General features: G+C 39.1%; 20 protein-coding genes and 1 non-coding gene across 37 annotated transcripts in view; 11 read left to right on the top strand and 10 right to left on the bottom strand.

Moving 5' to 3' along the window:
• ccdc33 (coiled-coil domain containing 33) overlaps positions 1 to 19,826 on the top strand; it is a 25,281-nt gene extending 5,455 nt beyond the window's left edge. The window contains exons 3-12 of the mRNA XM_058408875.1: positions 2,441 to 2,620; positions 12,441 to 12,625; positions 12,765 to 12,831; positions 15,850 to 16,045; positions 17,777 to 17,865; positions 18,206 to 18,337; positions 18,532 to 18,631; positions 18,903 to 19,033; positions 19,516 to 19,599; positions 19,698 to 19,826. Coding sequence (XP_058264858.1) covers positions 2,441 to 2,620; positions 12,441 to 12,625; positions 12,765 to 12,831; positions 15,850 to 16,045; positions 17,777 to 17,865; positions 18,206 to 18,337; positions 18,532 to 18,631; positions 18,903 to 19,033; positions 19,516 to 19,599; positions 19,698 to 19,826 — 1,293 coding nt within the window. The remainder of the gene's footprint in view (positions 1 to 2,440; positions 2,621 to 12,440; positions 12,626 to 12,764; positions 12,832 to 15,849; positions 16,046 to 17,776; positions 17,866 to 18,205; positions 18,338 to 18,531; positions 18,632 to 18,902; positions 19,034 to 19,515; positions 19,600 to 19,697) is intronic.
• Positions 19,247 to 25,167, bottom strand: LOC131365202 (cholesterol side-chain cleavage enzyme, mitochondrial). Of its 2 annotated transcripts, none has more exons than XM_058408874.1 (10): positions 23,522 to 25,167; positions 22,835 to 22,990; positions 22,562 to 22,761; positions 22,220 to 22,423; positions 21,936 to 22,096; positions 21,677 to 21,843; positions 21,329 to 21,407; positions 21,049 to 21,240; positions 20,177 to 20,316; positions 19,247 to 19,697 (listed from the first exon to the last, which is right to left on the bottom strand). In XM_058408874.1, the coding sequence occupies exons 1-9, from the start codon at positions 23,800 to 23,802 to the stop codon at positions 20,197 to 20,199; spliced, it is 1,560 nt and encodes a 519-aa protein (XP_058264857.1). In that variant the 5' UTR covers positions 23,803 to 25,167; the 3' UTR covers positions 19,247 to 19,697; positions 20,177 to 20,196. The 2 variants fall into 2 exon arrangements, with proteins under 2 accessions (XP_058264857.1, XP_058264856.1); XM_058408873.1 differs by having other exon boundaries at positions 19,247 to 19,851; positions 23,522 to 25,165.
• Positions 25,168 to 25,403: 236 nt separating this feature from the next.
• Positions 25,404 to 28,503, bottom strand: stoml1 (stomatin (EPB72)-like 1). The gene is made up of 6 exons (XM_058407499.1): positions 28,107 to 28,503; positions 27,550 to 27,699; positions 27,178 to 27,381; positions 26,773 to 26,986; positions 26,488 to 26,682; positions 25,404 to 26,025 (listed from the first exon to the last, which is right to left on the bottom strand). The coding sequence occupies exons 1-6, from the start codon at positions 28,368 to 28,370 to the stop codon at positions 25,790 to 25,792; spliced, it is 1,263 nt and encodes a 420-aa protein (XP_058263482.1). The 5' UTR covers positions 28,371 to 28,503; the 3' UTR covers positions 25,404 to 25,789.
• A 2,924-nt stretch (positions 28,504 to 31,427) lies between these two features.
• Positions 31,428 to 33,737, bottom strand: nr2e3 (nuclear receptor subfamily 2, group E, member 3). Its single transcript, XM_058407447.1, has 8 exons — positions 33,647 to 33,737; positions 33,222 to 33,372; positions 33,032 to 33,135; positions 32,671 to 32,946; positions 32,309 to 32,490; positions 31,970 to 32,210; positions 31,759 to 31,864; positions 31,428 to 31,663 (listed from the first exon to the last, which is right to left on the bottom strand). The coding sequence occupies exons 1-8, from the start codon at positions 33,735 to 33,737 to the stop codon at positions 31,531 to 31,533; spliced, it is 1,284 nt and encodes a 427-aa protein (XP_058263430.1). The 3' UTR covers positions 31,428 to 31,530.
• An 8,009-nt stretch (positions 33,738 to 41,746) lies between these two features.
• On the bottom strand, positions 41,747 to 51,340 carry hexa (hexosaminidase A (alpha polypeptide)). 2 transcript variants are annotated; one of them, XM_058407446.1, is made up of 14 exons: positions 48,973 to 50,296; positions 48,748 to 48,849; positions 47,400 to 47,465; positions 47,129 to 47,175; positions 46,586 to 46,696; positions 46,388 to 46,489; positions 45,357 to 45,489; positions 45,043 to 45,223; positions 44,862 to 44,948; positions 44,565 to 44,637; positions 44,254 to 44,428; positions 42,458 to 42,548; positions 42,245 to 42,352; positions 41,747 to 42,086 (listed from the first exon to the last, which is right to left on the bottom strand). In XM_058407446.1, exons 1-14 carry the CDS (start codon positions 49,211 to 49,213, stop codon positions 42,023 to 42,025), a joined length of 1,581 nt encoding a protein of 526 aa, XP_058263429.1. In that variant the 5' UTR covers positions 49,214 to 50,296; the 3' UTR covers positions 41,747 to 42,022. The 2 variants fall into 2 exon arrangements, 1 of the variants encoding a protein (XP_058263429.1); XR_009206456.1 differs by lacking the exon at positions 44,254 to 44,428 and adding an exon at positions 50,304 to 51,340 and having other exon boundaries at positions 41,750 to 42,086; positions 48,973 to 49,159.
• Positions 51,341 to 55,572: 4,232 nt separating this feature from the next.
• pkp3a (plakophilin 3a) lies at positions 55,573 to 71,151 on the top strand. 3 transcript variants are annotated; one of them, XM_058407942.1, is made up of 14 exons: positions 55,573 to 55,732; positions 57,769 to 58,000; positions 60,713 to 60,810; positions 61,219 to 62,024; positions 63,067 to 63,190; positions 63,279 to 63,483; positions 64,652 to 64,826; positions 65,055 to 65,172; positions 65,258 to 65,422; positions 65,510 to 65,692; positions 67,255 to 67,408; positions 67,497 to 67,692; positions 67,815 to 67,902; positions 69,566 to 71,151. In XM_058407942.1, exons 1-14 carry the CDS (start codon positions 55,730 to 55,732, stop codon positions 69,605 to 69,607), a joined length of 2,589 nt encoding a protein of 862 aa, XP_058263925.1. In that variant the 5' UTR covers positions 55,573 to 55,729; the 3' UTR covers positions 69,608 to 71,151. The 3 variants fall into 3 exon arrangements, with proteins under 3 accessions (XP_058263925.1, XP_058263926.1, XP_058263924.1); XM_058407943.1 differs by lacking the exon at positions 57,769 to 58,000 and having other exon boundaries at positions 55,583 to 55,732; XM_058407941.1 differs by lacking the exon at positions 55,573 to 55,732 and having other exon boundaries at positions 57,546 to 58,000.
• A 3,482-nt stretch (positions 71,152 to 74,633) lies between these two features.
• Positions 74,634 to 74,738, top strand: LOC131365317 (U6 spliceosomal RNA). Its single transcript, XR_009206623.1, has one exon. It is a non-coding gene; the product is annotated as a U6 spliceosomal RNA (small nuclear RNA).
• A 379-nt stretch (positions 74,739 to 75,117) lies between these two features.
• Positions 75,118 to 82,639, bottom strand: sigirr (single immunoglobulin and toll-interleukin 1 receptor (TIR) domain). Of its 2 annotated transcripts, none has more exons than XM_058407388.1 (10): positions 82,410 to 82,639; positions 79,264 to 79,330; positions 78,320 to 78,533; positions 78,061 to 78,188; positions 77,675 to 77,815; positions 77,388 to 77,531; positions 76,912 to 77,014; positions 76,605 to 76,755; positions 76,157 to 76,334; positions 75,118 to 75,959 (listed from the first exon to the last, which is right to left on the bottom strand). In XM_058407388.1, the coding sequence occupies exons 3-10, from the start codon at positions 78,430 to 78,432 to the stop codon at positions 75,793 to 75,795; spliced, it is 1,125 nt and encodes a 374-aa protein (XP_058263371.1). In that variant the 5' UTR covers positions 78,433 to 78,533; positions 79,264 to 79,330; positions 82,410 to 82,639; the 3' UTR covers positions 75,118 to 75,792. The 2 variants fall into 2 exon arrangements, with proteins under 2 accessions (XP_058263371.1, XP_058263370.1); XM_058407387.1 differs by lacking the exon at positions 79,264 to 79,330 and having other exon boundaries at positions 82,410 to 82,478; positions 82,593 to 82,626.
• A 4,692-nt stretch (positions 82,640 to 87,331) lies between these two features.
• On the bottom strand, positions 87,332 to 102,058 carry LOC131365228 (anoctamin-9). Of its 3 annotated transcripts, none has more exons than XR_009206576.1 (24): positions 101,726 to 102,057; positions 100,637 to 100,714; positions 100,232 to 100,357; positions 99,991 to 100,130; positions 99,857 to 99,906; positions 98,415 to 98,482; positions 97,945 to 98,024; positions 97,715 to 97,849; positions 94,996 to 95,089; positions 94,766 to 94,826; positions 94,596 to 94,678; positions 94,364 to 94,468; positions 94,024 to 94,191; positions 93,832 to 93,868; positions 93,633 to 93,744; positions 93,450 to 93,507; positions 93,186 to 93,283; positions 92,290 to 92,483; positions 92,034 to 92,186; positions 91,802 to 91,949; positions 91,588 to 91,707; positions 91,346 to 91,439; positions 91,067 to 91,183; positions 87,332 to 87,751 (listed from the first exon to the last, which is right to left on the bottom strand). XR_009206576.1 is itself a non-coding variant. In XM_058408915.1 (24 exons), the coding sequence occupies exons 1-24, from the start codon at positions 101,741 to 101,743 to the stop codon at positions 87,733 to 87,735; spliced, it is 2,352 nt and encodes a 783-aa protein (XP_058264898.1). In that variant the 5' UTR covers positions 101,744 to 102,056; the 3' UTR covers positions 87,332 to 87,732. The 3 variants fall into 3 exon arrangements, 2 of the variants coding, with proteins under 2 accessions (XP_058264898.1, XP_058264899.1); XM_058408915.1 differs by having other exon boundaries at positions 91,067 to 91,179; positions 101,726 to 102,056; XM_058408916.1 differs by lacking the exon at positions 99,857 to 99,906 and having other exon boundaries at positions 91,067 to 91,179; positions 99,991 to 100,120; positions 101,726 to 102,058.
• A 2,723-nt stretch (positions 102,059 to 104,781) lies between these two features.
• On the top strand, positions 104,782 to 132,677 carry ano5a (anoctamin 5a). Of its 3 annotated transcripts, none has more exons than XM_058407613.1 (20): positions 104,782 to 105,044; positions 113,748 to 113,809; positions 121,815 to 121,922; positions 123,324 to 123,392; positions 124,556 to 124,840; positions 125,045 to 125,164; positions 125,333 to 125,448; positions 125,538 to 125,672; positions 125,758 to 125,863; positions 125,975 to 126,035; positions 126,231 to 126,382; positions 126,766 to 126,846; positions 128,181 to 128,409; positions 128,744 to 128,922; positions 129,027 to 129,124; positions 129,337 to 129,467; positions 129,643 to 129,848; positions 130,025 to 130,227; positions 130,353 to 130,458; positions 130,551 to 132,677. In XM_058407613.1, the coding sequence occupies exons 1-20, from the start codon at positions 104,972 to 104,974 to the stop codon at positions 130,779 to 130,781; spliced, it is 2,751 nt and encodes a 916-aa protein (XP_058263596.1). In that variant the 5' UTR covers positions 104,782 to 104,971; the 3' UTR covers positions 130,782 to 132,677. The 3 variants fall into 3 exon arrangements, with proteins under 3 accessions (XP_058263596.1, XP_058263594.1, XP_058263595.1); XM_058407611.1 differs by lacking the exon at positions 126,766 to 126,846 and adding an exon at positions 127,712 to 127,786 and having other exon boundaries at positions 104,783 to 105,044; XM_058407612.1 differs by lacking the exons at positions 104,782 to 105,044; positions 113,748 to 113,809; positions 126,766 to 126,846 and adding exons at positions 119,540 to 119,718; positions 127,712 to 127,786.
• Positions 132,678 to 133,643: 966 nt separating this feature from the next.
• Positions 133,644 to 135,699, top strand: LOC131364457 (succinate receptor 1-like). Its single transcript, XM_058407620.1, has 2 exons — positions 133,644 to 133,919; positions 134,086 to 135,699. The coding sequence occupies exons 1-2, from the start codon at positions 133,887 to 133,889 to the stop codon at positions 135,100 to 135,102; spliced, it is 1,050 nt and encodes a 349-aa protein (XP_058263603.1). The 5' UTR covers positions 133,644 to 133,886; the 3' UTR covers positions 135,103 to 135,699.
• A 210-nt stretch (positions 135,700 to 135,909) lies between these two features.
• On the top strand, positions 135,910 to 145,102 carry slc17a6a (solute carrier family 17 member 6a). The gene is made up of 12 exons (XM_058407618.1): positions 135,910 to 136,369; positions 137,493 to 137,748; positions 138,090 to 138,208; positions 139,258 to 139,372; positions 140,214 to 140,301; positions 140,394 to 140,480; positions 140,602 to 140,744; positions 140,931 to 141,080; positions 141,799 to 141,931; positions 142,045 to 142,155; positions 142,276 to 142,403; positions 142,504 to 145,102. The coding sequence occupies exons 1-12, from the start codon at positions 136,284 to 136,286 to the stop codon at positions 142,855 to 142,857; spliced, it is 1,770 nt and encodes a 589-aa protein (XP_058263601.1). The 5' UTR covers positions 135,910 to 136,283; the 3' UTR covers positions 142,858 to 145,102.
• A 6,751-nt stretch (positions 145,103 to 151,853) lies between these two features.
• fancf (FA complementation group F) lies at positions 151,854 to 153,353 on the bottom strand. Its single transcript, XM_058407622.1, has one exon. The coding sequence runs from the start codon at positions 153,177 to 153,179 to the stop codon at positions 152,154 to 152,156; it is 1,026 nt and encodes a 341-aa protein (XP_058263605.1). The 5' UTR covers positions 153,180 to 153,353; the 3' UTR covers positions 151,854 to 152,153.
• Positions 153,354 to 154,134: 781 nt separating this feature from the next.
• On the top strand, positions 154,135 to 174,754 carry LOC131364459 (growth arrest-specific protein 2). 2 transcript variants are annotated; one of them, XM_058407623.1, is made up of 8 exons: positions 154,136 to 154,325; positions 159,284 to 159,451; positions 161,669 to 161,793; positions 166,040 to 166,181; positions 168,668 to 168,731; positions 168,819 to 168,981; positions 169,141 to 169,248; positions 173,694 to 174,754. In XM_058407623.1, the coding sequence occupies exons 2-8, from the start codon at positions 159,304 to 159,306 to the stop codon at positions 173,901 to 173,903; spliced, it is 960 nt and encodes a 319-aa protein (XP_058263606.1). In that variant the 5' UTR covers positions 154,136 to 154,325; positions 159,284 to 159,303; the 3' UTR covers positions 173,904 to 174,754. The 2 variants fall into 2 exon arrangements, with proteins under 2 accessions (XP_058263607.1, XP_058263606.1); XM_058407624.1 differs by lacking the exon at positions 159,284 to 159,451 and having other exon boundaries at positions 154,135 to 154,325.
• Positions 174,755 to 176,302: 1,548 nt separating this feature from the next.
• svip (small VCP interacting protein) lies at positions 176,303 to 180,092 on the bottom strand. Of its 3 annotated transcripts, XM_058407628.1 has the most exons (5): positions 179,496 to 179,634; positions 178,453 to 178,503; positions 177,915 to 177,961; positions 177,419 to 177,532; positions 177,318 to 177,339 (listed from the first exon to the last, which is right to left on the bottom strand). In XM_058407628.1, exons 1-4 carry the CDS (start codon positions 179,588 to 179,590, stop codon positions 177,420 to 177,422), a joined length of 306 nt encoding a protein of 101 aa, XP_058263611.1. In that variant the 5' UTR covers positions 179,591 to 179,634; the 3' UTR covers positions 177,318 to 177,339; position 177,419. The 3 variants fall into 3 exon arrangements, with proteins under 3 accessions (XP_058263612.1, XP_058263611.1, XP_058263613.1); XM_058407629.1 differs by lacking the exon at positions 177,915 to 177,961 and having other exon boundaries at positions 176,303 to 177,339; positions 179,605 to 180,091; XM_058407630.1 differs by lacking the exon at positions 177,318 to 177,339 and having other exon boundaries at positions 179,605 to 180,092.
• A 293-nt stretch (positions 180,093 to 180,385) lies between these two features.
• Positions 180,386 to 185,616, top strand: LOC131364456 (zinc finger and SCAN domain-containing protein 2-like). Its single transcript, XM_058407619.1, has 4 exons — positions 180,386 to 180,581; positions 181,249 to 181,939; positions 182,573 to 183,108; positions 183,973 to 185,616. Exons 2-4 carry the CDS (start codon positions 181,266 to 181,268, stop codon positions 184,239 to 184,241), a joined length of 1,479 nt encoding a protein of 492 aa, XP_058263602.1. The 5' UTR covers positions 180,386 to 180,581; positions 181,249 to 181,265; the 3' UTR covers positions 184,242 to 185,616.
• An 8,632-nt stretch (positions 185,617 to 194,248) lies between these two features.
• Positions 194,249 to 238,681, top strand: ano3 (anoctamin 3). 5 transcript variants are annotated; one of them, XM_058407607.1, is made up of 27 exons: positions 194,249 to 194,622; positions 206,708 to 206,911; positions 210,015 to 210,145; positions 210,532 to 210,687; positions 212,053 to 212,153; positions 212,257 to 212,301; positions 212,934 to 213,068; positions 215,640 to 215,746; positions 220,618 to 220,673; positions 220,755 to 220,876; positions 221,914 to 222,048; positions 222,255 to 222,351; positions 222,840 to 222,900; positions 225,280 to 225,362; positions 225,578 to 225,604; positions 226,788 to 226,928; positions 227,298 to 227,462; positions 228,391 to 228,427; positions 228,650 to 228,761; positions 229,109 to 229,166; positions 229,608 to 229,705; positions 231,066 to 231,217; positions 234,573 to 234,725; positions 234,859 to 235,006; positions 235,188 to 235,277; positions 235,372 to 235,477; positions 235,569 to 238,681. In XM_058407607.1, the coding sequence occupies exons 1-27, from the start codon at positions 194,577 to 194,579 to the stop codon at positions 235,749 to 235,751; spliced, it is 2,949 nt and encodes a 982-aa protein (XP_058263590.1). In that variant the 5' UTR covers positions 194,249 to 194,576; the 3' UTR covers positions 235,752 to 238,681. The 5 variants fall into 5 exon arrangements, with proteins under 5 accessions (XP_058263590.1, XP_058263589.1, XP_058263592.1 ...); XM_058407606.1 differs by having other exon boundaries at positions 212,053 to 212,159; XM_058407610.1 differs by lacking the exon at positions 194,249 to 194,622 and adding an exon at positions 205,906 to 206,055 and having other exon boundaries at positions 212,053 to 212,159.
• Positions 238,682 to 238,691: 10 nt separating this feature from the next.
• On the bottom strand, positions 238,692 to 246,650 carry slc5a12 (solute carrier family 5 member 12). The gene is made up of 15 exons (XM_058407614.1): positions 245,494 to 246,650; positions 244,925 to 244,990; positions 244,787 to 244,838; positions 244,567 to 244,634; positions 244,291 to 244,445; positions 243,787 to 243,927; positions 243,112 to 243,241; positions 242,897 to 242,985; positions 242,619 to 242,731; positions 242,239 to 242,306; positions 241,560 to 241,646; positions 241,170 to 241,345; positions 240,099 to 240,202; positions 239,744 to 239,868; positions 238,692 to 239,663 (listed from the first exon to the last, which is right to left on the bottom strand). Exons 1-15 carry the CDS (start codon positions 245,845 to 245,847, stop codon positions 239,484 to 239,486), a joined length of 1,908 nt encoding a protein of 635 aa, XP_058263597.1. The 5' UTR covers positions 245,848 to 246,650; the 3' UTR covers positions 238,692 to 239,483.
• Positions 246,651 to 246,772: 122 nt separating this feature from the next.
• fibina (fin bud initiation factor a) lies at positions 246,773 to 247,781 on the top strand. The gene has a single exon (XM_058407627.1). The coding sequence runs from the start codon at positions 246,919 to 246,921 to the stop codon at positions 247,540 to 247,542; it is 624 nt and encodes a 207-aa protein (XP_058263610.1). The 5' UTR covers positions 246,773 to 246,918; the 3' UTR covers positions 247,543 to 247,781.
• A 4,097-nt stretch (positions 247,782 to 251,878) lies between these two features.
• Positions 251,879 to 257,825, bottom strand: tmem276a (transmembrane protein 276a). The gene is made up of 4 exons (XM_058407625.1): positions 256,998 to 257,825; positions 255,763 to 255,876; positions 255,111 to 255,248; positions 251,879 to 254,366 (listed from the first exon to the last, which is right to left on the bottom strand). Exons 1-4 carry the CDS (start codon positions 257,374 to 257,376, stop codon positions 254,119 to 254,121), a joined length of 879 nt encoding a protein of 292 aa, XP_058263608.1. The 5' UTR covers positions 257,377 to 257,825; the 3' UTR covers positions 251,879 to 254,118.
• A 3,270-nt stretch (positions 257,826 to 261,095) lies between these two features.
• Positions 261,096 to 262,500, top strand: part of spi1a (Spi-1 proto-oncogene a) — a 26,552-nt gene continuing 25,147 nt past the window's right edge. Inside the window, exons 1-3 of the mRNA XM_058407626.1 lie at positions 261,096 to 261,191; positions 261,317 to 261,375; positions 261,622 to 261,712. Coding sequence (XP_058263609.1) covers positions 261,325 to 261,375; positions 261,622 to 261,712 — 142 coding nt within the window. The 5' untranslated portion in view covers positions 261,096 to 261,191; positions 261,317 to 261,324. The remainder of the gene's footprint in view (positions 261,192 to 261,316; positions 261,376 to 261,621; positions 261,713 to 262,500) is intronic.

Below are 262,500 nucleotides of genomic sequence, written 5' to 3'. Positions count from 1 at the left end.
AATGCTGTGAAACTGTTGTTGTCATCTAGCCTGCAATCCCCATCCCTTTTATCCTTTCCAGGATCTACATCGTCATAAAAATATATCATCATTTTATATATTAAAGTAGGCGTGCTATTCAGATACAGATAGAGAGGAAGGTCTAAGAGTTTGGGTCATCTGGTATTAAAACCTGGGACATGGAAGCGAGTAAGAGTTTCGTTTGAGTCCTGGTTCCTCTCACGGTTTCTTCCTCGTATTGTCTCAGGAGGTTTTCCTTGCCACTATTGCCTCAGGCTTGCTCATTAGAGATAAATATAAATTTGATTTTTAAATTTTGTAATTTTTATGTCCACTGTTAAACATACAAGATAAATTGAATTGAATTGAGGATAAGGAAGAGGAAGAGAAGGTTAAGGATGAAAGCAGGTTGGGAGACATGGCAGTGTTATAGGAGAATGCTGCCCAGAACTTAGAGAGTGGAGTATACAGGAAAAAAAGGCCTTGTTCTCTCCAGTGACCCACTCATTCACTGCTTAAAAAACATGCTGGTGATTGCTAGAGGTTTGTGTGCTGGAGTGAAATGCATGTGCACATATTGTGTCTAAGCACACGCTTGCCTCCATGTGTGTGCCCGTGTTTCTGAGGCACACTCACTTGCTTGACTAATGAGGTGGACTGAACCGGGGCATGGGGGGTTGAGCCATGTCTTTGTCAGACTGCACACACTTATGCTTCCCCCTCACGCTGTGCTCCCTTCTCTCAGGGGAAGCCTCTGAAACCTGTTAATTGAATCAAGTGCACATGGTGCCTCCCCAGCCCTGAGCCTCAGAAGAAGCCAGATCCGGGCTTTGATGCTTTTGTTTGGCTCAGCACTATGGACAGATCCCAGAGACTTGCTGCTGCAACTGGTTGCTGCTTCTGGAGTGAAAAGGCATTCTGGATGTGGTCCTGAGGGCCACTAATAAAGCTCAGGAACATGCTTACAGTCTGTGTAATTCATTGGAGGTTGTATGTATAGAATTAAAAACAACATGAACAGCACAATACAACTGTTGCCTCTTCTCATTACCGTTTGGGAGAAGCACAAGGAATATGGATGAGCAACAGCTCAATGAGACGGTGATAAATGATTCTGCACTGCTGCCATTTGTTTTTGACACGGCTGGTGCAGGAGGTCAAGCTTGTGTGTCTGGGGAGAAGCACTCAGGTGGGAAAGGAATGACAGAGGAATGTTAAACAGGACAAAAGTTGTGTGTGTGTCTGTGCATCGCTTAAAGCTGCATCTCTTAGCTACCTTTTTACCCCAGTGACCAGAAAGACACACTTTTTACAAAAGTAGTGTAGCTGTACTCATCCTTTAATGTATTTCTTTAATTTTATTTATTTATTTATTTATTTATTTATTTATTTATTTATTTATTTATTTATTTATTTATTTATTTATTTATTTGTGTTTACTTGTGTGTTTGTTTGTTTGTTTGTTTGTTTGTTTATCTATTCGTATTATTTGTTTGTTTGTTTGTTTTTTATTTGTTTGTTTATTTAAACCTAATTTCTTATATATTGTATTTCTTTATACATTATATTTGCATTTGTTTTTTCTTTTTACATAATAGCATCAGAAGTATACGTATAGTCTTTAGTGTAAAACAAAATTAAAATGATTTTTGGAGTAAAAATGAATGAAAAATCACTCTGTGCATTTATTAAAATATTTATTTGTAAATATTTCATTGTAATTTTATTGTTAATATTGCACTAGCATTTTAACCTCGTTTGTCAGGAAATTATAAGAGATCATTTAGTCTGAGACTGAAAAGTGATATTGTTTTAAAAGTATATATAATTAAGATCTATTCTTTTCTGAGTGTTCCTGTGGCAAAAATACTTTACTTTTATTTATTTATTTATTTATTTATTTTACAACAGTTGCATCCATGAACTATAACCATATTTACTTCCTGTCCTGTGGAATGATTGGAACAGACCTGGATAAGAGACTAAAATATAATGTGATGCAATTATGTACAACAGCTGGATCAGTTCTACTGATGTGCATCCGCTTATAATTCTATTAGTTTGGAGTCTGGAAGCCCATTTCCAGCACACAGTACCCATTTAGGGCAGAGTGCTGGTTGATGGAGCCTGGGTTTTAGTCTGGCAGCCTCTGCTCTCCTGGGTCATAATTCTTTACTCAACCCTCAGTGTCAATTATAGCTGCATGACCCACCTCTGAAAGGCTTTTATTTCAAGGTTATCTAGGGTGTCTCTTCCTGCATTAGCTCTTTCTTGCCTCTTTCGTTGTGGGTCAGCCATGCAATTCAACAGTGAAGATTAAAAAGACATTGTGCCATAACTGTATGAATTGAATTGCAGTACAGAGCTCTCTTATTTCCTTTACAGATAAATGTGTGTGTGTGTTTGGGCACATTTCCATGCTTATCTCTTTGTTTTATAGTGTACAGACTCCACCCTGAGCCAGGTGGACTGCAGTCTGCTCCCTTGTGTGGAACTCTTCTCTGCTCTCATTGAAGGACAGCTAGAAGCTCTTCACACAGCACTGGAGCAGGAGCTGGAGCCAGCAGACAGTGGAGACAACTATCCCTGTATAGAAAGCCACACCCTACAGCAGTCCACTGTGAGTCTCCCCCACTCTCCACAGCCCTCCTTCTCTCCTCCTCTCTCAGCGCACCACACCCTCCTGCAGGCTGCTGTGCATCACATCCATGCAGCTCTCTTCACCGCTCAGCTCCTTCTTCCTCTTGTCCTCTCCACCCCTTCCTTCTCTTACTGTCTTTTGTCCACTTTCAGAAAACCACACCCTGCTGCAAGACCGCCACCCCCCAGTTCCCATTTGCTCTACTCCGCCCACTGTGGTTTGTGCATATCAATTTATTGATTAAGTATAATGATGATGATGATGATGATAATGTAATGTAACAGAATCTCTCTGTCATAATTAATAAGTGTTTATATAGGTGTTGTTTGTTAAAAAAAAAACATTTTTATAACGGTTCCTCACCTTTACATTTATGGATCACTGTAGAGGAAATGGTTTTCCTTTCAGGTTCAACTAGTCAGGAACACTTAACTATCCAAATAATCCCTAAGGAACCTTTTTCCTAAGGATATGCTTTGAAATGTTAAAAGGTATAACGAGTGACAGTGTATGTATTCTTTCAGCACCATTTAGGGTGGGATAATTGAATGCACATGCATACTTATGCTTTAAAAAAAATTGTTTGATATTCTTACAATGTGTCATCCTCAGACAGACTGAGCATCCATTTTTTGGCATTAGTCCTGTATTGATTAGGAACACAGTAGCTGTCGATGACTGCAAGTATGAACCTGGTCAATATTCACCCTGAGCACACATTTCGAATTCATCAAGTCGCCTTATGTCGTATTGATTCTTTTCAGATTGAATGCATTGAAAGGAATCTTAGTCTTTTCTTAACAGTCTAAAACAATGGCAGCCAAGAAAGATGGAGGAAAATTATTTCTTTGTCCATCCTTAAAGAACAGACTATTTTGTCTGCTTCTGTCGAACCACTGAGAAGAAAACAGTTGACTAAATCAGTTTCCTCAAATAAAATGCTTCTGAAAGATTAAAGCATCTGTAAAGCATGAATCACCAAGCTGCTTAATATAAGCTCATATTGGGGTTCAGTCTTGCTTTGTGATAAATCATTTATGTATTTTTTATTGGCAGGCTTGTGCTTCTCCCAACAGGAATGACCTGGGGTTCAGTTGTAGAATAATGTATTTCAATCTTTGAAATCTAGCAGAGGAATGTACTGTAATGTTATTTACACACACACACACACACACACAGACATATAGATATAGGGATCTGTGTGCTGTGGTCCTATGGGACAGCGCACTGCAGCAGTGTGAAGCTGTCTGCTTTGCTGTCTGTCTGTCCTCCTGTCTCACTGTCCTCAGGGTGGAGTGTCACAGCTGTACATTCCCACAGCGACATCTAGTGGCTGCTTGGAATTTAAACGATCTTCTTGTTTGATTGCTTTTCACAGAGAAGTCTGGATTCAGCTTCATTTTGTTGTTGTTGTTATTGTTGTTCATGTTTCTAAGAAAACTGTTTTTGCTTGCTATTAAACAAAACCTGAGGCCTTTTTCCTGCTCATCATTCTGTCATTGACAGGAAAGCTGTATTTTGACGTACACTTTTTAGCAGTGCAATGCAAAACATTCCTCTGAACTATTTATTCACTTTAGTTTCTGCATGTCATCTCACTAACCCAGTCAAGTGCCCACTTCTCATTATACAAATCCATGATTTTTTTAAGGGTTTTCAGACAGGTTTATACAGATTTAACAGCCTCAGTATGTACTGACGAGTCCAGCAAAATCAAACAGCTGGATATATTGTGTGCAAAGCCAACACACTGCTGACCTTGAGAGACAATGGGAGTCAAGCTGAAGATATTTCTAAAATGTGTGTGTGTGTGTGTGTGTGTGTGTGTGTGTGTGTGTGTGTGTGTGTGTGTGAGTGTGTGTGTGTGTGGTGTGTGTGTGTGTGTGTGTGTGTGTGTGTGTGACTGTGTGGGAGGATGCCGGAGGTAGGAGGCAAGGTTAAAGCTATAGATCTGTGTGAAAGAGGAGAACACAGACTCAAGGCTGATCTTTGTTGAGGATCTCTGCAGGTGCTTTCATCAGCCAGGACTGCTTCACTGTGTAACCTTCATGTAAAGAGTCTAGTCAACACTTTACACGCATGTATACACTCACATTTTACATGCATGTATATTCCGTTTTTAAATCTTACATTTGGGCTTGCGGTTTTAATAAGGAAATTTCACCTTTTAATGGCTGCTTTGATCATGAAATAGAAATGTACTTGTCTGGTTGAAATCAATTTTGAATGTAAATCTTTCTAGCTATCCTGAGACAGTTTCATTAGCACCTGTGTTATCACGTGTTATTTACTGCTGTTTGCAGAGTAGTGCTGGTTAATGCAGAGCTCCTGCTCCTGTCTGATAACAGTCTCTCCTGACTCACAGAGAGAAACTGGTTCACCTCTTTGGACTTGCTTTGAAGCACCAGGGAGGAAGCACTGGGGATGTATCCGTTTATAGCAGAGAGAGAGAGCGAGAGAGAGAGAGAGAGAGAGAGAGAGAGAGAGAGAGATGTGAGGTGGGATGGGGTGGGGTGGGGCAGGGTGGGGTATGATTGGGTAGTGGGGATGGTTACTGAGACATTAAACATGACACTCTTCTATTACTATCAATTACATGCATGCTGTCTTCCTCCTAAACGTACATTGTCCTACTTTTCACTTGTCTGTCCTCCAACACTATCTCCTTCATCCTAACTCACTGACCAGTCTGTTGACCAGAAGAAAGACATCAGCAGGATAAAAGAGAGGGTCAAAAGGTTAAGGAAAGATGCAGATTTTTATGGGATGTCTCTTAATCCTGGCATTTGTGTGTGTGTGTGTGTGTGTGTGTATTTATGGCTCTATCCTAAACAGTTAAAATCTCTTTCTGCTCTCCACTGATATGCACAATAGAGCCCAAACAATTTCTCAGGCAATTATTTGTTTCACTGTCTTTGTCATCCCTCCACATTTACGGCTGTAGACAGGTTTGCATTGGTTTTATGATCTGCATCTATTATGTCTGAAGGACTTGGATGTGCAGTGGTGGTTTCAGTTAATCCCTTTATGGAGTTTTATGGAGTAGCCCACTAACCTCTGCATATATAAACTAAAGTACTGCATCAGAAAACTGGGACACTGTGAATAAATCACTGCTGTTATTATACATTCTCTGATCAGATTTCAATCACACACACACACACACACACACACACACCCAACCCCCTACCCCTCTAGTTTTCTAGACTAGAAGGAGTGTGTGGCCTGATGCCTTTACTGCCTGTTTGTGTGTGATTGTGTGTGTGTGTGTGTATGTGTGTGTATGTGTGTGTGTGTATATGTGTGTTTGTGTGTGTGTGTGTGTGTGTGTGTGTGATTGTGATTGTGTGTGTGTGTGTGTTAATATCTATATTTTTATTTCCATTCTATCACCCCTTAAAACTTCAGGTTTCAGGTTTGATCCAGTTGGGACACACTTTCAGGCATATCTAGCTGGGAAACCATATGCCTGTTGGGCATAAAGAACATTAAGTGTTTTTCTGCTCACTTTGGCATGTGTAAATGTCACTCTCAGTGTAAGCCATTATGCTAGGCTTGTTCTAAACTTTGAAAAGGTCACAAAAGCCCTGTGGGAAGAAATTGGAGCAACTGGTGAATGTGTACCAGCAGACAACACTGTGGCATTCACAGTACACCAGCATGGAGCCATGTTCGTAAATTTATAAAATTCACATGACACAGATTGAAAACAAATAAAAGCCTAGCTAAAATCTAGCTAAAGGTTATGATTCAGGGCTGTAACAGTGTTCAGATGACTTAATACATTAAATCATCATCTTGCTTCTTTGAATTTGTAAGCAATGAATGATTTAGTGCAGCGGGTAGCTTTGGGAGTGTGTGTGGTGTGTGTGTGTGTGTGTGTGTGTGGTGTATGTGTGTGTGTGTGTGTGTGTGTGTGGTGTGTGCGTGTGTGTGTTTGTGTGGTGTGTGTGTGTGTGGTGTTTGTGTGTCTGTGTGTGTGTGTGGTGTGTGTTTGTGTGTTTGTGTGTGTGTGTGGTTGGTGTGTGTGTGTGTGTGGTTGGTGTGTGTGTGTGTGTGTGTGTGGTGTATGTGTGTGTGTGTGTGTGTGGTGTGTGCGTGTGTATGTTTGTGTGGTGTGTGTGTGTGTGGTGTTTGTGTGTCTGTGTGTGTGTGTGTGGTGTGTGTGGGGTGTGTGTGTGTGTGTGTGTGTGTGGTGTATGTGTGTCTGTGTGTGTGTGGTTGGTGTGTGTGTGTGTGTGTGTGTGTGTGGTGGGTGTGTGTGTGTGTCTGTGTGTGTGTGGTTGGTGTGTGTGTGTGTGTGTGTGTGGTGTGTGTGTGTGTGTGTGTGTGTGTGGTGGGTGTGTGTGTGTGTGTGTGTGGTTGGTGTGTGTGCGTGTGTGTGTGTGTGGTGTGTGTGTGTGTGTGTGTGTGTGTGTGTGGTTGGTGTGTGTGCGTGTGTGTGTGTGTGGTGTGTGTTTGTGTGTCTGTGTGTGTGTGGTGTGTGTTTGTGTGTGTGTCTGTGTGTGTGTGGTGGGTGTGTGTGTGTGTGTGTGTGGTGTGTGTTTGTGTGTCTGTGTGGTGTGTGTGTGTGTGGTGTGTGTTTGTGTGTCTGTGTGTGTGTGGTGTGTGTTTGTGTGTCTGTGTGGTGTGTGTGTGTGTGGTGTGTGTTTGTGTGTCTGTGTGTGTGTGGTGTGTGTTTGTGTGTCTGTGTGTGTGTGGTGTGTGTTTGTGTGTCTGTGTGGTGTGTGTGTGTGTGGTGTAAGTAGAAAGTAGATATGTTTTATAAATGTGATGTTTCAGTGGATCAAACGATTCCTAAATTATGTAAACAGCTATAAATATTCACATTGCAAAAATCTAATCAAGTGAAAATTGTCTTGAAGATTGTCAAATTGATCTACACAGTGTCTCAAATGTCTCCATACTTGATCTCTTTTCAGTAAAATGCTATTTTATTTACAAAACATCCTCCACCTCTACGTGATTGCCGTTCATTAAAGTAAAGACACATGGAGTCTCGGCCGCTCGTGATGACCTCATGCTAGCACCTCTGGTGATGTGATTAACTGCACTTGGAATATGTTCCTTTATTTGACCTTTCTACTGTATCTTTTCTTGGTACACCATGGCCTTTATGTGCCTTATGGAGGCCTTATGTCTGGGGATCTAAGTATGAAAATTTGTTGGAAAGCTAGTGTATTATTTTCCATGTGTACAGAGATTTTTGGCAAATCCTGTAGCTTTACTATTACTATTAATTTGATTTTTTTTCTAGAATTGTTTCTGGACTATTATGTTAAACATAAAGTCTATAAATAGGCTTAATAATCATATATTTGTTTTATGTTCCATTCTGTTTCACTCGCTAAGTTGTCATTATTTGCAGTTCAACTGAGAAACTGTTATGTTTCTAAATTCCAAGATTCATTTGTCAGCAAAGGTTTCATTATTCTAACATTCTGTTATGTGTTAAATATTTGGGGTGTTGCAAATGTTTATTACATCTTAGTCAGCCACATGTCCTTCACCTAGGCTGCTGTCCTTGACACACACATACCACACACACACACACACACACACAAATCCTACTGACGTGCTGACCAAGCAGTTTACTGACGGACCTTGGTCTAAACTAATAATCTAAACCAAACTATAGAGTGTAGATTGATTTAAGTCGAGCTAATGTTGTTTCAGATTATTAGAGATAAATTAGGATCAGTCACTGGACCTCACATGTTCATGTGTGTGGTTCAGTCAGCTTGTTTTATATAATAAATTCAATTACAGAAGCTGCAAGTCGAGTTATTTGTTTGAGACCAGATTTGCCTCTGAGGTCAAATCCACGTTGTATTTTTGGTGCAGAGCAGAGGGACCATTTCTACATCCTGTTAAAGGAAGATGATGTCTCTAAGCTTTTAAAAATTAATGTAGTATAGGAAGATGCCTAATATTTATATATAATTCATATCCGAATGGCTATTGTAAAAACCAGAAGTGCATTTCTACTGTATTTAAGTGATATTTTTGAAACAGTATAATTCAATATGTTTTTATATATTAAATACATATATATATATATATATATACAATTTACAAAAATTAAAAGAATAGTGACTTTAGGGCAATTGTCTAAACCATAAAACACTTTTGTTCAACATGTGACAGAGTAGCTCCTCATTTAACATACACTATATTGCCAAAAGTATTCGCTCACCTGCCGTGACTCGCATATGAACTTAAGTGACATCCCATTCCTAATCCATAGGGTTCAATATGACGTCGGTCCACCCTTTGCAGCTATAACAGCTTCAACTCTTCTGGGAAGGCTGTCCACAAGGTTTAGGAGTGTGTTTATGGGAATTTTTGACCATTCTTCCACAAGCGCATTTGTGAGGTCACACACTGATGTTGGACGAGAAGGCCTGGCTCTCAGTCTCCGCTCTAATTCATCCCAAAGGTGTTCTATCGGGTTGAGGTCAGGACTCTGTGCAGGCCAGTCAAGTTCATCCACACCAGACTCTGTCATCCATGTCTTTATGGACCTTGCTTTGGTCACTGGTGCACAGTCATGTTGGAAGAGGAAGGGGCCAGCTCCAAACTGTTCCCACAAAGTTGGGAGCATGGAATTGTCCAAAATGTCTTGGTATGCTGAAGCATTCAGAGTTCCTTTCACTGGAACTAAGGGGCCAAGCCCAGCTCCTGAAAAACAACCCCACACCATAATCCCCCCTCCACCAAACTTTACACTTGGCACAATGCAGTCAGACAAGTACCGTTCTCCTGGCAACCGCCAAACCCAGACTCGTCCATCAGATTGCCAGATGGAGAAGTGCAATTCGTCACTCCAGAGAACGCGTCTCCACTGCTCTAGAGTCCAGTGGCGGCGTGCTTTACACCACTGCATCCGACGCTTTGCATTGCACTTGGTGATGTATGGCTTGGATGCAGCTGCTCGGCCATGGAAACCCATTCCATGAAGCTCTCTGCGCACTGTTCTTGAGCTAATCTGAAGGCCACATGAAGTTTGGAGGTCTGTAGCGATTGACTCTGCAGAAAGTTGGCGACCTCTTTGCACTATGCGCCTCAGCATCCGCTGACCCCGCTCCGTCAGTTTATGTGGCCTACCACTTCGTGGCTGAGTTGCTGTCGTTCCCAAACACTTCCACGTTCTTATAATACAGCTGACAGTTGACTGTGGAATATTTAGGAGCGAGGAAATTTCACGACTGGATTTGTTGCACAGGTGGCATCCTATCACAGTTCCACGCTGGAATTCACTGAGCTCCTGAGAGCGACCCATTCTTTCACAAATGTTTGTAAAAACAGTCTGCATGCCTAGGTGCTTGATTTTATACACCTGTGGCCATGGAAGTGATTGGAACACCTGATTCTGATTATTTGGATGGGTGAGCGAATACTTTTGGCAATATAGTGTATTTGAGATGTCTAAATAAATCTGACATAAATGCTATAGATAAAAAGAAATGCAGCGATGTGTGTCACAGATAGGAAACAGAAAAGGGCTAAAAATCAGGAAGAAGACTGGCAAGCAGAAAGAGGAAAAATAAACATAAGCACTGGAAAAGGTAAAAAGGATGACTTGAGGGGGAGGAGAAGGTTCAGACAGAGTCCAGGAGCTGCAGCGAGGGAGTGTCTGGGGATGTAGCCCTGTTCTGACAGGCTAATTGAGCTCTGTGCAGCGGCGACAGACTCAAGCCTGTCAGTCTTCTGAAGGCCCATTTGCTGCATTTAGCAGGCTGTGTCCTGAATACTGATGCAGTGATGAGAGAGGCAAGCCTCCGAGCGTAGACCTCACAGAGCACTGCAATCAGCTTGTCACCTGGTGTCATAGCATCCATATGCTTTCTTTCTATCTCTCTCTCTCTCTCTCTCTTTGTAAATCAATTTGTAATTCAACCACTAAATGTGACATGAACATGAGCGTTCTCTTGAATGTTAACATCTCTGTGTGGTTTAATGGATAATAAGAGGCATTTAATTTGATATTAATTTCATGAGTTTGCTTAACTATTGCTTCTCTCTCTCTCTCTCTCTCTCTCTCTTGCTCTCAGATGAACCTATATAAATAATTAAATATATAAAATATATAAATTGGCAAATTATTATTTTCACCTCTAAAGGAATCCTTCTCTAGACTAAAAGTCATATATATATCATGGTTACTGTGTGGTGCATTCGGCTTTGTCACAAGCTCTTCTTTGCACTCCGGAGTTTCTCTGTGACTGAGTGGGCTGTTAAGTATTTGAATCCATGAAAATCTGCCATTTGTAACTCGGCATCTCAGAGGTTGCTATTGGCTGTGCTCTCAATGCAAGTGAAGGATTATAGGGTCCCTTTCTTCACTGTCGCTATGCAACCTACCAGCCCATGGTCATGTGGTTTCACTCACATTCATCTGACTGGTGGCTGCCATTCACTTGCAGAAACTTAACACTGCTCTGAGCGTGCTTATGACTGAACAAAGGCAAAGTGAGACAAAGTGACCGGCATTCCAGGAATTGTCATTTTAACAAGAATAGTATTTATGGTTTTCAATCTAAATAATCAGAAGTCAGAATGACAGGACTAAACTCTGAAATCTATATGTACAGACAGGAGAATTAATGGATTATTGATTTGTGTCATGGGGAGAAGAACGTCTTGTATTCAGAAGCTAACATTTGTCTTGCTGTGCTGCCGACCGGAGTCAGAATAAGGAACAAGGCCTTCACAGCGTGATCACAGACCTCACTCATCAATCTTCTTCTTCTCCTTCAGCACTAACTGACAATTCATTAGCAGATGATGAAGGCGGGGCAGGGCCTTTCACTGGTCTTTATTGATTTAACCTCCCTCTAAAAAACTATTTTGTCATGTTTCTTTACTGGAGGAAACTTTGTTCTTTACAGCAAATAACTCCTGATAATCAGTTTATTGAAATTACATCTGAACAATGATGAGAACTGGAAGTCGCTGTAGTTATGGGAGTTGCTAAGCAAGGCTTGTGTTGTAGAAACAGCCTAGTTTCAGCTGCTGGACTTTCATTATATCTAGTGCTCTTTCTCTTTCCCAGTCTTATAATATTAAACTCATAATATTGTAATAATAATAATAATAATAATAATAAAAATGCAAAGCTCTAAGGATCCGCAGATCCTTCCTGCCACGTCACAGGTACAGTATGCTGTGTGCTCAGTAGGATGGTGTTGGTAAAACTCTGCCTGACTTGTTCTGAATATTTTTTCTTTAAGATTGCTGGATTGTAAAGTTGTTCCAGGATCTGCAGTTAATTTCTACATAGAGAAGGCAAACATACTTGTGTTTGTTTGCGAGGGCTGGGCTGTTGTTAGTTACAGGGAACTCTCTGTGTCACTAAATAAGATCATAAAACACCAGTGAATGCTGTCTCTCGCAACTAAAACTGAATTTGTTGAATCCTGAAAAAATTTAGTTTTTGGTTGAAACTAAATTTCTAAATAAGTAGAATATATGTAACTGGATTTGCTCTAAAGGTGGACTCGGTCTGAGTAGTCACTGAAAATGTTCTACAGACCCTTCACGAGAGCTGTAAGTAGGCAAAAAGATGGAATAAATACTTTTCAATATGTAAAATGTTTTTTTTTTCACAGTTAGCTCAATTATCATATGTTAAGAATACAGTATAAAAGAGGTTTTATTTGTATGGTCCTTCTCTATAAATGCATATTGTTTTGCAGGTTTTCTTCCAGACATGTTTATTTACATTTGTACATCAATTATATATTTCTAATAAGTGGTGATGTTTGAGGGTCTGCTTGCTTTCTGTGCTTCTGTCCAGCTTCAGAGGGACGGATATGATTTGCCAGCCTATGATGCCCTCGCCCAGATCCTCCCAGAATATCAGCACATCTTCAAAACACCCAAAGCTCCTCAACAGAGTAAAGGAGAACCAAAAGAACAGACAAAGTCCAAGAAGTCCTTAGAGCTCAACCAAACATTTGAAATCCTTTCTCCACATGAGAGGTGACCAGCCTGGATCCTAACTTTAGCCATTTTCAGTTATTTTGTCAATTTGTTCTGAAACTTTTGGGTTTTTGCAAATTTTCATTTCAAATTAAATCAGGGATTTTTTTTTATAATATTGTTTTTGGAAATATTTCAGACTCCCCGTGATTAATGTTCAGGATGACGATCCACATGTTGCAGAAATTACTGAACACCAGACGAAAGTGAGTGTTGCACCCACTGAATGATTTAATACCCCTAATACCCCAATACAGATCCTATAGCACCATCTGAAAAGATCCAATCAGCTGAGAACATTGACTTCTATCTGACAAATTGTGGTGCCTAGGATTTGTAATATCTCTAAAAAAAAAAGGTTCTCTAAGGAGATTTGTTCTTTTGTAAAAGAACAAAAGAAAAAAAAGTTGTTTCATTTTTCTCCATCACCAGGGACATACAGCCACCGCTGCCTGAATTTACACACATTCCATTATGCAGCAGCATGGATACCAATATTGATTGAATTTAGATGATTCCTATAAGGCCACTGGTTTATTATTATTCTTGTGTTTTGGGGAAACAAAAGAAATGGCCACAGGCAGGGAGGATGTTTAAACCACCAGACACCAGAGGTACAAATGAAATAGGGAGAAACCTGGAGAGAGAGAGAGAGAGAGAGAGAGAGAGAGGGAGGGAGGGAGGAAGGGAGGGAGGATGGGACAGAGAGAGAGGGAGTGGGGGATGAAGGGAGAGAGAGAGGGAGTGAGGAATGGAGGGAGAGGGAGAGAGAGAGAGAGAGAGAGAGAGAGAGAGAGAGAGAGAGAGAGATAGGAAGAGGGAGGGAGGGAGGGAGGGAGGGAGGGTGGATGGGACAGAGAGAGAGGGAGTGAGGGATGGAGGGAGGGAGAGTGAGAGAGAAAAAGAGAGAGAGAGAGAGAGAGAGAGAGACAGCTCCCCATGCATTTGTCCTGGAGCTACAGTAAGTGCTGTGTGGGCTCCTGGTGTTTTTCCCTCTCATCTCGCTCAGGAGATGTTTCTCTCAATTTCTCTCCATCCTCCTGCTCTTCTCCTCCTTCTTCCTCCTGCTTACTTTTATTTCACCAAAATAGTATTGCTTTGCACAAGCTCCTCATTAGACACCACCCCTCCACCTCTCCCCCGTCTCCCAGTGAGTCCCTAGTCTCCCATCTCATCATCACCAGTCATGATTCTCACCTAGCTTGTGTGCCCTTTCAATTAGGCGCTCGATTTCATCCAGAGGACCCGAGGGAGCTGCCTTCACACTGGCCCAGATTGGAATCTCCTAATAACATGTGTTGTCTCCTCCCATCCCTGGCCTCCATCACTATCATCCTCTCTGTATCCCCCTTTGCTATAAATGTGGAGGCTGAATGATAGACAGGGCTAAGAACTACTACATGATACAGAGACCCTCAGTAAGATAACGGCTGGGACTTTCAGACACAATATGGACCAAATGTGTTAGGTCTCATATCAGAGTTTTTGTCGTTTTGTTTTTTGTTTTTCTTTCTTTTTTATAACTTTCTATCCACAGAATCCATTTTATTAAACTTGTCAGTACATCCTAGTTATTTATTATTATCCATTATTTAAGAGCATAATAACTTCTATAATGGTGGCTTGTGGTTTTTACCACTGTAACAGAATTAGAGGTTTAGAAAATTGGACCCCAGCTTGGACCCCAGCCCTCCCTTCCTCCCTCCCTCCCTCTCTCTCTCTCTCCCAGCTTTGGGTCCCCAGCTTGGACCCAAAGGAAGTAATTCACCCGTATTTAAGGAAGTAATTCACCCGTATTTATGTGTTGTCATATCGGTCAGCTTACAGAAAGAAGGAATTAGTGCTGAGTCTATAATGACCTCAGAAACTACACTGACCTGTTAGTTCCTCAAGAACTGCTGCAGAAAGGACATTATCAGCAGTTACATTATTTACTGTCCAGTGTCACCCAAATGAGGATGAGGTTCCCTTCTGAGCCTGGTTTCTCTCAAGGTTTCTTACTCAGAGCATCTCAGGGAGTTTTTCCTCACCACTCTCTCCAGGCTTCTCATTAGGAATACATTTTAAAGATAACGAATAACTTAACTTTACACTTAACTCATTTTTTCTATGTTTCTACACTTAGAGACAATGTCCATTGTTAAAAGCGTTATACAAATAAATTGAATTTGGAAAAATTCATCTGTAAACCCCAAAGTCCCAAATTCTATAAATTATTTTTTTTATGGAAAGCTACAACAACTAAAGCTCATATTGTGTTGGTTTAACAGTGTTTTAAATTTCTAAATTTTTCTAAATTTCACGAGATCATGTTCTTACATCCTCTGGACATTTGCAGTATTTTAGCACAGAATAATCGAACAGATTTACTTTTTAAAAGAGGATTTAAGCAGACGTGTATTTACATAAAAGAAATATTAATTTCTCCTTTGAGTCACCTTTGATGGTGATCACATTAAACCATGCTGTTCTATAAAAAAGGGATAATACACAGTGCACCTTTACTTTTACTTCATCAACAAAACCTCATACAGATGTTCTTTTCTTTTTTTATAGGTGACTGGATTACAGCCTGACATTAGCTTCTCCTTGATAGTTTTGCTTTAACGTGATTATAGTGATAATACATGAATGTTAATAAAGCAGACATGAAGCCAGCTTAGACAAACACAGCATAAAGAGGGAATAAAGTTAATCCTGTTGTTCTGTTATGAAACATGTTCCACTCTAAATGCTCTGTTTGTGTATGAGACATGAAGGCTGTGAGGACACCTAGTGAACAGGGTTAGGTACTACAATCTGTTCATAACCTAGTTTTTTAGGCTAGCAGTATCCTAAGTCTGTGACCTATTGAACCTGTGTTAATGTATTCATCAATAAAGACTTTAAAGCACTTTTGTACGTCACTGTGGATAAGAGCGTCTGCCAAATGCCAGAAATGTAAATGTTTTGATGTTTAAACCTGTCAGAATGAATAATTCAGCAACATTTAGAGATGTATTTGTCAGTTTACTGTTTAACTGAAACCTGTTTTTAACTCTTTATTGAAATTCTTAGTGCTATATTTCTCTTCATGGTAACACCCCTATGCATCCTGGGAGCACTGCCACTGTACCCCTGAGTAATGCACCATACACTGGTTCAGACATCCTGTGATACATCATCCGTGTTTCTGCAGTAGTTTCCACATCATCCAGACAAACTTATGTCTCTTTCACTATCAGGAGCTGGAGAACTATCGTTCTGCCATGTGTAAGATGGCTGAGGACATCCTCGCTCTGCGCTCTCAGGTGGTCAGTCTGGAGGAACAGAACAGTCAGCTTCGCAGTGAGCTCTCTATGAACCAGGATCTGGGGCGCACACTGCTGGACGACTCTGACATTGACGTCATGACCAAAGCTGAGATTGCAGACAGAATAAGTAGAATATATTTTTCTTCTATAAGTCATTGTATACTCAGTGTTTATATAAATAACCCATTCTACATATACTGTATTTACACCGAGCAGACATAACATTATGATCACCTGCCTAATATTGTGTTGGTCCTCCTTTTTGCTGCCAAAACAGTCCTGACTTGTCGAGGCATGGACTCCACTACAACCCTGAAGGTGTGTTGTGGTATCTGGCACCAAGATGTTAGCATCAGATCCTTTAAGTCCTGTAAGCTGAGCAGTGATGCCTCCATTGGCCCAACCTTGCAATTTACAGGACTTAAAGGATATTTTTGATAGATTCTGACCACTGCAGACCGGGAACACCCCACAAGAGCTGCAGTTTTGGAGATGCTCTGATCCAGTGGTCTAGCCATCACAATTTGGCCCTTTTGATCAAACTCACTCAAATCCTTACGCTTGTCCATTTTTCTTCTTCTGTCATCAACTTTGAGGACAAAATGTTCACTTGCTGCCTAATATATCCCACCCACTAACAGGTGCCATGATGAGGAGATCATCAGTGTCATTTCACCAGTCAATGCTTAAAATGTTATGCTTGATCAGTGTATTCCAACACTGTAAAGTCAGGTTTATTTGTACATTGAAATGCTTATAGTGAGGCTCAGCTCTTAGGTGTAAAAGATTAAAAAACAACACACACACACACACACACACACATAGCTGTAGCTTAAACAAAAGATTGCATTATAATATGTACTAAGTTAAATATACAATATACAAAGTAAAGAGAAGAAGAGAAAGAATTTTACATAGAACAAAGTATTGCACTAATTTAAGGAGAAGAGTGGCCATTTAACATTATTTAAAGTGTGTGAAGTGACTCAGTGACACTGTAAATGGAAATAAACTGTACTGTACTGTACTGCCTTACAGTCTATGTAGGAACCTAATAACTGTTCTTCAGTCTGCTTGTCCAGGACTGGATAGTGTGATAGCGGTCTGGAGCTGTGTGACTGCTTATCACTGCTTCTTCTAAAAGGAAGCCTTTTTAAATAAAATTACATTTTGAAGAAAAAAAAATCAACTATGGGGTTTTTCATGCAGCACACTCAGATATTTCACTCAAATGTGAAAAGTTTTCCCCACAGTAGGAAGTTGTCCTGTAAGCTGCTATCAGTTTTCAGAGTTGAAGGTCCTGTCTTTCCGTCTGTGGATTGTGCCGTAGTTTGATAAGACTGCTCATTTAGCACCAAGAGTCTGATAAGCAGTCAGGGACTTATCTCATGAAGGACACACACACACACACAGGTATCCACAAGGCTTCATAGACTTTTTAAGGCCATCAAAGCCGGTCAGGGTTTAGTCCTGACGCAAATGGAGAAATCAGCAGTGTGTTTCAATGTTAGATGGTCTTGACCTCTTTAAAGGCAAATGTTTTGGCTCATTTACTCTATATTAATGTTCACTGAATTAAACCAAGCCATTGTTTTTTTGTTTTGTTTTTTTACAACAGTACAGTTCACTACATTTCAGATATTTGTTATGGAGTTTTCTAATGTTTTTTCACATTAGGAACAAGTTTATGTTAGTTAAAAAATACTCATTGTTTTTATGTTATTGAAAACGGGAAAACTTCATTCAAGTGACCAAGCAAAAAGGTTATAGATAAGAACTTGCTCAGGAATTTGGTCTGTCTTAAATTCATTACTGCTCCCTCCTTCTCCCACTGATAAGCACTTATTTATTTTTCCAGTTTCTCTGAAGTGCAAGCTGGCCAGTGAGACCAGTAAGGCAGTGGATCAGAGGGAAAAGATCCAACAGCTACAGAATGAGCTCATCAGGGTGAGTTATAGGTCTCTCTCTCTCTCTCTCTCTCTCTCTCTTGCCTTTCAGTCTGTCATTCTGTAACAAAGAGCCAGTAGGCTATGGCCATTTACATGGATGGCTTCCTGCAATCTCAAATACATTATCCATTGACTGCCTGCCATGCCTTTGTTATACTTAGTGAAATGATGGGAATGCGCCTTTGAATAATACATCAATAATCTCTGCCCAAAGCCATTGATTGGAGACAGTCATATGGGTTGTTGCATTTCTGTTGAACTGTATAAGCACACCTAACCTTTCTTTACATCCCATTAACTGCTCTTGTCCAAAAGAGTTGTGCTGTTGTTCTCTGTAGAAGAATGACAGTGAGAAGGAGCTGGTGCGACTACAGCAAGCGCACCGACAACAACACGCTGTGCTGCAGCGCTACCAAGGACAGATGAAGAAAATCTCAATCCTAGAGGCAACAATAGGCCAACAGGAGAAGGTACTGCCCCTTCTTTTTTTCTGAGACAAACTACATAAATATTCACCTTATACTTTTATTTAATCTCACATCCTCAGTTGTCTCAATTATTGGAGTTAATCTCCAATTATATTTGGAGATTTGGTTTCAAGGTTTTTATGAGGATGTGTTTCCTGTATCAATAATACTTATATTTCTCATCATTTCTTAATGAGGTTATTGAAAGGATGGAGAAAGTGCTGTCCACAAAGCTGAGAGAGAGAAATAAAGAAAATACAGAGGAGAAGAAGAAGAAGAAGGTCTTAAAAGAAAAAGGTGTGTCTATATCAAGTGAATATCCATTCCATGCCACTCTTCTTTTAATTCTCCATGGCAGTAGCTGCACTTACATTTTAAATGAGCACAGAGATGGAACTGCAGTTCATTCCATGTCGAAATGGAGTAATTATTGATTTGTGATTGATCTGCTGCTATAGAGTCACTTCCTCAGAGAGGTAATGATAAGGTCTGGATGAACAGCTCCAGTAAGACAGTAGTGAAGATTTAGACCTGATGAAGCTGTCCTTAAATGTGCTCCTGTGTGTAGATTCAGAGGAGAGCAGAATGAGAGAGATCGAGTCTATACTGGCTGCAGAAAACTCTCGCCTAAGAGCAGAGCTGGAAAGACTTCGCCAGCAGCCGCAGCCGACGCCTATTATCATACAACAACCTGCACAGGTGCAGCTCACAACACACACTCAGTGTTCACTCTCTCAGACACTCCAACACACTTTAGGGTGTGACAATGGCAGAACTTTGTCTTTGTTATCATTACTAAGTGTAGTATAGAAATTCTCCATAATAAAACGCTGCTTTGGTTAAAAATGAAAATAAATCAGACACACAGACATACACGCTGAAGTCAGTGAACACTGTTCAGATGTTCAGAAGTATATTCAGAATGCCAAACATTTTAATACATAAGTAGGGTCAGTTCATAACTTTTGATCATACAAAATTAGGTTACATAAAGATTACAAGAATACAGTCTCACAATTCTCTTTACACACACAAAGCAGTTCAAATCCGCAAGGTAAAAATAAGTGAATTCTCAGTAAAACATTTCACAGTGTCTGACAGATGACAAATAAGATTTGCTTGTATTATTAAATTACAGCATGCCATCATTTGTTGATCACTGTTCTTCTGTTAAAACCCAGCAGCCTTTTACAGACAGTGAGAAGCTCCGACTGTTGGAGCAGCTTGAGAGAGCGGAGGCCTGTGTCCGTATGCTGGGCAAACAGGTGTGTGTCCAGTTCCAGTAGCTCATTTTAAGAGAACACAAATGTTGAAATGTATCTTCTGTGAGCTTCTGAGAACTGAGTCAGTGTTGTGTTCATAGCTGGAGGAGAACGCCAGGCAGTGGGGGAAAGAAAAGCAGGACATGTTGACCAGACTCAGTGAATACAGTCATGGATTTGCTCGCACATCGACTTTGCATCACCTGCCAGCGGTCATTACACAACCTTGACCAAACTTATCTGTTCATGTGAAACCTGAAGGGCATCATACAGAGAATTAATACTTACAAATAAAATATATAAATAAAAAAGACATGTATTTTGGAAATAAGCCATGCTGTCTGTTGATTATTGAAGTGTATAACTTTGTGACAGCTGGACATAAATGATAAATGACCTGATTCAACTGCATAGTATCTAAAATGTTTTGTGCAGTACAAACCTAAGAGGATAACAAAGCAATACATAAAGGAACAAACATGTCTCAAATAAAATGAAATGTATTTACATATATAATTTAGTCCATGTTTTTTTGGTATTCCTGATGTGATTAATGTCTAAATGGTATTAAATTGTGTACCTTCTAGAAGGAGTTTGTCATTAACTGCTGTGTAGAGGCTTTATAGTTAACAGGATGGGTTTCTCAGGAACCAGTATAAGCTCAAACGTGCTCCTCACTTCTAGCTGTCTCTGCTTCTCAATCTTGAAGTTCTCCAACATCTGTGAAAGCAAGAATATGAGTTACATGCACATGCACAGAGGCACATACCATCATCCCTATGAGTGTTTTTATTTTTATTTTTATTTTTTGTGGAATAAATGAATTATGGAATAAAATAATCTTTTTTTTTTTTTTAAATAATCAATTTAATACACCGGTCAGGCATAACATTATGAAGAGAAGTGAATAAGACTGAGTATCTCCTCATCATGGCCCCTGTTAGTGGGTGGGATATATTAGGCAGCAAGTGAACATTTTGTCCTCAAAGTTGATGTTAGAAGAAGAAAAATGGACAAGCGTAAGGATTTGAGTGAGTTTGACCAAAAGGGCCAAATTGTGATGGCTAGACCACTGGATCAGAGCATCTCCAAAACTGCAGCTCTTGTGGGGTGTTCCCGGTCTGCAGTGGTCAGTATCTATCAAAAGTGGTCCAAGGAAGGAACAGTGGTGAACCGGTGACAGGGTCATGGGTGGTCAAGGCTCATTGACGCACGTGGGGAGAGAAAGCTGGCCCGTGTGATCCGATCCAACAGACGAGCTACTGTTGCTCAAATTGCTGAAGAAGTTAATGCTGGTTCTGATAGAAAGGGGTCAGAATACACAGTGCAGGATGGGTCAGGGCTGTTTTGGTAGCAAAAAGGGGGCCAGCACAATATTAGGCAGGTGGTCATAATGTTATGTCTTGTAGGTGTATATCTTAGCTAGCTATAGTTATAAAATATTATACAGACGTGGATGAGGAAGAGCTGCATCTCCGTCTCTGCAATTCTGCGCCCAAGGCATTGACGAGGCCCGAAGCCGAAGCCCAAACTCCTGAAGTAGTGGCTTTCATTCCTCAGCCAGCGAGAGGGCAGATATTGCTCTGGTCTGGGGAAGATACGATAGTCTCTGCCCATGGCATACAGTCCCAGCTGCACTAATGTCTGAATAAAACACACCCAAGGTCACTTGCATAATTTCACATACTTTTTAGCTCAGATTCAGTTTCAGGTTATTTAGGTTGTGTCTCACCCCAGATGGAATATGGTAATTTTGGATCATGACATCTTGAGTGATGTATCTTTGCAGGCTTACTGCTACTGGGTGTAGCCTTTAAAGAAAATGTTTTACAGTTATTTAAGACATCAAGAACGTTTTTATAGAATGAATTAATCTTGTTTCATTGTTTAATGCACATATGAATGTATATTTCTAAGGGTTTTAGAATGATGTCTAACAGATAACCCCTCCCTCTATAAGAATATGTGTTTAAATAGTCAGAAACTGAACATCATATAATGGTGCAGTTAATGATCTGATAGTTTTCTGTAAATACTCTACTTTTCTAACAGCATGAATAGAAATCTAGCTTGTCCACACCTGAGTGTCTCTTTTAGAGCACCTTTGAGCAGTGGTACCATTTTCAGCATCTGCACTGTGTCTCCCTGTGAGGCGGCACGAGCTGCAATGATCTCTGCCCTCAGCTCTTCCTGGAGGTCAGGGTGCCGTGCCAGTTCATAGAGAGTCCAGAGGAGGGTGATAGATGTCTAAAAGTACATTCTACATCAGTAATTGGATTACTGAAAAAAACTACATATTTTTTGTAAATGTTTTTATGGGCTTATACAAGCTGCCTTACCGTGTCCACCCCTCCAGCCATGAGCTCAGTCACACTGGCCTTGATTTCCTCAATGGACAGTCGGTCAAGCATGAGAAGGCTGGCCAGTACCCCGGGATATTTGTTTTGAGCTCCAGACTCCTTCCTCAGCTGCCTGTAGATGTTCTGGATACAGTGGTCCGCTATTGAGCCCCAGAGTGCATTAGGTGGAATACAAAGACACGGTCGTGATCACACAAAGTATTTTCAAACAGAATGATGATATTTTTATTAAATCATTCTTGTCCACTAAGAGAACCTCCTACCCTGATTAAAAATTCCATCCCATGCTTCCACGTGGTCTTTCCAGACTTTGGCTCCAAGCCGTCGTAACATGGAAGGAGGGATGTACAGCATGGGACAGGTGGTCTTAAACATGAGAGTGATGCAGTCAATAAAGTGCTGAGCCTCTGGATCAATGTAGTCCAACAGCAGCCCCAGACGTTCACCATATAATACTGCACTCACAGCTGAGGCACAGGCACAGATCACATCAGTAGTCAAATAGTAAACTAGCTCTATTCCTTTTGAGCACATTTAATTAGCAACAATAAGAGTTTCAGCAATATACTCATTGCTGTATATTGCACCTGTATATTAAACCTTACATTCCAGTGCATACTTGAAGAGCTCATGTGACAGATCCGTCGTCCATTTATTCTGTCCACTTCTTTCAATCTTTTTATGAACTCGAGCCACAAAGTCCTGGCCTACTTCATCCAGCAATGGTACAAAGTTCCCCTGCACCTTCGGGGAGATTACCTCCCGGTTCAGAATGACTCTGTTGGATCTCCAGTCCTCTCCATCTCTGAACAGACAGACTGAAGTTTACACTCAACATATTTAATTAGTAAACAATAATCTAATATAAGGAATCATACTTCAGAAGAACACCGTATTTGCGATTCCTAAAATCCCGATAAGATGTCCAAGGTTCCACTCTAAGCCTCTTAGGGTAGTGACCCTCTGCTTTGAACAAGATAGCAGCATCCTCAGGGTTGATAATATTCACACTTTCATAGTACCCAATTTTCTCCCTGCAAAAAGATATTGCATAAAATAAACTTTATATTCCTGTTATAAACAGTATCGATTTCTAAGGAAAGATGGAAGGAACACACTTAGCCTGACTCCGCATGTAATGTCCTGATACTAATGTTTGTTTTGACTATAATTCCTCTTACTACAGGAGAAGTTTATTGGGTAGGTTGTTTTGCAAATAATATTTGTATCCATTATATTAATTTAGAATCATTATATCTAATATTTGTCTTTCAAATGCAATTCTTTTGTGAGTATTTATTTAAACTTTTTTGTCTAGCCAGAAGATTTTCTAGAAAACAATGTAGTATGAAATGTACTATGAAAAATCCATGGAAATTAAACAAACCGTGCAAAATGCATATTTAATTTAATTAATTATAAGAAACATTCCAGTGTTATTGTACAGTGAGCTCCTGGGCAGATAAACTGCCGCCTGCCCCTACCCTTGGCTCAAACACCCAAAACATTTCAGGGGCACTTACGTGGAATCACACTTAGATGACAATTTGTTCTTAAATGTTTACCTGTAAATGGGCCCAAATGTGTTGAAGTTATGGACCATTATGTGATGGATGTTCTTGAATCCATCAAGTTTCCAGAAGGTGTAGAGGTTCCCTATGCTGTTCTTCCACATTCCCGGAATCTCATTGAAGGCTCTTACGGTAGAGCTGCTTGCTGGAAATAGCGTGTCTTTTACAACAGGTATACTCCCACTGTGGCAGGCTCTTACCTGACCTGGTCCTTCCATCATGACTAGAGTTCGAGCTGGAGAACCGCTCCGAGTTGTACACCTCACCGCCATCATGTACAAACCAATTCCTCACGCTTCTCTGAAATATCTCTCACTGTGGCAGCAGGGGGTGTCAGAACGTCGATGAGAACGGAGAGGAAGCAGGAGAGAATCTGCAGATAATGCGAGCCAATTCTCACCTGCGCCTGATTACCGACAAGATACTTACATATGTTTATGTGTTTTCAGAAACTGCCATAAAATAAACGCGTCTCCAGAGTCCTCTTTCCCACCCACACACACACTCGTTCTATCTCTCCTCACTCCATCACTCTAAGGGACAGAATGTTGTGCCTGCTGAGGGTTTTATATGCACCTCCTTTCAGTGTTTCAAGGTTAAACTATCAGTTCACATGGAAAAACATCCATTGGTAAAATGTAAGCCTTTAAAAACCTTAAATTCACCACATGAAAATATTTTACTTTAACTGGCATTTAGCTGAATGAAAACCATTAGCTTTTAGATGACTGCAGGGATATTATCCTCATGTATTTACGGCTATCCCCCATGTGCTTGAGGGAAAAACAGCCAGTCATCTGTTTTAACAGGTTTAGTGGCACTAGAAATTTTATTGTGAAATTACTCAACATCTTTTTTCTAGAATAGAATGTTTGTATCGCTTCTTGTGTTTGTTTATGAAGAATCTTTTTCCCTACAAATGTATTATGCGAAACCCTGAGATATGGTGAAACAGCAGGAAAACGATCCCTGGTTCCATCCTGAGCTCAGGCTACTGTCTGTTGGTCAGTTTTGTTAAATTGGTCCTAGATATTAATCAGTGTGTGAATCATTTACGGGTGTGTCCAATCCGGGAAAGGGCAGGTGTGGTTGCTGGTTTTCATTCCGATCAATCAGACGACACACATGTTTCCTCCTGTATAATCAGATGATCTGGGTTTTCAGTAGAATCAGGTGTGGCTTCTGCTGGGTTGGAATGAAATCCTGCATCCACACCTGCCCTTTCCAAGTAATATAGTAAGAGTAGAATAGTCAGAGCTCTACACAATTCATGTAATCATTTCGAAATGAACTTACCTTAGGCTGTCTTGAAAACTAAGTTGCGCAACTCAATGCAAGTGCATTAACATGTTAAAAACTTCAACACTCGAGCAGTTTATAAAATAATGGAAGGATAACATGACATTAGAAATTAGCAGTCAATGTAGTACACATTCAGCATTAGGATCTATTAACTACTTTGACATATTTATGAACGTGGACCTAGGTCCTAGGCGGCTGAATTCATTTACTATCTAGAATCAGGTGTGTGAACCTTCTAGCACTGCGCTAGCCACTAGCACTACCTACACTACTGCAACAGATCAACAGATAACAAGAAAACTACTAAAAACCTGCAGTGGTCAGGTAGTTATGATCAGGTGTCCTTCTCCACCTCAGTACTAGGTAACCTGCACAACTACAGCTTTTCCAGGACATCATGGGTTTAATAATGTTACAGATCAGCCTTGTGGAAGTTTTCTTGAAAAACATCCGTGTGTAGGCAGAGAAGGCCACAGTGGGGTGAGGATCAGAGTCTAACACACATCAACACACACGTGACCTTCAAGAGCAATACCACAAAAAATCCAAACAAACCAAGTCTCAAACTGTGATTAGCGTTTTTATTATAAAGAACATATATTAACATGTATGAAATGTGATCATGCAACTGAAATATATAATTTACTACAAATTCTTTAACATTTAAACACAAATATACACACAGTAGTATGTTCAAACAGTGCAATAAAAACATATCCTGTTTTAGATTCACAGACACAAAAACCTTTTCTAATTTATTCAGATTTACTAGAAAGAAGTTTTAAGGTCTGTCCTCAATGGCTATTATTAACCCAGTTGCTCGTTTTTCTATGATTTCTTTTACAGTAAACCTATTATATTTATTATCATATCATTTAGCTATGATAAATATTCAGGTCACAACAACTGTTTACATTTTAAAGCTCTAACACAAATTTGTAGGGTGTGGCCACATTAAATTCAAGTATAACTAGATATCATAGAGGTTTTAACAAGTGTTTTGTTTTTTAATAAGAGTTTAACAAGTGTGTCTAATTTCATCGCAGTGTTCAAGTCTCCCTGAACTCTCAATCTGCCGCTGCCATACGCTGTGACTGGCCGCAGACTGCCCTGGAACATAGCCATCATATCTTGCTCACTCATACTGAGAGACACGTCTGGCTGCGTCGCCTCGCCTGCACCACATGTTCCACTGTCTGAGAGAATTTGTATAACATTATTCAACATTATATGGTATGTTGTGTGGGCATCAGCTGTTTTAGCTAAATAAAAAAAAAACAAATTCATGAAGTCGTATATGCTTAAATATTTGTGGTGAAATTAGAGTTGTTGTTTCTTACTATAACATACTGGCCTGTGTGATATATCAAAATGACTCGAGATATTCTTATACTCATCGTTACAATAATTCCACTAGTTTCACAACACAAAAAAGTGATATAAGACTTGATATAAGAAGTGATATAAGTTAGTTAGCCTTTGAAGGATTTTAAAATGATGTTCTACACAAAAAGGTAGCAGTGATGCTATAAGCAGTTATGGCCTTCCAGACAGGACAAACCCTGGTCATTTAATGAATTAAACCATTCATATGATATAATAAATGTAAACACCAAACTGCCTTTTCAGCCACACAAATGAGTTGTGACTGTACTTACTTTGAGTTAGATCCACATAGTAGCTCCTGGTCTGGCCGGTGCTGGTACTGATGTGAAACTGGAAGCAGGCTCCCACTTGCCTAACCAAGCTCTCAGACAGCACCAGTCTCACAGCTGCCAGAAGCTCCTCGATCACACCGCTGCTTCCAGTTGCTGGAGCCTCTGTGCTCACCTCGTCAGTGAAGAGCACTGAATCTGCACAGAAATACATACGAGTCTATATGACGATACTGATGTGAGAACACTGTAAATGAATTGACCTGCATGCACAGTGTATAAATGTACCTTTAGCAGGTGGAGATGCTGCTGTACTTTGTCCCAGAAAGTGCATGGCAAGCTGCTGTATAGGTCCAGTAAGACCCTCTAGGCCAGGGAGAGATGGAGGCATAATGAGTGGCCCTGAGTGAGACTCATCTGAGGCACGGAGCACACTTTCCAGGGTCAGCTCGACCCGGTCAACCTCCAGTCCCCAAGGCTTTGTCAGATCATTTATGTCCATCTGCAAAACATAGCAGTATTGTAATGACCTATGATTCTGTAGTCAGTCCATCTTTGTGCTACTTAAACCTGGATCAAATAACATGTTTATTCATGCTTAACATCCTTCATGCAGAGTAAAACATGCAACACCTTCACTGCCCTTGCATATACAGCAATAATAAAGAAACCTGATATGATTACGCTTCTTACCCCAAGGTGCTCTCCCAGTTTGACTCTCTCTGTCTGGATCTCTCTCACAGTCCTCTTGCCCAAGGTCTGAGTCATAGCATTCTGTGCAGTAAGGCGCGTGGAAGCGTTTAAATCCTGCACTGCCACCACAGACATGAGAGGATTCCAGATCCGGAACTGGATATCCGCTCCAACAGACACCAGGCCACCGTCTCTAGTGGTCACCTGGCACAAGAAAAGCAAAACCTGTAAAATCTGTTCTTTATTCAAATAATGCAGACGACCTGAGCTTCTGTTATAGCATAAGAAAAAGGCTAGTGATCAGACCGTGTGGTCTTGAGGTCTTGAGTTTGATAGCATCCTAAAATTAGGCAGCACAAGTGATCGTAGTACCTTGCATGGTGGGATGTTGAAAGCTCTGGTTCTTAGGTCCACCCTTTGCCACTGGTCAATGAGCGGAAGCACCAAAACCACTCCTGGACCCTTTGGAGCTCGGATGCGACCCAGGCGGAATACAACAATTCTCTCATAGTTGGGCACTGTCTTTATAAAATAAAACACATACACACACACTTTACATATCTGGCATTTTAGCAGATGCCACCCTTATCCAGAGCAACTTATATTTCCATCTCATTTCATACAGCAGAACAATTGAGGGTTAAGGGCCTTGCTCAGGGGCCCAGAGGTGGCAGCTTGGTTGCCATGGGATTCGATCCACGACCTTCTGAGCAGTAATCCTTTACATCCTATATACTTCAACACATTCTGTATTTCCAGTGAATAATCGTCCAGAAAAGAAAAGGAGGAGGAGAAAAAGTTTTGGTATCACACAGTTTTGAAGCATTGTGTTGAAATGTTTCTTACAGGAGTGTGTTTCTGAGGAATAAGAGTTTTAAATCACAGGACACGGGGATGATGTGTGGAGTGTTTAATAAAGACAGACTTACTTTTAAAACAAACCAGGCGGATATGGGGAATGTGATGACCGTACAAAGAAAAACCAGGAATATAACAACCCAGTTACACAGCCGTGATAATAATCCTTGACTTTCGTCTGTGAAATCGTTGTTTTTTATTTTAGGGACATAATCAAAGGAGAAGCCGCTGTTGTACTGAGACTGACCGGATGTAAACAGGCCAGGAGTATTACTGTCCCTGTCATCTCTCTGTGGAAGAATCTCATAGTTATAACACGAGGATCTGCCAAACATTCTGCCACAATAAATATCTTCTTTAACGTTTTAACGGTAAATAGCAGAGGGACTACCGTTTTATCGTTCCGTTAACATTAACGCTTCTTCCGCGTTCGGAAATATTCCGAATCTCATTACACTTCTCACTGTAGTGCACTAGGTAGGGAGCCTGGAGTGGACTTGAGGGTAATAAACACTTATCCTACTGCTCCCTCTAGTGGACTGGAGGTGACATTTTCTATAGAGTTTAAATAAATGAGTTAATTCATTTATAGAAGGTGTAATTAGAAGGTGTTTACACCATCTAACTGTGAGTACGTCATTTTCCAGAACATCATTAGTTTCTCTAATAAACAGGTTCTCCCAACCCTGGTCCTGGAGAAACCACACAGTCATATTTTTCCTTGACCCATTTAATCAGTTGTGTTAAATGTGCAGGACAGGGAGTATTCCAAGTAATCTGTGCTGTGATGAAATGCGCAAATAAACACTACAATGATTCATCTCTCTCTACAGCAGATATGGTCAAAGTCATTTCAACTGCATCCCTGTGCCACCCATTTGGCCAAGTCAGCACATTTAATCGTGTTAGATACAGTGTCACACCAAAGTGAGTAAACCCCTCACATTTTTGTAAATAATTTATTATATCTTTTCATGTGACAACACTGAAGAAATGACCCTCTGCTCCAATGTAAAAATACAGTGTAAATTTGCTGTCCCCTCAAAATAACTCAACACACAGCTATTAATGTCTAAACCGTGGGCAACAAAAGTGACCACACCCCTAAGTGGAGATGTCCAAATTGGGCCCAAAGTGTCAATATTTTGTGTGGCCACCATTATTTTCCAGCACTGCCTTAACCCTCTTGGGCATGGAGTTCACCAGAGCATCACAGGTTGCCCCTGGAGTCCTCTTCCACTCCTCCATGATGACATCACAGAGCTGGTGGATGTTGGAGACCTTGTGCTCCCCCACCTTCCGTTTGAGGAGGCCCCACAGATGCTCAATAGGGTTTAGGTCTGGAGACATGCCTGGCCAGTTCATCACCTTTACCCTCAGCTTCTTTAGCAAGGCAGTGGTCATCTTGGCGGTGTGTTTGGGGCCGTTATCATGTTGGAATACTGCCCTGCGGCCCAGTCTCCGAAGGGAGGGGATCATGCTCTGCTTCAGTATGTCACAGTACATGTTAGTATTCATGGTTCCCTCAATGAACTGTAGCTCCCCAGTGCCGGCAGCACTCATGCAGGCCCAGACCATGACACTCCCACCACCATGCTTGACTGTAGGTAAGACACACTTGTCTTTGTACTCCTCACCTGGTTGACACCACACACGCTTGAACCATCTGAACCAAATAAGTTTATCCTGGTCTCATCGAACCACAGGACATGGTTCCAGTAATCCATGTTCTTAGTCTGCTTGTCTTCAGCAAACTGTATGCAGGCTTTCTTGTGCATCATCTTTAGTAGAGGCTTCCTTCTGGGACGACAGCCATGCAGACCAATTTGATGCAGTGTGTGGCGTATGGTCTGAGCACTGACCGGCTGACCCCCCACCCCTCTGACAAGCTGACCCCCCACCCCTTCAACCTTGTGCACTCAACTTCTTTGGTGGACCATGGTGAGACCTGTTCTGAGTGGAACCTGTCCTGTAAAACCGCTGTATGGTCTTGCCCTCCATGCTGCAGCTCAGTTTCAGGGTCTTGGCAATCTTCTTATAGCCTAGGCCATCTTTATGTAGAGCAACAATTCTTTTTTTCAGATCCTCAGAGAGTTCTTTGACATGAGGTGCCATGTTGAACTTCCAGTGACCAGTAAGAGAGAGTGTGAGAGCGGTAACACCAAATTTAACACACCTGCTCCCCATTCACACCTGAGATCTTGTAACACTAACGAGTCACAGGACACCGGGGAGGGTAAATGGCTAATTGGGCCCAATTTGGACATTTCCACTTTGCGGTGTAGTCACTTTTGTTGCCAACGGTTTAGACATTAATGGCTGTGTGTTGAGTTATTTTGAGGGGACAGCAAATTTACACTGTTATACAGGCTGGACACTCACTACTGTACATTGGAGCAGAGGGGCATTTCTTCAGTGTTGTCACATGAAAAGATATAATAAAATATTTACAAAAATGTCAGGTACTCACTTTGGTGAGATACTGTATATTTGCTAGATATTGATATAGGTTACTATTTGATATGAAACAGAGGAGTTTTAGTTATTGGGATGTTTTCTCAGAGTATAAATGATGATATTTAATTCAGTCAAGGAAACAGATCATTTCTGTTTTTCTAAAACATTCATTCATCTTCAGTGACCTATATCCCAGTCAGGGCTGTGGTTTATCCAAAGTCTATCCTGAAAATCGGGAATGAGGCGGGAATACACCTTAACTGGGATGCCTGACCATAACAGGCATCATGCACACACATGCTCACATTTAATTTAATACCCAATTGACCTACTGCCATGTGTTGGGGAAGTGTTGAGGAAACCCTAGAGCGTGAAGGAGCTCCACATGGAAACTGGGAGAACATGTGCTCCTGTGTGAGGAGCTGTGAGACGTCCGTGCTAGAGACTCCATTCTGAAAGTGTATTATTTTACATTAAGGACCAGTGACCAACTTTATTTTTTTACAAATTACAAATGTAATGAAAATAAGCTTCTTATCTGTGAATGTAGTGTAAAATCTCTTTGGATTTAAGATGAAAAACTGCAAGGTTTGTTTTGTGGTTGAAAGATTTTATCAAAATATAATATTTGCATTATGAAAAGGCAATACTGCAGTTTACTTACAGACACAGTCAACAAAAGGCTTAAACTAATAAGATTCCATAAATTAACCAAAGCATATTGTGTGAGCAGTAATAAAAGTACAAACTATAATATAAATATTCAAAAATAAACCTGCTAAAATAGGTTCGACTGGAATGAATTTGATGCTGGTCCAAGCTTGTGTATTATGAGTTTTGTTGGTCTGGTGGAGGAGACCATGAAGGTAAAACTGTCCAGCTGGTGCAGCTTGGATGATAATGATAATGGTAATGGTAATGATGGTGTGGCATGAATGAGGAACAACATGAAGAGCATTCTCCCATTACAAATACAATTGTTTTGACAGTCTTATATTTCAGCAAATACATCAGCAACTGTCAACGGCAACGGGATTTTCAGTTCTTAAACATGTCGCAGAGCAACTTCTCCATGGGTGTGTTTCCAATAGTTCTGTGGAAGAAGAGCAATTCGATCCTCTCGGAACTCACAAAGTGTAAAGAGGGAAGGAGCAACAGCAGCCTCCCAAACCTGAGGAACACAAACAGTTTGATTATATTTTCAATTTCTTTGTGTATTCATATATATATATATATGTGTGTGTGTGTGTGTGTGTGTGTGTTCACCTTGCTGCTTGACTGGAGTAGAGGGTGTGAATATGCTGAGCAAGCATGACTTGAGACTGGTCTTGTAGATTCTCAACCTGTTCTGGATCTTTCAGGCCACTTGTCTCTGGTTGAATGTAAGAACCGGTCTGAATAAATGGCAGCAATACACTGTAATAATACACAGACAATATATTTATTCCTCCCCCATTCTCCACAGATCAGAACTCACCAGGCTTGAAGAGAACTATTGCTTTCAGGCAGGCGAACTCAGTAGGGTCCACCTGTAGAGCCTTGAAGCGGCTGAAGAGCTCCTGCAGGAGGCGCAGGTCAGAGGCACAGGGGCTGCTTTTACCCTGTGAGGGAGGAGATAGCTCAGGTAGAGAAAGCAGGGGGCAACTTTCCAGTGGCAAGGACCACTGGATGGCACAGAGGAGGAACAGCTCACTCCATGCCTCCTCTAGCAATATCACCTATATAAAGAATGAGATGAGAAAGATGTGAAATGGTAATGAGTTATAATTGCAAGTATGTAAATAATTTACAGTAAAAGAAAGAAAATAGCTTGTACCTGGTCCCTGAATGGCAGGTGGGAGAAGACCGGCAAGTTCTTTGCCCATTTGACGGACATGAAGAGTAGACGAGCGGAGGTCTCATATATGCTCTCGGGGCCAGAATAGGGATAGAGAGTCGTGTTGCTCTCCGGAGAGCTCGTCTCCGGCTCGTTACTCGTTACATCAATATTCTCATCCACTGCAGAGACCGAGAACGAGAACATTATAGTGCTTTGAACTCTGAGTAAAACTGATTTGAGTAAAACTGAAGGTCTAAATTCCACCCTAATATCATTACATAACAGCTTTATGAATAGCAAATAAAACAAACAAAGCACAGTGTACTTTATCATTGGTTTGTTATTCTTTGCGTCCTTACCATCCTCAGGCTCAAGCTTGGTGCATGTCTCAGCTGTCATCAGGCTGGCCATGAAGCGGTGGCTGTTCTTTGGGCTGCTGCTGTGCTGGCTGGGGCCACTGGAGTTGATACTGGAACTAATGGAGGAGCCCAGTAAAGGTCTGCTTATCACAGAACAAGTGGACGAGGAGGATGTTGGCTCCCTGGTAGTGGCTAGGTGTTCCTTCTCTGTATCTATATCTAAGGTGTCTAACCTGACCTGAGCTGTGCTTCGCGGCTGTCTCTCATTCTGAACAGCTAACAGAGAAAAATGTGGAGAGTTAGGACAAAAGCCACTGGTCAGGAGAATCCATTAAGCAGGACATACGGAAATCAAACTCACCATCTTTGTTCATGCCAGCCTGAAGGCATTTCTTTAGGCGACACGCCTGGCACTGGTTACGATGGGCTTTATCTACTGGACACATACCTGTACCAGCTTGGCACCTGCATATAAGTGTATCATATGAGTATGACATATAAGCAATATAAAGCTGTCCATGTTGTGCAGATCTGTTTCTTATTGTTCTCACCTGTAGATCAATCTGCGCCTCACACTGCGCTTGAAGAAGCCGCTGCAGCCATTGCAGGCGTAGATCCCATAGTGTTTTCCACTGCTAGTATCTGCACACACCTTACATAGCAGGCCTTGACTCAGACTCTTACCCGGAGCTGGACTTTTACCTGCACACATCAAACAACTTTATTAATTTGTACACAGTACAAGTCACTCTTTAGAAAATTTACATTTTACAGAAACATTACTTTTTTATTTATGAAATTCGAGGCTTAATGGACGTATGGGAAAAACCTATGATTTTGATTTTGTCCAGTTGTTCTAAGTAGGTGAAATGATGGAACTGTTGCATGCACAGATCTCTGAGAAATGCACATTATAAACCAAACCTGACTAAATCCATTTTACTTTTGTAGAAGCTTTAGAAGCTTTTACACTCACCTCCCTGGGTCTCCTCTGTGCAGCTGCTCCTTGAGGAATCTGTGGGGGATGTGGATGGCATCATGGAGATCTTCACGTTGGGATCCTCCATAAAGCAAAATATAGGATAGAGAAGAAGTCTGCTGTTGCTTGAAAATTCCTGGAAATATATGTTTTGTCTGTTAATGTATGATCTCAGGTGGACTCCTGAAGGTTGTTTGTCCAATGGATCTGCTTTTCCAGTGTGTCTAGTCTTGATGAAACTCTCACTCCACTTTGATTTGCTCTCCAGAACCTGTTGCTACAGTAATGTCCAGTGAGGCCTGTCACCTGCTCATCCTGCCTCTGGTGAATCTGAAGTGTGTATGAGTCCCTGTCCTGTCCGGGCTCCCTAAAGGAAGACAAGGGGATTAGCAGCAAGCGCTGTGTAAGCAAATGCCCATTTGTCATCCTCTTAATCTTTACTGTCCATCTAGGGGTGGATCAATCAGTCACCCGGTCTGGCATTAGGTTCATCCAGAAAGTGGAAAATAAAAGAAGAAAGAAGTTTCTTTGGCTTTAGTTCGCTCACATACTGTTCGTTTCTGCTCATTTTTTGCTAATGAGTTTTGAGCTTCAACTTGTGTTCATTCTTCAGAAATATGATATATAGCACATTGTAGAAAATATCTTATTAATTGAAGATATTTTGAATAAAGGAAAGCTTATCTAGTTTTTTTTTTTGCATTATACATTTATTATATAAGAAATACAATGAAATTTGATCTATTTATTGATATTAGCAATTTCAATCTTAAAATTATCAGATAGAAATAAATGCTTGTAATAAGTAGTTATCTGCAATAAAATAAAACCATTTATTTTCAAATAGCTTGAAATGAAAAAAAATATCTAGAAATAGGCTAAATAATTTATTACTATAATTATTATACTATATAATCTTTAAAATTTGTAAAAGCAATGTTTCAGGGATAGTTGAGCTGGTTCTTGTTCTCAGGAGAATGGTTCATTATTTCTTATCAGAGTTTCACGCAATTTCATCAGTTTTTAATCCTAGGCATTTCCCACTATGAGATATTTTTAGACCAGCTCCAAATCCCATGCTAACTGCCCATGACCCAGAATGCCATACTTTTATATTTGTTTATTAGGCTTTTTTTATTATCATCTGTCCTCAAAGTGCAAAATTTTAAAAACACAACCTAAAACCTAATTAGCTAGCAAGAAGACATCCATCTCTAGTCTGCTAAGCAGCTTAGCCTTACCACAAAATGTGTTCTCCTAAGTCAAACAAAGACCCCATGAATAAGGGGGTGGAAAGAGGGGGGCAATTAAGTCACTGTGAGGCTGAAAGAGCGGTGAGGGCCCTGAGCACAAGTCCAGCCCAGTGCCATATGGTGGCTGCTCTCTGGATCTCAGTCTGCCTAATTAGTGACCTCTGCCTGATTTACCAGTAATTAGAGGGCTGAAGTCAGTGATTTGCATGTTTCTTTGAATTGCCTTATTAAGGACTTACACTATATTGCCAAAAGTATTCGCTCACCTGCCTTGACTCGCATATGAATTTAAGTGACATCCCATTCCTAATCCATAGGGTTCAATATGACGTTGGTCCACCCTTTGCAGCTATAACAGCTTCAACTCTTCTGGGAAGGCTGTCCACAAGGTTTAGGAGTGTGTTTATGGGAATTTTTGACCATTCTTCCAGAAGCGCATTTGTGAGGTCACACACTGATGTTGGACGAGAAGGTCTGGCTCTCAGCCTCCGCTCTAATTCATCCCAAAGGTGTTCTATCGGGTTGAGGTCAGGACTCTGTGCAGGCCAGTCAAGTTCATCCACACCAGACTCTGTCATCCATGTCTTTATGGACCTTGCTTTGGTCACTGGTGCACAGTCATGTTGGAAGAGGAAGGGGCCAGCTCCAAACTGTTCCCACAAAGTTGGGAGCATGGAATTGTCCAAAATGTCTTGGTATGCTGAAGCATTCAGAGTTCCTTTCACTGGAACTAAGGGGCCAAGCCCAGCTCCTGAAAAACAACCCCACACCATAATCCCCCCTCCACCAAACTTTACACTTGGCACAATGCAGTCAGACAAGTACCGTTCTCCTGGCAACCGCCAAACCCAGACTCGTCCATCAGATTGCCAGATGGAGAAGCGCGATTGGTCACTCCAGAGAACGCGTCTCCACTGCTCTAGAGTCCAGTGGCGGCGTGCTTTACACCACTGCATCTGACGCTTTGCATTGCACTTGGTGATGTATGGCTTGGATGCAGCTGCTCGGCCATGGAAACCCATTCCATGAAGCTCACTGCGCACTGTTCTTGAGCTCATCTGAAGGCCACATGAAGTTTGGAGGTCTGTAGCGATTGACTCTGCAGAAAGTTGGCGACCTCTTCGCACTATGCGCCTCAGCATCCGCTGACCCCGCTCCGTCAGTTTACGTGGCCTACCACTTCGTGGCTGAGTTGCTGTCGTTCCCAAACACTTCCATGTTCTTATAATACAGCTGACAGTTGACTGTGGAATATTTAGGAGCGAGGAAATTTCACGACTGGATTTGTTGCACAGGTGGCATCCTATCACAGTTCCACGCTGGAATTCACTGAGCTCCTGAGAGCGACCCATACACCTATTTATACACCTGTGGCCATGGAAGTGATTGGAACACCTGATTCTGATTATTTGGATGGGTGAGCGAATACTTTTGGCAATATAGTGTATGTTAAGGCAGGTCACACACAATAGACAGACAATCACACTCTGTTCATCTGGGGGATGTTCCCATGATACTGTGATTACTGCAGGACCATAAGCACGACATGTAGGAAAACTCCCTACAAACCTAATAAACCCCAAGTGGAATCTAATCTAATCTGTCTAATGTTTACACGTTTACTAACAATCAGTAAATCTGCATTTCTCCAAATATGACGAGCAAGGAGTATGGTGTTTTTAGTTCAAAAGACAAATAGCTTCGAGGCTAAATGCAGACTGTCCAGATGATCTCTGCAAGAATAAAATACCATGTAATGCTCAATTTGTTTGGTCTGATGTCTCTGTTTCTACAACAGACTCCTCTCTGTTGGGTTAAACTAGTGTGTAAAAAGATTAGAGATCCAGATTAGCAAAGGGGGCTTGTTTAGGAGCCTTACCTAAACTCTTAACCAGACAGTGTGTTTTAGTTCTCAAGACTGATTTGATTTGATTCCTAAAAACTTTCACCCTGCTATCCACTGTCCTGCAGCAGTACTGCCAGAATACTTATCAGAGGTAGACAAATCATAAATGTAATGTAAGCTAAGTTAAAGCTCTAATGTGCTTCCCAGACCAATGATTTCAACCTATAAGTGAATAGATTAAAAATGATGTTTAGCTAGTTAGCTGGGTCTGTACATTCATACAGAAATTAGTGAATATTTAAATTCCTGCCTAGGGGATGACTGCCATAGCCACCATCCTTTTGTATGAAACTGAGAGAGATAGCACTGCCAAAAAGTCAGCAAGACCTTAGTCAATGTTTGGCTGTGAGCTGTGAGTTTCACCGCGTGTTACACATAAACAATGTCTGGCTAGTGTCTTCATTTCCTCATGAAATTATATCTTGTGTTTGAATCTTTATGCTGTATATAATGTTGTTCAGGTTCGTCAGGGTGTTTCCACATACCTGCATGTTCCTGAAAATGTTGTCATCCATGCACGTTCATTAATCTGCTTAGTACGAGCAGGTGTGTGTAGGACAGGATGTGTAGGATGTAGGATGTAGCACATTCTACAGGAACACCACCATAGTGCTGTACCACTGTGAAGCTCATTTTGTCAAATCTAAATTCCAAATAAAAACTTTTCCTTTATGATAGTCAGTAGTGAGTGAATGTTGAGAGGAGGAAGAAAATGCTGTTGATCATTTGCTTGACCATTGGGCTACGACGTATAAAAGACACATAATCTTCTTGTTCCAGGCCAGTCATTTGTCTATGCTGAGATTACACTATATGTTTAAATATTACAAAAATTGGCAACAGAAAAAAACACGGTGCATAAATTTACAGAGTCGACTTTTTCACACAGAGAGAGTACATAACATTGTAAAGTCAGAAAAACAAATTAAAATGTGGTTTCTAAAGTCAAGGTTTCACATAGTTTATTTATTTATTTAATTGTTTAAATAATTTATTTATTCATTGCTTGCTTGCAGAGAGAGTAACTGCAATAGGAGCATACTGCATGACTGCTGTAATAAATTGTTCTTTGCCGTGATGGACATGGTGTTTACTTTGCACATGTGTTTGAAAAGGCACGTGTAAAAACATGTGAGCTGCCACACAAAGGCTAAACAAAGGTTTTGTTTCTGTTGCTGTCATGTGTGAGTGACACGACTGGGCGGTTTACTCAGTCTGCTGCGTGTGCAGGTGGGGGAGTGGCCGTCACAACATCCTGGTATCAGATGAGTTTATGTAACAGGCAGGTGGATGACATGCATAATGTTCTCTAGTAGCTTTTTAGGACAAGACTTGCTTAGATGAGCAGAGCAGAGATTATGAGAAAGCACACAGATTAGAAACTGTGTCTCAATATAGTAAGACTACAAACTGTGATAACTGGTATTGGAAAACATATTTGTTTATTATATTTATATTTAATTTTAGGACACTTCATATGAAGCTTCCCATCATAATGCTAACACCACACTATCTCATGCAACTGCTTGAGACGCCAAATCCAATTATTAAAAGCTTTCACGGAAACTCATTTAGTGGGAATGCCATTTCATTTTCTTCACTAACTCTCCTGTGGCAGATCCTGGTCTGCTAAGGTGTTTAGGATCTGATCTGAGAGGTGCTGACAGTGTAACTCCACGGCCTGTAATACAAAACCTTAAAGTCTGTATCTCATGCTGCCCGTATCAGAGCCATGAGTTGTGGAGATTAGCTTCTTACACTCCACACACGTCAGGATAAAGCTGTTGATGTCAGCCATTCCTGCTGGAAAAATAAAAGATCCTAGCTGGTTTATTACACTGTGATATTGACATGACGTGTGCGGGTTATATTCTGTGCAACGAATCTGCAGCATGCAAGTGTGACACTTTCTTTTGCATTACTCACAGATTATTGTTCAGAGCTGAATGATGAAGATGCTAAAACAAATAAGGCTAAGCATGAGGTTGGGCACAAAGTTAGACCATTGTTTCCAGAATGTTCAATCAGGCTCCACCTGCTGAAAAGAAGAGGCCTGTACTATGTGAAGAGCCACAACCCGTCCCCACGCATTGCCTGACCTAGATCTCTGACAGTAAACAGCTGCTGCTGGCCTGTGTTGCTGCTGCCATCAGCAAAATGCCGCGTTAGGACCTGGACCGAGAGCGGATCAGTGTCAGATTGCTCATCTCCTGAGCCTTCTGATGGGGCTCAGCGACTCTCAGACTGTTTAGGAGATCCAACAGCACTTAAAAGCCACCCACCAATCAGATTAGCACTAACTGCTATATACTGGACAAATGTTTTCTTTGGCAGATGACTGCCTGCACACCCGCCACGTGTCATCAACATCACTGAACCACACAAACCCTTATTTTATTAAACAGCAAGTAAAACCAGTGAGGTAATAGGTTGTGTGTGACTTGAAAAGGGAAAACAGAACAACTCACAGATATTAATGTGTGTCGATTGTTTAAAATGAATTATTCTGGTTTTCCATGATGTCTTCTCCCTGTCTTATCTTATCTTTCTTATCTCCCGATCTCTGTTTCAATAACAGCACATGTATTCATAACATGAATGTAGAATATATACTGATTGCTTCATAACAATGTCATTTGATAACCACATTTATGTGGAGTACAGTAGATTTATTCGTTTGGCTGACCTGACTTTGCAGTTAAGCAAAGCTGTAAAGCAAAATGAGGATCAGTACATTACTTAAAGCACATTCAATTCCAGGCATGTAGATATAATAAATATAATAAATATACTAACTAAAGATTAACTGACAAGTTTCAGATTTTCAGTAATTTCTTAGCATGAATTTAATAATTTATCAGTGTGTTGTTAATAAAGATGACAAATAACTTCATAATAATAATAATAATAATAATAATAATAATAACAATAATAATAATAATAGTAATAATAATAATAATAATAATTATTATTATTATTATTGTTATAATAATAATAATAATAATAATAATAATAATAATTATTATTATTATTATTATTATAATTATAATAATAATCTTGAGAGCTCTCTATCTTCTTCTGTTGTTCATGAAAAAACACAGGAATATGCTTCTTTGCTTTATTAGATTATAGATTATGTAATGTGTAATAATGTATTATGAAGGTACAAAGTAGGTGGCAGTCTATCCAAAAGAAATCATAACCAGCAACAATGTCTGTTAATTACTGTATAATACAGAACAATTAAAATGTACTATAGCAGCTGTGAAAGATGTCCTTGAAAGCATCGTGTTGTAAATTCACATCTCAATGCAATACCCTAAGCTGCTTTGTATGTAACCTCTTTGAATGTCAGACATTGTCAAAGAGTGAGATTAACCTTTAAGTGTGTGTGTGTGTGTGTATGTGAGTGTGTGTGTGTATGTGAGTGTGTGTGTGTGTGTGTGAGTGTGTGTGAACCCTTAGTATAATGCACAAGGTACATTTAAGAACAAAAACCTCTAATGGAAAAAGATTGAAACTTTTTATTTTTTAATAAATATTAAATATTTTATCGATGATATTTCTTCCCTTTAGCATGATTAATAATATTTCATGTCAAAAGTCTAGCAGAATAATAATTGCATTTTGTCAAAATCTCCACAATTTGCATACAATTGGCTACTCATAAAATATCATTAAAAACTCACTTTATAGTGTGATTTGATTACAGGCTTTTATTATTATTTTATTATTTTCAGTTCTTTTGTAATGGACAACTGAGTTTCAGATGAAAGCAACGGTTACTCTGTCCTTTTTTAATGAAGTTGTATCCACATAAAATACATAATAATGGTTATTATTTGCAGAATTAACTCCGGAATCTAACTAAGCCTATTCATGATATTCAGTTAGAAAAAATGAAGATAAGCCAAAGGTTTATCGTTCTGTAAGAGTCATCATGATTGCTGGCCAAGTTTGGGATTAAACACATTAAAACACTCATAATAACGTGTTGTCCTCAAACTGCATGAACGGAGATTATTTAAAAATGCTGCACTGCAGAAACGAGGCTTAAGCACAAATTAGGCTATATTAATAAATCTACATTTTATAACGATCAGCAAAAAAAATGCATCTAATTTGAATTAATTAATTAAGGTTTATCAGCTATGAAATATAAAATTGATCATGTTTGAAATTTACAATTATTTTTACACAATTATTATTAAGCTGCATATGTTTATAGTGTATCTTTGTTTCATTATACAGTATAGCATTGTTGTTATTATTTTATTATTATCTTATTATTAAAGTGATTGTGTTAAAACAGGCAATAAAACTGAAAATGGTTTAATTAGCAGGTAGTTCATTCCTGGCACTGGTTGATGCACAGGACTGACTGCAGCTCTGAAGTGTGGAACCTTTGAGCTGAGGTTACGAGTGGCCAGCAGGAGGGTGGTGAGAGGAGGGTCCAGGGAACGTTAGGCCTTGTAGGATTAGCCAATCCCTACCATCTGCTGTCAGCTTCATAATCCCAGCAATGAGAAAATCAATCGTCTAAGTAAATATCAATACCATGTAAGCTCATTTAGCAAGTAAATTAAACATGAGGGGGAATTACGTTAAACAACTACATTACTGCTGAAAAGGGCACAGGGAGGCTTACTGTGTGCAACGCAGAACTGAATCGTCACAAAACGGGTCGGACCATCGGGCCATGGAACATACAAAGACTGAATGGAGTGTGTTAATGGGGGGGTTAAAGTTTGAATACGATGTTTACCGTGAACTCCAGGGCTATCATATTTCATTACATACATGTCATTTGTGTCCTAATCAAGCTCAGGTGTAAACTCCATCAGCTTTAATAGGATCTGCTGTTGTGTTGTTAGTGAGACGAGACCAGTGTAACGGAAGAAGGACATTTCATTAAATGTGTCTGTGCTTTACTTCAACAATTTATTATTATACAATCCCATAAATACCCGTACCAAAAAGTCTTTAAGCTACTCAAGTCACAAGTTCAAATTAAGATAAATAAATATATTTCCATTACTGTTTTATAAAGCCATAATACATTTTTTTTAAATCTCAGTTAAATCATTTTAGAATGAATTCACTGCAATTTAGGAAGCATTAGTGATAAATGTAATATTTTCTTGAAACTATAAAATCACAAGTCTAGTCCCTTTGTATAAGATTTTCTCTTGCTCCTATCGTGATCCATGTATTCTACAGGCCGCTGTACTCATGTTTGCAGTGGCCTATAAACAGAGGTTCTGCTTGAATGCCACGTCTAGACATAAAGAAAAAGAAGAGCAGACAGAAGATAATGTCATTCTGTCACATTAGTCCTGAACAAACAGCAACCTTAAAGTTAATTCAGTTAGAAAAGGAAAGTGTATGTTATATATGTAAATATACTATTTTGCAATGCGAGTGCCTTAAAAGTACCTTATCATTTTACAGCGGAAGTCCTGCAGGCGAGGAAAGGCCTTTTCCACGCTAGACGTCTGCTCTTCATTACTCCATAACCTCTCAGCAGCTGCACTTGCTCTGGGCCTGTTTACATGCAAACATCGCATGAAATAATAACTAATTAATGTCTGTGTTATGTATGTTTCTTTAAGGCCTTTATTTTTTATATTGGCACGTCATCTCTCGCACCATAGACGTGGACTGAGATTGGTTGCATCCACATATTCTCCCCACATGCAGACCTCACCACCAATCACCAGCTTCTTCTGCTGCTCTGTGCCTGAACACAATAACATGCACAAAAAGAGGAGAGCGCTGTGTGTCAACACGGAAAACTGAAATAATCAGCAGGAAATCAGCCGAGCCGTGGTGTCACACCCAGGCGTTTGGCACAGTAGAGTTTATTCTCACTAATCTGAACCAGTTTTTGACTTTGAAGTGCTTGAGAAAAAAAAACAGAGGTTGTTTTCGATCAGGCAAACCATCTAAGCACTATAATGGCCTCCAGAAGTGCAATTACAAAAACAAACAAGACCACACAAAGCAGGATTTGCCTTTTGATTTGCAAACTGTGTGAAATTTAAAACTCACTTAAGTCTTTTTATATTTTGTGTTTATTTTTCAAACCAGTAAAGTGAAATGCACCAGTTTGTAGCACCAGATTCAACCTGGAGGGAACTCACACAGACACCTGGAGAACATGGAACTCTCTGGATCGAATCACTGACCATACCATATTGTGGCATTTAGTGCATTATTTTGGTGAGACTGGGTGAGGTTAAAGCTGATGTCCACTAGGTGGCAGTGGCTTCACTTTCACCTGGCTTCTTAGCTCAATAAACTGGAAGAAAAGACGCATGGGAAAAGGGGAATATATTCACTCGTCAGGAACACCTGTGCAATTATCACATCAGCCTATCATGTGGAATGGATAAAACCCAGCAGATACAGGTCCAGAGCTACAGTTAATGTTCACCTCAAACATCAGACTCTGGGACAGTGGGACAGTGGGACAGTGGCACGAGTGTTGCTGCCAGACAGGCCGGTTAGAGTATTTCAGATCTCCTAGGAATTTCATACACGAGTCTATAACTGTCACGACTTTAGTTTTTGTTTTGTTTGTTTTGTTTTGTTTTTAACACGTAAATAGTTCTCTGTGCAGAAATGCCTTGTTGAGGTCAGAGGTCAGAGGAGAATGGACAGACTGGTTTTAGCTGGCAGGAGGACCATAGTAAATCAAATACCTGCTCAAATAGCTAGTCTTTAGTGAGCAGAAAAGGATCAGAACTACACAGGACAGTGAGATACACTACAATAGATCACAGATTTGTTTCCATTGTTTTAATTTTATTTTTTTTTTACATGAAATATTTATTTGTATTTGTTGGTCAGTATGACATCAGTTATTTTACTTTATTTTTGTGGCTGTAAAAAAATCAGTAACTGGTCAGAGTGCTGTGATTAGAATTGCTTATTTTGTATATTTTGAGATTTATTACTAATTACTCATCTGAGAACTTGAGACTGGATTCTATCACAAACAGAAGGGAGTGGACATAAACATTTCCTCCTGTATATGAAAAGAAAAAAAATAAAACAGCAACATAATTTATAGATCTGATTTTCATTCAGTCCTTTATTGATCTTCAGTAACTGTTTTGTCATGGTCAGGGTTGTGGTCAGGGTTGTGGTCATGTTAGATGTTGCTTTCATTAGTAAAAACAAGAAAAGTCTGTCTAAATATGACGCGCGTCATCATCAGTTTTATCAGTATTCCAACCTCAGAGCAGCTCACTGACATAAAAATGTTTTTTTTTTCCTTTCTTTTAGTTTTTCAAATCTTTTTTCTGAGCTTAAACAGACTGAAACATGGAAACTGAGATAATGAAGAAAGCACAGATTAAAGAGAAGCTGAAAACCATTGCACTGCAGGCCATCACACACCACACCACTCCACTCAGCTCACTGTGAACTTATTGCCTGACCCTTAAAGGAGAGAGGACGCACGGTGTAGTAGCGAGCCCAGTTGTGTGTGGGTCCAGGTAGGTCCAGATAGAATGGAGCTGCTAAGATGACCTTCAGCCCGGCCTTAACCACCTGGCGCACCTTACAAAGGTAACATCCTCTTTTCCACACCTCCACCACATACTGAGCCTTACTCTAAAACATATCCGTTATACACATACACTCATTACTTTTAATCTATATGTTCATGAGGAGGTCAAATCTCTGCATGCGGCACATGTAAGAAATAGCGAGATGCGGTAAAGTAGAAAGCAGGAACTGGGGAACTTACAGGCTTGTGGTTATCGAAAACGTCCTGCCAAACTATGGAGGTCTTCTTAAAGGCAGCAGTCATGTTCATAATACTGAAAAAAAGAGTGTTGTCTTTTGCTTCACTCAAAGACCTGATAGTTTATAAATTAAAAAGTTCAGGTATGCATGTAAATACTGAGTCACTTGTGCGTGTATAAACTCTGGTCAGATCGAAACTGAGACAAGAAAACATGCATCAGTTTAGATTTTTACTAACAGACTTTTTATATCTTATTAGTGAACCCCAGCCTCAGTATTGTTCTCTCTCATCACTCACCTTTCCATGTAGAAAGATTCCAGTTTGGTGTAATCTTTCCCAAAGCCCATCTTTGCCATAAATGCCTTCACATTAGGATTTGATTTCCTATAAAAGGCCACAAAGATACGCAATGACACTTCTACTTCAGCTTTAAAACGAATCTCTTAAACCACACAGTGCAAATGATGTGGGTTCTCACCAGCACTTGAAGTCAACCTCATCGCCCCCAAGGTGAACAAAAGAGTCAGGAAATACAGAGGTTACCTCTTTAAAGAGGCTGCTCATGAACTGGTAACTGGAGCTCAGAGCTGGGTTGATGGGGCCAAACGTTCCAGTGGGAACAGCTCTCTTGTAGCAAGGCGTCAGCAGGTCTGGCTGCCCTGAAAAGAAAGACAAAGAAACGTTATTTACACACTGTGAAGCCATTCCTAAATAAAAAAGAAAAGTTTAAATGCATTGCATCATGTGTGTGATCAGAAAATCACACCGCCTGCATGAATTTCTGTCTCATACCTCTACCCCATGACTGAGTGTGTCCCGGAGAATCAAACTCTGGCACCACCCTGATTCCTCGGAGCCTTGCCTGAGCGATCACTGTTCTCACGTCTGACGGCGTGTAAATGTGGGTGACGGGATGGAAGGCTCCCTAAACCACAAACAATGCATCAAATCCAATACACAAATTTATTGAATGAGAAATTCATATTCAATCCTGAATCCACGGTTTAAACTGACCAAAGCCTATCTCTGCAGATTTGAAAGAAAAAACCTCACAGATTAGCTCTCGCAGATTAGCTGTAAGCGTTTGCAGCAATCCTCAGTGCAGGAATGACAATATAATCAGTTACAGCTTGTGGTGGAGACGTTTTGTACGCTAAAGACTAAACATAATGTTATAAGATATTTTGACATATCTGTGTCAATCTCTGTGGACACCCTGGTGTATAAACTTAAGGAGCTGATAGAATATTAAAACATCATTTAAACTAGAATGGGTTCTACTACTTCACAAAGATGTAAAACACAGTAGTGGTTCCTTAACACCAGCTTTTGCCTTAGAAAAGCACAATAAGGAGACTTACTCATCAGCAGTACCCTCTAGGGCAGAGCCGCTTATATGTAAATGACAAATAACGGCTAAGGATGGCTTGTAAACATGTCAAACAACTAGAGTATAAATGATATTTTCCTGCATCTGTAAATAAAAATATGGTTATCTAATAATTGAGTCCATCAGATTTTTGTATGTTTAACAACCCTAACATCTGTACAGTAAACTTCAGTCCACTATCATCTGTAGATTTTATATAAGAACATCAAATGATAACGAAATAAAACCAGATTTTTTAAAGTCTATACATGTTTACAAAAGCAATATAATGCTCAATGTTCAAATGTCACCCAGTTTGGTGTTTAAACTTTATTTCATACTTGGATTCTCAGATTCTTGAATGCTGCAGGTTTAAGTCTTTCAAACTTTTTAACTTGATGAAATTAACATCATCTGGATAAAATCACCAATCTTTTGTCCAGAAGAAAGATACCTTTTTGCTCAGATCAGGGTGCGTGTGGCTCTGGTAAGGGAAAGAAGGATCATCCACAATGTGCCAGTGAAATACATTGAATTTATTATAAGCCATGGCATCCTAGAAGGAAAAGAAAAATACTTTCTCATATATACATTTAATGTGACAGCAGTAACCTGCAAATAAGATCACATAGAAAAGTAATGATGTACTTACCAGAGTCTTCAGTAGAGCATGTACAGATAAATAGTGCCTCGACGTGTCTAGCAACAGCCCTCTAAATGAAAATCGTGGGAAGTCTGCAATTTCTGTTTTATTGACAAAATACTGCATAAAAGAATAAAGATAAACTAAGGATAAGCACAGATAATGACCTAAACATCCATCTACCGATCTTCTATACCCGCTTTATTCCTAATTAGGGTCACAGGGATCTGCTGGAGCCTATCTCAGCACACATTGGGCAAAAGGCAGGGGTACACCCTGGACAGGTCACCAGTCCATCACAATGCCACACATATAGACAGAAAACCACACACACTTATGGGCAATTTAGAATTACCAATCAACCTAGGAACAGGAGGAAATCAGAGTACCCTAACACAGGCACAGGGATAACATGCAAACCCAGGACCTTCTTGATGTAAGGCAACAGTGCTAACCACTAAGCCACAATGCTGCCCCAAGGACCCAAACAGTGGTATATAAATTTAATTATGAAGTTGACCGTATTTATTTGTACATCTATTGACTACTTACTGAGTTATTATCATCTTGGTACACCAGCTGACTGAAGGATTCCAGACCTGTTTTTAAAACAGGAGTCAGTTTAAAGCGTGCTCTGTAATCATTCAATTGAAATAAATTGTGACTTGCAATAAATCTGGATAGTTTTCACCCCAGTTGGTTCGGCTCTGCCTCTTTTTTCACAGAAGGCAGGATTAACAAAAGGGATGGGACCGGTTAAGACATGTCCGTGTCAGATAAGTCACATGGGTTCAGCATGAAAAGGGCAATAGACATGCTGTACCTCTCAGGGCTCCCCACACTGACTCTGCTTTCAGCACAGCTTGACCTCGCGACACACTCAGGTTATCTGGAGAAGATATATAAAAACATTCAAGTATGGTCACCAATCTATATTACTATGAAAATGTGCACTTTAATAGCACTGGACAAAAGTAAATCTGGACATCTGAAAAAGTTATTTAATGCTTTCTTGAGCCACAAAGCCAGCTAAAGAGGAAGAGTTACATGTGTGGCTGTAATGACTGAACCGGACAAACAATCTGGTGAACTTTAGGTCATTACATAAAAGCCAGACTGTGGAGATGGGACAATGAGAAAAGATGCGAAAATCCACTTGCCTTAACCCTCTGCATTTACTGGCCATTTTCAATGCACATATGTCTGTTAAAAATAGCAGTTTTTGTGTTTTTTTCTGTTTGGTTTCCTGTAGGTTATCAGGTTAGACTTTTATGTAAGCTACACTATATTGCCAAAAGTTTTGGGACACCCCTCCAAATCATTCAGTTCAGGTGTTGTTTTTCAGGGGTTGGACTCAGCCCCTTAGTTCCAGTGAAAGGAACTCTTAATGCTTCAGCTTCATACCAAGACACTTTGGACAATTTCATGCTCCCAACTTTGTGGGAACAGTTTGGGGATGACCCCTTCCTGTTCCAACATGACTGCACACCAGAGCAAAGCAAGGTCCATAAAGCAAGGTCAATAAAGACAAAAGCAAGGTCAATAAAGACAAAAGCAAGGTCCATAAAGACAAAGCAAGGTCCATAAAGACATGGATGAGTGAGTTTGGTGTGGAGGAACTTGACTGTCCTGCACAGAGTCCTGACCTCAGCCCCATAGAACACCTTTGGGGTGAATTAAGAGTGGAGACTGTGAGCCAGACCTTCGTCCAACATCAGTGCCTGACCTCACAAATGTGCTTCTAGAGGAACGGTCAAAAATTCCCATAAACACACTCCTAAACCTTGTGGAAAGCCTTCCCAGAAGAGTTGAAGCTGTTATAGCTGCAAAGGGGCGGGACAACTCCATATTACATTCATGTGCATGTAAAGGCAGACGTCCCAAAACTTTTAGCAATAAAGTGTAGCTGGCCAAAGACTGATTTAGACTAGTTTTATTTATACTTTTTTATTTTAGACATGCTCTTTCATGCTCAAATACTTAATTATTTGACATCTACAACCTTGTAATGAAATTGGCTTTTAATATGACAGATAAAGATACAATTTAAACCTTTATTTTGAAAGCAGTTATTCCTGTCTATGGCTTTATTCCAGCATATGTAAATCTTTAGCTCCTGAGGAAATAAATATCTTTTATGGAATTTTTCTGCCAATAATTTACATACTCACAACTTTCATCTGAACCTTCATCGGGGTATTCATCACATCCACCACTTCTCACACTCACTGATACTGTGAAGGGTTTGAGCTCAGACCAAGTGTTCCTGAATCCTGATCAGGGACAAAAATAATAATAGATGGTGTAAATAAAAACAGAATTTCCATACCATTTATCTAGTAGATGTAAGAAATAGCCTAATGTCTCCATGGTGTGTTTTGTGACAGGTTATTGACCTGGTCCATCTGTACAGTCGGGGAAGACGATCCTGAAGTATCTTTTGAAGGCATCATCCAGGACAGAGCATCCGGCTCGCGCAGCTGAATCATCCGCGTAGTGATAAGTGAACAGGTGAGGATTTAAAGAGTACCTGTCACGAGACTGAGTGATGCTCTGGGGCATGGGCCACACTCCATACACCTGCTGCAGTTTAACAGAAAGAAACAGCAAAAAGATAAAACGCGAACGGTTCATCATGGTCTATGGCTCCAGCCGTATTCATGTCACAAGTCCTAGACCTGAGGTCTAACAGAGGTAGCTTTAACCGAGCAAAGGGCTGTGCAAAATGTAAAAAAACGCTGAAGAAGTGAAAACGCCGTCACGTGACCCCGGTGTTTAACGGCAGTCAGCAGCGCCATTCATGTCCACGGGCGACATTTAGTTTGAAAGGCAAATAAGGGGCTCTGTTTACTGCCACAGTGCCATAAACGGTCTTACAGTCACTTTTAATGATGACAAAATGCTGGAAAAATTGTCTGCATTCCATACAGAGGGAGAACCGTGAGAAAAACGGAGCAGAGTTTCTCTTCTGGGTGACGTCTTTAAAAAAAACCTGGAGATTTGTGATGGTGCTCTTCCTGCAATTAGCACTGACCTTATTAAGGCAAAGATAGATAGATAGATAGATAGATAGATAGATAGATAGATAGATAGATAGATAGATAGATAGATAGCTGTCTGATAATCTAACTGTATTTTGCACCAGATCTGAAAAATATACCTGAGTCTAGTTTTTCCCAGCTTTGTAAACCATGACTAATATAATCCACATATTTGCTCTATAGTATATAAGATGTACCACTGTAAGACAACGGTCCGTGTATACACACACACACACACACACACACACACACACAAACGTGTAATTTTCATGCTTTCCACTGTAGCCAAAAAAGGAACACTGTTATACAGATGCCACACACCTCGCCTTTAAATAAGGAAGTAAACAGTTACGTCAGTAGATCATTAAGTCCTAGAACTTCTCTATTGCTATTTGTTTAAAGATCCTGTAGACACGCTTTAGATATTTCATTTTAGACAGCCTTCATAAATCACCATTGAAGCCTCTGCAGAATAAAGACTGTCACTTCACTCACTGCTGTTTTTTCTGCCCACCACATGGTGGCAGTGACCAAGAATCGTAATTGTTTAGTGGATAAATAAAGGGTCAGAATAACTTTCCTCAGGTTTATGTTTCACTAAAGATCACAGACACTACCACTGCCCACTGACGACAAAACCTAAACAAATTGTTATGATGAAACAGTTTCATTCCACACACCCTCACCTCACCTCCTCTCATCTTTTCAAAAAGCTCATCCCTTCTGAAGGCTTGCCTCTGCCAAAGGGAAAATGACATCAAATGATTCCTAAATGCTATACTTTCTAACCCACTTAGGCTTGCCATCTGGTCCTGTGAAGTCTTCACCTCTGTGTAGATTTTGTCGAAAAGGTGACGTGACTCATCATTTCATTACATGCATGCTGCATTCTTTGCTCTTGTAACCATAACACAGGAAGGGAGTGTTTCATTTAAATTTTAGGGAGTGTCTTAGTTTTCTATGTCACAAATATTACATGCGAGATGTCTCTGATGCCGCAATGTCCATGAAGAAATTTTTGTCGTCAAGCACAAGGGACAATACGACAAGTGACTGTAATCACCAGTGACATGTTTGGTCATGAAGTGATGCAAAAGAATCTTCATCATATCCGGGCAAAGTTTGTTGATAGATATCAGTTTTTTCCTGCTCCCAAACATGAGCTGATTTTCTTTTCTGATCTTGATCATGTCAAGTCAAGAAGCTTTTATTGCAAAATATTCCTTCAGGACCAGGGTGCTACTACAGGCGACAGGACAGAAGAGGAGAACGTCTCTGTCGTGACTATTTTTACTCGCATGACCATGAGTCATCTTTCATTTCTCCATTCTTTAATCCAAATCTGTGTCATTCTGCAAACTTAAAAAATCTCTTCTACACCTCGACTTACTGAGTTCCAGGGAATGAATCAAGCTCAAAGATTCTGATTGAGCATTTCTGTTTATCTCACTGTTCTCTTTCAACCATGTCTTTCTTTTTCAACCCATACAAACTGAAACAGATTTACAAATCAGCAGTGAACCTGAAGTACTGATCACTACCATATACTTAATATTGTGTCCAGGTTTGTTTATGTTGGTTGTCTCTATAAATAATTAGTCTGGTATAAATCCTGCGTACTTATCAGAGACAAACTGTGGCTCATTATCACTGTAACTTATTCTGGGAATACTGAGTGTGAGACAGTAATACACCAGTTTATTGCAGGTCACCATGCACACACAGTCACATACATTCACAACTCAGCCACAGTTTTTAGTCTAGTCATTCCACTTGGCTGTATATTTTTGGGGTACTGAAGAACCTGGAGGAAAAGCATATAGACACAGGTGAAAATCCACATAGACAGACAATAACCAGATCAAACCAGAACAGATCAAACCAGGGACCATGGATATTTGTATTCATAATAAGCATATTTTAATAGCATGGCTAATTATTCCTTTTATGTCACGTGCAACAGGTAAACAGCTCTTCCATCACTAGGGCACATTTTGCATTTTAGACAAACACAAAAACAGACAAGGTGACAAACAAGATCGCTAAATTGTGCATTATGATATTAAGTGTGATTAATAATATATAAATGTTTGTGTAATGGTCACTATTACCTGCTGTTATGTCTCAGAAAAATGACTGAAGAAAGTCTAATGAGACACCTCGCTTCAGTTTATGCTTCTGAACATTCTATTCACTGAGTAAAAAAAGTAAAAAACTATAGAGAGATTTATTGTAGCATGTGGGGACATGAGTTAGAAAACAGAAACCTCTTCACTGTCATAGTAACAAGCTTGTGTTTTCCTCTCTCTCTCTCTCTCTCTCTCTCACTCTCTCTTTCTCCCTCAAGCAGTGTATGTGGTTGTTGCCCAAAAAAAAGTGGAGCAAGTTGAAAACATGCTGAGATTTCTGTTCTCTTTAAACAAGTTTTTCTTCCTTTTTACTACTGTGCTGTGGCACGAGCTTAGAAAAAAACTCATATGTCCACCCTGGGTCAGCTGCTTTCTTGAGTAGCGTGCCAGTTAAATTGTTCCACGTATTAACTTTGATGACATTAGTCAATGGTGAAAATGAATAATTACTGTATTTCATTCACCCACCTTACCCTGGTGGAGTAATGGTTGATTCAGACGAGAATACACCCTGGGTGCCGGTCAGTCCAGGTAGAATTTAGAGAAAAATGATGTACATAAGTACAGATGTACATAACTGTGAAAAGTGTAATGAAAAGAATAAAAATACAGTAAGATGAAACACTTTATAGAGGTTGGTAGGGTACTCATTAATAAAGATAACCTTTGCTGGTAGAGAAGGTGTCACACTCTTCCAGATATCTGTCACAGCATAACATATTCTTGACTTGTTAGGGCCCAGACCAGTAAGCTGTAAAACTGGCTAAACTACCCCTCTGCCTTGAGATATACCTCACAAATGTTCCCACACAGAGAGACTGACGCTCTACTCCAGTAGCAAACGTACTCGCTGTGTAACAGTACACAAATTAGCATTAAACATAAAAACATGAACAAAGATGTTGCTAGGAAACACATGGCTGATCAATTAAGGATCAGTAATTGAGGATGGAGACATTAATTGCCTCCATTGCCTCCTGATCTGAACCTTGAACTTCAGAAGGTTAGTTCTATTGCCCCCGAAAGCAATAATTCATGTAAATAAAGAGAAAGGTTTTGATGTACTTTATCAAAAAGCCCTAAAGCTGTTGCACACACACCAACTCCTTTACAATGGTTAAATACGCAACCCTTGCCTGCAGGGACTGGGTGGAGGAGTTGTCACAGTTTATAACAGAATGCTAGACATTGCGCAAAGGCTGGGTTTTAATTCATTTTCAGCACTGGTTCATAGTGTGGCAATCAGTTTCATTAAACAGTTCTTATTAAAATTCTGTATTCAAGCAATTCTGGTAGAGATCATACTGTATCACAGGACTACAACACTGTACTAACAAAGTATTACTAACTTTACTATAAAATAGGTACGAATATGTTTACCTGGCTAATCCCTCATTTTATTTTTCAATCCTTGATTTAATTAAAACTTTTAAGTAAGAATGTAGCTTTCTTTACTTTAGCAAAGCAGGCTAAGTTCCAAACGTCTATACCTGACATAAAACCAACACTAGGTAAAGTTAGCATAACTATGTTACATAACATACGGCTAGCTCAGGTGTTATGTAATATACAGCTTGTCTGATATATATATATATATATCTCCTTCTTCTTTTCTTATGTGGTAATAATGACGCTGACTCACTGAGTCTGTGTCTGTTCCTCTCTGTGCACATTTTAGCAGTTTTTTTATTCTGCAATCTTTCATTTCTGTAAATTTCCCATTGGGATGAATAAAGTATCTATCTATCTATCTATCTATCTATCTATCTATCTATCTATCTATCTATCTATCTATCTATCTATCTATTTCAGCATTTGTCTTTTTCTCATTGTGTAATTCAATATCATGTTTGTAACACACTTTTAGGAGCACTAAATATTAATCTGATTAATTAATCTGAGTTATTAGACATGAAGTTGTGATTTTCTGGTGATTCTAACATTGAAGAAGAAAATAAAAATGATTCATTGCCTTAAAAAGGGTTAGTCATAATTCCACAGGGACCATTCACATCTGTAGTCATGCCCTAGACTACGTTTGGTCTCTGAAACTGATGATGGCATGATATATCTGTTTTGCCTGTCTGTGATACTGGATCTTTCAAAGATACTACAGTATTTGGTCCCAACAGCCTCTAGCCAGGAATATTTGTTTGGCACTATAATAATAACTTAATTGACAAACTCTCAAAATTTATGCTCACTATCTATTCAGGAGTTGATTTCATTCGCATAAGATGTTTGGACACAGAGGTGCTACTTTACACTGCACTGTGTATGAAAATATTTTGGACCACAGTGAGGATGGATGGAAATAAAGAAAGATGAAAATAGATCTGGAATTGTGTATTGCAAATTTTGTACATAGTATGTTGGAAAAGATCGATGTCATGTTACCCTGACAATGAACCTAAGAATAAAAGGAAATGGTAATCGACCTGCTGTTGCATGTCAGATGAAAGAAATGACAGCTACATGTATTTTCTAAACAGATATTAAATGTAATCTTTTTTTTTTTTACAACATTACCATTACAGGCATTAAGGCAACTTATCAAGCAGCCTAGTCTTGATCCATGTTTATTATAGAGTAACATTAAACTGTCTAATTTATTTCTAGAGAAAATAACATCCTGTCCATTAAGATAATTAATAAACAAAAGTTATTTTTTCATCTTTTATCTTATCTTATCATCAGTCATAATCTATACGCCTGTCACTGTGCATAAACGGTGTGTTTCTGAGTAACGAATGATTTATGTGTATTTCTGAGTAACTCTGAGTAACAGTGAGTTTCTAATTATTAATGTCTTTTTGCATGGATGTATCTCTATAGTCATATTAGTGCAACATTTAACATTACAAATCTTAACATTTTTCATTCTAAGCAGGGAATTCTCTGGCCTGCATGTCAGTCATGGAGTACCAAAAGGTATCAAAGAAACTAAACTTCATTACAATGCTGAGGAAATATATTTATTTATATGACAGACCACATGAATCCAGGTTGTATTAGCAATATCAAAATAATCATAAATTCTACATCATGAACATAGTATCAACCTTATCAGTTTTATGACTGGATCGTTCCATGTCTGAGGGGTCAGGACTGATGTCAGATGTCTGAGACGTCATCTTGGTGTCAGGGCTATTTTCAGTGAATATCGTGAAGATAAGGAATATGTCCATACATGATGCAGAGAAAGTGTATGTTAGCCTCAGATATAGGTGTTAATCTGTGCAGTTTCTTGTCCTTGATGTACACCAAAGTATTAAAGTAATCTTTACGCATCATATAATGCACCTGTACTCGTACATCCTCGGCATACAATGAATTAAGCGGTTCAATCAATCAAACAGACAGATCAAATTCAGTGAGTGGAACATATTGTGTGGAACATGGTGGCAGAACATTGGTCAGATATATTCATAGCTTCCCTCCTTTCCCTGAAGGCATAATGATCACTGACACAGACCAAATCCAAGTGTTTTAGAAAATTCTATAATTCACTATACAACTTTTAGCAGGACAAAATGACACATCATAAATTCATGTTGTTGTTTTTTACATTTTCACCTTGTTCCAGTGACTTTTAGTGATGACTAGCTTTTAACACCTGTCTTTTTTGTAATGTTGAATGAGTCAAATGGCGTTGTTCACAAGGATGAGTGATCTGTGGAGCTGAGATAAAGGTGGCTCGAGTCCATTCTGCCACACCCAAAGCTACTCCTTCACACCTACATTGAGTCATCTCTTTCTCCTCGCCTGTCTGTCTCTCTCCTCTCCTCTTTTTTTAATAATTAAAGTGAATGCATACTTTCTCTAGGGAGTTGCCTGTACCTATATGTTGTGCACTCCCAAAATCATAGTCAGATCCAGTAAAGTTTAGAAGGAGACGGTTGCTCTCAGAGCAGAAACTGTGAGACAGGTCCTGTGTTATCTCATTGGATTTTATATCTCTTGCTTGACAGTGTTGTGTCTTAATGGTGAGTAGAAGAACTTTTCAGCTGATCATTGAACTGTATTGTACTCGCATTGCTGTTGTGCCATTACAAAACTGTGGGAAAGTATAGCATGATTTATGGATGTGTTGAGAATATTTATTCGCTCTATTTCCAGTCAAATACCGGCATATTGGATTCTAAAATTATGAATATAAGTTATTTTAAATACCAATGATAACTCCTTTGATTAGTTCTCTAGATGAATAACTCTTAACAATACTTCTCTAATGAATACATTCTCTAAATCTAATTTAATTTGCCAAATTGTTATATGTTTATTTGAAAATATTTATGTGGTTCAAAACTACAGAGACCAAAAGGAAGGGCTCATGTAATTTTTTTTCGTTTTGATTGAATTTGTTTGGTTTCCATAAAAATTAAAAGAACAAAACACGTCCTGCACACAATGGTCAGTTTAACAGATATGTTTGGTGCAGAAACAAAAAACTGTTACTTCGGTTGCTAGGCACAGGAGGGACAATAACCATAAATGGAGAGAGAAAGACAACAATCAGCCAATGTGCCACGCCTGTCCGTACCAAAAAAAAAAAAAAAATTCCCTCCCTCGGCCATCCTGACGGTTTATCTCTGCATGCCTTTAGATCGCAAAGATTAAAGGCAAAAAAAATATGTAAACACTTTAGGTATGATTCATTCAACATTTATTTGTTCTAAAGTTTCACTCCTGACACATCCACAAGCTGGCCTAAATAATCAAAAACTTTGTACTGTTGTGACAACAGTAAGACTTTTTGTATTCAGCTATCACACAAAAGCTGTAGAGGAAACCTATGACTAGACTACCTACAGTGGTTACCAAAAAAACTCATATAAAAACATGTGATAGAAAGAGGTGTAGAAGTAGAAGGTGTAGATGTGTTAGATTTGTCCTCATGTCTGGACAGTTATAACAGCCTGGAGTAGAATAACTGATGAGCAAGGAGAGAAAATCCAGCTATTTTATGTTGTTTTTATATTTTCTTATATTTTGTAGTCCTCATAGATTCCTTTTAGTGTGTGTTCAGTCATATTCTTTAAAAATATATAATAATGAATGAATAATCTTTTGTGTTTATTTGCATCAACTGTGTAGTTAATAACAACTGAGTTTATATACAAAGGTTTATTTATTTATTTATTTATTTATTTATTTATTTATTTATTTCACTGAATTGATCACAAAGTACAATTTTACCACTAAAACAATTTAACACTCTCACTCTATGACCATCACATTTGTCCAGATTTTATTAAAACACAAATATCATGACAAGTTAAGTTACATGTCAAGTTGCAAAGTATTTTAATAGACTATTACTAAAATACAAATGATTAGAAATTAAAGTATGTTTAATTTCATGGTTAAGTAGAGACATGGCGCTATCCAAAATGAGAATAAATTATGTGCAAGAAAGAGACATTTAATGGTTTCTTTAGAGCAGACATTTGCGTGTCACATTAGTTTATTTACATTTAGAGGAAACACACACACACACACACACACACATACACACACACACACACACGCACATACACACACACGCGCGCTACGGATGCTTTATTCTCTACGCTTTGATTACAATAAGTGCACTTTTCCCAAATGGCTGTTTGAAGAGTCCAGGGGTTTGGTCATTCGTACTGAGATGACACTTCTAGCTTTTCCTTTAATTCCTGCGTAGGCACAGGCAGCAACAGGTCCCTGCCGTACAGTCTAACCTGGATCAGGTAACGTGTGAGTCAGCCCGAGACTCCGCCCATTCTGCAATTCCACCTGCGAAACGCACACGTCTCTGTATATCTGCTAGAACAAAGTTCACTCCCGCTGTTCTGTCGTCGGTTTCGTTAGGATTACCATAGTCACGAACGCTTGTTGAATGCCGATTTAACGCGTCACGACACTACTTTAGGACTCGTTGCGCTTTGCTTGTTGTTTATTTCTGTATTCTACGCTTCGCACTGAGTTGGACGGCTTCGCCATGAGCGCGGTGTCTGAGGGTGTCTTTCTCTCGGCTCTGCAGCCAAACAACTCCAGCGTGAGCACGTACGCCTTGCCGGCCGAGACCGAGCTCCCGCACGGCGGCGCGTACTCAGACGATGCAACGCGAAGCAAGCGCGTCCAGCAGCAGGTGGCCCAGAGACTGTCCGAGAAATCCACCCTGACCCGGCGGAACAACTCCACCTCCGCACAGTACGCCACCACCACCTCCGCGCAGTACGCCACCACCGCCTCCGCGCAGTACCCCACCTCAGGTGTGTCACCGTCTACCAGCCCTGAAACGCCCTTTCTCTCCACTTCTAATTCTACTTCAGTATTCTCTCTGTCTGTAACCTAATTCTGGTCACTTTAACTGATGACTACATTAACTCCTTCTTAGGTCTGTGAGATGTTTGGATTGTTCTTGGCAGTAATTTTGTTAAGTGATATAAGCTTTTTTTGTTGTGTTCTGTTTTGTAATTCACATTACGTAGAGTGAGATAGCCAGAAGCCAAATTCAGACGACACCAGTTTATAAAATAATGCAAGTCTCAGACAGGATCGAGTTTACGCGGAAATTTACTGGTTCCACTAACCCGGATGTCTGAGTGACACGTAAATCCAGTCTTTATAAAACACAACAGTGTGCAGCTACACAAACAGCCCATGTTCATTATAATAACCTCTTAATTATGACAGGGTTTTATGTGAGTGCTTTCGTTTCACTGATTTCTCTTTCTGTACTAATACCTTCATGGTGTTGTGTGTTTGGTTGATTCATAAAAGTCTTTCTTGTACATTAAATGTTTGTTATCCTCACCTCACTTATTCACAACTATACACCTTCTTAGGATGTGGCATTTTCTTCAGAGTACACAAATTTTGTAAATGAAAAACTTTATTGATCTCTATGGATGAAATATGGCTTGTTTATAGTTTTGTTTACTGATGATTTAAACTAGTAAATGTTGGTGTAAAGCTTTAATTACTCCATGTAAACACCATCAGCCTCAACAAACAGGGCTGAATTTGCTCTGGTGTCTGTACCACGCAAACATATCCCCAGCTTCAGGTATGTGACACATGTCTGAAAAATACCACTAAACTCTGAATAAATGGCTTGCAGTGATATGAAACAACGTCAGATGTCTGAAGATGGAATATAAGGATAATTTGGATGAGTTTTAATGGTGAATTCTATTTGTAAGGCAATAGCAAATGTTTTTACTGAAACTTGGTATGAAACTCCAAATTTCATCAGTTTTCCTAGTTGCACTGAAGCTTTTAGTGGAGTGTGTTTTAACTAGCCACTTACATGTGTGCAGCCTTCTTTCCTGCCTTCCAGCTCAACACACACACACACACACAGACTGCATTAATCTTGAACAGGTTGAAACAGGCACAGTTCATCTGGTATTTTTGATCTGAGGAGTGAAAATGATTGGGGAAAGTGAGTTGAACCTCTCATACCTTGTGACTGTGTTAGTTTTCTTTCTCAGCTCTCAGAGAACCCAAATCTCAAAATCTAAGCTGAAAGTCTTTACTACACTAAACTCTTTGCCTCTAATAACAAGTTTGCTTTCATCCGACCTCAAAGGGTTATCGTTTATTTAGATTCTTTTTTTATTTTGATGATTAATTGTGTGATGAATATTCAGAAAAAAATGTCAATAATTGTTTGAGATTAAAACATTTAGTCTTTATAGGCAGGGACAGTGGCTGGCATGGCCTTGTACAAGCTTCAGGAGCTTAGGTTGAGCTTTGACAAGTCAGAACAGCTTCGCATTTCTGGGCCCTTCTCCAAAATCAAGAGACACATACTTGAAATAGAGAAATGCTGTTGTCGAAAAGGTATCATTGTCTCATAAGTGAAATACCAAGAGTATGTTTCAGATAAAAGGTTCATTAAAAACATTTCCATGGAAGCACCAGGGTTTTAGATGAAATAGCTATTTGTCTTTTAATATCTTTAATTCCAAATGTATTTATGTATGTATTTTCAAGGATGTGGAAAAGTAGGGTGTGGCAAGGTGTGGGATGTGTGTGTGTGTGTGTGTGTTGGGATAAAAGGAGTGGCTTACAGCTATTAGACCGGTTTTCTGCCCCTTCTCCCCTTGCCTGCGGTTTGTCAGCAGCCTGTTATTAACAGCCCCACCTTTACCTCGCCCTACAGAAAGCATTTATTCTCATACTCACACACAAACACAGTGTATGATAAGATGGTTTGATCTTTAGATATTTGATTCATGTTAAAGATTCTGTATTTTTTTTTACAGGAAACATACCACTACATTGAATATATCACTAATACCACTGTAACACTAATAGCATTCTTCACTAATAATTTTTACTTGTAAGCTACTTGTATTTAGACCTTTCAGTGAGTGCAGCTGGTGAACATCATAAAGTAATGGTTATCCCACTAATCTGGAGTGTTTGCAGTGAGTTTTAGACCTTGTGTGGTTTTAGTAGTATAGATATTTGTAGCTCAGTGCAAGGTAATTCTTTTCATTCCAACAATTTGAAATATCCACTGTGACTTATCCTCCTGATCCTGCTGATCGTCAAGATAAACACTGGTTTTGTGTAGCATGCATATATTTAAGGGAAGCAAAACGAAGCCCTTCATCCTCTCCTGCAGTCCAAGACATGGTGTTTAACCTGCGCGAATGCTCAGTGGCTTCTGTATGAATGGTTCTGCTTAGCACTTTGTCCAGCTTTCATTTTGTAGGATTTGAGAGCTGACAAAGGGAAGTAACTTAGTCACAAAGTTTGAGCATTTTAACCAGTCAATCCGGAGCCATATGCATATACAAAAATAGGCAGGGAACGTTTATAAGACCTGTTTATTTATGTCATCTTTTAACAATGAGATGTTAATTTGCCTACAGCAGGAAACTGGTTTCTAAAAGGTATCAATAACAATAATAATAATAATAATAATAATAATAATAATAATAATAATAAATCTCTCTGAATCTCTCTAGAGTATGGTGGTTCTTCTACAATGATGAAGTACCAGACCTACAATCCTAACTTCAGCTCAAAGTCCCATATGTACTCCAGCACCACCAGACCAGTAATGGTGAGGACTCCATGCTCTTGTTTTCTTCATTTGAGCTTTACCTATAATTTGTTAAAAAAAAAAGTTGCCTGTTCTATGCTTCTGCAAAGTGGAATAAGGCACACAATAGGGTGTGTGTAGATCTTCTGGATTTTACATGAGCAGAGCAGTAATAATGTAAAGCCTGAATGTGATATTTCACAAGTTCTATCTAAACAAACTTACACACTTGCGTTCTCTTGAATGAGTCATGTAATATGTATCTTAATAATGTTACTCTGTACTTGTAATTGTACATTTTCATGCATCTGCCAGGCTTCAGTCACAGTCTAATGTATTAATTTTTTTTAAATATATTTATTACCCATGTTAGATTGAGTATTTTTACTGTATATAGCTGTAATGGTTCTCACGTTGGATCTCCACCAGGCCCACCGACCATCTCAGCACATCAGCAGTGGCTACTCATCTCGCTCAGCCATGGACTATGGCACAAGATCTCAGATTAGTCGAGGGGCTGCTGGAGGACTAATGTATACCCATGATGACATGGGTGCTATGGCAGGAATGGGTACCATGGGGGGTGGCTACCAAGGTGGCCAGTCTCAGCAGTATCAGATGAGCACGACAATGCGCTCCATGAGCCATGGGGTTCCTGATGCAGACGTGGCATCATTGCACTCATTACGCATACAGTCCCTGCCTCAGCAGCAGGTTACCACTTGGATGACCCGAAATGGCAGTGAGGGAAGTCTGGCATCAGACCAGGATGCCACTTTCTCACGGCAGGAAGCAGGTTATAACATGAGCAATGGTTATGCAGCCACGTATTCACACCCATTCACTACGGTCAATGACTTCAACTCTGGAGCCAGACAGGCTTCAGTGACTCTTCCAATCAGACGTTCCCTCAGCGGAACCCTGGCCCGCAACGGAGGCTATGGAGTCAACGTGGAGGATGAGGCCTATGTGCGTCAATCCTACAAAGGTCCCTCACAGCGCACCATCAGCAGGATCACTCAGAGCCGTCAGAATCGCAACTCGATGTCAGCGGGGAGTATGCAGGGAGGTGCCAGCACAGGGGGCTTTGTGATTGGTGGAAGCTCCCAGGGTACACTGATAAAGCAGGGAAGGATATCTCGTGCTCCTTCCATGAGGAGTGTGATCAGTGTGGGCAGAGGCAAGGACGTGTTTGATGGCTTGGATATGACCGGCAGCCTGGGCAATCTGAGCGGGTGAGACACACACACACACACAATAACAAAAGTGCAAAAACATGGTAATATTCAGAAATATGGTCTTAATATGGTCTTATTTCTAGAGTTTTCATAATCTATGCATCTACACAAGGCAGTTTTCCCAAGTAAATTATAAAAGGTTTAGGATGTGATTCATGACACGGTAACTGTGGTTCTATGAATCACAGACATAATGAACAAGGGCCTTCATCTGAGTGTGTACAAGCTTTAGCAAGTCTTTACCTTAACTGCAGCAGCCACCACTTAGACATTGAACATAATTGGGGACATTCGACTGTCTAGCCGTTCCTGTAGGAAAGCAAGGAACCGGCACTTTAGGTAATGGACAGTGCACTAGATCCAGTAATGCACACTATTCATGGAACAGGGCTCTTGCTTTTAGAAGTGTCTCTTGGACTGCAGGGTTAGATTTTAGCAGGCAGGTGTTTCCTGTTGTCCCTCACAGAGAGAAGGTGTGAAATAGAATAAAAAAAACAAACAAAATTTTCTATTACTCACACTATACTATAATGTACTCCTTATACACACATGGGTGCAGCTTTCCCTGATGCTGATCTAATAAAAAATAAACAAATAAAAATAAAACATCTCAAAAATGTAATATTTACTGAGACAAAAATCTAAGAACTCAAGAACAAGACATTTAGTGAGTATCGGCAAAATTTCAATGAGAACATATGGCCCTTGAACCTGTCCAACAGGTTGTTAAGGTCATACTCTGTAAAATTCACTTTCACTCGTCTAGCTGGTGTGTGTGTGTGTGTGTGTGTGTGTAAAGTCACCATGTGCAGCCTGTGTGTGTGTGTGTGTGTGTGTGTGTAAAGTCACCATGTGCAGCCTGTGTGTGTGTGTGTGTGTGTGTGAGAGAGCATGAGAATTCAGGGAGGCACACCCAAACCAGTCCAACCGATACACACCCTGCGAAAAAACTTCAACTTGATTTAAAAGTGAAGGCTGACTATTGCTTGTTAGAAAAATGTTAGAAAAATCCTCTTTCCTCTATATCTACATCACACAGATTGAGTTCTCTGGACATGCCAACTGCTGTGAAATACCTAAGCTCCCCTGACAAAGACGAGCAAATACTTGGAGCTGCTTACATCCAGCATGAGTGCTACAGCAGCAAAGAGGCCAAGAAACAAGTAAGAGAGGGTGAATTTTACTAGCAGCCTAATGAAGTAGCAAGAGTAATATAGTGTGCTGAATGAGCATTTTTTTTATGTCTCTCAGGTGAACCAGCTGAAAGGCATCCCCCCACTGGTTGAATTATTTACCAGTGAGGCTCAGAGGGTGCAGCAGTATGCCACTGGAGCAGCCAGGAACCTCATCTATGAGAACATGGAAAACAAAGTGGCTCTTATTGAGGCTGGAGGAATCCCTAAGCTTATGGAAGCTCTGAAAGAACCAGATGATGAACTTCAAAAGAACATCACTGGTAAGCACTTTTTATCTTAAGGATTAATCAGCATTTTAATTAATAATAATAATAATAATAATAATAATAATAATAATTATATCTTATATTGCTCACTAATAGAGCATGAATTAGTTGCAGGATCAACCATTTTGTACAAAATTTATCTTAGATAAGATTTGGGAAATGGGAATTTGGTAAAGCTTATCTCAGAGCAGAGAACGAGTGAAAAAAATCTGTCAGCTTCTGTGTGAACCTGTGTTTAACTGTTTGCCACGGTGCACTGCTATCACAAAATAAACTTGGACATCGCAGGTAAAGGCTGGACTTTATTATGGGTGTGGTGAGGCAGACATACTGATAACACTTATACAACTTTAAGAATCATATCTATCACAAAAGGTGATTTGTAATGAACTGTAATTCTCAGAGGAGTGGCACTGGGTAGCACAGGTCAGTGTGTTCACAATTTAGAGAATTCCTGCATGGAGAGAATGAGTATAAAAAAAATTGATTTCTTTTTACTTATAGATATTAGACTAAGTGTCTGGTGTTTTGAAGTTAATAGCAAGTCACTTGGTGCAGGTGTGTGTGTGGTGTGTGTGTGTGTTGTGTTTTCTGGGGCGTTGTCTGTACTCTCCCAGTGAAAGGGTGTTGACTGTTAAGCAGCGTTGTCTTGACTTGTTTGTGTGAATGTATGCAGGTTCATGAGTCAAGAACTTACTAGGTTTGTTTTTTTTTACTGTGTAAATAAGATTCACAGTTGGCAGTCGTCCTTTTACAAGTTGTTAAGTTTATTCAGATTAGCTGCTTTCATGCACTGTGGACGTGACTGCATCATCTCCCTTTCTCTGCAAAGTAATTATGGTCAAAGGTCTTAGCAAACAAGTCTATAGTATAGTAAAATAACCAGAAAAGACAGGGCTAGTTTGAGTTGCTGGAAATGGCCCCGTTTTTTTAAAGTTAAACCTCTGTGTAATCCCTCTTGTATTTTGGGTTTGTCGAGAAACAGTATACAAGCTTTGATCTTTACCATTACAGATAATTATGTGCTATAAAATGAAAGTCTTGTGAATGCAAGGTTGTGTGATACAGTATTGTTGTGTGGTTTTAGTTGTTTGTACTCATTTTTCTTTAGGTGATAGATTAGTATCCCTAACATTGTTACTCTCTCTCTCTCTCTCTGTAGGTATTCTGTGGAATCTCTCCTCTAAAGACAACCTGAAAGAGAAGTTGGCGAGGGAGACACTTCGAAAACTGACTGAAGAGATACTGATTCCTCTCTCAGGCACTGGAGAAAGAGAAATAATTGAGCACACAGATTCAGAAGCAGACATCTTCTTCAATACTACTGGATGCCTCAGGTGCATGCACACTCCTGCATATGCAAAGCAATCTATAACCCTGTAGTCTTACTCTAAAATTACAATAAATGACACATAATTGTGATATGTACCGAGGCACTGTTCTCACAGTGTCTGATTTTCCTGTCTGTGTTCTGTTTTCTCCGTGTTTACATACCCACCTAATAACAATGACTGAGAAAGATGCACACGCCTTCTCACTAACTATCCTGTCCTCTTTCACTACAGGAACCTAAGTTCGATAAATGCAGTGACCCGTCAGCAGATGAGGGATACTCATGGACTAATTGATGCCCTGGTGGGCTACCTTCAGAAAGCAGTGGAAGACAGCAGAGTAGATCAGAAGGTCAGATCAGTACAGTCGAGGACAAAAAAACATCACTTTAACTTTTATCTAAATGCATTCCTAAACAATCCTTTATGTGTGGCAGGGAGTGGAGAATGTTGTGTGTGTGATGAGGAACCTGTCCTATCAGCTGTACGATGAGATTCCCCCCTCAACCTTGATGCGCTTGGAGGGCACCAGTCGAAATCAGACTGCCTCTAAAGGAGAGCCTATTGGCTGCTTCTCTCCTCAGAGCAAGAAGGCAAAAGATGTAAGGGACATTTATAGATTCCGCCATAGAGCTTCATAAAATATTTGGGTGCGTTTGGTGTAACTTTCTTTCTTTGCTGACTCTCAGAGACAGAATCAAGACCTGTCTACATTCACCGAGGTGGCCCGGGTGCCTAAGGGATGTGAGTGGCTGTGGCACCCAAAAGTGATAGGGCTCTATAACCTTGTCCTTTCACGCTGTGAATCAAACACAACCACACGAGAGGCTGCTGCTGGAGCTCTGCAGAACATTACTGCTGGAGACAGAAGGGTAATGCAAAAACCACAGGGATTAAAGGGGGGTGGGTTCCCTTCTGAGCCTGGTTCCTCTCAAGGTTTCTTCCTCATATCATACCACAGGGAGTTTTACTTTGACACCATTGCTGCAGGCTTGCTCATTAGGGGTAAAATAGTAACTTTAATATATGTATATATTCCTTCTCTGTTTCTCTACTTCTGTAAAGCTGCTCAGAGACAATGTCCATTGTTAAAAACGCTTTACAAATAAATTGAATTGAAATTAAAGGGATTAAGAGCAAAAATGACATGTTAGCAAGTGAAAAAACATGTTGAATACAGTCAAATGTATCAAGTATTTCCTATATATAAGATAATTAAAAACTATTTTTAGACATGTTTACTAATTCCAGTCTTAAAAAACCGTCTTGTTCTATTAGCAAATCATTAGCAAATCATTTTAGGCGTTTATTTCTAGAAAGAAGTAGAATTATCTACCAATAGAACATGATAACAATCTATAAATTAATTCTTAATAAAAGTTTAATAATCTTACCTTTGCATAAATGTAATATTCTAATAGGAAATTCTTGATTAATCTGACTATATTTAAGATATTTCCACGTATGAATTTTTTGTAGAGCTTGAAATCAGTTTCACATTAATGAAAAAGTAATTCCACATGAAGACGTTATATGGAATTGTGGCTAATTTGCTCAAACCTAGGCTCTAATAGAAAGTTCCTTAAGTAGTGTTGTTGCCCCATAATATTTAGTCTGGGTATTGTCAGTGATCTAGTTAACAGCCTTCGATTGTGCATACAGAAAGAAATATTTCATTAGCATTTCATGGCATTTCTGCTTGCATTTTTCCATTCCTCCACTTATAGTTTTCTATCTCTATTAAGGGTCATGGCATATATATATGTATATATATGTATATATGTATATATTTATATATTTATATGTGTGTATATATATATATATATATATATATATATATATATATATATATATATATATATATATATATATACACACACACACATATATACATATATATATGCCATGACCCTAAATGACATATATACATATATATATATATATATGACATCCTAAATGTCTAAGGATATGTTCGTTTATCATTCTTAACCCATCATATTGAACATATGCTTCCTTAGCACTTAAATAAAATTGGTCTGTTATTGTATTTTAAGCATTCCTGGTTATTGATTTTTGTAAATATTTAGCTAACATGCAAGGCTATGTAATGCAGGTTTAGGAAATGTTTGCACTCAGGTAAATGTACTGTTATGTAGTGCGCATACTGTAGCTTAGTAACCACTCCAACTAAATAACCGCTATAACTAAGTTTAGACACGCCTAAACCCTCAAGCATTTTTGGTTTGGTTCTGTACAAATCAGCAGCTAACCAAAAAAATCACTGTCAGTCATGCAGGACACAACAACTATTACAAAATGGATCGTTTTAATAATGTGAAATATTTACTACACAATATGCAATCTTGTTATTTCAAACTTTCTTGTCATGTTTTGTTGTTAGCATTATTAAGTTTTCTTTTTTTTATGCCTGTAGTGGCCATCCATCCTGAGTCGTGTTGCTTTAGAACATGAGCGCATGTTGCCTACAATTCTGGATAAACTCAAGGCGACCAACGATCTAGAACTGCGGTCTGTCACAGGCTTCCTCAGGAACCTGTCCCGTCACTGCAAGGACAAGAACGCTCTGGGTGAGTACAGGTCTCTTTCTTATCTAATGAGAAGGTGAATAAGTCTGTTGTAGAAACACTGAAGGTTAATGATTTTTTTGTTATTTAGCTCCTAAGTTGGTGTCACACTTAGTGGCAATATTGCCAGACGATGGCACTCAGAAGACCCCTTCCCCTGACGTGGTGATAAATGTCTGTGGTGCACTTAACAACCTCGTAAGCTGTAGCGAGGTGGCTGCACGAGACATAGCCTTTTTTGATGGATTGCCCAAGCTGACAGGCATCAAGAATTCTCATGATAGCAGGTAAGAAGCCCTTACTAACATGTAATATAGAATCTGCTGTGTAATATGCTTAAAGCTGACTATTTCAGACATTGTTGAGCCATTCAATTCATGTTACTTTTATTTTATTTTTTTCATTTCAGTCAAATGAAACAGAAGCAAGCCAGAGCAGCAGCTACGGTCCTTTGCAACATGTTCCAGTATAAAAAACTACACAAAGATTACAAAAAGGTAATGCAAGCTTGGATATATTACATTTATTCATTCTTAACCCAAATCAAACTTCAATATGCAATCATTTTTACCTTAGTTATTGAGTAATTCCATTTTCAAGTGGCAAAGTTTCAAATAACTGAATAAAGTGTCAATAAAGTATCATACAAAATGTTAGTGAATAAAATTAAAGACAATAATTGTGGATATTTGGATTTAAAAACTGCTCAAACATTACTCGAAAATTGAGCTGAGCTTCATTTAATCCTCAGAATTAACATGAAGCATGCCTGATCAAAGCTGAAGTGTTTGGGATGGGTTATAGTGTTTCAGGAATGGAATAGATGGTCAGTGTAGGTAGCATAATACAAGCATATAATGATCCGACATACACGTTCTGGTCCGGATCCAGGGTTCTTCTTTCTAAACAAGATGAAGTTTACTTAAAGAGCCTGTAGGGCTGGCAGTCAGAAATGCCTTGTAGTAGCACAATAACAGCAGACAACCAGACTATGATCTAACATTTGGAATGAGATCCTTCAGAGTGGATATGTTGATACCATTGTACAGTAAACTGTTGGAAAGTCTTCAAAGAGCTTTATGAAGCACTCACCTGGGATGCTTTTCAAACACTGCTGAAGTTTCAGATATCTTGTGTATTATACTGTATAAAACATTTCAAGTAATTTATGATCAAGGAAAACCTACATGTCCATACTGTTAGTTTTGGTATTATGGAATAGCACAAAATAGTGCAGTAGACAGTCTGTGGTTTCAGTAGCTGAAAGCAAAGTACATATACAAATTGGTGGGTTCGGATTTCTGGTCGCAGGATTTCTCCTCTGCTGCTTTCACAGAAATATGCTATAAAATATAATGTACCTGTAAACTGGGACTTGAAGATTTCCCTGAGACCTTAACATGTTTGAGGAAAGACTGTGTGTCATGGTTTACTATACAACATATTTTCAGTGTGTTCCCACACCCTGCCCTGTAGTCATTTTCCAGTTTTAAAAAGACTGGTTTGGAGACACACACACACACACACACACACGCGCGCGCATGCGCGCACACACACACACACCAAAAGCACAGGGCGTGTGCGATTGTGTTTGTGCTTTATCAAGTACAGGTGGAGCTATAACCCAGACCTGTCAGGTGATTTCCTCAGGAGCGTGCCCCAACACACCACAGAATGCCTCCATTTCACAAATATGCCTTTCGCAGTCTCACAAAAAGCTCAAATAAGGGTTGGCTACACAGGGACTTAGTACAAATGAATGAGTAGTGTTATATTACCATTTCAGTCACTACTATAAATGACTAATAAATACTGTTTAATAAAAATACAGAAATATATTGGTGGCTAATTAGGAAGTAAGCATTAATTATCAAGTATTATTTATTTGTTAATGTTAATACACCAAAGTGAAATGATTAACATTACATATATTGCATTTTTTGCTTCGTTTTGACCCTGTAGTTATGTTGAGGCAGAGCTGTTACACAGTAAAATATAAATGAATGTGTGTTAGTGTTTTCAGGGCTTGTCTTGTGCTTACCTTCACATATAGGTGTTTAATACTGACTATTTGTTCAGTGACACTCTAGTTATCACATCAGATAATCATTGCATTGCCTTTGCATTTACTTATGAGTCTTTCTCTTTTACTCTTTACAGAAAGGATTCCAGAAAGAGGATTTTTCAGAGCTGAGCTTCTAAATAAAGACTGAAACCATGTGGATGTAAATGCATAAATGTAAATGAGGAATGGAATGACAAAAGAACAGAAACCCAGAGCTGAATATTTCAGCTGTGACTTTTGGCTACTTCAACACAACCTGTCCTAGAATACAGGAAGGCCATATCTGTAAACCATCAGCATAATTAAATTAAAAGTATGCTGTTCTAATACTGGACTTGATTGATGGAGGATGCACCTTAATTCAGTTCCTGTAGACCTCGATTTTTCCTTCTCTTCAGGGATTTTTGGCCACTGTTTTTTTTTTTTTCTCTCTCTGGCCACTCTCAGCAGTGTGCAGGACGATTATGGACTGTTGTGTTTCTGTTTTCCCAATAACATGGGCAGTGCCCTTTCTTAGCATATGGTAGTTTATGGGATTAATTTCTTTTTATATTTTTGAATTGTAAACTACTGTGACTGGGTTTTCCCCCCTTAAACATCAGGACTGACATCTGGGGGATCTGGTTGTGGGATTTAACAAAAATGTGAGCAGGATGCTAAATATTTCTAGACTTCACCAAATACATGCTGTAACTGTTTCAGAATTGCCATAATGTTTTGTTAATGGGTCTGTATTGTTATATTGAGCCTTTAAGTAAAAGGCTATGTCTCAATACTTGCACTGTGCATAATGGTTATGAGCATACACAATTTACATTACTATCTAGTACCAGGATTTGTAGAATAGTTAGGGTAGTGTCAAATGAAGCATTGTCTACCACTAAATGGCATTTTGTGTGTCTTTTCAGTCATTTAGAGCAAATGTAAATGTCAGGTGTAAAAATTTGTCATCTTTACTTTCTTGTGCTATTCTAATACATCATGAGAATATTTATTCTACCCTGCATCATCTCACTGAGTTCACAAATGCTTGCAGTGAAGACATTTAGACAGAGTTACAAAAGCAGGCTAAACATAAGAGAATATAAGTCCTGTTCTGACCAACGATAACGGATATATTTCATGGTGTTGTAGTGTTGTAGTAAAAATCCTTATGAATGTAAATTGTCAAATTGTTGCTCTCTGTTTCCATTCAAAGCAGCTATATATATATAGATATAGATATAGATATAGATATAGATATAGATATAGATATAGATATAGATATCTTTGCTTAAGACTTTTTTTGCAATGTTGTACAAGTAACTTTCAGCAACAGTAACTTGCCTGCAAATTTTCTAGAAATTATCTTTCATTTTAAGAATTTTTCTCTTATAAAACCTGAATGTTTGGGATATATGATTGGATATATGGAGTGATTGAATATATGGAGTGGTGTCTATGAAATAACTATGCATTTTGTACTACTTTCTAGACATTGTAATAATTTCTTTTTATTTTATTTTATTTTAGGGGAATTTATGTGAAATGATGAGGGTGTGTTCAATTTGCTAAATTCTGTAGTGAGATTTGTCAAGGTTATGACTAATATACACTGCCTGTTTTATACAATTCTATGCGAGCACATTCTTAGTTGTAATATGTTGCCTTAATGAAAATAAATAAAATATTATCTGATGGATTTTTCTTTGTCAAGAACATTTGTGCTGTTTAATCCTTGAAGATACATCTGTCTTTTTCTCTTCCTTATCTCACTCTTGTCCTGCCTTCCCCCACCTTTTTATCTGTGTAGGGCAGGAGTGATGAGCCTTCTGTCCTGGATTTATTGACATACCTGCTCTCTGCACAGACATGAATATTCTGCCTGCTCTATAGCCCTAGAGAAGTAAAGTACATGTACTCTCTAAAACTAGGCAAACAGTTGATGCTGAAATTGAATTCAGGCTGTTTAATATTCCTAGTCCTTGTTTTGAAACAGTGGAATGCTTGAGTTTTTAACTGAATTATTGTTTTCTGTTGACATAATGCATTTGTTGTGGTCTATGAGGTTACAGTATTTCTCTCTGTCCCTTCCTAATATTTACAGGCGCTGTGAAGTTCCCCGGTCAGTGACGTACACAACAATTTGTTCAATAGTAAAAGTGACAACAGTAAAAGTGCTGCACTGACGTCAGTCAAGGTTTTCTCCTAGCCATTCTCCAACCCTAGCCTGAGCCACATCCAAACTCACACGCTTCTGTACTACAACGTGGGAAAAAAAGCGCCAAAGACTATAATCCAAAAACGATTTGGACTGATTTTACTTGTGGTTAATGAGAAGTTATGTAAAACATTTCAGATTCCACAGAAAATAAAAAAGAAGCCCATATGTTTACTTGTATTTTATGTCACCCCGGTGAAGACACAAGGTCCGCTGGCACAAAGACTGACAGCTAGTTAGGATTACAGCATCAATATTGAAATAACAATAATTTTTTGGTATTGCAACATCTTACATTCCAGTCACTCTGCTTTATCCTACCCCACCTTTGTCTGACACACCTGTTTATGTGTGACCAACTTTACGGCAGTTGAGCTAGATTTTCTCACCCTCATGTTGTATTTCTTTCTTTTGACAGTCTTGTCTACTGTGCACATTCTTCAGTGAAGCACGATGATCTAGTGGTTTCTTGCACAAAAGAATTCTGCCTTAGTCTGTGTATTAAACGTATCTATACAGCATACCTGTACCACTGGCTCTATATAGGTTGACTCTTGTAACACTTTAATACATTTTATTTTGCCAATCTACATTAAATAGTAATATTAACCCTTGTGCACTGTTCGAAAACACTACCCCTTCATTATGTCCCAGATGAAAACATCCACTGTATTAAACTGTTGTAAAAATATAGCAGATAAATATTTTTTTTTTTTTTGCTTAAATCTGTTAATCAACCTCAGTTCTGATCAAAACTAATACTTTTTTTTTTAAATCCAGAATTTTAACTCTTTAAATGCCAATTTCATAAGTGATGTCACTGATTTGGGGAAAAACACACAAAATGACTTATTATCAATATAAAAAGTGATTGTGGACTGGATATTTCTTTATCTTTTATCACAGTCTTGGATATGGTGATTAGTAGCAACACTGATTTTGATGCATTTTTAGTTTTTGTGCAGCATCAGAGTAACAGTTTGTTTATTATTTTGTTTATTTTAGTGGGTGTTTTCATCCTGAACATAACATAAGGGTAGTGAATTTGCCCACAGTGTATTATTGACCTACTGAAATTTCTAAAATTTATGTCAAAATAAGGTTTGTCACCAAAAATCGTTCCATTTGCTGAAATACAGTAAAAGTTATGGCTGAATGGAGAGTGAAAATGAGGGTTATATAATGAAAACCTTCACATTTATCAGTGCTTTTGAAGAAAACATCATGCTATGGATTTACCTGTTACCTTCTAAGCCAGGGGTGTCCAATTTTATCCAGAAAGGGCCAGTGTGGGTGCAGGTTTTCATTCCAACTGAGCAGAAGCCACACCTGAGTCCACTGAAAGCCAAGATCAGTTGAATAGCCAGTTGGAATCAGGTGTAGCTTCTGCTTGGTGGGAATGAAAACCTGCACCCACACCGGCCCTTTCTGGATAAGATTGAACACCTCTGTTCTAAGCAGTACCTCTAATTTGTTTGATACTTGATCATGTCTCTTTCCTTCCTCCATCTATAGTCAGTTTCCTATGAGTATGATGCAGGACAGAGTAATGTCCACGACAGAGCTGACTAACCAGTGCATGACAAGGATGTTTCTGTACTGCTGACAACAGAGCACTTCTTCCCTCGCTTTCACTTCTCCTTTTCACCCCCATGTGCAGTGAGGGGAAATAAGTATTCAGGCACTTTTGTTTTTGTCATTTAATATATTTGCAGTTCATTTATCCACTAAAAAATGATACACATAGTATCTTCTGTACTTACAAATATGAACACGAGATTATGTAGCTATCTAAATGAAGAACCTGGCAACTACATCCTCGTGAAATCTATATTAAGAAGTAAAGCTTTTTGCAGCACTGTGGTTCATTCCTCTTGACTAATCATGTTAAATTCTCCACGGTTAGGAGGGTCTCTCACGATTACAAAATGCTCCATAGGTCTTAATCTGTCACAACGGCTAATAAGAGCTGATTCTTCCTCATTGAGCTGCCAATCATCAGCACTTCACTGTCACTGGCTGTGTCCATGTCACTTGAATCATATGGTATCTTTTTGGACACCATGTCATGTGGCGTCAACAAAAGTGATGCTAAAAACTAGCACAATTCTTTCTTGGAAATGTAATTGAGTAAAGGTACAAGTATTCGATTTCAATTAACCTCAAATAAAGAACTAGCTAGAACTGTACTTGTGGTTGAGATGTACACATAATGCACCAGTTTCAGTACGGCAAAGCTAGCAGTTTTCAGAACTGTCAACAGAATGTCGACATTTTCTGCTATTATCTCCAACGTCTGTAATGAAATATTTTGCCAGTGTTTCTGTGTTGGCTGAATGATACACACCTGTCAGCCATGTCACAAAGGCAGGTGCGACTATATTGTGCAAGCACCCTGAGGCAGTGGTCCAGCACATGTTTTCTCCCTGCAAACAGACAATTGTAAGAACAGATGCCTCCCAGTAAAGCTGAAAGAGTCTGTGGAAAAATTTTAATGTGAAAGAAAGGTACAAAAGCAGGTCTTCGAGTCAGCATATTAAGATCCTCCAGAAGGAAAAGAGGAAAGTGCTGCCATATTTTATTAAGAAGTTCACACATACCAGTGCAGGCCAACAACATTAAGCTCATTAAGTGGACAGCTACCCATCAGACTGGACAAACTGTTGCCATACATACAAACTGTCTTAAAATATAGGTTATGAGTGAAATATGAAGTGAAACACAGTATATGTTTGGAGCTATTTTTTAAAAATATGCCATGTTGCCAATATGTCAAAAAATATTGTTGAGAACATTTCCAGTGAAGTGCTTTTTGTACATGACTTCCAGCTTATGGGTCACTGACTAGAGGTTTGTGTGCTGTGTAAACAAAAGGTAGCCCATAGGTAGACATACATCCTTCCATTAAATGTGATTAGATGCATTTCCTGTGATGTGGGTGATACACATATACATGGTACACTGCACACTGCGGCAGCACATATACTATAATTGGAACGATACACAGAAGATTAGCATGGCCTCTGCGCAAGGATGACACGCAAAATCGTGAAGTGTACACTGGAGCAGAGAATGGCATACAGTACACAAAAGGCCATTTTAAACACATACTCATGCTACAATAGCATGTCCATATCATTTTTGTGACCATTATGACTCTGGGAAGTTTGTTTTCAACAACAGTAACAACCCATTTTGGCAATCTAAGGTTATTCCAGCATTTTAAAAAAATGTAAATTATTTATTGGTATGAACATTGGTAATATTCATCACTTCCAGAATTCATTTCCAGTGCTTTCCAGTGCTGCCATCTGCAGGTTGATCTGGACAAGAAGTGGACATGAACGTTGCCCTTGTGAACATTTTGAACATGACTGTTCATGTGTCTCATTAATTGAGGCAGAAGTTGTTTACATTTAAAAGAATGGAACAGTGATGTAGTCGGTATCTTTTAAAAAGATTTATTTGTTCATTCAATGGACAAAACTATCCACAGGCACACACTGGCTTGCAATGTCAAAAATGTAAAATAGAATTCAAATGAAGCCTGGCACACACTTCTACAATTGGTTCATAAAACTAAAAATGTAAATCATTGTGGCTGCGGTTGACCTTTTAGGATTTGGTGTAGTGTGCCATGCAGACTAACACAAGCAACCTGAAATGCCCCTTACACTACAAACAGACCACAACATGAATTCATCTGGAAATGTATTTAATTCAAGTATAAACAAATATAAACTTTATATACATTAACCTATATGAAATATTAGCAATATGGTGCACTTCAATGCTTTTGCAGTAACACATAAGGGCAAATAAAAAAAAGTGTACACAATATACAACAACCTGATGAATGTAAATAAAATTTAAATAAAGTACTTTTTTATATAGAAACATTCAAACTGGCAAAGGTTCAGATTGAAGGGTAATGTCTTGGATGTTATGTACTGAGTTTGCATAAACTCAAGCTCTTGTGCTCCACTAAGGTGGTCAAATCTACCTTCCTAAAACAAAGAACACAAACACAAACAAAAAAGTGACCACTGAAATTGGCAAAAGCTTCCGTTCTGCTCTGTACTCAATGGAGTGAAAGAGGAATAAGTCGTGGGTGCTCCAGGTTCAAATATCATCAGTAACCAGACAATAAAAATCCGTTCGGGCAGCGTAGCTCCGGGAGCCGAGGTCAGACACGTCGATCTCAGTGATTTTGGCTTCAGTTACTGGGTCAGAAGCTGATGGGGGAGCTTGGTCCCTGGACATTGCTTTATAGATAGGGAATCGTAAGCCTATGGATCAGAGTAGTGGACAGACTCATATTAATGACATATGATTCCAAAAAACGTTCAGAATGAAATATAAGCCTAGTTATATGTAAGAAAATTATAAGCTACTGTTAAGTAGTACGGAGAATATCTGGAAGGTATAGTACCAAGAAAATTATAAGCAAGCAGCAGATGAACCAGCTCTTTCAACAATTTCTTACCCAGATCTCCTGCAGGGTCTGGATCAGGTCTGCAGTCCAGGTAGGCCGGCTGCACGGTCAGCATGGGGTCACTATCCCCCTGGAGCAGAGTCTGAGGGTCTCCAGACATCTGACTGTGGAACACCACTTTACGGGGCATGGCCAAGGCGAGTGCCTTCCAAAATCCAGATGATGGGGCCTGAGATTGAGAAACAGTGTGTATATAGTGTATTTGTAGGCATGATAGATCTGGAGCATTCTGAGCGACCGGATATTTCTCAGATCTCCTGATTGGTACATATTAATAAGATGGTAATAACAATAAGATCCTAAACATGCACAAAAATAGATTTTTATGAGAACCATTGCTTTAGGAAAATGATTAGATTGGTTAGATAACAGAATATACAGGAAGATTTTTAGAAAATGGCATATACATTTGTACATTGTGTAATGTGGGAGGGCTCACAGTAGAATGTGCTCTCCAGATGAGAGTTGTGATTTGGGGCTGGTGATCTCGTAGATGCTGGATGATGTCCACATTCACATGCTTCTGCTGAGACTGAAAGACGATGAAGATGGGCTTCTGAGACAGCTCCAGCAGGTGAACTAAACCCTGTCTAAAAGCAGACCAAAACCCTGACTGGATGGCAAGTACTGAGACAAATCAGCAAGATTTCTCTTCCACATTTAAAATCATATACACAAGTCAAATATGATTTTTTACTGACACCAATAACTGAAATCTTATATAAAAAGTTATAAGCCATTTGTACCTGAAGTTGGTAGTGCACCACTCCTGCTGTACGTAGGCCTGAGACAGAACAACGATGAGCCGCCGACAGCGACTGATGTTCATAAGCAGCTCTGCAGATGGCTCTGAGGACACACACACACACACACACACACACACACACACACACACACACACACACACACACACACACACACACACACAAGCTTTCAGGAGCTGAGCAGAATAAAGAAGTATAGGGAAAAAAGCCAATATCGACATAGTCGTGGTACTAAAATTCCATGAAAAAGAAAAACTACAACTGCATTCTAAAATAATAATATTAACAGTATTATGTACTGCATAACTTCTGGTTCGATGCACACTGTATTTCATATAAAAATACTGCCATATCAAAAAATCTAAGCATGCAAATGCAATATATTTTACATTTAAATGGATCCACCTGACAGACATGGACAGTAAGTCACTCTGTTATTACATGCCCGAGGGATATACCTGTTCCAGGAAGGATGTTTGTGTTGTTAAGGAGTAACTTATGCCCATACTTCGTCTCCAGGTGAGGTTTTAGAATAAAATTTACAAACTTCTGGTCATTCTCATCGTTTATGTAAGAAATGAAGGCATCGTAAATTTTGCCATCTGAGTGAGAAACAAAATGATGGATCATGATCAAGGACATACTGCAGATTGTACAAGAAATGTCTTCTTTTGCCTGAAAGAAAACAAAAACATGATATGTCACTATATATAACGACAAACAAACAGACTGAGTGCAGTCTTACCGTTGATTTCATAATCTCCGTATGAGTTTTTATACCAGAGCTTGAAGTTAAGGTGGCATTTTGAATACACCACAGCAGCCAAGACTAACATTATGAACAGAACCAGCGATGCCAGCACTGCCCCTGTGTGACTGGGGAAGACTGAGTGAAAAGAAAAAAACAGTCATTATTATTCTTAATGCATGTTTGCATAGAGACCAGTCACCTGGAAATGGGATAAATGCTGATTAGACTGTGATAAGATGAATAATAAAGATCAGTCCTGAAATAAATAGAGCTCTGTATAGTGCATGCAGACACATCGTGTATCATTCACAAACATTAAAGGTTATTATCAGCATCTGTCCTGGTCCATCATGATGTATATGATGTAGAAGAGGTCTTACTGGTGCTTTGAAGCCTGAAGCTGGTTGTATTGTTCCATATTTCACATGAGTAGAGACCAAAATCTGACTTTTCCTTTAGGCTCACAGTCAGGACACTGCTCACCATCAGCTGGTCTTCATCTGTGAACCTGTAAAGGTCATGATAAGGGTCATTTTCACCTTGCATCTGTTCTATCCAGGACTGCATTTTATAACAACATACGTGGTGAATGCTTTAAAAAAGTACTTTCTATTTATTTCTGTCACATGGGTCACTCACCACTGGGATGTGTTCTGGGTGAAGGAGCCAGGGATGAAGAGAGGTTCTCCATCTTTGTTCCAATGCAGATAGGCAGATGGACATTCAGCCTCACTGTTGTTGCTGTAGAGCATCAGAACTGTGCAGTTCAGTTCAACACTGGAGCCTACGCCTCCCCACACATCTGTCTCAGTGCTGCTGGGTACAAACTGCACGGTTCTGCTGCAAAGAGGCTCTGTATGTGAAGAACAGTACATACGTACAGTACGTAAAACACAGAGTAAGTAGAAAAGAAGGCAGAACATAGAAAATAAATGAGCATTCCTCACATAATATGTTTTGGCAAAAATATGTAGCACTACTATCATGTAAAAATCTTTTTACTTAGGATTTCCATGTGGTGCAAAAGAAATGCATTTATCCTATCATCAATAGGTGGCAAGTTCTGACCACTGATCATGCTCTGGTGTACTATAGACACTTAAGCTCATACATAAGCTCATGTGTCCAGAAGACAGAGGTTAGTGACTTCCTCTGTGTATATTTTGCTATTGTATAATTTGTGTGAATAATTATTAATTTCAGTTATTATTAAATCTTTCACTCTATGGTAGGTGTACATGGTTCAGGAGCACATACATATTTCCTGGTCCATATACACAATACAACAATGAGATCTTTTATTAGTCAGGCCTGACTGGGAATGGGTTATTTCAGAGGAACAAAGTGAAACCTTATTCTCCTGAACAGGTGAGGCTGATAATCATCACCTCTCTCTCTCAGATCTCCCTTTAAATTTCAGTTCTGTGCCCCTATTCTGACCCACAACTACACTGTGAACTAAACTACGCTATCATTACTAATCATATTACTAACTGTTAATAGTGCTAAATAGTATTCGGCTATTTATTAGAATATAAAGTGTAAAAATATATTTGAAAATAAGTGTTGCACACAAGACTTACAGTGCATGTGCTACTTCAGCTCAAGTGCTGCAGGAGTTGTGAATGAAAATGTCATTCATTACATATACTGCAATACAAATATAAACTATATGTTTAACGGTTTCATTACCTGCAGATGAATTATTTGTTCAAAATATCCTGTTTCTATTATCCACTACATAGGCAAACTGTATACATATACATAAACATCATCAAGGCAACAATAAAGTAAGCATCAGTGTATACGCATGGGGTGGGGTTCATATATATTCACCTCCGTACTTTATCACAACCTGACCATAAGCATCTAACTTTCTGCCAACTTTTAAAATACATACTAAGGTATAAAACTCCTTTCTGTTGTTTTTTGCAGCTCAGAAATCATATCTTGTGTAGCAAGAGATCTTACTCCTGCATTTAAAATTATTGAGGTTTGTCTGGTTAGTTTTCAAAATATCATGACTCCCTGACCACCAAAATGTTAACATTTTACACGACAATAAATCATGTTGGATGTGTGTTAACATTTTATTAGAATGAATACCCAATATTCTGGATCTTGTCATTACTTTTATGTCACTAATTTATGTCACAGTAACACATTGGCAAATTTCTAATAATATTGTATTTTTATAAATCCCCCCCACACTAATATTTTATTTTGAAGCATTGAATCTAGTTTTATCTACTAGAAATGTGGCAGATTAGTGGTTATGGTGTTGAACTACTGATCTGAAGGTTGTGAGTTTGAATCCCAGGTCCACCAAGCTGCCACTGCTGGGCCCCTGAGCAAGGCCCTTAACCCTCAGTTGTATAAAATGAGATAAAATGTAAGTCACTCTGGAAGAAGGTATCTGCTAAGTGCAAGAAATGTAGGGAAAAAATATAGTAAATGAATAACTTAAAGAGTGTGCAGAGATGCTTAACTGATAATGGTTGAAATGGCAACTTATCCTTCTGAACTTTCACCTTGGAAGATCTTATCAACAATTTCTGTGATTTCATCATTTCAAAAGTTTTAAAACTTGTTTTTGTGCTCTGTCAGCTATGTGTGTTTTGTATTTTTCACACTAGGCTTAGTTATAGTGGATGAGAAAAAGTATGACTAGCCAGTGTTTAGAGTATATTAGTCTCAAACTTTCACCCAGTGCTGGATAATTCACTGAAACACAATAAAGTTTTTATTTTTATAACTGTAATTTGATGAAATTTACAATAATAAATGCAGATAATTGCATCCTGATAGTTCAATCCCAAATCACATGCTATCTTACTAACTAGCCTCTAAACACAGCCTCTATTTAAATGAAACTCCATACAATTTGGCAGACTGTATTATACACAGTTTTGTAAAACAGAGCCCACTCTTCATGATCTTTGACTAAAGCATAATAAATCTCCTGAAGTATCATCATTTCCCTTCATGCAAAGTTCATCCTGTGATTAAAGGCTGAATTCAGGGATATTGGCCCTTGTTTTCTGGCCATTAATAAATCAAAACAGCAAACAAACAATACCTGATATTTCATATGATATGACATTTATACTGAAAATCTTTAGACTGAATTCATAACCAATCTTTTGGTGATAAGATTATAATAATATGTAGATCAGCTTTATGTTACGGTAATACTACTACCTGAAGATTTTTGGAGACATTTGTGCCTTTGTGATTTTTGGAGACATTGTGTATGTCTTTGCAATAAGATACTTAAGATCTTTGGTGATTTGTAATTGTGCCAACATTGACTGAATGTGTGTTTTTGCTGGGCGGTGTTTCAAATGTTGTTGTTCCTGTCTAGTACATGCTGTATAATCAGAGTAGAAAGGTGTTGTTATCTACATTGTACATTTATCTACAGCTGTACCTACACAATGTCTGGACAGAATTGTACAGCACTGACTGCACACCAGCTACAAACGGCACATGTCAGAGTACTGTGTTTTATTTAGATTTATCTTCTGTTTTATTTAGATTTATTTTTTTTAAAAATAAAACTATTTTTCAATATGTTCCCTTTTCTTAACCTTTTTGTTGAAGCAGATTTAATAAAATAATTAGATTACATACAACTTCTGACATTTTCCCCCAAAGACTGAGAGCCACTGCTGTATGATACGAGCGTAAATGCAGTACAGGTCAGTAAAACGAGAAGAGGGAAGTGTGTTTGCACTGCAAATATGATCTGAGCATGCTTCACTGACTTTCTAATGGAGTTCCTTTCCCTGTTTCTGACCAGGGCTCAGGTCACTATTCAAACAGTGCTGAGTTTTAAAGCATGCTAAATGGACATCATGACAGGTGTCTGCGCTCATCTTTTATTTTGTCACGTCAGCTAATTGTTCCTAAACACACGTCATTAACATGTTACAGAGAGCTGGTAGTCTCTTCCACATTCATAGATTTAAAGTAAGAAATAAACAGTGAAAAGATGAGAAGTATTCACACTAACACTGAACACACAACCAGACCTGTGGTCATTTACATTTATTCAAAAAAGGGCTGAGAGCAGGGTGGACGGAACAGGGGGTTTAAAATATATATAAAATCAATGAGTAAATGCTAAGGTCTGTAAGGTTTTAGCTAACACAGAAACATCAGTAGTAAACTCAGTGACTCAAACTGGTTCAAACCAGACTGTTGACTTTTGAAGCGAGGTCACCACTTGAGTGTTTAATTGTTGTGTGAAGAACAATGTGTCAGAAAACGGCAACAGGTTTGACTTAACAAGCTAGTTCTTCCTGTACCCATGGGCATGCAGCAGGTCACACTGTGACTACATCAACAATACTGCAGAAAAAATCACACCTGCAGTAATAAGGTCACCATCTCATTAAAGCACATTCTCACTGTCCACTGTGTTTTTAAATAGAGAGCAGGTTAAGGTTCTGACCACACTGAACACCTCCATCACTCATTAAACATTTACACCAGGGTTAAATATCCATCATCCAGATACCAAGGTACAAAGTTCATGGTGACTTTTTTTTTCTATTTAAACAAAGTTACAAAATAAAGAAAGTAATGCACTACTTCCATCAGTTCCATCGCCTACCAGTTTGATCTTTCAATTCAGGGAAATTGAAAGTATCTGACCTCACACAGGTGAAGAAAAAAAAGAAATGAAAAACATTGAAGCACGAGAGAGGAAACTCATCAGTCTCACCTCCGAGCGCGAGCTGGGTCCATAATAAACACATGAAGAGTCTCACGTGTCCCATCGCGCTGTTAACACCTTCATAAAACAGCCAGAGTGAACGTCCTGAGTCCAGTGTGTGAAACAGTGTGTGTATATAAGTGTCCGAATACAGAAACAAGCATTTAAAGTGAATTAATAACAAACACTTACAGACGAGGTGAGGTGCGCACAGGTTGCGCAGTGAAAGCGCAAAAAAAAAAAAAAAGTGGAGCCGGGTGTCACGTGACACTCCACAGTGCGCGTGGTGGCCTGGACTTACCCTTCACATGGTCAAGCCTGAAGTTTTCTACTGTAGTCAGTACAAAGAGGTATATACTATAGTTGTGAAAATGATGTTTTATGATGTTTTTGAGATGTTTTATTATTTTTCATAAACTATGTTTCTCTTTTACAGACTCAACCAGAAGTGGCAGTGGAGCTACACACACCTTTACCTGTGTAACTCAGTCTAATGATAGGACACAGCATTATTAATATGATTAGCAATATTATGTTTAAAAAATAAAATACATCATTTTGAAAATCAATTTTTTGCATCTTGAGAATAAGATATTGCAGGAAATAAAAGTAATGTAGTTAATAATTATGATGACAGACAATGCAACAACAAACAATAATAATAATAATAATAATAATAATAATAATAATAATAATACGCCTGCAGATCAGAATTGCATAAAACTAACTGCTTGTTGGTCTTGATCGCAGCTTTTCGTGCCAGAGGTCTTTATAAAATAAAGTTTGGTTTATTGAAGGTGTCAAGGCTTCTGGCCATCTGTCAGTATTTGACCCATTAGAGGTGAAAACATCACATCAGTCTTCAGTCCACTCACACAGTGGAAATCATCACATATCAGTTTGATCAGTTTTGTTCTGTCAGTTAAAAATCTGATCTCTCTGCTCTTCTGCTCTGATTATGATTTTCAGCAGAGTGTTTTTGTTAGTTTGTGTGTGAGGGATAATGTAAATCAAATAAAAGCAGTACCACAAATATGGAAACACATATTTCAGGTTTCTTAATAAGAAGAGATTTGAGAATACTGTATATTATAAGAAGAAAAAATATATTTTGGCTTGTGGCTTTTTACAGGCCATCACATGTGTCTGGTCACTTACATTTACTATCAAATACACAGCGAGTCACTTCATCTTAATGAACATCAATAAAGATTATCAAAATTAATCGTTTTTTTAATTGTAATTTTCAAAGAAAGTAGTAGACTAGTAGTCTTGTCTATTGTTAAAACAAGAATGGATTCTGGACATAATTATTTTTAAGATATTTTATAGTAAAATGCTCATAATCAGAAGCAAAGAACGCATCAACTACATTACCCATAACACCACATGACCTACAAATATGGCCGCCAAGGACTACAACTCCCATCACACACTGTCCTTCTCACCTGATTACTCCTCAGTACACCTGAATCCTCTCTCTCTCACACATACACACACACACAATATAAGGACTCTGAGTGCACAGTACAGTATATACTCTGTGTTCATGTACATAGTTTTTTTTTTTTTTTTCATGTTTCTGTATTGTTTTTGCTTTCCTTATTTTTGCACTTTGTGTAGCCCATGGCTGTCCTTTAACCAAGAAAAAGAGAGTTTAGCACAAAAAGGCAATATCTCAGGCATTATCCTTCTTATTTATCAGAGATACTAACAGACTAACATTTAGCTCAGCAGATGGTTTTGTGTTTGTGTTTGCATCCATTGTGTTTAAGGATTTTTTTTTACTGCTTTCACTAGAGTTCTGACTGTTGACCTGAACTTGTACAGGAGCTCAGGTACCCCGTGATTGAGGGAACAAGGGAGCAATGAAAAAACACAGATTTTTACCATAGTGGAGCAGCAACTCATTTCTTAAAAAAAAAAAAAAAATCCAGGGTATTACCTTTATCCATTTCTTAAAATTGAACAATGAGGCTAACCTTTAGTTTTGCCTTAGTGTTTACAGCCAAGGTCTTATCCTGAATTTGTACATGAGCTTTTATACCCTTAAGACAAGCACATGAGACAAAACTGTGTAGCTTTAATAGACTTTTATTTTTACTTTTCACTTCACAAAGAGACTAACATTTAGTTTTGCCATAGTGTTTACAACGAAAATAGAGTCCTGGAATTGTACAGGTCCTCATTTGCCTTGACAAATACCCTGTGATTGAGGGAGAATGGGATCAGGGGAAAACACCACTTTCAGCACATTGAGGCAGGATAACTTTGGGGAAAATGTAAATAATTAGTTTGAGGTTTAAAATGCTTTGGCTTTTTACAAAAGTGACTAACCTTCAAATTCACAAAGTTCAGATGCATTCTCTTTAGTTTTCCTTGTCATTACCAGAGAAACTAACCTTCAGTTTTGTCTAGAACTTCTAGAGGAGCTTGTTTGCCTCAAGATAAACACATCATGTTTGAGGTAGCCAGAGAAGATGAGACGAAATCTGTTTAGCTGAGTGGAACAAAATGACATATTTATTAAAGTTTCAAGTCAGTAGCCTTTAGATAGCCTTGTTCTTCAGCAGTGTGACTGACCTTTAGTTGTGCTGCTGGTTATGTTGTTGTCTTTATCACAGAGGTAGATTGTTTAACTTGTTCAGAGTGAATGGTACTTAGCATAGCAAAAGAAAAACAAACAAACAAACAAAAACCCAAGTGTACATAATTGTAGGGCAGCAAAAAATAAAATAAGATAATAGTTTGACTAAACATTAGTTTTGCTGCAGGTTTTTCCGTAGTGCTTACAGCCAAGGTAGAGGTTTGAACTTGTACAGTAGCTTGTGTGCTTCACATGAAGTCCCCTCATAAAAGAGACAACAAAAGATGCACAAAAAGACTCACATTTTTATCATGATAGTGCGTCCTGTCTTTTATAAAGGGTTCACATGCCTAAAATTGAGACTTCATTCATTTTTTACCATAGTGATGAACCTTAATTCTGCACTGGGTTTATGAGCGCTTTTGTGCGATTCAAGAAAGTGATCATGTGACTGAAGTAGCAAGAGAGGACACAATGATTTAATACAGCGGAAAGACAAGTTCTTTTAAACTGAAGGCTTTAGCTCTTAAATTATGTTGTTTTTTAACTTAAGTTGTGCTGCTGATATTGCAGTCTTCACTCTGATGTTGAGTCTGGAACTCCTACAGCAGATTATTTGCCTCAGGTTAGGTCCCCAATAAACGAGACAGCAACAGGTGTAAGAAAAGACATATTTATCATAGTGGACTGATGTACACTGATCAGCCATAACATTATGAATGTCTAATACTGTGTTGGTCCCCCTTTTGCTCCAAAACAACCCTGACCCATAGAGGCATGGACTCCAGTAGATCCCAGAAGGTGTGCTGTGGGATCTGGCACCAAGATGTTAGCAGCAGATCCTCCCTGGGCCCCACCTCGCAACTTACAGGACTTTAAGGATATTTACAAGACTTAAAGGTTTTACAGGACTTAAAGGATACTTTTGATACATAGTGACCACTGCAGACTGTGTAAACACTGGTAAATCTCTCATTGGGATGAATAAAGTATCTATCTATCTACCTCACAAAAGCTGCAGTTTTGGAGATGCTCTGATCCAGTGGTCTAGCCATCACAATTTGGTCCTTTTGGTCAAACTCGCTCAAATCCTTACGCTTGTCCATTTTTCCTGCTTCTAACATCAACTTTGAGGACAAAATGTTGACTTGCTGCCTAATATATCCCACCCACTAACAGGTGCCATGATGAGGAGATCATCAGTCTTATTCACTTCACCTCTCACTGGTCATAACGTTATGACTGACCGGTGTATATTTTCTTTCCAAGTGACTAACCTTCATTTTACCCTGACCTTGTACAGCAGATTGTTTGACTCAAGACAAGCACACCATTATTGTGGTAGTAAGAAAGGTAAGACAAGACAAAACTGTTTAGATGAGTGAAACCACACGACATTTTTATTTAAGGTTCAAGTGACTAGCCTTTAACTGCTCTATAGTCTCCCCTGTGGAGTCCAGTTCCTGGTACAGTTCAGGCCTAGTCAAGTTTAAACAATATTAAACCTGGTCTGTAAAACTGTTTGCGTTCGTTTGAAATGTCTATAAGCTTAAGGTTGTTTCAGATAGCTTTAAATGTAAGATTTATCATTTATGTTTTATCGTCTTTCCTGTCGTCAAGAAAAAGTGATCTCCAAAACAAAAAGAGAGCAGAACACTGTTATGATAATCCATCATAATGGACAGCGTCACACTGACCAGGGTTTACAGTCTCCTCTGTCCAGTTCAGGTAGTAGTGAGCAAAATAAAGATATCTCAGGATATTAGACCAAAAGAAAAAAACAAATATAAAAACGTTTGAAGTACGCCTTCATGCCCCAAGTTTAAAGTGTGTTTGTATTTTGATCCTTAAACCTTGTTGACCTCATTAGCTGTCAAGATGAAGTCAATAACGAAGAAGAATTTGGGGAAAACTGATTGAACAGAGAACTTGTTAGATCAGGGCACACACACACACCATTCAAAATACACTAACACTTTCATGATGACATGCGGACATACCCCCTGACCACAACACAGGCTGAATATACTCTACATACAGGGTCAATTGCACTAGCAGCAGCAGCTACTGACACGTTTATCGTTAATCTTAGCTACTGCATTCCCCTAACACTGCCATTTGATATAAACAAACAAACAAACAAACAAATAAAATTGAGGGTTTTTTTATGTAGGCCAGATATAAATAAGGTAATTCTATAATATATGATATAAAATCTGCTAATGTAATTATAGACATAGTATAATTCAACAGAATTAAAATAGAATTTAAAATCTGCTAAAAAAAAAATGCTACATCTTGAATAACTGTTTAATAAACATAACACAACATTTGCTCATATAGGCCCAATTAATTTTTTTATTTAAAAACAATTTTTACATCTTGTACATTTTATAATATATTTTTATATCTATATTTTTATATTCATATCTATCTATTTTTCTATTCCAAAAACACAAATGTTGCATTGCTTTACATTCTGTATGTAATGAAAATAGAAAAATACACACCCAACACACACACACACACACACACACACATACACAGTGCATTGTAGATACAAAAAATGTAGTGGACAAAGAAATTAAAGAGAATGTCAATAATCACCATAATAATAAAGGACTGAATGAACACTTCACACTTCACTGAATGGACAGGGTCAGAATTTGACATTCTGTAGTCCAGTTTATTCTGCTGCTGATTGTTCCTCTTCTGTCTTCTGGTTTGGAGCATTTACTCAGTTTGTCATTCCTTTATGATTTTGCTGGGCAGAAGGAAGAAAATGAAAGTCACTAAACTGAAATTAGGATGTAAATAATACACACATCCAGTGCAGTCAGGTCTGATCCATCAGTGCATCCTAGAGATACAATATTAATTTTTATTACATTTAAATACATTTATTTATTTATTTATTTATTTATTTATTTATTTATTTATTCATTCATTCATTCATTCATTCAAAGAAAAATACATTTAAAAATTGGGTAATTTTAGTAATAGTTTTTCATTCAAATAGAATTACTTTCTAGTATTGAATCTATGATGAACTTTATATTTTTCTAAACGATGCAGTTGTTTGCAAACATTTTAAAATCAAATTACAGTTGTTGTTTTTTTTAATTAAAGAGATAAAATAAAACCTACTTTAACCTACAAACTATTTTAATAAATAACTTTTTTTTCTGCAAATTTTAATGCACATTTATGTCCTTCATAAACATAAAAATAGAAACATTTTTATTAATTGTGGAAATTGATTGAAATGGCCATTTATGTTCTATTTTCCCTTCATCAGTCTGTGTTTCCAAAACTCCTGTGGTATAAACAGATGTTTTTACATATTCCAGATATGTAAAAACAGATATGTATTCATGAGGTCGTAAGTAAAGTTTCCTCCTGAAGACTTTTCCATACAGATCATGTCTGTGCAACCAATGAAGTTTTGCTTAACCTTTCTGCCGATCATACAGACAGCTCTGTCTGAGAGTCTTCCATATCTTGCCTTGACTTCAATACAGTGAGGGAAAAAATGATTTGATCCCCTGCTGATTTTGTACGTTTGCCCACTGACAAAGAAATGATCAGTCTGTAATTTTAATGGTAGGTGTATTTGAACAGTGAGAGGCAGAATAACAACAAAAAAATCCAGAAAAACACATTTCAGAAAAGTTCTACATTGATTTGCATTTTAATGAGTTAATCCCCTATCAATCAGAAAGATTTCTGACTCCCAGGTGTCTTTTATACAGGTAAGGAGCTGAGATTACAGTAGGAGCACTCTCAGGGAGAGTCACCTGTCCACAGAAGGAAGCAATCAATCAGATTCCAAACTCTCCATCATGGCCAAGACCAAAGAGCTGTCCATGGATGTCAGGGACAAGATTGTAGACCTACACAAGGCTGGAATGAGCTACAAGACCATCGCCAAGCAGCTTGGTGAGAAGGTGACAACAGTTGGTGCGATTATTCCCAAATGGAAGGAACACAAAAGGACTGTCAATCTTCCTCGGTCTGGGGCTCCATGCAAGATCTCACCTCATGGAGTTTCAATGATCATGAGAACGGCGAGGAATCAGCCCAGAATTACACTGGAGGATTTTGTCACTGATCTCAAGGCAGCTGGGACCACAGTCACCAAGAAAACAATTGGTAACACTCTACGCCGTGAAAGACTGAAATCCAGTAGCGCCCGCAAGGTCCCCCTGCTAAAGAAAGCACATGTACAGGACCATCTGAAGTGAACATAGTAATTTAGTGAACATCTGAATGATTCAGAGGTCATGTGGTCAAATGAGACCAAAATCCAGCTTTTTGGCATCAACTCAACTCACCATGTTTGGAGGAGGAGGAATGCTGCCTATGACTCCAAGAAGACCATCCCCACCGTCAAACATGGAGGTGGAAACATTATGTTTTGGGGGTGTTTTTCCGCTAAGGGGACAGGACAACTGCACCGCATCAAAGGGATGATGGACGGAGCCATGAACCATCAAATCTTGAGTGAGAACCTCCTTCCCTCAGCCAGGACATTGAAAATGGGTCGTGGATGGATATTCCAGCCTGACAATGACTCAAAACACACGGCCAAGGCAACAAAGGAGTGGTTCAAAAAGAAGCACATTAAGGTCCTGTAGTGGCCTAGCCAGTCTCCAGACCTTAATCCCATAGAAAATCTGTGGAGGGAGCTGAAGGGTCAGCCACAAAACCTTAATGACTTGGAGAGGATCTGCAAAGAGGAGTGGGCCCAAATTCCTTGAGATGTGAGATGTGTGCAAACCTGATGGCCAACTACAAGAAATGTCTGACGTCTGTGATTGCCAACAAGGGTTTGCCACCAAGTACTAAGTCATGTTTTGCAAAGGGGTCAAATACTTATTTCACTCAATAAAATACAAATCAATGTAGAACTTTTTTGAAATGTGTTTTTCTGGATTTTTTTGTTGTTATTCTGTTATAATTTTATATTTATTCTGTTCAGATAAACCTACCATTAAAATTACAGACTGATCATTTCTTTGTCAGTGGGCAAACGTACAAAATCAGCAGGGGATCAAATCATTTTTTCCCTCACTGTATATCTCCTATTCCTTATATGTCATCCTTAATGACACTTTGGACGGTGGTGTGGACAGTGCTTTGTATGCATTCATTATTAGGTCCATAGACCACTGATTAGTGGAGTACAGAGCTGTTTAGTGTTAGCACAAGGTTTAAAGAGCCAGAGAAATTTTTATGCAGTAAAGTTCATCAAATATGAATTAACTGTGCATTAACATTTGCAGAGATGTTTTTTAAACAGTTTGCTGCTGAGGTAACACATCTCTTTTGACCTACAAAATCAGAAATCTAGTGAATATTTAACCAGGGTGCTTTTGCATACAACTATAAAGCAATCATTGTGTTATATATATATATATATATATATATATATATATATATATATATATATATATATATATACATATAAACTGATCAGCCATAACATTGGGGCCCTACATAACAGCCCTGACCCATTGAGGCATGGATTCCACTAGATCCCTGAAGGTGTGCTATGGTATCTGGCACCAAGATGTTAGCAGCAGATCCTTTAAGTCCTGTAAGTTACAAGGTGGGGCCTCCATGGATCGTCTGTTGGATCGGATCACACGGGCCAGCCTTCTCTCCATACGTGCATCAGTGAGCCTTGGCCGCCCATGACCCTGTCACCACAACAGTGGTTCACCACTGTTCCTTCCTTGGACAACTTTTGATAGATACTGACCACTGCAGACCGGGAACACCCCACAAGAGCTGCAGTTTTGGAGATGCTCTGATCCAGTGGTCTAGCCATCACAATTTGGCCCTTTTGGTCAAATCCTTACGCTTGTCCATTTTACCTGCTTCTAACATCAACTTTGAGGACAAAATGTTGACTTAATTGCCTAATGTATCCCACCCATTAACAGGTGCCATGATGAGGAGATCATCAGTCTTATTCACCTCATCTGGCACTGGTCACAACGTTATGGCTAATCGATGTCTAAATATATATATACTGTATAATAATAATAATAAAATGGTCATTTTGATCACTCACTGTAGTTCTTCTTTCAGTCTTTTGAGTTTGTCTTGCAGTCTTGTATTTTTCACCTCTAAGGGAGAACTTGGGACAAACCATCCTGCGATGCACTTACACATCACCACAACATGCTGCCTTGACAAATGTCCAGTACATTTTGGGGAGGAGGAGAAATAGATTAAATAAGTAAATCCATATTTAAATTATGATTATTGAAAATATAAACAATATAAATGACCAAAATATGAATGTTATCTCTTATTTAAGTCAATGTCATCATTTTGTGAGATGTTGTACCTCAAAAATGACAACGAAGGCAAAGCGGACTGCCTGAATGACCCAAAACTGATTGGTCAAAGTGTAATCATCATTACTCCTATAGTCTCTATAGCTATAAAAACAATAACAGCAACAAATGTCACATCCCATTGGCACTCAAATGACCCAGTCGGGTGAATATACACAGCAATATCTCTCAAGAGAAATAAAGAAAGAACAGTAAATATTTATAAATTAGATTTTCACTAACATTACAGTACCTGCAGCGTGTCACATTCATGTCATTGTGAATGAGTTGCTGGGGAAAAAAGTCTCTTCTGATTTTTTCATCATTTGTATCAGCCATAGAGAGAGTGTTATTAATATAACCTGACATACATCTGTGTGAGAGAAAAAGAGAGAGTGACTTTTTGGTGTTTGTGTGGTCATCTCATCATTCTGTGTAGTGTAATGTAGGATATATGTTCCACATACTCAATACCACTACCAGTGGAATTAGCGCAGGGGCCATAGCGGTAGCGATACACCAACCGAGGGATAAAATCAGAGGATATGCCAATGACTAGCCCATTGGCAATGACAGCTAGCACACCAATTGTTTCCAGAACATCTGTCCAAACACCTACAAAAGGTCAAATGTTGCATGAATGGTCACGTGTAATTGAACTTGAAAATAAATAAGCACTTTTATTTTTTCTGCTCTCACCAATGTCTTTAGCCTTCCTGGGAACCAGTCTTCGCTCCAGACTGACCATTTTAATGGCGTCCATTCTGATCTCAATGATGTTGTTAAGCAGAGCGAGCAGAGGAGCCAGAGGAAATGCAGCCACAAAGATGGTGGTGAAACTGAACTGGAGCACTGCACCGAGGGGTAAATACACAAAGCACAAAAAGATGGTTTGAGAAATAATTACTGAAAACCTGAAGGATGTGAACCCGTTTCTTTAAAAACATGTCTGTACCCATCTCTAGGAATTCATTGAAGAGGCTGAAGGGGTCCACATTATTAAGGTCAAAGTTCCAGAGTAAGTCCTTGAGATTACAGTTGTCACACAGACTAGCACTTCCTGTACGCCCCAAACAGTCCTTCTCTGAACACTGTCGAACCTTCGTCACCTTCCGACTCTGTCGCCTTTTCAGCCACCGTCTGAACCAGCTGTGGAGAGAGGAAATACCTTTATATGCAATACAGCACTTCGGCTTCTTAACACACACTACACTGCTCTGTTAGCATATTTCCACAAAATTTTAAAATGTCCAGCCAAATCTCACTCCAAATGTCCAGCCAAATCTCACTCCAAATGTCCAGCCAAATCTCACTCCAAATGTCCAGCCAAATCTCATTCCAAACGTCCAGCCAAATGTTACGCCACATGTCCAGCCAAATCTCACTCTATATAGATAATATTTCTTTACTTATTTATTTATTTGTTTCTGTTTGTTTTCCAAAGTCATAACTGTTGAAATGTTAAATTGTTACACAGAAACTGATAGATACTATGCATAATTTGCTTGTTAGTTATTTAGCTTGACAAGAATCCAAGAACTACCTCTAATTAAAAATTGTGTTTTCACTTAGAATTTAGTGATTGTTTTCTTAAATACTGTGTTGTGACATCATTCATTCATTCATTCATTGTCTATACCCGCTTATTCCTAGGACTCCTAGGGTCATGGGGGTCTGCTGGAGCCTATCCCAGTGCACACAGGGCGAAAGGCAGGGGTACACCCTGGACAGGTCGCCAGTCCATCGCAGTGACATCATTCATTTCCACATAAATAGACAATTCAGAGCTCTTCTCCCTTACCATAACCATACATGATGTATACATCAACAGTTTAAGAAGTACTGACTTACGGGCCTGAAAACTCAAACACGTTGCTGATGAACTGTTTGAGCAGCATGATGATGGCCATCTGGATGAACAGGTCAGTCAGACATCCACTAGGGTGACACTAAACACAAGAAACTCTCATACATGGTGATCTCCACTGGGGGACGACAGACTCAATTTTAGTTTATTTCAGCTTTCTTTAAAATGCATTTCCAGAAGAAAATGACCAGCATGAGATTTTGAGCCATAATTTTGAGATGTAATATATGAGGATATATTTAAGTCACCTCCTCTAATCTCCAGATTCCTGCTATCCTCACATATCCACCTGGATGTCCATTTATCCTGCAATATATAAACAAAATCTTTCTTTGCTTAATACTTGGCCTTCTTCACACACACACACACTGTTACCAAATTATTAGAAAAATTTTTCCAAATAGTTTTTCAGCACTATTTTGGCTTCTTACCTGCCAAGAAAGAATGCAGTGTATATAAGTGAGGAGAAAAGAGTGAAAAACTGGAAGGTAAACATCTTCACTGTGAAGCTTCTTTCAACAGCAGCATGTGAACGCACCTTTTCTAAAAAAAAATAAATAAATAAAGGGACAAATGAACTAATCAGCTAAGTTATAGTTAATAAAGTATCAGAGATTCTTTTCCACTTACCTAGTTCACATAATTTAAGGGCCACTTTGCGATTGATCTGCACAAGAATGAGAAAGAAAAAGAATGAGAAGGTAAATCGTACGGTTTAAATGATAACTTTTCTCAGATCTGTGGCATTTAGGAGGACATAAAGTTTTAGTGTAAATTCTAAAACAGAAATTGAATAAAGAAGTGTATTATGGTCCGTTTTACCCGGGTCATGATGGTTATTGTGAGGAAGTGCAGCACTGCTCCCAGCATGAAAGCCACGGTGTTGCTGTGTTCACTGAGAAAAGGCCATTTGGTGTGCTTAGCAAACTCTACACTGGCTATTACCCTGAACACCACGATGGCCTGTGCCAATCCAATGATCAGAAGCAACTGTGAACATCACACACAAATACAAACACTTTAAGTTCTGATGTATACACCTCGACTCTGTATGCAGTGATATGATCGCTTCGGAAAAGACTTTATAGATGATCCAAATGCATTCCGGCTAAATTTTCATTACGCATTAGGTTAAAACCTCAAGCTAGTAGGATCTCCTCACCATGAGCGTCATTAGCACCAGTATTAGTGTACTGCGCAGGTATGAGTGACTGTACTTCATCGACTTGCAGTTATGATTATTCACTATCTCCAGTATCAGCTCCTCCTGCATAGACATAAATATGCATCAAAACACTTGACAAATACCTGTTCAATACAGCACAAGCTACTCTAAGTGCTGCTGCCATTGTATAATGTATGAAAAAAGCACACCAGTTATATTTTATTCCTACCTCTTCTTCACACCAGTCAAAAACTTTCCACTCACTGACATATGAGGCTGTGTGGAGTTTCCAGAACTCTAGAAACACAGTAGCTGGAGAGAACGGCAGGATCAGTGCTCAGTGAACAAATGGAAATGCTATTGAAATTCTGAAGACTTTACACAGAAATTACATCTTACCCCAAACTGCCATGAACATAGCAAATGCGACTGTTCCTTCGTTGTCAAACAATGTGCTCACCTGTGCAAAGTCAAAAGACAAAATATGACATCTAAACCATCCAGTGAGTCTCTGTGCATTCAAAGGACAAGTTTTGGTAAAAAAAACCTACATGTAAAGGTATCTTCCATTGGTATTTGTTGTACATATAACAATACTGTATACGTTTGATGCATTGATGTGAGAATACCTTTGCATATGCGCATGTATCCGAGAGCCTCCAGACCTTACATCTCTTATCACACAGTGGGCACATTATAATGTTTGATTCACACACCTCCTGTCTGTGACACAAGCACACACACACACACACACACCACACACACTCACTGTTAAATTATGAATCCTTGAGAAAGATTCATTATCAATTAATATCATCTGCAGAGATCGATGTTGTGTTATGTCTGAGTGAGAGCTCAGTGTTGGACGGAGCTGCACTTCAGAATCAAGGTTCGGTCTCAAACAGCTGATAAATTCTCTAAAATATTTAAAACCATATTAGGTTGGATTTTGTTTATGCATAACATTTTTGAGTCCCAGATATACACCAATCAGGTAAAACATTATGACCAGTGACAGGTGAAGTGAATAAGACTGATGATCTCCTCATCATGGCCCCTGTTAGTGGGTGGGATATATTAGGCAGCAAGTCAACATTTTGTCCTCAAAGTTGATGTTAGAAGCAGGAAAAATGGACAAGCGTAAGGATTTGAACGAGTTTGACCAAAAGGACCAAATTCATCTTTCTGTAGAGCTTTAACAAGCCAATAAAAGCTAAGGGGATGATGTGTTTAATAGAGAGTAAGCAAAATAAGTGCAGTGCATGTCTGATGAGGTGTAGAGAGCATGAGGTCAATGTATTTTTTTTTACCACTACTAAACTAAGATATGCAAAACTGATCTCAGGGATCTGGTCCAAGATAAACGTGTTAATATAAAGCTGGTTAATATAAACAAAAGACATATGCAAACTACAAATGTCTAGGTACCTCGACATAAGTGCTACAAAATATGTGACTAATGTGTTCCAGCTGGGTGTGTAAAGGTTGTCCTGAGTGAAATCGTCTGTTATCACCTTCACACCTATACCAGGGAGGTATGTTGGCCAGAGTATAGAAATATGAATAGAATCTCAGTTAAAAAAAAACAAAAGAAATAGTTTCATATAGTGTTTCATTTCTCTCCATGTTGTTTCATATGGTTGTTTCTTTCTTTCCAGGTTTGTTAGATTATTTATTTCATTGATTTTGAATGCTTAGGGTTTAGACTAACTCTGTTCAAGCACATTCACTTCAGGATGCTTCTCACTTGGGTTTTTTACTGCTTTACTGTATAACTGGAATGCCGTTGTTTTTTCGGCTTCTTCCTGTTTGGGTCGCAACAGCAGATCATTTGTTCCACATATTTTGACTTGGCACAGGTTTTGCGCCGGATGCTTCTGTGTTACTAGAATAAAGACTAAGTAAAAATGAACAAAAAATCACTTACAGGTACATGTAAAATACACAGCCCTGTTACCAGTGTAAACATTTCTGCAGAAGATCTAATGCATCTGATATCTCTGTACAGTCCAGAGTCTCTAAGGGAAATAAACCTCGCTGTTTATTTTAGAAGGTGTCGACAATGCAGACGTTCATGTGGGGCCTGGGCGTTGGTGTGTGAATATAGCAAGATGTGGTTTCCTAATACTCCCTCTATAAATAAATCTTTTCAGAAAGCTTTCTTAACACAGCTTTATGGTTGAACTTCTGCAATAGAGCATACGCTGTGATTTTTATACACTGTGTACTCTGTGATTTTACAGAAAAGCTGTTTTTTAAGTATTGTTTGAGAATGTGTTATAGTGTAAGATGCTATGATGCAAATACAATTCTAACAATGCACTGGTCATGTGATCAACAGCAACTGAATACATACTGACAAATAATTCGTATGTAATCCCAAATTTAAATTAAAATCTGCTCGCCCTATGTGTATTTGCATTTGATGAACACAGCTGTGAGTGGCTGAAGTTCACGGCTTGTGTGCATGCTGGAGAATTGTCTCTCGTGTCTCTTCTCTTCTTTTCCAACTTAGAACAAAATGGTAGATGAAGATATTTTCAGTGCCTGTCGCTATGAGCACTATGGCTTTCGAAAAAGCAGTGGAATGTTTCAGGGACAATTACTGCTATATTGTACATTAGCTTAATCATTCCAGCTGTCATTAATCATGCCTGGATTTGTTTTAATGCCATGTGTGTGTTCCTCAGATCCTATTCTGTTACGAGACATTCATCTGAAAATGCCTGCAAACTACAGGCACTCAAAATCCAATTCCACTATCAGATCATACCAATCAATCTAATGGATATCATTTATATAACTGACAATTAGACCTTCTTAAATAGTCTGAATTTACACTGATCAGGCATAACATTATGACCACCTGCCTAATATTGTCTTTGTCCCCTTTTGCTGCCAAAACAGTCCTGACCCGTCGTGGCATGGATTCCAATAGATAGTGGTATCTGGTACCAAGATGTTAGCAGCAGATCCTTTAAGTCGTGTAAGTTGAGGAGTGACGCCTCCATGGGCCCATTTTTGATAGGTTCAGACCACTGCAGACCGGGAACACCCCACAAGAGCTGCAGTTTTGGAGATGCTCTGATCCAGTGGTCTAGCCATCACAATTTGGTCCTTTTGGTCAAACTCGCTCAAATCCTTACTCTTGTCCATTTTTCCTGCTTCTAACATCAACTTTGAGGACAAAATGTTGACTTGCTGCCTAATATATCCCACCCACTAACAGGTGCCATGATGAGGAGATCATCAGTCTTATTCACTTCACCTGGAACTGGTCATAATGTTATGGCTGACCAGTGTATCATGTAATATTATAATACCTTAACATAATATAACATAACTTACATTAGAGGGTTGGGGTTGAATAAAAATAGGCCATAAAGGAAGACAATGACCCCCAGCAGTGCAGCAGGGATGAGCAGAAACGTGTACCAGCCCAGCCATAGGAAATACAGAGCCACTTTGTCTCCAAAGTAGTGTCTTAATAAGCAGAAACACACAGGGAATTATTATCCTTCATCTCAGTTACCAATATATTTTATAGTTAGTGATTAGTACTGATTAGATCACAGTACCTTACATCAGTTATGGGTTGCCCATTAAAGCAGGCAGTCCATCTAGCCCAACTCTTTCTCAGTTCTTTCTGTTCCTTTTTCTTAAGTGGAAAAAAGAGAGACCATACGTAGTAACAGTGTTTAATAGTTAAACTTATTGTGATCGCCTATGTTCCTTTCATCTGCCTCTATGTACTTGCCTTAAAGTAACACATGATCAGCCACTACCTGGGAAAATTGCACTGGAATTTTTTTTTTAATAAGAAGCTCCTTAACAAGACATGACACCAACAATATAAAGAAGAAATTCTCCTTTTTTTAATGGGAAGTATGGGTATTATGTAGTATAATGCAACACTAAGGGAAATTCTAAACTTACTTGAAACAAAAACTTCCTTAATATTATAAAGTATATATATATATATGTATGGACACAAGACCAGACTAAACATTTTTGAACAGTAAGAATAGAACAAAGAACTAGTTCAAACCTCATGGAGACAAAACTGTGCCTGAAATACGTCCTGTTTAATGAGGTCTGATAGATACTCTGGAGCACCTGAGAGCCATGAAAACATACAAGGTATTACAGGAAGGTTAATGGCTATGTATATATATATATGTATATGTATGTATAGTCATGGGAAAAGAAGGTCCATTCTCCTTCAATTCTATCTTTTATTACTGTCAACTTTATTTACTTTATTACTGTCAACATTACTTATTACATCAACTTCTATAAAAACAAATAACCTCAGATGACAACAACAACAACTACAAACGTTCACTGACATTTGAGAGCATTTGTTTCTGCACAGTTCTCTTGGGATCTATCTACAGCATCTCAGTGGAGGTCTGGACTATGACTTGGCCATTTCAACAACCTAAGCTGTTGGACAGATGGCCTCACATTTGTCTCAAGAATATTCTTTTATAAAGTCTTCATCGTTGTCTCAATAGCTTCAAGTTTCCCAGGATCTGTGGCTGCAAAACAAACCCAAACCATCACCCCCCACCCCCACTGCCCTGCCTGATAGATTTATTATAGTTTTTTGTGCTGAAACACTGTGTTTGATTTTTTGCCAAATATGGAGCTGTAAAAGATGACCAAACTGCTCCAACTTGGTCTCAGTCCAAAGGATACTGTTCTGTGATTCGTTCAGATTCAATTTTATAAACCTAAGCGGTACCACTTTTTTTTTTTTTTGACAAAAAGAGAGAGAGAGAGAGAGAGAGAGAAGTCTTTTTACTAGCAACCCTTCCATGAAAGCTGTACTCATTCAGTCTTTGGTGTGAACATGAACATTTAATGTGCTTACTGAGGCCTTTAGGCCACATGATGTAGCTCTTGGGGTTTTCTTTATATCTCTACACTTTAAACACTCTGACCCTGGACTGAATTTGCTGGCACACCCACTACTGGGAAGCAACTGTCTTTAAGGCTCTCTATTGTAAAAAAAAAAAAAGTCCTTCTCACTTTATAATGGTGGATTGTAAATTGTTAAGATTTAGCCTTCCTGTAGTGATGAGTAGCAACAATTGTTTCTCAGAGGTCAGTGCTGATGTAAACTGCAACTGCCAAACGTTCTGCTTTTAAAAAGGTACACATACTTTTTTTATTAAACCTTGCTGATAATTAGGACTCTCTTTATAACTGGAGAAGTACTTATTTTTTACCACCGGATTTCTTAAAGTCAGTTTACTTTTTCTTAAACAACAATTACTCAATAAAAGCTGTTGTGTTTTTCTTGTCACCTGAAGGTTATTTGGTTGTTATTTGACTGTATAATGTCCAGACTTTTCTGAAAGTTTGTATTAAGCAATGCAGCAAGAATATTTGCTCATTCTACTGAATTAATGAATAGAAAAGATTATTCAGATGCATGCACATGATTATGAAGTAATGCTAAATCAATGATATAATGGAACCTACCACTGGTGTCTATACAGGTGTGGTGCAGGATGTAGTCCACTATCCGTATCCTACAACAGACTCTAAATGAGCTGGCCACATAACATAGCAGTCCATGATCCTAAGCATGTGTGTTTTTGTGCCTGTGATATTACCTTGTTGATTGTGGTATACTTCCCTGCTGCTCACAGCTCCAGTTACACGCATCAGACACTTTAAGCAGATATCGGTACGTCTCGAAAATCTCTTTCGGGGCTTTGATCCCATAAAAAACTTTGTCATCATCTGCAATTTTCTGCCACACAGAAGATATAATCAGTTGAAGATCTATTCATCTCTCTGAACATTTTTTTGACATGATTTTAATAATTCAGCATAAAAACAGCATAAAAATACCGTTATCTGTAAGTTCTTGTCCTTCAAAGCGTTGATGAACTCCAATTTCTTCTTGAATCCCCCTTTTCTAGTATCTTTATCTGTTTCCTGGGCCACCAGAATATAGTCGAAGGATTTTGGGGAGTGCTAGCAGGATTTGAGGTATGTTAAAACCGTGTACATAAAGATTTAAAAACCAGCTATGAATTTAAATAGTATTAGTTTTTTGAATACTATCAAAACAGCATGGAATGCAAAACAATCTATTCTATTCAATTCTACCATTACTGTTAGGCAGGCATTTGAAATCTTTCTGTATTTGTGGCCTATTTACTTACTACAATAAATCAACCAATGCGAGGAGAGCAAACTAACTATTCAAAATATCATGTTTAGGGTTATGATACGTGGTGCAATGATTCTTACCAAAGGAAGCGTAGAAAGGCTCCCACTGACATTTTCCTTTTTCACCACCCCAATCACTTCCAGTAGTTCAATGCTTCCCTGCAACACCATGAATACATTCAGAATTACAGCATCACATTACCAACCTTAAACGTCCTCAAAAGATTACATGTCAGACAAAAACACCTCTACCACAATGACGGCATTGATTAAATGAAAACGCGTCTCTTAACAATGAACGGAATGCACAGGTTGGTTTGGTATCATGGGAGAGGCTTTTTTTTAGAATGAATGGTAAGTGACCACTACAACTGTTTGAAGTAAAGATCACTCTGATTATTCTTTAGAGAACTTTTTGTTGTTGTGCAGCAGAGTTTCAGACCTGAGAGCGTTTTAATAGAATTCAAAACTACACTGATTCATCACTTTGGAAGAGTAAATCTGCTCTCAGTTCCTCAAAATCACTAGGAATGACGTGATGACGGTGGTTTCTCAAGTGACAATGGTTCAAAGGATTCACATAATAAGATATGACATTTGATTAGGAAGAGATAATTTTGGACCAGAAGAAACCTTGCACTGTTCCCTAGACTGAACTGAACAATTATATATATTATAATATAATATAATATAATATCAAATATGTGTGTGTGTGTATGTGTGTGTGTGTGTGTGTTACTAGTAATCTAGTAATAGTAATAGTGATAGTAGTAATAACAAGGTATCCCTAGATTTAATAACACATTTAATATTTTCTGTAGGTTTTGCTAGATGACATTCACAAAAGTGATTTCTGAAGCAAATGAACAAAAAAGCAATTTAGAAAGTCACCATGTGTCTGTCAAATGGTTTAAACATAACATGATCTAAAAGTAATATTAATCCCAAACTAATTTATTTTGAGTGTCTTAAAAACCTTAAAATAATGCATGTATTTATTAAGGGTGATGCTCAAACATTGTGATTGTTTCTGGTCATGTTATGCACCTACAGTTTATATCACAGTCTGTTGTGTAATATAACCTTCAGTAACTAGTCTGTTCTATAACATGGTGTCTGTTTTCCTCCCTTATGTTCAGTGTGTTGATGAGTGTGTAGTTTCCCCCTCACCTGTCTCCTGTGTTTCATTTTGCGCGCCACCACTGAGTCCAGATCCAGGGGAGAAAACTTGCATTACCTGGAGAAGTGCTGTTCGTCCTCGGCATGAGCTTTAAATTCTGACCTAACACTTACCCTAAATACTGCCTACTTCCGCACTACTTCACTGACTGAGTGAGAATAAACACGAACAATATCTTTCTATGATCGGAATGTCACCTGTCAGCTTCATGGGATGCGTCACATTTCAGGTAGCAGGTAAAGGTTAGTACGTTTGCTTACTAAACAAATAACTTCTCATTAAATGGCTAATTAATCAAAAGCCCCATTCAATCACCCAGTCGGTTTAAAAAGGAACAGGAACATATGTGTAAAATTCAGGGAGCAACCAAATTGTGACATGGATCATTTCTAAAGGTCATGACAAATTTCTGACACTGGGTGGCAGCAGAGGCTAATCTACAGAAACTGGTTGACCTCATGCCTCGCGCTAATCATGAAAACAGGAGCCATTTTATACTTTCTACTTAATAGAGATAGAGGAGAAGGGGGTCATGGGAGTTGGATGTCACATTTTATCAACATTTTCTCATGCATGTAGCTACACACACACACACATACACACACACACACACACTTATTTATAGCCTCTTTGGTATACCATGGATGATGTTAAAAAAATGTTAAGCTGTAATTTAGAAGTAATTCTCTGCATTTTCTAACCTGGATATTTGATGTGCATTCAGTTTGAAATCTTCTTCTTCTTTGGGCTTTTCCCTTCAGGGATCTCCACAGTGAATCATCTCTCTCCACCTATCCGTATCTTCTGCATCCTGAACACTTGCCCCCACTAGCTTCATATCCTCATTTATTACATCCATATACCTCCTCTTTGGCCTTCCTCTTTTCCTCCTGCCTGGCAGCTCCATGTCCAACATTCTCCTACCAATATACTCACTCTCCCTCCTCTGGACATGTCCAAACCATCTTAATCTGGCCTCCCTAACTTTGTCCTCCAAACGTCCAACATGAGCCGTCCCTCTGATGTACTCGTTCCTAATCCTGTCCAACGGTGTCCCTCCCAAAGAGAACCTCAATATCTTCAGCTCTGCTACCTCCAGCTCTGACTCCTGTCTCTTCCTCAGTGACACTGTCTCTAAACCATACAGCATGGCCAGTCTCACCACTGTCTTGTACATCTTCAGTTTTCAGGATTTGGAGTCAGTTATGTATTGATTCATGTTTTTTTTAAAAAAAAAACATGTTATAAATAATATTTTATATTCAATTCAATTCAATTAAAAAAACTTTATTTATCCACAAGGGGCAATTTAAGGCACACAGAGTAGTTTAAAAAAATTAAAAATTAAATAAATAGATCTGCAAAAAGCTTTGAGTAAACATTTGTATAAAATATCTGTAAATAAATATAAACTGTGTAAACTGAAAATAGCTGAAACAAAAGAAGAGGAAGAAGAAAGTAGAAGAAGGTGAAATAAATGGATGCATATATTTAAAAAAAATTGAACTTTAAGTGAGAATATTGTTGTTCAATCTGCACCTGACTTCATCAAAAGCAGCATCTTTGTTAACCAGCGTTTCAGCACAGGTCCATGAGCCCATGTGTGCTGTCCTGGATCCTTCCTGCACACACCACTGTACAACACACAGGGCTCAGGACACTCCAGTGGAAAAAAAAACATCTTATAAATGTATTTTACATTAGCCCAAGGTGTGTGATTTAACTGTATTCTGCTAAAACTAGCGAGATTACATGCATGGAAACCCTTTAGTGTTCCATCTGAGACAATACTATGCTTCTAAAATTCATACTTTAGATGGTAGAGTATTTATTGCATGGTGTGTAGTATGTTATCTGGGGCAGAGCTTAGGAATGTTCTGTCTATGGCAAGTCGTCTTTGTTTTGCCCGTACTCAATTATTATTCTTGCATCAAACTATGCAAAAATATGTAGCAGGTGTCAAAACCTTACCTACAGTTTACATCCAGACTTCAGACTTCAGTAATATATGGCAAAGAGAACAGGCCTAGTGCTGTGTGAAATATAATCTCTGTTAACATGACATCTTTACCCCTATAACATCATAAAATATATCAGACCCAGCACACCCTGTTATGTTATTGCTGACCTATACATGGCTTTCCTCACATCTGTCTTGTCCTCAATCTCAAACCTCTGGAAAAATAGTAGCAAGATTGGAGGGGCTGAGGTTTAGGAAATAAGCACCTATAGCACTATTTCTGACAATTTAGCCACACCCTTGGAAAAAACATGGTATAATTGCTAGTGTACTGACCACTTAAAGGACAGATTTGGCCAGCGGTGTCTATATACAGACTCTCCTGCTTACAGGGAAAGAGGATGATGGAGGAAAAGGCATGAGTACAGTGTTAAGGAAACTGCTTTAGACTTGTATAAGCATGTACCAAAAATAAATGTTATGCTATAGTTAGCTTTATTTGATATTTATTTATTTTATTTATTAATATTTCTGTGTGCTACACTGTCTGATTAAACACATTATGAAATTCATTGTAGCTGGAATCCATTCCCACTCCTGAAATAACTAAAAATCTTTTCAACGATATCTTTTTTCCTGAGATATTGTGTGTTGTTCCCATAAGATATTGTTTGAAGGGGTTCAAACGTTATTTATTTATTTATTTATAATCCTACCATAATTTGTGCATTATAAGTTTAAGGACCACTTTCCTTTTAATGTCTGTTTTCCTGTGTGAGGGCTTCTCCTCTATTTTATTAAACAAATTGTTATAATTAAAATAAATTACAAAAACAACACATTGTCATCTCTTTTTTTACATTTTCAATAAAAAGAGATAATTCCTTGAAGGTCAATAAGCTCATGAAGGCTTCCCCTCCTGCTGCTTCACACTGTTTCCTTTACGCCGATTTCTTTATGCTACTTTAAGCTCCCCTTTAAAGGCAAGTGAAGTGTGTGTGTGTGTCAGAGAGAGAGAGAGAGAGAGAGAGAGCGCGAGCGTGACAGACAGAGAGTGTGTGTGTGTGTGTGTGTGTGTGTTGTGGTTTGTGGGCTGAGTTCTAGCTGAAATGCCCGTGTAAGATGACTCTCGCGCTCTATGAGGCTCTGAGCCGTTAGCAAGCAGGCCGCTGCTCTACAGAGCGGACGTCTGGGGCGTAGGCTACAGGAAAGAGCCCCGGTGTAGTGAACGAGTATTTTCTTTATTTTTTATAAACTTCTGAAACATTTTGAAACAATGAGTCGAGGAGCGGGGAAGTCCACCCAGGACACGCTGATTGAGATGAGCGAGACCGCGTCACAGGCTGGTGGTCAGTTTCTTCATTTTTCCAGACGCGATTTGTGTGTGTTTCTGACCAGGAGTGTGCCGGACAGTATTCGCTCTTCGCTTATTATTTCACTTTTTAGACTTGTTTAACTGCTACACACACACACACACACACACACACACTTTGGTGTAACTGTTCTCTCCTTTCGTACTGTATCATTTTTATCGTTTGAAGGTGCGACATTTCTGGAAAACGCCGACATGGTAGACTGGGTTTATTGTTAATACACAGAAAAACAAGCTGAAAGTTTGACATTTAATTCCTACTTTAAAATAGTTTGTGATTTTTCCTTTTTAGATATATATTTGAAGGTTAGGCCTATAGGCGTGTACCTCAGTACTGTGGATAACGGGATTGTGTGAAGTAAAGACCAGGAGACTTTTACAGATTTGTGCAACTGGTCACTTCAGTGTGTGTGTGTGTGTGTGTGTGTGTGTGTGTGTGTGTGTTAGGTTTAAAACACTGCCTCGAGATCTGAATCTTTTTAAAGATTCTCTCTCTCTCTCTCTCTCTCTCTCTCTCAGTGGAAATATTCTGTCACTCACTAATAGCAGTTGCTATTTTCCTCACCCTTCTAAATAAACACAGAAAGCACAAAGTTAACACACACTAGCCTCAACCGAACAAGATTGTTTACTGTCAACATTTTGTCATTATTTTAAAAAAGATATTACATTGCAAAATAGTTACAGGATGTGGTAATTTCATCCCCGGTATTTCCTGTTTAGCAATAAGAGCTGTAATCCGGCCTTTATGTATTGTTATGCAGAAAAACACTTCTTTTTTATTAGAAAGGATTAGCTTTGCTTTCTTCTGTGTCTCTGTCAGGAAAAGCTGAGTGGGATATTAATATCCCTGGAATTGCAGTATTAAAAATGACTATGAGGACCATGCTGACACGGTTTAGATAACAGAGATTAGAATAAGGTTTTAAATGTTGTTCACGGTGTCAGTAGATTAAACATCAGAACGTTTCAGTGTTTAGGAGGATCTGTGTTGTATTGAGGGATGTAAACCCTGAGAGCCCTCTACTTCCATGTATAGATACTCAGTTGCCTTGTAATTGATTTTTTTTTTTGCAGTCAGATGGTTAAGAATGTAAGAAGAACATTACACCTTGGCACTTTACCCCATCATCACCCCACCATGTAACTACAGACATACTTTGCCCTCTGTTATCACACAGTGATCGTGCTTGGAGATAGAGCTCCAGATAGAGCTTTGTTTTCAGCTTTTGCTGAGTGGTTACTATGGCGACCGAGGAGAAGTAGGGGAAAGTCTTGTCCTTATTTCACACAGGCGAGCAGAACTGAGCTCATTTCCGTTTTCATTTCCACGACCCATGATGTATGTGTTTCAGGTAGTGTGATGAGGAGGTGTGAGCTCTGACAGCTCCTGAATCTGCAACGTAAAAGATGAGTGCATTAGTGTAGAGGAAAGGACACCAGGAATTGCCATCTGGTGGCTTATTCTCTGCCTGACAAGTGACCTTTTGTGTGTAGGGTGTATTTACAGCCTGATTATGAGGTTATAGTGGTTGTAAATTTTACACATTATCTATAGGGACAAAGGCTTGTTATCTTCTAGTTAGTTTTATGGCCAAACAAAGTTTCTGGGCTAGTCAGTCAACAGAATTATCATTTTAATTAGGTTAAACCTAATTGTTATACTCTTTTAATAATAATAATAATAATAAAAGAAAGATTGGGGACTTTTTGATGTCTACAAATATACAGTATATTCCCAAACGTTTTGGGACACCCCTCCAAATCATTGAGTTCAGGTGTTTTTCAGGGTTTGGGCTCGGCCCCTTAGTGCCAGTGAAAGGAACTCTTAATGCTTCAGCTTCATACCAAGACATTTTGGACAATTTCATGCTCCCAACTTTGTGGGAACAGTTTGGGGATGACCCCTTCCTGTTCCAACATGACTGCACACCAGTGACCAAAGCAAGGTCCATAAAGACATGGATGAGTGAGTTTGGAGTCCTGACCTCAACCCCATAGAACACCTTTGGGATGAGTTAGAGCGGAGACTGCGAGCCAGGTCAAAACTGAGACGTCTGCCTTTACATGTACATGAATGTAATATGGAGTTGTCCCGCACTTTGCAGCTATAACAGCTTCAACTCTTCTGGGAAGGCTTTCCACAAGGTTTAGGAGTGTGTTTATGGGAATTTTTGACTATTCCTCTAGAAGCACATTTGTGAGGTCAGGCGCTGATGTTGGACGAGAAGGTCTGGCTCGCAATTTCTGCTCTAATTCATCCCAATAGAATATATTTGTACTGACGAGCAAACAAACAAACAAACAAACAAACAAGCTTGAGAATAACAGCATTAATAAACAAACAAACAAATCAATAAACTGTTAAGATTCATGTTTAGGTCACGCCCCCTACCCAAACCTGCTGTATTGAGTCTGCACTGAGGAAGAAAGCGACCGAGCCTCAAGATGGAGCTACGACCGTGTTTATCTAGACATGCGGCTTGTACAGAGCTAAACTGGTATGCTTTGGTCACTGGTGTGCAGTCATGTTGGAACAGGAAGAGGTCATCCCCAAACTGTTCCCACAAAGCATGAAATTGTCCAAAATGTCTTGGTATGAAGCTGAAGCATTAAGAGTTCCTTTCACTGGACCTAAGGGGCCGAGTCCAACCCCTGAAAAACAACACCTGAACTCAATGATTTGGAGGGGTGTCCCAAAACTTTTGGCAATATAGTGTACTTTGTCTTTATATGTTAAGTGGTCTGTTCCAGGTAAATAATGGGTTACCTAAACAGGTTACATAAACACATCATGCATATGGAAATAAGTTATGCATCCTCACAGTTTCCTTTAGCTTGAGCTGCTGAGCAAGTGAAGGCCAACTAGCAAGACAAAGTAAATTAGTACTGCAAGTGAAAGCAGGGACATATGTTCAGTCTTATGATTAAAATCAACACTGGTACAGTCCGCTCTTGCATTATTACATCGTACAGAGAATCTTGTTTGTCCATGCTCGTTATAAAAATGTGCTTGTGATTCACTCGTGTTCCAGAAGTGTTTTATACTAGCCTTGTTTTTCACTATATATTTAATATAGTACAAAGAATAATTGGATTCAACAGTTTATCAGATCTCAGTTGAGTTAGATTGTAAACGTTGTAGAATTTTCACTTTAATAGAATGGAAAAAGTCTACATTTACCTAGAGACTTATCCTACAGTGTATGTATTTGCACTATGATAAGTGAATATGTAAAATTAATAATAATACAGATGCTAATACATGTAAAAATTCAGGAATGCAAACATCTGTGTAGGTTTTGTTTGTTTTTCTCACATTCTGCTGTCTTCTGCAACATTATCATGTTACAAGCTAAACTGCAGCTGTGTGTGTGTGTGTGTGTGTGTATACATGCTTGTTGCCTCTCCTGAATCAAGATAAAGAGGAAGTTACTTTTTCAGAGGAGGGAGTGTGGGCTTGATAAAATTCAACTGATTATTACACTTGACATAATAAACAGTATTTTATAACGAACAGCATGTTTTATTATACAGTATGTTGAATATGATGTTCAATGTTCATATCAAAGCAAGAGCCTCATATTGTCACAGTATGATGTGCTTTATTGTTTCCACAGTTGCCATAACAGAGATATTTAGTCAGTGTGATGTTTGCAGAAAAGGTGTGTTTTTTAATACAGTATATATTTGCTTAAGTGCAAGCTTCTTTATACTGACTGTAGGTATGGTTATTGAAGTGTTTGGGAGCTGATGAGTATGATAGGTGATGTGTAAAGTATAAAATCATAAAGGAATATGGATTTACTCAAACCCGTCCCTCTCTCTGGGTGATGTGGTCTGTATCTGAACTGTACTGACCGATACAAGCTTCGTGAGACGATGTTAACACAGGCTGATGTTGGATGTTGAAAATATTCTTTTCAAATGCATGTTTTGTAACGATAACAACTCAGACCACTGCCTGACCACATGACCCGCTGGTGTACGATAAATACACTTCAGATGATTACTTATGTGACATGAATTCTGGATCTGAAATTGTAGAGCAGAAGTGTACCGTACTGCGCAATGTTCCACAGGCAAAATAAAACAAGGCCTTGTGTATAATACATATCCCCAAATACTTCCTTCTGATTAGCTTAGTCTATGTGGACTGTACATATGCTTTGAGGCAGTTAGGTTCCCTCTCACATGCTCTACCGCTGGTGTAGCTGCTTATTGTCTAAGAAGAGGTAAAGCTTATCATGAAAACTAACCCAAAATATCTCGATTCACCTCAGAGAAGCAAAATCTCTTTTCCCGGTCTGCTGTATTAAATATTCAATACTTTATGGACTTTGATTTGTGCGCTGGTGTGCAGTCATGTTGGAACAGGAAGGGGTCATCCCCAAACTGTTCCCACAAAGTTGGGAGCATGAAATTGTCCAAAATGTCTTGGTATGAAGCTGAAGCATTAAGAGTTCCTTTCACTGGAACTAAGGGGCCCGAGTCCAACCCCTGAAAAACACCTGAACTCAATGATTTGGAGGGGTGTCCCAATACTTTTGGCAATATAGTGTATATTAAATAACAAAAACAAAGGTGTCAGAATACGTATATCCCCACAGTGTGTTTGTTACATTCACAAAGCAGTAAATTAGGAAATATTCTTTAACAAATAGGCCTGCCAACCTTTTACTAGAAACTCATTTGAGTCAAAGATTTTTTAAATCTTTGGTTCATTAGATATCTGAATGAGGACTTTTTTTGGTTAAAAATTGAGAAAATAAACGATCAAATAGATTTACAGGTAATGTCGTTTCTTTGCTGTTCAGTTCAGTTCAGTGTAGGTGTGTTCAAACAACACAGTCAAGACAACTCTAGAAACTGGAGTGTGTGTGTGTGTATATACATACATATATATATATATATATATATATATATATATATATATATATATATATATATATATATATATATATATATATATATAGGACTGTACAGTAACCACCAGGCAAACCCATATATATATATAATATACACACACACTACAGGATCTCACACGTGAGTTGTAAAAGCATTATATTGAATATTGTGCTGTTTTTAACTCCACTCCTTTACACAGGGACGTGCATGGTGTTGGTGTAAGGTGTTGGTCTGTTTAATATGATGATGTGCTTCCAGCCAGTGCTAACACAAACCATGTAAAACATTAGACAATACTATTAATAATAATATCAGTCAGCACACACATTAGGCACAAATTAGGGTAAAACCTACAGCTGCTCTGTACTGGTGTTTCATCTGCTTTTTAGATCTGTAGGGGACTTTTTCCTGCTCTGTCCTCTCTCCTGCTATTGCTTTAGAGAACGTAGCTTCACACCAAGCATTTTGTTCAAATAAACAGGTTTATTTAGCCGTTCAAACCCTGGTTTAGGAGTTGGTTAGGTCAGGCTGAGTGTTTACTAGTCATAGAAAATTCTATAATTAGATTAAGGTCATAAGGGTAAAGCTCTAAACGCCCCAGTTATTTCTCTGCAAAGTACAAATGGCCAAAAAACAAATAGATTGAATATCATCCCATGCTTATTATAAATACTTATTAAAAGCTTTTGTGGATAAATAATTAGCTGGATAAACCCCAAACCTTTAAATCCGGTGTTTTTAATGGAAGAAAGCAGTTATAGCCTCCTTCCCAATATAGCTGTAAAAGACTATAAAAGATACACCTGTAATGATAACCTTCAAACATCTAAACCATAATTCAGAAAGGGTGATTTAAGCTGATCCCTGATAGACTAAAGGGCATTGATCTTCAGTGGTGTCCAAGATGATTTTGTAATGAAATTCTTCTTTGATTGACACATCTGTCTGTTTTTGCTTTGGTTCACAGTTACATTACCCACAATGCCACTACCTGTGATGGTGTTCCAGTAGCATTTGGTTCTTGCTTCATCTCTGAAATCCTTTTCTCAGGCCCAGCTCTCTGACATCCTCATCTGTAAATTCTGCTCAAACGGTTAAATCTCTGAAACTTCAGCTTTCAACTCCACCTTCAGCACCACTGATCTCCTCGTCCCACAGATTGCTCACTAACTGAGTCATTTTTAACGTTACGGTCCAGCTGTGTGTTGCAGCTGTACTGCAGTTCAACATTCTCAGTGACTTCTGCCCTGGATTTCTCAGTCCCTCGATGATTTCACAGTTTTTTGTGAATGCTGCAGCCAAAAATGCTGGCTGTGTATATTTTAAAAATATGTGTTTCTTGTTCCTTTTTTTTCGGTATTGCAGGTACAGGATTCTCCTTTTAAGCTTCTATCAGAGACACATTACATAATTATTTAATATTATAACCATACTCTTGTGCAACCCATGTGGATTGAAGAGGGCTTTGGCTGAATGTGTTTTGATGACATCACATGAAGTGTTTTGGTCCAGATCTGTGAAAAATCCACTCCAAATTTTGTTTGCCTGATTTTGCATTCATTTTTGTGATCACAAAGTCCTCAAGGGACTGATTTCTTTATATTTTTAAATATAAACAGTGGTGAGTGCGAAGTACAAATACACACACAATCTCTGCCATATTGTGTTGCTGAAATGTGATCTTATTCACCTGGTTTATTTATTTTGTGATTTATTTTTTTCCCCACTGAGGTGGAAACGAATCAGGATCGTGTTATGCGACTGCCTCGTTCTTGTTCTTGACAAAAGTCCTGAAGCCCAGGTGTAAATACATGTGTGGGATTTTCCGCTTTCCACAAAGTATTGCCATTCCCATAAACCTTCCACATTTTAGTTTCAGGTTCCTGTTGTACATTACTTACCTAGTATTTCCAGCTTCTGATGTAGCTTTCTTTTTTATGTTCTTATTACCTGAGAGGGTTTTATCAAATCACTCCTGAGATTAGACTGATCATTATCCGATTATTGTTGTCAGATTGCTTCGTCGATAATGCCGAGACAAATTCCACTCGAGAATAATTGACTAAACTGCATTCAGGTGAGTAGAGATCTTGTAATATGGAGCAAAACCTGATTTAAAAGTTTCATCATTTTGAGATAACTAGGCAGTTCCCACGCATGTATAAGAACAGTCGAGAAGAGTCAGTAGAGATGTGACATTTATACAGACAAGTTTCATTCTGTAATTTCTATAAAGTCTTTCCTGGACTGCTAAGAGGACTTTAAAATGCATCAGAGTTACAAGCTCTCCTTATTCTTCTCCTCATTCATTCTCTGACCTGCACGTTCAGGCCATGTCCACACTAATGCGCAATACATAATAATGGGTGCTATAGTAATTATAGACCTTTCATGCACATTACAATTTCACCATTTTTTCCTATCATGTACAATACAACTGTACCATTATCACCTGTTAAATTATCAGCAGTTTACAATCCTTCTGTGCAATATTACAGCTCTACACTAGTATTTGTATTTATTTATTCTATTTTACAGTTTATTAAATAGTGTATATATTTCTTTCTTTTTCTACTTTTATTTTCATTAGAGCAACTGTAACATGGCAAAGGAATTTCCCCCTGGGATTAATAAAGTTCTTTGAATCTTGAGTTGAATGATTTCGTTCTGTATCTGTTTTGGCCTTCTGTCCACACTGAGATGGCGTTTTTAGTTAACGAAAACGTATCTTTTTGAAAACCTTCTCCAAAGTGGATAAATCTGAAAACTCTGTTTTCTCGTCGCAGTGTGGACTGTGAAAACGTAGGCCTTCGAAAATTATGGCACAGGTTTAAGCATGTGACGCAGTCATGTGAACAATTCAGCTAAGATGGTGGACGACATTGTACAGCAGTTGTTTCCAGGCAGAAATGCCGCAGGTCAAGGCGTCTAACTCCTGCGCAGTACAGGGACGTAAGCGTTTTCAGACGTTTCAGTGTGGATGACCAACTTTTGGGAAAAAATCTAAACCACTAATGTGGACACTGAACGTTTTTATTATCAAATTTATCTGGATTAGTGTAGACGTAGCCTTCGTGCAGATTATATGCTGATAGCTGTTTTCAGGAGAGACAATTGTCCTGTGATTATTTAGCGTAGTTTGTCAGCAGGTCCTCATAAACACCAGTTTTGTCCAGAGTAAATGTAGACTTGTAAAAGAAAGGCTTCCCATAACATGAACTGTAGATATGAGGATTGTATTTTTAGCTTTTATTTTTAGGCAGTTAAGCACTACTTTTCTGGGTTAAACACTACGTTTCCGCACTCTGCTTGCTGTGGATATGTTAAATCATTTATGGACAGAGGTGAATAGGGTTGTTTTGTCCTGCTCTTTGTTTGCTTTGAGCAGCTGCTCTTTATGATCATGTTTTTATGTTTTCTATTTGATTATCTGCTTTCCTAAAGACTTTTTTTTTTATTTACAGCAGGGAGGCAGTATATGCACATAATTCCACCATTCAGAGTAACATGGATCATGTTTTATATGCATGAAGTATTGATAAGTCAGAATCTGAAAAACATTAGTGCATGTCCTGGTCTTATTGTCCACGGTATGTAGAAATAGCAGTTCAATGTTTAATTTTCTGTAATAGAATTGCAACATGAATCATAGATGAGTAAGACACAGGAAATGATATCATGGAGAGAATATTGTAAGAATGATGTGAATTCTCTTCGGTTTCTTTCTTTCTTTCTTTAACTTGGCTTTCTTTCTTTTTCTTGTCTTTTATAGAAGATAACAACGGATTCTTTCCCAATTCAGAGAGGGTGTCACTTAAGCCTGCTGATGCTAAGGTAATTTATAAACACATTCCCTACATTCCACATTATCTATCCATCCATCCATCCATCCATAATGCCAGCCTGCACCAACAGGGGGAACCCCAGGCACTTTTTTAAATTTTAGCTGCTTCTCTTCAGGAAGTTCAGCCAAGTTTCAGTTCCCTAATAGATAAACACCACAGAGCACTCCAGAGCATCAGCAACCACACAAAAGATTTCTTCAGTACTGTTGAGTATTATTCCAGATAATAATGTGCTAAATCTGCAGTGCTCTCTGCTCATGTGCTATTCCCTCAGTTTTCTAGATGATGATGATGATGATGATGGTACACTAAAGTATGGGTTAGTCAAATTTCTTATCAGATTTGTCATGCTAGACTTATTTCTTAATATCTACATAGCACCAGTACCTGAAACCATGACTGAATCATATGAGGTCTACACTTCAACAGATGTTGCATGTATTTTCACCAACATGCTCTGACATGCAAATGAACCTTTCCTTTGGACTTGTGCTTTATTTGAATATGAAAATCATCATGGCTACAATTTCCATTCTTTTCCCTGCACAGAGTATAATATTGTCTAAAAGGCATAGGCTTTATTTTTAGCAGAATTTGAGGAGGGCGAAGGAATTGTGTGTTTTTCCTTTTGTATGATTGTGTGTGTAGGAGAGACGATATCTAGAGGAAGCTCGTATTTTGCTGTGATGCACAATTAGCTACTGCCTGGCAAATCCTAGATTACTAAAACAGCAGCCAGGAAAAAACAACAATGATATTTTGCTTATTGTCATTCATGCAGTTGCTGTTTATCATTTAAACACCATTATACTCGCTTCACATATGCTTATTTTAAATCCCTTCACAGAAGTTTCATGTTTCGTTTTTACCTGATTTCAGCTCACCTCAGCACTGCATTACTTCTCTTCCTTTCCTCAGTCCTTAGAAAGTCTTTGTTCAGAGTCCTGTGACTCTGTGTCTATGAGCTCCAGTCACTCCTCAGTGTTTTTGTGTGATAAATGTGAGCAAGAACACACTGAACCTGTCCAACATCTTGCAAGCCTTGCAGGGGTAAGAGGTGTGTGTATTTGTCTGATATATGATGCATTGTTTGGGAATGCTTTGCCAAAGTTTTATTGTTCTTGTTACTCTTGTACTAACTGGACTAGGATGTGTCATGAAACCTGGTTAGTTAAGTTGATTTAGAATACTAGGCTTAGTTCTGTGCTGTTTTTACTGCGCTGGTGGTTTACCGCCTGTTCTTAGTCTGAAGCACAGAGTGACATTCAGGCTTTTATCCTTGGCCACAAGATTTCCTTGTGATGCTGAAGGAAAAGTACAGGAAGACGAGCCTGGCTGAAGCATGAAAGAACCAAATCATTTGCTTGTAAGGATGAAATGGAAATTTCTAATGTATTTATGAGCTGTAGAATCATGTTGTTAGTGTTATTTACTCTGTGAATATTTTATTCCAAAAGCTGTTATCATTTTATAGCAGAATGTGCAGGTGGGAGATTTTTTTTACCGTTATTAGACCTTTAATTAGACCTTTAGAATGTAGTTACTTACATTTCATGATTGACCACATCATACCATGTTCTTTCCAGAGCTGATATTACCAGAGTGACCATCAGTGACAAAAGATTTAAAATCATATACAGATTGTCACTGCACATTTCCCACAAAGGTGCTGAATAAATATATATATGGAACTAATGAGTGAAGAATGCAGCACAAAAACTTTGGGCCTTAATCATGTTGAAAATGCAAAAAATAAATCATTAGTAGGATTCGTAGCATTTACACAAGAGATTTGGTATTCATGAAAATCCTGTTGAACAAAATTGTATTCTGTTAAACTCTTATGTTTGTATAGAGTGTGCTTTACATGTAAAGAGACTCCTTGATCTCCGTGAACGTTGAATGCTTGACTTCAGATCATGTAACTGGCATGTGTTATGGCTAAACAGCTTATTCATTTCGAGCAGGAAAATGGTTGTCATTCCTGTGCATGCCCAGGTTTTGTCAGTGCTTGCATGTTTTGCTCCTGGCATGATTAAGGACAGATAAGTGACCGTCTCAAACTTAAAACTTCAGTGTGCTACATACGTTTACATCCAGTTTTTTCGAATATATCAGATTTCATAAGAACACATGCCCTCCTGTTTGTCTTCACACCGCCTGCAGAATGCATTGGTGCATGAGATGCCGATGTGTGAGAGACTTCTAGCCAACGGTCACAAAGACGAAACATAACAGTGTCCCTGTGTGATCTGCTTGGTGTGTGTAGAATCACCTGGCTGTTGTGTAGCTCTCCCTCTGTTTTTATATCAAACTATTCAATTAATTCATCAGTCACCTTTTCTGTAGTTTGTGTCCAGATTTTGGTCTTTTCAGGTGCTATTACACTGCTAACCCTTTTATTGGCAAGTCAAAGTGACTTGTGCTTTTAACTCTGAGAAATGACTTTCTCTGACCACTTTGTCCTCCTTTTGCACTCTCAGCTCTGTCAGCTTTTCCTGACATAGCTGAATACACTTCGAGTTGGCACATTTCATACCACATTCTTTCAAGATTTTAAGTGCCATTACCATGGAGTGTGTGTGAAAACAAAAGGTCTGGCTGTGTGTGTACATGTTGATTCTCAAACTTCAGCTGGTTTCCCCACAGATCTGGAGGAAGAGAACTCTGTTTCTGAAGTATCGCTCCAGGGTACGCCATGGTAAAGAGGGTGAACTGAGCTTGGCTGGTTGACTAGAATGCTGAATGCTTATTTTGGATTGTTTGTATGCTTTACTTGGTTTGTTTGCCTGGTTGAAAATGTTAATATAACTACACTGATAAGGTCAACAGTTTGGCTGATGTACTGCAGTACAGTCGATACCACCAAATGAGTCAAAACAACTGAACTTCAACAATTGTTTCAACTTCCAATCGCAGTTTATATATTAAAATGTAAATAGAAACTATGTATATTCCAATGTATATGCTCTAAAAAACAATATTTGAAGAGCAAGAGTGACTCCATTAAGTAAATTACCTGATGATTTTTAGTGTGTTTTGTTTTTCAGCCCTCATCTACGGTGGCTGAGAAGTGCAAAACACAATAACAAATCAGAAAATGACAATTTAAACAAAGCGGAAAAGGTAGGTATAGTGTGTGAACGGAATTCTTCCCTCTGATTGGACGAGACATGGGTCACTCAGGATCTACGGGAAGTCCAGCAGTAGCTGCAGCAGTAGAAAGTGGATTGGTGTGTGTATGAACACAGCTCTGCTCTTATAGCGCTCCTTACATCCTTTAATCTGGAATAGTTTGGTCTTCTGAACATTCCTGGTGTGTTTTTAGAGATCGCAAATAATCTTTACTCCATGATACACTATCAGTATATCCTAAAATCACGCCATATGAACTTCCTTCCTTAAAGTAGCAGATTAAATATGATTTAAAGTGGAGGAAGTAAAGATTCACAATCTATACCTACTTTTTCTGCTTTGTCTGAATTGTCCTTGTGTTTTCGGATATGTTATTGTGTGGCCACTGTATTCATCAGAATTAGGTCTATAAAGTCTTACATCATACTATTAATTAAAGGTTAAACAGTTTGATGTAAATGTAATATGTATTGTTCCTCCAGGGTTTATTTATTTAAAAACAGGCTATTAAATATATCTTTAAAAACATCTGCATTATCATTAGACTGTGTTGCCATGTTATGTAATATGTATAGGTTCTGGATTTGGGGGATATTGAGCAATTCAAGGAAGATGACTGGTATTTGTGTCTGTTCACTTTAAAGGTACAATACAGTATATCGTATGCCTAGGCAAATTGACTATACAACATAAATAGCTTAAAAACTATAGGAGAATTTTATCTGTTTATTGTCTACTGTGTAATGTCCTTCAGTAAAGCTCAGTGAGTATTTAAACACAATATCTAATAACTTACCAAAGATAGATAAATAGAACTAAACGAGCTCTGCTCCAGACACCACAAGACTTCCAAACAAGGCTGTGATGAAATACAAACAGGGATTTATCTCCACTTTAAAGCTTTATGTCAGAATCCTTTGTATTACATCACACTGTATTACAAAACCTCTGATAGATTGTATAATAACACTACTGGAGACTTCTCAGGGTCTGTAAATACAAAACAGAAACAAAGTAGAAGTGTTTAAATTAAATAAAAACCTCAGTGTGTTGGAAAATATGAATCATTGTGTTGGAAAATATAGGAACTTCACCGGCACACAATTTCCTTTAATTATAGTGTAGTCATTCCCTGTTATTTTTTTCACACATTTAGGTAGAGGAACTATGGGGATATAATGAGCAGCAGACATGCACGCACGCACGCACACACGCACACACACAGTATTAATCTGAATTGCGTACAGTACATTAGAAGTTTAATTTGACATTTGGGGGAAAACCACACCTCAGTCCTCTCGTATTGCGTTCCTCCCTTCTCCTGATGATAAGCTCTCTGAAAACATGAAACAACATCATTAAACGTCTCTTATATACGAGTCTCTCATCGTGCCTTACTGCATAATTATTACGTGCCCGTTATTTGAAGGAGTCCTCCTGTGTGGCATAGGGTGGGGTATTTTTACTTAAATACAGATCTGTAAGCTCCATATGGTGCCACAAACATACATGGAGTATTATAGCTTAGCTTATGATAGACTGTGTTTTTAAAGAAGAATTCTGCAAATAGTTCAAAGGCTGTAGTTGCTCAGCTTTGGCCAGAGATCCATTGAGTGGTTTTTCAAATATAGAATTTTCCTGTGGTGATATAGAATTAGGGGTGGTTGTGTTTAAAGAGTGCTCCTACAGGAAGCGAACTACAGTGACACGTGTAATCTACAGCGTATAATTAGGTGACACGTGAGTGCTGGGTGTACTGGGGAAGGGTAAGCGTTGCTCACTCTTCTAATAAAGGTGGAGGGCTAATGTACGTCAGCATCTGTTACACAAGTGGTGTGTGTGTGTGTGTGTGAAAGAGAGAGATGTTTAGTAAGGATTAAGTTGCTTTAGTACTTCTCACTAACCACAAAAACAAAACAGCTCCATACATTGTAGAAAAAAAAGACAAAGCTAAAATATATAATATTGGTTCTGGTGTGTTGATTCAGATGGCTGTGTAACTTATTCCATGTTGATTCAAATGTAAAACATATATTCAAATAATTTTCCATTGTGATCAAAAACATTAAACATACTGGCAATTATTCTGCCTTTGATTTGAATGGAAATAATCAAAGAACACTATCCATTTTTTTAAGGATTATTTCAGACAGAACGTGGATACAGGTTGTTTTATGATTCACCTGTATCCTGTATGTATATTGATTTATGATTTTATGATGTTGTTTAACATACACAGCCGGTTCAGTGCCCTACTTGTTTTCCTTATAGGGCAAAGAATGTATTCAAATTTTCGGGTTAAGAATTATGCAGAGAAGGATGGTGTCACCTTTTGACGCATTTCAAGGGATTCCACCACAAAGTGTCAGAAAGTGTTTACTTTGCTCTTTAGTATAAAAAAAAAAGGACATAAAAATGAAATTTGTAGTAGTAGTTAGTTGTTGAGAACACTGCACCTCCTGCTCTGCCCCCTGTTGGTATTTTGTTAAACCTTAAATCACATACTCTGGGCTGTGGCCAGTGTGCTTTGCCTGCATGCTGACGTCATGATGACCAGCCCCCTCTCAGAGTCTGCTGTGGATGACTGGGCAAGTGTGAGCTCGCTCTCCTCACACATGCTACACAAGTGGAATGGAATGCAGCAGGCTTTCGAGTGTGTGAGTGCAGCCGGCGGGGGTGTCTGCTGTTGGTAAATTTACTGTAAGACAATCTGGCAACACTCTATTAATGCAGCGTCTTGAGGAGGAGAACGTCATGGAGGAGGTAACCTGATCTTTACTACTACTGTCTTCTTCCCCTCCTCCATCCCCTAGGATTGTGTCTTCTTAAGGATGCTTGGACTGTGCATAGTAATAAGATGAAGGCAGTGATGGAGCTAAGGGAAAGAATGTGTCTTGGAGGTTTGTGTGTGTGTGTTTGTTTGTATAACTGTATCCTGGGAAGCAATGTGACTTCCTGCTAAAGACTGGAACTAGATGGATGATTATAGAGATATGACATGAACAGCAGCCCTCTGCTTTGCAGCTAGTTTGTTTAGTCAGATGTCCTTCAGCAAGAGTGAACAGAAACTGGTGTTGTGCTTTCATAGCTTTAGAGTGGATGCTTTTCTGGTTGTGTAGTATAATTATGTGTTATTTATAGCCTGTGACAAACAGCTGCAGGACTATCCATCCCTTCTTTAAGGGATCTATCCATCCCGCTGTAAGCTTAGAGCAATTTCGCATGGGGCAGTAGGTCCAGGGTGTTTTTTCCAGGAGGTGGTATTGACTGTACAGAAGCCTGCCATGTTTATGTCTAACCTGGTGTATTCCGTGTGCATGTCTCTGCATACGTGATTATATAATAAATTCAAACACTATAAGTTAAATCTGTTTCAGGCTGTGGTGTGATGGGATTATGTATTGATTTTACTCGTGATGTACATTTTGTTATTGTTTGCCTATTGCTGGATGCATCACAATATTCCTCACATTTACGCTATAATATATGTTCCTTTTCAGATTAAAAAAATATATAGCAGTCTATACAATAAGTGTCGTGTAAAATAATACTCGCTTTGCATTTTACAATAATTGGATAATCATGTTGATGCTGAAAAGAGAATAGTCACACCTCCTTCGCTGTGACTGACAAGCTCAGAGGCCACGCCCCTGCTTCTGGGATAGATAAACACAGAGAAGCATCAAGGGAGAGAGAGATGGAGGATCAGAAAGAAACTGACTATGTTCTTCAAAATGAATTTGATTAATTACTAATAACATGAACAACGTAAACTCTGGTATTGACCTTACTGATAAGAACACAGCTCAAACCTCATTTTCCTTTCAACATTTATGCTTTTAATCAATGCACTTGTTTATGTAAATCATGTTGAATACATCAATATTAGAATATTTGTTCCCTTACAAAGCTTACGTATGGGAAGTCAGCGTTCAGAATAAGATCATTTTCAGCCTGCACTGGAGCTACAAAGTGGGGAAAAATATGGACGCCTCCATGGTCATCTAGTGTATTAACGTTGAAGTTATTTCTATAATTAATGTACACTATATGGCCACAAGTTTGTGGACACCTTACTGTCATGCCCATATGTGTTTGTTGAATATCCCTCACCAGATTACGTCCCCCTTTGCTGTTATTAAAGTCTCCACTTTTCTGTGGAGGCTTTCCACTGGATGTTGGAGCATGGCTATGGGGATTTGTGTTCATTCAGTCATTCGGTCGGGCACTGATGTCTGGGGTCGAACAAGCCCTAGGGTCAGTTCATCCCAAAAATATTTGGTGGGTTTAAGGTCAGGGCTCTATGCAGGAGTACTGTGCTTCCATCTATGTGGCAACATCATGACACCAAGATGGTGTCTCAGGTGTCTAAAACTTTTGACCATATAATGTATTTACCTTCTCCTAACAGCAAACTGTGTGGTTAGTGTTATAGATTTATAACGCGAATATGTCCCGATGCTGAAATCTATAGCAGTCTGCATGTAATGTATATTTAAATGTATGTATTTAAATTTGAATGTAAAAGCAGGACTTTTTTGTTTACTGCTGATGGTGCTGAACTAAGGATATAGAAGGCTGTCAGGTCAGAAAAGGTACTGGTAAGGTCATAGTTTTGAAAGACATCTAAAATTCCGGATATATCTTTATCTACGTGAAGTTGGGGTGGATTTTGTGGGTTTAGAATAAAAAGGGTTGAAAGCTTGTTGTGTAATAACCTGTTTGTTGTGCCAAAATGATAATGCTCATTAACATTAGTGTGTTTCCACTAAGAAAATAAAATTGATCAAAGCAGCTGCATTTTCATATAATCAAATCGAACAATTTGTGTCTCACATACAGTTTGTGTTTGCATGCAGGTGGATAAACAACATCAGAGTAAAGACTCGGTGTACTTCCGAGATGGGGTCCGGAGGATAGATTTTGTTCTCTCTTATGTCGATGAGAAAGATGGAGAAAGAAAACAGGTGAGCCATGTTAATATTTATTGTTAACAACAATTTCATCAGCTGTAACCTTAAAAACGAGTTGTCCAATAGGAAGGACAGCCAGAGAACCAGTGACAGGGTCATGGGCAAACGATATCTAGTAGACTATTCAGAAACTGCTGAAAACGTTAATGCTGGCTATGATAGAAAGATGTCAGAACACAGTGCATCACAGCTTGCTGCACATGAGGCTGTGTAGGTGCAGACTGGTTAGAGTGCCCATGCTGACCACTGTTTATTGCTGAAAGCTTCTTCAATGGGCAAGTGAGCATCAGAACTGGATCATGGAGCAATGGAAGAAGGTGGCCTGGTCTGTTGAATCAAGTTTTCTTTTACATCATGTGGACAGCCAGGTGTTTGTGGGTGTCCTGTACCTGGGAAATGGAGATGGATGCACCAGGATGCACTTTGTGAAGAAGGCAAGCTGAAGGAGGCAGTGTCCTGCCCTATGCCAAGTTCTGTTCAGAAACCTTGGATCCTGGCATTCATGTGGTTACTTTGACACAGACATTATTCCAGACCACCCCTTCATCATAACGGTATTCCGATTGCCTCTATCAGCAGGACCATGTGCCACACTATAAATTGTTCAGGAATGGTTTGAGGAACATCTCAAGCTGTTGACTTGGCCTCCAAATTCCCCAGATCTCAATCAAGCAAAAATGTCTGCTCCATGGAGGCCCCACCTCACAGCTGACAGGAATTAAATAAGATCTGCTGCTAAGTCCTAGATGCTTGATACCACAGCACACCTTCAGAGGTGTTGTGGAGTCCATGGTTCGATGGGTCAGAGCTGTTTTGGTGGCACAAGGGGGAAGCTACACAATATTAGACAGGTGGTTTTAATGTTATGGCTGTATTATAATCTATTCATATGTAAAGTGTTATATAATACTCATAATACATTTAAAGGACATGCATGGAAAACATGTAAATATTTAAAAAATTTCACACCAAGATACAAGTTTACCTGTGCTTCTGGATACTGCTGGAAGTTGTACATTTCCCATTGGGATGAATAAAGTATCTATCTATCTATCTATCTATCTATCTATCTATCTATCTATCTATCTATCTATCTATCTATCTATCTATCTATCTATCTATCTATCTATCTATCTATCTATCTATCTATCTATCTATCTATCTATCTATCTATCTATCTATCTATAAATGGTGAATTATGTCTCCAATATTTGTATTAATTTAAGTATACATTAAAAACACAATTAGGGTTACATCATAAGCATTTTGGGTTTAAATGCTACTCCTATTTTTAGTCTGTTAGCCTGAGTCCATCAGAAAACAATACTACACTGTGTGATTCGAGTTTAATATCTTAGTTAAACCTTAACATCATTTCTTTATTTAATACCACAGGAAAGAAGGAAACAGTATGAAGCTAACCTGCAGAAGGCGGGGCTAGAGCTGGAGCTTGAGGATAAAACGGTGAGATTTATCTTGATATGCATATGTCACGGTAGCTAGGCAACTGATTCATTACTAGTTAATCGTTAAAAAGATATGTGTTAACTTAATGTATTGGGAATAGACAGTTGAATGTTAGTGAACAGTAATAAATAGAAGTTGCTCTTTAAATGCTGGTACACTGTGTGGCCTGAAGTATGTGGACACCTGAGATCAACACCCACATGTGCTTGTTGAACATCCCATTCCAAAAGCATGGGTATTATGAACATGGAGGTCTTCCTCTTTGACAGAAGGCCTATCTGCATTCCAGCTGATCCCAAAGGTGTTCAGTGAAGTTGAGGTTGTGGCTTTGTGCAGACCTGCTCCTCCACCTCTACATTTGGCAAACCAAGTGTTTTTGGATCTTGCTTTGTGCATAAGGCCATTGTCCTGCTGGAAAAGGGAAGGACCTTCCTCACACTGGTGCCACAAACTTGGAAGCACACAATGGACTATACTGTCGTTGTATGCGTTATGATTTCTTTTCAGTGGAGCTAAGGGGTTTAGCCCAAGTCATGAAAAACTCCCCCAGACCATTACTCCTCCACCATTACAACCACACTGTATGCCACTCCAGCTGACGCTTGGCATTATTTACAGCACTGCATAACAGATCAGTAATCAGATGGGTTGTGCTTATACTTTTAGCCATGTAGTGTATGCTGTGTTGATATGTTGATATTGAATAATTGACCTTTGTTGATATTGTGTTATATTTATAACGTTAACCATGCATCGCAGCTTGGATGGCTGTCTCTTAACATTGTGGATTTTTCTTGTGTGCTGTCTCCCCCTGGTGGCAAAGGAGAGAATTGTATGAGTAAAACAAGGTCCAAAACTTTGGCAGATTTTAGAGTTAAATGGTATTTTATTACAAAAAAGAAAAAAAATCCTACATCTACAGTTAGCCATAAGTCACTTAATAAGCTGATAATCAGGGACTGACTCTTTGTGGAGTGACGAGTCAGGCTGTACCTCAGCTCTTCAGTGCAACCCGTTGACAGTCTTTAAAAGCATTGTCCACATACTTTTGTCCATGTCGTGTTTGCTGCTGATTTTGAATGATTGATGCTTGCTGCAGTTGTGTTCTATTCTTAACACTAATGGCTCTAGCTAAATCTCTTAAATCTAATTGTTTTTAGGAATCTGAAGATGGGAAGACTTATTTCCTAAAGATCCATGTCCCATGGGAGGTGTTGGCCACCTACGCTGATGTTCTAAAAATAAAAGTGCCTTTCAAAGTCAATGACATCCCTGATAACCGTGAGATTCCTGCCTCCTGGCTCTTCACACCCTTCCGCCTGCCTGGTTCAGTCATGCACCCCGAGCCAGACTACTTCACCGCCCCCTTCGACAAGAGCAAGATTGATTTCTTCCTCATTGAAAATAAAGAAACCTTCTTCCCAACCTCCACACGCAACAGGATAGTAAGTTCCTCTTATTATTATTATAATAATAATAATAATAATAATCATTTATGTTTAATGAGTGTTTACTTACCTCTTTGAATCATCTGGTTTGATAATGAATTGTTTTATACGTTGGTGTTTACTGTAATGGCCATTTTTCTTCCAAAAAAAGAGCAGATAAATGAACAGAAAAACATTTAACTGACACCAATGTCTCTACAGGTGTATTACATCCTCTCCCGTTGCCCTTACAATAAAGAAGACAAACTCAACAAGGACAAGAGAGGCATCAAGCGGCTGCTTAACAACGGAACCTACACGTCAGCCTTCCCTGTGCATGATGTAAGTCTTTTTAAAAGCCCTCATGTACCTCAGAACAGAACAATTTATTGAATCTGGTCTACACATGGCTAGTCTCTAGAAGTTTAACACTGATCACTTTACATTTAATTATTTAATTTGCTAAAAATAATATAATAATGTCTGTGTATGTTATGTCATGTTATGTAGTGCAGATACTGGACAAGGTCTCGAGACCCTAACTGTGAGAATGAGAGGTATAGCCTCTACCAATACTGGGCTCGGTTCCCCCGCTTCTACAAGGAGCAACCACTCAATCTTATCCGGTGAGAGCAAATATGAGAGAAGCGTGTCTGTGTGCTGAATTCTCTTACCTATCCATCTGTGTTTATACATAATATTCTCTGTTCTGAAGGAGATACTATGGGGAGAAGATTGGGATCTATTTTGCTTGGTTGGGCTTCTACACTGAAATGCTGTTCTATGCTGCTCTGGTTGGACTTATCTGCTTCATCTATGGACTGGCTACCTATGATGAAGTTGTCTGGACGTGAGTGAGAGAGAGAGAGAGAGAGAGGGAGACAGAATAATGTTGGTACAGCAGTAAAACTGAAAGTATTGACATGTTTTTGCAGTAGAGAAATCTGCGATGACCAAATTGGTGGACAGATAATCATGTGCCCTCTCTGTGATAAGAAATGTGGCTATTGGAAACTTAACAGTACCTGCAACTCCACCTGGGCAAGTACCACAGTTATTATTTACAGAATTATTATTATTTATTTTGTAATTTTTACTATTTCCCTATTATTGTGTTATATAGAATAAACCCTTTTCCCACTTTTCTGACAGCAATCACATCTCTTTGACAATACAGCAACGGTGTTCTTCGCTATATTTATGGGTATCTGGGGTAAGTCAAGATTATAACTATTTCTCTTGACAATTGTGGAGTTTTCTTGTGTTCTGCCACCTTCTGGAGACAAAAGGAAATTTTGTAGTGAAAGCAAAGTCAAAAACATTTCATCAATAGTTATTACTAAATATTTTCTGCTTGTGTAATCAGCTATAAATCCCTGCATTAATGAGAGCTTGCTTGTTTGTGCAGTGACTCTGTTCCTGGAGTTTTGGAAGCGGAGACAAGCCAGGCTGGAGTATGAGTGGGACCTGGTGGACTTTGAGGAGGAACAGCAGCGGCTCCAGCTTAGGCCTGAGTATGAGACCAAATGCACCAGTCGGCGTCTTAACCGTGTCACACAGGTACTGCTACAGCAGGTGGAAATTTACCCCTAAAAGCTCCAGGATCTCTGGGTCAGTCCTGGGTTCAGTCAGTAAATGTTCTCCCTTTTCTGTTTCCTCCCACCCACTGTCCAGAAAAGTCATGTTAGTAGGTGAATTGGCTAAGACAAATTGGCCTTAGTTGTGAATGAATACACGCACAGTGTAGTCCAACCTCATGCCCAGTGTTCCTGAAATAGGCTCCAGGTCCACTGTCACAGTGACCAGGGTCAAGCCGTCTCTGATTTGACCTGACTCATATGGTTTGTGATCTCAGGGATTCCTTTGTGCTCCGGACGCCTCCTGATTTCTCTCTGTGGTCAAACAGTAGTTGCTTCAATCAGTTGTGCTCGTGTTCTCTTTAGGAGTTGGAGTGGGTTCTAGATCAAACAGTTGGTGATTTTTTAGGCAAGATCGTCCTGTGCTGGGCCACTGTAGTCCTGTGGGTAAGATTTACATGGGATGAGTGTTATTTGTGTGTGCTTGATTGGTTTTTAATGCATACACACTGAGTTTGCAGTTTATGGGGTACATCTAGCTTGCAGCAATACTCACTATCTTTTTATTTTATTTTATTTTTTTAATCAGGGGCAAACTGTAAACCGTATGTTGTGCAAAACCGCCACCTTTTAACACTGTAATCAGTGGGTAGAGACCGTTACTAAACAGATTATTTGGGTGGTGTACTTTATGGTGGTAACATATTACATATAATAAAACATGATAAAGACTAGCATGTTGAACAGTTTATATGTACGGAGCTACTGAATTTCATTTTAGTGCAATAACTGCAGCAGACTATCATCCACATTAAGAATACAGCAGCTTTTAAACTTTTTTTTTATAATAAATGATTTATGCACAATATTGCATTTTTATTAAAGTAAAACATCAGTTGTTTCTCGCCAACATTTCTCATATACATTATATTAAAGATTTAAACAAAGGCAACTCTTTCTTTAGACATCGCAATATATAAGACATAACACTATACACTTATTTGTGGTTTTATCATGTAACCTGTTAAACTGACTAGTAAAGGTAGATACAGGTTAGGAGTGGGTAATAAACAGACAGTGTAGATGTTGATTTTAGTACAAGTTTCTCTGCACATGCTTTTTGTGATTCAAAACAACGTTAAAACATCAAACATTTTCTGTAATATTTGTGAGTAAGCTACAGGAGAGAAGACCTTCCAGCCCTCTGACCACTGCTGGGGACAACACATGTCTGCCTAGATGTCTGCTCATAATAATAATAGTTGCTGTTTGCTAACTGCTTTGTTCCCTGCTGTGCCTGCATGCTGTGTAGGAGATGGAACCTTACTTACCCGTAACAAGCAAATGTGCTCGCTCCTGCCTGTCCGGGGCCACCGTCTTGTTCTGGGTGAGCATCACAAGCACCGTTAACATCATTATTATAATGGTCAACATCGCTCTTCCTGAAGAACGAATAAGTACTCTATGTGAAATTCATAAATTTAGCAGTTCAGCTAATGTTAAGATTAAATAAATGATTTGATGTAGTTAAACACTGTGGAATGTTTTGTTTGCCTGCTTGGACACTGAACAGTGGCAGGATGAATGTAAGTTAAAGAGTGGAAGCATGGTTTGAGTAGCATGGTGTGGTGTGAATCACGGCCCATCTGTTGCCTACAGTATGTTTTTTTCTTTGATAGCAGATTTATTTACTACAGTTACTCAGCTTTGTAGCTCTATAGACAATATGGGAGTCAAATAGTTTCTCACATGTCTGTTTTCTGCTTTTTTTGTGCATCAAGATCTCTCTAATCATAGCGAGTATAATCGGGGTGATAGCGTATCGGCTGGCTGTGTTCGCTGCTCTGGCTAGCGTAATGAAAGACAGCCCTACCAATAAACTGGAAGTGGTGGGCTCACTTATCACCCCACAGCTGGCCACATCTGTCACAGCCTCTTGCATCAACTTCATAATTATCATGATACTGAACTTCCTGTATGAGCGCGTGGCCATATGGATTACAGACATGGGTGAGTAATAAGTAAAACTGTATTGAGAACCTGATTATGGTGCTATGATGAAGGTTCCCCTGATTGTTTAACGATGCTTGATCCACTTATTGGTTTTAGCTATTTTAATTTGCTTCTTAGTTTTGTTTAGCTGCTAAACAGAATGCATTTTAGATCAAATTCAGATTATCACTGCACACAAAATAATTAAATTATTATTTATTTTTGTGTAATTATTAGTAATATTATAATAATAATTATTGTTGATAATCTTGATTTAATTTCTCAATGGAAATGTTTTCTAGAACAGAAGTTGTAACTTATGTAACCGTTATGTCTTGTGCTTGCTCTGCAGAAGTCCCTAAAACACATCTTGAATATGAAAACAAACTGACCGTCAAGATGTTCCTCTTCCAGTTTGTGAACTACTATTCCTCCTGCTTCTACGTGGCCTTCTTTAAAGGAAAGTTTGTGGGATACCCTGGAAATTATGCATATATGTTCAATAGGTTGAGCGGGCTGAGGAATGAAGAGGTACACTTCTGATTTTCATGTGCCAGTTTAGTCTGCTTTGAATACTAGCAGTGGATTTTTAGATAAGAAATATCTAATGTTATGAATCCTGGCTGTCTCGGTAGTGTGACCCTGGTGGTTGTTTGATTGAGCTGACGACTCAGCTTGTGATTGTGATGGCTGGTAAACAAGTGTGGGGAAACATCCAGGAGGCTTTAGTTCCGTAAGTATTTCTAAGATCTTATAAATGTCATAATTAAAGATTTTGATTTGGCAGAATGTTTTACGGCGTTGTTTCAGGTAGTAGTTTTATTAGACTAACTGTGTTGACTTTTGTTGGTTTTTTTTTTTTAAATTGGGCTATCAAATGTTTTAAAAATTATATTTACAGATTGCTAAATAGATGTGCGGACTAAAATGTGTTTTTGTGTGTAGCTGGCTGCAGAACTGGTGGAGCAGCAGGAGTGCTCGCAGTCACCCGGAGAGTCTGTACAGCCGCTGGGAGCAGGATTATGATCTGCAGAACTTTAGTCAATTTGGTCTTTTCTATGAGTACCTGGAAATGGGTGAGTTCATGTGTTCATTCCCAGCTCTCTCTTGTAATGAAGTATTTTACAGGCAGAGGGCGCTGCAGAGTTAGTAACATTTTTATTACTATATCTTATAGTATATATAGTATTACTATAAATCTCTTTCTTTCTTTCTTTCTCTCTCTCTCTCTCTCTCTCTCTCTCTCTCCAGTGATCCAGTTTGGTTTTATCACATTGTTTGTGGCCTCCTTTCCATTGGCTCCTCTCTTGGCTCTGATAAATAATATTCTCGAGGTGCGAGTGGACGCATGGAAGTTAACCACTCAGTTCCGCAGACCTGTAGCATCTAAAGCCCACAGCATCGGTGCCTGGGAAGAGATCCTGAACCTGATCGCTGTCTTCTCTGTAGTAACCAATGTGAGGACATATTTCTTTACTCATCTCACTCGTCTGATTTAGTAGTAATGCACTTACTCAGACTTTTCTGCTCGTGAGACATGGTTTCTCGATCATATACTCCAGCTCCCAGTGCAGTGTACGCTACAGCAAGCTGTTGATCTTCCATTTTCTCTTTGTTTGTTTTTCCTGATCAGGCATTCATTGTGGCATTTACCTCTGATATGATTCCTCGGCTGGTGTATCTGTACACGCATCACTCAGGCACTGAACTGACTATGCAGGGCTACATCAACAATAGCCTGTCCATCTTCAACATCTCGCAGATCCCACCTCATAACAGACCTGATGATGGTGAGAATCCTGCCTGGTTCAACAGCTCTCTGATCACCACCTGCAGGTTTGTGTCTCTCTTGTGTGCTTGGACATTCTTCACATGGAGACAGAAACACTAAATGAATTTGTGTATAAAACCAAGATTTGAGTCTCGTGATTTGTAGTTAATATAAACCATGTTGTGTATAGGTACCGAGATTACCGCCACCCCCCGGGCCATGAGTACGAGTACTCCCACACCATGCAGTTCTGGCATATCCTGGCAGCCAAAATGGCTTTTATTATAATTATGGAGGTAGGACTATTTCCCTGTGTTTGTTGTAATGGCATTAGATTTACAGGAGCCTCTGTTTGCTCATCATTAATCTATATCTTTGTCTTTCTCAGCATGTTGTGTTTGTGGTGAAGTTCTTTGTGGCATGGCTGATTCCCGATGTGCCGTCTGACGTGAAGGCTCGTATAAAGAGGGAACGCTACCTGGTGCAGGAGTACCTGCACAACTACGAGGTGGAAAAGCTCAAAGTGCAGCTGGCTCAGAATGGAAATGGAGGACAGTGCATCTGCCCTGAAATAACGGCATCTATGAAACATGAGGTGCTTTCTGAATGCTTAACCTAGCCTGGGCCACATCCCATTTTCCCTCACAACAAAAAGTTATTAGCCATTTACCTCACCCTTAGCCACAAACTCTTCTAGCTGTGACAGCTCCAAATTAGGATCAGCTCCATTCTACCCATTTTCATTTGGACATCAGGATCCTTTATCAGGTTCTAAATGAGCTCTTTTACTCTGTGAAGTTTGAGACTAGTTTTCAGAGCTGTCCATGTTTATCTTACATTATATGATGTCTCTTTCCTCACTCTGTCTAAATTCATTTTTATTTCATTAGGAAACAAAAATCAATGTCGTTAAATTTTTTTGTTTTGCAACAAGAGATTTGTTTCTGTTCAAATTCAGATACAGGACTGTAAAATCTCTCATGCATCCAAAGACAAAATGCCTTATCAACACATCTGTCTTAGTGTGTATTGCTCTTCCTGTCATGTTTCAGAGGAGAATCCTCTAAAATTCTGCCTTCTGATAAGATACATCTAAAGAACTTGATGGTCTATGAAGATAGAGATTTGTAAAGAAATTTTTGTTTTTATTTATTTCAAGTTTTAGCCTGTCTTACTCTCGCCGTCTATAGATTTTAGATTTTGCTGTTTTACGTTTGATATCACAGAAAAACTCTTTGGTTTCAAATAAGATGTCAAAGCACTAAACATCACCTGGTGTTTCCTCCATTAAACCGTCATGCTGTTATCTCACCTCTATGCAAATCAAATCAAACTTCTCAAGGCTGTCAGAAAAATGTAAAGTGCTTATATACCAAAATGAGCCAATGCGCCATATGTGCTGTAATGTTTGTGAAGTCACCCGAGTGGTGGAAGAGAGCTGAAGGCAATCAGCCTGTCCTATAAGCCAAATCCTGAATAAATTCAAGCTGAAGCCTGCTGTTTAAAACTGAAGTGTTAAGATAATGAAGAGTAAGCAACTTTTAATGCATGACCGTAGGAGCAGACTGGCCATGCGAATGGCTTTTAATGTGCCTTTATTTATCTATATGTTTATTCCTGTGAAGAAAAGTCCAGCTGTAGCCATGGGGACGCTGTAATGGTCTTTGTTTTGTTCGATTTGTTGTTCAGTTTCTGGGTGAGGAAATGTTTTGCACAGAGCACTTACTGAAGAAGGAATCTGTTCATGTGTCAGTGTGATGATTGTATTTACACTACAGTATCAGTGTTGTTCTAATTAACATGGTGTCTGATTAGAGAGTAGATCATGTGAATCACTGTAAATGCTTTGACGACTACACCTCGTCTTTGATTTTCAGGTCTCTTTAAAGCATTGTAGCACAATAAATACAAGTTGTGTTAATATTTCAGATATTTTGATGATGTTTGGAAAAACAGAGGCCTAGATTTAAGTCAGAAGATGGCGATTGCCAGTACACTTCCTTTACAAATAAATCTATGGAGACAAATAATCAAGTATCCTGTTCTAGTTGTACTATTTCCGAATTCTTGACATGATTTCTGAAGATGTAACTGTTTATAAGGTGGTCTGCTTTTTCATTTTATTATGACCTACTTTTCCTTTTCTTTTGATTGTTACTGAATTATGACTGTTAAATCCTTCTGTGCTGTAGATCAGATCCATACATCTAAAAACACAGAATACAAGAAGCCTTAGGCACTAGTTTTTCTGTGCACCTAAACATGAAGCTGTGCTTTTCTATCACTTTATCTTTAAGTCATCTGTTTTAAATGAATACTCGGGATCACAAAAAGATAACAAAAGAAAAGGATTATTATGTCTATTTGATCATCTTTTTTTGACTGACAGCTTGTGATTATTTTAGGGCATCACCTGTTGTATCTGCGTGGATTATATAATGCTGGTTCTGAAAATGTTATTTTCTCTGCATATATGAATAAATATCGTTTTAAATAAAACACACCTTTCATTTTTTATATGTTCTCTTGTGTCAAATGTGTTTTATTTTCATTAGCAACTTCCAATTAATCAAATAAATTCAAATGTCTACTAGAATTACATAATGTCGATATACACAAATCAGGCATAACATTATGACCGCCTGCCTAATATGGTGTCGGTCCCCCTTTTGCTGACAAAATAGCCCTGACCTGTCAGGCCATGAATTCCACTAGATCCCTGAAGGTGTGCTGTGGGATCTGGCACCAAGATGTTAGCAGCAGATCCTGTAAGTCCTGTAAGTTGACAGGTGGGGCCTCCATGGATGGGACTTGTTTGTCCAGCACATCCCACAGGTACTGGACTGGATTGAGATCTGGGGAATTTGGAGGCCAAGTCAAACTGGTTGTTGTGGTCACCAAACCATTCCTGATCCATTTCTGCTTTGTGTCATGGTGCGTTATCCTGCTGAAAGAGGCCACAACCATCAGGGAATACCGTTCCCATGAAAGGGTGTAGATGGTCTGCAGCAATGCTTAGGTAGGTGGTACATGTCAAAGTAACATCCACATGGATGCAGGACCCAAGGTTTCCCTGCAGATCATTGACCAAAGCTGGACACAGCTCGCCTTTTTACTATAGTGAGCCTTAGCCATCCCATGACCCTGTCTCCGGTTCACCACTGTTCCTTCCTTGGACCACTTTTGATAGATACTGACCACTGCAGACCGGGAACACCCCACAAGAGCTGCAGTTTTGGAGATGCTCTGATCCAGTGGTCTAGCCATCACAATTTGGCCCTTTTGGTCAAACTCGCTCAAATCCTTACGCTTGTCCATTTTTCCTGCTTTTAACATCAACTTTGAGGACAAAATGTTCACTTGCTGCCTACGTAATATATCCCACCCACTAACAGGTGCCATGATTATTCCGGTCAGTCTTATTCACTTCACCTGGCAGTGGTCATAATGTTATGCCTGACTGGTCTATATATAATTTTTTTTACCCAGAGATTAAAATGAAGATATTTGGAGTATGAGTCTTTCCTCTTCTTGCTATTTCTGATGGCACACTTTTCAACACAACACCGTCATGTGAAGCAGATGGCATAACTGAGTTGATATTTGCCTTGGTTTATTTCCTTGCTACCAAAGAATGCAGGAGTGGGAGGGAAGGTGGTAACCTTTCCATTTGTTTTTTTTTTCCTTTCATCACAGTGAGGCTGTTTCACACAACTGAAGGAGCATGTTTTCTGAAATGGACAGCAACCACACTGTTGTGAGTAAATACAGCAGTTCCTTCTGTTTTTTCTTTACAACATGCATTGTACAGAGACATAGTTTTCAGTGTTTATTATTATAATGTTATAGACTTAAATGACAGAAATAAGCTCAGTTTTTTTTTATATCATACTATTTGTTTCTCTGTTCCTTTCCCTGTTCAGGCATATTATGAAACTCTGGCTTGTAATTTAACTGCCCCTGGTCAAGGTGCAATGCAAATAGTCCAGCTCTTCTTGATGCCATGGATCTTTTTGGCAGTGTTGGTGCTTGGTGTGCCCCTTAATGTCATCTCCCTGTGGGTGTTGTCCCGTCGGGTGGTACGGAGTAATCGGAGTACCCTGTTTCTCCACAACCTAGCCCTGGCTGACATTTCCTGGCTGATGGCCTTGCCGTTCCTCATCCAGTTTCACTTATCTGGGATGGAGTGGTCACTCGGCGTCTTTTTCTGCAAACTTATCCGTATGCTCTACCACAACTACTTCTACCTGAGCATATTCTTTGTGACCTGTGTGAGTGTAGACCGCTACCTGGCCATCGTTCACCCTGTTCATTCACCTGTTCTCCTTACTCGGCAACGTGCCATCATGTTATGTGTCACTGTTTGGGTGTTTGCCATAGTGATGAGCATCCCAGTGGCCCAGCTGACTTACATCTCAAACTGTCAGAGTGACAACAAGACTGTGTGCTCTATGTACATCTTTATGAGTACTGTAAATCAGAGCCTATCATATTCCCTCTGCTGTACCTGTGTTGGATTCCTGCTTCCCTTTAGTGTGCTGAGCTACTGTTACATGCGCAGTGTGTGCCAGCTGCGCAGGCGGGTTGACCCACGTCTCAGAGGACTGGCCTGTGAGCTTGGTGCAGTCATGGTCTTGTTTGGACTCTTTTACTTACCATATCATGTGAGTCGGAATGTGGCTATCGCCATGCCATCACTAGCACCAGATAATCCGTCAGCATGGGAGGTGGCTGACTTAGTGTTTTGTCTAGAGATGTGCGTGTGCAGTTTCACCTCCTGTACTAACCCTCTATTCAGCTGCTTTTTGGGGAGGACACTCCGGAGGGAGCTATGGTCAACTCTCACCAAGCTGTGGAAGAAGCACAGAGTGGAGCCGGAGCATAAGGAGGACGGGAGAGCCGAGGAGTCCCCGATTACAATTAATAAGGCAGCAAATTAGACTCCGTGCCACCAGTCCACCATTGCCTCTATAAACTTGTTTACACTACGAAAAATCTCCTCTAATCATTCTATTTAGAAGAAAGAAAGAGTGCATCAGATGATACAAATTTACAGACAAAATTAAAAGAAGAGCTACAGTCTAGTGTTACAGTGCCCACTTGTGGTCATTTTATAATACTAGTCGTTTTGACTCAATTAATCGTGTCCTATTGTTCTTTCTTTTTTGTTCCTCTTTTATATATATTTTTTCTTTCCTTGTAGACATTTTTAGCTATCATGCCTAAAAATATTTCTTACATTGCGTTGCTATGTAGCTGAAGGTGGACACGCAGAAACCCTGCATTTTATTCCGTGGAAGTTGTATTAATATGTCTTCGGCATTCTCTAACATGCACATTGTGAACATTAACCTCGTTTTTCTGGAGGCTTTTGGGAGGGTGTGCTGGGGTTTTTTTTACACTACATCAGCATCTTTCTATATTCCTGTTTCTTCTCAGGGAAGCTTAAAGACCCTTATTGATGGTGAAAACTCGTTTCCATGGTACTGCTTCCCTTACAGCTTTAAAATGACTTTTGATGCATCACATAATAATAATAATAATAATAATAATAATAATAATAATAATCACAGAGTATCATGAATGTATCATGATGGTGACTTAATGGTGATATATGTATATATCTGTGTGTCTTATTTCTGGGTAAATGGGAGTGAAAGGGACGCAAGTTTCGTGTGCGCGCAAACACACAGCTGACAGAGAGCGCGCGCGCTCCCGTGCTCCTCCGCTCCGAAAGCGCGCGTGTTGGTTCGAGCAAAGGGGCAGCGCTGTGCTCCGTCTCCAGCGCACTGAACTGCCCATCAGATATCAAATATGTCACGTCTCTGCTTTTAGCATTTAAAGGTGGCCAATGGAAAGGTTTAGGAACAGTGAGCATGGACAAGCGGCGAGGATGCAGTGAACTCGAGGGAAAAGGAAAACTTGAACGTTTATGTGGCTGGAAAAGAAGATCTTAAGTGAGCGCATGAAGGTGTAGGCGGTTTGTACAGCTCACCCTCACCTACTGTGGGATTACAAAGCGAAATCCAAGTGCACTTGATTAAACAGATCCATACATACAGTCACCTCATTCCAGGATTATGGAATTTCATTGAATCTGATATTAACCTCGTGTTTGGATATGGATTCGGTGAAAGAGCGAGTTTTAGCCCCCGGTAAGGCTGGACTGAAGAATCTGGCGGGGAAGACTCTGGCACATATGCAAAGGTACAACTTCCCCCTTTATAAATGTTTTTGTTTCTAAAATTCACCTGAATTCAGTACTTTGAAATCGTGTGAATGTGAATCATAATCCATGCTATTAATCTTCGTGCTGATCGAAATGTTTATTTTCTCCATTTTTAAATAATGCAATATTTGCTCATTATCATTTTAATCAGTGGTATGTATTTTATTCGAAGGATTTTCGTTGATGAAATATGAACACAAAATCGTGCACGTCATGTCGAAGCATGATTCCGTCCTGACTACAATACATGTGACTGGAGATCCATTCCCCCGAGGATCCTGTCATCTTTCAATAGTTAATGAAAGCTAGAGACGAGCTTAGAATTTATCACACGATTTAGAATAACATGAACACCAAAATCAGATTCGATTTCCTCTCACTGTAATGCTGTCTTATTTTGTGGAGGTCAGTAGTAGGTAGAATTTCGTTGGAAGTCAGATTTTTATTCAGAAGATAAAGCGAGCGCTCGTGCCCACATTTTCTTTTCAATCAATTAATAAAAAAAATTCGGAGAGAGCGGCAAAAAATAAAAATAATAGACAACATATATCTGGTCTATAAATCCTTTCAGATTATTTTTTCATTGTAGTCATCTTGCTGCTTTTGCTCTCGTTATAACATCTGCTCTTTTCTCCTCTCTTATAGCCAACAAGATCCTCTAAAACTGCACTCAGTATTCATTCACTATCCAATATTTATTACAGATTTATTCTCTCTCTCACACACACACACACACACACACACACACACACACACACAAAACATCTAAAACATCGTTTGAACTATAATAAAGGAATTCTTTGCAAAAAAAAAATCCTATTTGAAATGTTCTTAATGAAGTGCTGCAATGCGGCGCAAATATCTGATATATTTATCCCCTAAATCATATTCTCAAAAAGAACGCATTTGAGGAATCGAACATTTTAAATTTTTTATAAAACATTATTATTTATTTATAACATCAATTATTATTATTATTATTATTATTATTATTATTATTATTATTATTATACTGATAAAGAAAAATAATACAAAAATAATATCCCACGAGGTTTGAAGACTTTGTGGCTTTACGCAAGTTTCTGAACATCTGGATTTCAGAGTTATTGAGAAGAAGCAGAAGACGGGAGACGTGATGGAGCTGACGGAAGATGGCCGCCCCAAAGAGATTAGAGAGAGGAAAGCGCCGCTGATTGACTGCGCGTGCTTTGGGCTTCCTCGCCGCTACATCATCGCCATCATGAGTGGCCTGGGCTTCTGCATCTCCTTCGGAATCCGCTGCAACCTCGGGGTCGCGATCGTGGACATGGTCAACAACAGCACCGTACACCAGGGCGGCAAGATCATCATCAAAGAGGTGTGTGCCGGGACGGCTCTCGTGACCCCGCCCACATTTTAAGCCCGGCCCACTATTTGCTCCACTGTCAATCAGCACGCTCTTTTCGATCTGATTGGTGGATAAGCGCTGGCACGTGACCAGAATTGTTTCATGCACGAATAAAAGAATATAAGTCTAAAATAAACGCATGGATCTGATTCACTAAAGTAATGTCTAAGCACGAGACGAGGTTATTTTGCATGTGAAAGCACCTTACCTCTTCTTCTTCTTATTATTATTATTATTATAGTGTATAAGAGGGTAAATCACCTATGAATTTATTATTAATAGCTTTCATATTCCTCTGCCTCTTCTGTAAGAAAGCGAAGTTTAATTGGGATCCGGAGACGGTGGGGATGATCCACGGCTCCTTCTTCTGGGGTTACATCGTGACACAGATCCCGGGAGGGTACATCTCCTCAAGACTGGCAGCCAACAGGTGACCGAAGATATTGACCAAAATTACTTTAAACACAGAGAGGACGGCGGACAAAACAAAGCTTACACTTGAAATAATACCTTAAATCATTTTTCTGGACCACACCAAGTAGCGTAACATTTAACTGAGTAAAAGACCTGTATGCCATTGGGTGTGGCCGAATTTTACTTACTCTACTATATGACCAGAGATCATTTTTAAGACCATAGGATAGGAAAATAAAATAAAAGGATTCTATTCATTATTATGATATTTTCAGATCGCCCTTTTTAGAACACCTAGTACCTTATATATGAAAATGATAAGATTTATTTTAAATAATAAAAAAACAAACAAACAAACAAAAAAACGCAGACATACTGACCGGTGGAGAGGGGCGGGGTTTGGTGGTGCGCGTGCCTGCTGCTGCGCGTTAATGAGGTCTCCCGGGAGAGTTTTATTCCAACAGTCATGTACAGAACGATACACACTCAGACACACTACACAGAAATCTACACAGTCAAATAAATATACAACAAAGTACAAACAAATAGGTAAATAGATTAATTCGTTAAGAATACCCTGTTGATTGTGTGTGAGAGAGAGAGAGATTTAAATAGAAATGTAAAAATGTAAAGCTCTAAGCTATTTGGACGTCACAGAATGAAGAATAAATTACTGAGGCTAATAATCTTATCATATACTATTTTTAAGACGATGTATTATTTTATTTTCGTGTGTTATTTTGATGTTGTGGGTGATTCGGAAAAAATGCGTGGCTAGTTCTAGTTCATGAAAACAATTGCTTATCGCATCAAACTCAGAGCTTTTCCTTGTCCTTGAATCTGGATCTAGATTTCATAATAAGGGAAAAATCATATAATGAATTTACTCTTATTGAATATCCTCTTACTGAATGTGTTGTGATTTTCACCAGCAGCCTTCAGTTGTGCGATGCGCTTGATGCAGCATAAAATTACGAATTTAATTCACGATCCCATCATTTTGCATGATTTTGGGATAATCATGGAGACCTCATGATATTTCACTCATTCCCTGATATTTTGCAGGGTGTTTGGGGCAGCCATCCTGCTGACGTCAACACTCAACATGTTTATTCCGTCGGCGGCGCGCGTGCACTACGGCTGTGTCATATTTGTGAGGATATTACAGGGCCTGGTGGAGGTAAGCAGGGCACACAATGGGTTGTTAAGCTCGTACAAATGGCCCTCTCACGCCCTCTCACTTTACAGCAGATAATACATCAGTTACTGCATATTTTAGTCTTGATGTCTGTTAAAGCCTACATTGTAAAAGCCTATCAAGGACTCTTTCTTCTATTTGTATCTGCGGTCTCAACCTCTAAACCTTAAAACGAGCAAACAGAGACACCACAAGCAGACAGGACAGGGAGAGAATGAATGACAGAACATAAGTAACCAAACAAAGCACCAGGGGAAAGAGAGGGAGAGCAGTAACATCTGTCGGTCTTTCACCAACTACGAGAAGGTCATCTACATTACATCTTTTGTCATGTCCAGAGTAAATGACAACAGTAGGGTGAGCATGCTTTGTGAATGCTCCAGAGCACACTGGAGGTTTAGTGTAACCTCAGCAGCTTGTGTTTCTGTGTGTGTATCGACCGATTAAAGCAAATTCAACATTAGCCTACTAGATCTCCTTGATAGAAGTAATTTATATCTATTAGTGACTGACTGTGTGCAAATTAGGAGGTAATGAAAATTTAATGCAAGAATCAGTGTTTTTGTGGTCAAACAGGCTTGAAGTTGCACTGACCACTAACAAAACCCTGAGATCGGTATAGCATGTATTTGTTTTTTAATTGCTTGGAATTTAAATCTACTTTGTGCCAGGTTTGTAACCATTTGCAATATTTAGGACCAATAAAAGACATCCGGTTAGATGAATTTAATATCCATCATACATCATTCACTGAATATTCATTATGAAAATGTAATATTTGAATATTGATGTACGTATTAAACCAATGTTGATATGAATTCAGGGCGTGACCTATCCAGCCTGCCACGGTATATGGAGCAAGTGGGCTCCGCCGTTAGAGAGAAGTCGACTGGCAACTACATCTTTCTGTGGTAAATATAAAATCACTTATTTCCTGTGCTCCATCACATGACTATTATCTTCTGCAGGACGCTAATTCATTCTCTGTAAATCAACCCTTCAGGTTCCTATGCTGGTGCTGTTGTAGCCATGCCTCTGGCTGGGATCCTGGTGCAGTATTCAGGCTGGTCATCTGTCTTCTACATTTATGGTACATTCATTAATAACACACACATGTAGTTTTCAAATAAAATTGTTTTTTCAATTTTATAAACTCTACTAATATAAGAACGTCCTAGTTTGTGCCTGACTCTCATAACCTCCACCTTTAGGGAGTTTTGGTATTGTCTGGTATGTGTTCTGGATCCTGGTGGCTTACGAGAGTCCGGCCGAACACCCGACTATTACAGATGAAGAGCGGCTTTACATAGAAGAGAGCATTGGAGAAGGGGCTAACTTGCTTGGGGCAACTGAAGTGAGTATATTATTCCATAAGAAACCAGCACTGCCTCCTGCAGAAAGCTAGACACAGTGAGAAATTCTGCAATTCCATAGCATACTGTATAGGCACAGTAGCAATGCCTCTGTAAATGTCCAGATGGTCGTATTTGTAGAAATGTGAATGTATTAGCCGTTAATATGACAAACTCTGTTATTGCAGAAATTTAAAACACCCTGGAGGAAGTTCTTCACTTCGATGCCTGTCTATGCAATTATTGTGGCCAACTTCTGCAGGAGCTGGACCTTCTACCTCCTGCTCATTAGCCAGCCAGCATACTTTGAAGAGGTGTTTGGTTTTGAGATCAGTAAAGTGAGTTTAGCTCAAATTCACTCTTTAATATTTGATTATTTAGTACTGTGTTTGTTATTAAGAATGATTGTCAGCTGCATTAATGAAACGTTTAACAGTTGGGAGTTGATGTACGCAAGGTCATACTTATGGAGGACAAACTGTTGTTAAATGTTTAGATTTAGAGTCTTAAACTACTTGTATAATTGCCAAATACTGACACAATCACAAACTTTAGCTGGCATTATTTAATTGTATTTCAATATGTAAATGATCTGAGAATGTCAAGCATTAATGTAGAAAATGGATATGATCTATATCCATATAGCGATTGATTTCTGTTGCCCAGACAGAGAGTATACTATAAATCTGCTTACTGAAAACATTGAAAAACTGGATTGATTATGCAGGTCATAACTGGCTCAGAGTTACTGCTTATATCTATGATTGTAGTCACAGGCTAAGTTCTGGTCATTTGTACTTAAGGATTACTTTCAAGCAGACAGAATCTGAATCAGGATATCTGTCATATGTTCATATAACTGCTATTGACTGTATAATGTTTATGATGGAGAAAAAAGAACTCGTCCTTTATACCAATACAACAAAACAACAACAAAGCTTTTTCAGATTTAGTCTGCTGAAGTATTGTGAGTGGAACTAATTAGCTTGTAGAAGTGGTTTGTAATGATTTCCTTTATATAGTATTTCCTATATGCCTTTATGTGGATGTGCTTAGGTTGGCATGTTGTCTGCTCTGCCTCACTTGGTCATGACCATCATAGTGCCCATAGGAGGCCAACTTGCTGACTTTCTACGCAGCAATAACATCATGTCCACCACCAATGTCCGGAAGATAATGAACTGTGGAGGTAAGATCGACAAATACCTGAAACTATCATCATCCTCAATCATCTGCTTGTGTGTGTATTCTGAAAGAAGTCTGGACATCTCTAAGTTTAACATATACTTTGCACTGCCATAGGATTTGGGATGGAGGCAACACTGTTGTTGGTAGTTGGTTATTCGCACAGTAAAGGTGTGGCCATCTCGTTTCTGGTACTAGCAGTGGGCTTCAGTGGCTTTGCCATATCAGGTATGAGACTCTTTAAAACTCTTTCTTTCTGTGTAACACCTACTTCTCGGTTTAGACAGATTCACTTGATGTTCATTCACTGCTTTCATCTTTCTCTGCTCATTTATTGTCCCCTTCAAGGTTTTAATGTGAACCACCTGGATATTGCACCCAGGTATGCCAGTATACTGATGGGCATCTCCAATGGAGTCGGCACACTTTCTGGAATGGTCTGCCCTCTCATAGTGGGCGCAATGACCAAAAACAAGGTACGAGATCAAAAACTACCTTTTAACCATTCCATTTCTTACCTTAAAGATGAGGTCCCTTAAAGCTGTAAATGCTCTTCTTACCTCATTTCCTTTGTAGACTCGGGAAGAATGGCAAAACGTGTTCCTAATTGCCTCCTTGGTCCATTACGGTGGTGTGGTGTTCTACGGGATCTTTGCATCAGGCGAGCAACAGCCATGGGCAGATCCAGAGAAAACCAGTGAGGAGAAGTGTGGCTTCATCGATGAAGATGAGCTTGCTGAAGAAACCGGTGACATTACACTTAGTCATACTCCATTTGGAGCCCAGGGAGCCTTTGGGGCTCCTCAGAAATCATATGGGGCAACAACTCAGCTGAACGGGGGATGGGCAGGAAGCTGGGAGAAAAGAGAAGAGTTCATCCAGGATGGAGCTGTGCAGGTCTATCCTCAGGGTGGAGATGGATACTCCTAGGACACGGGGGCTGGTTACATGAAGGAAGAAGGTCACTACAGTTGTAAAATCCTAAAATAACTAAAAGACAGTGGTGACTGAACTAAAATGTACCAGCATACTATAAAAGTATCTGCAGGGGTTCCTCAGATAACAAACTATGGTTTGTCCAGACAAATTCTGAAATGATTATACAGGAGTTAGGGAAGATTAAAACGCTGATTATATGTAGAAATACTTTAGAAATACAGTTAGAAAAGTATTTATGTAATAAACCAATCATTTTAAATGCAATCTAAAAATGATAATACTACTTCTGCAGTAACATAACAACTTAAACATTAAAAGTCAAATATTTATAAGATGAACTTATTCAAGTTCCAATTTTATACGTTCAATTAAATATATATGACGTACTGTATACTATTAAACATTTATAAGATATAGAAATGGATATTTTAGTAGCTGCCCTATAGGTCACTGTAGGTACACAATTACTATCCCATCTATTGCACAATGTGTCAGCCTTCATCCCTGGCCAGTGGAAAATGGCCAGTGTAGGTGGTGTAGGACAGTTCTCAGTACAGCAGTGACACTGACATGACAGTGACATCTTTTAATGAATGTTCCTAAACAAATATAAATAAATATTAAGCAGTATAACCCCACAGTCTAAAAGTCAGCAGGATATCGATATAGAACCATCAATGTTCCACAGTAAAAGACCGGTGTCGTTTATTCAGTACTGGTAGACCTGAATAGCACAGACTACTTGGTTCAAGTTGACCTCATAGATAAGCATTATTGGCATTGGAGGATTTTCAGTCTCAGGTTTCCAGAGCACTTTTGATCTGAAACAGTAGGTTGCCTAGTCTTATGTGATACACTGCTTATTTAGCTCCGGAATTCAAGGGTGAAGGAAAAAGTTTACGTGTGATATTTATCTAAAATTAAACAGAATATAGTAGAATAGTATATAGTATATCATTTGCAAAAAATGTTAATGTTCCTTAATATATTGTGAATGAAATGTATAATTTTTTTCATGGAGCGTTTCATGTGAAGAGTATGTGTCAACAGCTCTGTATCACTGAACATCACTGAAGTGCAATCTGGTATCCATTGTGGCACAAAATTCATTCTATAGCACTTCTTTACTTTACTTCTGTACTTAAATGGCAGTGTGTTGTAACAGTCTTGTATTGCCTCGCCACTACAGTTTGTACTTTAACTAATATTGAGCCAGTCTTTAAGACACATATTGTACCGATATGCCAATTTTACCAGAACCTTGAATTCACTGACAAGTATTTCCTAAAAAGTGATCTCGTTCCTTGTCTGTGTTCGTATAGATCTGCTGTGTCTGTGAGACTGTGGTGAAGTTGGGTTGGTGATCTGTATGCTAATTGTTATACAAAGGCCATATTTTTATAGACAGCACCATATCAAGGAGCTGTTTGTTTATGAAGTGTATTGAGATGTCTAATGGCGCATGCTATACGTGTTGTCCATCATGAACGTGTGGAAAGCATCACCTTCAGTTGAAACTTTCAACAGAATACATTTGTAGTTGTAGCGTTTTAAACCTCCATCCAAAGTTGGTGTGATTTGTTTTGATAGGCTTTATAGCAATGATGGGCTTCTTGTCTATGTTAACTTGATATGCTACCAAGCACAGGCTCAAGATTTACACATCAATACCTGAAATGGTTGATGGGGGAAAAAACGAAAAAGATGCATTGCAATAACTTTTTAAATAGCCATCATAACACAGTGTGATGTGGTTCCTACTCCGGTCATATTAGTTGTTCTTAAAGTGCTGCAAGTTAAACGTCATGTGGATTTGTAAAGGAATGGCTTAAATCTAGCTTGCTACCTTCAGGGGACACATGCTATTATATTATTCAGCATTTTTTGCAGTTGGAACATGAGCCATGACTTCATGCTTCTCTAAAATGGACAGTCTAACTGGTCCATTGGGTGGCACAATGAAATAATTAACCAAAGCCCTAAATATGTATATGGAGAAGACGATATATATATATAAAGATATGTAAAGTATTTATTCTGAGGTATTTCGAATATGATAGACTATATCGCAGATAGATAATACAAACCTATACTCGATTCCTTACTCACAAATGACATGTAAATGTTCTTATCTTCTGTTGTGTCGAAGAATCATTTATTAATGGCAAAAAGTGTTATACTGTACTGTATAATTGCTCTTTATCATTTTAGATAAAATGTGCCAAAATATCCCAAACAGCTCTCTACTGTTATTTTCAAGGACCAAATAATTATCATAATTTTTTTAGCTATATGTTGAGATTATTTATAAATTGTAATGTCTTGGATGACTTAGTCATTAAAACCTGATGATTATGATTTAAAACCTGTGATTTCTCTCATTTTCACCCAGCATATTGTCTCTAAACTTCTGGAGTACTACGGGTTCTTTCCTTCCTGGTGTTTAGCACTGACTCTCTATTTGTCTTCTTGCCTCTCTTCTAAATGCCTCATCCATTAATACACTTTATAGACAAGGCAGAGTCAATGATTCCACTTTAACCACCACACTGGGGCTATTGACCCCTTGTTCCCTGCAAAAAGAAATAAATAAATAACAAATTACTACTAAGAAATTAGATTTAAACTATCTGTAAATCAATATCCTTTAAGCACTTTACATGAAAGTGCTGAGTGGCCTTCTCATTTGTTAAAAAACCCCCAAAAAACAAAACAAACACTGTGGGCTTCTGGTGTTGCTGATATCTGAGAGGTTTTCTGAAAATAGTCATATGACAAATTTTTGAAGAAGGAATGCTCATTACAGTCTTTTAGTGTCATATAAACATCTCTTGTCATATAAAAATATCCTGTGCCGGTCTGACTGAAAATTAAGGCAGCTGGCTCACACTAATGACCAGGACTGCACATGTTGATGTGACAGACCGTACAATCCTGTAACCAGCCGACCCGAACGTGTTTTCCCACAGCTAACCAACCACACCAGTCACGGCAATTGCCCTTCTGACATTTCCACCCAGCTGATTACACCACTGGGTGATCTTTCACTAAATGGTCTACATCATGATCTCTTTCTTTCTTTCTTTCTTTCTTTCTTTCTTTCTTTCTTTCTTTCTTTCTTTCTTTCTTTCTTTCTTTCTTTCTTTCTTTATAACAGTATAGCCTTACTTTTGTATGTCAGGGTAACGTTAATGACTGAATGGAGAGCAGGCTCTATTATTTTAATTGCATGTGTGTGTTGTGTAACAGATGAGCTAGAGCTGGGCTTTGAGGACAGGTGTTATTGGGGTATCTACGGATCTCTAGGGGACTGCGCATTCTAATCAAGCTCTAGAATGACTATTTAACGACAAGAGCTCAGCAGGGGCTCAATATTGCCTAAACATGATTATCCTTCTGAACAAACCACCCTTCTAATAAATGCGCCGGTCTGACATCCAGCTCTTCACTCACTAATATTCACATAGCCTAAAGTCTCAGAGGACAAAGAAATGAGAGTCTCACTCTGTCTGACCTTAAAGCCTCAACCAAGCAATCAACATTCACATGAAAGTTAATCAATTTTCACACTCATTTTCAGAAAATACACCTTTGGTTCAATTACGTATCAGATAAAGAACTCTATTTATGATTTTGTGAGCAGATGAGTAGATTGTAGATTGTAGATGAGTAGATTTGAGTAGCAGATTGTAGATGAGTATTTTCCCCTGATGCACAATAACCAAAAATCATAAAGTAGCATAATGTTTGTGTTATTCAGTAGAGACCTAGATAAAACTGATTCAAAAGCAATGTCTCAGGATTTTAAGAATTTGTGTGTTACTATTTCATTATCACTGCAATGCAACACTACACATTTTGTGTGAACACACGTTCCTGTGCTGCATATTTCTCATTACTCTCATCATTGGCCTGATTCTCATATAACCCTCTTCATTAATAGATGCTTTGCTATTAGTTAAAGCTATTAATCCCTGGATTCATCTAAAACAGTGCTACTGCTTAGTTTATTTTAAGAAGTAATGTGCTGTTCGTGTTTAATTAACCGAGGTACTCAGCCGCTTTTGTTCTTGCTGGTTTGCGCGAAATGAATATTTCATCACTTATTAACACGTCTCCTGCATGTGGGAACTACTCTCCCCTTCCCCATCTCATTCACACCGTCCCAAAATAGTTGAGTTCCTGTTGGAACAGCAAAGCTGCTGGGTTCTGACACTGCAGTTTTCGCACTCTTTCTCTCGAAAGATCTAAGCAAACACGTTCAGAAAAGGTTGCAGTGTGTGAATAGTGGCTGAGAAGTAAATGCCCCGAAAGAGGTTTTAGCCATTGCATTGCTTAATAGACTGAAATATTAATCCACGGTTAGAGGTATGACATCACAATATTGAGACGAAGCTGAAATCCTAGAGCAGTGCTGTGTGTGTAATGAGAGTTTTGCTTAATGATTTTCTTTGAGGAATGGCTCATGAATTTGATTAGAGTCAATTGAAGTCATCTGGTGCTGCTGGGACTCAGGTGTAGCTGGAGGCCTTCTGCCTCTCTGTCTGACAGTGATCAAGGAGAGAGAGAGAGAGAGAGAGAGAGAGAGAGAGAAAGAATCAGCTTAGACACATGTTGAAAAGAGGGTACATGTCCCTTGAGAGAGGCTCTCCTATTCAGCCCAGGCCTGTTCCAGATGGGATCTGCTCTATGTATGCATGTGTGTGTGTGTGTGTGTGTGAGAGAGAGAGAGAGAGAGAGAGAGAGAGAGAGAGAGCAGGGGGCTTACATTTAATGAATGCTACACCTCACACTCCACTCCCTTTGATTAAAAAGTGATTTGAAAGAGACTGCAGGGGGATGTCTAGAATGGAGGGAAGTAAACATTAAATAAGATCTCTGTAAAAAATATCTGCTTTACACATTTCAGCTTTACATTTTTTATTCTATTGGTAGAAAAATAAATAATTAAAAATTAGAATATTGATCTGACAATAAAACAAGACTATGCCAAGCTTTAAATTAGTCATAAATATCTATGATAATCATATATTTAGTTTATTACAGTAATAAATATTAAATACATGTGACTGTTTTCCAGATATTTTCACATGCTAAGATTACATTTTACAGTGATGCTGGTGCATTCAGCAAGAACTGACAGCAAGAACAAAAAATAATAAATTCAACCGATTCTACATAGGAATGGATCGTGTATATTATATTATCGTGTATATTACATTATTGTGTATATTACATTGGTTAATAAAACATATGAACTTGATATTGAGTTTTTCTGACAGGCGGGAAACATAAGCATAAAAGGGATAAACCAGTGCACAGTACTTCAATGAGAAATATTTTCTCTCTCACTCTCTTACACACACACACACACACACACACCAGTAAGCGCATACATCACTGGGTGTGAGCGCATGCAGAGCATGAAGGCGAGAGACAAAGAAAGAGGAGGAGTCTGTGTGCAATGCAATGGAATCAGATGAGTTGGGGATAAGATAGATGAAGAGATAAAGAAAGAGCTATAATGAGAGAAGGCAAAAAACCCCCCCCAGAAAATTCTAAATGACTGATGATAAGCATAACCTTTATTTAGTGAAATATATGACAGAAATACAGTAACCCTTAGCAAAACCTCCTCTCTTATTAAAATGACATCTTCCCTAGATCAGGTTATTTTTGGGGATCTGTGATCTCTTTAAGGATAAACCTGCAGGCACTGTCTCTCTCCATGAACCCTTTCAGTAATAGCATAAAATAGTTGTTGTATTGTTTATGTTTTTGACAAGATATAACTTAAATTATAGACTAGAATCTGAATATTGTATGTGAGTATTATTAATGGCCACTTGAATAGAGAATTCTGTCATGTAATTAAGAAAAAGGAAACCTATCATCTAAGCTTTATTAGTGAATGTAATGCAAATACATTAAGATTTTCACATCATTTGTGTATTTGTTAAATACAGTATAATTTATTTTTTGATATTTTAGAAAGACTCTACTGACTCTACTTTTATTTATCCCGACAGTGTAAGCATTCACTTGCTCCAAACTATACAGATTGCAGAAATGTAAACATTATTATTACATGAGGCATGGGAAAATTACATTCGGTGAAATTTAATTATGCAGTTTTATTATTTCTTTCTTTGGTATTTTGGTTTGTAAAAATAATTTAATAATTGTGATGAAGTGTTCTTCTCCACAACTGTGACTAAGTTAGTATTTTCACATGTCCTTAACCGTTACGTGACAAATTAGCATACCTAATAATCTGTCAAGCTACACATACTACTATAAGCTTCAACTCTTCTGGGAAGGCTTTCCACAAGGTTTAGGAGTGTGTTTATGGGAATTTTAGACCATTCCTCTAGAAGCGCATTTGGAAGAGAAGGCCTGGCTCACAGTCTCCGCTCTAATTCATCCCAAAGGTGTTCTGTGGGGTTGAGGTCAGGACTCTGTGCAGGCCAGTCAAGTTTTTCTCCATCCCCTCTCTGTGGTAGAACTGAAGCAACATGTTTTTGTTATGCAGGAATAAGATTTCTGGATTGAATTGCTCTGGGTTTGTGATTTCAAACGTACAATGACAATACATCACCAACATCTCTATGGTCAGGTCAGTCTCATTTACTGCTGCTGTGGTGTGTCTGTGATGACAACTGTGAGTGCAGGCCTTCAACAGCAGAGCTGCTTAATGTGTTTTCATCTCTACAAGCTACTCTCAGTGCTATGTGAGGAAACACTGCAATAAAAGTGCAAAACAGAAAGAATGTGAAGAACACCTGATATACCAAAAGCAGAGCATGGGAATAAAGCACTAGCTGTTGTCTTATTTTAATCACATAAGCGGTGGGTTAACATGTGGTCACTTCAGTATTATAAGGTATAATCCTCACAATACGTTTGAGTGCACAACATTTCCACTTCAGAAACTCAGACTAACTTGATCTGAGTGACATTGAGAGATATCTTCCTCAGATGTGACAATTAGCTTTCCCTTCCTTTTCCACCCATTCCCTGACTTTTTTAGTTTCTGTTTCACCTCCTTTCCGTCTGACACTCTATCCAGTGATGTGTGAAGCTGGGTAAATATATAGAAGAGTGTTGAAGAGTGATAAGTCAGTACTAGACATGCAGTGCAGCTGCTAATTACAGTGACGCTAAACAGACATGAGTCACAGGTCTAACGATCTGCAAGTCAAATCCATCACTACCTCAAAAACTACACATATGAACTGCTCCAATGTCTCCCATTTTTCTATTCCTATAAATAGACTTATCTCTATAAACTCATCATAACTTATCATCATAGCTTATAGTGTTGATGAATGTGTGATAGACGATAGACCTTCATCATGAAATATGTTTAGAGTTTCATGTTTAAGACAAGGAATTTGGAGAAATAGTGTTTTTTGCCAGGAATGTTGGAATGTGAAAAAATCACACGATACAAACTTAACCTGAAGCTTGTTCTTGTCCAGAGAAAACCCTGATGAAAAAGCTCCTCTTAGTTAAATGAGGAGGAGATGACAGCTGTACATGGGAGTGTGTTTGTCTGTGGTTTAGTTGTTTTATTCTATTGTGGATAGATTGATAGATCTCGCTCTCCCTGCTGTAATAAAACTACTGACCCTCGATTAGGCTCTGCCACTGGGGTTTCATCACAGGCTTAACAAGCCGTGGCCTTGTCGGTTTTTCCCCTCCTTTTTCTTACGGAGCATTGTGATTCAATGAAGGGCCTTGAATTATAATTAGACGTGTAGTGGGAGGGGATTTCATTACTGAAAATAATTATTTTCATCAGTTCTCATGGTGTCAGATAATATGCATGGTTATTTAATCATTTGCTGTCTTAATCCCAAAAAGGTTTTTTTGTGGAAGATGAAGGTGACCAACTCTCTTTATATCTTACTATATTCTACATGGTTAATATAATTGTAAAATTCTACATGACCTAAGACCAGCCTAGCAGCTGTCATAGTCCTGGGAGATCTCCTTCAGTAAAGCTTTAAACACATAAAACTGAGAATGGAAATGTCTAGGCCCATTGATATGAAAGCTTCCAAAAAGGCTGGCTCAATGAATACAAAATAAATGTAAAAATTATGACTGCCAAAAAACAGTCCCTCATGCATTCCTTCTGCATCTCATCAGCATTTCCCTAGTTTAAGCGTGCTACATCAGTGTTTGCACTGGCCTTCTGCTGCTGTCTCTCTACATACCGGTGCTGAGAATACAGGTTTCCATGGTTTCCAGGACGAGAAAGGCGAGAAAGGGGAAGAAAAAAAATTCCATTTCATCTGCAAGAGTCAGAGATACAACACCAACTAAAAACCAGGCATTCTATCTGTTACAGAACAAACATCATTATTTTAATTCGCTGTGTTCAACTACTGTCATTGTTCACTTTGTCTTTCTGAAATTTTACATCTAATGCACGGGTCCACATCACACGTGTAGCTCTATCAGCATTAGTGCCACTCACTTGTCTGAGCTCCTCTCTAATAAAGTGTAATTATCTTAATCACAGTCACTGACCCAGTCTCTGGTACAAGATTCAGAAAAGCTAATAAGTGAAGAACTCATTTGACTTAATGACTTAATATCGAAATCTCATAATGGCTGAACTGCTTTATTCATGCTTCATGTTAACAGCAAGCTGATCTGATTGTGGATTTCTTGACTAGATTAAGTGACCACATAAATCATTAATTACTCAGTGTAAATGCGCTCTCTCTCTCTCTCTCCTGTCCTAATCTGTGAAAGTGAGGAAATCTAACTAGATCACGGGTCAGTGTATCCTCAAGGGACCAATTTGGGAACTCGGCACGTTCACCATTCAGGCTTTAGTTTCCACTTTAGATGGACTCGGATGCCGAATGCCAGCCGTTACCAAGGCAACCAGTGATGCCGCCATCTGTCACAGCACTTAATCTTAATTAAGAAATGTGGAAGCAGACACATACACCAACTTAAGAGAAATAAGATGTGTTTTAAATTTGATTTGCTATATTTCAGGTTATAAAACAACCTGGATAATAATTCACAATTTCATTCAGCATAGCTGTTGGTAAGAAATAATTACGTAAATAAAACTGATCTTTTATTACATTTAATACACAGTCGAGATTACGGCATGTGCTGTTCTGACAGATCATTCAGTAATCCTGCGGCTGTTTAGTCAGAGAGAAAGTGTAGATCTGCTGAAGAGCACTGTCTCCCCCTGTCTGCTGTCTGGTCACACCACTGACTTCATTTTTGTCTGGAGCAAGCGAGAAACACAGCTTTCACTTGAGCTGCACTAGCAGGTCTGTCCACACACTCAGTCCCTTGACCTCAAAGTCTCCATCAGCCTGTTTAAGAGCAACCAGCCATTCCTCTGTCTCATCTTTTAACGGTGAACCTGAGCTCCATAAGAATTTAACACGTTCGGTGAGTGTCAGAAACGACACTGTACTGTCACAAGGCTGTGTCCATAACCCGTTGCTCACGTCATACTCCAAGAAGGAGGCTGACCTTTTTAAACTGTCCCAATAAGCAAGCCTAAATTTTGTCCATTGTTGAGAAAGTCTAGTGCACAGTTCAGGAGGTAAAGACTGACACACGCTGTGCAGCAAGCCATCATGTCCTTCTAACCAGTCAAGCAGAAAGTCTTGAGCTGCAGTGTTTTCACTCGTGGTGTCTGTTGACAGGAGGGCAGCTGCAATAAGTGCCCCCAAGCTGTCCGGTCCTTCTCTACTGTCCTCCAGCAAACAGTTCAGTAATTTTGTAGCATAGTCCAGGTTCCCTGGTTGGCTCAGTATGGCCTGAACGCGCTGTAGGAGCATCATGCCGTGAACGTGTGTTCCAGCAGAGAGGCCAGAATCACTCTTCCGGTTCACTGTAAAGTCTCCCAGAAGTTTACATGCTGACCTGCACGCGCTGAGATCACTCAGGTCAACTCGCTGGTCACTTTCAGCATCTTCAGCCAGTCCAAACTTGTCCAAAAGTGATTTAATAACAGGGTGAGGAGTCGCGGGGTTTTTCAACAGACCAGTAAGCAGCCTGTGGCGACACTGCGCGAGGTCTGACAGAGTCACACACCGATGACCGGCAAACGTGTGCGCGAGCAGCTGGTTAGTCTCGCGCAGGCGGCTCTCTAAAGCGGCACGGACTGAGGGGTTTGTGAGGAAGCGAGTGTGAAGATGTTCACAGTATTGTGCCCACTGAAATGCCCTGTCCACTGTCTCGCCGTCCCACTCAGTGACCATGTCGGTCTGAGAAACGGCAAGCAGCTCCACGGAGCTCTCCAGGTTCTGCAGAACAGCCTCCATGCGGCGCACTGAAACTACTTAAACCTGCATTCTGTAGCTCAGGCGCTTCACACAGAGTTAAACAGCGATAAGAAGTGTAGAAAAGAAAAAGACTAAAACCAAAAGAAAACACAAACACGACGGTTAAAGGAGATACACGACTATAAACAGAACAGAAGACTCCCGCCGGCTCCAGCAGTGACGGATTGTGTGACGTAACCTGGCGCTTAAACTGGTCTGCTTTTCAAAATAAAAGATTTAAAAGATGATTATTTATAAATGAATAAAAGATCCATACAATATTTTATTAATTATGATTAATTCGAGATTATTAAATGGTTTAATTCTAAAAATATATTACTTTTAAATCTGTATGTGATTGTCTTAATCTCGTTCTCAGTTCAGGTCTGTGTATTAATACTGGGTTATTGTACAAGTCAGCTAAAACACCCAATTAAGTCATCATTACACCTTATTGATTTTTTTTTTTTGACAGGCATGAAACTAGGTGTAAGTTTGGGAGGAATATATTTTGTGATACGTGAACCAAGGCCTGCTTACATCGCAAAAGGGTCGTTTCCTTTCTATTCAGATATAAATATGCAATTTGCAGTGGAAGAAACTAAAAGACACATGCCCGCTGGATTCATTTCGACAGGGGGCGAATTACTGGAGCAGATTTAACATGATCCATACAAATAACTTCAGCTATCAGTACACTCAATAGGTTCATATGATATATGATGTCACGTGATAAAATATTTCCGACAAATAATGTGGTTAAAGACAAAATCAAGGAACCACGGACAGTATATATATATATATATATATATATATATATATATATATATATATATATATATATATTATCAGGCGATTTGCTGAACAAATGATTCAAATAGAAACTGAGATCGTTCCATTCCATTCTTTCCGCCGGAGAGTCGATTCTTCTGAATCAAAGAGTCGGTTTTAAAGATCGATTCGTGTGTATTGGTGTCCCGGGTGCAGCGCGCGGCGCGGGGAGTTGTGTGATGGCAGGACCGGAGCGCACCGGAGACTAGAAACGGGAAAACCACAGCCACCGTGCAGAGCTGAGAAAGCATGACCATTGCCACACGGATAGAAACCATCAGGACACAGCTTTCTCCCAGCATTACGTTTCCGAAGGTGAGTCCAAAATGGAAATAGTTGAAGAGTTGAACTGGAGGGATAAACTTGACTCTTACATTTTCAACTGCACTGATGTAACATTATTATTATTATTATTATTATTATTATTATTATTATTATTATTATTATTATCACCACATTTAATTGATTTCCCTTTAACTGAAAGCTTAAAATAAAAAGATGACAATTAGATATCTTCCAGTCACAATTGGATTGATGGTTTAAAAATTTTATTAAATTATTTTCATTTGATAATGTGAACCCGTGAGGCCAGAAGTCTTCACCTGCACTGACATTTTATTTCTCCTCTATATTCTGTATTTGAGATCAATAACACACGTCTCTTTAACCTATTGACTGGATTCTTAAAGTGGAATTGTGTAATATTGCAGTTCCTATCAGGAGAGGAGAGGAGAAAGGATTTAGGAACTTTATCACTGTCTGTGTAATGAACCGTGTGTCACACGTGTAGTTTCTTTATAAGAGAGAAAACCAGACACAGCTATGGAGAGAGTATGAACTCAACAGCTTTAAAATATTAAAGCTGTTGTAAAAACTGAGGAGACGCAATGTCATGCACACATGCTGTACTGAGAACAAAATATTTAACTTTTATTTGACTTGTTTTTATTAAATCCAGCAGACAGTTTCACATTTTACTTTCATCTGAGCGATTAAGCAGTTCTTGTACATTTGGCAAGCAGAATAAAGACAGAAAGCTCAGTCAAAGCACTTCTATTCAATCTGTTAAGTTCTGCTCTGTCAGGTAGAGTCATATAATACTAATGCACTGTCAACATCTCAGTACATGTCTCTGCAAACGTACTGATGATTTCTCTCTCTCTCTCTCTCTCTCTCTCTCTCTCTGTCTCACTCTCTCTCTCTCTCTCTCTCTCTCTCTCTCTCTCTCTCTCTCTCTCTCTCTCTCTCTCTCTCTCTCTGTCTCACTCTCTCTCTCTCTCTCTCTCTCTCTCTCTGTCTCTCTCTCTGTCTCACTCTCTCTCTCTCTCTCTCTCTCTCTCTCTCTCTCTCTCTGTAAAAGTTTTCTAAAGCAATTAAACAAGAGTTCCAGGACATCTTTGAACCAACTCCTTCTGAAAGTTAGAGAGAATAATCAAAGTCATAAAGAAACACATAATTTGCAGTGGCTCATACACAATACAAATGCCCACTGTTTATTCTAACCAGGTAACCAGGTAAGATTTTTTTTGTAAAAAGGGGCAATAGATATTTATGCAAGTAAGCTAGCCTATAAACTATTTATACATTTAAAGAAACCACGGTCTGTTTTATATTGTTGTAGGCAGATTGTGAAGGGCAGTTGGGAAAGCAGAAAGAAAAAGACATCGGGGTTTGTTCCTTTGGGAATGACACAGCATTCAGCTCATGTAACTGAAGCAGTTCTCTTGTGAATGAGAGCCTTTGTTAGTTGAGCTCAGCATCACAGGCTAGGCTGTAGGTGTACAGTATAGTTTCACCCTTTAACACCAATTTAACTAATCATTATGCTATGAGCTTTATGCATACAGTTACTCCGTATGTATACAAAAAGAGAAAAAGTCATCTATTTATTTTCAAAAAGTTGTTTAATGGCACAGATGATTTGTTTTCTGTTGCCTTTCCTTATCATGGACTCGACCACACACACCGACCTTTCCTCTCTAACTCTGCCTCTGTGTGCAGTGTGTAAAGGTGTTTCCTGTGGCTCAGTTGGTTTTTATCTGAATACACCATTCGATGAACACCACAAGGGTAAATATTTAGTATGTGCTTCATTCATATGTTCTCGGAGGAGTCGTACCACCACACTAGGTTAAAAGCAGACATAGAGGTAACTGTAATGGCTGGACATAGGTAGTACAGGTTATGTATTTGAGGAATATGAGTGCAGTGTAGTATTCACTGATGGGTCTTTCTGGTAACTGACACGATGACAGTTTTTGTTTGCTTAAGGTGGTTTCAGAAAATCTTCCTGCAGTATTGTTTATCAGTTTAAACAAAGATTTAAAGGATGTAGTCATAATAATAGCTGTCATAATATTTCTTTTTATCATTGTTTGCCTTCGGATATTGTAAATGATTTCAGTCAACTAGGTTCTGCACTTTATAGACAAGAAAACTGTCGGCACTGTCTCTTTTGTTTTTGTTTATTTGTTTATAAAGAAGGTGATGGCAGTGTAATTTGGACCGCATGGACGACTTGGCAAGGTATCATCAGGTGCAAAAAGAAGCTGATGCTGTATAGAACGACAGTTTTTAATAAAGTTACATACGTCTTGTCATGGGAAAAGAACTTGTCACTGCTTTGTGATGGTGTTAAATGACTTGCTGTACACAGCAGTACAAAAGCCCAGGGATTTGTGTGTTTGGGAGTCACACCAGTGTGCCAGAACAGAACGGAACCTGGCACTGCACAGTGTGTACAGCCTTTCAATTCCTGAGGTCAGTTGTCCTTTGAGAAACATCTCGGATCTCTTTCCCTGTTTTTTTCTCTCTCTTGCTCTCTGTCCTCTCCCCTTTTTTCTATGATTACCTGCATGAAAGCGCTCCTGTGTAGCAGAAGGTTGTGGGAGCATCAAGAGAGGCTGGAGAGTAAGAATGCCCAATACCCAGTGTCATAGATTTAACTGTAACCCATACCAGTGATGAAGAATAGCAAAGCACATAATGTTCTTTATTCCCAGAGAATCAAATAGCGATGTAGGTCATTTCAGTTTCCTTCTTTCTGCTGTGTGCCATGTGAGCGTTGCTGGTGTACAAAAACACAAGATGTCACACTTATATTAAAGCACACCATCTGGCTATTTAAAGACTCAGAAGTATTTGCAGAACTTTCTATGAACCAAATGACTGGGATCAAATCTAATATAGTTATTATAAGAAACAAAAGGAACAGCAGATAAATAGAGAAGCTGGACTAAAAGCACAATGCCACACTTCCAGTGGTGAGGCAGCAGACCTTAGGACCAGATTTTCTGGTCTAATTATCAGGAAAAACCTTGAACTTGTGACGGTCTGCTCCAGTCAAAGTCTCATTAGATATAAAAAGTTATAATATAAAGTTTTAACATACTAGACTCACAATTCACTATTAGGCATGGTCCATTAGCTGAAGGTAGTAAGTGACAGCCTTTGGTTGTTTTAGGGCTGTAGGTTTGTGCTTTATGTTGGGAACTCTGGGAATTTATTTATTTGTAGTAGTGGTAGATATGTGGTTAAGGCTCTGAAAAAGTCAGAAGATAAGTTCAAATCCCAGAACTGCATTATATACTATTTACACTATAGTCATTTACACTATAATTTGCTTTATACAAAAGCATCTGCCAAATGAGAGAAGATGGGAATATCTGTTCTCAGTAAGAAACAGGCACTGAATAAAAAGAGATACAGTACTTTTAAGCGACATATTCATCACATGATGTGACTTAGACTTTTTGATCCAGTAGAATCTTCCCAGGACTGAGTGGCCTGAGTAAGTCACAACTTCCTCTGAAATTTTGTGTGAGAGTGTATGTTCATGTCAGTGTTCTTCACACAAGTGTGTTACTGTCTGAGGGTCATTTAAGTTTGCAGAGAACTTTCCTTTCCTTCAAAGTAAGCATTGTTGGATCCTGACCACAAAATGACCCTTTTATAAAAAGAGCTTGAGACCTAACCTGGAAAGTGATGAGAGAACTGTGAAAAGAGGCTGAGTGAATGATGAAGGAGGAGTGAGAGGATGATCAGAAGAAAGAAAGGCTTAGTGATTGCCATGAGAAAGTGAAATGATTAACTGAAGCCCTTCATCTTTGTAAAATCTGTGAAAATCGGTGAAACCTAAACTCTGCCTTTGACATCTGAAACTCCATGGACAGACTCTGTTTTGGACAGGTAAAGCTGGTGGAGTTTTGCTGATACCAGTCTGAGTAGTATAAAGTCTGTGAATGAAATGTATGTAATTTTTTGGAAAATTGTTGTGATTCAATAGTTTGTCTAAATCCTTTTGAGAGACTTGAACATACAGCTCTGGAAAAAAATAAGAGAGCACTGCCCAATCTCCAGATGTGAACCCTATTGAAAACCTCTGGAATGTCATCAAGAGGAAGATGGATGGTCAATCACCATCAAGTAAAGCTGAGCTGTTTGCTTTTTTGTAAAAAGAGTGGTATAAAGTTATAAAGTTCCCCAACAGCAATGTGAGAAACTGGTGGAGATCATGGAGCCAAAACATATGCAGATTGGGGTTATTCCACCAAATACTGATTTCTTAAAACAATTTGTTTACATATGATTTGCATTTTGTTTTATTTGAGTTATTAAAGCTCTGCAGATACTGCATGGTCTTGGGTTATTTTGATGTGTTGTCATTTCCTTTAAATATACACTCTAAATAACAATAGTTATATATTTTGAATTTAGGAGCAATATTAAAACTCTTCATCTCACCAATACATGTAAGTGGAAGAAAGAAATTCATTATTTTGCGGTGGTCTCTTATTTTTTTCCAGAGCTGTATAATTGAATTAAAACAAGTATCTTGGCTTCTGAGTGGCACAACAGAAAAACATCTGCTCTATTGCCAGAAGATGGCAAATTTGAATCCTGAAGATGCCACAGCCAGCCATGGTTGAAAGCCAGGGGAGCAAAACTGTCTGTTCTTCCAGGGTGGGAGGGATGGCATTACTGTCACTGTAGTCAGTTGCAGGCATCTGTGAGCTCATGAATAGAGGTTCTTCCATATACCCTGTGATGCAGCATGTGCAGCAGTTGGCTCAGAGAAAGCATGTGTTAGGCTTCACCCCACTGGTCATATGATAGGGGTACTGGCTGGTTGGGAGGAAAATATATCTATAAAATATATGTATATTCAGACAAAGAAAAAATATTGAATAAGACATCTTTGTTCTTGTCCAAAGCTATTAAAATACCAGTTGTACCTTATAGTGAATATCTTTAACAGCCTTCTCTGTTTTTAGGCCAGTAAAAAAGGGCAAGCATGTGCAGCTCTCTGAGTCCAAAGCAGCACCCGTTTGGCCCAGGCCTCACTGACCTGCAGCAGTACAGTCTGTGGTTGGCCAGCAGACATGAAGCCAGCCTGCTGCCTATGAAGGAGGACCTGGCGCTCTGGCTCACCAGCATGCTGGGTAAGTAGGGAACACTGTTGGTTGTGTTTAGTTAGTGCTGGCAGAAATTTTTCAGAAACTCATGACAAGAACAATGAAATATTACCAAAAAATTAATGGAGGAAAAAAGAGAAAGAAGACAACATATTTAAGTCAGAGGTGCCTGATTATACGGATGGTATCTAATATTTATTTCTTTATGAAATTTGCATTCCTACAGTAGCCAGGGAGGGCTACTCCTGCAGGAGGTCAGATGATTCTCATTGCTTACAGCATGTCCTGTTGTAGTGTTTACCTTACTCATAGTCACATGATCATAATTATTCTTTTTGATGCTGTGTATGGAGCACTGCTAGACTTTTACCCAGATTCATGTGTTTTTAGCACCTGTCTCTTCATATGTCTCGTCTTCGTTCTGTTATCTCTGACTGGCTGAAGGCCTGATGATTTTAAATCGCAATGGAACTGTTGAAGTTATTATTATAACTATTAGTATGCTACTATAACATTCTGGGCAGCACAGTGGTGTAGTGTGAAACACTGGTCACCTCACAGCTCCACTTTCCCTGGCTAGATCCTGAGCTCAGGTAACTGTCTGTGTGGAATGTTCACCTTGCGTTCTCTGGTTTCCTCCCACCTTCTAAACACATGCTGGTAGGAGGATTATTATGGATTACTGTGATTGTGTGTATGCATGGTGTGCTGTGATGGACTGGTGTATCCTAGGTGTGTTCTCATTTCAGTAAGGCTCTGGATTCTGCACAACCCTGACCAGGATAATGCAGAAAAATGACCGAATTACATCTTGTACTATTGTGCCTGTTTGCTCGTAGTTTAAACAGTTCTCAGCATTGCTTTGGTGATTTTGACTGCACGGAAGACCAGTAGTGATTCAGAAGTATTGCACAGATATTACGAGAAGAATGGGGGTGTGTCATGATTCTGGCGCATGTGTGTGTGTGGTGTGGGACGTCAGTGGAATGTCTGGCAGTAGGCAGGTTGCGAACAGCCAGCAGAGGCAGAAGCAGTGCTGCTGGTCTGCCTGGAGCTGATGGAGAAGAGCAGTTACAGTGGACCACACAAGCACCACAACAAACCACACTCTCCTCACTGCACTCATCTTGAACCTTTGCATTCATTAGTGGTGTGTGGCTACTTCTAATGCGATGTGAAAGCAGATATCTGTCTAAAAACTGTGTAAGTAGCATGATGTACGAGTACAGCTGAAGTGTCTGTGACTGCTTAGTAGGAGCTGCTGTGCAGAATAGGCAGATTTCCTGTCTGTGTCTCAGCTCTAGTCTTATTTATTTATGCTGTCACAGTGCTGCTGTTTCACAGAATGAGGTGTGATTTGCTGTAGAAATGAATTAGAGTTAAACTGGATTCATAAAGCGCTTAGTTTGATTTTGAGGTGTCAGGTTCATGTTTGTAATAGAAACTCTAGCTGGAGGCTGGCATTTAGATCTGGTTTTATATCGTGGTATAGAGTTTATTTTGCTTTGCTATGGAGAGAGCATAAAAGGGACTCACGAAAACTGAGGGGATTTTATAAACTCTCTACAATTTCTCTTTCTGCTCCCCATTCTTTACTTACCACATTTGGAACTCATTAAAACATCGAACCCCCCCCCCCCCACACACACACACACTGCACCCCTCTGTTTCAGAAACAAAAAAAAAAGATTACAAAAATATACTCTTTCCACAGCACCCCCTGCCACCACCTCCTATTTCAGAGTGATCTAACTGAGAAGGAATGGTCAGCTGGAAGCCAGTCAAAACCAGCAGCCACATGTTGATCAGTATAGTATCTGTGTGTGTGTGTGTGTGTGTGTATCTGGGCTACTATGCAAAAAGCACCCAGCTGTTTTCTGTTGAGGGATCACCACTGCTGTGTGTGCTCTTTGCTCCGGACTGGAACAAGTGTTAATCAGTTAACGTCAGCTATCTGCCCAATACTCCACGAACTTTCACAATTAAATGTTCTGACCTGCACATAGACCACTTCATAAGTCACCAATATGTGCTGTTTGATTGATTTCTTTTTTTAATGCTTTAAAATACTTTCATGACACAGACAGTTAGAAAACTCATTCCACTGCATGTGTTACTCTGCATGATTGTGCATCTGACCAATATAAATGTCATTTAATTTTGTTTAAAAAAATGAAAACAGGCATTTTTAAGGTGTTCGTTTCTGATTGTTTATATTCCCTTCCCTATCTCTTTCTCTCCCAGGTGTTGAAATCACAGCAGAGAGTTTCATGGACAGGTTAGATAATGGCTTTCTGTTGTGTCAGCTGGCCGAGACGCTGCAGGAGAAATTTAGGCAGAACTGTGGAGAACTCTCACCACCCGGCAAGGTACTATCTCTTTATTACCTCTGTTTATTTAAGTACAACACAGCAAAGACATCACATTTAGTTTTCATATAATAGACTCGAGTATGAAATTATTCTTTTTAAAAAAAAAAAAAAAAATTCTGGTCTGATTTTATTCTGTTCTGCTATAAAAGAAAAATAAATGAATAAAGAATGCACACTGAAAAATGGAAAATATCAGTGACATCTGATGTCTCTACAATTCCTGGCCTTCAAATTCCAGATCAGAAAATCACATGCCTTTCTGATTAGCATTCACATCCTCTATCTTCAGCTCCAGGGGAACCTGAAACACAGACAAAACACTGACTTATTAGCCAAATGACATCAGCATTTTTATCGTCACTGTTAAATCATGTAGAATTTCTTTTGCAGATATTTAGTGAATCAAGTTTTGTGTGCTAATGGAACACTTCACAGCAGTATGCATTTCCGATCAAACCGGGGAATGAGTAGAATAATTCTTTTTTAGTGATTCTTTTTTTTTTGCTTTATATAAATAGATTATTTTTTTATAAGCTCCAGTACTGTGACACTGCATATTCATGCCTCAATTCCTGCCAACTTGATTATTATAGTGTTTGACCCCTTTACAGAATTTCAGCTGATCACAAGTCAGGAGCAAGTCTAGCAATGTGTTCTGTGAATCAGAGTGCAGAATATTGTTGGACTTACGGCATGTCTTGGATGATCTCAGGTGTTGACAGGACAGGGTTGATTCCGACGTATCGCTTTCAGGTGGCTGATATGTGTCAGCAAAATCTAGACATAGCTGGACGTTGCTCTCTCACACAAAGACTTTTGTCTGGAATTGTGGATATTTGCCATCTCCTCCTCAGAACTTGCCATCGTGGGACGGTGAACTCGGAAAAATGCTGAGCGTGCTGATTTATACAGCGCCGGCTAACGATATTAAGGAGTCGTTAACTTTTTCTCCAGAATTCCCCCCAGATGGGAAAAGCATTAAGGGCGGTAGATTTTTGGTGGTAAATTAAGGAAATATTTCTGCTTTTGTTGGCTGAAGCCCATTTTCTTCAGAGGCTTCACAATGGTCCTTTTTTGTCGGTTATGACTCCCCGCAGTTTAGCTAATAGAGCCTCTTAAGAATAGCAGAACAGAGAAACTACACTGTTCAGGGTCATTACACCACACCACTATATCATTTGCACTCTGTGTTTAAAAAGCTTTATCTCACTGCACTGTATTAACAGTGATTTATTTTACAGGACAATTTAATGGTATATCTTGTTATTATACCTAACATAACGTAAATGTTGCAAAGCTGAAATTTCTGTGGGACAGAATTAAGATCGAGACCATGACTTGATGGAAGTTTATGCAGTTAGAGAATAACGTGTATGACCTTAAAGCTGACAATCAAAAGATCAGTGAAGGAAAAGATATTTTTCAGATCGGCAAGATGCACCACTCAGTATAATAACAAAAATTACATAAATTCCTGTAGGTTAAACAGATGTAATCATTAATATTTAGACAGTGTTGCAGTACACATCTGAGCTAAGGCCATAAAAACCTAATTGTGTATGTGTTTGGATATGGTATGGTAAACTCATACACTGATATACTGTATATATATATGTAGGTTTAGGGTTCTAGACAGAGAGTGAGCGCTTGCTGGGAATGCTTGCTCCTTCCCACGGAGAAAAGTCTGAGAGTAAGGGAGAGAGAGAGGCACATGTGTATGGAAATATTTGAGGTCATGACTCCTGAGGGACAGGATGAGAAAGAAATGGGGGATAGAATACTGGAGTCTATTGATTACACATATCACGGGAGAGTGAGAGACAAATTTACAAGCTGGGAATAGCTGGATCTGTTTTTTCCCCACATTTGTGTGATACAAGAAGAGTCTAACAAAGTGAGTTGCATTTGTTTTCTAAACTTAGAAAAGCTTACTATTTTACTTTCAATTGAGATTAAGTGAAAAACCATTTAGTCACAGGGTACCCTATTGTACAGTATATAACTGGTGTTAAGTATCTGGCTCAGTAGTAGTCTGATATACTGAATCTAATCCGGTTAATACACGTACATTTTCTTATCTGCACCACCAGTGTATTTTAGGCCATGAACATGTGATTTTTGACTGAGCCGTCACTGAAAATCAGACACCAACTGTCTTATACCATTGTGTCTCTGAGGTCTAAACAATAAAAGCTTGAGAAAGTCGGTTCACTTCTTAACAGCGATGCCAGTTTCAGATCAGTATCGAGTTCAGATGTTGTTATTGCATTGAAAATTTACAAAACATCTATAGACACAAATCCTCCGTTCTCCCCATCGATGACCCGAAGTGACGACAAAACATCAGAAGTCTTTTCTGTTCATCAGCACAGTACAGCGCTCCTCTAGCCCTCGCTGGCTCTTTGCTTGTGTATTATGTATTAACCCTGTTCCTTAATGCTATATGTAATCTTTAATCATCTGTGGCTCAGTTTAGTTGAGATTTGTGTAGTTTAACTAGGAATATTCAGTTTTAACTATTTTATATTCTAGGGTTTCTCTATGTGCATGACCGTCTTCAAGTTAAAAGACAGCGTTTCAACTGACACAAGACTGACACGGCCATTACAAAATGGAAAATTTCTCTGAAATTGTGACCATTACCACTGCTGATTTTGGTGCAAGTTTGGGGCCTTCTTTTTGTAAAAACCTCTCTGTAGCCAAGTCATAGCCTCCAAACAGAGGCGTCTAGGATTAAAGCTAAAATCTGCCACTATGTAGATCAATTCACGATGCCCTTCACATGAGCCCTTGGACCACCAGCAAGCAGTTCTGAATGATCAGTATCAGACTGACCATATACAGTGTGTTTTAACCATTTTTTCCAAACATATTGATGTTTTATATGTGCAGTCACATACATGACCCTCAGGATGGTTGTCTTTTATGTAACCAATCAAAACAATTTGTTAGATTATTTTGAATTGACCATTCAAAAAATGTGCTAAACTGTGCAGTGTGATTTGTGGACTTTTATTTTAACATCCTCAGTATGCAGAGCTGCAGTCTTTCTGCATTAATTCCCAATCATTGTTCTTTTTTTTAATGATACTATTATATTTATTTTTTTATTTGACCATTTTCTGCGATCTGCTGGCTAGGTCAATAACTATCCATCTCTTTTTTGTTAAAAGATCTTATGTTCCAAAATGACAAATGTGTTTGTGGACACAGATCAATAAAAAGAATATTTTTGAAGTATAAATATTTAATGATGTCAATTTTGCTTTAGTTGTGTTTTTAATTAAAGGCAGAAAAGAGTACAATATTTTGCTAGAGGGAAATTAAGTCGCTTCTAAAAATTGCGTCTTGACGAATGCCAACGATTTCCATAGTAAAATGAATAACAGAAAATTTGAGATGGTGCACATTTATTTGTTGGATATTTCCCAGAGCAGTATTACTGGATGTGCATGCTGATGTGCTTGTAGGAGTCTGTGGGGGAGCAAGAGAGATTTCTGGAAAAGCCAGAGAAAAATCTGATCCATTGAAGACTGCATTCTTTCAGCATGACCTCATCGTACCTATCTCAGAGCCAGAAGCACATATCCTGTAGGCAGGCACATGCTTCATAAATCTCATTGTGGGTGAATGTGTGTGTTAAATGACATTATACTCCCAGTTCCTGGCAGTTCACCTTCTTGTCAAGCTCCCCGTTTCTCTTTCTCTATCTGTCAGGTTTAGTATCGATCACTGAGGGTTGTCATGATCTCTGGCTGTGTAACATGAGCCGTGGATGTTGGGGGAAAAAGATATCAAACACTGGACAGTGATTAGACCAGGAGAGAACATGTCCAAGCAGCAGGGTTTGAGAGAGTCGAAAGAAGGAAAAGATGGAGGAGGACAGAGGGAAGGAAAACAGGTCTAATAGTCTAACATGAGAGAATTGGGAAAAGGGGAATTCTGATGATTCAAATGGTCAGCAATTTCGAACTGAAGCCTCTTTAACGGGAACTGCACACAGTTAAAGATCTAAAGCCAGTTAATGGCAAAGATTTTGCGTCATTATTTGTGTAACATAAAAGTACTCATGAATAATGTGGGAAAGGTTTGCAGATGTGGACAGGTTTAATACAGTAAACAAACGATTCCACATTGTCGCTGTTGTTGTTTTGTGAATGGTTTAGTAGCCCCTAAGTCACTAAACTGTTTCTTTAGATGTGAAAGTCTTTTTGACTCATGACTGTAAGTTTATCTCTTTCAGCCAATCCCTAATCGGAGGATCCCGTGTAGAGAAAGTGCCCCCTCTGGCTCTTTTTTTGCCCGAGACAACACAGCCAATTTCCTGTCATGGTGTCGAGAGGTGGGCGTCGGGGAAACCTGCTTGTTTGAGTCTGATGGACTGGGTGAGTGACCCTTCCTTAGAAGACCTTTTATAAATTTTTGATTTTAGCACTTTAGCTCAGTATCTGCCTTTTTACTTACTGGCCCTCGAGAGTTTTGTTCTTTCTTTCTTTCTTTCTTTCTTTTTTTTCATTTGATGCAACAGAGGACATCGTAGTCCGGAGCTTGGTGGCATCCTCCATGTGCAATCTCCTTTTATGATGTTTCTGGCACTGTGCTAGCTTTAATAGTAGCCAGACCTTTTTTCTATGTCTAATGTTGTGGGATGATGATGTATGATGTGCTCGTGATGACGTTTGATGTGTGGGATGAAAAATTTGTGCTAAATCGAATCCAGCAGTTCTGTCTTTGTATTAATATCTAAGCCTTTCTCAGTAATGCTCACAAAACAAAAACATCTGCAGCCAGAAAAGAACTGTATCATAATTACGAAACTCTGAACCATTTGTTATACCATATTCTGTTGTAAAGATTACTGTTTTAGTATTCAAAATATTATTCTTGATATTATTAATACTTGTCCTGAGAAAAAGAGCCCTAAACTTTTTTTGACAGTTTTCCAGCAAATATTGAGATAAATCTCCCAGAACTGACTTTTTTAAATCTAAAATCTGGTGTCTAACACATGTCATTATGATTCTGACTCTTAACAATATAACTTAAACATACACCATTTCTGAAACAATTTTTTTAAAATTGTTCTATTACTGATGAAGCACACTCCATCCTACTGCTGGACACATACAGTTTTTACTACTGACCATCACAGTGGATTCTGAGAGAAGTGGAGACAAGTCACTTTGGGAGTGAATAGAGATACAGAGTGTATAGAGATGTTTTGTGCTTGGACTGCGGCACAGAGGAAGTCCTTGTGCTTCTCAGAGTCCTCACCTCAGGGCAGTTCTGGGCAGCACTGTGGCTGGCAGTGGATATGACAGAAAGAGAGAAAGAAGCGTCTCCTCCTCTCCTTTCTGTCTGGGATGGTGAATGGACTTAATTGTATCATGCTAGACTCCCTGGGTTTGTCTTACTCTCTCTCTCTCTCTCTCTCTCTCTCTCTTTCTCTCTCTCATATATATATATATATATATATATATATCTACTGCTGTAAACTTTAGGCACCTTAGAGGACAGTAAAAATGAAACTAGATTTTCTTTTAACTCAGGTTCGGTACATGTGTATAAAAAGTGCATAATAACAAAAATAAGAAAGAAAAGAAAGAAAGAATGAAAGGTGAGGTAAGGAAGGTGGGGCAGACGAATGAAACTGATTCCTCTGAATGCACATAGGTTTTTTTTTTCCTTCCGCATTGCATTTACACAGTGAATTCTTTGTTTTGTTGGTCTGTGTGTAAGCCCATGTATTTGTGTGAACTGAGCTTTGTATTTTTATGATGCAAATACTTGGCAGTGTTCATCATTCCTTCTTCAGTATTAAACGGTCTAATTGATTGAATCATTCTGGACCCTCAGATCAGTGAAGGTGATTCCATGTGCGTGAAAGGAGCTTCACATGCTAGGTTTTTGTATTTTCAGTTCTGAGTTCTGGTCTTGAGCTATTGTTCCAGGATCTCTGAGGGTTTCATTTCTGCCAACTGGCTTAATATTACAAAATATACATATAGATCTGACTGTGTAATGTTAGACATTTAATCTTATATTCATTTGTGCTTCTTTCCTCCTGCTTTATTTTCTGTTGAGTTAGATGAATGCATGCATGGAGCTGGAATTGAAATCAGGTGGGATGCTCTATGGTTTGGAGATGACGTGAAGCTCATCACGTGTTTACTGCATGTTTGCTGTATCACCTTGATCACTACTCCATCATGCGAGTGAATCATGACTAATGAGGCATGAAGCATTTAACAAAGAGCAGATGTGGGTTCTACAAGCAGGTGTTTTTCTAGGGTTAGAGGCGTCAGATTTTCATGCAACTTCCGATGCAAGTTTGGCATAAAACAGACCAGATTTTCTATTAGCATAGAAACAAAATAATTAGCATTGACACATACCTAAAAACATTTTTATTCTGTGAACTTTTCCTAAAATGGTCAGTCTCTCAGGTTTTCTGCATTCCTCTTCTTTCTGTCAATTCTCTTTTATGTAAAACTTTTAGTTGCAGGGGAAGTTCAGGAGAAGGTTTAACTTAATGATGTTAATTCATGTCGTAAGTGGAAGATTGTGAAGCAAACAGTTCTTACATCACATAACCCTAACCTGCTCAGAAACTACCGATTACATTAATGAACCTTTTAATCAATTCTGTTAACATTCTGTTAGCAATGAGTAAAATGTTGACATGTGCTTCATTAAATCTGTCCCACCGTGTGCATTTTCACTGCCATAGTGTACATACTCTACTTATTTTTCATTCATCGGCTTCTCATCATCACATTTCTGTGTTGTCGTGTTGTTATGCATAACGTTTGGGCATCTTTGAAATCCCTGGACACATGTTTAAAGTTGGTTTCTATTGTCTGGCCTCCAGTCTTGCACAAACAGCCACGTGAGGTCTGCCTGTGTCTGCTAGAACTGGGGAGGATAGCAGCTAAGTAGGTGGAATAGACTCTATAACATGTTTTACAAACCATTTGCTTTGCCTCATAATTCATTTGATGGATGGATTATTTCTATGTCAGGTATAAGGTCGAACCGCCTGGGTTAATTAAGCTGGAGAACGAGATTGAACAAGAAGAGAAAGCTCCCGAGCCGCCCTCCTCCCCCGTCTCTCCGGCCCAAGTCTCTTCCTTTAACAAAAGCTCCTCCTGCAGGAAAAGCACCGGCAAGCTCCTTGATGATGCTGTAAGTATGACATATAACTGCTGTTGTTAGCTCTGAGGAAAGCTGTTTCGTTGGAATATGCAGAATTTAACTGACTTATATTACACATAGATTGTTTGTTTGTTGTACAAATCTGATGAATAATTTAGAGACCTATAACTGAAATTGATGTTTGTTCAGGTGAGGCACATTTCTGAGGAACCTCCCTGTAAGTGCCCCAATAAATTCTGTGTCGAGCGTCAGTCACAGGGCCGCTATCGTGTTGGAGAGAAGATACTCTTCATTCGGGTGGGTGCTGTACTCTTTATATTCTTTCTGCAGTCTGATATGAGTTACTCCTGCTACTTTGATCTACCTTGGAAAATCTTGGAATCATAAAGTTCTGTCTGACTATCAGTTTTCAGATATAGAGTCCTAATGCTTTGACTCTCAACAAGGTCAAAGCAAATACAAAAGACTTTGAAGATGCTTGTTATGAAACATCACACACACACACACACACACACACATACATTCCAAGATATCAATATGTCTCTCTCTTTCTCTTCTACCTACACTAGGTTTGTTATGCAGTGCCATCAGTGTGTGTATCTCTGATCCAAATATCCATATTTTTATTTGGATTAAAACCAAAGTGGGCATGGCCTAAACCAGAAAAAAATTAAATGTTCAATGTCATTATGTTCCTGAGAAAAATGGCAAACACTGGAAATATGTCAGAGATCGAGATATCAGCACTCAACACATTTAGTTTCTTCTCTGTCCCATAATATAAACAAAATAGTAAGAGAATTTGAGGCACTGACACTCTGATCAGTCTAAGGATAAATGTATGAACGCTGTATTTTCATGTCAGTGAACATAGTGTTTTCTTGTGCCTTGAGCTTGACCTCTAACCTCCTGCTCACACGAAAGAGAACCCCCTCTTGGGTCTGGATCCCAGTCCCAATGCATAACTTTAGCTTCAACCAGCTTCCCTGAGAAAATTGAAATGAGCGATCAAGTACTATGTAAGCAAAGTAGTGAGCAATTTGGAACTCATTATGAATGATCATAATTGATATCAGGATAATAAAATCATTTCAAATCAGCTGTTCATCTCTAATCCCATTTTACTGGTTCATAGACCTCAGTTTGAGAAGCACTGATCTTAGACATATATACAAGGAGAGTCCCACAAGCGCACACATGCTGCCTCCAGACTAACTGAGATTAGTGATGTATGGCCTGGTACCCGTGGGAACTCTGTTACTTGGCAACACAAAACCAGCCCTCACACCCTGGAGAGAGTGGATGATTTAGTACAGAATATCCTCTACGTGTGAGTGTTTGCTTTCTCCCGTTATTCTCCTCAATCCTAGTTTAACAGTAATAGACAGAGTGATAATGGCCCAGTGGAGAGGAGATGAGAGTGAAGAACATTGGCCAGGCTTCAGAGCAGGCAGATAGGCTCTGTAAATCTTTAATGAAGTGGAGGCAAAATAGCGACAAGTCTGTGGGTACTGACTGCACCGGACTCAAGTATGTGCTATATTTGTACTTTGATCTTGACAGGGTTTTGATGTAGTGATGAAGTACTAAACATAGATTAACCTACTGTTAAAATGCAGAGATATTTAACAGGAATCATCTAACATTTCTGAAGGAAGACAATTTTAGACACTTCCTAGCCTCACAATGAATGTGTCTCACACTTGGTGACATACCAGACACCACTTACGTCAAACTAATGCTCGGGTATCTACTCAATAATCTACTCAGATCTCATAAGATGAATGTAAGATGTGTGTTGGATGTGCTGACATGCTCAGAATAATCCAATTAGTTTAATTCTGCTGTCTGAGACATTTTATACCGGTCAGGTATAACATTATAAAGGTGAAGTGAATAAGACTGATGATCTCCTCATCATGGCACCTGTTAGTGGGTGGGATATATTAGGCAGCAAGTCAACATTTTGTCCTCAAAGTTGATGTTAGAAGCAGGAAAAATGGACAAGCGTAAGGATTTGAGCGAGTTTGACCAAAAGGACCAAATTGTGATGGCTAGACCACTGGATCAGAGCATCTCCAAAACTGCAGCTCTTGTGGGGTGTTCCCGGTCTGCAGTGGTCAGTATCTATCAAAAGTATCCTTTAAGTCCTGTAAGTAGGCCCCACCTCGCAACTTAGAGGACTCGAAGGATCTGCTGCTAACATCTTGGTGCCATTTGAATGAATTATTATTACACAGGATGCACCTAGTGTTCAGTTTTATTCATTTTAATTATTTTGAGAGACGTATACGACTGCTGTAAGAGTGTAAGATGATTTGCATTCCCACTTGATTTGTGTCAGAAAGTTAAATGAAAAATATTCCTAAACCACAAACTCTCTTACTGTTATTTTCATATCATTTTTATAGTTTCATTTTTAGTTTTTTAACTACAATAACCATGCTGAATACCATTTAAGTCTCATTTAGGTTTAGAAAAAATTAATCTGTAAAAATAAATTGAATACATCACCTATTATAATTGAGAGGTTCTTTCTGCCAGACAGCTTTGTGTGCTGCTTAGAAATCAAGGTCATGGCATTTTTTGCGATTAAAAAAATGACCTTGAGAGGCTCATGTCTGCTACCAAATGACAGCCATGATGTTTTGTGCAATAATACACTCCCTCTCGCATCCTGTAGATTAATAAGAAGGCATAGCAGCAACACAGACCAGCACCTATTCATATAATTCAACTAGTAATTGAATGCCAGATTCTTTGAATGCCTCCCATTGAAGGACAGGACTTTGAGAGAGGTCAGGTAAGATGTCAGTCTATCTACAGGTCCATTTTTCCATGCTACATTTACTGTTGTAGACAGCAATTAAAATCTGAACCCTCGTAGATAACTGGACTGAGAGTAGGATGTGTAGGATAAAGAAATAAATAAAGTGTCATGGGGATAAAGGAAATGGAGTAAACTTTGATAGAATTACCGAACATACAGTCAGGTAGAAAGAAGCTATGTAAAGTATGTCGCTTATTTTAATAAAAAGCAAACCTTAGCTTTAGGAAACTTCAGACAAACAATTTATGGTAGTTTTATTTCTAGAAAAAGATTAGACGTATATTAGACAATACTGATAACGAGCAAATTGACCTTCACTGATAACCTTCTCTGAACATTTTAATCTGCTGACTGTACATGTGTGTGTGTGTGTATCAGAGCTCCTTCTCTCTGCTTGTTTGCTTTAAAATGTGAATGAGGCTCTCCACCCAAAGCCTATTAAGTCAGTGATGCAGAGCCTTAGGGCTTTTCCTGACCGGAGCCTTCATGGCCGCCTCTCTCCCTCATCGCGTTAAGCACCTTATGAATGTTTTATGTTATTATACCACCCGAGGGCAACATAAACACATTTCAGTGTATTGAAAAATAGGCTCTATGTTGCTTTGCTCCTTCGTCTCTCATATCATGCCACTCTTGTTGTTGTTTTTTTTTTCTTATTTCCCTTTAGCTTTCACTTTTAATAAGTTGTAACTGTTCTGATGCATGTGTGTTTTGCTGGGTCAGCTCTTTATTTCAAACAGACACCTACACCAGAGGGGAAGAATGATGGCTTGTCATTTTTTTGCCCTTTATAAAAGTTTAATAGGGTCGATCAGTGGCTGTTTGCACTTGTATGCTCATGGAACAGAGGAATATATATTGCTGTGGATTTTTCACCCTGCCACAGTGTTGTTGTGGACTTTATGTGAATTGTGTTCAAATCAAGTAATGTGCTTAACTAGCATGCACCAGATTTATAAAGTTTGAGTACATTTTAAATTGTACCTTTGATATAGTCCATTATTAAGATATTCAATAAGGCTGAAAGCATGGCTTTCAGTGTGAATGTGTTTGATGCTCTGTAATGGACCAGTGTTCCCAGTATGCACTGTGCTCTGGATCTGCAGCTTCCCTGACCAGGATAAACTGGTTATTGAAGATAAATTCATTAAATGTATCATTAACCTTTGATTCTGGTTCCTCTAAAGGATTCTTCCTGATATCATCTCAGTCAGTTTATTGTCACCTCTGGCTTGTAATTAAGGATTAAATCCTGATTTTTGTTTACACAAATAAAATTGAATTGAATTGCTATGCTATGCTTCATCCAGATGTGTCTTTCTCCTTATGTCTTTTTCTTAAAAAAAATAATAATTTGCTGTACTTACTAGCAGTTTATGATAGGTGAGGAAATGAGTGGCTTAGGGCCCCTAGGGATTCGAACCAATAAGTGAGAAGCCTTTTTTCTTATTCACCATCTCCTTATTGGATTCAAGGTGAGATTGCCATAGCACCCAGTCCTGAGAATGTGCCTTGTGGTGCACCAGGTGACAAAAAGCCAAAATTGGGGTGTGAACAAGTAAGTGGAGGTGTTGAGAGAAGAAAAGTGATTTCAGTGACTGACTGTGTGGACATACAAAGGATGAAGGTCTTAAATGTTTCTTGTTTATTAGTTTATTAGTATCATGATGCTTCATGGATCAGTAGTAATATAGAAATTTGGACTCTAGTGAATTGAGAAGGATTCTACACAAACCTTTTGTGAGATGATATGAATGTGCGTGATTTGCATGATGAGGCGTGAAGGTTTTTCGTGTTGGACAGTGATAGAACGTGGCACTAAGCCGAAGCCAGTTCAGCCTACAGTGTGTAATGCATCAAACGGTATTTAAAAGCTCTAAGCATTTTCTCACTGATCTTTCTTTTTCAATAGATGCTGCACAATAAACACGTGATGGTGCGAGTAGGTGGCGGCTGGGAGACTTTTGAGAGTTACCTGCTGAAGCATGATCCCTGCCGGATGCTGCAGATTTCCAGAGTGGAAGGCAAAGTGTCACCCATCTCCATTAAGTCCCCTAGCATCAAGGACCTGACCCCTGACAGCTACCTGGTGGTGGCAGCACACTACAGAAGTAAGAAGTAACAAAGACCAGTGACAGGTGAAGAATATGAGGAATGCAAAAGGCTTTGAGATGAAGATCATTTCAATAATGTATGGCACTAACATGTAAAGTAAAGCTATTATCAGGCATTAAGGCCCTATAGCATCCATCATGTGAGGCTCGAACCGTTAATCATTTATATATCTGATGCAAAAACATGGGGTAAAATATACTCTGGACCAAGCGATCGCAATCTCAAACTATTTCTGAGCTTTATTTTTCTTGCAAATTATCAGTACATAAACTGCTTAGCTAATTTAGCTAATTTGACCCACCATGTGTCTGGAGAGTACAGCAGGGCTGACTATTGGTTTTAATGGGAGAAGGACTGGAAAAAACAAGATTATTTTGTATATTTTTTCGACATCTCAGAATGCAGTTTGATGAGTTATAGATGACCAATAAACACTTATATCCTGGAACTGATAGATGTAGTGTAGATTATGGTGATTTTGTTTGTTCTGCTTTTTCACTTTCATTAGCCCAGATTTCTTAATATTGCTTAAAGCTGACTGCTGTATATACATTTACATTTTTTTCTTGCAGAATGACAGACATTGTCATAACTTCTTAATGTATATATTTGTGGTACTTTATCATATCTCGATATTAACCAATGCTGTTTTCTCTAGAATTTGTTCACTTTATAGAAAATGATATTCGTAAATGCTTGTAGATGATTACTTTTCTTATTGTCAGAACAGATATAATGTAAACCTCATCGTCTTTTCTCTGCACAAAGACCAATTCAACCTGAGAGCTGTTAATAGAATTTGATGTCTCTCTGGAGTAAAATAAATCAGCAAGTGTTGCAGTGATTTTATCAATTAAATGGAAGTATCTTCTGCTATTTCTAGAACTTGTCTGAGTTGTGTCACGTTCACATTTCTTCCCACTGAAGTTAGACTGGTTGAAACCCAGGTTTGCCTTCACCATCACCAGGCCCGAGTGTTCAGTTCCCATCTGCCTGCCTTCCTCTGGGTCTTCGGTCCAAAAACATGAGTTGAAGGCTGATTGACATCTCTCAGTTGTCTGCAGTATGTGTGTGTGTGTGTGTGTGTGTGAAGAGTTGGTTCCCTATCCAGGTTGTCCCCCGTCCTGTGCCCTGGGATACACTCCAGGAACGCTGTGTAGGATAAACGATACAGAAAATGGATGGATGAAACTCATCCAAAAAAGAGGCTCTAGTTACAGAGCGACCTCTCCTGGTTAAAACATAAAACAACAGGTTTGAGGTTCTATCATGTTTGAGCCATTTAGTTCCAGTGGAGAGAAAGCATACTACTACAGCATACAAAGACCTTATATACAACTCTGAGATTCAAACATTGTGGCAAGAGTTTGGGGAAGAGACAGACGTGTGTGTGATAGTCAGATTTCGACATACTGTACTATAGCCCATAAAATGTAGATTCAGTTTTAGATGCTTCAAAGGAAATGATAATGATAGCAAATTATGCCAGATCCTGAAGAAAATTTGCAGCTTATTGTTTAACATACAAAAGCATGTACAGGTTAAGTCATTACCACAGACCATGGAAGAAGGTGGCCTGGTCTGATGAATCCAATTTTCTTTTCTTGGATGGCCGGGTGCATCTCTTCCCTGGGGAACACATGGCACCAGGATGCATTATGGGAAGAAGGTGAGGCAGTGTCCAGCTTTGGTCAATGTTCTGCTGGGAAACCTTGGGTCCTGCATCCATGTGGATGTTACTTTGACACGTACCACCTACCTAAGCATTGTTACAGACCATGTACACCCTTTCATGGGAACGGTATTCCCTGATGGCTGTGGCCTCTTTCAGCAGGATAATGCGCCGTGCCACAAAGCAGGAATGGATCAGGAATGGTTTGATGACCACAACAGCCAGTTTGAGGTGTTGACTCCACCTCCAAATTCCCCAGATCTCAATCCAATCCAGTACCTGTGGGATGTGCTGGACAAAGAAGTCCAATCCATGGAGGCCCCACCTCACAACTTACAGGACTTAAAGGATCTGCTGCTAACATCTTGGTGCCAGATCCCACAGCACACCTTCAGGGATCTAGTGGAGTCCATGCCTTGACGGGTCAGGGCTGTTTCGGCAGCGAAAGGGGACCAGCACAATATTAGGCAGGTGGTCATAATGTTATGGCTGATCAGTGTACATCTGTGCTACTGAAATCGCAACAGCATTTGGCTAGGTTAGTTAAGCAGTTAACTTATAAGATTGCTGCTTATAAAATATTATAGATGTAAATGTATAGATATAAAACAAGTACGTGTTTCAAATGTAGAAATTATTTATTCATAAGGGGACTTTTATGTATTTTTGTACTGTTTCTAGTCTGTGTGTGTGTGTGTGTGTACAGAATTATCAAGTGGAAAATCAGAATCAGATGAGATTAAGATTAGGGATTTATTCAAGCTCATTAAACGAACATAGCGGCTTTATTCCCTTCAGATGGCGAGGGCCAGGATTTCAAAGTTTTAGGGAAAAATAGCAAACACACTGAGCTTTGGTAGTAAAGATATTTTAAAAGCATTTCATTTAAAAACCTTGCGTTTATATAAAAACAGCTCGGTTTTGTGCCTGGCTTTCAACGACACTATAAGGAACGCAAGAGAGGATCACTATAGCTGAGCAAGCTGAACTATAACGCAGCCTTACTACACACACCAGCGAACTGACTGTGAGGTCGGAATATGCTGCCCTACATTCGAGTAAATCAACACAACACAACCAATCAGTGACCTTCATTTACCACCAGTGTAATAAAATATGAACATTCAGTATTAATATAGCTCTGTAGATGGGTTTGTAATGGAAATGATCAAACAGAACAATTCAGCATTCATTTTTAGCTTCAACATTCTGTACAATCCTGACAGAACGTGAGATCATCCATATTGCACTGTCCTTTAACTAAAACACAGCAAAGTGTACAAAATATTCTTAAAACATACGAGTGTGTCTAACAGAATGTGCATCAAACCATTACAAAAGGTGATATAAACGTGTATTAGTGTTCCATTCATTAACCATTTCCAATGGACCCTTCTTTATGAGCACCCTGATGGACAATCGGTGAAATTGTCTTGTTTCTTCTCAGGAGCGATTCATAAACAAGTGTATTAAAAGACACAGTGCTGTTTTGGTTATGTCAGGGTTCTGTAGGTTGGCACGTCACATCTCGGCATGATGAAGTAGGCATGAGCTCCAAAGATCTCCATCCTAACAGATGTCCTTTGCAGGAAGCTTGGCGAAATGTTTATATACGCTACAAACATAGACCCAAAAAGCTTAGATTTCAAGAAAAATAAAGATAAAAACCACACCACCCGTCCCATCGGGATGGTTAACACCGCTCGTGTGGGCTGAGCTGCTACGTGAACACCAGCTGTCTTCTCTTCATCCTGCACTATCCAACCTGCCACTGAGAGAGACAAAAAACAGACGGAATAAGCAAACTACACCGCAGGTTAAGGTTTAAAGATGTTCTTCGTGAGATTTACCCTAAGTCCCCCGCCTCCGGATGGTGATGTACTCATCGCCTGTTTTTCCATCTCTTCTTGTTTTTTTTTTTTCCTTTCCACGGCTTCCGGGTTCTTGACGCCTCTGTGCGTGCTCTAAAACAGAAAAACAAAAGCTTTTACCCGATCTTACCTCAGACTATAATTTTAAAAACACTAAACAAAAGACTATAAAAAAAAACAATTCTGTGTACTATGTATTCAACTGCAATTTAGAGATAAAAAGTGTAAAGCATGGTGTTACTGAAGTGGTGTCTGAGTGCACCGTGCTCATCAGAGGCATGCCGAGGTGTGGGATGACATGGGAAATGTAAGAGAGCATTTATTTTGTGCACTTGAAACCTGTGTGGTTAAAAGCACTGCAGCTCTGTTATCAGTCTCGTTCACAGATCAGTGGCCAAAGGAAATCCAACAATTTGATGCTGTGTGAATGAAAGGTCAAAGTGAAGAGATAAAGAAAAAAAAGTACTCTACTTACCGTGCTGCTTTAGCAACTCGACGAGCAGTGAACCCTGATGAAATTCTCTAAAGGGCCCACAAGGTATATGAGGGGCAAGCCAAAATCAATTACAAGCCTTCTAACTAAATGTGATAGATGGAATAACCTAAAGTGACTTTTGGTTTTGTTTTTTGAATAATGACCAAGGCATCAAAAGGGAAACACTACATGAATGGTGCAGGTTTCGATCCTCCATCCTTATAACACACTCACTACATACGATCTCATGACCGGTAATCCAGCCAAGTGAAACCAGTTGCTCATGTTTTAATGGGTAAGTGTGAGCGATGTATTTTGAGAATTAACAGAAACAGCCCAGAAGCTGAAAAAAGAAACACACTACAAATGACAAGAGTCTGATAGAAACAGCAAGAGTTACACCAGCCTTGTAAAGATCATTAAAAGATCGTCCTCTCTCTCTCTCTCTCTCTCTCTCGTTTACAACTGGTCACTCAACTGAAAGTAAATCTGCTTTGCTATTTCATGCTATAAAGTGGATTAGGAATAAAGACATTACCTCTTTCTGTCGCTTCTCTGCAGCTTCTGCCAGCTGTCGCCTCTTGGTTTCCTAAAAAATAAAAAGAAATGCATTGGAAGATGCCAAATAAGTATTATTACAATTGTCAGTGATATTGCATGGAGTGACAAAAGGTGTGTGTGTGTGTGTGTTTGTATAAGGGTCATCAAGGAGAAGATATGACCAAATTTTCACACACAAATACTGACACCGTACTAGCTTTCACAATTCTGAGACAAATTAGATATGATGCATTACTGGGATAAATTCACATGACTGGTTTGAATGTATATGGAGTAATCCTATGCCACATGTTCCCTTTCAGATGGAAGAGAAACACGGGTCTGTTTTTCTCTCATCACTGGTCATATTACTGCTAATGATCTGCTAGTGCGGTGGCTTTAATGGTTAGCACTGTTGCCTCACAGAAAGAAGGCATCCTGGGTTGGAACAGGCAGGGGTCTTTCTGTGTGGAGTTTGCATGTTCTCCCCGTTCCTGTGTGGGTTTACTCCGGATACTCTGGTTTCCTCCCACAGTCCAAAAACATGTACATTAGGTTGATTGGTGATTCTAAATTGCCCATAGGAGTGTGTGTGTGTGTGTGTGTGTGTGTGTGTGTGTGTGGTTGTCTGTCTCTATGTGTGGCCCTGTGACGGACTGGTGACCTGTCCAGGGTGTACCCCTGCCTTTCACCCAGTGTGTGCTGGGATAGGCTCCAGCAGATCCCTGTGACCCTAATTAGGAATAAAGCAGGTATAGAAAATGGATGGATGGATCCGCTAGTGTAGCGCAGCCCCGCCCCCGAGGGGTGGGACATAGAAGCTCTAGAGAGAATTTAATTGGTCAAACACAGGACTAGTCCAGAACAGATGATCAAAATATTTTTCAATCGTTTCCCCAGCAATCATGGAGAATAACATTCCAGTCTCCGACAGTATTTTCTTTTTAAATAAATATATACTACCAGATTTGCTCCATTACACTATGTGACCCGGTTTAAAAGAAAGCTGAGAAACAGCGAGTAGGGGCGATTTAAACACACCGATTTAAAGAGATGTCAGTTGCTGACCAGGGCATGCTGACTGAAAATAACCAGTGGAAGATCTTCAGCTGTAAAAGTTCCGTGTACATGACCATTCTGCTGGACTTACAGGGTCAGGAGTCACCACCACGTCGTCCGCAGCTCCACCCAGGCAGGGCAGACACATCCCCATCCTGCACTCGGCAGCGGAGCAACAACAGTCCAGAAAAGTTTTAAACAGCCACCAGAATTAATGACCGCGCTTAGCTAAGCAACCTAGATCAATACCAACTATCCCAATGACACTGAAAATACATTCAGCGGTGAATTAGCCAGGAATGCTAGCTTGCTGTAGCGGCTGGGTTAGCTAATGTAAACACAAGCTGCAGCTAGTGCACATATTACACACTAAAAGACCATTAAGGAACTAAAATTCCACTGAATTCCCATCAAACCTCTTCTTCATACGATCTGACATCTGAAAAACAGCTGTCTCCTTGTTCAGTAGATATTTGCGGTATGATCTTGTTGAAATGTAAAGCCGACCGCGTTAAGCAGGCTGTAATGATCAGCTGTCAGGACTGGTCCCGTTATAGCGGGAGAGCGCATCTGATGTGTTACTCAGCAGCGCCACACAGCGGCACGGAGGAGCGGTAAAAAAATAAACACTCCGTGTGTGCCCCAGACCGCACCCTTTACACTGTGCTATTTTGGGAGATTTTGCTTTTCCTAGCCATATCAAGGAAAAAACAAATATCTCATGCACTCATCAAAATGGCACTATGCACTCTGTAAGGCTGGTGTTTAAAAGATGGGCTCGAGATGTACCTTAAAGGGGTCACAACAATCCGTACACATTTCTTTTACAATGTGGTCACTGGGTGGCGATAGCGGCTTTTAATCGCAAAAATACCCAGGCGAAGAAGACGACAACGAAGAAGAAGAAGACGAAGAGGGTTTGGCGTTGATTCTTAAACAAAGCTAATACATGTTACAGGACATCTGCTATCTGACAGGAGCGAATAACTCATAAAAACACTGACCGAGGACTGTCCAGTGAGCTGGTGCTGTGTCCGACTCGTTCTCTGCGTTGTGTTTCGGACTGTGGTAGGTTGACTTCAATTACACGACACTAGATTAGCTTTAGCCAGCTGATATTCTGTCATTAACGGCATTGTGGTTAATACACCAAAACACCGGAAGTGGAACACAAAAGCTCTCGTGCACTTCAGTTATCATGAACATTAATTACTGACAGAAGTCGTTTTTCATGTGACTCGATTTTAAACAGCAGGATAGAATAATGGTACATGGCTTAATGTGATAAAACATCACCAGACTGTCAATACTCAACTTCCATAAGATTTATTCATAAACAGTTGTCACACAATAAATGTTTGTTTCGAACCCACAGTGTTTGGATTTGCACCAGTGAAGTTCAGAGTTTTTCACTCTTCATCTGTAACACTGTGTGTGATAACTGGATGATCAATGACTGTTTTTATGTGTTGTTATAGTTCTTTGTTAGTCTCTTGTTTGTCCTGAGCAGTTAAACCTCACACAGAAATATCCTTCAGGTCCTGACAAAGAGCCATATTTTCACACTGAGGACAGCTGAGGGACTCGTACACATTTACTATAAATAGTGTAAATTTTGCTCTCAGCTGTATGTCTAGTGTCCTGTTTCTTTCTCCATATGGCAGATATGTCCAGCTTTGCACATTCATTATGCTATGTATATTTACTTTTTCTCTTTTTTTTTGTCTTTCTTTAGATCTGAGTGCAGAGATTATGGATGTGATCCGGTGTCTGCGTTCTCTCCTGGACCTCCATGTTCAGCTGCAGAGAGCTGTAGCCCTTCAGGGAGAAATCCAGGCCCAGTTTCTTGCTCAGCTTTTGCGTCGAGACAACACAAGCCCTCAGCAGCTGCCTCTTCCACAGCTGGACTTAACCGGGGATGATCTGGAGCTTTCCCTATCTGTCTTTGAAAGGGCTCTGGATGACAGCAAACTCCCAGTGAAGCAGTGGGGTTCGAGATTGGCTCAGCTCCTCTGTGTGAAGACATCGGATGAGGATGATCATGAGCTGAGTTATGAAGCTGTAAAATCGGACATTCGGAGGCAGGCATGTTCCTTGGAGTACCAGAGGTGGAGGGACTTTAACAAGGTCCAGTATGATCCACATAAGGGGGTGCGAGAGCTGAAAGTCGGGGTGGAGGAAGCGGCAAAGAAGTGGCTCCAGCCTGAAAGGTGCAGCTCTGAGGAAGTGGTGAGAAAAGTGGCCCTGCAGAAATTCCTCTCTCTACTTCCACCAGATGCGATTGACAAGACGAGTGAAGAACAGCCACAGAACATGGAGGAGGCTGCTGTCATAGCTTCATCCTTCCTGGAAAATAACGGTGCTGAATGGAACAGAGACGGAGAGAGACAACATGCTGAAGCACAGACTGATCATGGCTACTCAAGGTAAGGCATTGTCCCATCAGACAGGGTGCTACAACAAAGCCATTTGGATTTCGTTGTTGATTCTTCTTACCCTGATATCAGGCTTACTGAACAGAGATGTATGGGTGGGGCTAAACATAGTGCAGAGCATCCATTAGTAAAATGCAGTCGTCACTCAAGTCGTAACTCAGGCCAGACAACCTATAAAATACATATATTAAACACCATTACAGGACAGAACAGCACTGCGGGGGGACGGGGGGCGTCTGCTCAAGTTTATGTCTCTTTTTTCCTGGCGGCTGTTTTCTTGTTGCTGCTATTTAGCTTTTATGCTTTTTAGCTGTATAAAATCTGAATTTTGACTTTATACTTATTATTACCTATATGGTCATTTTCACAGGGTGCAGGCCAACAAATTCATTGTGTCTCATGCTCAGTAGGACTATGTATGTACCTCACATACACACAGTATATTCATGTAAAATTTGCTTTATGCCTGTTTACTTGAGTGGGGTATGGGTAGTTCTGGGGTATAGGTAGATTACTGTACTGTAGTGTACCACCCTGTCCAGTGGAAAAGTCATGTGTGTGTGTCTAGAATAACAGTGGTGATGTAGTTAAACCTGAGTGTTATTTGACTTAAATCCATTTCAGGGATTATCTCAACGCAAACGATCTGAAGAAGCTGGACTCGGAGCCAGGATTCCCATCTGAGAGCCACAGTCTGGAAGTTACTGTTGGAGATGAGCATTTTGAAGAGGAAGAGTTCTCTGAAGCTATGCTTTCCCCATCAATGGTTGACATAAAGCCAATCCTAAATGCTGAAGACACACTTTCCGTTAGAAATGATTCTCACGTTCTGCTTCACGGACCCTGCTATAGCGGTGAATCGGTTAAGTCTTCACCGAGGAGAGCGAATAAGAATGGGAACATAACCACAGCCCCAAAATTAAAACGCGTACTTGAGTGTCCAGACTGTGGTAGCAAGTTCAAGAGGTTTGACTATCTAAGAAAGCACATCTGTACCCCAGGGCAAAGTCTGGGGTGTCAACACTGCGATCTGCGTTTCCCCTCCATCTCGCAGTTAACCAACCACCTGCGTGTGCATCGCAAAATGCTACACTGTCCAGACTGCAACAAGGCTTTCAGAGACCGCTTCAACCTCCGCTGCCACCAGCGCACACACACAGGTATGATGGAGATGCAGCAGGGATTGTGGTTTAAATCATTCGTAGATGATCTTAATGACAGTAGATTTGATCTCTCTCTCTCTCTCTCTCTCTCTCTCTATTTCTCTTTTTTCCTCTCTTCTCTCTGATCACAAACTGAATTTATTGGGCTTATATGTTTTGCTATGGTGAACTATTCACAAGCCTGGTTATTTAACACACTCTGTAGTGAGGTTTGTAGAACCTTTAGGCAAGCTGACTGCACTTACAGCTCTGTATGTTAACCAGCTCCTTACTGGATGTGATCTTTTCTGAAAACTCTCAACTCCATTAAATTTTATTTGTATAGCATGTCCAGAAAGAACAACGTTGACCAAAGATGCATGTACAATGTGCACCAATATCAGAGCAAACATGTCCAGTACTCAAGGTTCCTTCAGTACCAAATGCTAATGTATACAGATGTCTTTTCAGCTGAGACCTGATGGGGTCCAACAAATATAAAAGCAGGAGATTATTCCACAATTTGGAGCAAACACAGAGTACGGCTGATCACCCTTTAACTTTAGCTTAGGCCGAGGGGCAGCCAGCACCTTTTGATTTTTTTAGACCTTAGTGGCTTAGGAGAAGTACAAAGATGGCAAAGCATATTTTGAAACTAATCTAAATACAAACATTTCCATGTCATTTTGGTAGAGATGTGTTTTCTTTAAAGTAGAGGTGATTCTGCGGGGCAGTGAGAAAAACCTCAATCTGTTCCTTGAAATTTCACAGAGCCGTGATTTTCTATGACTTTAAAAACTGTCCAAAATGAACAGCATAACAAATGCTTTATTATTGTAGACACGGTCAGTGTTCTAACTAACTCTGGGCTCCTCTTGGCAGGCGAGCGGCCTCATATCTGCGCCGACTGCGGCTCTGCGTTTGCTCAGGAGCGAGGGCTACAGGAGCACCGCAACATCCACACTGGCGAGAGACCCTTCCAGTGCCCAGTGTGCAGGAAAGGCTTCAGCCACAGCCGGACGCTTGCCAAACACGTGGTTGTCCACTCGGAAGCGAGGCCTTACATGTGCTCCGATTGTGGCAGAGCTTTTAAGATTAAAGACAACCTGCATCAGCATCAAAAGAAAATGCATCCCAGCAAATACTTGTGAACACACCCTGCAGCTGAAACACACACTATTGAGCGAGCCGTGCAATTCACAGTTTATAACACGGTACAATGTCCAGTTTATAATGCCAGTGATGTTTAAGACCTCTTTCTGCACAGATACAGGGAGGGGAAATGAGAGTTTGGACAATAACATGCTTCCGGTTCATATATCCACTTCAAATGGTCACATTAATGGTCTTTTAATTAGAAAAGAAAAAAAGTGTGTATTCCTCTGTGTTTACATAGCTATGTTTAAAAAAAAAAAACAGATATGGGGAAAAACATCAGACATTATAACTGTTCCCCTCAGTGTGTATGCAAAAGGAAGAAAAATCATCTTCCGTCATGGAACTGTTCAATATAAAGGGAGATTATATGACAACTAAACCTACACCAAATAAATTGTGAATCTGCAGATCCCCTGCTGCAGCAGTCTATTCTAAAGGATTGGCAGGTTTAGGCAACTCTCCTACTGCTACACAAACACACATCATACAGTTATATAGCATCACATCACCACAGTCTTTAAACAGAAACAGATGAGTTTAATTCTCATGTAGCAGTTAACATTTTTAACTACAGCGTGTCCCAAAATCCTCCATACAAAGGGAAAAAAATGAACACTTTTAAACTAAATGACCTCCACCAGTTTTCATACTTAAATTATGTTGTATAATTTTTATCAGCTAGCCTTTGACAATGCATTTAACAAAACATACTGAAATAATTCTCATGGCTGGATCAGGAAGCTATTACAAAGTTCCTGATGGACTTTAACTGGGAACATGACAAGCACATTACACACGACTCTGCTGCCGAACTGGGAGCCGAACTGGGAGAGGTGCTGCTGTGTGTGTTCACAAATAAAAAGTCAATTATGTAGAAGCTGTTATTGTAAATAAAAATGCATTTTGCTAAAAAAAAAAAAAAAGTTCATTTCACCGAATGTAAGGAGACTTCTGTCCCCCCTCTGTGTGGAGTTCTGTGTTTCAGTCATGTAGCTCATCTGATTGTGTTTGTTTGAGGAGCTCACAGACAGACACTTTCAAATTCCTTTTAGAAGTCTTGGTGCATTGTTACTCAGACTGAGAAGGTAAACTTAAGACTTATAAAAAAATATTTCATGTGCTGTTTGGTGACTTTCACCAGATAAACAGTAGACCTGACCCTGGGCGAGTGTGTATTGGTCAGACACCACAGTGTTGCCAGATTATGTTTTTAAGCACAATGGATAAAGGAAATGATCTTGGGGTGATGTAAGCTGGCAGTGTTTATCTGTGCTGGAATTAAATGTGTAATTAATATTTTTGACCAAAAAAAAAAAACATTCAAAGTGAACAATATTTGATCATATTCTATTTATATTTTGCAGACATGAGTTCAAGCTTGCTTTCAACACACAAACCATTGGCTCAATGAAATGTTATATTATTTATCAAAATGTGTTAATGTGTACGTTTTCCTCATTTAAAGTTAGAAATGCTGAGGTCTAGTCATTCTGCTTTTTCCTTCAACCTTCCCTTATTGGTACATTTCAGCTCAGAGAGAGGATTTCAGGTGAAATAGTATCAGGTAATTCTCTGCTTGTGTTTGAAAGTCTTCACTTGCTTAACTAAAAGACAGAAATTGCAGTATGCTGGGCTACTTACTCCAACATTTTCTGAGTCATATTTACTATTGTTCCTGTGTTTCTGGATTATTTTTTGTTAATATTGTTATTAATCAGTGTCTTTCTTTTTCCAGTCTCCTTAATGGATGGTTCAGCAGTGGGTTTTGGTTGCTAACCATTATCTTAGATCACGCTGAGCTGGGAAGCTGTGAAAGCTTAAAGCTGTTCAGTTTCAGAAGAAACGTTGCACACAAGGACATAGCTCTTCATTTATCTTTGAAAATTTTCAGTCTTGAATTCAATTAAATTATGCCAGACACCCATTCTGATCACATTATAAAGAACAAGCAGAACAAATATAGACTAAAAAAACTGAAAAAGAAATGCGTCACAGCCCTGAGAGCAAGGAGCCAATTTACCAGGATGTTTGGTGGCATCTTTTTGAGAAACTAAACAAAAGTTTTTAAGCCATATTTGGACTGGATTTACATAGGAAGGTGTAATTATTAACATCTCTAGGATTTCTGAAGTGTTTATAGTGTTTTATAAGATATAGACAAGGTTACCAGGAGTTTTTTACACAAATTATTCCTATTCTTAAGTGCTACGTCATGCCACACAGCCCTATAACAAGCAGCTAATATAAATGTATTGAGACATAGATCGGGCATAACATTATGACCACCTGCCTAATATTGTTTTAGTCCTCCTTTTGCTGTCAAGACAGCCCTGACCCATTGAGGCATGGATTCCACTAGATCCCTGAAGGTATGCTGTGGTATCTGGCACCATGATGGTAGCAGCAGATCCTTTAAGTCCTGTAAGTTGCCTTGACCGCCCGTGACCCTGTCTCCGGTTCACCACTGTTCCTTCCTTGGACCACTTTTGATAGATACTGACCACTGCAGACCGGGAACACTCCACAAGAGCTGCAGTTTTGGAGATGCTCTGATCCAGTGGTCTAGCCATCACAATTTGGCCCTTTTGGTCAAACTCAAAGCTCAAATCCTTACGCTTGTCCATTTTTCCTGCTTCTAACATCAACTTTGAGGACAAAATGTTGACTTGCTGCCTAATATATCCCACCCACTAACAGGTGCCATGAGGAAATACTCAGTCTGATTCACTTCACCTGGCACTGGTCATAATGTTATGCCTGATCGGTGTATGTATTCCACAGGGAATCATTGTGATTCTCCTCTCTGTGATTTATAAACCCAGAAACATTATACCAGCCGAATAGTACTTTAAAGGTCTTCCCTAATTATGAACTTATTCTGTGGATATGTTGTCTTATAGATAAATACCAATAGAAAAGTATAGAAATCCCAGTAGGCATCTTTTACAGAACTTTGGACTCGTTTGTGTATCACATCTGTACAGCTGTGCTCGCTGCTTTCCTCCTCCACGTCACGCACCATTGGAAAGGCGCGAGACACGTGCAGTCTCCGCGCGATGGAGCTGCAGCCGCTTCACGCGCACAGCTCTGTCCACCGCACAGCCAGCACACACGCGCGAGATGGACTGCACACCGGACACATCAGAAGACCACAACTTTCTGGTAATTTATTTATCCGTCCTCTAGTTTATTGTGCCTCTAGTTTAATGGTCTATTTCAGCACAAACTCTACTAACAGACAAATAAGAGGAGAGCAATGTTAATGTTTTATTATATTAGATTATTCTGTATATTATTCATTATTCTCAACAGAATCTGTTAAATGAATTTGCGTATAGTGTATTACTGAACACAGTTGATTTTAATGCGTTAATGCGTCCGAATTTATAGCTTAATTCTAGTGGTGATGGAATGATTAATAACCACCACTGCTTTTTTCTTGCAACTTGGTTTAGTTTTGTGAAAATGATTAAAAATGCCAAATTATCTCTAACCTCTGATCAAATGCTCTCTATATGAATTAGTTTTTAGGAATGAACAGGACATTGTGCCTAGGACTAGGTGGGAATGATTTCCCAGGTGATTTCAGCTGTAACTTTTATAGCACTACATGGGAAACCAAACCCATCAGTCTTCAGAAGTCTGCATCTGATGTATTGTCTAATGGCACTATGCATGCTTGTCTCTGCTTCCACGGTCCTGTGTTGCATAATGCAGCTATTCCTATCACTGTAACATGTTATGTGTCAGACCCCTATCATAAACCTGGTCTAATTGTCCCTTAATAAAGGGTCCAGGAGAAGAGCCAGCTCTTTGACTTGCAGCTCTTTTAAGTGACAACATGGACATGTCATAGTGTCCATTTAAACTAGTGTATGCCTTTGTGAAGGAAGAAGGAGTGTGAAGAAAATACACAGACTGGAAATGTAGCTGTGAATATTTTTGTGTCCAGAAGATTCACAGACAGTAAAAGACTCTTTAGTTATATTACTATTGCTGCAGGAGTTATATCTCTTATCTCTTAGGACTTGTTAATACTGGTAGTAAGGCAGTTACTTACTTAGATTACTTACTTTTCTTTTTTATACAAAATAAAATGTAGATTAACATTAGCTCTAGATTTAGATTAGCATTAATTAGCTACATTATTAATTGTCACTGCCCACATTGTCAAAAGAGATTGTATTTTATTTTCATGATTAGTACATTGGAGCTTTTTTGAATTTTTGCTTTTTATACTGCTGAACGTCCAAAACATTATAGCAGAAATAGAAGCAGTTACTGCATTTCTTTACAAAAGCTATAGACACCACTGACAGCAAGGCCTGGAGGAATGCTACACACTGAGATACTTGTGAAGTGTGCTGCTGTGGAGAGTCAAGACTGAGATTGTGTTTTGTATTAAATAATGATTAATGTATAATGATTGAATAATGAATGATAGAGTTCATTGTACAAAATGTGCCACAAGATTTTCTTTCTCATGTCTCATGAGTTGAGCTTATAGGGTTTGATTTGTTTATTTATAGGATTGTCTCATTGAGGGCATCTAAAATAATTAATATACTGGACTAATAATACAAGTGTGTGACTATTATACTGAAAAAGTTAAAGTCCCTTATGTGTGACGCATCAGACGCATTCATCACCTACTATATCCTAATGGATTCTATCTAATAAAGATATAAGATCAAACCACGGTGTAATTGCAGTGTAACCCAGTCATAAATACTGAGGGTTATGGTAATTGTGTAATAGTACACCAAGTTCCTTGCTATATATACTGCACTCTGAATAGTCCTTCACACTTTACCACAGAGTGTATATGTATAAACTGTGTATATATAGCATGGCTGCTGAGGGGATGCCCTGTGTTGATGCTGGAGGGATTGAGTTAGCCATCTGCAACTGAACTGAATGCATCAGAGGACTGACTCATTCTGCCTGGCTCAGTCATCTCAGCCATATTTTCCTCATTATAGACAGGAATGAGAGGGAAATGAGAGGGAAAAAGTACACTCAACAGTTGCAAAGTAGACCTCAAATATCTAATCTAATATGTATGTCTGTTCATAGCTACCGATGTCTCGTTATGACCCCTGCCTAAGAGACACTGTTTAGTACAGACCACAACATCAGCGGCATGTCCAGTGTAGTCGTGGGGGGGTGTCACCTAATAATGCATTGGACAAAATTACATCTGCTGAATATCTGATTTGTTCCCGAATGCAAAAATAAATGGCCACTTAATAACATTACTGTTGTAGCTTTATTTATTTATGCATTCCTCTTCGGTAACCCTTTTATCTTGACTGTGGTTGCACTGAATGTACCTTTCCTAGGAACACAGGGTGGAATACAATCCTGATGCAGCTCATTTGCATACTCACTCTCACCTGTGGTCAATGTTGAGTCACTGTGTCTTTACAGTTTCTAAAAGGGATTTGGTCAAAATGCATTTAACACATTTGACTACAATTGGTGCATCAACATAATGTATTCTGTTTAATTGATTTGGGGAAGAGTCAGGGTAAAGATTAATTTAAAGGCCACTCCCCTCTGTGGCACACATGAGCTAGACCATCAGGAGGAAATGCATTATGGTGTGTTTTCATTTCCAGCCACTTATGATGATGCTGCACTATCAATAATATATGCCCTGAAGATGTTTAGAGGAATCACACTATTCTTATAGATAAATAATCATAGGAGGAGGAAGTGAGTTGATTATTAATAATTGATTATTACTAGCTAAAAGCAACTGTCTAATTTATGGAACAGAATATAATTAGAATTGTTTTCATTCTTCAGGACGTGGGTTGTAAGGAACTGCTTAGCTCTTAATAAGCTTCTATAATTCGTATCTAATCTGGCCTCAGACTTAGACAAGCTTTTAATGTGTCTATGCCGATTGTTTTGTTGTCCTGGAAAACTGATATAATCATGCGGTAAATATTTCAACAGTGGAAAAGCATCCAGTGCTTTATTAATGCATGTTATCATTGAATGATCAAGGGAATGTTGTTGAATTAAAGTAGGGTGCCTGCTCTACTCCATTAGTGTCACTTAACAGGCGGAGAAGGAGATCCTTTTCCTTATGAAACATAGATGAGGCTTGTAAGAGGAGCCTAGCTTTGGAGAATCACTGACCATATCATTTGATCTTTCACCTCTGCTTTAGAAAAATGGTCCAAAAATGGTCCCACTCGAGCATTACTGAGACAATACTGAAAACATTTTTTTTGATAATTAAAGGTTCAGTCCAACTCTTTGTAAAATCTAGTCAGGACAATCTCTGGTACCTGGGATATTTCAGACTCTAGGTGAAACAACAAATCATCCAACCAATTAGGAAGAGGAGGCATTGCTAATTACCTGTCAATCATGTTGTCTATTTTGTAAGCTCCCAGTCAGGCAGTTCCATCCAAATTTACACCAAAGTTGCTGACTTTATCTTTAAACCCATATGGTACTTTCTCTGTCTTTAGTGTATTGATTTTCAGAGTGTGTTGATAATTACACTGCAGTTATGTACGGCTCTCAGCGCCCTCTCTGATGCGGCATGGTTGCTCTTGTGTGGTCTATATAGCCCCAGGAGATGAGTGTGTCTGGGGTAGCTACACTTTCCTCTGCATTCCAGCACAGCTCTGTCCAGCTGCAGATGTGTTTCCAAGGGCAAGGCAAATATACAGTATGCAGTATTCATTTAGTAGGAGAAGAGAGCTTTGAATAGCTTTATATGCTCTGTCAAATTTACAGACACTTCGAGGTTTTATTACAGTAGGCTCTTAAATGGTATGCTTAGAAACATTAGGAGGTAATATCTGGCAAAATGTTAATGCAGGTATTATTTATATTACAGGTGGCACAGTGGTGCAGTATTCTCCAGTTTGATCCTGAGCTTAGATTACTGTCTGTGAGGGTTTTTGCATGTTCTCTCTGTTTACTCAAAGGTTTTCTCTGTGTTCTTCAGTTTCCTCCCACCTCCCTGGTAGGCAGTTTGGCTACTCTAAATTATCCTCTAAGGTGTCAGTAAGCGTGTGTGAACTGGCATCTTGTCCAGGTTGAATTCCTGTCTCACACAAACCACCACAACCCCAGCCAGGATAATCCGATTGCTGAAGATGAGTGAATTACCTGCAATCCTTTCCACGTTCACTGTAATAACCGAGCTAATGACTTTGAAGTGTGCAAGCAATGAGTACTCATTAATCTAACACCGCAGACGTGTGGAAGCCTGGAGGCAAAATTAAAGCTTTGTACTCTCACCACAAGGTGGCAGTATCACCAAAGTGACCTACAGCACACTGCAGTAAAATTCTTACGACCTACATGTCAAAACAAACCGCAGGAGCCAAACGTTTAAGTGTGCATGTTATGGTGATAATGTAGGGCAGTGTAGCAGCACGTCCTCTTCTTTTGCAGTTCTGTAATGGAAGGGACATCAGGAGGCAGAAAAGGTGTCATGTGGAGGAGAAACAGATGGTATTTAGTTTTGTGGACATCATAGACCTAGAGAAGAAGGGAAAGGAAAAGAGAGAGTAAATATAGCTCTTGGCTACAGATCAATAAATAAATAAACTAGATGAGATGGGATTACTTTTAGACACAGCTTCTATCACGTATTTTTCTCTCTCAAAAGCACCTCTCCTCACCTCGCCCCTTATTTTCACGCCCTCCTCCTCTCTGTGTGATAATGGTATGAGTGGCCATTTGGTGCAGCATTGCCTACATGAATCTAATGACACTTCTGTTTATAAGGTCTGACATGATAGTGTGGTGATGTACTGGATGTGCTAGTGTGTTGTCATGCTTTATCAGGTCTCTGACATTGAACCATGTGTGTGAGTGACCTTACTCTTTTCACTCTACCCACTGCCTAGCCTACGTGCCAGTCTTTTCTGTTAATCACCTCCATTTTGTTGATTTATCATTCTTAGTGGTTTTGATTGGACATCATACAGTATTCACACTGGCACAAAAAACTTCATTTTAAAATAGCTAGCAGATAAATACATGACAGAATAAATGTGAGGAAGGATGAAAAAGAGAAAGTGCAAGAGAGAAAAGAGAAAAATTGATGAAACATAAATTTCAGACAGTAATGTAGCCCTACTTTTATTATGGCTGTGGAGCATCACATGCCTGTAATGTTATTCTTAATGTGGTTTGGGACGTCTGTTAGGATTTGGTTATTTAATTTTGTGGAATGAGTCTCGGGTGTTTTGCATCACAGGTTAGTCTTCAGGACAGAGGAGTTTGTTGAGGAAAATGTTATATAAAGTAAGGAATAACTCAGGAGGAGCTCACTTGTCTCACAGACATTCCACAACTCTAAATGGTTATATATAAATGGTTCAAATAATTATTGGTAATGGATTCATAATTTTTTTTTAAAAAATGGATAATTTGAAGCATGTACTGTTAAAGGGAAAAAAACATGGCATTTAGGTATCTGTTAAACAATCAGTCACATGGTCAGATCTGTTAGGTAAAGATGATAGATATTATGATAAACATGCTGGACTATCCCTTTATTCATTGCTTTAACATGGCAGGCATGAATCTGGGGATGATACCCATCATGACCTCTGTTCTGTATTTGATAACATACAGCATGTTTTTGTTGTATACATAATATATTTGTTTTATAGCCCTCTACCTTTTTTGGTCATTTCTCTTCTTATGTTTTTCATTTGGCTTTGGAGCAGGAGCTTGTCTTGGATGGTTGAGGGGTCAGCAGATCTGTGAACATTTATTTATTTATTTTTTTAGCTTCATTTTTCCCCTTTACGTTTCCTTTACTGCATGTGCCACATCCTTTCAGCATTCCAGAGTGTGTATGATCTGTGGCATTTTACTTAGGCTCAATTTTGGGCTGATGAGAGTTGTACTCTGAGGATAATACTGCTGCAATCTCGATATAGAAAGGTCTTGCTGTACCCTGACATGGCATACCCATAAGTCAAAACCACTCAACCGTGTCATTAAAAGAAGACTCAGTGCCTGTGTGACGTGAGGCTTCTGATCAGCAAATCAGGAAAGAGCTGCACTGGTAAATCCCCTTCCTTGACTGCAGCAGTGTGGCTCCTCGGTGCAAAAGTGGGTATAGAGTGAGATGCCATTTTTATTTTATATATGAGTGAAAGCATGCACAGCTGATGTTATAGAGACAGAGCAAGAAAAAGTGTTAGGATGATTAATAGCAGTTGTACTGTTGTTCAGAGGCACTGCCAATTTGCTCTTGGCTGAGCTGGACAGTGTTGTGTGAAGCCAAGCAAGTTAGTGCCAGTCTACTCCAACCTGACCCCAAATCACTCAAGGGGAGCTGTAAATCAGGAACTGGAGAACTTTTTGCACCCAAGAACCACTTCCAATAAACATTACACAAAAACAAAACAGTAACATCCACAGGAACAGTGCAGCAAAAATGTATTTTAGAAACATAACTCAACAAATCAACCATTAGGCACATTAATTACATGTCTGCGTTTATATTTGTTTATTGAAACATTAGATATCTGCGACTCGTGCTCCATGGGCACTTGGAGGTCTCCGGACCATAAAGGAAAGAAGATCTGGTGATGTTGTGGAGCATTCAGCTCGAGCGTGTACACGACTGTGTGCGTGTTTGGTAAGGACTGGAAAATGTTGGGCAGTTGGAAACACCGGGTCCCCTGCTGTAAATCACTATAGAGACAGTCGCTCATTACTCAAAGCTGATGCCGAGCTCAGAGAAAATCATATGACGCAAAATACGCTTCAGTGTCCCCTACATCCGCTCTCCTTTTCTCCTGACACTGGTCAATACACCAGGGCCGCTCGACTTTTCGTCACGGCGCTGTGGTGAGTAGAGGACAGGAGAGGAGGAGAGGACAGGAGAGGAGAGGAGAGGAGGAGAGGAGAGGAGAGGAGAGGAGAGGACAGGAGAGGAGAGGAGAGGAGAGGAGAGGAGGAGAGGAGAGGACAGGAGAGGAGAGGAGGAGAGGAGAGGACAGGAGAGGAGAGGAGGAGAGGAGAGGAGGACCCCTGTCCCTGCATCACGTGTACCGTTAAACGAGCGGAAATCGGAGCCTGTCTCACACATTTCGAGTGGATCTTGCGAACCGAGCCGACTCCCCTCCCCACTGTGTTTCTATGACAACAGGCACTGCTCGAGAAGAGTTCGGTGCGTGACGGGGTGCGCTCGGTTTGCGCAGTTCAACGCAAGGGGGAGGCGGAAACACCCACGGCATATCCCACCATCCTTCCTTCAGCCCGATGTATGCACCTTCTTTTGACGAGTGCGGACTTTTCTCGAACCTCTGGAAACTCAACGGGACGCCACTATGGTGCATCACTCCGGATCAATACAGTCCTTCAAGCAGCAAAAGGGTCGGTATTAGTGGACTTAGCGGGTTTGTGCGTGCGTGTGTGTGTGCCCGCGCGCGCGTGTGTGTGTGTGTGTGTGTGTGAGAGAGAGACTGGCTACTTCTAAAACACGCTGTGTGAAATTGAGCGCTTGAACTCTGTGTCAGTTTGTGACGCACGCTGTTTTCACGTTAGGCCATTTCACTCTGCAGACCTGTCCATCAGACCTGAAAAGAAAATGTGTAGACGTGTGTGGAAACGAGGAGGATGCAACTGCTGTAAATAAAACAGTTTAGAGCCTCCATAACAGACGTGCTGCTGTTCTGTCGGGCTAGAACTCACCGTGTGTGTGTGTGTGTGTGTGTGTGCGATTTGACAGTGCTTGTGCATTCCTCTGCGCTCTCTACTGTACTAAGTGGATCTGGCGCAGTATCAATGTGTAAGCTTGTGCTCCTGTTGGAATATTCCCATGCCTTTTTACTACACACTTGTAGAAATGACACACTCCCAAAAATTTCATGTATCTATGTGTACATTTGATGGCACATTATGTGTACCATCAAAAGTAATCTTTTGTACCTTTAGTCTGTATCTTTTACATGAAAAATTCGAATATAGAATATATTCATTATCCTGTTATAGAAGCAGAGGATCCAGAGTCTATCCTACTGGGAACACTGGGAGTGAGGTGGGAATACACCCTGGATGGATTCCTAAAAATAATTTATGAAACATAATTGGATCAATGACGTCATGATGTACCTAATTAAAGTATACCACACATCATACCAGGTTAAAAAAACATGATAAAAAAAAGAGATTCTCCAGCAACATGGAACAGTGCAGCGTGGTGCCGTTGTTTTTGAGAGTGTCCCTAGTAATGTATATGCAGCTATAGTGTCCATTTGTGTCCTCCACCCATATATACTGCCATTACTATGTTAAACTTAGTAATTGAACAGTGGGGATTTTGATGGGTATGAGAAAAAAAATTGTATTTAAACAAGGACTGGAGCTCCAGCTGTGATCCTACTAGGACTGGGCAATATGACAATACAGTAATAATAGTGATAACATGATAAACAATAAACAAATACGTCATAGTTAGTGTGGGCTTGATAAAACACTTCAGCTCCATTGTCACAATAATTAATGCCTTATTTTTCTTCTTTATTTATGTTAACTAATATATTTATTCACACTTTAAAGGTTTTATGTTTGAAGCTGCCATTGTGATTAATGAGAGAGATTTCCTCAGTAGTGACTTACATGTGCCATCATTGCCTTTATAATATAAAATATGACGTGAAATACACATATTCCAGCTACTACTAAAAGCTGTAAATATTAGACACGCAGGTTTGTGGTATCCTTCAGTATTATGGAATAATGGAATATTATGCCCTTTTTAGGACACTGAAACAGTTAGTTTGGGTTCACTAATGTGGTTTAATGAGCGGCATTGCAAGAGTGCTCATGTTTACTATAACAGCACTGGGATATTTCACTGTGTCTCACTCCGTTTGTCTATGTTCACCATGTAAAATTCCAATTCTAGCAACACTTACCTGGAACTGTTACTATAGAGGTTAGCAACATCACCAACAGATAATGACAATGGATGGAATCGGACCTTTGACATATAGTATAAATGCTCATGAGGTAAAGATAAAATGAAAGAAGCAAAGCCAGATTCACAGAACTGTCCCTTCTGTGTCTGAAATATCAGTTACTCAATATTCATTTCTGGTTTATAGAACTGGTACAAGCAATAGTATAAGCATGAAAGCAATATCACACATGCATTTGTGCTGGTATACTAAATATCGACAGGGCTGTGAGTAGCAGGTTTTGTGCCTACAGCTGATATTCAGTATAACTGCACTTTTGCTCAGTCTTTTGCATACTTTATCCACACTAACTGGATTCACAGAACCCCACATCTTCCTATCTGGACCGATGATCTGCTGTCTCTCAGCTGTTCAGGCAACTTAAAGTAGAGCATTAAACCCAGAGTGCAGATCGTGACCTTGTGCAATTCTACACTGGCTCTGAGTCCGCTGTTCCAGTCACACTGCATTTGAGACTCACTTTAGTGTTTATTGATCAACAGCAGTGGCAGACACAGCATGATATTTATAGTGCCACTCTACACTCTGCTGCTGTCCCAGTACAGACATTCCTCCATCATTGATGTATGGTATTGATAGGTGTGTAGGTACCCAGCTAATTACAGGGTTTTTCGAGTGAACTGCTGACCCCATGGTTAAATATTCAGGACTTTGCTGAGGTAGAGCACTAAAATGCAGACACCGAGTGGAGCAGCGGCTGTGATGGCTTCATTTTTCTGACAGCTGCTACTTAATGAAGAATAATATGCACTCTGTTCATGTTTATATTACAGAATGATGAATGTATAATAGGTGAAATAATCTGTTGTGCTGAAATAATGTTCTTACTTTTATGTTCCTGTCTGTTTTAAAGAGATTTTAAGGTGATTTTGGTGTAATGTCATGTTATCCAGGGTAAGCTGTAGCGCTGATGAGTGATGATGTAGTGGACATCTGTTTGTACAGAGTTAAGCAATCGGTGCTTTCTGTCACATCAGGGTTTCCAGAGAGGAATGCTGGGAAATGTCGTACAACCTTCTGATCTTAAATAATGTAGTAGCAAAGGTAGGAAATGGGGCTGAACTGTGCCAGTCACTCTCTTCTCTCATGTTGCTGGGGTTTTCTTTCATCTCTCAGGATCATCATTTCAAACAGAGCAAACATTGCATTCTATTATAAGCACAGAACCCATTTGATCTTAGAACCTGAAATCAGTGCAAGAGAAAATAGGATTTAGAGATATTTTGCTTCTGGGTTTGGTGCAAAGGTGTGTGTGTGTGTGTCTGTGTGTGTGTGTGTGTGTGCTTATGGTTTTTGGTTCATGGAGAGAGAGAAAGAGGGAAAAACAGAGCTAGTGAGTTGGGACGAGTGTAATGAATATTGGAGCAGAGAACGAGAGAAATAGACGTGTATAGGATGTGATTGGAATTTTTAAAGGCAGAGAGAGTAGTGCATACTTTGGTATACAGTGTGTTACACTCTTTAATGCAGCATTAATACTGAATCCATCGTGGTATTACTTGACGTGTGCTTTGAGAATATTTATTTAAGTGTACAGAATCCTCTGTATTTGTAATAGGTTTATGAAAAGCAGTCCTTACTTCTGTTGTGCCACATATTGAGCTTGTAGTGTTTTATAGTATTTTACTGAATTGCTTATAGTAACCTTATCATTTTATTTTTTACACTATATTACATTATATATAAAAATTTGTGGACATTCCAGATTTAGTCAGGCTCACGCTCTCCAGTCTTCTGGGAACTCTTTCCTCTAGACTTGGCAAACCATATCTATATAGACCGCAGTTTTTGCATGGGGCAGTGTCATGCTGGATCATGTTAGTTCCAGTGAAGATAATACACTAGCCCCAGATCACATTGTCTGAAATGCAATATAGGCCATTCTGATACACAAGCACATTATGGTCATGGAACTCGGCAATTTTAGCCGACTTTGGAGCTCTTTTTCTGCCTCGAGTGCTGTTACAGAGCTCGTTAACTCTTTCAATTCAGTTTTCCATGAGTCTTTATTTTCTCAGTAACGTTTCTGAGAGAGTTTATTAAGTAAATTATTATTTTTAAGACATGATGATCTTATGGTATATTTTGTGTACAATATAATAAACCACTGTTCATATAAATGTATATACAGACAAAGAATGCACATTGTTTTCTTTGGTTATGAGTCTAAAATAAAAAAGTCTTTTCAGTCAAATTTTTTTCTTCTTGCTCAGAATATTCTGAGGAGTAGTGTGGTGAATTATTACATTAAAATATAATACATCAAGCTTTTTTTTGCTCATTTAAGTGCTTGCTGATTAAGTAGGTCTTTAGTCTTTGCTTGTCGACAGCCTGTGACCCAGCTGCTCAGAAGTTCATTCTACCACCTGCATGTCTGGACAGAGAAGAGTCTTGATGAATGTCTTCTTTGTACCTTGAGGGATGGTGGGTCAAATCGAGCTGGGCTAGAGCTCAAAGAGACTCCAAAGCAGGGTGAGATAAGTAGGTGGGGGCTGCCATGTTTTTGGCTTTGTGGCCAAAAATGTTTAACTCTGATGTAAACTCTGATGTAGGCAGGTGAGGGAAGCCTGTGAAGGGAACACAGCAGTGGGGTGGGGTGGGACAACTTGGGGAGATCATGCAGCTATTTCTGTGAAGGAGAAACCTGTATGACCCATGTTTACAGTGTGAGGAGAGAATGATAGTCGGTTGTCCTAAACAACCCCAAGGCTGTGTTTATTTTCAGATGGTGTGATTGAGAGTTCCCCAGGGAGATTACAAGATCTTGACAGGAGGATGCATCTCTTGGGATGAACAACAGTTTAGTCTCAAGGATTCAGTTTCAGCTGATGATCTGCCATCAGTGACCAGACATGCTGAGATGAGATGTGATGAGTTGGACAATGAGGTGTCATCAGTATAGCATGAAGAACAATGTGAGGATATATCCTCACTGAGAGAGGGAGAAGAAGACCGAATACTGAGCCTTGTGGTACTCCAGTTAGAGCTGGCATAAGCAGAAATGGATCCTCAAATTACATGACTCTAGAGGATGGCCAGGAGAATCTAGTGATTGAATGTGAGAAGGGGTTCTGAGAGGTCAGGGACAATGAAGACAAATAATAGTTTGACTGATCTAGTGGCAAACTAAATGGTCAGTACCTACAGAGTGTGCCTTATTGAATCCAGATTGGTCAGACTCTTAGAGATCATTCTGGGCAAGAAAGAGTGACATCTGTTTGTATCCAGCATGTTCAAGAGGTTTAGAAAAAAGGAGAGACATGATACTGGTCAGCAGCTGATGTCTAAACTGTCTAGTATGGGCTTTTTCTGGATGGGAATACTCCTTATATATAAGAATTCATGTATAATGAAGGAGATAAAATGGAATGTTGTGAAATGGTTTGGAGCAATGTTTTAGAGGGAAGTTGTTGAAAGTCAGTTTAAAAGAGTTTAAGTAGCGAGGCAGGAGATGTTACAATGAGCCATTGCAGTTTTGCCTAATTCTATTTGTGAAATAAATTAGTATTATAATTGGAAAAGTGAATAATAAGATTTGTCAATGTGCAAACATATTACTTGATTATAAAAATAATTGTTGCAGCCCTCATACTTAAAGAATTTGCCTGAAGGATGAAAGCTAATTAAGACTATTTTGCTGTTGTTCTGCATGCACATAAAACCATACCTGTCTGAGAGCAGCACCACCATCAGCATGATATGTAATGAACCACTAAACAACATACTCAATGAAGGATGAGGATATAAGTTATAAACCATATCTGTTAGGACCATAACCAAAATACGTGTCCTAGTAGTGTCCTAGAAGCATGTGATCAAATGCATAACAGCAGTTTCTACAAAAATCATATTCTGTTGATTGAAGTGACACAGTGACTGAGACGACTCCCTGCAGAGGTAGCTGTGATTTGTCATTGCCTCAGTTGTGAGCCTCTGTGTGTGCATGTGCATATGTGTGTTCAACAGCACCGCCTCAATCACAGTCTAGCCACCTGTCCACTTACATAACACACAGATGGGGGGTGAGTATACACTGTGATCAGAGGAGACATGACTGAATGTTGAGAAAAAATGAAAGAGGGCGGTCCTTCTGGTCAGACTCAGAGGTCACATAGGTATGACGATTATGATGTGCATGAATTAGAGCTTAATTGAGTGGTACTCCAGTGAACTTACAGGTATGTCTTCATAATGACAAGAGCAACAGTTGTTTCTTCTTAAATGAGAATCCTCTGTTGCATGAAAGTCACCAGATCTGGAGGATGAAGGTTAAAATGTGCTTCATCTAGAACATAGCCACCTCATCATTTTAAACACCTGCTCATGAGCACATCTGGAGCGCAATAACTGCCCTATTCTGTTTACATTTGCTACTAGATGCCCAATTTTGGATACTAATGGTCAGGTTAACCCAAGTAGAAGAACCTTGCTATGTTCAGGCTTCTCCTCAGAGATTATTATTATATTGTTTGTGTTTTGGTCACAATGTGTATTCTGATGATTATGACATTGCTGGGGAGTTTTAGCCTGTGTGGCCTTCCTGGGATAATGTTTCTACTAATATATTAGTAGCAAATGGCAGAGGCTGGCAACCACAATGAACCGTTAAATATTCTCCCACAAAATGAAGCAAATCATCAGTTTGGGAAAGTTTTATAGCTGTAGCCATAAAGCTGCAAGTGCTAAAAGTCAAGTTAATGACAGTCCTTTTTTCCTAACTCCCTCTCTTTCCATTTTTTTTATTATTGGTTCTGTTTTTGCTCAGAAATGGCTGTATGCCCACAACGTAAACATGAGGGATTATAAATCCTTCTGTTTTCTTCCATAATTTTGCATTAAAATCTTTAAGCCCATATGACATGACCAAAATATATCATTTAAAGGCTGAAAACAAAAGTGTTGCTGAAAGACAATGTCAGAGTAGAAGACTACTTTTCCTATTTCCTATTACATTAAATAGTTCCTGTAGTTTCCACCAGCTGTATATTTGTTCTTAAATGTTTGCTTATTAGTGTGATACCATAAAACTCATATTTTTGTCATGGTTATCATACTGTAAACAGGTAGCTGGACAACAATTTTAATTGAAATATATTTAAAAGAAATGTTATTTGGGGATCTGTGAATTAAATTCCATCATTTCAATAACCACATAGATAAATGTTATGGAAGCTGTCTAGGGTTTTCATTGTAAAGCAACTGATTTATTGACCATTATATCTTATCTTATACTGATCATTATATTTTATTCCCAAGCGGCAGGACTCATAAACAACAACATCAACAAATCTGTTCTGTTTTCTGTGTCAGCTTTATTTGGCCTGCATCACAATAATCAAGGCACAAAGAAGGATGAGGGAGACGTAAGTGAGAGATAAAAGAATTAGACAGGTGAGGAATAGCGAGAGAGTCTGAAGCAGAAAAAAAATCGAGCATATGTGAGGATGTCCGATCTGGATAGGGAAGGGCAGATGAGAAAAGATAAAAGGTCTTGTGCCAGGAGCAGAGACATAGAGGGAGGATCTTTTAATCTGTTTCACTAATGCAACAGTATGATAGAGGCAGATGAGAGGAATGCCATGATGTACTCTGGCATGGAGATAGTGCCATCTGTCACCAACACCATTCTCTACCACAGATCTCTGTGTAGCGCGTGATTGACAGCTGACATCACCAAAGCGGAAGGTTTCACTTACTCACTTTTTGCACCAGCATTTACACACTAAGCACTGCATCCGACACTGTCATCGAGTTAGAACATAGATCAAGACAGAAGAGCATCCAGATTTTATATACAGCTACAGATAATATTTTAATTCTGTAGATAGTGATAGAGAGAGAGAGAGATGCATAATTAGCACAGTAATTACCCCACTGTCATGCTTCTCCAAGATTTCATGCTGTGAGCGAGGCATTTTTTTGTTTGTCTGTTTGTTTTTTCAATAGGAAATGTACAAACATCGCTGATTCTCCAGGTAAAGGAATATGCTGGAAATCCACCAGATTGAGCAAAGGCCTTTTCAGGAGTTTTCAGTACTTTTAAATTGTTTTGCTTTGCTGACATTCAAGCATTTTCCCTCTGTGCTGTCCATCAATACAAAATATTTCGCACTGCTTTTACCAGAACTCATTTCTGATGTACCAGAGCTGTTCCAGTATGTGTTTTCAGGTGTGAGTATCAGGTGTGCTGATTCAAATGTTCTTGTTTTTTATAACCTTTCTGTGATTTCTCTTACTTGGTATTTCAGACAGCATGAACTTCTAACTTTGGCTGGTGTTACTCATTTGTAAAAAACCCTTATATTTTACATTTACTTTAAAAATTGTTAATTATCTACTACAGAAATTGGGAGCTTTAAAGTAGTGAGTAATAAACATATTAAGTCCTAATTTGGTATTTATTGTAATAAGCGCACATATGGACATTTTTGTTTTGTATGTGTGCGTGGGAAAAACACTACACATAAATACAAGCCATTTTCAATTCTATAACATAAGTTAAGCATCAGGTTTTTATTTAAATATAAATATTAAATTAATTTCATATAAAGCTCTGTTAATGACAGTGCAGTGCCTCAGATTTGATTCATTTAATTTTCTTCAGTTTCTCTCTCTCTCTCTCTCTCTCTCTCTCAGTCTCTCTCTCTCTCTCTCTCTCTCTCTCTCTCTCTCTCTGTCTCTCTCTCTCTCTCTCTCTGTCTTTCTCTCAGTCTCTCTCTCTCTCTCTCTCTCTCTCTCTCTCTCTCTCAGTCTCTCTCTCTCTCAGTCTCTCTCTCTCTCTCTCTCTCTCTCAGTCTCTCTCTCAGTCTCTCTCTCTGTCTCTCTCTCTCTCTCTCTCTCTCTCTCTCTCTCTGGTTTCTGTTTATAAAACATTTCTGTTAGTGGAGCAGGTGTCTATAAAGCTCACAAGTGGCTCTAAAAGAAGACAGATGAATAATGTAAAGCCTGGAGAGTGAACAAGACAAGGTTATAGCAGTGGAACCCACTGACCTAATTTTTCTTTTACTCCATTTATTCTCACGTCAAATTCTCAGGGAGGGAATGTTCCCAAGTGCACTCTTCACATTCTTTTGCTGTAACACATTTGAGTTAAATACATTTTTAGCAGAGACTGATAAAAGAACTGAACAATTTCATTAGCTAATAATTTAAAATTAACCCTGACTGGAAAAAGTACTGGTAGCGTACAACCCTGTTCTATGAACAGACACCAGTTTTATATATCTACACAAACTCAATCATACTTGCACACAAACATACACAAATGTAAACATGCTGCTTTATGTGGTAGGACAGTCCCAGAAAATGACCAGAGCTGGAGCTAGCATCATTACTTCCTCTGTGTGGGTGTGTTGTTTGGGTCGTTTCTCTCTGTTCTCATTTTATTGCAAAATATCAGCCAACACACAATATCACTTCTCGTAGTGCATTTGAACAACACAGACCGTGTCTTATTCACATTGTGCTCGTTTCATTAAAGCATAAAAACACACATACAGTAATGTGCACACAGGGGATTAGCTTTTTTCTAACTAGTAATCCAGGTTTAGACCAAAGCTCTTCATCCTACAGCAAGATTACATGTAAGATTGTACATTAGATTAATCCACAGTCTTACATATTATTATTTTTTGTTTATATAAATCTGTGCTCCTTATTGAATACGTCACGATTACAGATGTGGCACCACTGTGACTGTCTGTTGTCTTATTATGTTATTGACTCCTGTACATTGTCTTTAAATGGGTCAGTACCACCAAGTTTAAATGCAAACATGTCAGAATTAATATTCATTCATTTATTTTAAATCCAGTGTGCAGAAATCCAGGGTCACAGGAACTGAAGTTATAAGTTATAAGCATAACGGGTGCGAGCAGAAACCAGTTTCTGAGTATGTTTATGATCCGCTCTGCTGTTCGTTTGTTTACTTTTACACGTGTCTTTGTTCAGATTCACATCTTCTCTCTGCCCCTGTCTTGTTATTGGTTTGTTCCTCCATTGTGTCCTGATCATTCTCACATGTTCTTTGTTTCCCTTTTTATACGTTCCTGTAATTAACCCCTCGTCGGTCGCGTCCTCAGGGTGAAGTATGAGTTCTTTATCTTCGTGAGCTCGCTGTGTTTCCTGTTGTCTTTTCCATAATTCTCATTTAGCCATAGCCTTAGTTTGTTCCATGTTTAGTTTATGTGTCTTTGACCGTAGTTTCTGTTTCCTGTTTTCCGTGTTCTCGTCCCAGCCTATTATAATCCCTTTGCTGATCACTCGACCTTTGCCTGTTATCCGGTTTCGACTATGTCTTGTGTTTTGAACTGTTTGCCATAGTGTTTATTAAAGCCTTCTCCACCTACGCTTCTTTCAACCACCACAAGATAGTATTTATATAACCTAATATTATGTATTATTATGTAGATATTATTGTTATAATACAAAGTGGTTATGTACTGTATCGTCATAACAAAGACAAAAACCCCTGCCATTTAGCCTTTGTGAATTAGGTAACCGGTGGAGTTTGTGTATTTAGTTGTGTATCTCTCTGGAGCTTTACAGATTGCAAACTAAGAAAATGGAGTTGAAGTGTTTTGTTTACTTAATGAGTTAATGAGTGTGAGATAAAGGGCCATAGTCCGAGTCTGCAGAGTGATTGTACCGTGCTCTAATTGTTAACACTTAAAGACTTACATTTACATTTTAACTCATTTGATTAAAATGGCTTCAGTCTCACAGATCCATGATTCTCGAAGTGGAGTCAGTGTAATAACAGATGTACAGATAATCTTATATTAATGTAAATATAGTATAAAATATAAATATAAAATACCTAGTTCAGACTGAGTGTGAGGAAGGTTTAGAAAATGGCTCCAATAAATAAATATGAAGGCCTAATGTTTATAATTCTTGAATATTATACTGTTTATACAAAAATCTTAAAACTGTTAAAAAGCCCATAGTGTTATTGTTGATATTTTCTAACTTATAAAAAACACATCTATGCACAAGCCATTATAAAAGCTATGTTTTTTTGTTTTTTACTGTGATGCATTGATCAATTATTTTTCCATCAGGTTGTGAATAGCTACCAAAGGGCACTGTGTGTGTGGGCAGAGGTGGGGACACTTAACTCTGCTTGATTTATGAATCCACTCTACTGTTAATAGTGGAGTAAATGTCAGGAAGTCCTCTTCATATGAAAACATTAGTTATGAATGCCTATGCAAATGCCTTTTTACAAATATTCAGAGTATTGCTTGCCAAGATTTAATAGGTTCTTTGACTTTTCTCCCACACAAAAACACAAATCACTTGTGTCTGGTAATGGAGCAGGAGTGAAGGGTAATCGATTAAGGCTCCATTTTGGTGCTGAAACCGCAAGAGTGGATTTAGTAGAGCCTTCCCCAGGCACTGTAAACACACACACTCACAAAGTGGTATTCAACACATCCCTCACCTCATGAAGTGATAAACCAGTGACATTGTTACACACCCCAATCATCTCTTAGCAACCATCTCACTTATTCCATAATTGAAAAAAGTCCCCAGTGATCTCTGTCTCTAATATTCTCTCTTTTTCTTGCTCTCCTTTTGTCTCTCCCCTGTTTACTGCCAGTGACTGCAGGCTTGAACTGCACTGAGTAATTATGTCTCTTTTTCAGGTGCTTATATAGCAGGGGTTTCCATAAGGCTTTCCCCAGTTAGGGGAGGGAGGGGAGGAAGGGGAGACAGAACGGCAGAGAGACAGAGAGAGAAAGAGTCTGCATGAGAAAATGAGAGAAAAATCAATGGAGCTTTTCTCTGGAAGGCCGCCGTTAGGAAAATTCCACAATAAAAAGTAGGTGAAGCCATACAGTAGAAAGAAGGTTCACTGTTAGCACACACACAAATTTGACAAATGACTAAATTGTTCTGTTGCACAGCAACAAAATCATCATCATCTTCATCATCATCAGTCTTAATCAAAGCATTATGGATCTCTTACTTTCAAACATATATATCAGAAACTTATTCTAAATTCTGGACATTTGATATGTTTTTTTTTTAATACTGAGGACAAGAAATGACTCCTGCTTCATCCTTTCCTCTCAAAATGACCTTGAAGGAGGTTTTGAGTTTTCTGCATGTCGTGTTGTGGATTAATTTTTAATTGCATCCGGCACCATTAGCTTCTCATCAGTTCGTCAGTTGGGACACAGTTCACAGATGCTGTCCCATTTCCTCTTGGGTATAGCAAGACATAAGGGGTTTGGTCATGAATCAGAGCTTTTCCACAACATCTTTATTATCTGAACAGAGAGAACCAAATTATACACCACAAATATATCAAGCCATGGACTTGTTTTTCTCAGCTAGACAAGACCAGAATAGAAGTCTGTGCTTACACTATAATTAATTCTGAAGTATTGTATAACCATTTGCAATAAATTACTTGTGGAAATGTTGGACCCGGAATAGATTGTCAACTCTTTCTGTATTTATCTCTGCAGGCATGCACACCAGTATCAGTGAGATCCTGAAGGATAAGAGCCTGAAGCCGTCTCGTCGCAGTCTGCCCTGTCTAGCTCAAAGTCAGACACATCCTCACAACCTCAGCCACTTCCTCTCTGTGCCTCTGAACCCGGAGCCCAAAGCAAACGCAAACACTCAGAGTGTCCGTGCCTCCAGTACACACATCACCCCTCCATCCACAGGTGCTGTAATATGTGCATACACTCACTATTGCTGTTACTCATGACATACAACGCCCTACACACACACACACATATTTTCCTAGTTGCATCACTGCCACCCATCATCTGCACCTGAACCTGAAACTTGTTTGTATATATCTCTTTAGACATGAATATAAAAGGACTCAGTGAACAATAGGCATTCCTTTGTTATTTCCCACAATGCTGTTTGAGTGACATGTAACTACTATAAAGGTACTGTCTAGAAAATTAGTTAGATAAATCTCTTAGCCACTCCTGACACAAACAAATGCCCCCTTCACAGCGTCGTCAATAAATGTCCACATTCCATTATAGCACTTTGCCCCCTCTCTGTGATCTCTATCTGTCTCTGTCTCTCTCTCACTCTCTCTCTCTCTCTCTCTCTCTCACACACACACACACAGCTATTTAGCCATTCGCCCAGTGGCCATGCTCTCCACAGTTAAAGCCAAGCACATAACTTCTATATTATTTCTGATTTATACATAACATCTTGCAGCCTTTCAGTCTGAGCCAGCTTCAAGCTTCTGAGTTTCTAAAAAATCAAACAGATTTGTCCTTGAATAGATTACAACATGATATTGTTCATTTTCAGTCATGGTAGCACAGATCCTCTCAATCCTCTTGTATGTTCACTTTAATGTGAATGTTTTACTGTTACTATAGTGGCTTGAAAAGCCTGGGGTCATCTGGAGGTCATTAACACTGATGACAACACTGATGATGAAATTTTATTGTGCCATATTATAACAATATATATTTACTAGCAATTATATCGATTATTAGCAGTGATCATAATGTTGTATGATTTCAATGTGATAATTATTTTAACATATTTAATGAAATTTCAGAAACAACAGATTGAAATTAATGACTCTCTGTCACTTCACTACTCATGTCAGGAGTAGGAAGATTAATTTATTAGTCTATATAGTCATCCCTGGTGCAGTGACCACTCGCTGTTTCAAACCCAGTAATCCTCAGCAAAGAGACTTTAATACTCTGCCATCATACACAACTGGATTATTTTATTCCCAAATGACAGAGTGAGTACCAGACAGTCTGAAAATAGTGCAAGTGTGTGAGGGATTCCATATCAAAACAGGGTTGGACCAGAAAGTCTATACTGCAGTTTACAGCGTCACAGCTATTGATCCATAGTACAGATATGATGCTTTGTTACCTGATGCCAGAGGCCTGTATTCAGAGTCCGGGTGCATGTCCAGGCCCAGTGCCTGTGTTGTTGGTTCTGCCAAACAGTATTTCAAACAGGCTTCGACTTTTGTGTGCTGTACGCCTTGTTCACAAAACTTTTGGGAGTCAGTGTAACGAATGACCGAGGCCCTGCCTCTGAGAGCGCTAGGTCCTGTTGCCCTTGGACGTAGTTGACTGTCCAATTTGAAGAAACCTAAAATAAGAGCCTGTGCTGGATCAAATGGCATTAGCTACAGAAAAATGAGGTTGAAAACTATATTGTTAAAATGAAGCAAATATTCATTGATTGATGTGAATGACTGTTAGATGTTCACTTCAAAGTTTGACTGCTTCACATTCAGAAACTTTGGTTTAGATTACACAGGAATATGAGAAAAATGCAGCTTTCTTTCAGAGTCTGAATTCTCTATCCCTGCGTTTTTTGGCCTTAAAGAATAGTAATCTAGGGCGGTGGTAGTTCAAGTGGTTAAGGCTCTGGGTCACTGACCAGAAGATCAGGGTTCAAGCCCCAGCACCACCAGGCTGCCACCGTTGGGCCCTTGAGCAAGGCCCCCAACCCACCCTGCTCCAGGGGCACTGCATCATGCCTGACCCTGCGCTCTGACCCCGCGCTCTGACCCCAACCCCCAAGGACGGGATATGTGAAGAAAGAATTTCACTGTGCAGTAATGTATACAGGACAAATAAAGACAACTTAACCTAATCTAGTCACTATTGACAAGCCATGTCTTAGACAACTCTTCTCATCTTGCAACCACAATGTCATTTGCATCATATATTATTATATAGACGAATAGCATGTCTCAGAATATGAGTAACTTTCCCCATGTAAACTCTGAATACAGCCCTTCAAGTTTTACTCCCTAGTTTATACATTTCTTTACCTTTCAGTTGTTATTCAACAATGTGTTTAAGAAACTCAAACATTTAGTTTAATTTGCTACTGGATTTCAAATAGAAGATTGATCATGACTGTGACCAAGCATGGATTATAACATGTACTGTAAGTCACATCATTATTCTTAGTGTTTATTGCTGAGGGAATATTTGAGTTGTATAGAGGACTTAGCTAACCGTGGGAAGTGTATATCGACAGAGTTAGTCCAAGTGGAGAAATAAATTGATTAATCTAGAGTTGGTTGTGCGTGGTGTAGCACCAGGGCACTTAATAATCATGCTGTTGTATCGACACTATTAGGAGGATGCTGAAGAATTAACAACACATCAGGCTGCTGCTTTAAACGACATCTCGTTAAAAAGCTCTGACTGCATAATGATTATAATCCATAGCATGTACAGTACAGTACAGTACAGCAATGTGCTACACTAACAAATATAAGGCTGTTTTTTATATTATATTATATCCTTTATTTTTCATCTCCTCTTTCGCTGATAATCACGTTAATGATCACTGTCACATTCAGCTAGGTTTCAGAGTCAGTGTGGAGCTGTGCTAGCAGTGCTGAGTTCATATCAACTACAGATAAACTCTTCATCATTTCATCATCCTCAGTAGCAGGCAGCTGTTAATGACACAGGAATGCCTCTGGATGTTATGCTCTATTCAAAATAATGAGATCTGTGTTAACCCTTCTGTACCTTTAGAAAAATCATTTTTGAGGAGCAGGCAAAAGATGCCAAAGGGCAAGATGATGTGAACAATTTACCATTGTGTGTTTACGTCCGTGTCTAATTTCAATGCTGTGAGCTCCTGCTCAATGATGTAATTTGCATTGATACATAATTAGCTACTGATACAAATGCTGAATACTAATGTACTCTCAAAATGAAAATATACCACTAACACTGGAGTGTTGCCCTCTATCTCTCTCTCTCTCTCTCTCTCTCTCTCTCTCTGTCTCAGTAGATGTTAGTAATGGCCAGAATGTAGAGGAGATGGAGACAGCAGTGTACGAGTCTAGAACAGACGAGTCGCTGCTCATCCAGCAGAAGCCTGCATCACGAGGCAAGCTGGAGGCTCGTATGGACTCTGTGCGGGTAAACTGCCCTTCCTCTTTCTATACTTCATACAGTCCTGCCCAGAGAGTGCAGCTTACCCAACAGCACAGCTTATAACGAACATACGTATGTTCAGACTGTGCACACATTAGTACACAAAATCCTGAAGATAATAGCTAAGAAAAACATTAGCTAAAGTTGATCATTTGGAAATAGTACAAACAGGATTAAAGTCATAATGTCTGGAATTGCTTCTCTTAAATAATTTTAACGTATTTTACAGGTATGTGAAGCATACAAATTAATAAGAAGAAAGAGTTGTTGGTAGACATTCTGTGAAGATTTACACATTTATCAGAGATTGCTGTGCTGGGGGAATTTTTCTTTATGCTAATATATATATATATATATATTCTCATTTTCAGGGAACTAATCCAGCAAACACCAAAGGGCTTTTGTTTCGAGATGGTAAGAAACGAATCGACTATATCCTGGTGTATAAGAAGTCCAGTCCTCAGGTTGAGAAGAGATGCACTTTTGAGAGGAACCTGCGTGCCGAGGGACTGATGCTGGAAAAAGAGGTACAATTTAATATTTTTAACCTAATAATAATAAGAATAAGAATAAGAATAAGAAGCTCAATTTGCCATGCTGCAGAAGATTAAAACAGTGAGATATAAAAGAGGTTTCATAAGACAGTATAGGACAATAGGTTATTAATATTGCTTGTAATAAGAAATTATTAATAAAAAAACAAGAAATATAGATATATAGTTTGTAGAGATATTCTGAAAATAAAAAAGTCTCCATTGCTTAAAAACATGACAAAATTAAGAATTTGCAAAGAAACATAAAAGTTAATAAAACATCTGTTTTAATAAAACATCTGCATAACATCTGCAAACATCTGTTTTAATAAAACATCTGCATAACAATACATTTATTGAGGTAAAAACAAATGAAAAATATTATAGCTGTAGCTGTAGTTGCTGTTGATGAACACATGACTGACTCTGAGAGGAAGTTGGTTCTACATCCTGGATTCAATTCTAGAATTTTCTTTAGCTGAAATAAATGAACATTTTTCAACTTTTCCTCTATCCCAGTCTATATAATTTCCTGTGTTTTGAATCCTATATCTTTGTCCTTGTTCCTGCTCACATTAGTAGCCACACACCTTCACACTATAGTGTACTAATAGAAACAAGACACACACCTGCAGAAAACTGGGTCTCCCCTACATGAGCTAAAATAAGGACCTGCAGGTCTACACAGCATCAGCTTGAACTCTCAGTAACTTCTGCTGGAAGATGCATCATCTTTGTGTTCATTTTCATCCTCTGTTTTTCTGATAATAAAAAGTGTTGTCTAAAAAAGTTGACAAACAATATTAATGAAGAGGATATAACTGCTCAACCTGAAACCTCGCACATCACCCTAGATGTAAAAAAAAAGAAAATTCAGTTGATTGTTTTCTAAATAAACATTAACATTCTAGTTTAAATCATCATAAATCTACAGAATGAACATGACTGTATTTCTTTATCTTAATATTTGTTTGTCCGCTCACCATATTAAACCTGAGAGGGAGAAAAAAGATGTTGAGATCAGTTCAGTGAAAACCTGAAGAGGCTCTTAATGGGCTTTCACTTAGAGGTCTGGAGGAGGAGCAGGAGAGGGAAAATTTAAGATGTTACTCAGAGTGGAAATGTATTGGAGTTAACTGCAGCCAGATGCTCTATTTTTTGCCAAGGGACTTTCAAGCCATCTTTTCACACAATGTTCCTGTTCATGCTCCAGAACTTCTGATGAATTTTTTTCAAATAAACACTTAGAATCTCTTCTTTCTTTTTATCAGAAGATGACTGTCATGGTGTCATTCTGATATCCAGCATCTGATTCCTCTGTGATGTGGAGACTAAAATAAATGCCTTCTTCTCTTTCAGCCCTCTTTAACCAACCATGACATAATGTTTGTAAAGATACATGCTCCATGGGACACGCTGTGTAAATACGCAGAGCAGATGAACATCAGAATGCCTTTCAGGTACAGGTCAGAGGACTCTTTTCTCTTTCTTCTTAAACTTTGCATCATGGTTCTTCAGGAACAATTCCAAACCTCATTTCAATTTTAATCTCTTCTTGTTTAGAAAAAAGTGCTACTTATCAGACTGGAAAAAGAAGACAATGGGAAGGTATGTTTTGGCTATAAAAATAAATATAAAATTCACCCAAACATGTAAATTACTACACAAGTAGGAACTCTGTATCACTGATTCATCTGTACACTGACCTGTGCAGAGGGCAAGCAGTGCAATGTGGAGGTTATGTAGAGTTTAGTTTAAATGTCATTAAATTAGATTATTATTGTGTTTGGGATCCCTTAGGACCGGATCACCTCTGAGTTAATTGGCCTCGTGTCAAACGGATTAGAGGGGATCTGCCTCTTAAAAACATTGTACTGTAGAGGCCTGGTTTAAAAGGTCTGGTTGAACAGCCAGTAAATGATAACTCTTATTTTAGTGTAAAGCATATATGTTTTTATTTTAAAGATTTTTAGATCCTAAAAAGTAAAACGCTCCCAAAACCACTGACAGCTTTTTTAGGTCATTTAGCCAAATAAGCTTTTTATCCCATTTTTCCAGATTCATAAAGAGAAATGACAGTTTGCCTATACTACTCTACATTTCTGAGAACCCCAATTTCATGTACCACTCTTCACTTCTCTTATTTAGATTCCTTTAATTCCTTCCACTTGTGCCTCTCACTATCTCTGTTTCTTTGTCTCTTTTCTCCTTTGCTTTTTTATCACTCTCTCTTTCCGTAGTCGATTTCATTTGAGATGCCGTCAAATAAAGAGTTGGCTGCCTAGGAACCCGATGAAGCTGGATAAGGAGGCATTGCCCGATCTGGAGGAGACAGATTGCTACACTGCCCCCTTCAGCAGGGCCAGAATGCATCAGTGAGCCTCTTTTGCATCACTCAGACTGCCAATTTGCCAGTTCATACTACTTCTGTGCTCCTTCTGATGGTCTCAGTGGGGCTTAACCATGAGTAGGCTTAAGCTTTCAGCATGCACATTTTTGTAAAGTCCCGAACTATAACTGTTATACTGCTGTGCTGTTTTCCAGAGAATATCTGAAAGGCAGTGAATTTGACAAGTTTAATATCTTAAGTGCTTTCAAAGCAGCATGTATATATCTGTTTGAGATATATACACTGAGAGCTGCCAAAATCCATTCTCTTTCCATTTACCAGAAAGTGACCAGCACTTTACTCTGAATCTGTATTGACATCATTGCTGTGAAATCTCGCCATCCTAATGCATGGAGTTCCCCTGGGCAGTGAATGGGAAGGGTTGCTTAAATCACTTTTTCTGTTGGTAATAAAGAAATTTAGGGCCTTGAGAGAAGCCTCAGAGTGGATATCAGTGGTGATAATTTGTGGGAATTGGTCTGGTCAGGCCAGAAGTTCCTATTCTTTAGGTACTGATACAGAATGATGAGCTGATAAACTGACAGAGAAATGTTATTTAGAGCTACTGCTCTCTCTTTAATTCAAACTCATGTACATGTGGGTAAGACTTTACAGTAACAATACATGAATAATGATGTATTAATACCTGGATTTATATTTACTTCTATATAAATAAATGATGAGTTAAAGCATTTACTAATCACAAACTAATGAAGAGTTAACCTTAACTATGACACGAGTCTTGTTAATTTATGCATCAATAACAACTACCTTGTTATTAACTACCCTGTGTGTTTGTTAGTTAATGTACACTACCAGTCAAAAGTTTGGACACATCTTCTAATCCCATGGTCTTTCCTGATGTTTATTTCTTTCTACATTGTAAAACAATGCTGAAGGCGGCCGAAATCCACAATAATGTCCTTTGAACAGTTGATATTGAGATATGTCTGCTACTGATGCTCTGTAAAGCCTTCATAACGCCTCTAATCTGAGGTGCTGTTAATTGGTGATTTCTGAGGCTGGTCACTCTAAATGAACTTCTCCTCTGCAGCAGAGGTCAGTTTTGGTCTTGCTTTACTGGGATGGTCTTCATGTGAGCCAGTTTCATCATGGTGCTTGATGGGTTTTGCAAATGCACTTGACAATACTGTTCTTGCAAGAACTATTCCAGAACACCTGACCTTCGTGTCTTAAAATAACAACTGACTGTTTTTTGTTGTCGTTACATATGGATTACTGAAGTCCATGTGTGTTATTTCATAGTTTTGAAATCTCCAGGATTGTTCTAGAATGTAGAAAATAAATCCCTAAACAAAAAACATTGAATTAAAAGGTGTGTCCAAACTTTTGACTGGTAGTGTATTAATTTACACATGGGGTAAATTAGAGAAATAAACATGTACATCATCATTCGTTCATATTTAAGTAAATATTAATTCAGGTGCATCATTATTCATGTAATGTTACTGTAAAGTGTTATGTATGTGTGAATATGTACGCATGAGCATATTTGTGTGTAAGCACTCTAAATAAAATGTTTTTTATTTAGTAGTATTCTGGCAAAATATATGCAGCACTCAGAGTGTTTTCAGTAAGGTCCTGTAAAATGCAATGCATTCTGGGATGCGTAGCTGCAAGGATGTCAACTGCAGCTAGTGTTTCGCTTTAATCAGCAGCAGTTCAGCTGTGATGAAAAGATGCTTTTCACACCATCAAGTCCTCAGTCATTAAGTTGGTTGTAAAATTAGTTAGCATAAATATGATTAGAATTTTTTATTCATCATATGCTCATTAGCGTAGAAATACACTTCACTTAGCTAGGTACTTTACCATCTTTCTGAGGATCAAATATGAGACATAAATAATAAGTTAGAGGTTATAAGGCCTGTCCATTAGGAAACACATTTCCCTGTGCCAAAACATCAGTTATTAATCTTATCCAGAGCTGATAAATAGAATTGAATAGTGGTATATATGTAACTCTACAGAAAACATCCAAAAACAATTGTATAACACTAATGTGTGTGTGGTTTCATGGGAGGTACAGATGAAGAAGAGTTGTAAAATTGGACCTTCCTGCTTTAACAGATGTGCTGTCTAAACACATCCTTATTTCATTTCTCTCTGTTTCTCTCTGTCTTTCTCGGAGTAAAAGAGCAAATCAAACGATTTTTAAAATAGATTCTGTCTTTTTTCCCCCTCAAGGGTGAGATATTTCATTTACATCGATGTCCCACATTCTGTGTGCTCCAGGAATGCATGTCTGTGTACGAGGAAAGACATTTCTCAGTTGTAATATTTTTAAATGCGTTTATTTGTAAGCTCTGTGTGTGTTTTCCTGCTAAATGTCTTTATAGTAATATCAGTATACGTTGCCAATCCGGGGCATAATAAAACTCCACCATCAGAAAATTGCCAGCAATAATATCTAGATTAAATATCTTTGTTTTTATGAGTAGCCACAACAAACACAATCTCATAACAGCTTGTTTTTTGCTTCAGTAGGAAAAATACACTAGCTAAATTTATATACCTTTCTATTTTATTATTGTAGTTTCACCATCAACAACAGAGATTCCTTCTTCTCCAACTCCACAAGAAGCAGAATCGTGCACCACGTATTACAGCGCACCAAGTATGAGGACGGCAAGTCAAAGATGGGTAAGCCACAGATATAATCTACCCACAGAACTCATTAACCTTCACTGCACCATTCTCTTCTTCTCCGTATCAGCATGTTTTACTGAGGGTCTAGTCTATAGTCATTTCTTTCTATTTGCTATTTGTTTTGGTATTTTTTTTGATGCATTATTGATTCATCTCAAATACTGATCTTTGGTATTCTATATAGATTAACACTGATTTTCTTTTTCTAAGCAGCATATATAATTTCACAGTTAATCTATTAATATGTCCATTAGTATTAGAAACATTAATAATTTATACTGCAACATTCCACAATATGTTTATTATAAAGCAGATTTTTGGGGCTTATAGTCAAATATTGGCAGCACTGCTAATGCTGGTATCAATAATAATTATTTATTATTAAATTATTATTACATTTTAAAATCTGATTGGTCAGAAGGTGTTGAACATCATGGAATGTTTATTTATTTATTGAAATTATTTAGGTATGTTGAAAATTGTCTTTTCATCTGCATCACATCGTCCTTCACACTCTTCTAATTTTACACCTTTTAGAAATCTTGTGCTCTGTTAGTCGGTTTTTATTTCCCTTGCTTGTATGTTCTGTGTCTGACATTCTGATTAAAGGACCAAGGATATCACTGAGGGATTTTCTTGGTAATATTATAAGACCCTCCTCTCAGCACTAGACTAGATCAGATTGACCAAAGAACTGTAAATCCTTCACAAATCCTGCAGATTGAAAGCTCCATGCCAAATTCACATAATGCACACTCTCTATTTTGTGCCTGTAGGTTTTATAATGAACATCTCATGGGAAATAAAGAGCTATTCTTTGGATAAACTTGGATTTTCTGGAATATTTGGTCATGTCTTCAAAGGCAAAATAATATCTGAAATCTTGTCACTAATCACAGGTTTAAAAAGAATACACTCCTATAGTGCTTTGTCATTCAATGCATGAGCCAAAGCTTCTAGATTTAAAGCAGTATGAAATGAGATCCAATATCCATTACCTCCATTTGGCAGAAAGTGATCAGTACATTTGCTTACTTTATTACAGTGTTTACTTCCCTTGAACATTTCTATATTTTATAGTTTCAGCCTGGAAATTAAATTAATCTAATGGTGATTAGATGTCATAAACCTATACAAAATAGACCATGTTGCTGAAGTGGGGAAAAATTTATACAGTTTGCGAAATTGTTTACAGCAGAACTGTTGTGATTGCATTTATTTACTCATTCATGTCTGGGACAAAGTTTGAGTTTTAAAATGATCCCTTACTGGGAACATACTGCGCAGCATCATTAAAACCATTATTAAAAATGGGAAAGAATTCGACACAACCACAAGGATGCTATTCATCACATTTCAGTGACCAGATAAAGAGGGGACTAATCAGAAAAACAATCATAACTAGGTTCAGAATAAGGTGACCGAAACTTTATTTTTTATTAGTGTTTTGTCCTTCTTTATTTATACTGAGATCATGTGACACGTCTGATAGTGAAGGTAGCGCCAAGACTAAATTAGAGGTTTCATAATGAATGGGGTGAATATTCATGTATTCACACCTTATAGGTTTCTTATTTGTATACTGTATAACTTCAGTATTACAGTATTTGTGTAGATTCAGGATACACTATAATCCCAAGATGCATTTCAGTTACAGGTTATAGCACTACAAAATGTGGAAAAGTTCAAGGAGGAAATAAACTGGAGTAATATCTATGAGTCTGATCCTGAGCTATCTCTGTAAGGTTCTGCATGCTCTCTTTACATCCTCTTTCCTCCAGGTTCTCTGCTTTCCTCTCACTGTACAAATATTCACATGCAGCCTATTTGCAGCACCTTCTTCTGAATGTCAGTGCAGGCACAGTAACACGAGTGCTCTCATAGCATAAAGAATCTACTGCCTTAAACCTTTCTACATTTTTAAACCTCCCACTTTATTATGCGACACCACGTGACCTGTGAGCCCTATTATGTTCACAAAGAAGAGGAGAAAAGGATTTTCTGTTGAATCATATGTCATGAAAAGCAGAAGGTGACATTTGAAGTGTTTATGCTCAGCATGCTTAAAGAAAGAGCGCTGATCTTTAAATCCGCGTGAAAAGATTAGCTTGGTTTAATGAAGTCAGTTAGAACATGGCATGCAGAGGGTTTGAGGCAGTGTTTGATTTGTTGATATCAAAGATATTAAGATCATTTATATCTGTCTAGAAAGTGCTGCAGATAATCCACCTACTAATCCACCCACCAGGCTGGTACATGGGTTGGTGGTTGGTGTTTTTCTTTCTTTCTTTCTTTCTTTCTTTCTTTCTTTCTTTTTTAATATATATATATATATATATATATATATATATATAAATATATATATATATATAAATATATATATATATTCTGTCCAATATCTCTGACTTATCTCTATCAGAAAATATATTACCAAGTATATTATTATCTTTTTGGAATTAAAGGTCTTATGTAAACCTGAAATGTTCAATCCTGTTATTTGGCTGTGTCCCTGACAGTATAAAAATAATAATAATGATATTAATTTTAAAAGAATCCCCACATAGTCTGTCATATTCATCGGCATTATTTCAGCTGGTCACATGGTGTGCGTTTCTCCACAGCCTCTCCACTGTGTTGTCTGTCTGTCTTTAATTATTATGGCCAGCATGAACGGATGCTGATTGGTCAGTCAGGGAGTGCGTGGGAAGGTGCGTACAATCCTGTGCTGTTTCCCCATGGTCCCTGTGCTCCAAATATCCTACCAGAATACTCTCATTTCACCAAAATCCCCTGTCTGTGATTCAGTATTAAAAGTTATGGTGTGAGAATGAGCATGAATTTTATGCTCTGGCATTTTATAATCCTTACAGATGGAAATAAACTGAAATAATAATTTAAGGAAGTTTAAGAAAACTGCATGAAATTTATTCAAGGATAGAATAAGGCCAGTGTTGTATGTGTGCCAGAATGTTGTCCCTTCTTTCTTTTTCTTTCTTTCTTTCTTTCTTTCTTTCTTTCTTTCTTTCTTTCTTTCTTTCTTTCTTTCTTTCTTTCTTTCTTTCTTTCTTTTACTTAAACTCATTTTCTTTTCAGCTGGTTTTCTTTAAGAACATGGCCTTTAAACTAGACATGAATCATCTGTCCCGAGGAACTTCAGTCACGCTCACTAAAAAACTAAAAAAGCTTTCACCTCACACCCTTAAGCGTTCTTTCACTTCTTCCTTTGATTGCGTTACGCTGCAGGAGTCTGAATCCCACAACAACCGCTGACTTTTTAGCGTGCTCAATTCTGGAAGATAATGGCTGAAGAAAGGCAAGAAAACCTGAATATTATTCATTACCTTTGAACAGTAACGGAGGAATGTGAATGAATGTAGTGAAGTAAAAGTACATTTCTGTGATTAGAAATAAAGTAAGGCCAGCTAAAACTACACAGTTTACAGTTTAGTTTACAGTTTACACAGTACATTCTCTTCCCAAAAACTAGTAAACTAAGTAAATATAATGAAGTATGTGTATTGTATTACATAACTTTATATGCTTGTAAAAATGTGGTTTAATAAAGCACAGAAATTTTTCTGTTAGTGTGATTTAATAGAGAAGTGTAGGTGGATAGTTAAATGCCAGCAGATTAGTTAGGTAGGAGTTAGTTGTTGTGGTTAAGGCTTTAAGTTAAAGCTTAGAAGGTTGTGTGTTCATATCCCAGCACTGCTAAACTACTGTGGTTGGGTTCTTGAGCAAGACTGTACCTTTTGCTCAGTATCCTAAATCAGTTGTAGCAATGGATTATATGCCATTTTACACTATATAAGATATTATAGAACTTTACAGTAAACATGTTTTACAGTTATTTCCTTTCTAAAAATTTCAAGAACTTTACTGACCATCTGTGACAAAGCATTTACCTTTTAGAAAAGGTTAAGGTAGAATTAATGTAGGAAATAAAAACATTTACCTATGCAAAGAACCGTTAAGGAAATATATTTTTAAGATTGAATAATTTCTCCTAATACCAGATTCCTTGTTTTTTCTAGCCTCTGAATTCTGATGCAAAACAGCTTCAAATTATCTGATGTCCTGAACATATAACATAAAATTTACAGCTGTTTCTGAAATCTTGCTGCATCCTCTGTGGTTATAAAAACTATAATTTTACTTATATAATGTTGTTGTTTTTTTCTAACTAGTTGTCTAACAGTGTGTTATCAATAGCAAGTCATTATTGTAGCAGCTGTCTTTATAATTACAGGAACATCAGCGGCATGGTGGTGACGGTGGCTTTAGGACTATTTGTGTTCTGTTTGATTGCAGAATCTTGGTTGATTCGGTCAGCATCACATCTATTTACAACATGAAATGTTTTACTGGATTGAACTTTATAAAACACTATGGTTCAGTCTTACACTGTGGCAGTATTTTAGCCTTACCGACCTGACTGATATGGGATTGATTCACCCCTTCTTTCTGTTTAATAAATGTTGTCCTCTCCTGTGCTTTGAGTGAATGTATGATTTCCTAAGACTCTGAATCCTGTATCCATGCAGGGCTGCGGTGTCTACAGGTATTTATTCTAATCATGTAATAGCACACTTCATTTCTCAATTTTAGTTCACTGCTTTGAGGAGAGAGAGCTTATTAGTATAATCAGCTGCTGTGCAAAGCTGGATTATATTGCTGTAGATGCCGCAACCCCACTGAGTAATAATGCTTTATCAAACATGTTCGTATCCGGTAACAGTGATGTTTTTTTTTATATTCCAGAGATCGCATACCTTCAGTGAGCTAACCTCATCTTTATGAAAAATGTTTGAAGTGTTGACTATCCAGCTACCGGTACCTTCATCCCTGTGTCTCTCTGTAATTAGGTATCAACCGGTTACTTGGCAATAGCACATATGAGGCTGCGTTTCCCCCTCACGAGGTGAGTTCGTTATCACTTTAACATACTGTTTTTATTATATATGGTACTTTTGTGCTTATTTCAAGCACCATTGTGTTTCAGGGCAGCTACAAAAGCAGGCACCCTATAAAGACCCACGGGGCTCAGAACCACAGACACCTGCTTTATGAGCGATGGGCTCGCTGGGGCATCTGGTACAAATACCAGCCTCTGGACCTCATACGGTAAACAATGTCCTGCTGCTACTGCAGTCGTCAGCCCATTTAATTGTTAGCCGTAAAGCTTTTCTGAGGTGAAGCAGTAATACAGACACACATGAAGCTATTTAATGCATTCTAAACAAGCTGCTAGAAACTAAACAGTTCAGGATGTTTACAATGTTCATTCATAAACTTTTTAAATTGCAAATGCAGTTCAGGTGAGGTGGTAGAGTTCAGCTTCATGCAGCATTGTTACTTCAGATTGAAGTTTAGTTCCTGCGTTCACCCCAGCCTCTTGTTCATCTGCATGTTTTCTGAGGCTTGGCAATACCACTTTGCTGAAAGCTACTGTGAAGCCCTCTCAGATATTTTCTCTTTTCTTGATGCTTTCTTTACTTGTCCACTGTAAGTTAAAGGTTTCTTCGGGTCAAAATGGCATGCCAACTTCACAAGTATATTCTGGACTTGAGCCAGCTCTCCGTAGTTTAGAGCTCTCAGCTGTATATCTGGGGCAGATATAAAAATCGTGTTTCCTAGTCTGCAGAGCCAGCAACTCTGGGGAACTTTCTGTGTTTCCTCGCAGGGAAGTCACTCATCCTGACCTCATATTGAAATAACATGATTAGACTTCTTTTACAATGAAATGATTTGTGAAACAGTGGCATTAAAGGTACAGCAATTAAATTTTTTGTTTATATTTGCCGGTAATATCTGATACACTATATATAGCTACCAACTGTATGAGGGAGTGGCAGGTGAGGAAGAAGGTGAAAGCTAACCCATGCACAAAACACAGGAACTGGCCAACAACATGTTTTCAAGAGCACAGCTAATTTATTATTAATTCCTTTGGCTCCTAGCCACAATTGCTCTGATTTGAACTTGTGATCTCCTGACAATAAGGCAAGCGCATTTCTGTTGTGCCACATGGGAATACTAATTGCTGTCTAAATTTAATAACAAGCACTACTGTCTTCCTCCTTCCAGCTCAGAAGGTAAGATTATGTCAGATCTACTGGTACATATATATTTCTCTCTCTCTCTCTCTCTCTCTCTCACAGGCGGTACTTTGGGGAAAAGATTGGCCTGTATTTTGCATGGCTGGGTTGGTACACAGGTATGTTGATCCCTGCAGCACTGGTTGGTCTTTTTGTCTTCCTCTATGGCCTCTTCACCATGGACTCCAGCCAAGTCAGGTCAGTCCCTCCAGACCTCATCATCAATCCTGCCCACTCTCTCAAATAACCATGACCAGCATTTGGTTTAACTGTAAATCATGAAAAGTTAAGAGACTTCAGAGACTGTTAACTCAAAACATGTCTTGTTTCTAGCGAGAGATACCTCAGAGGCCAGTGAGCCATTTTAAATCTGTATAAGAAGCAAGTTCTCTTTGTATCTACAGTAAAGAGATCTGTGAGGCCAACACTACCATCATGTGCCCCATGTGTGATGTGAACTGCAGCGCCTGGAAACTCAGTGACAGCTGTGTCTATGCAAAGGTATTCATAGTACCCGACACCTGTGAGTTACCTGTATATACTGTATATATATATATATATATTACAACTGGACATTAGAGAAAAGGCATTGACAGTATCTGGTATCAACTTCTGCCCTGGGATGGGATACATAATACAATGATTACTTTCTTCTTTTATTAAGCACCTGGAAGCCATTATAATGTGTGTGTGTGTGTGTGTGTAATCTAGTTTATTTAAAATAATTTTGCATAATATTTACAATGAAATTTGTCTTGTGTTAAGTATGTGAAAGTCATTAAAGTGTATATTTGCATTCTTTATATAGTCCATTCCCTTGTGCCCAGGTCTCAAAGGGCAAATCCTGTCTAGAAGATAATCTGGGGAGTTCTTATTACTGTTTAATTAGTGACCAGAAATAAACTGGAGGCTGAATTTTAAGAACCATTTAACCACTACTGTATTGAATGTTTAACCAAACCTGTTTTTTTCTTTTAACTAACTTGTAGGTAACTCATCTGTTTGATAATGGTGGCACAGTCTTCTTCGCCATTTTCATGGCAATATGGGGTAAGTCAGCAGTGATGTTTGTGTTTGTCTTTAAGACATTATAAGTGGAGGATCGTTGATTTTCAGAATAAGCTTTAGTTAGAAATCAGTGAGTTAATTACCACTTGTATAAATGGATAAATCAATGGAAGGATCGATGTCAGAGTGTCCTTCTCTTATTGCACATCATCTTATTGTTGATGCAGAATAAAGTGTAATTGACCAGCTAATGCTAATGAGACACTTCCCTGGAGAAAAAAAGTAGGCTGCTCAGATGAGAGAGAAAAAAATAAAACAACGTGAGGTGTCAGGAAGCTGTCAGAATAAAACTTGTCTCTCGCTTTTGGTGTGATTGTGAGTGTGTGTGAGAAAAGAGGCAAGCCCTCTCTCCAGCACTACACTCTGTCCTTCTCTCTCACACCCTGCCTCACTCTCTTACTCATTTGAATGAACTTAAGCACTATGGAGCTGCACTGCAGTGAGCGTGTTCTGGATCTGTCTGTCACATCAGCCAGTATTCATCAGCTCTGCTGTGTAGTGTGAATGTCTTAAACATGAATAAATATTAAGCTGAATAAATTTGTTATACATGGTACAATACATTTTGTTCCTTTCTGTTTTAAAAAATCACAGACAGACACTAGACCACACCGAATCCAAACTAGCACAGCATGTCAGTTAATTCAGGAATACCACAACATCACTGACTGCATACTACAGAAAAAAATCATCTTAAATGGTTCTTGCTTCTTGGGTCCAGAGATGGAATGATATAAACGATAATTGTGAACAAACTGAATGGGAAAGTGTGATACTAAGGCTTTGAACCATTAAGAGCTGCTGCCCTGGCATCTGTTCTTTCGAAAAATAGCTCCTCATCTGGTCACATGGAACCATACACATACACATTCACGCACAGGGGCAATTTTCCTAGAGCCAGTCTGTCTACCAGCAGGTATTAGGAAATAGGAAGAAACTGGAGAACCTTTTAAAAACCCATTCAGACTGAGAGAACATGCCAAACCCACTCCACTCAGGCAGTGACCTGAGTTCTGGGTAGAACCAGGAACCCTTGAGCTGTGACACTGAAATACTACCCCTTGTACCACCTGGTACCTCACAAATGAACATGTACTGCATAAAGAAGTTAATCACATGAATCAGATATCATTAAATTAAAAAAGAAATAGCCTTTATTTGTCACATATACATTATAGCACAGTGAAATTCTTTCTTCCCATATCCCATCTTTGGAGGCTGGGGTCAGAGCGCAGGGTCAGCCATGATACAATGCCCCTGGAGCAGAGAGGGTTAAGAGCCTTGCTCAAGGACCCAACAGTGGCAACTTGGCAGTGCTGGGGCTTAAATCCCCGATCTTCCGGTCAACGACCCAGAGCCTTAACCACTTGAGCCACCACTACCGCACATCACTGAATGGACACAATTCAGTCTGAGAAACATGACAATTCGTGTAGTACAGATTAAATTACAATGTACATATGTAGATAAAAATATGGAGTCAAGAGCAAGTATGCAACAACTGTATAACGTGTATCATCAGTAGTATGGACAATGTTGTTCTGCAATATTGTGTAACACCCTGAGCTCGAGTCGGCTCCTGTTCTGCAGTGAGTGGGTGTGTAAGGGGCTCACAGTTTGGTGGAGTATGTGGGAGTCCAGTGTTTCTATGCAGGAAGCTGGTAAAGACAAGACACAGTGTTCAGGTGTGAGAAGCCTGACAGCTTGAGAGTAGGAAGTGTTCTTTAGTCTGGATGTCCAGGATAAGATCCTTTGTGTTACAAACTACAGGGGCGGTGGCTGAGATATGTGGGTCCTAAAAAAAGCAGAATAAAGTAGACAGTCTTTCCGGGAGAGCTGAAAAAGGCTCAAGAGCTGAAGAAAGAGATTGATGTTTTTTAGGCACATTTTTAACAATAGTGGGTCAAACTTTATAAAAGCTACACTTACAACATCTTTCAACACCGACTTAACAAATGACATGTCCAGCCTTTGTGGTCATTTAAATTTTGCATGGTGAGCGGTGTATAAAAAAACAAAAAAAGAAATACATCCCATGCAAATCATCTACATTTTACATTTTACTTAAGGATATTAGTCAGCAAGTGAAGTGTATAATAATGGGAATTCTATCCACACTACCTACTTGTACAACTCTGACATGGAAAATTACAGGAGTTGAGTGCAAATTGTGTTACAGTGCAGTCGAATTACACCTTTATTGCGTTTACAGTGTTGTCTGTGTAATGATTTAAGCATTATGAAAGATGATTTATGAATATTTTATAAGAAGTAAGTTGGGTGTAAGTTTAGAAATGCTCTGCCAATTCTCTTTATGTCGTTTATCTTCATGAATTGGTGTTCTGTTTTCTGCTCCTACAGCCACAGTCTTCCTTGAGTTCTGGAAAAGAAGAAGAGCAGAACTGACCTATGACTGGGATTTAATTGACTGGGAGGAGGAAGAGGTGAGACTCATCTGAAATACAGCAGTCACCTCAGACTGTGATTCTCTGTTTCATTTGCAAAGGCTAGTATGAGACAGGCATTTTCTTCTTCTCCACTTTACCAGTAAACATTATTAGGGACACACGCTTTGCTGAGTTGACTGACAATAACTAATCAACATTGAATACGTGAAGTATTTGGCCAATATGTGTGCTATTTGTTGTGTTTCCTTTAGTGTAAATCCTGTGTCATGGTGTGTTCAGTGAGTGTGCTTTCTATCGATATCATGTCATGCTCGGTGCATGCTGTGCTGTTTGCTGAGGTTACCACACATTAATCATTTAGTTATTGCATGTGAAAGCATCTGACGATGTGCAGGGTGCTGTTTGCTGTTGGACTTGAAATGTAGTCTTACTGAAGAACATTATTTCATACATAATGTGCCAACATTGTCTGGACAGAATCAGTGTCAGAGGTCAGACCATAGATATATACACATTAGAGCTCTTCATAGCTGAGGGAGTAAGGCATCACTTCAAGTATAGACTTAGTTCTTTTTCTATTAATTGTAAAATAATTTCCAATAATATTATCAGATTTTTTTTAATGTAGAAAAAAAAAAGATTTCTAATATATAATATACTGTCACCTTGTAAATCACCCCAGTTATTTATACTCATAAATACCCTCTAGCTATAGCAGTAACTTTATCTCTCGAGTTATCCTTTTTCCTTAACTGAGGTTTGGCATATAATCATTATTATAGCAGACTAAAGTAACTAATATTTGTGGAAAATAATAATCAGCAAACTTAGCTATTTCCTAGTGTGAGTCTGTACAATAAAATGCAAAAGTTATGTTTTTTTTGCTTTCTGAATGCTTAAAGCAAAGAAATAAGCATTTATGCATAAAATGTCTTGCCACAATACTTATAATTTCGCTGTGGGAAAACATGCCATTTTTTTGGTTATTTTTGGAAGTATGTTTATATTTTAATAGCCAATCTTTTCTTATTGCATTGTGCAGAGGCTGTAGATTTAGTTCTATACTGCTCTGTATATGATGACATTATTAGCCTTTTAGGTCTGTCATATATATGTCTATGGTTCAGACTCATCGGCACTGTTTTACTTGAGACTGATCCTCCATGGTTGTTGTTGGTGTCTTTAAAGATGTTTGATTGTCATATTGCTGAATCTGCCTCTTAGCAAATAACCTAGAGCCAGCTGATGTATACGCAGGAAAAAGGCTCCTTATACGAATGACATAAGAGCCTCGTCATCATCATTAACTCTGTCTTCCTGGGATAGGTTGCCAGATTCAGTGAAAACAAATGATGATGCCATTTATCTGTGTGTGGAATAAACACGCAATGTATATTTGGTAAGGAGATAAGAATATCTTGAAGACAATATCTTTATTTATGACATGCCTGTGTTGAGAAGGAGGAACTACGGCCCCAGTTTGAAGCAAAGTACTCGCGGAAGGAGAGAGTGAACCCCATCTCAGGCAAACAAGAACCTTTCCAGCCATTCAGTGACAAACTCAGTCGCCTCATGGTCTCTGTGTCGGGGATCTTCTTCATGGTAAGCCATTTTCTCCAGGTGTATACTAAAGCCTCTGCACAGAAGACAGTGTAATATCAGGAAATAATCTCTAACACATTCATTTAAGGTTTAGTACTTAATGTGGTATTAAACCATATTTCCTAGTTGCCTGTTACCACACTACCCTAGAGAACCATGCTGGCACTGTTTAAGATGCCACAGATGACTGTCTCCCCCTGCTGGCCATTGTATGTGGTGCAGAAGGCTGTTTGAAGAAAAGAATTTGGCCTCCCATAAGATTTGAGATTTATAGTGTAAATATTAGCCTAGAAAACATTCCCAATCCTCGGTTTGTTCACCTCATATTGATGCAGTAAATTTTACCACCTGATTGTGTCTACATTTCAGATCTCTCTGGTGCTGACAGCGGTGTTCGCTGTGGTGGTGTTCCGGCTCATTGCCATGGAGAAGTTTGCCTCCTTCCAGTGGGAGTTTGTAAAGAAGAACTGGCAATTTGCCACCTCTGGCACTGGAGTCTGCATCAACTTCATGATTATCATGTCTCTCAATGTGGTCAGCCTCTGTTCTCTACATAATGTTCAATCATTTGAATAGAGATGTTTAGAACTGTCTATATATATTTGCAATGCCAGATGAAGCCCAGGCATAAACAATTCCATTAACATTTGCTTGTTATATATATATTACTGTGCAAATGACTTGTTCTATATTATCATGCACATTAATCTGTCAGTAGGAAAAAAAGTTTTCTTAATATTAATTCAATCAATCTTAAGTAATGGATCATATTAAGTATCTGAATAAAAACCCAGCCATGTGAGATTTTACCTGCTGTGACTGCAGAATAGGAACTTTAGGAGGAGACAATCTACCTGCTAATTCATTTTTCCTTAAATATAAACAGCCATTATTTCATCAGCTGCTTTTTCATCACTCTGTTTAAGTTAATAAGAAATGCAGATTGTCATGGTACTGAGAAACCGCAAAGCTCTATGACCTGAAGACATTTCAGTATCTGATAACCTTATGTACCTCCTCTACCTCTGAGACAAAGTACTGACAACTGAGACTCTTTCAAAACCCTAAATAATCCCTGTGCAGAAATAAATACACCATATCAACAGCTGGATGCATTTTCTAGACCCATCAATATTAAAGAACTTGTGCATTTTTAAGGGCAAATTATGATTTGATTTCATTATTCTATTGGCTGTTTCCTTCTTAATGTGGTAAATATTTTAAATTTCTTGATTTGTTTCTATAAATATTATCATTTATTTTTGTTTAAGCTTATGTTTTTCACGCAGCTACTCACCATAAAGAGATTGAGTTGTATGAAAGTTTGCATAATTTCAGGGCAGATAACCAAGCATTATTATTTCAAAACGTTAAAAATAAAACATTTGTTATATTTCTGCATAAACTTCTGTGGAGGTTATTTGTTCTAATGGTTTCAAACGAATTCTCTGTACTCTGGCAGGTTTACGAGAAAGTGGCCTATCTTTTAACAAATCTAGGTAAGTTTTAAATATCAGAGTGTTTGAGGCTTTCTCAGTAATGGAATGTTAATCCAGAAGGTTAAAGAAGGGAGGGTTTGGATTCCTGAGAGGCATTTTCACTCAGACGTGTTGATTTTAGCTTCAGATCCTGCCCAGGGTGGGGGTTTCTCTAATGTCTTGCATATGCCAGCTAAAAAACCCACAAAAAAAAAAGTCACAGTCCTCTGTTTTGTGTTTCAGAACACCCACGGACCGAGTCTGAATGGGAGAACAGCTTTGCCCTAAAGATGTTTCTCTTCCAGTTTGTCAACCTGAACAGCTCCACCTTCTACATTGCTTTCTTCCTGGGAAGGTGATAAAATTGTGAATCTGTGAACTACCGGGTGCATTTTTAAACATCTACAACATTCCAACCAGCCTGAAATAGTTCTCTGTAAATAATTAGTTGCTTTTTTATCTTTTGTTTAGACTATTTAGACTTTTGTTTAATCTATTTTTTTTTCTATTCATTTCTGTGTTAAAGCTTTTGCAAAGACCCAGTGTGTTTTGTTCTCTGTTTGTTTACTGTTATCGTGAAGCATTATAATTTTGTTTCCCTGAGAAATATGAGGAGTTTTTTCTGTTTTTCATTATCATGGAATGATATTGCAGTGTGGCTAATTGAATTTCAGAGACGTGTGTGTGTGTGTGTTTTCACAGGTTTGCAGGCAGGCCTGGAGATTATAATAAGCTGTTTAACCGCTGGAGAATGGAGGAGGTGAGCGAGGAGCCGGGTTGTAATAGTTCTCCCACGCTGCAGCTCCATCAGCGTCCTCACATAACACCACTGCATCACTGTTCGCCCAGTGCTGTCCGTTTGATGGGAATGCTGATGCACATTATTGAATCAGACTCCTTCATGATCAACAGAAATGAAAGAGAGCTCCCATCAACAGAAGATAATGGCCTCCTCATATGGATTCTGGCCAGCAGTGGCTTTTTGCTTGGGCTCAGTGTAATTGCCCTGAATCTCCTCCTGGCTAAATGGCAACTGAGTGAACTTTCTAAAAGCATAAATAATAATGTTATTGTTTGAGGAATTAGTCGCTTTCCGTATAATCTCTGGGAATGATGTGCTGCAGCCGTGTTATATGACGGATGTGTTGTGATGAGATATGTGAAACTTGTTAATGCTGTTCCTTTTGTGTTTCATTCTCAGTGCCATCCCAGTGGTTGTCTGATTGATTTATGCTTGCAAATGGGAGTGATCATGGTGTTAAAACAGATTTGGAATAACTTCATGGAGCTGGGCTACCCGTGAGTACTGCGTTTGAGTACAGGCTTTATTTATATTCATGCTTTATTTGTGCTCACTGTGTGCTGGACTGACCGCTCTGTTCTTCTACATTTTACGGGGGTAATGTTTTGTTTTTGTTAAAAGTGTTTTGTTTGTACAATTATTCAAGATGAGAAAAGGGATAGTTTTTTGTGTGTGTTTGTTTTGCTTTTAAAGACTGAGTTTAGTTTGACTTGGCACAGGGGGAGTGTGTGTGTGTGTGTGTGTGAGCAGTGATAGGATGCAGGAAGGGAGTGTGTTTTCAGTTCCAGGTTTCATGGGTGAATGAGTTTTGATTTTGCTGCAGTTCTGAAGCAAATGGCCACGTCATCACATACAGTCACATTACAGCACTGATCTCCTGCTGTGTCCTGCCCGGAGCTGGACACAGACTCGACTATGATTAGAAACAATGTTAAAAATAACTAGGATTGATCAGATTCATTTCCATATCCTATAATCCATAGATTATCAGTTGTTTGTTTCCAGACATGTCTTAATATGTAAACAATTTTTTCTGAAATTAAAAATAAAAAAAGAATTCTAAGTAGTTAAATATGTACTGAGAGTATAACATTCACCAGGAATTTTAAAAAAGCTGAAACTGTTCAGCTGTAAAGTGGTTGGAGTCAATGATAAACTTTCATAAAGGTGTGAGGAAGCAAGTTTATTAGTTGATGTTTATATCACATTTAGAAAGGGAGACACAAACCTTTGAACTGATGTCATTTTCTTATTTACTAATAATATCTTACAGAAATATACTATTTGAGAATAACTGGAAATCTAAAAAGGCCCTGATTCAGTAAGATCCCAAATAACAAGCAATTGCACATGCAGTCGAGCCAGAGGGCTCCTGAAAGTATAGCGATGATTAAAGGTGTAAATGTTCTGGGAAAATCCTCAAAATACATAAGAACGGAAATCTTTTTTGATTCTCTATTTCAATACTGTCAGAAGCAGAGGTTTGATCAGCAATAATAACTTCCCATCAATCAACTTTCTGATTATTTTGAGACATTACAGCGTAATTTATATAAATCGTCTCATTATTAATACTCAGTAAATGGTATAATCTATTTGCTTTTTAAAAAACAAATAACTCAGAGTGAATATTTATTAAGACAAATGCTGTAAGTGATTAAGATGGACTTTTTTACACCACAAACCTCCAGAGAAATCAGCTTGCAGGTTTTTTTGTTGGTGTTTGCATGTACACACAAACATTTACTAAATAAGGCCCTGAATATCTTGATTGCATACATTACAGCGATTAGTTATCATTTGTCATGTTACGTGTTCATTTGTACGCCATTTATATACTGTGTTTTGTTTCTTCAGGCTGTTACAGAACTGGTGGTCTCGGAGGAAGATGAGGCGAGCGGGAGAACAAAATAATGTGGAAAGCAAAGAGCAGCTGCCTCAATGGGACAAAGACTGGAACCTGCAGCCTATGAATGCTCACGGCCTGGTGGATGAGTACCTAGAGATGGGTGAGTACGGATGAGAAACATGACTTCCTCCTGCTTTTACACACTGTATTCATAAATAAGCCATTAACAGCTGTAGTGAAATATTAGAAATCTGAATAAAACACTGCTCTGTGTTGTTTAATCTGTAATCAATTATAATCAGCATTGTGTTGAGATTATTGAAACAGTGGGCTTCGTTTATCAATTTTTAAGTAAAGTTGGGTGTAAATGTTATAGGCCAAAGCAAAACTAAACATTTTTGCCAGATTTCAGAAATTCTGATGTAGTTTGAACTTGTGTGTATGATGATGAATGGGAAAGTAGAAAACATTACACACCACAGCTTATACGCATTTAGTGACAAATACAAACTCCATAAAACAAAAAGCCCACAGAAAGTGTGAAATGAGGACAAATCAGAAAAAGAAAATGTGGCCAAAGTGGAAGGGTTTTTTGCCTCGTGTCCACTCCAAAACAAACTGTTTAGCAGTACTCAGCGCATTACTCGGCGAATTACTCGGCGCATTACTCGGCGAATTACTCGGCGAATTACTCGGCGCATTACTCGGCGCATTACTCGGCGTAATTACTCGGCGAATTACTCGGCGCATTACTCGGCGCATTACTCGGCGTAATTACTCGGCGCATTACTCGGCGCATTACTCGGCGTAATTACTCGGCGAATTACTCGGCGCATTACTCGGCGCATTACTCGGCGCATTACTCGGCGTAATTACTCGGCGAATTACTCGGCGAATTACTCGGCGCATTACTCTGCGTGCTCGGTAGCGTGCTCGGCGGCATTACTCGGTGCTCGGAACTCTCTGGAATCTCTGGTGCCGGCGTGCCGGCATTACTCGGCGCGTGCTCCGTGCATTACTCGGCGCGATTGCTCGGCGTGGTGCACGTAATTGGTGCTCGGCGTGGTGCTCAGCAAATTACTCGGTGCGTTACTCGGCATTGCTCGGCGCGTTACCGGTGCGTGCCGGCGTGGTGCTCGTGATTACTCGGCGTAATTACTCAGCCAGGTTACTCGGCGTGGTCTCGGCGGCATTACTCGGCGCGTTACTCGGGCGCCATGATTACTCATTGAGATTACTCGGCGCGTGCTCGGCGCGTTACTCGGCGCGGTGCTCGGCGTGTTACTCGGCGCGTGCCGGTGCGTGCTGGCGTGGTACTCGGCTGCTCGGTAGCGATTACTCGTGCGTGCTCGTAATTACCGGCGTTGCTCGTGGTGCTCATTGAATTACTCAGTGCATAACTTCGGCGGGATTACTCGGTATAACTTCGACTAAATGTCGCATTTGGTACTCGGTGCGGTGCTCGGCGTGGTGCTCGTGGGTGCTTTCGGTGCGTTACTCGGCGCGTGGTGCTCGTGGTGCTCGGTAGCATTACTCGGCGTCATTACTCGGTGCGTGGTGCGGCGCGTGCTCGGTAGCGTTACTGGTGTGTTACTCGGCGCGTTACTCGGCGCGTTACCGGTGCGTTACTCGGTGCGTGCCGGCGTGGTGCTCATTGGCGATTACTCGGTAGCGTTACTCGGCGTGCTCGGCATAACTCGGCGGATTACTTCGGCGCCTAACTTTCGACTAAATGTCATTCAGTGCTCGGCGTATAACTCGGTGATTACTCGGTATAGCTTCGACAAATGTCATTGATAATTACTCGGTGGCATAACTCGGTGGTCACCGGTATATTTCGGTTACTCGGCGCGTGCTCGGCGCGTGCTCGGCGTGGTGCTGGCGCGTTACTCGGTGCTCGGTAACAACTCGGTGCTCGATTACTCGATTGCTCGGCGCGATACTCGGTAGCGTGCTCGGCGTGATTACTCGGTGCCGGTAGCGTGCACCGGCGTGGTGCTCGGCCAGTTACTCGGTAGCATTACTCGGCGTACTTTGCCGGCGTGAATTACTCGGCGCATTACTCGGTGGCATTACCGTGCTCGGTAGTGCTTCCGGCGTGGTGCTCGGCGAATTACTGTGGTCTCTCGTAACTCGGCGGATTACTCGGTATAACTTCGGCGGTGCTCGGCGAATTACTCGGCGCATTACTCTGCAGGTGCTCGGTAGCGATTACTCGTGGTGCTCGGCAGTTACTGGGGCGTAATTACTCGGGTTACTCGGCCGGTGCTCTGCGCCAACTCGGCGGATTACTCGGCGCATAACTTCGGCCAGATTACTCGGGTGCTCGGCGCATTACTCTGCGGTGCTCGGCGCATTGCTCGTGTGCTCGGTAGATTACTGGGCACGTTACTCGGCGGATTACTCGGTGCGCGTTACTCGTGATTACTCAGGCGCGTTGCTCGGTGGCGTTACTGGCGTGATTACTCGGTAGCGTTACTCGAATTGCTCGATTCTTAACTTCGAGAATGCTCGGCTTACTCGGCGCATTGCCTCGGTGGCATAACTTCGGCGTAATTGCTCGGTGCTACTCGGTGCGCATTACTCGGCGCATTACTCGGCGCGTGCCGGCGTGGTGCTCGTGGTGCACTCGGCGCGATACTCGGTAGCGTGCTCGGCGGTTACTCGGCGCGTTACTCGGTAGTTACTCGATTACTCAGCGCATCCCTTTCGGATTACTCATTGGTGCTCGGCGCGATTACTCGGCGCGATGCTCGGATTACTCGGTGCGTTACTCGCTCAGTGGTGCTCGTGGTTCTCGGCGCGTGCTGGTGGATTACTCGCGTTACTCGGTGCGTTACTCGGCGTGATTACTCGGTGGCGTTACTCGTGATTACTCGGTATATTTCGGTGGCGTAACTCGGTGATTACTCGGCATAACTCGGTGATTACTCGGTGCGTTACTCGGCGCGTGCTCGGCCAGTTACTCGTGATGCTCGGTATGGCAGGCGGTGCTCGTGATTACTCGGTATAGCTTCGTGATTACTCATTGGTCTCGGCGAATTACTCGGCGCATTACTCGGCGAATTACTCGGCGCAGTACTTGCCGCATTACTCGCCGCATTACTCGGCGCATTACTCGCCGCATTACTCGCCGCATTACTCGGCGCATTACTCGGCGAATTACTCGGCGCATTACTCGGCGCATTACTCGGCGTATTACTCGGCGCATTACTCAGTACATTACTCAGTACATTACTCAGTACATTACTCAGTACATTACTCAGTACATTACTCAGATTGGTCACTTATTGGTCACCTGTTTCAGCTCAAATGTGCTTTCTTTTATTATTCTTCCACACATTTTAATATTTATTTTATTTACTGCCATTAATATGACAAAGTTGAATGGTATGTTTACATTAGTAAGTCCCAGTTTATATAATTTATCATAAAACCCCTGTCGAACACACGTTTTCTAAACTAACTGTTTTCGAAACTACAAAATGTCTAATTCTCAAGACACCTCTGTGCAGTGCTCCAGTTTGGTTTCACCACCATCTTTGTGGCAGCATTTCCTCTGGCTCCTCTGCTGGCTCTGCTCAACAACATCATCGAGATCAGACTGGACGCATACAAATTTGTGACACAGTGGAGGAGACCCATGCCAGCAAGAGCGACTGATATTGGTCAGTCAGTACATTGTAGTTTATTTGGGGTGTATCAAATGTCACTCACTGCCTTTTTTTTGCCTTTTTGCTCAGTTTTACGTTTTTGTTCAGCTTAGAAGTATAAGTTGACCACTCCTTCCTCTCTTCACAGGAATCTGGCATGGGATCCTGGAGGGCATTGGTGTGGTGGCGGTCATTACTAACGCATTTGTCATTGCCATCACATCTGACTACATTCCTCGATTTGTCTATGCCTTCAAATATGGGCCCTGTGTGGACAAGGGCTACCAGCATGAGCAGTAAGGATATATTTTTAGTTTGTTTTTGCATATAACGTTGATAATAATAACAGATCACTACTGAAATAAAGAAAAGCTTTGTGAACAATTAAACTGGGATTGTTCATGAAAGGTGGATAGTGTGAGTAAGTATGATGTGAAATTGTTACAAACTACAGTGTGTGTGTGTGTGTGTGTACAGATGCCTGAGAGGATATATGAACAGTAGTCTGTCTGTGTTTGACATGGGGGAGCCAAAAAACGGAAGTCAGTATGAAACACGATACTGCAGGTACAAATATGAGTGCGGTTCATATGCATGAAAGACTGGAACATGTCTGTGTGTATAGCTGGGGATCAATGCTCTGGTCTGTTCATCTGTGCAGGTATCGAGACTACAGAGCTCCCCCATGGAGCTCACAGCCCTATGAGTTCACTCTACAGTTCTGGCACGTACTAGCCGCCAGACTGGCCTTCATCATCGTCTTTGAGGTGAGTCAAATACAAATAAACAATAGTACTTTCATGTACAATACATGCCCCGTGTCTATAAGTGATCGTATGCCGTTCTCGTTGTCCTCAGCACCTGGTGTTTGGCATTAAGACCTTCATTGCTCAGCTAATCCCGGACATGCCTAAAGACCTGTGTGAACGCATGCGCAGGGAGAAGTACCTCATGCAGGAGATGATGTATGAAGCAGAGCTGGAGCACCTGCAGAAGGAGAGGAAGAAAAATGGCAAGCGTTATCACCATGAGTGGCCTTAGCTTTGCCTAACGGAAGGACATATCATATGCACATCCATGCACACACTAAGAAATAAATAACCAATGCGAGAGCACATGTGAATACAGGCACAGAGGATGACCGTGCAGGAACTGCAAAATCTTTGCATTTAGTCATGCATGCATGTCCATGCTGCAGCTTTGGATGGCTACGCTTTACTGACCAAACCCCTCAACACATGCTTCCCACTTTGCTGGTTTTCTTTGCCTGTGAATCAGATAGTGAGGCTCAAGCTCTTTGATGAACAGTGGCTCTTGAGTGGACAGCCCTGCTCTGCACCAAAGAGCTCCTTCTACAACTTTTGCCTGAGGCCTTCTCGTCATCTTCTCTGGTTCCTCGATTTTTTGGCTAAATATCAGAGTCCTGGGTGACATTTTGCTTTAATCGTCCCTTAAACCATTCCTGCTGGCTTTTGCCTCTGCTGGCTTTGCTCTTTTTGGAATTGTCTGTTGTTTGTATGTTAGCATTTCAAAAGGGAACAGGATGCAATTGTATTGTTTACTATGCAGAAGAAGGGCCTTGGAGTTTGTCTTCAGTGTGCACACCTTCGTCACCCTCCATAGCTCCTTTCTCTTTTCTTTCTCTCTCTCTCTCTCTCTCTCTCATTGTTTTTCTCTTTTTCTCTGGCAGCTATAACACTATCAACTACACTCTATCTAAATCTCCCCCTTACAATGAAGTGCAGTTCGGCCTTTGTGTTCATGCTTGGTTTTTCTAAGGACAAGGACTGGCCTTTTCCTTTTTTCGCTAATCACAAGTACGCAATTATTCTTCATAGAAAAGTGACTTTTCAGGTAATGTGGATACAAATTTATGCAAAAGTAGAGAAAATTGGTTTAAATGTTATGTACCATCTGAACATAGCATGCAGGTTCAACATTCAAAATCCAAAAAAAAAAGGTTTGTGTTATTTTCATTCTCCAATGTTTTGTAGATTTATTCGAAATTTACTCGTTGTTTATAATCTGTACCTTGTCTTGCAATAGGATATGTTCTGTGTATTGTAAGAATCTGTCCCCTGGCATTTTACTGGTTTTGGGCTGACTGGGACTTTGTTTTGCTCTGATCTGAATGGTGATTCTGTGGTTTACATGGTTAAATATGGTTATATGGCTAAAGATGTACATGATTCATTCATCCATGTGTATCTCCACAGGCCTGGTCCTTTATAAAATGGGCGAGTTTAAAGGATTTTTCATAGGATTTGGTCAGGATTAAAAGACAAGTACATGCTTTACTCACAGCAGATCTGTGTAGAAGACAAGGGCAGATGTCCAACAGAAGTTTTTGTTTAAGCACTAGGATTGTGTAGCATTCAGTGAAATATATAAACACAACAATCTTTCTTTTTTTCATTTCATGCCAGCTGTCGGATTGTGACACTGCAGAACATATTGTTTATTATTTAATATAACCCTTGTGTTCTGTGTATGTCAAATGACCAGTTTGAAAGTAGATCTAATCTAAAAATGCTTATTTTCTGGGATCAGATTTACTATTTAACATGAAAAGAAACACATTTTACATTTGTTGCAACATATTGTCTTTGTGTCCTTTCATCCGGTGGAAAAAAATAGATTATAAATAGTAGTGCTTTGTACAAAAATAAAACAAATTGGTCAATTCACTCTAAATTACATTACCTTCATGGATTATTAGCACTCATACCAGATTCCACATGCCTGATGGAAACAAGATTCCTGAGCATGTCTTTTTGTGTGTGTTTACTGTCCCTAGAAAACTTAGAGTAGATGTCTCCAAGACTAGTCTTTTCAAATATCACAATGATCAACATTATCATCTGTCAACAGAACACAAGGGTTAATGACTTTTCTCCTCTCTGCTTATAAAGTACACAGTAGCTCAATGTGTCTGTATGTGTGTGTGTGAGAGAGAGAGAGAGAGAGAGAAATGAAGAAAGCAAGTGTGTCTTATGCTGCTGTTATGTATCTCGGTCTTTATTTCGCACACCCCAAAGTGACATATCTGTTCTCCTCAGGCCAAATTTATATCATTTATCTACCTTATAATTAGATATTAATCTTCATTGTAAAGTTTATAACTTTGCACTTTTGCATGGTCATTCTGTATAAGGCATAATCATACACCACTAAGAGGAAAGGAGTACTTTAAAAGCATGGATCATTTCCCTGTACCTCAACAAACAGCACAAGACAGTAAGACCACAAGGAAATCGCTGTGGTAAAAGTTAAAGTAAGAGAATTCCATATTTCATTGTTATGAAAGATTGATTGATTTATTTATTTATTTATTTATTTATTTATTTATTTATTTATTTATTTATTTATGTATGTATGTTTGATTAGTACTGGCAGTCATACTCTGAAATAGAGTGCAAAGATCTGTCGTTTTCAGGTGACAAACTGTTTCTGCTACCTTTGCCTACAATGCAGCGTGTGATTTGTACCATGCCATTGTTTTGCCATGATGTATTTGGTAATCTATGCATGATCTCAGCCATGACGGCTGCATCTGTCTGGTGTTCTATTGAGAAACGCGTGTATCTGGTGCACTTTTACTGTGGAGTCTGCATGGAGTGCATTGATTAGTCTAAGATTATCTGATCTGTGATCAGTTTGTTGTATAGGTGCACAGCTGTCAATCATATTCATTCTCAATTAGACCATCTTACATTGGAATTGGCCTTAAAGTAATGATTTTCCAACAACCTGGTAATGAATTATCTCCCTGCTCTAACCAAGCTTGATGATGAAACGATATTGTACTTTGGTATCTAATGAATACACTCTGCTGTGTACAAAATATGTCTATATTGGATACACCTGACACAAACACACATAGCAAAAAAAAAAAGAACAAAAATAAGTTTTAACAGAGTAAATAAAGCATGCAATACACCTTGAGGGTCCATATTTAAAATGTATTTATTTCATTAGGAACAATAGCACTTGTTATTGTGACACAAACTTCATTTGAATGAACAAAAGTGGAGTGTCATTTATTTTCAGATCAGGTATTATATCAAAAGCAATGGCTATGACGGCTATGACATGATATTTTGCATTGCTTAGAGACAATAATGCTGAGTGTAGTTATGAGAGAGTTTAATATCCATTATGCATTAGTACGATGTGCACAATTGCAATGACTCCTGACGGGTATGACGTTAAACAGGCAATATGTACTCACTCAAGGAGATAACATTAGATATGTAATCACCCACTGACCTCTCACCCCACCGTGAGCTGGTGATGACCTGTAAGGAGCCCACTATGTACCATGCAGAATGTTTCAGTACATTAGCACATTCAGTGCATTCTGATTTGTACTTGATGAATATGGTGACATAAACAATATCAACAGCGTGTTTTGTTTACACCATCCCTGTTTACATGTAAAAAAAAAAAAAACTATGAAAAAAAAGTACAAAACATCTATAGAATAAATTTGGATATCACTCTTTTCTGTAATAAATCATTGACTGTATCTTTTAACTGACATGGTTGGTGGGTTTTTTGTTCCCTGTATGAAATGGCATGTGTCTCTGAGTAGTTTTGTAGTTTAAGGATGTAGAGTGAGTGTGTGCAGATTTTCATTCCACTTGAGCAGAAGCCATGCTTGAGTCTGTTGAAAGCCTAGAATGAAAACCTGCACCTCCACCTGCCCTAACGTGCCCTAAGGTGGATGAGTCGACACGCCTCTTTTTTAATTTTTTTCATACTTTTTCAAGGTTATAGCCGTTTTGACAGACTATACCCAACTGGGTCAAAAAGTCTGTCTGGGACAAAAGCTGCATTAATGTAAGCTTCATCCTGCATCCTGTTACTCAGATTGCTTCCATTCGTCTCACTTTTAATGTCCTGGTCTGGCCGATTCTCCCACACTGTTCCAAAATCCACACCATCCAATTCCTGGAAAAAAAAAGGCAAGTCACTTCTTTAAAGTGTACATGCTCTACTTACTTTAGTCATTGGTACATCAGCTGCCTCACCACTTTGTCCTCTGCATGGTTGACACCACACCAGCACATGGTCCTGAATTTCTCTGAGCAAAAGCAGAACAGGTTACACACCGGACGAATCAGACCAGGCTTCACCTCCTGTGGCTTAGTGGGGCCTGCAAACCGACAACAGGCACTTAGTGACGTAGTGCTAGAATCATGCTAGAAGATCTGATGCAGACAAACTGTATAGCAGAAGCACAGAGTATCAAGTCTTCAACTGACTTCTGAAATATACACAGCATCAAACAGCTTTATGTTCATTTCCTTACTAGGTATAACAGATAACTATGTAAAATTGGTATCTGACTTTTATGGAAAGGCTGAAGAAACCATCCCATTTCACCTGTTATCAGTGTGATAAGCAGACCTCCTATAACTGTGGCCAGAAATCCCACTGCACTATAGTACAGATAGGACATGGAGTACCAGGAATCAGCCAGCCCAGACCTGCACATGATGTGGGACAGCAGAGATTGAATTTATACAGTACCGATAATAACAGTGACCCTATACTGACTTCTATAATGACTTAGGACTTTGACTAGCATGAACTTTGTTTTCCTTCAATGCATATTTTAAAACATACTTGTGTAAAGAGAATACTCTTTAGGGAGTTGCTTTCTTTCCCAATCCAAATCTCTATCCAGTGCTCCGGGGTTTTTGTGTGATTACAGCACTTTCTGTTGTAAAAGTTTGACGTTTCCTTGTACAGAGAAAATTTTCTCTAAAGTCTAAACTTAATCAAATTTCCAAGGGCATGAGAGAACGTTTTACCAAATCGGTTTTTATTTAGTTTCTAACACCAGAGCCATACAGTAAAATGTCATTCCAGTCAGTTAGCAATCTGAGAATTTCCCCAAGGCTTTGTAGTATTTAATCAAGCAAAATTCTTTCCCCTTGGAAAATAAACCCGCCTCTGAAAACACGAATTACACAAAACCCCATGTCAGTGTAAAAAGTGAATCTCCTTTGTAACTGAATTTACTTCAATATAGTTTAATACCTTTGGCTAATGAATTCATGAGAGCAGTTTAAGTATATGAGTGTTCTGTTTTCGCAGAAAAATATAGAAATATAGAAAAATGTGTGAGTATTCCTTTAATGGGCTTCGATTAGCATATTCATCAATTTACTTGCCCTCTAGAATAGCGTATATATATATATATATATATATATAGCCTTTAAAATGTCCTTGACAAAAGAAGAATGTATTGAAACCATTCTCTTGGCTGGATTGGACTTTAATAGGATCTACTTTAATAGGAAACATGACCAGCACATCACCCACAACACTGCTGCCAAACTGAGAGCCAAAGTTGGAAGAGACATGTAGGTAGAGGATGCTTTTTAAATAAAGTTGTATTTCTAATAGTGTAATAGAATAGTATAGTAATATACGTATAATATCCTCTACCCTGTATCTGAGCTGGCTGTGTGAGTTACTGCAGTAGCTGTGGTGTTCAGTAGGTTACAGCTCTCTGTGCTCAGAGGCAGTGGGTGAGTGTTATTGGGAGAAGCAGCATGGAGGAAGGCTCCCACTCCCACCCAGAAGGACAAAGAAATGCCCATTATCAGACCTCCTATAGCCCCCTGAGGACAGAGCACACAACACAGTATGTTAGATTTAGCTACTGATGCACTGCAATTACCCTGTGCCTCCTTTAAACACCTTGTCAAAAATGACAAATGAGTAAGAAAGAAAAGCTTTGATTAATGTTAGGTCAATATCATCATCCCCTTTTTTTCCACCTTAATACTTTAATAAGATGGATGTGCTGTGTGTTGGCTAGGGATGTACACTGACCAGAGTGTTTGCGAAAGGGAAGAAAATTCCTAAAGAGAAGAGACCAAGCATCGGTCCTCCACACATGCCGTGGATACTGAGAGCAGCCTAGTACAGAGAAAACATACATTATTACTCTGATTAAGGGATTAAATGAAGAAGAATCAAATGTACTTAGTCTTGTCATGTAGATATAGATCTGGATTTTTTTCCTGATAAGATTTTAATGACATGCATGCAATCTTGTACTTATGAGTTTGTTCAGTAATCCAGTTTTACATCCAGCAAGCAAGGGTGCTAAATGGTATCTGAAGACTGCACCTATTGTACCATTAGTGTGTTTCTTTTACCTTGTAAAGAGTTACACTAAAACTAACACCCACACTCATTATGGTCCATTTACAGTATGTGCCTTAAATGTTTTTGAAAGAGAATCTGTATCCAAGGTACAAAAGGTACACCACAGAGAGTACCATCCCAGTGACAAGGAAAGGTATGGTGTAGTATCATACCATTGTTTCTGTCTGAATTAATCCATCACATCGGATCTATTGTAAACACAATGTCCATTTCCCAAAATCCTCTGCCAAATAATTGGTAATAAACTGGTTTGTGTAAACAGAATTAAATATGCTTTTACTGCATTTAAACTTTATATAAATAATCTTAATCAGTATTATTTTTTCAGAAAGGTTTTCACCTGCAAAACTGTTCCCATTTTTGATGCTGCTACTGCCATAGTGGTACAGATCACTCCAAACATCACACCTGTATAAGGGAACATAATGACTATCAGAGGATGAGTTAAGCCTACTGACCTCTCCCTGGTAAAGCTTGGGGACATGAACAATCTTACAGCTGAGTCAGATTTCACCTTCTTATTATAAATCTGTTTCATCTGAGGTCATACGATCAGTCCTTTAATTTTTTATTGCTTATCGAGGAAAGTGTTATACATCTGTAAAGCATGCGATTCACACAAGCTTTAGACAATTTTATGAGCTAGAGATATCACACACACAACTATCAGCTGAAGCAGCTAGGAAAATGTAAATGTGATTGAAAAGTCATGGTATTTACAAAGGGCTTTGCTGATCCACATAGCCGCTTTGTTGGAGAGGTTTTTGAAACACTGGCTCACAAAGTCCTCGTACGTCACTGTGGCCAGAGCGTTGATACTGGCAGCCACTGTGCTGAAACCAAAAAACAGCCGGAACTCATTTCTCATTTAAGGATCATGAATGCTGTGGAATTTGATGTCTAAGTTAGAAATAAAGATCAGACATCATATGCCATAGATCTTTGTTTAAGCCATAAAGAACTGAACATAAGATATATATATAAATGTCTCTCAGTACCTGAGGGTCCCACTGAAAGCACAAGATACATACAGCCCAGGCAGACCTGGAAAGTTGCCCAATACGTCTAGTACAAAGTATGGCATGAGCTGTAAAGATGTTCACAGTTATGCATACACCTGCTAAATGTTACAATCATTTATTTTAAATGATTGTAAATGCTACAAGCATAATTTTAATCCAGCTCATACATAAAAGAGACCTAACAGCATCACCTGGTCAGGAGCTGACAAATAGCCAGCTGTCCAGGGGTCACAACGGGAGTAGAAAGTGTACATAATGAGTCCTGAGACCACACCACAGAAGACAATCAACAAGAGACCCAGTAGATTCAGATACAGAGCACTGACAGGAGACAAAGAGAAAAGAATTTATTGTGATCAGTCAAACATTATCTGTAATGATATCCTTTATTTTATTTTTGTTGTATTGTATTATTTTGTATTGTATTGTACTTCCCACCAACATTCTCCCTAAATTAGTATTAGCCAATTCTGATCCCCTGATCAGCTCTCCCCTATAATACAAGAGCTACCAAAAGGAAGGCAAGGATCATATGCTCCATGTGAAGTCATGTGAAGTCATGTGAAGCCAGCCTAATGCATTTTTTAACTGCTGCATCACGGGCTGTGTAACACACACAGAGGAAACCTTCTGTATGCATGGACTGACAGATACCTGCTATTGGATAGAGCTGCTGTGATTGACAGAAGGTAAAGAGAGTGTGACAGAGACCAGGCCAATTTTGCTCTCTTTGACTCCCAACCTGTGACTGTGGGAGCACTGGGAATCAAAATACAAAAAGCTCTGATCTCTGGAAGTTTATCTCTTGCACCACTTGGGGACCTTGCTATTCTTTACTTTAATGATGATTCAATAGAGGAACTGACCAGCGAGCATGGGTCTCTGTCTTACAGGAAATACACCTCTGGATGGTGGACTGGTTAACACCATAGATGCCCAGCCATGTGAACATGCCCCCAACAGTGACTGTCCAGAATGTGTGACGTCTCAGTGGGCTGGGGTCAAAGCTAGAAGAAAAAACAGTACACACGTTAGGGCTGACAAATATCTTTAATGATATGTTTGAATATTAATTATTTAAAATTTAGCATTTAAGTCCTTTTATTATTAATGAGCTTGTCATTTTAAATTTTATATAGGAGTGGTAGAACTTCACTGCAGTAAATGTCAACTGTTGCTTTTAGTAAAAAAATATTCCCAACGGTCTTAACACACTGTACTTGGTATATCCATTGGGTAATGTCCATTATTTAAAATGTATTAAAATATAAGGCACATAAATTTCTGGTGCTGTTATACCAGATATATAGGGGCTGCTAAGGAGATGATCTCAACACATGCTGGCATGTGAGGTTACGTAGGATACGTACTCAAACACATTGAGCCTTTGTCCAGCCTGTGCTGTTTTCCATACTTCACCAATTCCACCACATTTATATGTACCCTGTACCAGCACAGTGAGAAAACCAGCCACCATCACCACCATCTGGAAGGCATCGGACCAAACTACAGCCTTTAGTCCTCCCTGTACCATACATAGACACAAAAACACAGATTTGATCTACTGGATTTAATGTTTATCTAATCCATAATCTGGGTATTTTCTTAATTAAATAAAGAAGTACGCACCAGCTCCACCTACTCACCAGTGTACAGTAGAAGGTGCAGACAATTCCAGTAGCAAATATGGATCCCCAAAGATTAAACCCTGTTACTAAGGGTAGTGTGTTATAGGCAGTGGAAATAAGATTAGAAGGTTGATTGCACTAATAATTATGATATTATTTAAATAGAAGATGATTATAAATGTTATTTGAACTATTACATAAATCTATTATTAGTGCTATAAGGTCTACATCTTCTTACCTTGATTAAGAGCTAGAGCTGGAGCATACACCACTACTCCAGTGTACAAAATCTGTAAGGTTTACATCACACGCTTTCATGTCCAGTCTTTAAATGAAATAAATTATTACACTGTAAATAAACAGTTTTCCTACTCACCGTTTGCACTGTGTAAATTAGAGTAGCGGCAAAACGGACCGTCTTAGAGAAGCGTAGCTCAAGATACTGTGAGGAAGAAAGCACACAAGTCCTGTTGGTTTCCATCAGTGTCTTGATAATACTCTGAGAGAACTAATGAAAATGCTTCTATTCTGCATTCTGTTCTAATTTAATTCAACAATTTTCACTTCAAAGTATATCAATGACTAAAAATTGAGTAAAAAAAAAATAGAATTTCTTTGTATTTCCCATGTTTGCTTCTATGACAGCATGAACATGAGCTGGCATGGACTCCAAAAGTTTGTGTAAAACCATATGATTTAATTTATATAAAATCCATCAGAGTGTCATCTTTATTTATGATGAAAAGCTGACCTTTTGTACAAAGATGCTGACATCATCATTACCATAATAATTTGCTTACATATAATTAGGAAAACCTTAAAGGATGATCTTTTTGAAACTGTATATTATAGATACATGTGTACTTAGATAAAGTATATATCTGTTCTGTTATCTACGCTATTCAATACCTGCATTGTGATTTATAGGAACTTTCATAGTTGTACCTCATATGTGCTGGTGATGCCTGAGCGGTAGAACACAGGAAGAAAGAGCTCTGCTGTGAAGAACACCATCAGCGTGTAGGCAATGCCAAAGATAATAAATGCAGCCCCAAAGCGGTATACATCTGAGGGAGTTCCAATAACAGTCACTGCTGACATGAAGCTGGCTGTGAGCGACAGCGCCACTGGACCGCAGGTCAGCTGCCGTCCACCAACTAAGAATTCGTTCGACGACACCTTTTTCCTCTCCTTTATGGCAAAAAAGACTCCAATACCAGAAGATACCACAAACAGACAAGCAAACACCACATAATCCCAAACTTGGAATGTTCCCACTGAACTGTCTGGATGTCCCATTGGAAGTTAGTGCTAATATACACTATTAAATGATTATAATAAGATTTGAAAATATGTTCTGTCAAAGAAGCCCTGCTGTTTGTCTGTGATTGGGAGGCGATGATCTTTGTGTGAATGATTTAAAGGATGTTTCTGGAAGGTAAAAAACTGCTGAGAGCAGACATCAAAGTGCGGATGCCATGAAGAAATACATGAACCATTAACTTGTTTTTTTTTCCCTGAGGATCTCGATATTGATGTCTGCTCGAGTCAAATTAATCAACTTTAGAATGAATTAAAACGATGCATTACTTTTATCTACAGCTGCACTGGTGTCATTACAGAGGAACTCAATTAAACCAGGTCTTAAATATCTGTGTGTATGGTTAGTGAAGCATATGGTTTATTGTTGTTATCACTTTCCATTTAATTGGTAATGTTTCATAGTGACCTTTTGTAAATGTTTTTACAGAATCCACTTATTCTGGCAATCAAACTAGGAAGGGTGTGTTTATACAGTGCATACTAATATAAACTAATGATATAGAGGAATTACAATCACTCTGTCTTAAATAAATGAACACTACATATTTCACCTCTTTTTTTCAAAGGAAAGTGAAGAAATAGAGATTTTTTTCTTGCTTTATTAGTACACTTGACATTTTACTGCATATGCCCAGGATCATATTTTACTTTAGAATGTGTATCATGCACTGCATCTATCTGATTGTAGGGGTTTTTTATTGCAGTATTTATTACCCAGTTAGTCAAATCATTATTTCATCTAGATTTAAAAGTTTGTCAGCCCTTCACATGACTTTAGCCTGGTGTTCAGCACTGTATTTTTATTTGTCGTTTCTCTTCAGGTCAGTATTCTACTAATGTCCAGTCCCTTGAATTTTCTGAGGCGTGGATATATTGTGTAAGAGCTTGAATCTTTGCAGTGGCAGTAGAGACACAGAGAGAGAGAGAGAGAGAGAGAGAGAGAGGCTGTAACTTGAGTGGGAATGGGAGTGAAAAAGCGCTGTGGTTCGCTGCTCTTCCTCACGCCGCCATCACTCTCTGCTTAACGCGCAGCTAAAAGCGGCGAAGATGCTGCAGATGTTCCAGCTGCTGGCTTCAGCCATGCTTTTATTTCCCGTTTATAACGCGGTGTACATGGGCCCTCTGCAGCCTGAGATATCAAACGGCACCTTTCACCACTTCTTCGTTCCAGACGGCGACTACGAGGACACCGAGGACCCGGAGAAATGCCAGATGCTGTTTAAGTGGCTGGACCCGTCACCGTGTTTGGCTGAAGAGGACCGGGACTCGGTTATCCGCGACGACTTCATGACCATCAAGCAACAAGTCGAGGACTCGGCGCGAGTTCTGGAGAGTCTCGGGAGAAGTATCTCCTACGATCTGGACGGAGAGGACACGTACAGCAAGTACCTGAGGAAAGAGATCGATCAGATCACTGAGGCTTTTTCCAGCGTTGAGAAATCGCTCATCGAGCTCGAGGTGAAATTCAAGCAAGGTCAGGAGTCGGAGCAGAGAGAGGAGCAGGAGTTCACTAAAACACTGATGAAGCCCATGCAGAGTGTGAGGAGCTCCCTGCAGGAGACAGTGGACATCTCATCTGGCCTCAAGGACAAACACGAGCTCATCTCTCTCATCATCCGTAGCCATGGCACCAGGTTAAACCGACTTAAAAACGAGTACTTGAACATTTAGTGGTCTAAGAAACCTTTCTTTCTGGTTATTTAAGCTGCTTTAGACTCTAAATGGTTTGAAGTATTAGTGCATCCTTCTTAAAACCTTAACTCACATACTGTAGGTGCATTGAAAGATATAGGCTGGAAGGACATTTCTGAAGACACCTCAGGAAAACAATGCATCTGAACATTGTAAATAATTTACTATGTAAAAAGCATCATGAACTGTTTATACTAAATTCCACTATGGCACACTGACTCCTTTGTTTATTGACTAATTGTCATTTACAATATTTTTACTTAATATTTTGTGATTTCTTCATGCTTATAGCACATGTCTAATTCATAAGCCCTTACACAACTTCATCAAACAAAACCTGTCATTGTTTTGAGACGCAGCTTTGTCCGATTCACATTTCAGATGTGTTTTTTTAACCTTAAGAGGTTAGTGGGGATTTTTTTTCCCAGATTGATTCAAGTCTGAACTAAGGAGCAGAACTGGTGGTGCTCAGGAAGCTGGTGCGGAGAGAAGGTATTTCCTGTGCCATATAGAAGTACGTGTACCTTCTCCCCTTACACCACATGGAAGAATAATTAAACTGCGTAATGTAAAGAAAGTGACCTATTCTTCTTTTCCCCAACCTCAGCAGAGTCTAGACGTTTCGTCCGGTTACGACTCTGCTGTGGGATAGTTAAGCTGCTGACATAATCCTCACTAACACAATCCCTTCGCTTCTTATTTTAACCTTAACCACAGCTTCACATTCATACTAGACTAAACACCATAATGATGTGCACATGCCCCTGTGCCTATCCACCTTCCCAAGGGGAATGACCAAAGCCTTTCCTGTTTGGTTATTCTCTGAATTTCTGGTTGAATCTAGAAGGAACGTAAAATTGCTGACGGCATAAAGTCAGCAGATTTGGTTTCTATTCATCGGCAGCTTAAGTCTGTCCATCTGGATGTGGTTTCTGGTTGCTGAACAGAGAAAAAAAGGAATATGTTCAATAATTTCATTGCTCGCATGCTTTTAAAAGAAAGAGAGAGAATCAGCAGCAGAAGAAGTGACTATGATGGATATTCTCCAAAAATGTTCCTTAAGGGTTCTTTGGTGAGTTAAGGGCTTTTACTTGAAGAGAGTATATCTCTGGCAGGAAGGAGATCTATGACACCAACAGTGTGGTCTAATCCTTCTAGTTTTCATTTGTTTTAAATCATGTCTACAAAAGAACAGGAGCTTTTGGTGCAGTTGTATTCATTTAAATGCCAGATGTCATGATATTTAAAAAACATTGTCAAATGTTTGTACCTCTGTGTGTGTGTGAGAGAGAGAGAGAGAGAGAGAGAGAGATACAGTCGGCATTCTTAGAATCTCCCTTTTGTAAACAGCAGCCGGTGCTCATCATAACAGCTCCATACTGACTCTATAAACACACAGGCACACACACACACACACACACACATGACTCCAGCTACCTCAACCGCTAAGAGTGCGTTTCTTTTCTCTATTGCAGTCTATCCTTCTTAGTTTTCTCAGAAGGTCAAAACATTTGTAAGCCAGTTAGAGATTATGAATGTCATTTGAAAGAATGTTTTATACTTTTATAAAAGTGTATCTCTTTCTTGTAAAATAGCCATCAATATACTGGCCAGTTCATGGGAGAAACAATAAACTGCTGATGTACATGCAATTAAATGTAGTCCTTTGTAACGCATGACAGTGAGTTGAATCACTCGGATCTCTTCTGCTCTATCATGCAGAGATGTGGGAGAGGAAACATCCTGTGCATGTGAGTGCCACTGAGCCCAGTCTCTGTGTAGACCACAATCTGGGACTGGGGCCTAAAGGGATAAAGCCCGAATGCATACTAGAAGAAGAAAATGAGGCAGTACCTCCCACATAAAAAGTTAAATCATGCTTTAACAGAAGAGGAATTGTTAGCTGGAGAGATAAAACAGCAGAGTAACTTCTGATAGTGAGAAAGTAGGAACCCAGCTCAGCTGAATGTAAGACTGAGGGACAAAAGCAAGCTTGTGAGGAAATCTTATTTATACACAGATGTGTGATTATGATTTCCTCTTGTCCCATGTCTGCCTCACCTCAAAGCCTTTCTCCCCCAGAGGACCCCAATTCAAACAGACTCCAACCTCCAGCTCCGTCACAGCACAACCCCCATCCACACATCCATCACCACCACCCCCAACACTCACACACTCCCGTGACTATTAAATGTCACTGAAGGTCTGGCTCAAAGATTCAACAGTGGATATGAATCTTGATGGACATTTTAATTGTAATTTTAAGTGAGGGACAGTACAGAGAAGGAATATTAAAAATGACTACAGGGTAGCAGTATTAGTGTTATATGAGAAGTTTCCTCTCTATTTTGACCGATGTTTATTATGAATTTGTGCTCTGAGGTCTCAGAGCCAGAAGAGGAGCCAGAGAAAATAAAAGTCTAAATGTGTGAGAGTGTTCACATACAGTGTGTATTCAGATCTGACAGTGCTGATATTGTAGCATTGTTATTTAGCACCAGTGACCAGGGCAAATGAGGAGAGGCTGTGTTGGCTTTCTGAAATGTTCTGGTTTACTGTGTGCTCCAGTGGGTTGTAAAAAAAAGAAAAAAGAAAAAAAAAGAATGCAACCCCGTTTCCCATTTCAGAAAAAAAACACTCAGTGTAGAAAAACAGCTCATGTTTATGGAAATGCCACAATTCAGATCTCAACCTTAGCTGTTGTGTCACAGTCAGTTGTCACTGCAAGACAAACAACTGTGAAATACCAGAAGTGTGTATACATCCCCTTCGTCCAGCAGAACTGAGAGCATTCTGAACTGGTCATATGGACATGAGCAGATCTTACTTGTCTAGGGTCAAAAAAAGAATGTGAGAGGAAGGAATATAAATTTTTCACTTATTTACATTCTTTTTTATGCTCAGAGCCTTTTAGTCTATTTGAAATATGAAGCAAGAGAATAAAATAGGAATGTAAATATTTCCCTTCCCCAGTAGATAAAGAGCTTTTGTTCAGATCTTTATCACCTGTGTATTTTTAACATTCAGTATTATATTCTTCATACTGTACAAAGAAAGAAACATTGCAGCATTTATTGTTGGAGAATTTATATTCTGAGGGTTACTGGTGTAGTCAGTAGACCCTGATGAACTCAAACCCTAATAATGTGTACTATGGGGTACGTTATGTATACAAAAAGTTTGAACATTGTTTTCAGGGTAATAATAAGTGATAATCATCTACAGGTAATAATTAATTTATTGTGCAGCCAAAGTAGATACATATTAGTAAATAAATAGGGGTTTTTGTTATTGTTATTTGTTTTAATAAATGTAGGAAGTTCAGATATCAAAGACTCTGGACATAATAGAATCTTTAGCAGTAAGATGAACTGGACAGGACATACAATATAACACCTGGGGTTATTTCTACTGGTCATTTTATAGAAGGGACTAAAGTTCCAGAGAGACTGCTGATCTGTTAATAAGTGAACAGTACCCCAACTCCCTGTGTGAAATTAGTCTAATAAAATGGAACAGGAAAATCTAGGAGAAACGTGACTGAACTTTTTATCTGGCAGCTAAACCTCACAGATACACACATTTATCAGTGTAATCATATGTAGTGTCTCATATGTTCCTGTTTAATCTCAAGTGAGTTTTGTCATAATACATACACACACACACACACAGACATACACACATAAAATGCACTGATAAATGTATTTCATCTTTTGAATTATAGCATTAAAGCTGGACACTGATATCAACAGCGCTACTCCTCATCAAGTTAGTTTTGTATTTTCCCCTGTTTGCACAGTGAAGGGATAATACTGCAGTTATGCCCCTATATTTATGTAGAAGTGTTAAAGCGTATTGTATGTTACTGCATGGAGGAGTAGTTGCTAAACTGAAGCGTCTGTCAATTCTTCTCATTTTGATAAACAAAGACAATCTAGACAAGCTTACACACTGTCTGTCTAATATGTCTAACAGTTTTATATTATATTTTACTAGAATATGTAGAATGAGGTTTGCAGCTGTGTGTTTATTATTTTATATTTCTATTTTACTATGCAGTATTTTTTAACTGAAGATGATAGTCAAGGTCTCTTCCTGTCTGTTGTGATCAGTGTGTTACCTTAATTGACATCATTTTTTAATCTAAAGGTTGAACAGAAAACAGCAAAATAAACTGAAATGCTGTTTAATGATCCAATTAATAAGACTTCCTCGGGTCTCACTATCCTAATTTGCCCCAGGTGTGATTGCCAGGTGTGATTTTTTTTATAAAGTTTCTGAAACCACAAATGAAATAATATGAGGAGCAAGACACTTGAAATAGTGTTTCTTTTATTGATTCATTCTTCTCCTCTTTCTTAAGCAGCAGGCAATGACAGTCCACTCCAAAACATAATATTTTTCCTTTAATTAAAGGTTTTTCTGATTTTCTTAAGGAGAGAGGAAAAAGCAATCGGAAGATGAACAACACAGAAGAGCCAGAGTCATTAAGAAGGAAGGGAAAGCAGAAGAAAGAGAGGAGGGGAGGGAGAGAGAGAGAGAGAGAGAGAGAGAGAGATTACCATGTGAACAGAAAAAAAAATTAGAATTAAAAAGACAGTCCCAGTGACAGATGGGAATGGATATTGTTCTCATCTTGCTTCCATATTTTTCCTTTGTTTATTTTTCACTACTCATCATTCATGTAAACTTACTCAGGCTGTTATGATGGCATCACATCCAGTGTATATTCCAGCATCATTCCCAGTGTTCCTGGGATAAGCGCCGGATCCACAGCAACCATGACCAGGATAAAGCGGTTAGTGTGAGTGAGTATTTTGTAGATAGTGTAGGTGATCAGTGGAAATGGAGGTACAGACATGCAGCAAATATTTAATATAAAAACAACAATGCTGCTGTGCTATTGAGTAATCATTTCAAGAAGCTTTTTGAAAAGATAATGAGCCATAAGCTTCATAAACCTCCTCATTATTAAAACTTATATAAATGGTATGAATTTTGGTTTTCTCTTGCATACACAGATTTGAGCACCCAATTAAAAGGCAAGCAAGCAAAACCAGACAATACATTTTGCAGATTTGTTCATGGTGGAGATGATCATGGTCACAGGGGATGTATGGTGTGTCAGGTCACTGTCAGGGTTCCAGTCTGCGGTAAAGTTGTGGCCTAGTGAAAAGGCTGAAGCGGTGGGTGCCATGCTGCAGCTGTTTGGAGCGGGCGCACATGTGGAATTTTTACAAGGACAAAAATAGAAATGACTGTTCACAAAGCAGACTTTGATGTCCAAAATATTTAAATGTCTTGTAAAACACATTTAACAGAGTCCTCAGTGTGTCCATATTGGCATAAAAGTTCTGTCCTGGGTTTTTTTTTGTCACACATTTTATTTCAGTTTTAATAAACCCCTCCTTGAAGAAAGTTTTATGATTTCATATTGTTTTATATTCATACGGTCTGTTTGTTCTCTCCCATATAGGCACGTCATGTATGTTTTTCTTATAGATGTACAAGGAGACAGGATGTGCTCAATTCATGATTTGCCATTTATCTTTTATAACAATCACACATTTCTCGTGTACATGATTACAACGTTCTCTTCATGATGACAACAAATGAATGGTTTTGACCATTTTTATTAGATAAAAGTCTCGATAAATCATGTCAAAACCAAATCAATTCCCATCTTTTCACACCCTTAGAATACTGCTTTTCACTTCCTTCAAATTTTCTTAAGTACAAGCCATTTCAGGTCTGTGGTACACAGTCACACGCTGTATCAGGATAAAGGGTCACCTCCACAAAGCTATTTCCCTTTCTGTGCTTTGTGCTCTTGCTTTCTTTTCGTCATAAAGTTGCTGAAACCACAAATGAAATAACATGTACAGGAAGACACTTGAAATAGTGTTTCTTTTGTTTGTTGTTTCTTTTCCTCTTTTCTACGCAGCAGGCAACGCCAAGACATTACATTTTACCTAACTAAAAGTTTTTCAGATCCTTTAGGAATATGAAAGAAAGCAATGAGAAGAAGGGCAGAGGGACACAGAGAAGCAAGAAACAGATTAAGGAAGAAGAGAGAGAGAGAGAGAGAGAGAGAGAGAGAGAGAGAGATATTATCATGTGAACAGAAAAACATTTAGAATAAAAGACAATCCCAGTGATAGATTTTGGGACTGGATATTGTTCTCATCCTCTTGTGCTCTTCTCTTTTGCTCGATTTCTTTTCTGACCAGACACATGGCAGGTTCCATTTTTGTTGCGTCCATTTTTTCCTTTGTTTTTTTTCGCTGCTCATCATTCCTATAAACTTACTCAGGCTGTTACGTTTTAAAGATGTGCACAGGAGCCTGGAGTGACTCATACAGGATGTATGCTCTGTAAAAGTGTGTGTGTGTGTGTGTGTGTGTGTGTGTGCATGTGCTTCTATGAAATTAAATCCTTCAGTCTGGCTTTCCATGACATACATGCACATGGTTGTAAAGGTGGTGTCTGGCAACCTGTGGTATGTACTTCTGTGGGTTTATGTACTCGTCTGTGTGTGTGTGTTTGTTATGTCCGTCACACCATGCCGTTCTCCTGCCGCGGTTTGTGTACAGTGGTGGTCTGAGGGCTGTGAAGTGATGGAGCCAGTGTGCAGAGGAATCCGGCAAGCAACGTGAGGCCCAGACCACCCCATGCGCTGAACATGGACCAGCCATAGCCATGACTGATGTCCTCAGGCAGCCTGTACAGTTGGCGTGGGTAGCGAGACAGCTCAAAGTTAATCCCAGCCACACATGTGCAGAGAGAGATGATACAGCAGGTTCCTAAGTGGTAAGAGACAGAACAGAGGAAAAATATTCACTATTCTTTTCTGAGGTCTTCTTTTCAATGCTCTATCACACAGTAACACAGTAATGCTTTATTATCATTTACAGCTTTGCCTGTGACGTCCCACTGATCCAGATTTTTAACATCATACAAAAATGGACACACATAGCCCTTTCTAATTCAATTGGACCTGAGAATAACAAGAGACAAAAAAGTGCCAGTTATTATTGTGCAACTAGAGTGAAACTAATGGATAAAGCAAGAATATAAGAATCAACCAACGTTCTGGCTTTTACACAATGAGGTAGTTTTGTAAATATGAAACAATTATTTTATTCTTATTACTATTGACAGTCCTGCTGGTACCATGTGTGAGTGTGAGTAAGTTTCATATTTATAAAGCCCAGCTATTAACCACTTAGTAACACATAACCTCAATCTAAAATTGTGTTTGTTTTCTTTGTGTATTTTTTTAATGAATGATGATTTTCATTTGAGGAAAATAAGTCAACCACACAATGCTTTATGCTGACCATATAATTTCAACCAATAGGATTTACCAGATTTACTAATTTACTGCTAATCAGAAGGGTCTGTGTAGTAATAACAGTCTCACTGCTACATTTTCTTTATTGACCATTAGTGGATTTCTCCTCCATGTTAGTTTGCGTGTTTTTTTTCCCTTGTACTGTTCTGCCACCTAGTGGAGCAGTGGATCAGTGCATGTAAACAGAACTTACCTCCCATTAGGAAGAGCAGGCCTGCTACATACTGCATCAGCTCATTGTGCTTACAGCAGCCCAGCACACCGATGATCAAGCCGAACAGGATGATGGACACAGCCATGCCTATGAACCCTGCGGTCATCCTCTGTAAATCTGCAGTGACACGTTCACAAGACAAATTTCAGCAGTAATCCTTGTGCATGACAGGTTTTTGAAGGAAAAAAAAACACTTTATCTGATTTTCTGATTTTCTCACTCTGAAAACATCTTATCATTTTCCTCATTCACATTAGGATTTATATTTCCTCTGAATGAGAACAGACAAAAGAACTGTGAAAAGGAAGTGCAAGTTCATTAAAACAATCGCGTAGAATCTGTTGCCAGCATCACATCAGCACTATTTTCCCTTTGAGAGAAAAGTGCAATTTTTCCTTTTTCTATGGCCCTATTTTTAGATTCCTCAATTGTCTGTGCTTGGACAAGCGTGAAATCAGCCAGGAGGAATGAGCACCGCGAATGGCTGTGGTTAGCAGGAGGAGTGAGTATTCTCTCCTCTTTCGTTTTGGAGAAGCCGAGAGTTCCCAGTCAGCTGCTGTTCTGATATATGTGACTGCTTTAACTGGCCCTGGCCTGGCAAATCAGCCAAATTCCATGGAAGATAACTTACGGAGAGCGTGCCACTCATCTTGCCGTATCGTCTTCGTAATATTCACAGGGAGATTGCGTGGAATATTTGAGGAGGAATAATAATATTTCACTGGCGTACAGCGCTGGAGCAAACCTGTGGACAAAAACATATTTCTTTTAAAACATGTATTCGTATTCAGCACTTGCAGGAGCAGGAGTTAGCACTGTGTTTTTAAGCTTTTTTTTTTTAAATTACACTTTTTTACTTAATTTGTTTACTGTAGTTAGAAATCCTAACCTTAACCCAATATTGATTACCTCAGATATAACAGATCTTCATCAAGAAGAGATCAAAAGAATGGAAGTCTTGTTTTGTTCATGTTCCATTTTTTATTGGTTCCAAATTAATTCTATGACTATAGTGTGACAGAGACTGATGTGGAGAATGAGGTTTTTTTCTCAGGAGAACGGGATCTAATTTCTCATCCATGAATGTCTTTTTTGGGGACTTCAGTAAGTCTTGATCTTCTGGGAGGTTTGAACACTAATGAGGAATTCAGTCCTGTGAAGTTCAGGATGTGTGTGTGTGTGTGTGTTTGTGTGTGTTGACTATGTAGCCTATTTTAGACTGTGAAAGACTCTAAATAAATGATATGGGAAGTCTTTTAAGAATATATACCTAATGATAAAAGGAAGTCAGAAGGTTAAAACACTCACTCACTGAGAGGAAAGAGCCCATGCACAGTGCATGCTCATGAAATGTCTCTCGCAGATTTAATAGCGTGTGATATATATGTCATCTCGAGCTTAAACTACGTGAACTCAATTTGCAATGCAGTTAGCTGCGTTCTCCACAGTCAGTTTTAGACGTGTTTAAAAACAATGCACTGCCAGTGTGATTAACTGAAGCTGTGGTCGCTGTAACTGCATGGATCAGCACCTTGGATAGCGCCGGAGCCCCGAAAAGCACATTATCTATTTATCTTTACGCAGCAAAAAGCCAGTGTTGAATTTTCAACACATCAGTGAGGCTCTAGTATTGAACTAACACCTACTGTGTCGAACACAGGCTTATCGTATTCAGCTTATGTAAACTCTGTAGGCGTTGATACGATTCTGAAGCTTTTACTGTTGTACCCTAAATGTATCTCCTCTCATGTGGTTGTGATTTCCAGCCCCATGTTAATGAGCTTCCTGGTCTCTATTCAGACTGGTGCACTGTCATGGAGTCATGCACTAAGCTGGGCCTGTAGTGCCCGTCCCAGCAGGTCTCACCTTTAAAGATGAGCTCCTCGTTCTCCTGATCGAAGCCCTCTCTGTGGCATTTCCGCCACAGGCCCGTGGCCGTCGAGTTAAACCTACGACTGCAGCGCGACTCCATGGCCGAGGAAGGCGGCAGCAGATCGCGCCTCTCCCTCAGTACCGCGCCGCCACGCTCGGGCCGCTGGGGCAGCATGCGGAGCGGCAGGTTCTGACTGGAAATGTAGATGTATCCCGGGTCAGTTCGCTTGCCCGCGTATTTCTTGCAGCGCTCGCGGTGGCGGCGGGCGTCTGTCTCGTACCAGTAGTCCGTGCTCATGGCTACGGCGAGCAGCGCCAGCGCGCAGAAGGCCAGCAGCAGCCCGCACGCCGTCAGCACCCGCATGGTCGCCATATTTCCTGGAGAGATGCGCGCCGCGCGCTTAAAATCCACCGAGCATCATCTTCAGCAGCGCGCCCACGACCAAGTCCAGCGTAGCCCATATCATCTTAAACCGGCCATAGCGGGGGCAGTCAAGCCTCTGTGCACACGGTTCCTGCAGGTCTAGACAGACATGTTGTTTTTCTTTCTCAGCGGCGCTGCTCGGTGTTTGGGAATCAGGATTGGAGAGAGAGCCAATGCGGCGAGTGGAGACTGCTGATGAAAACGCTCGCGATTCGTCCGTGCACCAAGACGTTCAGTGCACACACAAACACCACAGTTCCCCCTGTCTGAATTTATCAACATCAATTGTAAGCTACAATTTGTATCTGAAAAAAAAGACATGACAGAAACCTGTTTTGAATCGACAGACACGCCAGGATAATTTTTTTATTTCATCCATATGTTGATGACATTCTGTCCATATCTATCTCTGACCTGATTTCCTGCATCACTCAAGCCACCAATCATTTGTATCCGATCTCAGGAATAAATTGCACACATGGCTTATTATACGCGTCATTAAGACCTGCTACACCTTTCTGTGATTAAATCACTAAATCCATTCATACGAGCAGATGGAGTGGGATGGAGGGATTCCCCAAGGCGTGTGCTTTGAGGTTCCTTCTCTCTCGTTTGTTTCTGTTCTCTCTTATTTCTAACGAGTTCTTTTTTTTCTTTGTACTGTAACATCGGAAATGTCTATATACTCGTCCCTTAAAAGATTTAAGAAGAAGTAAATGGTTTAAGGAAGAATTAGAAATAAGTACATCATCAATTTGACTACCACATTTACCTAAATAATTAATTGTGCTGTGCCAAAAACAAGTTTGAAAAGCTGTCAAGTACCCTATCTGGCCAGCGGATGGAGACAAAACAGACAAAACTCTGACATGTGACATAGTGGATCTGTATCCTTAAATAATGTTTCACGTGATCATGCTCCCTGCCCCATTCTTCTACATGTTAAACTTCTTTGCCATTGTTTAATAGCTGAGGATTTTGCTAAAAGAATACTCTGGCCACAAAGTTTTTTTTTTTAAATTTAAGTGTGAATAGTGTACATTACATGTTTATCTTTGGACCTTGTCCAGATGTGCGAGTCACCACAAACAAATTAGTTTTCAACACAAAACACACAAAGAAAAAAATTTCAGCGTTTCAGAATAGTCTAGAATTGTGGAGTCTCCCTCTAGCACCAGATCAATGAGCATTATTTTAGGGTTACAAGTAAGAATCTCTACCTGAAAGCAAACCACAAAATGCAGCACCTGACCTTCATCAAGCTACATGTGCTATAGTGAGATGAAACCAAAACCTTTGTCTCAATTCACAGCAGAAAAAACACCTGATACCTGACACAAAAAACACCTAATACACCACTGTACACTGTGGAGGAGGATCAGTGATGCTTTGGGACTGTTTCTGACTGCTTTTGGGAATGTTCATGAATTTAATTTGAAGAAAATGGTGCTCATTATCTAAACATTATAATATGGCCATATTTCATTACATCAGCAAGATCTCAATGATCTCAAATATCCATCAGAATCACTGAAGGAGTCTGGAGTGTGCAGTGTTGTGCATGGAAGACTGGTCTTAGATGTGCCCGACCTTGTCTGACTGAAGTTTATCATGATATCGGTTTTTGCATGGACATAGCCATACTACTGAGGCAACAGACATGTTGAGAGGTGTGGGGGTGTAATGAACTTCTCCTACCTGAAGCTGTGTGTAGTGTGTGGTTACACTAACTCTGAGCTGACAGGAAGTTTGTCTACTGAGATAAAGACAAAGACATTCAACTGTCAATCAAGTCCAGGGCCTACACTTTTGGTGAGGTCACCTTCTGCCTGTAGAAAGATTCTGTCCCAGTGTATCTGTGTGTGTTTGTGTGTGTGTGTGTGTGTGTGTGTACAGGCAGGTAGGTGAGGGGCAGACTGAACTGTTTTCTGTGTTGCTAGACGAGCTAAACTAAGAAAACAGTTACAGTGAGGATGGAGCTCTTCTGGTCTGTTGTGCAACAGAGACAGTCAGTGTGAACAGATGTAACGGACTTCCTGTGGTGCCAAAAAATACCCTGCAACACACTGTTGGGAAAACACGAGAGCACAGACGCACACACACCAATATGACATTCAAATTATCAGTCAGGTTAGTCAGACAGCATCAGATTGCCATTTGGCTTCCACATGACCATTAATGTAGATATTTACACCTGAATTAACGTGGAATGCAAACACAAGAAAACACCTGTCTGATTTTTTTAGGGAGAATATTTATTTTAGTGATTACGGCTGAAAGAGCTCAGAGCTGGAGAATATCCACAGTAGATATTCACACATACATGCTGACCAGGGGGAAATGAATCTGAAAGCTTCTAACTTCTCCATTTTTTACCACGTGTGTGTGTGTGTGTGAGAGAGAGAGAGAGAGAGAGAGAGAGAGAGAGAAAGAGAGAGAGAGAGATTGTGTTAGAAAACTAGTACATCATGTGGATAAGCTTTAATGTACATATTTGCTTCACCTAAGAGCTGATAAAATGCTTCCAGAACTGCTGCTGTGTCCATATTTTCATATTGTCCACATGAGTTCTATCAAATAGTTTTTGTGAGACTGGTGTTGGTGAGCTCTGTATTTGAAATGCTTTGGAAATCATACACATCTGCTAAGACCTCGAGACAGAGCACTTGTTAGTTTTTAGAAAAATGAACATTTGTGTGTGTCTGTGTGTGTGTGTGTGTTTGTGTGTGTGTTTGTGTGTGTGTGTGTGTGTGTTCTAAATTGATCAACCTCTTTAGTGAACAGTGAATCAAGTATAATGTAAATTAATGCAGTCTGATTTTATATTGATTTGAATAAAATCAAATTTTTCATTCATTACAGATCCTCTTCTCCTATTTTTCTCCTAGATTGTAGATGAAAATAAACTCTCTCTGTACAACAATAGAAGCACCTAAACAGGGGTCTATGAAATCCCCATTACGGAATGGTCTTGTGTGCTGCAACAGGAGCTACTTCCTCAAACCTACTGACAACAGTGCGCCGCTTTGATTAAAAAAAAGGAACAAGAATCTTTTGGAACTTCACTTTGGTTAACCCTAATGTTTGTGACACTTTTAAGCTCATACATTGTATTATCTCTAACAGAAAAATTCCCTTGCATTGCTTGCGTTAATATTTTTGTAATCAAAAGATCTGCCTATAGACTGTAGGAAAAAAATATTTCCCCTTTTCCTGAGAATGATTACCTGTAGCAGTGTCATTTGCATGCATGAAAAGATGTGATGTTGGAAATTACGTTTTAATGTGAACTTTATTCAGTTATTTATTTAGATGTTTGTTCAGATTTTAGATTGTTCCATGGTCACCGGAGAAAAGAAAAAAAGCCACAATTTTAACCTTTACATGACATTAACCTAAGTCAGAAATACCGAAACTTTTTTGTAGGTGAATTAAGCTCATGTTAGAACCCAAGCAAACTTTTGAACCACTTCTGAAACACGCTTTCAAATTTAGAAGAACATCAGAAATCTGTAACATCTAAAATAAATAGCGATATGGCTTTCATTTATCCTCTACACCCAGAAACTAAAACAAAATGAATGTCAGAATAATTTATTGAAAGTAAAATCAAACGGGTCGCTAATCTCGGAAACACAACAGGATTGATTGGCTGCTCTGAAGTTACAGAACTACAGAAGGGCACTACAATTATTCATAAGCTCCATCCTTCTGACCTGATCAAAATCAGGAACTGCCAGCACACAGAGAAGAGTCAGTGAGGGGTAATAAAGTGCAGACCTCTAGAGGCATTTATCACCATTTCACTTTCCTTTCTCTAGTGTAATAGAAGAAAAAAAATAACACAAGGATTCATTTACTATTCCAACTTTTGTTCCTTATGTAACAGAGAGCTGCATGCCTGAGACCATTTTACATTACAGAATGGAGGGTTGTGTCATTTCATCAGTAAGTATGAGCTTTTATTGTCATGAGAGTAAATAAAAAAAAAAAAATAAAAAGTCAGTGACAGTACTTGTAGTGATTATTAATATAATAGATAATGTGCTGTAAATATTAGTCATTTCCAATGTAAAGAAACTGTGTGTAAGGAGGGATTCTTAAAGATTATTATAAAGATTTTTTTTTAAATAAATAAAATATTCGGACAATACCTTGTCTTCGTTTCATGCTTCTACTGTCTCACATTTTCAGTCATCAGACGAAATTGTTGCATACGATCAAGTTTTCCGGCCACAGTATGATTTTTTCCCCTATATAACCAGTGATCCAGATGGTCATATGGGTAAGTCTATAAAAGGAATAATGTTTTTCAGCTTTTTCACGCCAATTGTTTTCGATAAATTAATTTCTGCAAATATGTTTTTTTTAATGAGCTTCTAATGTAATATAATTCTGATTAAGAATTATAGCTGTTAAATTATTTAAGAGAATGAAACGCATAAATAATGTTTTGGTGTATAAAAAGTAAATCATTAGATCTTATATGTTTTAAGAAATCCAGGCATAAAATACATGAAACATGACCCTCACTAAATGAAACAGAACATCATCAGAATTATTTTCTAGACGAATGTCAGTCTAAATTGGGGATTTAATCATCAGAGATTATAACAAGGCAGAAAATCTAACTCAGCAAATGTGCTTCTAGAAACTTATTGTAAATATATTAAACAGCTTTGCACTTTCGCTCTGAGATCCGTGTCTACTGCTGATGCAATCGGATCTGAGAAGAACCCAGAAGGTAGCTGTATTGATTTAGCCAGCTCTGTAAAAACAGAAAGCAATTTAAAAGGACGTAATAACATTTTTAAAAAGAAAGAATGAAGAACTCCTCTGGGTTTTGTGCTTCCTTACAGCTACCACTTCTGTCTCCAATACATTTCTTTTCAACCAAAAATATGTTTCATTTGGTATGTTGATATCCTGCGCTGCGTGTGAATTCCAGACCTCACTACTTATTAATGATATCTTTGGCAACGTATGCTATTCCATCTGCAACGAGATATTGGATTTCATAATGCACGACTATCTTCTAAACAAGCCCGTGGTTGCTGTTTCAATCTTAGATCA

This window comes from Hemibagrus wyckioides, linkage group LG14 (genome assembly GCF_019097595.1).
Source record: "Hemibagrus wyckioides isolate EC202008001 linkage group LG14, SWU_Hwy_1.0, whole genome shotgun sequence".
In the NCBI taxonomy this organism is placed as follows: domain Eukaryota; kingdom Metazoa; phylum Chordata; class Actinopteri; order Siluriformes; family Bagridae; genus Hemibagrus; species Hemibagrus wyckioides.
The sequence above is the reverse complement of the archived record's forward strand: the minus strand, read 5'-3'. Positions and strand labels throughout refer to the sequence as shown.

Coding starts and splice junctions, on each gene's coding strand:
- LOC131364457 (XM_058407620.1), top strand. CDS start 133,887: ATGTTTTCTGAAATGGACAGCAACCACACTGTT. Junction 133,920..134,085: donor TGGACAGCAACCACACTGTT/GTGAGTAAATAC, acceptor TTCCCTGTTCAG/GCATATTATGAAACTCTGGC.
- fancf (XM_058407622.1), bottom strand. CDS start 153,179: ATGGAGGCTGTTCTGCAGAACCTGGAGAGCTCCGTGGAGCTGCTTGCC.
- LOC131365228 (XM_058408915.1), bottom strand. Junction 98,025..98,414: donor CACAGTTTTGTCTCCATGAG/GTTTGAACTAGT, acceptor TTTCCACTTAAG/AAAAAGGAACAGAAAGAACT. Junction 97,850..97,944: donor CAACCCATAACTGATGTAAG/GTACTGTGATCT, acceptor CTGCTTATTAAG/ACACTACTTTGGAGACAAAG.
- hexa (XM_058407446.1), bottom strand. CDS start 49,213: ATGATGAACCGTTCGCGTTTTATCTTTTTGCTGTTTCTTTCTGTTAAA. Junction 46,697..47,128: donor ACCAAGATGATAATAACTCA/GTAAGTAGTCAA, acceptor TCTTTTATGCAG/TATTTTGTCAATAAAACAGA. Junction 45,224..45,356: donor CACTCAGTCATGGGGTAGAG/GTATGAGACAGA, acceptor CTTTCTTTTCAG/GGCAGCCAGACCTGCTGACG.
- LOC131364459 (XM_058407623.1), top strand. CDS start 159,304: ATGTGCAGCTCTCTGAGTCCAAAGCAGCACCCGTTTGGCCCAGGCCTC. Junction 166,182..168,667: donor GTTTGAGTCTGATGGACTGG/GTGAGTGACCCT, acceptor TCTGGCCTCCAG/TCTTGCACAAACAGCCACGT. Junction 168,982..169,140: donor GCAAGCTCCTTGATGATGCT/GTAAGTATGACA, acceptor ATGTTTGTTCAG/GTGAGGCACATTTCTGAGGA.
- LOC131365202 (XM_058408874.1), bottom strand. CDS start 23,802: ATGATGGCGGTGAGGTGTACAACTCGGAGCGGTTCTCCAGCTCGAACT. Junction 22,762..22,834: donor AAATACGGTGTTCTTCTGAA/GTATGATTCCTT, acceptor CTGTCTGTTCAG/AGATGGAGAGGACTGGAGAT. Junction 20,317..21,048: donor TGCAGCTCTTCCTCATCCAC/GTCTGTATAATA, acceptor TTGCTTTCACAG/ATGTTGGAGAACTTCAAGAT.
- ano5a (XM_058407613.1), top strand. CDS start 104,972: ATGAGTCGAGGAGCGGGGAAGTCCACCCAGGACACGCTGATTGAGATG. Junction 123,393..124,555: donor TGGAGCTTGAGGATAAAACG/GTGAGATTTATC, acceptor AATTGTTTTTAG/GAATCTGAAGATGGGAAGAC. Junction 128,410..128,743: donor CATATGGATTACAGACATGG/GTGAGTAATAAG, acceptor CTTGCTCTGCAG/AAGTCCCTAAAACACATCTT.
- ano3 (XM_058407606.1), top strand. CDS start 194,577: ATGGTGCATCACTCCGGATCAATACAGTCCTTCAAGCAGCAAAAGG. Junction 227,463..228,390: donor TTATCATGTCTCTCAATGTG/GTCAGCCTCTGT, acceptor GTACTCTGGCAG/GTTTACGAGAAAGTGGCCTA. Junction 229,167..229,607: donor ACCGCTGGAGAATGGAGGAG/GTGAGCGAGGAG, acceptor TTTCATTCTCAG/TGCCATCCCAGTGGTTGTCT.
- nr2e3 (XM_058407447.1), bottom strand. CDS start 33,737: ATGGAGGATCCCAACGTGAAGATCTCCATGATGCCATCCACATCCCCC. Junction 33,373..33,646: donor CACAGAGGAGACCCAGGGAG/GTGAGTGTAAAA, acceptor TGATGTGTGCAG/GTAAAAGTCCAGCTCCGGGT. Junction 32,947..33,031: donor GGCTGGCATGAACAAAGATG/GTGAGTTTGATT, acceptor TTTCTCTGTTAG/CTGTTCAGAATGAGAGACAG.
- tmem276a (XM_058407625.1), bottom strand. CDS start 257,376: ATGGCGACCATGCGGGTGCTGACGGCGTGCGGGCTGCTGCTGGCCTTC. Junction 255,877..256,997: donor CGAGGAGCTCATCTTTAAAG/GTGAGACCTGCT, acceptor TTTTGTCCACAG/GTTTGCTCCAGCGCTGTACG. Junction 255,249..255,762: donor AGATGAGTGGCACGCTCTCC/GTAAGTTATCTT, acceptor GTGTCACTGCAG/ATTTACAGAGGATGACCGCA.
- stoml1 (XM_058407499.1), bottom strand. CDS start 28,370: ATGTTTGGCAGATCCTCGTGTTATAACTATGAGATTCTTCCACAGAGA. Junction 27,700..28,106: donor CCGCCTGGTTTGTTTTAAAA/GTAAGTCTGTCT, acceptor TATTTTATAAAG/ACAGTGCCCAACTATGAGAG. Junction 26,987..27,177: donor AACTGGGAGAGCACCTTGGG/GTAAGAAGCGTA, acceptor TATGTTTTGCAG/ATGGACATAAATGATCTGAC.
- sigirr (XM_058407387.1), bottom strand. CDS start 82,464: ATGGGACACGTGAGACTCTTCATGTGTTTATTATGGACCCAGCTCGCG. Junction 77,015..77,387: donor AAACATCCTTCCTGGAACAG/GTATATCCCTCG, acceptor GTGTGTCCTCAG/AGCCATCTGCAGAGCTGCTT. Junction 76,335..76,604: donor TCTGGAGAGCACATTCTACT/GTGAGCCCTCCC, acceptor TCTCAATCTCAG/GCCCCATCATCTGGATTTTG.
- pkp3a (XM_058407941.1), top strand. CDS start 57,727: ATGAGCGCGGTGTCTGAGGGTGTCTTTCTCTCGGCTCTGCAGCCAAAC. Junction 60,811..61,218: donor GCACCACCAGACCAGTAATG/GTGAGGACTCCA, acceptor GATCTCCACCAG/GCCCACCGACCATCTCAGCA. Junction 65,173..65,257: donor ACAGCAGAGTAGATCAGAAG/GTCAGATCAGTA, acceptor TATGTGTGGCAG/GGAGTGGAGAATGTTGTGTG.
- slc17a6a (XM_058407618.1), top strand. CDS start 136,284: ATGGATTCGGTGAAAGAGCGAGTTTTAGCCCCCGGTAAGGCTGGACTG. Junction 140,481..140,601: donor ATCTGTCTTCTACATTTATG/GTACATTCATTA, acceptor CTCCACCTTTAG/GGAGTTTTGGTATTGTCTGG. Junction 142,156..142,275: donor CAGTGGCTTTGCCATATCAG/GTATGAGACTCT, acceptor GTCCCCTTCAAG/GTTTTAATGTGAACCACCTG.
- LOC131364456 (XM_058407619.1), top strand. CDS start 181,266: ATGGATGTGATCCGGTGTCTGCGTTCTCTCCTGGACCTCCATGTTCAG. Junction 181,940..182,572: donor ACTGATCATGGCTACTCAAG/GTAAGGCATTGT, acceptor AATCCATTTCAG/GGATTATCTCAACGCAAACG. Junction 183,109..183,972: donor CCACCAGCGCACACACACAG/GTATGATGGAGA, acceptor TCCTCTTGGCAG/GCGAGCGGCCTCATATCTGC.
- svip (XM_058407628.1), bottom strand. CDS start 179,590: ATGGTCATGTACACGGAACTTTTACAGCTGAAGATCTTCCACTGGTTA. Junction 178,504..179,495: donor ACTGACATCTCTTTAAATCG/GTGTGTTTAAAT, acceptor TTTATTTTTTAG/GAAACCAAGAGGCGACAGCT. Junction 177,962..178,452: donor CAGAGAAGCGACAGAAAGAG/GTAATGTCTTTA, acceptor TGGGCCCTTTAG/AGAATTTCATCAGGGTTCAC.
- slc5a12 (XM_058407614.1), bottom strand. CDS start 245,847: ATGGGACATCCAGACAGTTCAGTGGGAACATTCCAAGTTTGGGATTAT. Junction 243,928..244,290: donor CAAAGGCTCAATGTGTTTGA/GTACGTATCCTA, acceptor TTTTTCTTCTAG/CTTTGACCCCAGCCCACTGA. Junction 239,869..240,098: donor GCTTATCACACTGATAACAG/GTGAAATGGGAT, acceptor GTCGGTTTGCAG/GCCCCACTAAGCCACAGGAG.
- fibina (XM_058407627.1), top strand. CDS start 246,919: ATGCTGCAGATGTTCCAGCTGCTGGCTTCAGCCATGCTTTTATTTCCC.